The 255,122-nt window shown below is 37.3% G+C and overlaps 6 protein-coding genes and 1 long non-coding RNA gene across 10 annotated transcripts in view; 2 read left to right on the forward strand and 5 right to left on the reverse strand.

The window, feature by feature from the left end:
- Nucleotides 1-69,745: 69,745 nt before the first annotated feature.
- rgma (repulsive guidance molecule BMP co-receptor a) lies at nucleotides 69,746-80,374 on the forward strand. Its single transcript, XM_084408624.1, has 4 exons — nucleotides 69,746-70,243; nucleotides 72,973-73,088; nucleotides 76,336-76,853; nucleotides 78,567-80,374. The coding sequence occupies exons 1-4, from the start codon at nucleotides 70,230-70,232 to the stop codon at nucleotides 79,266-79,268; spliced, it is 1,350 nt and encodes a 449-aa protein (XP_084264750.1). The 5' UTR covers nucleotides 69,746-70,229; the 3' UTR covers nucleotides 79,269-80,374.
- A 3,195-nt stretch (nucleotides 80,375-83,569) lies between these two features.
- On the reverse strand, nucleotides 83,570-111,399 carry chd2 (chromodomain helicase DNA binding protein 2). 4 transcript variants are annotated; one of them, XM_084408699.1, is made up of 39 exons: nucleotides 110,690-111,274; nucleotides 110,260-110,366; nucleotides 108,305-108,390; nucleotides 106,177-106,411; nucleotides 105,969-106,055; nucleotides 105,595-105,656; nucleotides 104,532-104,648; nucleotides 103,934-104,104; nucleotides 103,084-103,217; nucleotides 102,753-102,978; nucleotides 102,537-102,637; nucleotides 101,805-101,846; nucleotides 101,542-101,711; nucleotides 101,314-101,438; nucleotides 100,019-100,235; nucleotides 99,844-99,933; nucleotides 99,547-99,737; nucleotides 98,193-98,381; nucleotides 97,836-97,998; nucleotides 97,602-97,754; nucleotides 95,952-96,023; nucleotides 94,858-95,007; nucleotides 94,592-94,740; nucleotides 94,299-94,488; nucleotides 92,913-93,083; nucleotides 91,026-91,195; nucleotides 90,900-90,941; nucleotides 90,679-90,818; nucleotides 90,450-90,588; nucleotides 89,511-89,661; nucleotides 89,298-89,420; nucleotides 88,964-89,080; nucleotides 88,698-88,835; nucleotides 88,234-88,350; nucleotides 87,941-88,119; nucleotides 87,751-87,850; nucleotides 87,479-87,665; nucleotides 86,806-87,052; nucleotides 83,570-85,455 (listed from the first exon to the last, which is right to left on the reverse strand). In XM_084408699.1, the coding sequence occupies exons 5-39, from the start codon at nucleotides 106,053-106,055 to the stop codon at nucleotides 85,155-85,157; spliced, it is 5,121 nt and encodes a 1,706-aa protein (XP_084264825.1). In that variant the 5' UTR covers nucleotides 106,177-106,411; nucleotides 108,305-108,390; nucleotides 110,260-110,366; nucleotides 110,690-111,274; the 3' UTR covers nucleotides 83,570-85,154. The 4 variants fall into 4 exon arrangements, with proteins under 4 accessions (XP_084264825.1, XP_084264826.1, XP_084264824.1 ...); XM_084408700.1 differs by having other exon boundaries at nucleotides 106,165-106,411; XM_084408698.1 differs by lacking the exon at nucleotides 108,305-108,390 and having other exon boundaries at nucleotides 110,690-111,399.
- Nucleotides 111,400-111,972: 573 nt separating this feature from the next.
- On the reverse strand, nucleotides 111,973-120,045 carry LOC311290293. The gene is made up of 5 exons (XR_014627354.1): nucleotides 119,769-120,045; nucleotides 118,246-118,305; nucleotides 118,050-118,100; nucleotides 114,748-114,803; nucleotides 111,973-112,238 (listed from the first exon to the last, which is right to left on the reverse strand). It is a non-coding gene; the product is annotated as an uncharacterized lncRNA (long non-coding RNA).
- A 12,362-nt stretch (nucleotides 120,046-132,407) lies between these two features.
- Nucleotides 132,408-145,793, reverse strand: st8sia2 (ST8 alpha-N-acetyl-neuraminide alpha-2,8-sialyltransferase 2). The gene is made up of 6 exons (XM_084408553.1): nucleotides 145,052-145,793; nucleotides 141,900-141,956; nucleotides 141,430-141,582; nucleotides 141,052-141,309; nucleotides 136,064-136,357; nucleotides 132,408-133,706 (listed from the first exon to the last, which is right to left on the reverse strand). The coding sequence occupies exons 1-6, from the start codon at nucleotides 145,147-145,149 to the stop codon at nucleotides 133,421-133,423; spliced, it is 1,146 nt and encodes a 381-aa protein (XP_084264679.1). The 5' UTR covers nucleotides 145,150-145,793; the 3' UTR covers nucleotides 132,408-133,420.
- An 8,156-nt stretch (nucleotides 145,794-153,949) lies between these two features.
- slco3a1a (solute carrier organic anion transporter family member 3A1a) lies at nucleotides 153,950-223,187 on the reverse strand. Its single transcript, XM_084408605.1, has 10 exons — nucleotides 222,650-223,187; nucleotides 204,629-205,067; nucleotides 171,425-171,523; nucleotides 170,499-170,774; nucleotides 166,228-166,392; nucleotides 163,459-163,657; nucleotides 160,738-160,909; nucleotides 159,926-160,098; nucleotides 156,908-156,972; nucleotides 153,950-156,076 (listed from the first exon to the last, which is right to left on the reverse strand). The coding sequence occupies exons 1-10, from the start codon at nucleotides 222,785-222,787 to the stop codon at nucleotides 155,700-155,702; spliced, it is 2,103 nt and encodes a 700-aa protein (XP_084264731.1). The 5' UTR covers nucleotides 222,788-223,187; the 3' UTR covers nucleotides 153,950-155,699.
- Nucleotides 223,188-249,380: 26,193 nt separating this feature from the next.
- Nucleotides 249,381-252,572, forward strand: LOC311290275 (ras-related and estrogen-regulated growth inhibitor-like protein). Its single transcript, XM_084408656.1, has 4 exons — nucleotides 249,381-249,499; nucleotides 249,632-249,685; nucleotides 249,762-249,838; nucleotides 250,789-252,572. The coding sequence occupies exons 1-4, from the start codon at nucleotides 249,427-249,429 to the stop codon at nucleotides 251,212-251,214; spliced, it is 630 nt and encodes a 209-aa protein (XP_084264782.1). The 5' UTR covers nucleotides 249,381-249,426; the 3' UTR covers nucleotides 251,215-252,572.
- A 451-nt stretch (nucleotides 252,573-253,023) lies between these two features.
- The window catches only part of plin1 (perilipin 1), a 17,108-nt gene continuing 15,009 nt past the window's right edge, over nucleotides 253,024-255,122 (reverse strand). The window contains exon 8 of the mRNA XM_084408655.1: nucleotides 253,024-253,518. Within this exon, the coding sequence (XP_084264781.1) occupies nucleotides 253,258-253,518 (261 nt within the window). The 3' untranslated portion in view covers nucleotides 253,024-253,257. The remainder of the gene's footprint in view (nucleotides 253,519-255,122) is intronic.

Below are 255,122 nucleotides of genomic sequence, written 5' to 3' on the forward strand. Positions count from 1 at the left end.
TTCACTTGGATGTACATCACAAAAAAATCTGACACTATATTACATTGTAAGTGCAACTTTAATAAATAAAAAAGTATTGATTATGTAACCAAAGAAAACAAATAGGTATAGGGATTAAATTCATGACACAAAGCCTTTCAAAATACAGCCTGCTCTAGTGTGGGTAATTTCTTAGACATTTGTGATGTAAATGTAATAGAGGGCTGTTGTGAGTGGAACTTTTGACAGTTTCTTATAATAGTAACCATTAGCACCAACAAGGAGTTCATTATGTGAGGTTAGACACCATGGAGTACAATAATGAAAGAGCTGCATGTAGTCTGCAGCCATGGCATAGAAAGACACCCCTGTATGGACACTATAGACATAATTAATTAATGTCTTCACTCAGACTTTCCATGTCAAACTGGCAGTTTAAAAACATGACACATATTCAGTGCTTGCTAGGGAAGTCCAAATACTGTATGAATCAGAATCTCCCATAGCTCATTAGCATAACTGAGCACCACAGCTGAGATAGTTGGCTCCAGAACTAATGTTTTCGACAGCAGAACTATCAGTTTATGCTGTATCTCACTTTCCATTTTTAGCTAAATTAACAGAGATGTCCCAACTTTATGCTAGTCAAGAAGGTTTGTATTATCTAGACTAGCTTAGCTGTTAACATTCACATTTTCACTCCTCTTCACTATTGACTAAGAGTCAGTATGAAACATAATTTGCAATAGTCTTTACTTCCCTAATGTGACACACATCCGAGTGAAACGGCTTCTCGAACAAGAAAAAAAATGTAGGGCGGGACTTGATTTTGTCCATTGGTAATTGACTGAATCGTTGGATGGTTGTGGTTTGCTATTGCTGTTATCAAATGTGAGTGATGGGTTGTCTCGCCCTTGTGCCGAAAAACACGTTATCAGAGAAGAGAATGTCAGGATATATCACACAGAAACGAGAGGAATAGGAGTACTGCAATAATTGTACGTTTATTGAACCAACGACATGCAGGTAAGTACTGAGATTGTGGGCAGGATCACCAGAGGCAGACGCGGAGACAAGGAGATGACTTGAAACAAATATCAAAGATAAAGCGTTGGAGATCTTTCAGGTAAGACTCACCAAGTAAGTATCCAGGTAAGTGAGTCCATAACTCAAGACAAGGGCCAGACAATGGGCCTGTCTAAATACCCACACTTGCGGTCTTGGCCACTTGAGAGCGTGTGCACACAACAGGAAGTAAGTATCTCAATCTGACCACCAACCATAATTTTTAGAAGCCATATTTATTTTTTTAGTCCAACTGTCATGGAATGGAACACACAGGATTGTGGGGATGTCAATAGTAGCGAAGGATACATCTATGCTGCCTTCAAAAATCAGATCAGATGAAGGGATCTCTAATGACACAATTTCCATTTTTGGGTAAACTATCCCTTTAACACCAACAGCCTTGTGACAGAAACATTAGCGATACACTAGAAAATTTGTTTTATTAAAATGCTCGACACCTCTAATGTCATATATCATAAACAAGGTATGTCCTAAAACCTTTTGTTGGATTTCTTTTTTTAATCTTTTTAAACTTGAGCAACAAGAGGCTTTGTGATTAATTTGATCACAACAAGGTCATTTGATCAGACAAATGTCTGACATATATTGCTTGTGCCCCATTAAAAATGGTATTTTAAAGGCTTTTAAAGCTGTTATTGGGAGGAAAACACACAGTAATCGACGACATCTGCTACAGTGCATGTCTTACTTTGGCTTTTATCCACAGTTATATGGGTCATTGTATCCCTTCATCCCTTGATTCTTGTCACCTAAAACTGAGTCACACAGTCAGACAGACAAATTAATTATAAGACTCTCTCTCTTTCACTCTCTTTTTCTTTTCCTCTCTAACTCATAAACAACAGGCATAGCTGCAGGCTGTGTCTCATGCTAGTTTCTCGACTGTTCCAGTGGTTTGCGGTACATTTATTCTCAGTTCTTCTTTCGTAAAGGTTCCATGGCATGGATTATTTTATTATTTTATAATGTTTCCTGGGGTGCCCTTATAATGTTAGTGTGTTTTTTTAGATAAATTGTCATAATTTAGAAATAATACCCTGATTTTAGCCTCTGATTTGAGCGCTCTGTTTAAAGGGGCGTGTCTGCTGTGAGACTTCAGTGTAAACGCCCACTGCTGTGATTGGCTGATATGCTTGCATATGAAATAGCTAGTATTACATGTGGAACTCTCTCGAAAACTTTTACTATTACAGCTATTATACGTTTTTACTATTACAGCTATCGTCTGTCATTTGGAGCCTCCATTCTTGGTATTTGAATCCAGGAAAGCCATGTGCTAATCTACCACACACACACGTGCTAATCTACCACACACACACACACACACACACACACACACACAAAAAGCTGTGGTGGAAATTCTATGGTATGTTGCTGCGGACATTAATCCCATTCTAAAATTTCATGTAATCCACAAATTAGGCTTAATGGTAACACATTACAATAAGGTTCAATTAACTCACACAAAACATCAATGCATACGGTAAGAACAGTTCTTTTATAGCATTTTCCATTTAATGTGTTTTACATTTCATTACATTTCACAATAGTTAATTTATTATGAACAAACCTGAATTAAAGGGATAGTGCACCCAAAAGTAAGTAAATGATGACAGAATTACAATATTTTTGTTTTGGTCTTTAACAATGAACAACAATCTATTAAAATGTATAATTAATTATTGGACATAAATAATAAATCTACATTACTGATAACTATAATAAAATATGAATGAAGTATATATTTATATATAAAAATGCTGGGTTGTATCAACCCATGTTTGGGTAAAATATGGACAAATTGGTTGGTTCAAATTGTTACATTAAGTTTTTAAACCCAACAGTTGGGTTTGTCCATATTTTACCCAAACAAGCCTATTTTTGTGAAAATATTCACTACCTTTCGAAATAAAGTAATGCTTTTTAAAAATATTTTTGAAAGATGTCTCTTCTGCTCATCAAGGCTACATTTATTTGATCAAAATACAGTCAAATTTTAATATTACAAATCAAAATAACTTTTGTCATTTTAATATTTTAAAAGGTTTTTATTCCTGTGATGACAGCAGAATTTTCAGCATCATTACTCCAGTCTTCAGTGTCACATGATCCTTCAGAAATTATTCTAATATGCTGATTTGCTGTTCAACAAACATTTCTTATCAATGTTGAAAACAGTGCAGCCTAATTTGTATCCCCCAATGTAAATGTTTGTAAAGGTCTTTGTAATAAAAAAATCGTACTGACCCCAAACTTTTCAACGATCTTACAATCTTACATTAACCAACATTAATTAATGCTGTAAAAAAAGTTTGTTGTTGTTAGTTCATGCTTCCTAATATTTAACCTAATGGCAAATTACTGTAGCCTTACTGTAAAGTGTTACCAGCTTAAAACACATTTGTGTCAAATATTATTGTTTTTATGGAGATACAAGACTAGATAAAGACATTTGGGTTTTCTCTTGCTCTCAAATCAATGAGATGGTCAATAGGGGTCATACAGATGACCTGTCCTGTTGTAGCTAAGTTGTTTGTCATATCATATGCAGATGCCTGGTGTCATGGATGACAGGCTGATGGAGTCATTCATCACCGGTACCATTATCCAGAGTTTGGATGGAGATGAATCAGCTAGTAATTAAATGCATTGCCAATTTTGACACCTGAACCAGTGTGTATGGGTGCTTGTCCTACAAACCGAAAACTAACCAATAGTGCCTGTCTGTTAAAAGGTCATTCCCAAGGGTTAGCACTGTAACTATGGAAACAGAAGGTGCAGGATAAGCAGCGATCAATATGATGCAGGTCAAAGGGTGGATGTTGTTTAAAGGTAAATCTAATATAGATTCCTAAACATATGAGGGACTCAGAACACTGAATTTTCTGGTATACAATAAGACTAAACCAGTGTAAATGTGAGTGACAAATAATGGTGCAGGTGAATGGTAATTACAGTGTTTCGTTGTGATTTTGACACATTTTAAATACCGTAAATTGCCGTTAAGTGGATGTGATTAAATGTTCGACATAGCAGCCATACAGCTCCTTATATGTGTGTGTCAAAAGCCTCCACCCATTGCATCAATAGCATGAAATAAACACCGCTTTAGGTATCTTCGGGGCAATCTCTCTTTTTCTCAAGCAATGCGATTACACATGTCCTTGTTCCCATTGACTTGTTGGTGTACAATGTGTTAGTGATCTATGTTAATGGGATTATAGTGCAAAGAACTTGTTGTGTTTTACCCCTTCGTATAGTCACTTTCCAGATCAACTGAAATTAGATGAGGAAAACTGCTTGTCAGCAATGCTAGGATGAATTGATCCTATTACATGCAGCATATTATGTTGTGTTAAAGTACAATATTATGGAGTGAAAAATATATCTTAATTTGGTTCTAGTAATGTTATATTTGATGTATTGGGCTACTATCTCTGCTGTTGATTTTTTTATTATTATTGATTGTTTACCAGCATTACTATTGTAGAATTAATCATGTAGCATTTTTTAAGCAGTGAGGTTTACAATTAGATTACGAAGTGTTTGTCTTACATACTGAAGACTGCAGCCCTCAAAGGCAAATCTGACCATATGTAATGGCCCCTAGAGATATGGGTGTTGGGCTCTTTTGAGTTGAGACAGTTAAGGCTGGCACACACTAAAAGATTTTTAAAATCTCATAATTTTTTCAAAAAGTGAGAGATCACAAACATGACAATAAAAAACAAATCATAGATTTAACAGTTTTGTTCCTATTGTGTGTGGAGTGCCACAATGTGACCAAGACAGCACACCAGATTCCATTCACAAACAACCAGAGTCCCGACTGTGAACGTGGGAAAATCTCGCAAAATCTCTCGCGGTCAAACGTGACTTTAGAGTAAACAAACATGGTGGACGACGGGCAAAAAGAAAAGGCATTTACTTTGGACTACTTTTTACAAAAAAGTTTAGTTGAAGTCGTATTATGTTTCTGTCTTTCGTCAACTCGCTTTCTGATTGGGTATCGTTTCATTCCACGTGACAATCTACAAAGTGTGTACGCGTTTGTCCTCGGGGTCCACACAGCAGGACTTCTGATCAACATGTTGAATATTTACGATTCGAGATCGGTGCGGGCAAATTTAATTAAATTTCCATACGAGTGTAATGTAATTCAAGACCCGGTACTGGTTTTACGCCCTAAAGAGATTAAAGAATACATGTAGAGGAAATGTACACTATCATTATAAAATCTGGGTCATTAAGATGTTTTTTAAAGGAATTAATACTTTTATTCATAAAAGACACATTACATTGATCAAAAGTGACAGTAAAGACATTTATAATATTATAAACATTTTAAAATATTAATCAGCCCAACAGTTTTCAACTGATTATGATTAGAATTTTTTTACATGACACTGAAAAATTTAGTAATGGCTGCCAAAAATGTTGGATTGGCATCACATAAATAAATTACATTTTAAAAAATACAAAATTTAAAGTGTAATAATATTTCACCATATTGCTGTTTTTATTGTACGTTTGATAAAATAAATGCAGCCTTGGTGAGTCTAACAGTCGTCTTTCAAAAACATTTAAAAATCTTACTTACTCCACACCTTTGAATGGTAGTGTACATGATTACACTATAAACCTGTTGAAATTACGCCACATTGTTTTAATAAAAGCAAATCATTTCATCATCTTTTATTAGGAACAGCTTTATTGTTGATCATCTGATTATGGCACTGAACCCAATGAGAGGGTCAGAGCCTTGTCAAGCTGGAGCCATAATTAAAGCTGCTTTTTCATCCTCAGAACATATGAAATGTTTTATTAAAACTCGGAGCATAAGTAATACAGTCAGTGAACCCAAAGATTATTGTAATCGAGCACAACCAGAGCCGCTGACGGGGAAGGTGATGAGAAGAGCAGGTTATCAGAGCTGATTTATAAGTGTTTTTAGCATTCAGACTGAGCCGCATGGATCCAGACTGCAGTGGAGAGGGCGACCCCTGGTCAAGTGCCTGTGTCTGATGACTTAATTAGGGTCAGAGTCTGGGACACTGGCCGACTGAGGGACAAAAGCAGTCTGGGATGGGCGCTATCAGCATTTCATACTCTGTCTTTGTTCGTGTGACAGCACCAGATATGCTTTTGTCAAGTAACAAAAATTATTGCTTTTTTCTACCAGTTTTGTTTATAATGCTTCTTACATTCGCCTATATAACGCCTTCATTCATTTTAGGAATTGAATTTATTCTTTTTTTAATTCTCTTATAAAAAAACTTTTCTTATAGTTCTGCATTGAAATTGGATTGAAACTTTTTAAAGTAGTTCAGTAACATAACATTTTTTTTTTCATTTACACCCTGTTTTCTCTCTCTTTCTCTTGTCCTGTCTTTCAAATCCTCCTACAACTACCCCTTCTTCCCAAAACCACTGGTCCGAGCTCAAATACCCTACACCAAGGGAAAGGTGATAGCTGACAGTGGGAACTAATCTGTTCTATTGATCAGTCTGTCAGCCGGTGACTTCAGTCAGTAGAAAGGCCAGGCACACATCCATTTAACCCATTATATTTACAAGAAATGATTTTTCCAGTGCAAACCTTTACTTTCATCCACTTGTATAGATTTCTTTCCTACCATAATGTTAAAGGTGTACTCAGTACTTCTTTTTGATAATTAAAAAAAAGTGTTATACATTTAAGTAATATTACACAAACAAGAGTGCTGTTGTTCTGAAAAAAAAATCTGACCTACTTGATTGTGAGTGTGAAATTGCTTTTATAAAACAGTTTTTAAACTGGTTAAACATTTAATCGTTTTTTGTTTAATCGCTGTTTAAACATTTTTAATGTTTTTTTCTCTGTCTACATCCTAACAAAGGCAGGAAATGCTCAATCATAATTGAGCATTTCCAAGCAGTGGTGTTCTGTTTCTGAATTAATCAGCGTTTTTAAAGGAATCGATTAAGGGACAGATTCAATGACTCACTCATAAAGACATTGATTGGTTTTAGAAATACAGAGGTCTGAGGTTTATCACATTTGGTTCGAACTGTGATAAAGGCCACAAATGTAAAAAATTCTGGATTTTGGCACAATTAGTTAAAGTCGGCATGAAACGGAAGTCTTTTCTTCTCTATTGTGTATATCTGAGTGAAACAGCTTCTCGAACAAAATGTAGGGCGAAACTTGATTTTGTCCATCAGGAATTGTTTGGATCATTGAGGTTTGCTATTGCGGTGATCTCATGTGATTGACAGGTTGTCCCACCCTCGCGCTGAAAAAATATATTATCAGAGAAATGTTGCTAAAATCATTTACTTATAAATTCTGCAGTTTTCCATAAAAAAATAAGAATTGTCCATTTTGATTTCATAGTGAAATAGAGTTGCAACCGAGTAGAAAAAAAAAACGTCTATTATGTTTCATATGGCTCTGTTAATGTTTCTTGTCTCATTTTACTGATAATTACGAATTACATTGCATGAATCACGTAGATTATGTATTTTCAATTCAAAATGGTGAAATTTTATGAAAATAAAGGGTAACGCTTTATTTTGATGGTCCCTTTTGACAAGTAACTTTGCAACTATATGTCGACTAACTCTGAGTATTAGTAGACTGTCTGCTTCATATCTGCTAACTCTTTATTGTAATGGTCCTCCAACAGACATTCTACTGACTATAAGTAATTTTGCAACTCCATGTCAACTTAATCTAGCCCTAACCCTACCAGTCTACTAATACTCAACTTACACTCTGAGAGTTAGTAGACATGTAGGTGCAACATTATGTATAGTCAACAGAATTTGTTAAAGGGACCATCAAAATAAAGTGAAACCAAATAAAGTAGTTTCCTGTCAGTCGTTTAACATTTCTATCCTAAAACTGTAGTCAAATATTAAATGTTTAGCTACTTCTATCTTTGCACAGGTGGATGAACAGAAAATCCCAGTGCTGTTGGACTGTCAAACCAGCATTTTTAAGGAACAAAACAAAAGGAAAATAAACAGATTTGGTGTGAAGTAGCAGCATTTAATCAACAGACTTCAAGCTTTAACACTAACAGCTGGAATGAAGAAAAAGCAGTGAATTTATTTATTTATTTATTTATTTTTTTTTTTGACCAGTCTATCAGTAAGTGTGTTTAGCATCTGCCAGTGAAGAGTAGGAATAGTGAGCTCTGGGGTTTGGTTACTGACATCTGGGGATTGGTCACTGGCGTCTCTGGATTTGGAGATCAGAGCAAGTATCCCAGGGGGCGTTGATAAAAGTCTTGACTTCAGCTTTCACACAGAATCACCACATTATGTCACTCCGCCAGCGCCCTCCTTCAAACGCGGAGAGAAATGGATCCAATTGTTGCCCACAAGTCTCTGCGTCATTGAATATTTATCACCTCCATGATATTGGAAAAAGGTTCTAGAGCGGCAGCCCGCCTCAGGGGCAGGGAATTCAACACCCTATTATAGAAGAAGAGCAATATGGCTGTCATCAGCTTCCCCTTGGTTGTGTTTAATTAATTATCTGTAGCCCCCCCTGATTGAGCCCCTCTTTAAACGCTTCCCTTAATCCCAAAGACATGTCTGAACACATCATCTTTTAGCTTTAAAGACTGCGCGGTAGTGCAACAGGCTTAGTTTTAGTCAAATTTATGTTTTATGTAAGAGCTTATAGCTGTATCAAGAGCGAAAGACAAAGTAAATATATTGTATTACAGTATCCTCTCTTAAAATGACAGCTCATTCGTCTATCTCTGTATCAATCCCTCAGGCACATATCATAATACCCTTTTCTGGACGTTTCACAGTCTCTTGATAAACAGGAGCTGAGCATTTGTTTTTACAGAAGGGAAATGCCCTTGTTACTGTGGTGAACCTTCCCCTTTAAAATATTCAATCTTTTTCTCATTACTTTTGGTTTTTATTGAGACTCATCGATGGTGCTCTAATCCTCCAGCAGTGTGCGTTTAAGTTCGAATTGCTGTGGTGTTAGAAGGATCGATTTTCTACAACAGGAACATTAGCGATTCTCGAGTTGAGGGTATTAAACTCCAATCATTGTGTTCTATTGTTTGGCATGTCATATTGATTATCTCCCAGGTTTCACTGGCACAAGTGAAATATTGGAACCTTCATCTGCCATGCACACGAAGAATACTCTCGCCTCTGTAAATGAATAGGTATGTGCTCTTGCTTAGGGACTTCAGGTGGGATTAAATATCAGTTTTTGGATGATTGCATGGAGGAATGGAAAACAAATACATAAAACCAATTTCAACCTATATTGCTGTTAAAAAAATGTTTATGACTTTGTGTTCATATGCGGCTTTATTTCTTGTAATTGCTACTTTTTACCACTCAATGACTTTACAATTGTGGCTTTGTCTCACAGTTATGACTTTATATCCCACAAAGTGACTTTATATCTCGCTATATGACTTCATATCTTGCAATTGCGGCTTTATTTCTTGACAGGGCGGCTTTATATCTCACAATTATGTCTTTTATATCTCACAATGTGACTTCATATCTTATATCTTCATTTTATCTCACAATTTTATCTTGTGTTATTTATTTTTCACTCCGAGGCAGAAACAGGCTTCTACAGTATGTTTGCGTTTAGTAGGGAAGGAGATACGGGTCTCTCCAAATGCATGGATAAACACCTCACAATCCAATAAATATAAAACGAGTCTGGCTCATGTATGTTTTTATGTGTGGAGCGAGGAAGGGCCTGAGGCAGTTTCTTGTCATTGCAGAGAGTGAATTGTCAGCCTAGTGTGGAGGTCAAAAAGTGAGAAATGCAGCAACCTCTCACACGAGTAGCCCACGGCTAGCCTGTCCATTCAGCAGACAGCCTCTGACACCGATAGCACACAACATGTTAATAAAAAGCCCTGTAAAGTTCCACTGAACCAGCAAGGGCTTTGACAGGAACAGATTTTCAATCATTAATGTTGCCCCTCTCACTACCCCTCATTACTTTATACCTTTGCAGGAGAGGTTGCCTCGAGGGAAGCCCGGTGGCAAACTCCTACAGTATGACCGGCTTCGATCTCGTCACTCGCCTGGGACACTCTGTGCATAATAAAGATAAACTTTCTTGCTCCAGCACCAATCGATATTGTAATCCACAGTTACATTCACTGTGCTATCTCTCGCTTTCATGTCAGTAAAAAATGCCCCTAGACATACATACCAAATATGTTATTCCAGAAATCTGGAGTCAAATATACAAGTATTGGTGAATCTACACAGGGATCATACTCTAAGGTGGTTTGTTATTACATATAATATAATATAATTTGTGTGTAATTTGTTTTGTTATTAAATTAACTTTTTATTGTGTGTGCGTGTGAGTGGGGTGAGGTGGGGGGAGGGGGGTGTTCATAATTAGATTTTCATGCCCAGTAATTATGTAAATACTATTTACATAACTGAGAGCATCCATGCATTTTGCATTCTACATTAAGATTCTTTATATGAATGATTGCATTTTAATTTGAGGATATAATAATCCAAGTATTCTGCATGAGACAGATTCCTGAAGGATTTAAATAAATTAAAGGGGTCATGACATGGCTCTTTTATTATTTTAATATGTTCCTTGAGGTTCACTTATGTTAATACAGTTTTTTGCACAAAAAAAAAAAAAAAAAAGTGGAAAACCGATTCTTATCAATTTCCTCCATCTAAAATGATCTTTTTTTCATGACGAGGGGGACCCATTACTATCAAATATTATTTGATATTATTTAATTATATAAATATTATTTATAAGTAGCATATCACTATGTAATGTAAACATATTTTTTTACAACATGCAAATATAAATGCGGATTCAACTTCAGCAGAATCTTGTGGAAATTTCTTTTGTCTAATACTCAGTGATTTATATTTATTTAATAACGGTTTTGGACTCGGACATCATGTATTGCGGCAGATAATGACATGCGTCTTGACATATGGCTATCTCTCCGGAGCAGAAAAAAATATGGAAATCCTTTCAGCTGTGTGTTATAGTTTTTCTGACAGCTAGATGGTTATAACTAGATTAGATTGTAGATTATAACAGGTTTTATTTGCTTTTGACACAAGAGTTTCAGCCGTTAAGCGACTTGCCATTTTCGGTGATGTACACTGTAAAAAATTTGTAACACTCCCCAATCAAAAATTTCAATTGACCGATAACATCTAAATTTTTCAATTGGCCCAAGTGAAAATCTGTACATTTAATTTTAGAATTTACAGAATTTCACATGGGCCAATTGAAAAATTTAGATTTTATCGGTCAATTGAAATTTTTGATTGGGGAGTGTTACAAATTTTTTACAGTGTATAACTATCGATTTCTTATGCAAACGTTTTTGCCCGTGTGACGTCACAAATCCCACAACATCTAAACAAACCATTTTTGTAGCTTGATTTAATAAAAGAAACTTGCAGGATGTTTTACCGGTACAAAGACCTCTTACATGGCCAAAGATCAAGGCAAATTTGATTTCCCATGCCTTTAACAGGGTCCCATAACATTATTTTGCACAAAAAACTTGATTTGATTAAATTGTATTTTTGTTGGCTATAATTGTTGATTTAAATCTAAACAGGTGTTTTCATCCATATTTAATTATTTGCACCTCTTCCATACACTGAGTTGCATCCTGGTAGGTGTTAGTGTCACCGAGTGTTGAATATTGATGAAACAGAAAGACCTGAAATGACAGTCTCTCCATGGCGGCCACCCCCTCCTCCTCCATCTCTCGGCAGGATTCAGAGAGAAGCTAATGGCCATGCAATGCCTGTCATAGTTTCAAAAGCACTGCCTTTGTTCCAGCACTGCTTGGCTCTACACCCCCCGATAGGCCCAGCCCTTACTAAAAATGTCAGCGAATATTGATTTGGTGGGGAGCAACAAAGACTTCACTAAATGATAGCTCCCTTTGTGCTGCGGCGATGAAAGGGCTAGACCTTTCTCCATAGTGCTTCGATGATGCTTAGTCCATCAATATTTCATATCCGCCTTACACTACAAAGTGAAGACAAATTGACAGAAAGGGTTTTAATACACATCAGAAAATGTTTATTGTGGGCTGACATTAAATATTCAATCAATTCAAGTTAAATAGACTCTCATAACAGGTGTGCTTGTTGCTACTATTTTGTTTGTTTTGTTGTTATTTAATACTTCTTGTTTCCTGAAATCGAAGTACATTCACACCTACACAATAAGCAGTATGAATGCTACCTGATGATATTAAAAGGATGTAAGAGGATATGTATACAGATTTTCCACTGGTTCTTTATGGTTTTCCAGTGTAGACTTCAAAAGGCACAGAATCAGGGTTATGGGGGTTGGGTTGCTTCATCTGTAAAAATGCAAATGAAATGTCCTCAATTCCCCATTTGGCTTTGTATAATATAGATTGTACTCTGTAGTGTGTAATATGTGACTGCTGACTGCTTGAAATTAAAACCTTTTTTTTTTTTTACAGTTTAATCACATCTTGCTAAATGGACTGCTTCCATTACAGCAGTTTGCTCTTTGGAAGTATAGACATGTTGCAACAGGAGAAAACAAGCTATTTGCATGTAATTAGATCAGGGAGAGAGTAATAGAAAACTACACATAAAAGGATTGTTTGTCCAGAGCCTTGTCATAAACTTAGAAATCATTTCAAAAATATAATATTTGATATTTATGTTATTTTTTAAATGCTACAATTACTATTCCTCCTATTTAAAATGTTATATTTTATTATTTAATTCTGAATTGATATGTGTGTGTGTGTGTGTGTGTGTGTGTGTGTGTGTGTGTGTGTGTGTGTGTGTGTGTGTGTGTGTGTGTGTGTGTGTGTGTGTGTGTGTGTGTGTGTTTATATATTCAATATATATATATATATATATATATATATATATATATATATATATATATATATATATATATATATATAATATTCATTCAGTATCTAGGAGCAATGAAGGTCACTAACTGAACTTCAATTAAAATAGCATAAAATGTTTCAATGATTGTCTTGGAGCTTGTAATGTGACAGAATGCTTCCTTTGCAGTGTCTTGCATGACCAGCTTTCAATTACACCTCTGTTTGAAAATGGCAGAAAACTCATTAGAGATCAGCTGAGTGGAAATAGATGTTATCATATTAATGGAACACAACATAGCACTTGCCCTACGAGTTTGAAATAAAAAATAAAACATTACATTTTAATCATACTAGTTTTGTTTGTCCTTGGCACGACACACTCGTTCCCTGAAGGTCAGCCGAGAGTATATTATGTGCACATCACAAATGACTCTTTAAGTGCAAATATCTCAATTGTATTAAATGTATATCTTTCTCTTAATCAGATATTTTATGCATATTTTTGAAAGACCGATGGTTTATCGCCATCCTTGAATGAAACCTCTTTGATAAGAGCAAAGTAGTCAGTGGCAACAGCCTTAGGGGCCAGTTTCACTACACAGTTTTCAACTAAAAACCGAAAACTTTTTTTGCATTTTGACCACTCATTTACATGACAACGGCGCTTTGGGGGCCTGAAAACACAAACTTTTTAACTGGTTTAACTGGTTAACTGGTTTAACTGGTTTTAAAGTGCAAGTTTTAAAGTGCAAGTTTTTGAAAATGATACCAATATCGCCTCTGTGTAAACTACAAAAACGTGATTTTATGAAAACGGTGACCATGCACATGCGTATTACATGTTCAGTCTATAGGTCGCGTAGTGTTTCTATACAAAGTTACATCGTCAACTACTGGCCTGGCAGCAGAATACAGCATTTTAGTAGTTTTCACAGATCGGGGATCATTTTAACGTTGTCGTCTGAATGAATTTTTTTCCGTCTTGTAAACCTACCATTAGAAAAGCTGCAAAGGTGGAAAGCCTCTGGGAGTCAGGATTCAGGTAATGAAAAGAGACATGTCCAACAGCAGCAATCTGTATCGGTTTAACAAGATGCATTGCAGTGGGCCAATAAACTGCATCAGGTAAAGAGCTCTACATGCAAACCGAAGCAATGAAGCACTAAAATTGTGGTTTGAAGAAACTATCAATAGTGCATTTGTGGGAGTTGGTGAATCTTCCGCATATATCCGGTTCTAAAATGGAGATGATGAATAGATATATCAAACAAATAACCACATCTTCACTGACCCATTCTTACTTCAGATCCAAAAACCTAATTCGTTTTGCTATATAGAAATTGCATCAAGTAACAGCTTCCTTCAACCCCAGTTTCAGTGGCCTTTATTATGTTTATATAATTTAAAATATAACACTTTCACATTTGTAGCTTTTTAAGCCCGACTTCTCATCCTCAAAGCAAGTTTCATTCATTTTGGTTGATTTGATTTGGTTTGTTATTTCAATACATTTAAAAGGATAGATTACTCAAAAAAAATGAAAATTCTGTCATCATTTACTCATCCTCATATCATTCCAAACACATATGCATTTCTTTCTCCTACAGAACACAAAGAAGATATTTTTAGGAAATCTATAGATTTTATGTCTATATTTCACTGTAATGTTTATCATCAACTCCATAGGACAAACACACTAAAGTTCCCTCGACTAATGAGTGTCATGTTCATGTCTTGTGTGAATGGAGTTTGTATATTAAGCAGTTCAGGTTAAATGTACTGTATGGTTTTTGGGGATTAGGACAAAATCGAAATGTTTGAGAAATATCAATACAGTGCAAAACTGCTGCAATAAATGTATCGTTACTTATTTATACTTATTTTTCTTCCTGGCTATTAATTTTAGAGAAACACATCTTTATTGAAATTCTAAAGGTAAGATCTTAGAAATGTGTTTCAAATGCAGGAAATGTCCATATCTCCATCTAATACATAATTCATTTAGTTTGTTCATGAAGTGGAATCAACTGTATGAATTTCCACTTTTTTCCCTTGAAATAAGCTAAGCTTATTGTTATTCACAATATCAGGTTTCCACCGAACATATCCAATAAAATTCAATTTGACGGTAGATGTTTTTTCCCCTCACAAGTTGATTGCTAATCTAATTTTCTTGCATTATGCAGCAAAGCGTCTCCAGGCTTGTTCACACAATGTCTTTCTCTCTATAATTCCCTTCCTGAACATAGACATTCAGTATCAAGCATTTGTGGATGAACTGAGCATTATGTCTATTGCAGTGTGCAGGTCGGAGAGCTGTCAGGGACAGACAGGTGTGAGGTGAACATGAGATTCAGATTTGGGCTCATCACCAGGGTGTCGTTCCACTGGAGAGATATGTCAGAATTGATTGCATCTCATTACAGGGTTCGCTTCAGAAGTCTTCCCATTATTAATCTATTATTCATTTAGGTTTTATTTCATATATAATAATCTGCTTTATGGTCTTTCATTGAAAGAAAATATGGAAGTTCATTTGATGATCTTGTTAGAAAATTATGATTCATATTTAATGATTGTAACTACTATTAAAAATCGCGTTTTGCTTTCTGCTTAACATTTGAACAAAGTGACGGCATTAAAACCAATTTAATTTAACTTGTTTACTCAGGGGCCGTTTACACGACGCCGTTTTCAACTAAAAACGAAGACTCCATTAATTTAGTGCACATGACAACAGCGTTTTGGTGGACTGAAAGCGCAAACTTTTGAAAACTTCAAAGTGCAGGTTTTTGAAAACGATACCATTACTGCCTCTGTGTAAACTACAAAAATAATAATTTGTGAAAACAGTGATGTCATGCGCATGTGTATTACATGTTCGGTCTATATAGGCGCGTAGTGTTTCATTACAAAGTGACATCGCCAACTACTGGCCTTGCAGCATAATTCAGGGTTTTCAGTCGTTTTCACGGATCCGTGTGAACAGGGATCGTTTTGACAACATTGTCATCTTTATTGAAAAAAAAATCATAGGAAAATGTCTTTAGGACATTGTTGTCGAGTAAACGTACCCCTTAAAGTCTCCATGAAACAAAAGTTGCGATAGTCTTTGCTTCCCTATTGAGACGTATATCAGAGTGAGGACAAGAGAAAATGTAGGACAGGATGTGATTTTGTCCATTGGGAATTCATTGGATCATTGTCATTTGCTGTTGCTGTGATCTCATGTGAGTGTCAGGTTGCCCTGCCCTCACGCCAGTAAACACGTCATCAGAAAAGAAATGTTGATGGTTGTTTTGATTAAAGACAAAGACTTTATGTGCAGAAAGACGGTGCACTCGTATTACTATGAATGGGGGAAAGTGCAACGCACAATATGGCAGAATAAGTCCCGCCTTCTAAAGAAAAGAGCCAATTGCCAGCTGCCGTTAGAAGCTTTGTGTTCGCGTGCATGGGACTGCGTATGCACATTAGTTTGGTCCAGCCTGAAAAATGCATTTTTTTTTGTCAAGATTTAAATGTCTAAAAAACTAAATTAAAAATGTCATCATAAGCTTGGCGAACAGTTTTGGAGAATTTATGTTTCCCCATTTAAAGAGATAGGAACTGCACTTGCATCCCCGAGAGGCGTTTTAAAGATGGCTGCCGAGTGAAATGACTTGTCTTAAAGGGACTTGTTAAGGGGCACATTAACAAAAAACAAAGATGCACGTCAATTACAGTATTACTAGTCTGTTTAATATCTGCTAAAACTTTATTTTGATGCTCCCCCAAATGACATTCTACTGACTAAAAGTAACTTTGCCGCTACATGCCAACTTATCCTACTAACCTGAACCCTAACACATTACTTTAATAGTCTACTATAACAGTCTACTAAGTCTACATAACAGTCTACTTAAAGTCTACTAGTACTCTAATGAGAGTTAGTTGACATGTAGTTGCAAAGTTACTTACAGTTAGTTGACCATCAAAATAAAGTGTAAGCATAAGGACTTTAACTGAAATATTTTTTAATCATATCACAGAAATGCACTTAGCTCTTTGTCTGTTTTGACACTTTTTCTATTCACCCAGGGCTGTGAAGACCAAGAGACTTGCAGTTAAAGGAGCTATTGGAGAGAAGCAGACTGCTGAAAGCCTATTCACACTGCAGCTCGCCAGCGTTAGGTTTCAGCTGTCGATGTGCCAGGGACTGCTCTAGGAGCCAGGTGGTACTGAGGTATCAGTCGAACACAAGTCTAATGAATCCTTCACTGAGCTGCTAAAATCAATGGTGCACTAAATAAATGGTGTTGTAGCACATTATGTTGGAATTAGTTTTAATTTAATGAGATGGAACAGTTCTTTACCGGTGGAATTGATCTTTTTAACTGCCCTTGAGAAATATGTTGAAATCTGAGCCTCAGTTGACACCACAAACTTTCTGTATAGATCTATGAGAACTTTAATTTGATTTAGGAAGACTTTCATGACACGACCGGGCTGGATTTCGATCGGGCAGCACTGATAGATATTCCATCTCTAGCACTTTAAATGAAGTCATAACCGTAATGTGTTTATATATTGATCAAATTATCTGTATCAAAATTAAATACCATAGCCCTTAGTAAAATTAAATTAAAAACATTGTTTTTGTTCAAATTTATTTCAAAAACATAAAATAAATGGCACTGACCAAACCTTTGATAGGACATAATTAAGCGTTCAAAATCCCAAGCAGACGCTGTCCACATACTGAATAAATAACCAGACCCAAGAGGTCTGTCAAATATCATATAAAAATAAGTAATTATATATATTTCTGATAGACCTCTGGGGTCTGGTTATTCATTCAGTTTGCAGACAGCATCTGCTGGGGATTGTGAACATAATCTTTTTAACATGTGTGAGGGACACAAATGACACCCATTTGTTTTGGAATGATCTTATTCCTCCGGCAATCTGTAAATCTTTCATCCCTACATTGATAGTTCCTACTGACTCATTATCTCAGCAAAAAGCAACAGTTTGTTTAGAGAATATCTCTGAAAACACTCTGTGCTGCACTTACAGGACTTACTAAATTAGCACCCTGTGATTGCAGTGTTGAGCACTAGATCACCTTCGGGGATTTGATGTGGTGAAATTACACGGCCTTTTGTCCAACCAATCATAATTATCCATGTCAATTACATGCAGCTGCATAATCTCTTTACAAAGACATGTGAAAACCTCATATTGCCAGATTACTGTCTGACAGTCTTTCCCCTGTGCTGTGGCGTGAATGTTGTCTGACAGCCCATCAGACTGCTTTTACTGTAGCCTAACCTTTGTAATTACTGGGTTTTCTCTCAGAGGAATAAAACAAGTGCAGTGACATTGAAGGCTGCGTATTTTTGTGAGGATATGTATAAAATTATGGATGTGATTTTCTCTCCTGAATGCGAGACATGTCAACAAATCCCCCTGGTCTCTGCCTGTCCTGCTCTCTCCCGGGGTGCGTCGTGTGTGTGATGGCGCGCAGCTGCCATGATTGGGGTTTCTCTCTGGCACCTGGAGATTCAGTGTGAAACGATGGCAGCAGCCTGGGATTTGCTCTGCCTCTCTCTTTTCAGCCACTTTGAAATTTAAAAGTCAGTTCATGGAGCAGAACAGTTGCTTTTAACAGGATTTGAGTCTGATTATTTACTAAATGTTGATATGTGAAGGTTTCACTGTCAAGACCAAAGCGGTGCATTATAATTCAGATTATTTAACCTAAATTCAAAAGTGTTTCTTGTCACTGTATTAGCGTGATCTAACTTTTGATGCATTATTTTCTTAAAACATTGAATATTCATTTGAACTCTTTCCCTGCCAGCATTTGTTTTTTTTTTAGTTGCTAGACAACACAACACAAAACTTTCATGGCCCACAGAATATTGTGATGTATGAATATCTGAACATGCAATATACATGCAATCTCTTTCCCCGCCAGTGTTTTTTTTTTTTTTTTTAGTTGCCAGCCACCACCAGCCTTTTTGATCATTTTCTAAAAAAAAATCATGGCCCCCAGAATATTTTGTTGTATGAATATCCGAACAAGCAATATATCAAAAGAAAAACAGAGAATTTGCTTTTAAACAACAATAACAACAAAAACATTTTATTCTAGCTTCATGTATTCTTTTTTATCAACACTTGAATGTGGGTAAGTTTCATAAAAAAGCAATATTTTAAGCAAAAAGCTGAGAAAAACACGTTTTTGTTGGATTCAGAACGATGATCAAAACATAGATGTAGTAGATCGAGTCCATCAACACCCCCAAAGCTTCACAGTCCTATAGCTCGTCCTGGGTGAACAATAATATTTCATTTAGTAACATTAGGCAGTTTTGATTTATATTCTGTTTAAAGACAGGGTAGGCAGGTTTTTTCTAAAAAACTTTTTCCCAAATTTGTTTAAACTGTCTTTATATACCAATACATCATTAAAATGTGAGTACTCTGAAAAGGAGAGTATAAAAATCGAGTGTCTGTAGTCCTCTCAGGGCTGCAATAAACAGCTACTTATTTCCATTCGGAACGAATGAAATGATTGGCTGGGCGACTGTCACTCTCCCTCGCTACCATGGCTACCACCCCTGCCGCTACAGGAGCTGCCCACATGCACGCACCCGTTTGACTCGAGGAGGGGAAGAGGCACGGAAGCTAGGAAGAATCACAATTATGGCAGAGAAAGAGCAGTCAGAATTCCCAGTACCTGCATATACAGTCAGCGAAGGCAAACAAGGCAAAAAAAGGAAGACCGTATTCGAAAAGGCTATGACCAAAAAGTCTTTGGATAAAGCAAGAAGTCAGACAAGAGTCAATATCGGCCAACAGTGCTTTCATCGTGGAAGCTCTTACATGCAAAACACCGTATATGTTATGAATCTTACACGAAGTTCACCTTCATCACAGTGTAACTGATGGTAATGGGAAAACGTGTATCAATGCAACCTGTTTTTAGCTTTGCCTTATGTTACTAGCTCGTTACCGAATCAAACTCAATATATTTTACACATTACCAGTATCGATATGCTAGCTTGATAGTGAGTACTAACAGCCATGTTAGTTGTTTATATTCATAATGATAAAGTTAGGTATTTTATTACATGTGATTCTGACATGATGTTACTACATGCACTGCGCTCCTCTCCGCTCGGCGCTGGCAAACGCGTCCTCCAGCTGAGCGGTCGGCATCGCGCGTTCATGTGTTTTGGGGGTGTGGCTTTGGAAGGAGCCCAGAAGGGAGGGGGTGGGAGTGAATGGAATAAGTAGCTGTGTTTATTGCAGCCCTGAGAGGTCTAGAGACACTTGATTTTTATACTCACTTTTTCAGAGTACTTACATTTTAATTATGTATTGGTATATAAAGACAGTTTAAACAAATTTGGGAAGAAGTCTTTAATGTTGATGATCGCGTTATTGTACATGCATCTGCTTAAATATGAGACCGATTGTTTCTGCTTCTTCTTCACATGTCTTTTGATCAGGAGATTCAGTATTCAGATTTTCAGAAGATGTGTTATAGCGCCCCCAACCGTATAACAGTGAAAACAAGGAAAGTCGGAAAATTCCGTCAATGGCGGGGAAAGAATTAATGCTTATTTCAAAAGTAAATTAGCATAGTAAAATCGGCTTTATTATTTTCACTCAAAATCCTGATTTTCCTTATGATTGTATTGTATTAAAACTATTGTGATTCTTTTATTTTGAATATATTAATTGTTCTATTTCATGGCATTGTCTTTTGATTTAATTATACTGATATGCATGGGTTTGGAGTTCATATTATACATTAGTAATGAAGTGTACTGTCACTTTAAGAGACCCTTAACTTTGGCCGCATTCTCACCTCTCTCAGTTCACGCTAAGCTGAGCTGGGATGAGGTTGTTAACCCTAATTTCTTACTAAAACAAACCTTACTGACCCCAAACTTTTGAACGCTAGTCTAAGTACATATATACAAGTACAAATATATAGTTATACAAGTCATGCCGGTGAAATGTTCTTCATATCAGTATTTTACAAACCTTGTGTTTTTGATGAAGTCAAATTAACCCTCAGGACTTCTATGGCTAAAAATGGGTATTCATATGTTGTGTATATGTTAACTGGTATGCTTTGTTTTGTGCCATGCTTCAGTGTGCTCGTGAGGGGGGTAATTATCACTGTCTGGGTCTTTTGGAGATCAGAACAAACATACTGAGAGGCTTGATAATTACTCTGATTTATTACCAGTCACTGTTGGACTGAGGAGTCAGTTGGTCAGCAGTCACAACTCTTTTTTTTTCAACTCTCATTGTCTCATTACATTCTTTCTTTCTTTCTTTCTTTCTTTCTTTCTTTCTTTCTTTCTTTCTTTCTTTCTTTCTTTCTTTCTTTCTTTCTTTCTTTCTTTCTTTCTTTCTTCATTTCTTTCGTCATCTTGTTGAGCTTTAAAATCCCCCATGTCTTACATTCTCTGGGCATAACATAGTATTTTGCTCCCTTTTTTAGCGGCTTTTGTTTGCCTATGAAAAGAGACTGCTTACGAAGAAGTAATTAGCTGTATTATGTCCACAGACCTGGGCATTTGCAATCATTCTCAAGTGGAGTTCCCACAATTATTGTCGAATCTTTGTTGAACACTCTACCTTAATTGTAAATCTCATTAGAGACTCAGCATTACACAACTATGTTTGCTGTAAATGGGTGAACATGATTGTTAATAGAAACCAACACAGTTTGTAAAGTATTAGGATCATGTAACACTACTGTGTTCAACCGTGTCTGGACAAGACATGATCTGCCAGCAGTAGCTGACTGGGTTATTAGGCTCAAAGCTTCACAAATGCTCCTGAAATTGTCTTGTCAGGGTAACAAATTACTCTGATGTTTTCTGGCCAAACTATTGAATAGCCTTTATAATATCTGAGGCCTTCCTGATTCTTTTAAGTCTTTTAAGTGTATTTAAACATCTTCCTTTTCCATTAAGGCACAGCATCATGAAAAGCACTGCAGTTTGATGAAGGATTAGAACGACTTTCTGTTTGTTCACAGACCTCACAAGCGGTGGGCTCTAGAGACTCCTGAGAAGCTGAGAAGAGTTCTGTGAAAAGAGTGTCACGATTTGATGATTACATCACATGAAATATGCATCAAAAAAACATGCATCATAATTAGGTAAGAATGCTTTAGAATTATTGTTTGATGCTGGTGAATCACCTTAATAACCTTAATACACTTATAATAAACTTATACCTATCTATCTATCTATCTATCTATCTATCTATCTATCTATCTATCTATCTATCTATCTATCTATCTATCTATCTATCTATCTATCTATCTATCTATCTATCTGTCTGTCTGTCTGTCTGTCTGTCTGTCTGTCTGTCTGTCTGTCTGTCTGTCTGTCTGTCTGTCTGTCTGTCTGTCTGTCTGTCTGTCTGTCTGTCTGTCTGTCTGTCTATTCATCCATTGCATTGTCTGTCGATCTATCTATCGATCGATTGTATTGGACAACCATCACTACATTCTTGATAAAATCATATTTACATTAACCATCAAAATTATATTTATATAGCTACAGTTCAAAAGTTTGGGAATTTAAGAAATTAATACTTTTATTAAGGATGTATTAAATTGAAAAAAGTATCATGTCTTCAAACAAAACATTAAGCAGCACAACATGTATGTTTTCAACATGCATTGAGAATAAGAATAAATGTTTTTTGAGCTGCAAATCAGCAAATTAAGGATCATGTGACACTGAAGACTTGAGTAATGATGCTGAAAATTTGGTTGCATTACAGGAATAATTAACATTTTACAATAGATTAAAATAGAAAACAAATTTTTTAAATAATATTGCATAAATGCAAATAAATGCAGCCTAAGCATAAGAGACTAAATACAAAATAAAATATACAGACCCTAAACATTTGAACGGTAGCCTATTTTGAGGAGATCAATAATTTTTTATTCAATATTTTCTCAATATTAAGTCACAACATTAAACTGTCAGCCAGACATCTTTTATCATGTGTGATTTAGACTGTGTAATGCAACAGTCTATGATAAACAGTCATCTTTAACAGCCCCAGTGGGGTACTTTCATAACATGTCTGTTATTGACCATTGTGTAGTCGTGGCTCCCTACCACTAGGGCCTCTTAACTTTGTAGATAAAGGACAGTGCGAGTGACCCTGTGGTTCTGTTTGTTCCCCAATTTGTTCTGCAGGATATCTGGCTCCTGCAAGGTGCCTTTGGCCAGAGCCAGCGTGGCGGCGGCAGCCTACGTCTGCTTAACTGGCTGAAAAATGAAGATTTATCTGCACATCTGCGAAGCGCTCCACAGACCCAACCATGGTGTGTATCTTAACTGCCCTCAAATAGACGGTGGGAAGCTACGAACAGGAGCAGACTGAGAATGTAGGTGGGGAGATGACCGGGTGACATAAATACAACTTTCTCTTTCTCTGTTTCTCTCCCTGCATAGTAAGAATATTTACAGGGCAACAACAGACAAAACCGTGAGAGTCTTTTGCTTGTTTATTCTGTTAGTTGCAGCCTTCATTAGCCCACAGGGCCAAACCACCTCCATTTCCTGCCATTTTTGCCCCCTCTCTCTCTGCTGTGACCTCTCACACAGTGATCCCTATGAATGGACAATACTGGCCTTCACAAGGGCCTTCGGGACAGCCATGACTGCAGCTGGGGCTGCTTGCCCTGCCCCGAGGGCACTCAGACAGATGAAGGGGATTCTGGGGGGCCACACAGATGTGGCAGCTCACTAAAAGCAGGCTCTTTTAGGCCCTCTCGTCTTTTATATTGAGGGCGTGAACAATACTGGAACTTTTAAATACGTTATGTCAGCAGGAATAATGATTTATATTAAGTTCAGTTTTTGATTAGTCATTGAAATATCAAAATGTTTTAGGTATTCATAGAGGGTGTACATAATAAAGATTGACCGATAATCGTTTCTTTAAGAGACCCAAGCTCGTGTGGCCCGCTTAGGCTCACTCTGGTGGGTGAGAGAGTTCAATTTTGACCGCGATGGAGCTCTGGGAGTACGAAACCTCCAGGAATTGACCGGCTGACTTATTGAAACGTCATCCCCGGGAGGATGCACTGTCTTGGGCATGACTTGAATAACGCCCCGCTGCCTGGAACACTGGTATTACCGATATTTAGCTTTAACTACAATAGAAATTCATTCTCAAGTCATGTTTTGTGTAAATAAAGAAAATAAATAATTAATTAAATTATGAATTCTATAATAAACAAATAATAGATTCATTTGTGACCATTTAGACTGCAAGAAAACAATTAAACATTATGCAAAACAATATATTATTATTATCATTGTTGTTATTAATAATACTGACAAATAATCAAAAAAAATATTTTGACAAATAATAAATAAATAATTAATAATCTGTTGTAATTAATAATAATTATATTTTAAAATTGTAATAGTGTTATAGTGTTTTTATTTTTGTAGTATAATGATTATTTATTTATTTTATTTTTAAACAATAATAAATTAAACCATTTTTTAAAATCTGTTAAATTAGTAGTACTATTAGCAGCATTTTAATACTTCATATTAGGTTTCTACTTTTGTACAGTGGTCATTAAATCATTATTGTGACAAAAACGCTCATCAGGTTGTGGTTATCAGATATTTACATTTAAAAAGTCATCTGAATAGGTATTGGTCATAAAAGCAATCTCTAGGTCATAGAGGAAATGATTTTCCATTCTCTCTCTGTCCTCTAAAGCAACTTGATGGATTGCACAAGCAAACATGATAATGGATTTCCTAATTGAGTGATACAGTGCTTTATGTTGGTATCCGATTGTAATAATTTGTCACTCTTTCTCTGTATGCACATAGTCTGACTCAGAGCGTAAAGAACTAATCTGTGGTTGAGAAATCCACTCTCCAGTTGCTCTCTTTGTTGCCCTTTGAGTCCATAAGGTCGAGTCCCCGGAAGGGAAATTGCTCCAGTCTTGTGGAATGAGCAAATATAAAAAAGGGGGTATGCATGTCAAATTGCCCAACACACTACCTCTTCAAGATATGTTTTGCTTTCTCTTCCCCTCCCTCATCCCTTTCTTTGAGACAGCACACAGTACAGGACTCGTGATGAAAGGCATGGGTATTATGGGATTACTGAGGGGGCATCGTGAAAGGCCAAGGAAGCAGGCAGAGTGGTAAGTGATTCTTTTCAGTCAGTGGATTAACCCCTACAGGGTTGAAAAACCTAAACAAAGTCCCCCGTTCCGGCGTCTTTGCGGATGAAAACAGGACTCCATATAGAGGAAGTGAATATCCAAATATCGAATGTGGTTCAAATACACAGAAATTATTTATGTTTTATTTATTTAAGGCCCTGTTTGTTCTTAATCATTGTAGTGTGCATGTGTGCACTATGCATACAGTATAAATGTTTGTGCGGCCATGGCATGTGAACACGTGTGTGTATAGTTTCATATGGAACTGGAATATCTCTGCCAAACAGTATTTATTTGCATTATCAAATGAAGGGGAAAGCTTTGCTATTCTTCATTCGTTATTGACTAACTAGAGTAAACACAATGGGTGTGAAGTGCATACAATGTGTGTTCTGAATTGCTGATAGCTAACTGATTGTATCCTTGTGTGGGGGCCTTTAGCTCATGACTTCCTCTGACTCTGACTGTTTACCTCCTTCAGGGCTTTAAAAAGTATCACATTTAATTCTTTAGTGAGTTACATGCTTACTTCAGTATATTGTTACCCCACTGTTTATATAATAATGTTTGTCCTGATATATGACGTATTGCTTAATGTGGAGAAATAAAACATAGGGTACTTCAAAATACTTTTGGTAAGTTGACTCATGATTAAACTTGATTAAAATTGAAACAACTTTTTACAATTATTTTATGATTATATTATGTGTGAAGATTTTATGACCTCATATTAACTGATATATATATATATACATACATACATACATACATACGTATAGTACATCGAATAAACAAAATGAACTGATTAACCACACATTTTTCTGTAATTGATCGTGATTAATCGCACCTAACATTAAAGTTTTTAATATATTTTTATATTGTAATAATTTCACATTTAATCTCCAAACGAAAGTAGAAACAACACACATACAGTAGCCTATATTTTAAATATTTGATTAATGCCATCTTTTTCCGCTTTGTATATTATCGTACTTGCAGTGAATACTATTTTTTTCATAATATCAGGCACCTGTGATTGACGAAACACTGTATAGGTGATTAAAATTGAGCAGTGTGCCTTTAAGGACATTAGTATGTAATTTCTAAGGTGAATAACTAACTTAATGAATGATGTTGAAATACATGAACACACATCATGTACAAGTATTTAGCACTAAATGCATTACTTACAACACACTTCTGTTTGAAAAGCCACTGGAACGTAGATTGGACAGTCCTCTACCTTTCCCTTTTGTGTGATTCGTAATGCCTTTAGGCGAAACTTGAATGGTGCTGATTTCTTTCTGTCTTTCTTTTTGTGTAAGTGTCAAAGTTGCAGATGATTGGCTTCGTTCGCATTGGAATATTGCAAGGCTAATTTAGCTTCCTTAATGACAAATATTCTGGCAGTTCATCCCGTAAGATCATGTCATGTGGTGATGCATGTTCGTAAAATAAGCAAGTATACTATGATGAAAAGGTTATTTAGATTAGATGGATGATTTATTGCCTTCATAACAACAAATTAATATTGTAAATGCAATCTGAACATTCGACTAAGTAGGACCATGTTTTCTACAGTACATCAGTGGACCTCAGGTGGGTCACACGTCTGTTCTGAAAGACAATGCTAGATGAAAATAATAAAAGCTGTCATTTTTTGAATTATTGAAAACATTTACAAAAATGTATGCATTTACAAATTTGAACAAAATTGACATTTGTCCTTTGCTGATGCTATGTCTGTTATTGATTTAGCATATTGTTGGTCAAAAATCTAAATTTTTGGTTTCTAGTACTGATATATAATGTATATAATGTGTGTATATAGTATAGTAGTGGCCATACAGTATATGAGCAATATCACACTTGTAGCCCTTAGCCAAATCAGTTGCTCTGGAACAAGTAATAGACCAAAAATTGCCCATTCTGATATATCAGATTCAAGAACTGTTGTGTGCATGTATATATATATATATATATATATGCTGCTAAATTTCTTTGTACTTATTATCTGTATTTGTAGAACTGGTTATATATTTACAGTAAACAACACCATTAATATGCACTTATCATCTTGGATATATCATCTTGAATGAGCCTCCAAACAGAACATGATGTTCGACTGAAGCACACTTACCCAAATCCTCTTAAAAGCTGCAGACCATGACACATCTAAATGAGTGATCATTAGCATAATGCGCTATGCTGCTGCTTAGTGATTTCTTTTAATCAACCCCAGAGTCTGTGGTAATTAGCTTTCCCACTTCTAATAGATTCTGACATTCTTGAAATGTGAGATGTAGGCCGTCATATTATCTGTCTGCCTGAATGCTGATTTGCATTCAACCTTTACTTCCAGGACTGGTCACTTTTTTGACCTGGGCTAATGGAATTTTTCATTCTCATTTGTCCATTGGCCTGTTCTACAGCCCTCTGTTACTTTCTTGTGCTGGTAAGAACCATCCCTGCTTGTTGTATTCTATTAAAGAGTGATTAGAATGACTTGTCAACAGGTCAGGTAAGCGGTTGGCATACGTTTGTTGCAAATTATGGTTCCATATGAATCACAGCCTTTTTAATATATGAAGACTTCAGATGTAAAAGCCTCTAAGTGCCATCTGAAATTTTCTTCTACAATGAGCATTTTTATCAAGCTCATATATTTAGGTTCAGTAATTTCACTTTAATAACAATTAATAGGTAATTTACATTGCCATTAACGTGAAATAACTGAACATAAACATACAAACTTGATAAAAATGATCATTCTAGAAGAAAATTTCAGATGGCACTTAGAGGCTTTTGCATCTGAAGTCTTCATATATAAAAAATATTTTTAATGCATTAATTATGTCTTGTAATGCACCGTATGTATTGTATGCTCTCATGAATAATTATAACCACAGTTGTAATACATTTTAATATTTATCTATTCACCTTAAATTAATATTTAATATTATAATACACCTATAATGCATTAAAACACATGGCAAACAACCAATGATGTAACAAGGAATCTGCAAATATTAAAATGCATTTTAACTTTGGTTATAATTATTTATGAAAAGATAAAATGCATTATAACGTGCTTTATGAATACATGTATAATGCATTACACATAAAAGCTTTTAAGTAAAGTGTCACTAACAAACCTTCTGAAGCAACACAGATCAAGTAAATAATACTACAGAAATTGAAACTGTTATGCATATGCATTGTGAATTTATTGATTGTGATTTATTTGATTGTAATTTATTGATTGTGAATTGATCAACTGATTCACTAAAACATTTGAATCAAATGTTGGGGGGGGGGGGGGGGGGTCTCTTCACACATAGCTATCATATGGTTCGCTAATTATATAGTTCAAAGGTTTTATGGACCACTTTTATGATTATTTTCTTTGTGATAAGGATATTTGGTTTTTGTATTTCATGGAAGAAAGAAAGTTATAAAGGTTTAGAACAGAATGAGGGTGAGTACATAGTGACAGATTTTTACATTTAGGGGTGAACTGTCCCTTTAAGAGTCTTTAGTATAATATTCTGTCTCCTGTCCCTCTGAGCTAGAGGCAGCCCTGAAGCTTAGCCGTCTTATGCTCATTTGTCAGAGAACTAATTTTGCTGAGCCGTCTTTGTGCTCTGAGCAATCCTGAGGATATTGTCATGCATTGTAGTTTTCAGCTCTTCTGCCTGTGCGTTGAAGCTTTGTTTCTCCACAGGACATACAGTAATTGGAGTTCAGGAAGATAATAACAAAAGATAAATCCAGCTGAGTCAAAACACGACATGAGAGACCACAGGCATGGGGGATGGAAATGGGAAAAAAAAGGTGAAAAATGTTGTTAAAATTCATTGGATGAGAGAATGATGAATGTATGTCTCAAGGACAGCCAGAGGTTAGGGCGTGTGTCTGGCTCAGTGCCTGAAGTTTACATTAAAATGAGGGAAGGAATATTAGTGAAACGAGCATTAAGGCAGTCACATTTACTTGCTGGTGTTACAGGATCATTAACTTCAAAAATCTTCTGTGATGTCGGGACAGTTGGCCATCTGCTTTAAATAACAACTAAGCGAGATTTACCCAATTTTCTCAATATTTACTTTACATCTAATTTCAAAACCATATGACTTCCACTCTTCTCTAGAACTCAAAAGAAGATATTTTTAATAATATTCATGCTGCTTTATCCACACAGTGTGCAGTGACTATTGACCTGTCAAGCTCCAAAAAACAACAACAACAACAACACTATTAAAAGGACAATCACCATATGACATTATATTTTGATATTGTAGCATTGTCTGATGAATGGAATGAAATTTAAAGTGGTCATGACATGGATTTTTTTTATTATTTTAATATGTTCTTTGAGGTTCACTTAAAATGTTAATAAAGTTTTTGCATATATGCGGAAAACCCTTAATTTACAAAGCATTATGAAATCATTTACTTATGGTTTGTGATGCAGCTGCTGTCAGATTCAAAACAATCTGCTGTCAAATGCTCCGAACAAACATATCCTCAGACGTGATCCATGATGCCATTAAAATAAACCATCCACTTGTTTCCGACGCTGAGATCCTTCTGAAATCTGTACGGAGACACAAACAAGCTATTTAAACTGGACGCGTCAAAGCGAACGTTCTTTCACACTTCCATTTGTCCTGTTGTCGACAGACTCAGAAGTGCGCTTCTGTATTCTGTATCCAGTGTAGACAGTGACAGTGATTATAATGCGTTCTATATGCTTTTGACGTGACGCTCACATCCAGCAAATGTCAGCAGCTAAAGGGGTGGTTGATTATGATTTCACTTTTCTAACTTTAGTTAGTGTGTAATGTTGCTGTTTGAGCACAAACAACATCTGCAAAGTTACAACGCTCAAAGTTCAAAGCAAAGGGAGATATTTGCTTTTAAAGAAATCGTTTTTTAAGGACTACAACAAACGTCTGGTAGGGACTACACGAGCTTCCTCCTGGGTTAGTGACATCACGAACCCTAAAATTTACATAAAGCCACCCCTGGGAACGCGATTTATAGATTATCATGACAGAATATGCTAATCAGTGACTAGAAGATAACTACACATAAATTCATCAACTAACCATTCAGAAATGTCCTGTTGCTTCTACATGTTGCACTTCTTCTTGAGTCTCTCCATCAATGTCTGAATCCGGTTTGAACATAAAAGGCTAAAAGTTGAAATTTTTTTCAGCGCATGTCTGTGTGAGGTAAAAGGATACAAGCTGTTGAAGCTCCGCCCTCTGTGCCGGGAGCAGCAGCTCATTTGCATTTAAAGGAACAGACACAAAACTGTGCGTTTTTGCTCGCCCTCAAAAAGTGACAAGTTTAACATGCTATATAAAAATATCTGTGGGGTATTTTGAGCTAAAACTTCACACACACACTCTACATCAAAGACTTATTTTACATCTTGTGAAAAGGGCATTATACCACCCCTTTAAGCATAGGGCGGAGCTTATGGTGAGATGATGTAGAACTATTTGTCGATGTCTTGCTCATGTATTTGGTCATGTGACGTCACAGATCAATATCAAAATGAGACATTTTTGGAGCTTTATTAAATAAATGCTTTGTTTATAATGAACATTCTTATGTACGAGTGAACAGTCACTTAAATTTCCATCAAAAGCGGTTTTGTAACTTCAAAAGATTTGCAGTGTGCAAATGGATTATTTTTATAATGTAAATATGATTATATGGAATGAATAATGGCATAATGTTTGCGTGAACTATTCCTTCACACCATTCGCTGCTATCTTTGCTCTCTCGGGCCAGTGTGTGTTTGCATGTGAGTGCAGCTCTGACCTTTGCTGTTGGCGCATTGTCTTATAGCAACTGGAAGGTTGTAAGTGTTTATCAATGAGAGCGCTTGTTTAATCGTAACCCTTCCCAAATTATGATGGATGAGGTCTGTAAGAAAAACAGCAACGCTTGGCATTTGCATCGGGCTTCCAATAAAACAGATGAACGGCCAGTTTGCAAATAACTCGCAGTTTAATTATGAACTGATTTGAACAATACTGAGAAAAGGTCAAATACTCACACCAGACAAATACAACTGCCTCCGTCTCACTGTTTTTAACCCAGCCTTCACAAACTGCAAAAAAAATAAAAATAAAAAATAACTCGTTTTTTTGTTAAACTAGTTTTTCAAATTTTATAAAGGAAACCTCACTACATTTTGTTGCATTTATTCTTGAAACAACTAATCACATTAATTAGGCAAATAATAATCTATTTAATTCAAGACATATTTCCTGAAAGCAAGTCTTATTATATTATTGTACAATTTTGCTTTTCAAGTATTTATTATAAGAATGTTTAGACATTTGGTCTGGAAAATATAAGGGCCCTACACACCGGGACGAATATCGGCTCGCGTTATTCGCCAGCGTTTTTCAGCGCATTTTTTGTGTTCACACCCAAGCGATTTTCGCTGACGATGTGCCGAGTGAACATGCAAATTCATTCCCTGACATTAGATGGCGCTTAATGTAAAACAGAAACCACTCCATAACAATTCTCATTTATCAAGATTTTTGTAGTCACTGTCGCGTTTGTCATATAGTTCTTTATGTTCCGACACCAACGAGACCAGCAGCTCTACATTAATCTTGCCTTGCATCTTCCTCGTCTCATTTCTTCCCGGCAGTGTAGACCATAGATATCATATAAAGGCTAGATGTCTCGTCCGCGCTGCTGGCCAATGGAGCTCGACATCCGCACACGGCGGCCATCTTAAGACAGGGTGCTCGCTCACTCATAACATGGTGCATGTACTTTTAAATAACCATAACTTGCTCAATTTTCTACCGATTTTCAAACGGTTTGGTTTGTTATAAACGTCAGAGATGTAGCTATTATACTGCATACATATGAATAATTATGTTCAAAATGTTTAAGCATTCAGAATTATAGCCACGTTAATAACGTTTGTAAGAAACCAAACCGTTTGTAAATCCGTCCAGATTTCAGCGAGATAAGAGGATTTGTGTGCGTGCTGCTCACTCACCTTAATTCACAGAGCCCTGTCCTAAGATGGCCGCCGGTGATGCCGGAAGTGACTCCGCCTTAAGACATCTAGCCTTTATATGATATCTATGGTGTAGACGCTTTGGTGTATATCTTCTTCGCCGTTACGTACGTGTGCACGGCAAGACCGTTTGTGTTTGAGCGCCCCCAAGTTGTGTTTAACTGTAACTTCAGAAGCTCCAGACACGTGAGCAAAAGCGGCAATCTCATTGGTCGGATAGTTTTTGACGCGGCGCGTCAAACCAAAAAAACGAACCCGAGGCGTTTTTTAAAAAATGACGCTTTTACGCGTGCCGTTTTTCGCGCCGGTGTGCACACTCACATTGGCGCCCTTTGTTTAGTCATGAGGCGTTAAACGTCGGCGAATATCGCGCGCGAAATTCGTCCCGGTGTGAACAGGCCTTAAGGCAATTAGTTTTTTTTTTTTTTTTTTTTTTGCAGTGCATGCACAGCCACCTGCCTTAGCCACCCACCCACCCACACACACCCACACCCCTACACACAGACCTACACACAGCTACATGCTTGCATAAACACACTTCCCCCAAGGATATATATGTGTCTTTGTGTCAGCAGTGCCCCTCCCTGCAGCTGTGCACCTGGAGAAGCTTCCATTCCTACACTCCAGTGAACCCAGACACCTGTTCACACCTCCACACACTCCTCACACCTCAACAGCCGTCTCATTCTGCAGCCCCGACAGAACATTAAGTTCCCTTATGCATATGAGAGCGCAAATACTCAATGACAGCAACAGTCAAACTAAAAAAACAGGTTATGAAAGCTCTGGCGCTGTCATGTGCAAAGGTTCACTTAAAGGAACAAAAAAGTCTTACATTTGCAATAAATCGATTTAATCTCAGATTACACACATTGTAAGTGACCACATGGTGAAGATATTACACGGCACAACAGTCCTATTCTTATTCATTGTCTTGTTTAGCAAATATTCAAACATCTTTAAAACGAGATACATTTATCTGAAGCAAAAATGCATTACACGATATACATTTATTTAATTTAGCTTGTCTTGAACAATAAAAAGGTCTAAATTTGTTCAAAACAACTGATAAACACAACTATAAAACACAAATAAATCACAAAAATATTATTTTTGTCTTTTATTTTATTTCACTTTCTTATTATTTAGATATTTGATATTTTACCTGAATCCTATATACCTGTATATATGCAGTCATCAAATGTCTAAATATTCATGGCTGTCATCTGTCTGGCTGGCACACAGAAAAATACAGATTTTCTCTTATTTGTGTGTGAGGTTTGAACACAACTGTTAATCCATTAGTTAGTCTCCTAAACTTCCCCACAGTTCCATAAGATTACAGATACGTGCTTTAGCAGACTAATGTCCCTTGAGCGGCGCATCTGTCTGACAGGCAGACATTGACGGCTTGTGCTCATTTGGCTCCATTGTTTTATTGCAGCAGTTGCCACACAGTAAAGCTCCTCACCTGCCCTAGTCTCTGACACGCAATGCCTTTTGTGTGACAAACGTTTTCCCACATACCACATGCTGGTAATTTTAGTCAGACAGGAGGTTGTTTTATTCCAAAAGAGGCAACAGCATTAAGGTTTAAAACCAACAGCATTGCTGACATTATTCAAGGCTTTCTAAAAATGTGCCACAATGAATTTGCATTCCCTTAGGTTAACATGGCATATGGTTTTGTAGAACAACAAGTGTAAGATTTTCTTTTCTTTCTTTCTTTGGGGGTCGTCTAAATCAAAAACAATAATATATTAAGGTCTGAACTTACTATTTAAAACATTCTTAGTAGTTCTCCAAGAACATGTACTGCGAATTCTCTTTCTGAGCACACTTTCATCCATCTTTAACTTGTGGCCACATGAAAGACAAAAAAACTTCAAAACATCATTCGCTGTTTGTTGTGACCTCAACAAATACCATGCTTTAACACCACACAGAAAAAAGAAAGAAAAAAACAGGAGGCCCATTCTGCTCATAAAGTTCTCCTGGCCAACACAGAGGTGCTAGAAACTGCTGACAGGAACCGGTTTCACTCCGCCATATGTTTCTTTAGACCTGATCTCAGGACTTAAATAGCACACTTCTATGAGGGGTTACCACAGATATTTGGATTCAACTGGGTAAAGCTCAACCCTTCTGCTAAATCAATTGTTTAATTTAAGTAGGGGAGTCCGGGGCTAGTTGTCACAGAGATACGTGTTGAACTGTTTACTCTCTCTCTCTCTCTCTCTCTCTCTCTCTCTCTGTCTGTCTCTGTGTGTGTGTGTGCTGCTTAATATTTTTGTGGAAACATGAACTGGATTCTTTGATAATACAGCATTTAATCTTTTGTAACATTATAAATGTCTTTATTTTAACTTGTGATTGATTAAATACATCCTTGTTTAATAAAGTTGTCAGTTTCTTTTAAAAATGAAAAGTCTATATTCAGTTGTTTACTGCTTGTTTCTTTATTCCTGTGCAAAAATGTTTCAAATATCTGTTCGTAATGAGAATCCGAAAAATGTTCAAGGCCATTGATACTGACTTAAAATATTCACTGGAGTAAAACGTCTGACAGCTAGCCTCGAGCTCTCCTTATTTAGAAGATACTTTAGATTCAATTTGTTTATAATGATAACTCATTTGATCTCGCGTTCGATCATTTAAATTTCCAAATGGAAATTCCGAATGAATGAATGAAAAACCGAATGCTTCATGGCCATCTGTTGATGCTCAAAGAAGGAATGTCAAGAGAGAGCACAAGAGCGCTCTCCATCTCTAAGACTCTTAGAGTAATATAGTTTCTCACACTTGGCTGGTCATGTGTACACAGTGCTGCATATAAGACTAGCCCACCAGTATTGGGAGCCCAATTAGAGGCCTATTGTCACAAGCCGGGACTCAAGGCCTGCTTCCGTCCTTGTGTTTTTTGGGCTTTGCTAGTTGCCTAGCGCTGTTGTATTCAACGTGCTCATTAGGAGCTCTCAGGCATCTCAGCTCCCTCTCCTCTCCTTACAATTTTAATTCCTTTTACCCATCTCTGAATTGATGGGAAGGTCAGCTAGGGAACAATAAGGCCTAGTCGATGATTGGCGCTGGATCGAGTCCACGTTCCCTCGGTTGCTCTCTAGACTCAGGTGCTGCGTACGGAGGGCTCTTAGGCACGGACGCCACATCAAAGCTAAATCAGCCAGTACCTAATTGGCAGGCTGATTTATTTTGGCTTGGACAGCCTCCCTTGTGCTCTCCCGTCAGTGAATCTAGCGTTGTGCCTCCCCACGGCCCCGTCGAGTATGTGACTGCGCATCCACCCTAACACATTACCAGACTAGACATGAAGCTCTCAGGGCACTGCTGCGTGCCTCGTTGTAAATAAGAAGCACATCTGCTCATTAAGGTTTTCCAAAGCCCAATTTTCTTCTTCTTCTTCTTCCAAGTGTTACGGTTGAATCCATCTAAGTGTCCCATAGTAACAGTTACTTTGTCTTTTATCAAATAGCAATTTCTCCCCTGATAGACACTATGTTTCACACCCTCAAATATTTGGAGTTAGAAACGCATCATAAGGTCCTCTTCCACTTTTTTCACTCTCTTTTTTTTTTGCTGTGATCTCTGGTGAGAATGCAGCATATGGATTCAGTAAATGGACATGGTGATCTTTGAAAAGAGAGGGCGGAAGAAAAGCTCTAACCTTTATTAGACAGCCGTCTAATGGTGGACCGTGGAGAAAAAAACAAGTGGTGAATGGAGCGTGGGGTTGGCCACATGAAAGGAGAGAGAATAAAGAGAATCTTTAATGTGAGCCTGTATGTACAGCTCTCATTGACCCCCATTGTAACCAAGGAAACCGAAATGTGTCCAATGGCTGTCAGTCGTTCTCTTGTGTCTTGTCTCACCCATTCTCCCATTCTCAGCCTAAAAACTCCATCCTGCTCGTTTCTTAATCAATTTAGCCAGATACATGTAGTATTATAGAGTTAAGCTTAAGTGTACCATTTGAATGTCACCAAATAGATTTGAAAAAAAATTATTATTGTTTCCAGAACACTCTCCCTGTCTGTCATTGGCTGGAAAAAAAGACATACCCACCCAAAATCTCACATCATCGATTGAGCCTATATGTTCAGCTGATTATCCTTTGGGTCACACTTTAGATTAGGGTCCAATTCTCACTATTAACTAACTATTAACTACGACTTTTGCCTCAATAAACTTCTAATTAATAGTTAGTAATGTAGTTTAGGTATTGGGTAGGATTGAGGGATGTAGATATGGCCATGTAGAATAAGGCATTAATATAAGAACTAATAAAAAGGCGATATCCTAATTCTAATAAGCAACTAGTTAATAGTGAGAATTGAACCTAAACTGAAGTGTTACCAATAAACAAAACAAAAAATGTGTTCTTTGTGGTTAAATTGTTCTGCTTCCACACAGTGTCTTGAGTCATCACGGGTCAAAGGGCTATCGCAGATATGCAGTAGTTTGTATGTTTTATTATGTTCATATATGGTCAAGAAGTAAGTTTGGGCTTAGAAAGATTTTGTAATGTTTTTGAAAGAAGTCTGCTAAACTCTCCAAGGCTGCATTATTTGTTCAAACATACAGTAAAAAAGTAATAATGTGAAATATTATTATTATATTTTAAAATGAAATTTATTCCAGTCTTCAGTGTCACATGATTCCTCAGAAATCATTCTAATATGCTGATTAGATTTTTTGATTGATTTTTGTAACATTATAAATGTCTTTACTGTCACCTTGCTGAGATGAAGTGTGGTTATACACTTTATTTCGATGGTCCACTTAAGACAATCTACTAACTATAAGTAACTTTGCAACTGCATGTCAACTAGCTCTCATTAGAGTATTAGTAGACTGTTTGGTTAAGGTTAGGTGTTAGGGTTCGGGTTAGTGGAATAAGTTGACATGTAGCTGCAAAGTTCCTGATAGTCAGTAGAATGTTTGTTGGGGAGCATAAAAAAAAAGTGTTAGCAGATATTAAGCAGACAGTCTACTAATATACTAATGACTGTTAGTTGACAAGTAGTTGCAAAGTTACTAATGAGAGTCAGACTTGTAACCCGAAGGTTGCGGGTTCGATTCTCAATAACAGCAGGAAAATGTAGGTGGGGTAATACTCTGACAAATTCTGAGTATGGATTTCCACATCACGTCACTTAGAATGTCCAAAGTGGACCATCGAAATAAAGTGTTACCAAAAGTGTTAATTAAAAAAAATTATCTATTTGGCCTACTGTTAGAAAAATCTGTAGAAATTACAGTATTACTGTCAGCTACTTGCCAGTAACTTACTGTAGATTTAAATTGATGTTATTTACTGGCAACAATTTGTTCAAAATTAAATGAACATTAAACATTAACAAGTCTTTATCTTTACAGAATAAAACTAAAATAACAGCCTCATGCAAAGCATTCTGGGAACCAAAATCTGAAGGAAAAAAAAAAAACAGAAAAAGGTTGATGAAGATTTCTGGTTCCCAGAATGCTTTGCATTAGATTGTTATTTTATAGTTTTATTCTGTAAAGACAAAGACTTGTTAATGTTTAATGTTCATTTAACTTTGAACATACTGTTGCCAGTAAATAGCATAAATTTAAATCTACAGTAAGTTACTGGCAAACAGCTGCATAACTACAGCAAATTTTTTACAGTGTAGAATGGTAGAGCACGTTCTTCATCAAATTCAGTACATGCTGTGAAAGTATAGGAATTAAGATGTTCTTACAGTTGTCACAACATGTTAAGCTGGGATAGGAAGAAGTATTTAACACCAAAAAACGACACATATCAGCTTTAAATTTTCATGATATGTCTCACAGTTGATTCATGTGCATTAAAAAAAAAATATATATATATATTGTTAAAAAATCTGGAAACTGAGTCAAATCAAACCAAAATGTGTTTTTTGTGAAATACAATGTGAGTAAAACCGTTGCGGGTGCCCCAGTAAACAGAGCTTCGGTGAGGTAAACACATGCAAACACAAGCACAGACACTCTCATACACCCACATTTGCAATTTGACGGCCATGTGTTCGTCCTTTCGAACTGTATTTTATTAAAAAAAATTTGCCGTCTTTCCACTGGGGATTATTTTCCACATTGCGAACATCTGCTTTACAGTCACGTCAGCTGGAAAAGTAAATTATTGTTAAGCCCTTCAGTGTCCGTGCATAATTTGAACTTTTAGCAAATTCAGATACAGGAAGACACTGGCCATATGTCAGGGAGAAGACTGGGAATAATGTGAGTGGCAGTGATAGAATGAGAGACTAAACATTATAACTCTGATCCACATTAATCTGGCCAAGAACCGCCCAAGACAGAAAGACACCATTTGGTTGATATGCAATGCAGCTAAATGCAATTTATTTAGATTTTATGTGCCATTTAGGGCTATCTGAAATGTATACCACAATGATAGACAACAGCAGCTATTTACAAAAAGTGCAAAAAACCTAGATGCTTCTTAATGTGAAGATACTCTTTGCATCAAATATAAATAGACACTGCCATAACAAACTAGTAAAAAATTATAATTATTATAATAATAATGGTGTGGGCGTCTCTTGAAATGGTTGTACAGGAGAAACAGCCAAAAATGTATAAATATACAAACTATTTCACAACAACATTTGATGAAAAAACATTTGTTTAATACAGATAATACAGTTTGTTTGCTTGTTAAGAAATTAATACTCTTACTCAGCAAGGACACACTGATAAAAGTAAACCGTTACAAAAAAAAAAAAAAAAAAAAACACCATAATAAGAAATGTTTCTTGAGCCCTAAATAGACATACTATAAAAATTGCTGTTGGATCACGTGACACTGAAACCTGGAGTACATTTGATTAGATAAGAAACATTAACAAAACAAAACTCTAAATATTAAAGATTTAAAGCCAGTAATCTGGCAAGCTTTGAGATATCAAAAAGTTGATACACCTTGTAAACATATATGTAAACAAGAAGATGCATAATATAGCCATTCATATTAAAGCCACTTTTGTGAGAAACATGCACTGTTAAATCTATTCATGTTTGGTACAACTTTTGGCTTAAGAGAGATATGTTTATTCACTTTTACTTAAATGTTTAAAAGGTTCCCCAAGCTAAATACGGATGAAGGAAGGAGGAAAAGCATTTGTTTATGCTGTAACCTGTTTCACAGCGGATGGTTTTGTGTTTACGATCCTTATCATGGATGACAGCTCTTTGTCACGCTCATCTTCATGCTTGGTAATGTCTACGGCTTGATCTACCACAGAACAAACGGAGAAAGGGAAGTGAGTTGGAGGAAAACGCAGGCCTGGAGTTCTGTGTGCCTTTTCAATGCTATTCCTGAATGAAAGAGATTACAATCTGGCGAATCCACATCTCACCGTTATCAAGCGGGACTTATACATGTATATATTCGCCTGACTGCAAAAGAAGAGCCGGGCTTGTGATAAACACTCCTCCTCCTTCCCTTTCTCTCACTCTCTGTTTCTTTCTATCTGCAGGTGAGAAAAAGCTACCTTTGAATGCTTTTGCAGAGAATTGCTGGTTTTCCCAGGCAGGGTTGAAAGGCCACCCCATTCCCAGCGGTAAGTTGCTTCTCAAAACTGAAAGTCGGCATGACACAGTTGTGATAGTCTTTTCTTCCCTATTGTGACATACGAGTGAAACAGCTTCTCGAGCATGAAAAATGGAGGATGGGACTTGAGTTTGTCCATTGGGAATTGATTGGATGGTTGTGGTTTGATATTGCTGTGATCTCATGTGAGTGACAGGTTGTCTCACCCTCATGCTGGGAAACACATCATCTGAGATGATATATCATATCATATCATCCTATAATTTGGTTAAACACTTGCAAAGTCATTGCAAGAGAGAGGGGATGTTATTTTGATTACAAGGGCACATGACTTTAAAAAAATTATAATGTGCAAGGATAAATCATTTATAATAAAATACAGCAATATTCCATAAAAAATGTGGAAATGTCTATTTTTGATTTCATGGTACCTTTAAATACATATAACTTCTAAGGGGCCGTTTACATGACATAGTTTTCAACAAAAAAATGGGAAAGAATTATGCTTTTTTGCCATTTATTTACATGACATTTTGACAATGGCATTTTGGCGGCCTGAAAATTCAAGCTTTTGAAATCGGGTTTCAACGTTCGAGTTTTTGAAAATTATACCGTGTAAACAACAAAAATGCTAATTTGTGAAAACGGTGACGTCATGCGCATGCGTATTACGTGTTCAGTCTATTGGCGCGTAGTGTTTCTTTACCACGTGACATCACCAACTACTGGCCCGGCAGCAGAATATCCGTGTGAACGGGGTCGTTTTGACAACGTTGTCGTCTGTACGTGAAAAAAGCTACCTTTTTAGTGCAGCGTTGTCGTGTAAACATACCCTGAAAGAGAACTTCGATCATTCTCTGTCTCTTTCTCTTCCACATTGCATTCCTTCCTGGGCCTCCGTACCCCCTCAGCTTGGGCTGAATGAGAAATCAGCATCTCTATAAAACGCCTTTTTACGCGTGACCCACTCCTCCCCCCACTCCCAATAACCCCTCCTTGGCCTCCTCTCTGAAGTTGGGAATCCATAGGAGGTTTATTTGAGATGCAGCACTAAGCGTGAGAACTGCTAGGTTGGGAAAATCCATCCAGCCTCTCTGAATGGACAGCATAGAGGCGTTCCGTCATTCCAAAATTCAGACATCTCCGGGGTCTTTTCTTACACGCTCCCAGCACAACCGGGTTTGTTCTCAGTCGGCTCTAACAAAACCAGCTGTCGCCCATACAAAACTGTCATTGCCGCAGTGCTGCTCTCCCTGATTGAGCCTTTTTGTGGTGTCACTGGAGGTCCTTTGTCAGCATTAGTTGTTTGTACTTGTTTCTTGATTTGAATATATTATATGAGATAGTTTTGAGCGTATGAGTTTGTGTGTTTGACTGACAGAAGCGAGGAGCCGGCCGTGGAATTGAGACGCAGGGCACACATCAGATGCTTTCTGTGAGGTTTGGAGGATGCTTAGTTACTGCAGTCTTGGAATGAAAACGGGAGATGCTCGCACAATGAGACCCAGCAGTTTTATTCACTTCTCCCTTCATTTGGATTTCCTAGCATGATCGCAGTGCCTGTGTGAGACCCTGTTAGAATACCATTAGAGAAAACAAGCAAAAATAGCAAGGAGGACAAAGTTGTTGTTATTTTCCAAAACTAAGCTTTGTGACCCACATTAAAGTCCAATTTAGCCATCACATATATGAATAATGCATCATGGGTTTTATTTATTGAGTCAGTTTGTAGCGCTGTTTTTTCTGGTTTAATTATTCATGTACATGCATTAGAATTGCAAATTTTATATGATCACAGCACCACTGGGAAGCAACAAAAATTGCGTTATTAGAGCATTAATGTGCTTTTTGACCTTTTCTCTCATCTGGGTATTTGATTAGACCTGCAAGTCAATTTGACTAGAGCAGAAGTACATGTATTAACCTATCCACCAGTACTGTAATTCATAAAGTATGTTTTGAACTAAATGCTTGGGCTTTTTTCCAAGCAGAGGCCACGTTTTTTACCACGTAACCTACAGTACCATGCAAAGTATTATTAATGTATTTTTTGCATTACTTATACTGCATCTTTTCAAGTTAGTCACACTGTAGGTGTAAACCAATTTATTTGTATAAGATTTGCAATTAAACCCACTTACCATGAATATAAAATTGCTCTATTATTGGGCTGCTTATAAAAGCAAGTGAATTTGTAACTTAAATATTCTTTAATATTTGGTCTTCTACTTTTTTTTTTTTTTTTTTTTTTTTCTGTTTTCCTGTTTTTTATCTTCATTCCCACTAATTATCAGTTGTATTGTATTGCTTTTTTCCCCTCACTTTTACTGGAGTAGTTGTATTGAAGTAATGATTATGGTTTTAAATTAAGCTAAGTTGAATCAAGTCTCATTGACTGTTTAAAAAAAAAAGAATGAATGAATGAACAAAAGAATTTTGTTTGCTGGATTAAAACACATAAGGCATCTCCTCCACTGCTCCTTTGAGATGACTCTAGACATTTACCGGAACATTGCCAGAGAGATTTATAGCATTCCTTCCCCTTACAGACACAACTCATCCTTGAGCAATGCCCCAGTCTTTCTTATATGCCCATCTATTTCAGCTCTGATGGCCACCTTTTCTCCCATAAGGACAGTTTTGTGAACGAAGCAGCCCAGTGTGGACAGCCTGCATTTAACATGTTTGAGAAATATATTAAAATTGATATGACATTAATCCTCTAAACAATGTACCGTCTTATACCCCCCTCCCTACCGTTTTTTCCCGCAGAATGTGCTCAGACATGCCAGTCAGATGGCAGACTTGAGGAAAATGTGGAAAAGCAACTCCCATACGCACTGTCCCACTTCTCCCTGCATAACTCTTGATCCTTCATTAAACATTTCATGGCTGACATATAGTAAAGCTCTAGTCTTTTCACTGCCACTATGTCAGAGCAAAACGACACTGAAGTGCTTTTTTATCTGTAGGCCTTTATAGTAATGATGCATTATGCAAGGATGGGAATTTTCTATTTACAGGATCTCTGTCTTGGGCTATATCTAAATTTGTACACTGAAAAAAATTATTGCATTGAAAACTATTGCATTTTAGCAATAAATAAGCAAAACCCTTATTACGGCGTAAGCAGAATGTATGATAACTTTTATACAAATTCTTACGAATGCCATGTGTTGTCATTTTGATACAGTATCCGTATATCCAATGAACCACTATATATACTACAGTTTTACTACAGCATTTATTTTCAAAAGGAAGGGACTGTAATTATTAATTGTCAGAGACGTTGGATTTTTTACATCTCTTTCGAGCCAGCAACTGGAAAAAATGCAGCTGTCATGCTTTTGTTATCTCTGGTATAATGAACATCACTATGCTGACTGAACCCTCCGTTCTTATGCATCTCAGTGTGATCAGCTGAAAACCCACAATGCACATCAGACATGAATATCATTTGCCATTTTAATCTGTCACAGCAGATTCTCATGAAAACGATGTTCTTCCGCCATGCCTAAAAACACACACATTGCCAAAATGAACACTCATGATGCATGCAAAAATCATCCGCAAAAGTCCACATGCAGCCAAGTTAGAAAGTATTTTCCTTAAAGTATGTAGATTTTGGAAAGGCTGCATATTGAATATGTATGAGAGGATCGTTTTGATTCAAACTGAGGGTGAGTTTGATGGCCACGGATTGCAATGAGAGTACAGCAGGAGGCCGATTGTAAAATGTGTTGTAAAGGGCAGAAGTGAGGTTTGTCTGAGGCGAGACAGATGTGTCCATGTCAGGTGACTGGAGTGACCTGAGAACAGCTGGCACAGTGTGGTAGTGGAAAAGAATCCAGGCTGCTAATGACCACCAACAGAATTTATTGTGCACAAAAACAAAACCATTCATTTTAAGGCATCTAATATCCCACTGGGCCAGTAAACATAAACAGGTCATTATCAGGCTGGTGCAGTGAGTTTCTGATGCTGAGATGAGATTGTGGTCACCCTGATTTTGCCAAGTAAGGCATGTTCCTGGATACAACATATTTTGTTGATGCTGGAACAAAATTCCGGTCCTAAATTGTGTCCTAACCATATCCCTACCCCTAAACCGAGCCCTACCCATAACTTATCCCTAAAATCAGAGGGAAATGCTAAGTGCATAACACTGACGTAGAAGCACCAAACCCTGGTTGTAAGCCTAAACTGGGCATGAACTTATCTCTCAAATCTGGTTAGCTGATTGAAACTTTGTTCCAGGATCAACAAAGATATTGATCCAGGAACATGTTGTACGTTCACCATGAGAATGTAGTGTAAAATATTCTACACATCATCTGCCCACATCATTGACTTCCATAGTATGGGGAAGAAATACTATGGAAGTCAATGGTGCCCATAAACTATTTGGTTTACCAACATTCTTCAAAATATCTTCTTTTGCGTTCAATAGAAGAAAGAAATTCAGACAGGTTTGGGAAAACCTTGAGGGTGAGTAAATGATGACAGAACTTGAATTTTTGGGTGAACTATCCCTTTAACTACACTTTTTAAGTAGGCCTAAATATATGTGCCATATAGAAAAAAGAAGTGTGCTTAATTGTATGTGCACTTTTAGTGTACTTTAAACCTTTAGGATATAACCTAAAGGTTTAAAGTACACTAAAAGTGCACATAAGCACACTTCTTTTTTTCAAGGGTATGTATACGTTAACCTTAAAACAAATCTGTTTAATCATTCTGTTAGAAGATAAGCTGAAATAGCGATAAGTTGAATGAGTCTGACTTGAACAATAGAATAATTGAAAAATGTACTTCTATTCTTTTTTCTGTCGCTTTAAGAAGCGCTTACAACAGACTAAATGGAAAAGTTTATATGTATATTTTTGAACTAAACTCCTAGCCTACTATATCAGCTCTTTTTAATACATTTTACCACATTTACATTAGTATAGCCAATTTTTTGACAAAAACACAATGCTAAAATGTACTGGGCCTGGTCATTTGTCAGTTTGAAAGAATCAATGTCTCACCAGCCAGTGCCTGTTTTTATATTCGGGACACAATTTCATAACTTCCTCAGACATACAGGCTCATATTTCACGAGACAGAGGCTGTCGAGAGGACGTCTTGCCTCTTGACACATCATAACTTCTAGAAACTTTATGGTGAGTGATCATTGTTCTTTTATGTGTCATTGCAGTATTCTCTTGACTCTTCCCCATCTATATTATTACAGTAATGTAGACAGATGACATGTGACTGCATTACAGCGAGTATTGCGGCCATTTTTGTGTGAACAGCTAGGTCAATGTTTGCATGTGAATATGTGTGTGCTAGAAAATGTGTAAGACCTTGTCTCTTCTCATTAACTGGATCCATAACCTGCTCTATAGTGGAACAAATGGGGTTGTAGTTTCAACTTGCCCAACTCTTGACAAATGACTTATTCTCCACATCCACTGCCTTCTGCCTGCCTAAGGTGCTGAAGTGACAATGATGCAGGTATTCTGTGTCTCGGCTAGAACAGCTTTGAGGTTTTCAGAAGGTTTGCAAGCATGGACACCCCCAGGTGCATTTATGTCTACACACACACACACACAAAATAAACACACAATGACTAAAGAGTGATATCGTCTTTTAACAGCTGCACTGCTGTAACACCTTGCTCAGGTTCACAGACCCGAAGAGCAACAAATAAACACACATGTGCGCATACACAAAGCACGCATACTTAACATATCCGATTGCAATCCAGGCCCATTTAGCCATCAGATATTCATTTAACAATAAAGGAAACCGTAGTGTGTGAAACGGCATTGTGTTTTGGAGAATTCCCTGAATCTCCGAGGAGTTTTGTGTTTGTTCTCTGACCTCTAGCCTTTAATCTCCCTCTCGTCAACGCAGATTTGCTGCTTTTGACACTTCGCTTTGCAGTGGCACAAATTCAGCAGACAACCTGACAAACCAGGTCAAGGTGTAAAGTGAGCTTGCACCTGTGGCTCTTTTGTTCTTTCAGCATGTCTCAGAATAAGGTCTGCGCAGAACTTAGCTCTGTCATACTTACAGCTCCTTGAATAATTTTAAATGTTTGATTATTTAAATATTACACGTTATCTCACTGTTAAAGATTACTCATGCAGATTCATGCTGCAATATACATTTTCTAAATCAGTATTTTAGCATTTTACAGTATTTAGTCTTATTTTTTCATTTATAAGCATCCTTAGAACCATGTGTTGTAAATAGTTATAACTATTTGTAAGACAAAATTTACTTTTTTTGCATTTACTTTTAAACCTATAGGTTTAAAAGTAATGCATTACAATATTTTGGTACTCCCGAAAAATGTAACTAATTGCATTACTTAGTTACTTTTTATGGAAAGTAATGTATTACGTTACCTTTGCGTTACTTTTTCTCACCTTGTTTGTTTAACAAAATAACAGAAAAATACTGAATTTGTTTTTGTTCAAGTGAGATGAGTAAATGTATGTTCACATTTAGTCTAGATCTACAATAACCATCATGTTCACACACACCGCCTCTGCACTTACTCCAGATTTCTCTCTACATGCATGGGTACAGGAGAGCTGTCAGGCAATAAATGGGAAAACAAATTCTCTTGCATTACTTATATGAAAAAGTAACTCAGATATTTTGTTGGAACTGTAAAAGTAATGCATTACTTTAGTTACTTGAAAAAAGTAATCTGATTACGTAACTCACGTCATGTTACTCACGTTACCCAACACTGCTCAGAACAAGAGAATATATTTATATTCTACTCTCATTGGCAAAAGCAAAAACATAAAAAATTTGTTGGATTTGTGCTGAAACTAGAAAAAATAGAGACAAAAATATACTGCAAAAGTGACTTTCTAATGAGTCTTTTTGACTAGTCTTTTGTAAAAAATATTTTAAAAATCACGAAACAAGATTAATCTTGATAATTACACAAGACATTAACCCTATAATATTTGATACACAAATTTCTATGGCCTCCTAATTATCAACATGATCAAGTCTTTGCTGAAAAACCTGTTGTACGCAATCTATTGCATGCCGTCTGTTTATAAAAATAGCAAGTAAAAGGTTTTTTAGTATGATTATAAAAACATCCCTCTTCAGGTCATGGTATGCGTCTTATTGCTGTGAAATCTTTACTGATTTAATGAAGTAAATGTCAAATTTCAAGAAGAACACTTGCAGGGCTGAAGCAGCTTAGGTTTACATGATTATCCATATATCATTTTTAGACAAATCATGTTAAAATGTAAGTATCAAGTATAATACATCAGGCTTTTGAGGAATGTTTATTTGTACATTTCTCAATCATCATTATATCGTATTTCATTATATGTTTTGCCCTCCCACAATAAAAACAGGCATTTGATCATAAAAAGGATGTAAATATCATCTTACTAAGATATTATTGAAAGATATAGTGTGACAAGTGATATTCATAAACATTTTAAGCAAGTAGTATGCTATACTTTAATGAATTTCATTAAAAAATTTTAACTGCACCAAATTGCATATTTTTGCACAGTTTGTAGCTCTAAATAAAATCAAGTTGTTTTTTTCTTCTCAAGTATGACAAGTCAAAATATGACAACATCAAATATGATACTCAACAAAAAACACATGCAAACTTTTTTTGTCAATAAACTGCTCTCAAAAATTCAATAAATTTTATGTCAGGGGTTACAGATTCGCTTTCATAAACCGTATTATCTTGAATACAAGTGTATTTTGTCTTCCTTCACTGGCAGATTTTTTTCCACTCCTTTTTAACTTGTTTATACTTTAAACAAGTGGAACAATGTGCCAAAATACACATATTCATTCTCTTTATGCAGTATTGCTTCTCAATGAAATGTATCTTGTTTTAAGGCTTTTTAAACATTTTAGCTGGAAAAATGCCTTGTTCTGTCATGAAACTCTAGATGACGCAGGCTGATGGGTCCTTAAGGCAGCTGATGATATTTACAGCGTTAACTACTTGGCACAAGCTGATTGGTTCATGTTGCATCTGCAGCCAATGAGCTTGCTGCTCAACATTTACATAGCTGGCTACCATTCACTATAGCAGTTTTCAGCGTTCGTCTAAAACGCTCCACCTGTTGATCTGCTATGGGTAATTGATACATGCTATTTGTGCAGCAGCAGTGTGTCTTACATACTCACAGCAGCGCACCGGCGTATGTATTGGCAGTAGAAAGTTCCTGTCCTTGCTCTGCAGCAGCGTAGCAGATCTATTCTGCCAAGACCAAATACATTAACATTGTCATCCATTACCACGCTAAAATCTTCCGAGAGTTGTCATGATAGAACTTTTTTTGTGTGTCATGCAGTATGGATGCACATAGCTGCGATGCTCCACATCAACCTTCCGGCCCAGCTTACCCCACCCAGTACCCTCAGTACCTCCATGCTGTCAGAAGATATCCCCACTGTAACCTAAGATTCCATACCAGCCACAGTGTTACCGCTGAACAAAGAAAAAAGAGAAAAAAGAAAATACACGCCAAGGCTTGTTCTGCAAGCCTGCTATTCTGACACACACAAAGACGGCACTCATCCAGGCTTTGTGTTAAGGATTACTAGAGCAGATATGATAAATCCAACCAAACTGAGATTAGGTCTTCTGTCTTTCCCAGACTCATCGGCCTGTTTACAGGTATTGCCCTGTCACTTTCTGTCTTAACCTTATAAAAAGAGACTAGAGCCATTTCTCACCGTGGACAATAATAGGGGGGCTGTGAAAAGGATATGGACATTAAATCATTCTGCTGAAGTGGCAGAGGGTTGAACGGATGACATGCACTGTTGGTGGGTGGGGCTGAGAAAATACAACTACTGACTTGTCATATTAGTTTCTTTTGAATGATTGTGTATTGTGCAAATAGAAATGGCCTCTCCCTAGATTCCCTTCAGAAATATGAGTTTATGTGTTTTTGTAAAAAAACAAAAACAAAGAAACATGCAGTTTAAACCTCAAAAGGATTTAGGTGAAATGATTCATTTCACACCGGTATGAATGTAATGCTCTATAAATGTAACATCAGTAATAACTTAATGCTCAGCGCTCACAGGAGGTATGCGCAAACACGATTCAGTCCTCTACTTCCTTCACTTTTAGTAGCAGTCAACATGTTTTGGGAAAAATGCATTTTGAGTGAGTTATGTAAAAAAAAAATTTTTTTTAAATCTTAAAGGGATAGTTGACCAAAAATGTATGTCATTATTTTCATCACCTTACTGACAGCAGAAAGAAAGAAATACCTGTTTGTAACAACATACTAGTAAGTACAGTAAATGATGACAGAATGTTCCCTTTAAGTAATATTATTTGCAATAAATCAAATCATCTTGAACTGTCAATGCTCCTTCAAAAGTTGCTTTTGGGCTTGATTTGCAAAGTTCACCAAAAAAAATTTGCTTCAGAAAGATATTATATAAGTGTGGCCGAAGGAATAGAACGCTACTGCTGTATTTTGCAGATTTTAGAGTTTTGAGAATATTAGAATTCATTAATGTTTAAAAGTAAAAAGATTATTCATATTTTTAATCAGCAAGGATGCACTAAATTGATCAAAAGTGACAGTAAAGTGACAATAATCTCAAACAAATGCTGCTCTTTTGAACTTTCTATTTATCAAAATATCCTGGGGAAATGAAACACAACTGTTTTCTACATTGATAATAAGAAGAAATGTTTCTTGAGCAGCAAATCATCATATTAGAATGATTTCTGAAGCATCATGTGACACTGAAGACTGGAGTAATGATGCTGAAAAATTCAGCTTTGCATCACAAGAATAAATTACATTGTAATTATATTTCACAATATAACCATATTTTACTTGTCATCAAATAAATGCAGCCATGGTGAGCATAAGAGACTTCTTTCAAAAATATTAAATCTTACATCCAAATTAGACAGACTCTGGCATAATAACCACAATACCGACTCTGGCATAATAACCAGCACCATTTTGAAGGAAAACGGGTATCAGTCAGTGGGGATGAGTGCTGAAGTCCTTATCTACCTACAATTGTCAGAACCGTCAAATCCAACATTAGACGTTTTCAACCAGAGGACTTTGTGTATCTCTGGGTTTACATTACCACACTAAGAGGCTATTGGATAAGAATGTGTTTTTGCCGTTATCAATGTAATATTTGCTCTCCTGCGCTTCTAGTTTAACAGACTTCATTATAAGCGCATGTTCCAAATTATTCGCTTAATTCAACTAAATACAATAGCCAGTTTGACTATAGTGAAATTCCAGGTGTCACCTCCTCTTTGTTCACACCACACGGACTATCATTTCAAATTAGACTTTCCGCACTATCCACAGTCTGGATAATAAAGGCGATTATCAAATAGAGGCCAACAGAGCTCACCATCTTATTGCTGTGCAGAGTTCATTTCTTTCAAGCCGCTTCTTTCAGACACATGGTGCTTTCATTTACAGAGGGAGGGCCGGTCCACATGAGTTATATCCCAGGTGTCTGGCAAAGCACATCTTGCCATCTTTCCACTGTTTGAGAGAGGTGGGGTATCACATGGGTTGGGGGTGAATGAAAGAAATATTGCAGTTACGATTACAAACTTGGTTCGCTCTTAAAAATAAAGCTTCCAATAAATCTGGGGGTTCAGTTCTTTTAATAATCTGTACACTATAAAGAACCTTTTGTGCAGAGAAAAGGTTTAATGGACGTTAAAGGTTCTGTATGGACTTTACTTTTACTTTTTCAGTAAATGTAGATGCTGATTCAGAACTTGATATGCAGGTTCAGCCCTGTGTTAATTCCCTTAACAATGAATGTTAAGAAGCATTATATGACCCACTTTTGATAAGTGCTTGGTAATTTTTATGACACATTGATAACAAAGAAGATTTTGCATATTTTATCCACCTAGAGTTCAACCCCCATCCCAAGTCAGGTAGGCCTGACTAAGTAAACAGTTCATGAGGCTGATATAATCTATTAGGTTTATTCATGGCATGAAACCACAGTTGAGAGCTTGTGAAGAGGAGCGTTAGCTTAACTGAACACATAACTGTCATTTTAATGAATGTAGTTGCGACTCAAATGAACTTTTAGAAGTCACGTTTTCTTTGTTTAGTGAAATATTGTGTTTGGTGAAGGCTGGTGAGTGGGATGAGTTGCTTTAGGCATAGCCTGCCTGAGTTCAACTCTCAAACACACTCGTACTCTCTCTCTCCCCTCCTTTTTGTCTCTTTTCTTTCTTTTTTTTAGCTGTTTCCTTCTATGGTTCCATTGGATGCCTTTAAAGAATCTTATTTTCTTCTCCTTTTTGTGTGGGAGCCTCATTGGCTGTCAGTTGCCTCAATGAGATTGAAGGCTTCACCTCTTTGTCAGTCAGCTGCATTGTGTCAAAGGATTTGCAGGTGCAAAAGAACGCCTTTATAAATGTGTGTGTGTGTACACATACGCACATGTGTCCAAATACACTTTGTACTTAAGGTCAGGGTCAATTTCCAAACAAATCGCAAGCAAATCACAGCAGATTTTTTGCAAACAAAAAGTCTATCTGAATAACTTTTGGTGTAGGTCAATGACAAATAAAAGGGGGGAAACCTAGTTTAATGCACATGATGTGCTTTTATGAATGTTATACGTTCAAATATAGTTTTGAAACACTTTTTTAGTGTTTCCAAGAAAAGTTTAAATTGAATGTCTTGGTTTAAATGTCATGTGGTGTAACGATCAAGTAAACACGTAATATATTTTACCTTAAATGCATACAAAAAAAAAGGTTTTTAAATATGTTTTAAGGACATTTTTGAAGAAAAATCATGAATTATTCATTCATAAATATAAAAATTTTGAGTAGTCACGCCACATGACAGCCTGAACTAACCTTCCTTGTCATTAAAATGTCACATTTTCTGATATTTAAGAGATGACTTGATCTTGACACACAATCATGAGGTCTTCTTCTCTATGATATCCTTTCCTGTTTTGCTGTTCGCATCACATAACTTTGATTTGCTGCCCAAACGTTTCTTGAATATGAATAAGCAGTGAAGCATTTCATTAATTAATTTTAATGAGCCCTTTTTTTCACTATGCAATCAGGACCGTCGTATCACCCTGAGGTTTTGAGTTTGTGCTCTTCAAAACATTTACAAATAAAAAAGCATGCTCCTAGAAGAGGTATTCAAGTCACTGTATGTATAGAACAGGTTAATAAATCAATACAGATGAAAATATGTAACAGACCGCATTACTTTTACATTGGGTGTATTTTAAGATATCATCATCTGGTGAAAATCACGAGACGTGCTGAATGATTAATGTGGAGGGCCTTCTTTCTATCACAGTACACCTAAAGGCAGAGAAGCTTCATTCTTCAGCCATTTACTTTTTATCTCTCATTCTTAATACTACAAAAACAGCCAACACCTTCCCTAAATATTGATATAGATGCAACAAAGAGACAAGTATGGACAGCATCTGTAGCCCGGGCAGTTTTTGGCTGACGCATCTGGCAGAAATCGAGGCTGTGTGACTTTCTTATCTAAAACTGCTGTGTGATTTCAAATTTCCTCTGTGTGGGCCGAGACAGCCGAAAGCCTGGGATTTATTTTCAGAGCTCCATACTGACAGATATTGGCAGGAATGCCAATGTGTCACAAGAGCAGCTGTTTACACACACACAGACACACACACACATGCGCTCACACACATGTGCGCAAATCAATGGGCTTCAATCAATAGCGTATTTAGCGCAAAAAATGGTTTGCAGTTGTTAGGATTAACCTGACACACATTTTCACCTCTGCTCCACCTCTTTTTTCAATGCTTTACTACCTAGCACTGCGGGGGTGTATTACAGCGTTCCTTCTTTTGCGGTTAGAGAGTGTGTGCATGCATACAAACCCTTGCCAATTGGAATAAAGGTGGTTCTTAGCTCAGAGTGGTGGAGTTTAGATCAAGGCGCTGCTCTGCTTGCAACAATATAACTTTGCCAAACAGACAGATATAGCAGGGCTGCTGGTGTGGATCACCTTTCCATAGGAAAAAAGGGAGAGAGTGACAGCAACAGGAAAGAACATGTGTTGGCCATCTGGATGAGCAGTTGATGCTGCGCATCCTGCCGTATGCTCGCACAAAGGAATCATTTTGCTGTTTGCGAGGTCTGATTTTGCATTCTGCTCCTTTCAAAACTGCTGCCGTCTGTTTTGGTTGACGCAAACAGACTGGAACGGGCTGCGGTTACATAACACCATCTATCCTGCTTTCGCTCAGCTCTTCAAGACCTAAGCGCTGAGAATATTACGGCTGCACAACTGTGTTTGAATTGGCATTCTGCTCTAGCTCCGCAGAGAAAGCTTGGCGCTACAATACCAAAACACTTGTTTTAAAATGTGTAGTGTGGCTGAATACAAATTCAGGAGGGTTTGAGTTGGCCAGAGGGGTCAAGGCGCCCACACTTTACTTGGTTTGGACAACAGATCCGTTGTCCAGGAATTTGCCAGGTATTGTTTCAGTGAGACTGACAGAGTTTTTTATTTATTTATTATTATTCATGTTGTGCACTGCAGGAACACTGCATTAGAGTTTGCAGATCCCTCTCCCACATAGCATGTATAAAACAGCTTCCATCCCACTCTTGGAGGGGAAAAGCCTGTAGACATCTGCTGAAGTCACTCCAGGCCTGTTTTACTGGGGATGTCCTGCTTAACCCTTAAAGTCCCCCTGCAGTTGTATCCCTTAAAACGCATCTATGATAATCAAAATGGCATATGGTGCTGTTCAGTCAATTTTGACAGTTTTGTTTTTAAGTTTAAGTTTTAGAGTAAAACGTGTTTTGGAAAATATATATTTCATATTCAAATTGAAATGGGTATTTTATGCAATTTCCATAACATTAAATGTAAAATAACATTTTATAAGTAAAATTTGTAAAACTTAAGTCTGTGCTCTAAACAAGCATTAAAGATTTATGACCATTTAAGTTGGAAATTTCATTTTCAGGTCCATGCTCAAAAAGTGAATAAATGGATAATATACCATAAAATACCCCTAAAATACAAAATATATAAATAAAAAACATTATCAAACTAAAATATTGTACAATCATTTCATTGAAATAAAAAGGTCATTTTTGTTTAACAGTATCAGAGGGTTAAACGTTTTTTCCTGTTAAAATAATTTCTTTCTAATGCCTTAAAATAGCTTGAATTTGTCAAGGACAAATCTCTAGGGCAAATTTTTCATTGCTTAGGTCAGTTTCTCTTCACACAGTGATCACGACATTTACATACATGTGGACTTTACATGCAAATTTGCATGTTTACGTTTCAAAACTGTTAAACATTTGAATAAGTAATGCCATTTTGTACAGTAATGCCATTTTGAAATATACTATAAAAACAAATAGATGTAGCTAATCACCTACACATGTGTTAGTCTTAATTTCATTACCATCTATACAAAAGGGGTAAAATATACTGCACTGAATTCTGTACAGTATAGACTGTCACTTGTTTGCCTTTTTTTCTGAGAGTGAAGGAGAACTGTGCAAAGAGTTTTGAAAAAGTGACTTAAATATTGAGAAATGTGTCATAACAACTGATAAAAACTGTAATAAAAACAGTAATTTTGGATATTTTTCAAACTTATTTGTCCTTAACCCTCCTAAAAATGAAAGGCGTATGTTTGTTTGGCAGGTGAAGTATATCACAACTTTCACTTCTTCTACATAGTAAGATATCGGAGATTGTGTAGCCCCTCTATATATATAGTGTGTTTAATTAAAAGTTCATGCTCAGACTGCATGTTGAAACAGGGCTTGAAGGCAACTATGAGTCACTGGTATTATTTTGGCAGTGGCAGTTGTGTCGGGCCTCTGCCTTTTTCTGTTTCAGCAACTTTTGTCCAGAGCCAGTTTCTGTTTCTCAGGGCTGTCTCTGCCCTGCCCTGATAAATATACATATAGGGCACAAAACAAAAGAACCGAGCGCAGCTAATAGAGCAGCTATGCTGAAAATGTATCATTTAAGGTATGGTGATAAGTTATTACCACAATCTACTAACATAGTTGTATTACCATATGCTGATATTTAAAGGCTCACTGTGACTTACAGTATCAGGTTTGCCTGGTTCAACGTCATACTGTCAACAGATACTGTAATAAATTCAATAATGTCATAAGGCCGAGGGTTTACACGACTTAGGTGGATACCTTATGCTGTCAATAGGATTTCCACACACAAAATAAACAATACTTTTTCATTTACACTCATGTACTTTTATAGCAGATGGAAATCAATTCAAACTTGAATATTCGTTTTATTTTGTTCTGTAAGCATTTCTCTGGTGAAGTGCAGTATTAATACATCCCAAATCTCTAAGCTTTTTCTGCCCTGAATGCTGCATTTAGAAGCATCTCAGCAGGAAGCTAACTGTCTCAGAAATTACTTTCACATGTCTGTCATTTAGCACCAGAATAGTTGTTTGTAGGATTTACTCCATCTTTAACGGTTTCAATGCGAGCTGGAGCAATTACAGTCTAATTTTACTGCAAGCAATCAATAATAGTGTAATTTAGCTCATCGGAACTTTGCATTTGACTCTCAGCAGCCGGTAGGAAATCTGTAAGTCATTTTCCTGTAATCAGCTGTCTGTGGTTTTTAATTAATCTGGACCTCCAGAGTGACATTTACCCAGCTCATTAATGAGTCAGTGTATTGAACAGAAACCTGTTTAACTTCTCTCACTGTACTCTCCCCAGCACATATAACCAGGACACGTCAACCATAGAGCATAACATTGTTCTGTTTTCACTGTGACAAAAGGTTAACTGCAAGATAAATGTCTGCTTCTAGGAACTGCTGCACGACTCCAAACTAATACTATGAATAATTCATTTCAAATATTGAGTGATGAATTAATGTACTTCTCTTTGTTGATCACTTTAACGCCTGCATAATATTAGCCAATAATCACTCCAATGTTTAGGGAGAGTAATTAAAATTTGAAAAAGCCTAGGGAATAATAAAGTTGACATTCTACCCAAGGTTCAACAATCATATCTTAAAGGGATGATTCAAATTCTTTAAAACCCGTCATCATTTACTCACCCTCATGCTTGTCCAAACCTGTATGTGTTTCTTTCTTTTTTTTAAACACAAAAGAAGATATTTTTAAAAATGTCTCTGTTTTTTGTCCATACAATGAAAGTTAGTGGCATTGTATGTTGTGCTGGGCTCCACTGTCTTTCATTATGCACAAATGGACTAAAAGTCACAAAAAACAGCATTAAATGATGCAAATGTAAATGCACCCTACCTATTTTCTAAAAGCATCGTATTGATCTTATTGTGAATGATTCATCCATGCATGAAATGACAAACTTCTCTCTTCTGTCATATGCCAGACTTCACCAACCATTAAGGCCCTGTTTACACCTGGTATTAAGATGCGTTTTGGTTGATCGGATCACAAGTAGACGAGGGAGACTCATATTCGTTTACTCCTGGTGTTTAAATCCGTCTCTTTTGTCCACGTTCAACCACTTCTGTCCTGATTTCTTCAAGGGTAGGGCCATGGGCCGGGTAAAGGTGTGTTTTTGTTTTTTTTCAGATCTTTTAATCCAATGGACAAACTATGCTTGCGCAATTTACATATGAATGCGCACGGAGATGATGGAAAAACATACGGAGAGCAGCAGCTTTCGTTTCTGCTCTGACACCTGCAAGACCTCGCCAAACACTGTGAGTGTGTGTTAGAAATCCGGAATGGTGAGAGAACATTGTGCTTGGTACGTTTTTCGTCTTCAAACCAAACTTGGGTCTCCAGTCAACAAAGTTTAAATCCCGTCTGGCTAGCGCACTTCCCATAATCTTTATCCATTAGGTCAGTAGGCGGAGAGTAGGCGTCTTTTGTGGCTGTTTGAACGCATTCGACCACATGAGCGTTTACAACGAAAGCAATCCAGTCGAATGCATTTTCAACTACCTCTGGAATTGGTTGAAAGTAGACAAGCACAAAACGCTTTAGCCCCCTTTTACACCTGTATTTAGTGTCATCCACTTGTGATCTGATCGACCAAAATGCTTCTTGATACCAGGTGTAAACGGTCTGTCTGCTTAAGTCTGCTTAAACCCTGACCCTTACTTACAATTGACTGCAAACTCGTGTTTTTCTTTTTTCGATAATCCATTTCACTCAAATGTAGTATGTCACAATGTGGAAGCTATACACTCACCTAAAGGATTATTAGGAACACCTGTTCAATTTCTCATTAATGCAATTATCTAATCAACCAATCACATGGCAGTTGCTTCAATGCATTTAGGGGTGTGGTCCTGGTCAAGACAATCTCCTGAACTCCAAACTGAATGTCAGAATGGGAAAGAAAGGTGATTTAAGCAATTTTGAGCGTGGCATGGTTGTTGGTGCCAGACGGGCCGGTCTGAGTATTTCACAATCTGCTCAGTTACTGGGATTTTCACGCACAACCATTTCTAGGGTTTACAAAGAATGGTGTGAAAAGGGAAAAACATCCAGTATGCGGCAGTCCTGTGGGCGAAAATGCCTTGTTGATGCTAGAGGTCAGAGAAGAATGGGCCAACCTATTCAAGCTGATAGAAGAGCAACTTTGACTGAAATAACCACTCGTTACAACCGAGGTATGCAGCAAAGCATTTGTGAAGCCACAACACGCACAACCTTGAGGCGGATGGGCTACAACAGCAGAAGACCCCACCGGGTACCACTCATCTCCACTACAAATAGGAAAAAGAGGCTACAATTTGCACAAGCTCACCAAAATTGGACAGTTGAAGACTGGAAAAATGTTGCCTGGTCTGATGAGTCTCGATTTCTGTTGAGACATTCAGATGGTAGAGTCAGAATTTGGCGTAAACAGAATGAGAACATGGATCCATCATGCCTTGTTACCACTGTGCAGGCTGGTGGTGGTGGTGTAATGGTGTGGGGGATGTTTTCTTGGCACACTTTAGGCCCCTTAGTGCCAATTGGGCATCGTTTAAATGCCACGGCCTACCTGAGCATTGTTTCTGACCATGTCCATCCCTTTATGACCACCATGTACCCATCCTCTGATGGCTACTTCCAGCAGGATAATGCACCATGTCACAAAGCTCGAATCATTTCAAATTGGTTTCTTGAACATGACAATGAGTTCACTGTACTAAAATGGCCCCCACAGTCACCAGATCTCAACCCAATAGAGCATCTTTGGGATGTGGTGGAACGGGAGCTTCGTGCCCTGGATGTGCATCCCACAAATCTCCATCAACTGCAAGATGCTATCCTATCAATATGGGCCAACATTTCTAAAGAATGCTTTCAGCACCTTGTTGAATCAATGCCACGTAGAATTAAGGCAGTTCTGAAGGTGAAAGGGGGTCAAACACAGTATTAGTATGGTGTTCCTAATAATCCTTTAGGTGAATGTATGTCACTACTTCCGTTACAATGTAAAGGTGTATTCTGGGTTATCTTCCAATGTCTTAAAAAGCATTTGTTGCATACTGTCAATTCCAATGCATTCACACTATTGAGTTTAAAATGGAAGTCTATCAGGCAAATTGGAAGGAATTTAAAAACAGACATGCAATGCTATTGTTAAAGCACTTACGTATATGAATTCTTCAGTAAGGAAATGTTTGTTTCTTGAGCTGACTGTAACATTGATGAAATTGTCATACTGAGGTGGGACTGTTTTTCTGGAGCAACTTTTAAGCGTTGCGGACATAATACTTGAGGGGAGCATTTGCAGAACTCAGCTTCACGTAAATAAAGATTTACAAATTATTACATCACTTCCCTTTCATGTACCTTCCTGGTATCCTCATACGGATGCCTAACAAAAGCAAACAATATTTGCTTTTTAGCTGGTGACATGATGACATGAGTTGAAAGATTGGAAATAGACTGCACAGGGTTGGTAAGTGATTGTTACATTTTTCTAAACAGTGTGATAGCATATTTTAACCATCTATTCACTGTGCTGCCCACTTGCTTGAAAGTGTATTCACTGTAAACTTATTTGCCTCTCATTTATACACAATTAGTCTTATTTTTAATTTATAAATACTCATTTAGTCAGTTTAGTGCCATATTTAATTTTTGACAGGAATTAAAACAAAGCTGTGAGGAATAGAATACAGTGCGTTCAATGGATTGTAGTGTTGTTGAACAGCAATCTGATTGCTTAGCTGACGAAAAAAATTCTTTCTAAAAAAAATAAAATAATACTCCATAAAACAGTTGTAGAAGTTGTGAAAATGATGTGATCTTAAACCTTTATACAGTGTGTGTAAAGACTGTACATCTATCCCTTACAGACTCATTTTCATCTGCGCTAAATTCAATATGCATCTAACCTCACTAAGGTCTTTTAGGAAGTCAAAATCATCTGCATGCACAAATGTGGTACATAGACATTATGTTGAAAATAACTTGAAATATCCCTTTAATCTGAAATATTTGAATCAGAGATCAAATAGAGATAGATCTGAAGGATTGCTAACACTAATTAGAATACTAATTGAGTTGCAGCTCTTAATCCATATCAAGCATTACAAACAGCAGATTATAAAGCATTCACTTTTCTCTTTCAGAACTATTGGAATCCTCCCAGCAAAGTAGGTATTTGGGTAACTTGTATTTTCTGTTTTTCTTTAATTAAAAGTAATTTTGTCTAAAGTGTTTCGAGGAGTCCTGCCAACTCATAAAAATGCTTTGAAATCACATCTGCAATTCTACATTCACAATCTTAAACACCTGAGCCTTTGTCTGAAGAGAGTCTATTAGCGTGGATCTGAGATACGATTCTTATTTAGTACCTGCATACTCCAGTCCAAAGGCAATGGGCCAAACACATCATCTTTTTTTGGCCATTGCAGCTCTCAGAGCAGCTGCCATCTTCCGTCTGCCAGACAGAGAAGCTGTGAAGAATTGTGAAGGGTCGATAATTGGCTTGCAGCTGTAGAAATTTTAGCTCTGGCCTTGGCGACTGGACATTACAAAGGAAAGAAAGGATGTACCCATACAGCTGTGCATACAAGACCACTGCAGGACCCTCCTCCAATCTAACAACACACCTATTAGACAGTAAGAGAGAATGACATGTCCCTGACATGAATCACCACCTAGCTTGTTGATTCTTATCTCTGCTACTCACATGTTTGTAAGATAGATATTATTTTTGTGGTAATCAGAGTAGTATAACTGTGTGTGATGTGCTTGTCGTCTATAAGTGATATATGTGTTATATGCTTTCCATTAGTTGGATGAATGTTAATTCAAATTCTAATCACACATATGCATAAAGACAAGACTGTGTGTTTAAATTATCCTGGTTTAAATAATCATGGCTTCATAGAATATACTCAAATTTGAAGTCTTCTATATAAAAACTTTGCGTTTGCGATTAGTGGTTACCGTGGCAACAAAGATGATAGTCGCCACAGAGTCATTTTGAAGACTCATTTTCAGTCTCTGAGAATCCACAAAGTTATCATTCCATCAATGAAAAATAAAAATAAAATACACAACCATTGGGATAAAGCCCCTAAGGGACAGAAATCTCTCAGATTTTATTTAAAATATCTTCATTTGTGTTTTGAAGATGAAAAAAAGTTTTATGGGCTTGGAACAACATGAGGGTAAGTAATTGATGACAAGTTTTGGGTGAACTATCCCTTTAAAGTAAATTTTTTTCCTCAAACTTAGCTATTATATGGCTCCAGTTTTGAATATAGCGCACAAGTCATATGGACCACTTCTATGATGCTTTTTGATAGGGATGAGTTTCCCCCCTAACGATGGAACAATATTGTTTATAATGATATACTTTGTTGTTGCGAACCTGAAAATAATAAAGCTGCTACCGTATACGTGCACGGTCCAAGTTGTCTTAAACATGATATTTTACGTTATATTAAGCACTTCAAACAAAATCAAATTCACGCACACTGACGCACACATGCGTTTCACATAGAGCGGATTAGAATGGGAATACAATAATTCTAAACTTCTAAAATATTAAAAAATATATATCTTTTCTAAAATATTTTGCTAACATATTTTGCATCCAAAATTGTAAACAATTCAAATCACCATAAACCAAAAAAATTCATTTTTTTTTTTTTAATTGAAAGACTAAATTTAGCTATAAAAGCTATAGTTTGTTTAGTAAACCACTGTTAAAAAAAAACATACCTGGTTACTGAAAACACATACCAAGCCGCGACTGAGGTATGTACCGTTACACCGTTACACCGAGTTTGACAGTCCTTGGTCCCCATCCACTTACATTGTATGGAAAATGGCAGATGCTTAATCTCTCCTTTGGTGTTCTTACTGATAAAATCAAGTAATATAGGTTTGAAACAGCATTTTCACCTTTGGGTGAACTGTCCCTTTAATTCCCACACAAATGAAATCTGTTTGACTCGTAACCAGTTTTGCAATTATCAACACACTTGTCATGCTCCTTACAACCAACTTGCCCTGATGGTAGTGATTTTTATTTTGATCAACTCCAGTTTGCCTCTGGAATAATAATTGCAGACCATACTCACCTCTTAGAGCAAAGTGTGAATTAAAACCATGTGCAGCTTTTGGAGCACTAAGTCTATTTAAGAAACATCTAACGATCTCAGCTTTTAAGCTAGAACGTGTTCACATAATGAGGCTTTGAGCATTCAGCTCCATGCTTCCACCTAAAAGGTGTTCGCTATACGGCGCTTCACTGGGAGACACATCAATGCTGTCTGAGTCTGATAAAGTGAACGTAATGATGCCTCCTAGCACTCTACATCAGTGGTTTGTACAGTGCCGTGAAGGTTAGACAAACCCCCAATCATACAGATAGATCAACATTTCAGGTCTTGCACTCTCCTGTGTTTGTGGGTAGCTCTCTCCAAGTGACACTTGTCTGTGTTTATATCTGTTCTCATCTATTTCTTTTTTATTTGCTCTCAGGGCAGCGCATTTAATTTTGTGTTTCATCAAGGAGGAAATTACACGCCTGTGAGAATAAGCTACGGTGATGTAAGTGCACTGAGACACCCTGCACCACTGATTCTTTGCCTCTTTAATTCAGCAAACGTTTCTAATGCATAATGCATGCCAGCAGTCATCAATGGGGTCTCGGCACACCAGCTCAATGCATTGTCTGTGCATGCACGTGTGTGTGTGTGCATAATATCCTGGGATTAGAAAAAAAACAATCTATAGTCATTTTGGTCATGAATCAAACAAGGAGTGTTCAATGCAAATAGTTTAACAGTCCGTTAGAATAGGCATTACATAAAGCACTGAATTTTCACAAATGGTTTCACTAAAGAGATGTTGGTGAAATTACATCAAGATTACCAGATTAGTCCTAGAATGCTTTAACAAATGGATGTGTGGCAATTACAAAGCCACTTTGGCAGAGAAATGTATTTTGCCTTGCCTTGTTACATAGCCCTGTTAGCCCCTGCTTGTAGAAGCTGAAACTACAAACTGAAAAGCATCTTTCTCAATTGCCCGTCATTCAAAAGTAGCTTTGTATTCTGATTAAGTTACTTTTTTTGCATATGCATATAGGCTATACATGTATATTGGCACTGCAATTTCTGAGCAATTGCCATTGAGATAAGTATGAATGCTAATGAATAGTTGTCCTTTTTGGTTGCATCAGCTCAGTTACACCCCACCACTAGTTTATTCACACATAAAGGGATAAACATAGGCTGACTGGAAAAAATGTGCCTCTACATATTTGCACAACTCCTACACATACTGTACATTTCACTGCAGTTTCCAACTGAAATTAGTGGTGTTGAAAGTAACCCACAACTTTTATTCCTTTTCACGCAAATTACACAGATTATTCATTAATAAAGACTTTTGCATGATTTATAAACTAAAACATTTTAGTTTAAACACCTGGTACAGCATTGCAATTGTTTTGCGAAGCGCTCCCATGAAACACGATTCATGATAAAAGAGCTTTAAAAACGCAAGTTTAAATGGCATTCATAGTTGCTTCAGCAAAGTGTTTTTATCTTGCATTATTTTAGCGTAGGTGGTATGTTATTTTCGAAAGCATTAACCTTAGAGCCTCACATCGGACATTTCATTTCAGAACTGTCACAGTACAGAAAAACAACCGATGTCATAAAACATTGTCGGATTTGTGTTCAACTGAGCATGCTTTTAGAGCAGCTCGCATGGCATTTATCTTTGAAAGTGTCGTGAATCATGCAAGAAACATCTTAATGTAATTTTGCAGAAATGCCACCACATGCACGCTTTCCCAGTGAGTCTGGTTTGGATACTTCACCCAAAAATGACATTTACATTTATTCATTTAGCAGACGTTTTTATCCAAAGCGATTTACAGTTGAGGAATACAACAAGCAATTCATCTTAAGGCGGCAATAAACACGAGAAGTGCCAGTAATACAAAGTTTCAGTCATCGTTCAAGATAAGAAAAGGGATTGAGGAATAATAAGAGCATAAATTAAGGAATAGTGAAAGCATAGAGGAAATGTATAATGTAATTTGTGCCTCTGTGATGGAACCACGAGATGCCGCTCACTTACCGACCACAGGCTTCCACATGTAATTCCTCCAGTTCCACTCGCAAGCGGGATTCGTACCAGCGTTTCTGCAGTCTCTAGTTCGCCTCTTGAGACCTGGGGAGTGAGGTTTACCCACACAGCACTTACTTTCTAGCCTCTGTTACACTCACCCCCCTAAACCTCACTCATCTGGGTCACGGCACCAATGTAACCCCTCCGGTTCAACTCGCACCGCTCTGAGCGGGATTCGAACCAGTGTTTCCAGCTTGGGAGGCTGGTGCAATAACAAGAAGCTAAAGACTGCAGTCTCTAGCCTCAGTGCTTCTTGAGGCCAGGGGAGTGAGGTTTACTTGCACATCTCTTACTAGCTGGCCTCCGTTACATAGACTCGTAAGAGAGAGCCGAGTTAGGAGGGTGCAAATTCCGTGGCCATTTCGTACACAAGCATCAATGTCTTGAACTTAATGTTAGCTGCAACTGAAAGCCAGTGCAGAGAGATAATCAGAGGTGTGAGTGACCTAGGCTCATTGAAGACAATACATGCTGCTGCGTTTTGAATCATTTGCAGAGGTTTGGCTGCACATGTTGGAAGTCCAGCCAGAAGAGCACTGCAATAGTTCAGCATGGAAATGACAAGGGCCTGGACGAGAAGCTGTGTTGCATGCTCTGTTAGGAAGGGCCTGTTTTTTTGTGGTCAATAAAAATCCCAGGATGTCCTTTGGAAAAAGGGTAGGGGTTTAACCCCGGCATTCTGGCCAAATTTGCCCATTGGCCTCTGTCCATCAACATGGCCTCCTAATCCTCCCCATATAATGATTGGCTTAATCACTCTGTCTCCTCTCCACCAATAAACTTGTTTATGGTGAGCATTCATGGCGCAATATGGCAGCAGTCACATCATCCAGGTGGATGTTGCACATTGGTGGTGGTTGAGGAGATTCCCCCCTTCCATGTAAATCGCTTTGACGTGCATAGAATAGCACTATTATATTCCTAATGCTGTGCAGTGCAAACCTGCATTTATAACCAGTCCTACTCTACTTGCTCTAATCTGGACTTGAAACAGCATCTCCGGCCAGTCGCTAGTGCGTCTCTTGAGGCCTGGGGAGTGAGGTTTACCAACCCGCACAGCACTTACTAGCTGGCCTCCGTCACACTCACCCCCTAAACCTCACTCCCATCCGGGTCACAACACCAATGTAACCAGTCCTACTCGACCCCCTCATGTGGGATTCGAACCGGCGTCTCCAGTATGGGAGGCGGGTGCGCTAACAAGGACGCTAAAGACTGCAGTCTCTAGTGTCAGTGCTTCTCCGTTACACATGATCATTCTGTTTTTGCAATGTGATCTTTAAAGGTCAGCTGATCATCTCGGATTACCCCAAGATGCCTGGCCAAACTCACTGGGATTATCGTTGATGTACCTAGCTGGATGATTGAAAACTGTCAACTATCCCTTTAAAACTCATTTCTAAAGACAACTAGATGTGTCAGTTCCGGACTGATTTCATGAAGGTTGTTTTGCTCTCTCAACAGATAATGCTATCACTCACATATAACTTTATCTATCCTTTATCTAGGCAATGACAAAGATCAATAGATACTGACTTAATTTGAATATCTAAAAAGTCTCATTTATAATGATCATGTGAGATAATGAGATAATTGGAGTTCTGTATTTTTAGATACGCTTTTACCTGAGTCAGTTTAATCACCTGCCACCCATTCTTGAGGATTAGGTTGATGCATTATGCATGAAGTTTAAAGAAGAGGGATTATCCTGATATGCACTGTGGGAGAAAGAGATAAATGAAGGTAGTTATTTCAGTTGGCACAGCAATCACAGATGGGGGTGTTCCTACCAGGCAGTTCTGACATATTTGTTTGGAGTTTGTCTACAACATGCCTTGGCTTCATGTCTCATTAGTTATTGCTGAATCACTAAATTACCTTATCAACAGGGAATGACTGATGACTGGGTCAATCAAGCCAATCTGTTTAAAGTTTGCGAGAGTAATTTCAAAGTATCCGACTCCGGATCTGTGACAGCAATACGTGATGAGAAAAGGAAAGATATTTATCCTTTATATACTGTATATAATGAATAATAATTATTATTTATATAGCACACACTCACATTTGTAATTATGGCTATAGAATGAATTTGTATGATTGTGACTCTTTCCAAATTGGTATTCATGTTTTACAGCCTTACAAAATGTGTTTTTAACTTCAGATGAATTCCTTAAAAATAAAAATAAAAATAATTCAGAACAGCCTATATTATTGATTTAAAGCAGCATGTCTTAATGATTGCAATCTGCTGTTGTGAGTCAGATTACGGAAGGGTTAATGAATGTGACAAATCTATTTGCTTTACAGTTTGGTACAACAAATAACTTATTGGAATGTCCCTGCAGGTAAAACAGTGCCGACTGAGAATCCTATTGGACAACTGTTTGAGTCTTTCATTTTGAATTATTTTAACCAAAATGACTTTTTGAAGCCCTTTCCCTCAGCATTTGTATTCATTAGATGCAGACTGAGGTCAGACATAATTAACCTTTAATAGCTTTGTTGTGTGCATATTTAAATATGGAAATGGCCCCACATATGCACATTGCAAATTCACATCTGCATATATCTGTATAAAATGCCCACAATGAGATTGAAAGCATCTTTTGGCTTATTCTCAAGCGCATTAAAGCAAGGTGCACTTGAAAGCCATTTTAAACTATATGCACATGCTTCATCATTGTGCTGTGTTGAGCTGTGAAGAAGATAACATGGCGACAGCTCTGTTTAAGCTGCTGTTTAGAAAGCTTAGTGCAGATATTCACTAACCCACATACACACTGATAAAGTCCCGTCTAACAAAGGGGAAAGTGGCAGTCTAGCCATTCTTTAAACTTATCTACCTAATTACACCCAACACAAAATAAATTAGATAAACCTTGCTTAATTTGATCATATTTCGGCATTCATCTAAAATGTGTGACCATGCTTCAGATCATAGTGTTGGCATGAAGGCAATCCTCTGCCTTTTCATTAAACAAATTGGAAAATTAATGGTTTTCACCCAGATCGGGATCCCACGGTCTCTTTCCATGATTACTGGCTGGAATGCCTCACTCTCTGGCAAGTCCTCACCTCATATTCTGATATAGTGGCCAAGGCTTTAAGATGTGCCTAAAACTGACCGTGTCTATAATGGATTACATGAAACATAATTAGATTGGCACTATCAGTATTCAGTCATGAAGCAAATGAAAGGAAATCAAGGGGAGCAAAAAAGGAGGAGTATTATTGATTTGTCTTAATTTCTTCCTGTATTAACTATTGTATCTGTTTTTGTGTCTGAATCAGTAACCACTGAAACATATTGAAATCAATGTCTTTGTGTCGGGCCAAAATATAATAAATGATATTCATTCAGTGCATGTGTGACATTCTGTAGCTGTGTGGATCTGATATGCATCTTTTATGTTGTGCAGTTTTCTTTTCTCTGTCTGCCCATTATTGTGTTCTTTATCTATTTCCATTTTCACTTATTGTGTTTTTCTCACCATTTTTCATTTTTATTATTACTTTCTCTCAGCCTGGGTCATCCACAAAATATCCAACAGTCCTTTTCATATTCTGTTATTCTTTCTTGCTAATGCTCAATTTGTAATTGAAGTGCTGAATGCAAAAGATGCATTCTTCACAACTGCAATGTTTATCGCTCAGATGTCAGCCAAACGTGTGTTAACTGAGTGCATAGCTTTAGCAAGCCTTGTTTGCCCTTGCACCCCCCCTCTTTCTTGTCCTCCGCCAGCTGTGTTTGAGGTGGATGTCCAGTATCCGGCTGTTGTAAAGCCATTCTCTTCACACCAGGGTGGAAGCCTCTCCTTTGAAAACTAGCAGATTAATGTCAAGGTGATATCCCTCAAGCATCTGTCATAGTCAAAGTGAAACATGTCAAACCAGTGAAAATAAAATACGTTACCATTTAATTATGTTAAGTGAATTTTAGGTTGTCAAACATTAGGTTGTTTATTTATGGTTGACAACAAACCAGCTAATTCTCATGTCTTTTACAGCAGAGGCATGCACAGTCCCTGGCAATAGCACCTAATATATTCTGCTTTTTTTGTACAGCGCTTGGTATTCTTTCTTCACCCCAGTCATTTTAATTGATATGGCAACTGGATTGATTTGATATGCAATAACTCTACTGTAATACCCCAAGCGAGCAATGCTTCAATGAAGACTTTTTACTATTGACCGTATTGAGCTTGTGCTTCTATGTTTTTCTATGCGAACTTGCTTGACAATAGTTGTGCTTGTGTTTTTTTTGTGTCTTGTACATGACAGCTGCATTTTTCGAGGAAGTTAAACTTTTAGAAAACAGATATCATCATAACTCATGCATGGTTTTTTTTGCTTAATTTTACTGCCGTGTCCCACGATTTTGGACGCAAAATTGCATTCCGTGAACAGCCGCTCATTTTTGCAAATGTGCTGTCATTCTGAATATCAGAATAGGTAATAGGCTGCAAGAATTTTGAGATTAAGAAAATATTGATTCGTTAATATTGAATTATATTTCACACGCAATATTGCCAGTTACTTTTGCTCTGCCAATGAAATAGTTCCAAAAAAGTCAACACAGGAACAGCCGTCGTGTCTCAGAGCAAGTGGTGTTTTGTTCTTGAAAAAATGAAAAGCTTGAAAAATCCAAACCAGTATGCGCAGACAGACTGACAGCTTGTCTGGAGCACGAAAACTAAATTTTCTTGCCATTATTTTGTCTTAATTTTTCATAATAACCAACTTTAACAGGGCTTGAAACATGTTACATGCATATGGGACTGGTATGTCAGGTCATCATAGCATGAATTTGATCACATTTTGTCTAAAATTGATAATGTGGGCTCAGCCCCTGATATTGGCACAAAAAAAAAAAAAAATCCAGGAGTTTTTTCCACTTACAGACCTGTAGGGGTTAGGGTTTGGCATCCAGGTCAGACTCAAACCTGCAGGGTCCCCTTGTGAGCCAACATGTGCTGAGCATGTGCACAGCTCACAGCTTCACAGCTCTGACTAGAACTAGTTTTTTATAAGTCCAAAGCTGCGTCCGAAATCGCATACTCTCTTGAGTAGGTTGGCCTACTCATTTTGAATAAGTAATTACTTCACAACTGTTAAAAAAGTATGTTCTATTTAATATGAATGTGTGAAGAATGTAATCTGGACTACATCTGTCATGTTGTCATTAGCATGTGACCTACCAGCGTCAGTACTGCTGACCTTCACAAATCCTCTCCCGTGGCCTATAGTAAAGTGTCCATCATATGCACACTTCAGAATCTCGCTGGAAGTAGTAGGTCATCCAGGTACTTTTTGCCTACTCTTTATGAGTACTGGCAATTCGGATAGGCCTATACTTCTTTTGTCACATACTGTTTTTTGCCTATACTATATAGTAGGGAAGTATGCGATTTTGGAGGCAGCCCAAGTGTCAGTGAAGTGTTATAGCTTTCGCTCCTAACTGGGTTTCTCAGTGTGGAAAATGGTAAGTGGAAAAACCTGAACTGGAGTGGAATGATTACTGATTGCTTTGAGAAGGGGAGGAAAAATCACTATCTCTCCACTCCACTTATATACGCTGTTCCAGAACAGCGTTCAGTCTGTGTGTTGCCTGGTAGCTACTCAAAGCTTGATACTCTGGCTATTTTTTGACCATTTTTGTTTACTGTAGAATAAGAACTGACCCATTTTTCTTTTTGTTTTGTCTAAAACATATTATTGGATATAAATTGTGTTTACAGAACTGTTAAAAACAATATCACACTTACAATGGGCCTAGTCACAGGTGATTATATTGAATGTAAATTTGCAGACCACATTAAATTCATGGACAAAATTTGAACTGCCCATGTTTCCTATTAATGTCACAATCCATCCAGTAGTTTGGATAGTTTGTAACAACAGCACTCTTTATACTTTCCATTAATTTACACAGTTTATAGTAGAATGCTAAACTACTCTGAGCTGTAGCACTTAGATATGGAAAATCCATCGATAATTTTGAGACACATAACGCAAACAACAACACTGAATTACAGATGAAAAACAAAATGTGTTCTTTCTAATGCAATTACATTGTAACTAACGTGTTCTTGCATTTAATTATTTAGTTCTATTATATTAAAAAAAAGAAAAAAAAGGGGGTTAATATATTCCAGGCTTGGTTTAACAGACATAACCCTGCATTGACTGTGACAGTGTGGGGAGTTAGACTGCAGCGCTGATCATTGTGCCTCACACTTTCAAACTCGTCATTTCACAACACTGAGGCGAGGAAACGAGCCAGCGCTATCAACACTGCTGCCCCGAGGGCTCTTCCTACTCAAGTCCTGAGAGCCACAGAGGAACCTGGGAATAGCACTGCAAAATGAAGAACACAATCGATTCGAAAACATTTACGAGCTTTTCCTTTTTATCGTTTGTGCCTCGATAAACTGGTTGACGGATCATACCTTTATTTCCAGATCACGGCACCGATGAAAATAACATCAGACACCGCAGCGTTGAGATAAAGACCTATCTTGCCTTCAAAATTATCGGAACAGGGGACATCATGCAAGGACGACAGCAGAGCTTCACCGCGAGTTTGACATCGGTGTATAGACTTAAATAAAACAATCGTAGGCTATTACTGATAAAAAGCACGACTGCACGCGCTTCAGTCGCAGACCCATCCCGGTTCCCGCAAAGAAACTCAACCCAAAAGTGTGGAAGAGCTCCATGCATTCAAAAAGGTGGGTTCCCGGTGATTTCTTGACAAATAACTTCTCAAATTATTTTTAAATATTCTGCGGTGGTTCGTTTATGTGAAGACCTCCTCTTATAAACGGCATAGTCAATATATCGCCAGCATCTTATCACCGATTTCTTTTTTTTTAAAGTCTACATCATATTGTAGCCTATGTGTAGCCATGTGTTTTGGCTTCAAGAATAGTCTAAAAAGTAAAGATTGTATATATATATATATATATATTTTTTTTCATTAATTAGAATAGAAGAAAATAAAAACGCGGTTTTAAGATGTCAAGCTATCACTAATGAATGTTCTTCTGCTCTACATCTAAATTTGAATATTTTAGCATCTGCCGCGCTAGAAATTATCCACACGCTTTCGATGGTCAATTAAACTCACAAATTGTTATACTACATCTGTACTGGGTTGGGTTCACAACATCATCTATATCTTCTCATTAAAGATAAGGTACCATAATGCCATATTTTGGCTTTTATGTAGCCTACCTACATTCAAGTTATTTTCTCATAATCTGAAATGAAAATAGGCATCACTTTTACAGTTAAACTGTAAATATGCATGAGGAGGACGCATCTCTCTCTGGAGATATCATTCATTCTCAACCACTGTGCAAGCGCCATCTGTTGGACTGCAACAGCTGACCACTAAAAACACAACCATATATCTACATCCCTCTTCTTCTAGGACCTTTCAGTTACCTTGACCTGCCAAGATCTCAACAAGACTATTATGATCAGATTGCTTTTATAATTAGCTTTTATACTTTATAGATGGGAAGCATCCTTCATGTTCACACAAATAAAAATATTAGTCCTAGTAAGATTACGTATTTTATAGGGTGAATTCAGGTTGATTGGGGCACTGTCAATAATTCACATTTCAGCAGTGCATTTTAAGATTGACAGTGGTTGAGGAAAGGTAATCTGTCTGGGAGTCTGAAATGTGAGGGAAATGCAGTGACATAAAGCTTGTTATTATTAACTGGTGTTATATCACATATTGGTTTAGACGCTTTGAAAGCCCTGGGTATTGATGACAGTGATGTATGATGATGCTTAGGTGGATGCATTTATGTTGACAGAGACAGACCACTATGTAAAAGGTGATCATACATTCATGTGCTGTTGCAGTTTAGTTGTGGGTGGTATAGGGCTTCTCTTCCATTTTGACAGAAGCTTCTGTCCCTTCTGCTTACTTCCTTAAAAAAAAAAAAAACTGATTCTCTCTTTTGTATTTAAATGAGCCTTTAACATATAGAGGTTTCTAATCCTGCTTTTGAGGGTCACTGTCCTGCAGAGTTTAGTTCCAACCTCAATTAAAAAGACCTGAACCAAGGTAATCAAGGTCTTCAGGATTACGAGAATCTTCCAGGGAGGAACGTTGAGACAAGTTGGAGCTATACTCATGTTGGCCCTTCACAACCAGGATTGAGCAACTCTGCTTTAAGCATTTGTGTTGGACAGTTTAAAGAAACAAACTAAAAAAAAATAATAAAAAAAAACACATAAAATTCAATTAAATAAATAAATGAAAGTTTTTTTAGTAGTAGTGATAATAAAGTTACTGTTAAAATAAAATTTACAGTTAGCCTATATAATATGTGTGGGAAAACAGAGCCCTATTTTGACAAAAAAAATAAAATAAAATTGGGCTGTTTTCCCATGACAACTTACATGTTAAAATATTGTGATTATATTTTATATGAGACAGAGACATTTTATTATTAGACATATTATTTTGGATATGTTAACAATAGATTATTTGATTATAATATACTAAACATGGTACTTAAACTGCATTGGTCATGTGACTATTTACACCGGCCACGTAAAAAATAAAATCAAACCACGACCATCTGTACTTTCATTTAGGGGACAACTCTGTTTGAAATACACAAACTGTCTTTAGACCTTAAAGAATTTTTCTGTGCACAAATGAGATTAAGTGGGTAATTGGGTTAATTTGTGTAAGACTTAAATAAATGCTATTTTATTATCATGCTCTGGTAAAATATTATGTTAATATTCTTAAAACTTCTTAAATTTACATATTGATTTAAATATATTTCACTAGCACTTTATTTTACAGTCCTGAACCCCATGTAGATACTATGTAGCCTACTTATTAGCCTATAGTTACAATAACTGGGTTATAACTAGGCACTAACCCTGAACCTAACCTATGTAGTTATTAACCAGGCTACTTGTAAGTACAATGTAAGTGCACGTACTGTAAAATAAAGTGCAACCTGTATTTCCAATCTTATTTTGATCCTGTCATAACTGAAAATGCATGCACCAGCACAGGGAAGTATTTACACATTAGCTATGTATTAAAGTAACAAGTATAATGTGTTCACTTTCTTGAGTACAGGCTACATGGCAAACGGGTAAAGTACTTTTCAAAGCACAGGCGTAATTTGAAACTATTAAGGGGTTGGTGGAGAAACAGTGACTTCTTATTGGTGCACTTCGCAGTGTAGGCTGCGCCCTCTTGACACTAGCAAACTCGAAGATCGATGGCACGTTTCTAGCGAGGGTTGGGAATGTGTGAACACGGAGAATACCTGACAAAAGCAGCGAAATTTGTACGACGGAAAGGGCGTGCGGCATGATTTCGGGGTGTTGCGTTTCTTCGGCAACTTCTGCTCAAACGGAAAGTTGCAGCATTGCTCTAATTCGCATTTCTTTACATTGCTGCTGTGAATAGGGAGAGGAGAGGAGCGCTGTCCCGTGCTGGATGGATGGTTATGGGGAAAGGAGCAGGACCATCGGCGCTACAAGTCTGCCAGTTCCTTGTTCTGTTTCTCTGTTTGTTTCCAGCAGGTAAGAAAAAAAGAAAAACATTTATCTTTTTTTTTTTTAAAGTTTTAAGACTGGAAATTATGATATGTGTGTTTCCTGGCATTTAACTGTCGAAGTAATTGTGCAACCTATTATAATCGCTACAAAAACACTTGAAGCAGTTAAACATGTTGAAATGACGCCGACAAACGTAACTTCTGCTTTGTTACTTAGCAGTTGGGTGTATTTTGTTTAGTCATGACCCAGTTACGTCTGGTGAAAGTTATTTATCTTCTCAGTGTACATTCCTTATAATGTCTACGCTTGAGTAATGTTGTTGTTTATATCTTTCAAGTTTGCACTACTTATGTGCATTTAAATTAACGGTGCTAAACCTTTTCGCATTGAAAAGATGCGAAGAAACAAATGTGGGTGCAAAGCTAGATTGATGGTTTTAGTTGTTTTAATAGCCATTGTTTAAACCGTTCGATTAAAGCGTAATGGTCCGAAGGTTCGGTTTGATTCCGCTGCACTACCAGTACCGCAGTGTTTCCCACAGCTCTGGCGGGGACGTGCTGTTGTGTTTGGGGGAGGGGAAGCGAACCCTCCACATCTAGCCTATAACATGCCTTCGCACGACTTGTTCGGGCAAAATGTAAAAAACAGTAAAGTCTTTTAAGACCGTTTTCAGCATAGTAAAGCAACGTTTTAAAGTGCAACAAAATTCTAAAAATGTCATAATTATCTCTATATATATTTTTATATAGGTGTATGGTTAAATTCACACAAAAATTAGTCTGCATTTACAGTGCTGTAAATACTGGGTAGTACTACATGGACTTCACAGTGAACACTAGTAGGAAAATACCGAAAATTGTAGTGTTGTGTTGTAGAATCACAGGCATTATCACTGTCTACACTACAGACCTGTGTTTACAGATTAGCTGCAATATTTTCATGTCCACAGTGCCATACTGACACTTAAGTTCCCAGCCTATACTGTACTGAATTATGCAGTTGCTGTCATTTTAAGTTACTTGTTTTGTAATGTTCAGTGCTTTATTTAAAAATATTTATTGTCATCATTATCGAGAGTTTTCTATAAAGAGTATTGATGTGCATATTTAGTTGACAACCTCTAAAATCACAAGTTTACCAGAGATCATAACCACTCAGATCACCACAATATTGCAAATGCCTTCCCCTTAATTGGTGTATAGAAGCATACAATCAATATGATAGTAATATCATATTAAAAGATAAATGACCTAGCCTGCATTGATTTTACAGTAAATTTCTGAATACAGCAATTTTTCAAGGAAATTACTGCTCATAAAATCCTGGCATGTTTACAATGTAGTATATATCATAAGAAGAAAAATCGAATGTGTGCAGAAGAATGTAGGCACTCTCACGTGATAATGGGTCAGCTGTGTTTTCCAAATGTGATTTCTGTATATCTCATTATAATGGAATTTACAAGTGTTGTTTTTATCTGTCATGGTTCTAGTCAGTTGTAAGTAGTGTTCAGTTTGATTTCACACCCTGTGTTCCATCTTCTTTCACATTATGTGACGCCAAACAAAAGACAATCATGCAAGCGCTAGTCACTAACATCTTAAATTAGCCCATTGTCTCTTATCAGATGGTCATAAATGCCCTTTATAGCTGGTAGGTGGAAGGCAGGTCTGTGACTGAGACAACAAAGATAGTTGCATGATCATTTGGAAACAAAGTTGTGTGTAGTTTTGGCATGTCTTTGTATTTTATTAAACGAAAGAGATAATCTTTAAATAATGAAAAAACAGATGATTCTAAAGCCTTCGGATTTCAATTCAACCATGTAATTCGAGGAAGGGGAATGTGCTTGAAATTGCTTTTGCCTTTGATTACGGCCTTTTGCTCTGGACAGGTGGCTATCTCATATCCAGTTTGACCTGTGGAATGGTGAGACCTTCTCTGTGTTCCACCCATTGGTCCTGGAGCCAGTTTCTCTCCAGAGATCCTGTTTCTTTAAGGCTGTCCTCAGCCCCCTTTCCCTCCTGCCCTGCATGGCTGATGAAACTCTACCTAATCCCTTTACACAGGGCTAATTTATGACTCTGCTGGTTTCTTCTCAATGGCAAATTGCATTGTCTTCATTCAGAGTCCTAGGACTACACCCTCCCACACACACACACACACACACACACACACACACACACACACTCACAGCTACCCCCTTCTGTTAAAGCCCTAAGTGATTTTTTTTCAGATGTGCATTTGCCCTCGGTCACTGACACCCATGGTGCTTTACTGAAAAGCACCCCCACAATCTGCTTAGCAATGCAAAGAGACAGCACAAGGTGTGAATGAGTGTGAATTTGATATGAGATGATTAACACTTCTAAATAATAGACTTTTGTTGGTGTGAATGTCAGTATGAAGGCTTCCTTCCAGTTTGTCTTAATGCTATTAATTTGTGTTGCACCTTAAACAGTGTGAAATTGCTAGATATCCAACTGGGAGCTTAATCAGCATTTTTTGATAAAGCATATCGCATTTACTAATATAAAGTGATGTCATTCATGGTGAGGTAATGAAGTTAGATAAGCCTGTCGAGAGTCCATTACATTGTAACGATGCCTATTTAGATGCTTATTGCTTTACGTTTTGTATTACAAAAGCTCTTAAGTGTTGAGCTTTTCTCCCCTGTGATATATACACATAATAAGAATATTCTATTAACATTTTGAATTTCGCATAAAATCAAAAATTGTTGATTGGCCTACTCTAATATTTATGTTTCACTTATTTTTGAAAAGGCAATGAGACAACAATAGCCTTGCTTTATACTACATTTAGAGCACTTAGACTTGATGGAAGTTGGCAAAACACAGAAACTTGGAACTTGGTTGGAATGTTGTTTTCTTTTTATTACTGATGGAATTAAAGCCTCACTTTGTCCAGATGTAGAGAGAATTCATGTGTTGTTATGAGGGCCTTGAGCAACTGGCATTCATGAACATAACATAATAAACTAAACTAAACTTCATTTAAAGGTTAGTACTGAAATCATTGGAATAAAAAGTATTACTATATGACGTGAATAAAAAGTGAAGACACTAAAAATAGGAAACAAAAACAGGCTATTCTTGATTAAAAAGATAATGGAGTTTGTTTAATATCAATATAAAAGCTTAATCAGTTTTGTCAGCTACTTTGATTGATGCTTATTTCATTTCAGCTTTGTATAAACTTGGTTTGACCATGCCAGTATGTTTATGCTATTTCCCTTTTTGCTTTACAGCAACTCTGCAGTGTAAGATCCTCAAGTGTAACTCCGAGTTCTGGGCCTCCACCTCCAGATCTGGCCCAGAAGAGGAGCCCTGCACCGCTCTGCGAGCATACAACAACTGCGTCCGTCGCACCGCCCGTACATGTCGAGGTGACCTGGCCTACCATTCAGCCCAACATGGTATAGAGGATCTTATGAGCCAACACAACTGCTCCAAAGAAGGGCCCACAACCCAGCCTCGTGCCCGCACACCCCTGCCCCCAGTACAGCCACCACCCCAACCGGACATCCACGTTCCCTCTGATGGGCCAGAGGTGTGCCATTATGAGCGGAGTCTACCACGTGATTCTGCGCCTCCCAATTACACTCACTGCGGCTTTTTTGGGGACCCACATCTCCGCACATTCAACGATGACTTTCAAACCTGTAAAGTTGAGGGAGCCTGGCCACTGATTCACAATAAGTACCTGTCTGTGCAGGTTACGAACACTCCTGTTGTGCCTGGATCTTCTGCTACGGCTACTAGCAAGGTAAGGATTTTTCATGCCTCATATAAATAGGCAAAAGTAATTTCCGAATCATTCTGCCGTCTCATTTCACCAGCTGCTTTTCAACTAGCTCAACCAACTACTAGGCCTACTACATTAACAGGAACTAGTTAATGGTGAAAGACAGTGTGGTTTTACCAGTGGGAAGAGAATGCAGACTTCTTAAGTGCAGAGTCTAGTTAGCATTTGGATCTGTTCCACAACGGATGAAGATGTGATAAGAGGAACAATTGATGAAAGTCTGATTAATATTTTTTAAAGGAATGTCAGCAACAAAAGAGAGGTAATAACTTGGAATGTTACCAGGCTCAAGAGCCTTATTTATTTATTTATTTTTGTGGACTAATGTTACTATATTTGTGGCAGTCCTTGCCATTATTTGTGTGTGATTTAAGAGTTTTGTTGTTTTAACTAAGTGCTCAGTCCATACAGGAAACTGCTGATATTTTCTCTGCATTAGTTGGCCCTCATACCTCATAAATTATCATTGTTTTGCTTTACGGCTCATTGGACAAACTGGGAAGCTGCCTTAGAATTGGCCAGCTGTGGAGCCTAAGGTGAAAGCACAGGACTACAAGTTTATGTCTGATGTCCTTTTGGCTGCAGTAATTTTGTGACCAGGGTTAAATGTTTTTCAGAGTTTTTCCTCTGCAGAAAAACACAAGTACTTTGTACTCGGTCACATTAAGAAACAGAGCAATTTTCTGCCATCAAAAACCTCTAATGATTCCCCATTAAGTAGACGGACCCACAGTTCATTCTTGTAGGAAGGGAAGGGATCATGATATTTTTGTTAAGTTGGCTGTTTTTTTATTAGCTAAATGATAGTGGCTCAGAGACAAAAGCGAATGTGCAAACTAGACATTCCTATAGCCTGTCCTGCGAAAATCAAGCATTGGTTGGGTGCCTGTCAACAGGGGGCAGATCACTGGACTATTAGTGATTATAGGGCGGTTTGGCTAAACTGAGTCTCCACTCGGACGTAGACACACACTCATATGCGTCATTTGCAAGATCAGAGCAGCCTGGACGTCCCGAGGTCACATATGTGTCAGCAGTCCATTGGCCCCCTAATGGCAGCTCGCTGGAGGAGTCAGAGGTAGGAGCAGCCTTCTCTAATTAGCCCATGTGCAGGCTGTACTCTCTAGCTGGCGCAAGTCCACTCCCTGGAGCTGAATCCGGGGTTCACAGGCAGGCTCTGAGTAGCATGAATGGATTGTCTTTGTGTCTGCATACTGAGGTCTGCTGTAACATAGACTGGACCTGTGTTTCTCCAGAGTGCGTTTACATTGGCCCCCTGTATCTTGAGCTGCTGCTGAAATGTGACATTACGAAAGCTTCTGGGCTTGGAGGGTCTGCACTACACAGTCCTCTGGTTTTATAAAGACAAGGCTCAGTTATGCAGAATGGAGCAGTGACCATCTTTTGCCACATGCAGTGGTGCATAAAACACTGTCTGGCTGCTGTTTGTTGGCTGGTTTTGATTGAACAAACATTGCATTTTAAATTTTGCACACTTTATTTGTTATCTATTTTTCTCCAGAATCTGATTATGGTGTTAACTAGCACATATGTTGCAATTCAGTTAATGTTTTCTTTCTGTTCCTGGCGTTTTAATGTATTTATGTCCAAAATCTAAATAAACTTATAAATGATTTGTTCTCACTTGTTCTCACTCTCACTTCTTTACCACAGTTAACAATCATCTTCAAGAACTTCCAAGAATGTGTAGACCAGAAGATGTACCATGCTGAAACTGACGAGCTTCCAGCTGCATTTGCTGATGGTTCAAAGAATGGAGGGGACCGCCATGGGGCCAACACCCTGCGTGTGGTAGAGAAGGTGCCCGGACAACACATAGAGATCCAGGCACGCTATATTGGCACCACTATTGTAGTTCGGCAAGTTGGCCGCTACCTCACCTTTGCGGTGCGGATGCCAGAGGAGGTCGTGAATTCGCTGGATGACCAGGACAACCAGGATCTTTACCTCTGCCTGCATGGTTGCCCTGCCAACCAGCGAATAGACTTCAGGACCTTCAGAGCGCGGGCGGCAGAGAGCCACGGCTTAGGCAGGGGACGGCCAGGCAGTCCTAACCCTGGCTTCACTTATCAGTCAGCCATGGCCAAGTGCAAAGAACGTCTACCAGTTGAGGATTTGTACTTCCAATCCTGTGTTTTTGACCTGCTATCTTCTGGGGACATTAACTTCACCCTGGCGGCCTACTATGCCTTTGAGGATGTTAAAATGCTCCACTCCAACAAAGACAGATACCACCTCTTTGAAAAGGATACAATATTCAACTCTGCCTACGAGAAATTAGGTTTTAGTTTCCTAGTCCTCATCAGCCTTGTTGTCGTACAGTTATGGACTGACTCGTGTTCCATTTGTCTGTAGTCCCCATTGGACATTCTTGTTAGATGGTTGTAAGAAGCTGTATGCATGTGAAATGCTACTCTCACTGTGTTGTCTTCCATCTACCAGAGGCTGGGCTTCTCAGCTAGAGCCCGAGCTTCTGCTGAGGGCTTTCACACTTGTGTGTCTTGTATCACGCCATGGACTCATCATCACGTACGTTCATTCATAAGGCCAGAGCCGAAGCGTTCCTGGTGATCCACCCATCTCTGCTGATCTCATAACTGCTCAATGACAGAGAAGGCAGTGCTGAGAGGGCCTAAGACACGGGTCAGATGAAACCATCCTTGCTCTCACCAGAGTGTCGTGCCACTGACAGGAGTGAGAGACGGATGATCCTTTGCAGAAAGAAGAGTTTGGAGATGGTCTTCAGTTCACTTGATGCCAAGTGAGAGGTGAAGTATGTCTCCCGGAGCCAGGTTGAAGGACATGACAGGAGCTTTTATTAACGTCTCCAAACAATGGAGGGCCAGCAGGAGTTCTTTCTTTGAAGAAGCTCCAGATTTGGAAAAAGTAGCTTTCTAGTGAAAGCCCCCTGGCCAAGGCCATGTCAGACTAGTAAGTCGTGTTGTCTACAGAGAAGATTAATAGGTCATAACATCAGGCCTTTTGTATAGTTTGTCTATGTGTGTGCAAGAGAAAGATGTGTTATTGTGTGGGTGATTATATGAATGCTTGTGAGTGTGTGTGTGTGTGTATGTGAAGTGTTTCATAATAGCTGTATATTGCACCCAGGGTCCTAATGTAGCTCTGGTGTGGTGGTTCATGGGTCAGTAAGAAGATTTACTGCCTGCCAAGAGCTCTTTCCTACATTTTAAATATAAAAAGGGGTGTCAAGCAGACTTTAAACTACACTCATACTGCTTAGGTGTTATAATTTTGAGAAATATTTATTGAATTCACTCCATTGTCAAATTGGGTGTTCGAATTCAGCCTGAACACATTTTCAGGCACATTGAGAATAACTTTACTTTATTCACAAAGTAAATGCCATTGAGTCAGAAAAAAAATAAAAAAAATATTCAAGCCATACAATGGTATGGCCCAAGACAAGAGTTGTCTTTGAAAATAGCACAATTGCTTCAGATAAAAAAAAATGTATGGAAAAAAATATTCATGTAAGTAACAATCAACATATATATCCAGGAGAGAGCCAAGTTTCTCCATACAATATTTGCAGTTTGAGACAGGACCCACAAGGCAGATCCATCAATCATCCTTTCTGTTTCTTAAAGAGCAACGCCTTGCTCTCCATTTCAAAAGGGTGTCGACGTGGCTGTGCTGTAGGCCCAGTTTAACTCACGACTCTGTAGATCTGTGAATTTATGGCGAAGGCGTTTTGCCAAAGAACAAGCCATGGTGCCAACAATTTCCCAAACAGCTGAATTTTCTCTTTCTCATGGGGCCTTTGTGGTTCACTTAAGTATTTAGGCTCAGACCAGATGTCCTGATTGTGTCTAATATTGGAAGGTGCTGCTAACTACAGTGTGGTGGATGGACCAGTGCAGGAGCTATTGTTTTCATCTGCCATGCATTTCTTGTGACATTTGAAATGAGGGCATTCGCTCTCCAGCTATTAGCAGGCTCAGGATTACTGGCAACTCAGTATTGTAAATAGCTGTAGTAGTATTGGCGAGCTAAAGTCACACGATGCATAGCACCACTATTTTGAAGAGTGAAACTGCACCCTTGATGGCGTAATTATTTAATAGGCCATGTTTAGGGACTGTTGGAAAGGTCTTTGTGGAAGATGAAGCTCACATAACATCATCATGTCATCTGTCACAGTTGTCTCTTACCAGTGTTTGATTTCTCTTAGTAAAAAGTTTGAACTTTGAAAGTATGGTTTAGATGTTAATTATACATAACTAATCCTTTGAGAGACTTCACAGTAATTTATTCTTACACTGTAAAGTTTTGCGAGCCTTACTACTGCTAAGAAAGCTTGTGTTGGTGCAGTTCATGGCTTTAAAGAGACATTTGAAAGCATACAAAATGATTGTAATGACTTTTGTGTTTAAGTGTGCTTGTGTTGTCAGTGATTTTTGGATTTATATGTGTAATGTGACATGTATATACGTTTGTGTGATTTGGCAAATAATATTTTGTGCTGTTTTTTTGGTACATCAGAGGGTGTAGTGAAATGTACCTTTAAGTTTAAAGGGATATTGTGTACACACAAACACCACAAAAACAAGATAAGGGACTTAGTACGATCTAATTTGGAAAAAGAGTAAAAAGGAGACATCACCTTCCTAAAGTAACTAAATACTAGGTAGGAAACGTGTGACTTGCGGTGTTCATGTGTTGTTTATTACAAAAGCACTTTATGTTTTTATTCTCTTTAACCTAGCTCTTACATGGTTTTAACTTGATGGTGAAAAATGTTATCGGACTTGTAACGCTAAAGAAAAGTGGATAACTTTTTCAAATGTATTAACATTGAATGGGAGATACCAGACAGCTTAGTCTGTTTTTGTATGTAGGACTAAAGCGGTGCCACACACCACCTGTAAATACTGTAAATTATTTATTGAATAAAAAATAATGTGTCCTCTTGATTTGTTTTTTTATGTGTGGGTTTTTGTATTCATGTTTCTTGTTTGAACTCATGTTTGACTATGGAAGTTACCACAGCACAGCGTTAGGTTTTTAGTCCAAGTATGTTGGGCTAAGACTGCCACCTGATGGTATAATGGGCAAATGCTGAAACATTTTAGACTACAACGATGATGATAAATCGTATCTACAGAGGACAATTCATTACTTTACCGTGTTTGAGCGCTATAAAACTGGATAATTAGCTTAAACAAATACTGAGCAGAAAGACTCTAAGGTTAAGTTACAGGTTTCATAACTAATTCGACAAATATGATTCTAAAACACGTGATTCGTGTAGATACGAGGGACCTTACCAGTACAATGACTTCATATTTATTCCTTTTTTTCGATTTAACTGTTGGAAAATGTCATTTTGATTTTAAAAAGTGCTGAAAAACGACAAAATATTGACTATGTAGTGAAGTATGTCTCTCACCTCAGCAATCCCCGCCATTCCTCTGAGTAGCTATCCATACACGAGTGAAGCGCGCGAACAGCTGAGACAATTCTCTTAAAGGGACAATGTGTAGGAATTTCTCCCATCTAGTGGTGAAATTGTATTTTGCATTCAAACTAATACTGCTCTCCAGCGCCTCGCTTTTTCAAATGCGTGTTGCATCTACGGTAGCCGTTACGTACCATAAAGAGATGTCTTTTAATAGCACTTCATTGAGTTATACTGTCTGTCTATATAATAAAGTACACAACCAAGCAATGAAAAAAAGCTTTAAGACCGTAACATTGACTTACCTGTCGAGAAGAAAGCAGGCAACTTCAGCGTCCCTTTTGAAAGCTTTCTCCTGCATTAGCTCTTTCCACCTGGAAAAAGCTATCCCGACATTAACCCTTGTTTTTTGTAATCTCCGGTCACGTTTCGTTTTTACGGTCTACTTTGGACTTTTCCGACGACGAGGACTCCTTATCCTGTGACTAACCGTACAGTGCAGCCTTTTAAACTTGCCGGGGCAGTGACAAGAGCCTCTCACTGCTCTGCTCCTCCGCTTCTGCTGGTTTCAGCTGGATCTGAACGAAAACGCATTGGCCTAGTACTTTTTGTCCCTCTCTGCTATTATAGTTTTTCAAGATGGCGGAACTACATGGAAGCCTCTGTGGACCTACCCGTCCCATGTATATAAAGATAATAAATTCTTCGTTTACGAGGATAAGTCAGATCATTGGCAGAGGTATTTGTACACCATTGAGGACATATTTAAGAATAAAAATATTGATTTTAGATAAAATACCTAAAAAACTACACATTGTCCCTTTAATATTCAACATTATCGATCTGCCTGCATTAACACCATTATATGAGAACTTAACTGAGCTGGACGATGACATCACTGTATTCTCCAGAGCGGGTATCATAAATTAAATTAATAAATTCATAAATGTATATATAAATGAACAAAATGAATAGCTTTAAAACAACAGAAATTAACCATCACTGAACACTGAACAAATTAACTACACTGTAAAGCGGCTTTGAATCAATCTGTATTGTTAAAAAGTGCAATATAAAGGTGACTTAGGCAAAAACGTCGTTTTTTTTATTATTTACTTTAACCATTTAGGAGATTGTCTTAAATCACATAAAAATAAAACAATATTGGTTAAAACTGCATTGCAGGTTTCATCAAACTAGTTATCTAATTTTATCTGAAGCAGAACAAAAGCAAAGATTGTCCATGATGTAGGAAAGTTTAATACATATAGGTCTATAAACATATGTACAGTACAATTAATCTGAACAGTGGCTTTTCACAAATATAAATTACTTTAAATTGGCTTGTTTCAAAGCTTAACATGTCTGTGGAGTGTGAGCAGGAGCTTGGGTGGGAAAGATTTAACACATCTCAAGTATTTCATAACAAACATGTCCACATTTCATCAGCTTGTTCTCCTAGTCCTGCTACCATTGGAATTGAGCACACCACATTGTTCCCCACTCACCAGACCTGGCTTGACATGCATCTAGTTAAAATTCCATCCTGGCAAATGTTTTGAAATTGTACATAGCATAATACTGCACAGTACTGCTAGTCTTCCTTATACCAATCCGGTGTTTGAATCTACACAAGAATAAGGCACAGATGGAGAAACACATCAAATAAACAATGAATGGTATTTACCAGCATGCCAGTCTGTCAGTTTTGGCACAAAATCTGGTTCACCAAAAATAGCTTTTGACACCTGCCCACTCCCTAAACACGCATCTGTCCATTCATACAGTACTCACATTTCCACTTAAAGGTCAACGGTATCAGTGTTTCAGCACACTCATACTGAGAAAACTCAACAAAACATGAAAATCAAATTCAGGTAATTGTCTACCATTACTACATAGTCAAAAACAAGCAAGTACTGTTCTTTTAGTGCAATAAAAAGTTGCAACAGTACAAGCACTGACCATAAAGTGGACTTGAGTGGCGCCAAGTGTTACAGTCATAAGAAAATAAAGACAAAGATAGCTTACATGTTATGATTATCTAGTGTTCTGACAAGGTCTACGTAGACCCTGAATACTGTTCAGCCTTATTTTCTTCTTTCCTTTTTTAAACAAGGCTACTATCCTCCAACAGAGCATCTAAGCATTACAATATTAACAAATGGCGGGTCTGCGATAGCGAAAACACATTTAGCTGATTCAATAATTTTGAGAAAAACAATTTGAATAATTGTTGCAGTTGTTGCTCATCACAAATACTTCTACATGATTATAACAAATATCAAAAGACAAAAACGCACATGTAATTCCCCTTCAAAATGACGTACAATCACAGGGGTCTGTATTGTAGAGAGCAAAACCAAACCGAATAGCTCAACAGAACAATGAATCAACATCTGAAGGTGCAATTAAAATGATTCCTTTTTTCTCCTCCCACAAAGGCTACTTTCATGAAATAATCCTTTTTTGCACAAACCAAAATAACAAAAACAAAAAGACATCAACATCAAAGTAAAGTTTGCTTTGGGGATAGTCCCTTTCTGCTAATGACTCTCAACAAAGACCAAATACACGAGGCACTTTCTAACTCAGGCATACTTCAACAGCGTAGTCCACAGGACTAACCATGCCTTGTTCTTTCTCCTCAGTCCAAAATGGCAGACTTAACCTTGTCACGAAACCTAGAAGAGAGCGGAGGACACAGTGGCGATAAAGAGGAGTTTGGTGGTGGCTGGTTACGTCTCCTCCATTTATTGCCTGGGTGGCCTTTCTGCCACTTCCTTTGGCAGTACAGACCATCTCTGCACTACATGTTCACTTCACGTCTTCCTGTTGTTCCAGTTAAAGTCTGTCACAGGTTTCTGCTCGGCAGTTCTTTCCAAAGCAGGCGAGATCGGCTCAAGGGGGGATTTCTGAGCCTGAGGGGAACGGGGGTCAATCAGGGGTGGGGGTTTGTCTGGGTGGAAGGGGCGGTAGTGATCAGGCCCCATGGGGCCATGGTTTCCAGGGGGGCTCCTGTGGTCAGGCATCCTTCTGAAGTCCTGTGGATGCCCTCCTCCCCCTTGGTGGTAGTTCGGGGAGCGGTACTCATCCGAACGCCGCCTCTTAGGGTCAGGATGTCTGAAAACAAAGATAAATTTTAATGCTACAGCTCTACACGCAACAAAACAGTTTTGTACATGAGAACAGACATTTTTCATGTTGCCGTTAACAAATATAACTTTTGGCCTTTGGTTGAAGCATAGCTACAGTTACAATGTTTTGGTCATTATGTGAGTTGTGGTAGACCACTGTGTGTTTAGAGATGATCGCCTTCGTGTGAATGTCACTAACAATCAAAATCCCCACAAAAGACAGTTACCTAAAAAATATAATCTTGTGAGGAAGTAAGTAGCTTGTTTTGACTTGCTGAAATCATAATGATAGCTGTTCATATCAGATAACAGTTGAAACTATAACTTGCCAAGACCAATAGACCACGCACAAACAAACAGTGTTGGGGGGTGTAATCAGATTACTTTTTCCAAGTAATGAGTAAAGTAACCCATTACTTTTAAATTTACAAGCTACTTTTTCAAATAAAAATAAGTTACTTTGTTTTGCCATTTATTGACTGACACCTCTCCTGTCCCCATGTTGAGAGGAATCTGGAGTAAGTTTAGAGGCGTTGTGTGTAAACATGATGGTTATTGCAGTTCCAGACTAAATGTAAACATGCATTTACTAATCTCAAACAGATTCAGTATTGCTTAAAATTAATTTAAAAAACAGCAAACTCAGAATATTATGCAAACCTGCAATAGTTAAATAGTGTATTTATTATTTAACATATGTATTTAACCTCACTTTATTAACAAATGTCTTTGCTGTTGACCTTTGATGATCCAATTCAACCATACTAATAAGCAAAAATGACTTTACATTTGTATTGCTGAAGTAAAAGTGTTTCTTCTCCTGCTCCTATTCTTCTGCAATCCAGAAAGGCAGCACAGCTGAAAGGTTTGTTTGCCCTCTACTGTACAGGCGTGATTTTGCATTTCCTTCAGCCTGAGGCTTATTCATTTCACTTTTGGTGTGAAAGGGCCTTTATATTTGCCAAAAATATAACTATTTTTTTTTATTCAACAAACAAGCAAGCCTAGGTAAGAAAAAGTAACAATGCATTTTTTCCGATAAAGTAACCAAGTAACACAATTAGTTACTTTTTAGGGAGTAACGCAATATTGTAACATTACTTTGAAAAGTAAACTTTCCCCAACACTGCAGATGAACGATAAAAGTATGAAGTTTCCTGGGAAATTGGTCCCGACAACTCTAAAATATAAATAATTATTATAGGCTTACCATAGTCATTTAGGTCAAGGCAAAAACACGTTTGGAAGATGGTTTTATGATATACTCGCTCATTTAAATTTTATTAAAAAAAAAAAAATACAGTGTAGCTTTACTAAAATAGCCCCCCTTGCTTACCTGTCGTAATAGTCTCGATGGCCCCGATGATCTCTATCGTTGCCATACTGGTCATAGGCTCGTTTGCGAGGGGAACTGCTGTTACGGTAACCTCCTGAGCTGCGGTAGTCACCATGAGGACGACGGTCGCCATAGTGGTGGTCCTTGTACCTGTGACTCTCATATGGGTGATGCCGATCCCCTTGCCAGGGCTGACTGCTGTTACCTGGGTAACTGTATTTACGGTCTCTTTGCCAATCTCCCCTATCTGTTAATAGATGCACAAGGTACCAAATGAGATCATAAAAATGACAAAAGGAATCATAAATGATGTCATTTATGGCTGTTCAAAAACCACTAGTAGCTAATCAAACAGTTAATGTTGTAACAAATACTGTTTGTGGGTCAAGGCCTTTACTCTGTTTCAAGAAAGAATACCATCTCAAAAGCCGTTTATGAGTACTATTCATTTACAGCACAAATTTAAGATTTTAAAAACATTCAGTGTACACTACAGTCTCCGGGCTCACAGCATCCCAGACACAAATGTTTTAACGAATCAAAAAAGATGAATAACTATGTGGACAACTGAGATTTTGGTATAGAGATAAAGGAACATTTTAGATCTGATAGAGCTTTGGACCCGAAGAACTGTAACATCGGATGTCAAACAAGCAGATGTTGCATCTCTCACCATCATTAGGAAAGTGCCTTTTATTGGGATGGTTGTATTGATCTCTGTGGTGGGCGTGAGGGGGAGGTCCAGACGGAGGATGGGGTTTGGTTGTGGGCTGGGCACCTGTAGAGTCTCGACTAGATCCAGACGGTTCAGGTCTGAAAGGTTTTTTCCTGGAAGGATCATCCTTCTTCTTTTGCTCTTTCTGTGTGAAATACGAGGAGCAGGTGAGCAAGTGGTACATGAGGAGAAGAAAGTCACTGAGAACTGTGGATTTAAGATGAGCTTACCTCTTCCTCCTGCGAGCGCTTCTTCTGAGCCATCTTATACAGCTTGTGCAGTTTCCGGGCGCCAAACTCAGTAAATTTGGACACAAAAATCCAGAGGTTTCTGAAAAATTAAACAAAAGTGAGGTTGAATATAATATTTAAATATAACTGGAACTCCTGGAATTGGATGTATAATGTGCATTTGAGATACCTGCGCCAGATCTTGACGTGCTCAGGGTCGTTGTACGTTTTAAGGCACTCTGTGATGCGGTCTCCGATCTTCAGCAGGCAGGTACGAGTGTGCTGTAACTGCTCCTGCACCGACAGCCCCTCGTCTGGCTTATCCAACTGCTTCAGAGCCTTCTTTACCGGCCTCATCCGCTCTTTGCACTGCACACACATTACACCACTAATCAATTTTCTACTCGGGACATTGCAAGTACTTCATACATTCCCGTCAGGGATCATGCCTGGTAAAGGAATGAATGACATTTTAACACTCACAATGCTAAATGTTTCCTGGTCCAGCTCATCATCTTCCTCTCCAATTGGTACAGGATCACTTCCTGCAGTAATGTGCACGGGGCCCTGAGCTTTCTTTCCTTTTCCTCCTGGTTTGGCCTAAAAAAGGGAGAAGTTGAGCTGATGAGAGACATACTAAAGTTATATCTTGTATGGATATATTATGTACAGATTTAGTCTGACCAAACCTGGATATATAAATAAAAAAAACGAACTGAAATCTCAAAAAAGAAAAACGTAACCTGAAAATATTATATTTAAAATACAGAGAATTTCATTCTAATACCAGTATCATTTAAATCTAAGTTTGAGTCAACTTGTTGTCTAAGAAACTAACAACCACTGTGCACAGGACGACAGTGAAACATCATACCTAAGACCAGGCTTCTAAAGGAAACGTTCTCATGGTGAAACGTAACACCGCAGACTGCCAACATATAAAGTACCTTCTCTTTTTTGGACTTGAAACGCTTTTTGTCTTTGTCCGCCTCCTTTTCTTTTTTAGTAGTTCCTGTTTTTTCTTTGTTCTCTTTGTTATCCTTTTTCTGTTTCTTCTTTGTGGGTGATTTTTCAGCTCCGTCGTCCTGGAAAATCAGAGAATTTAAAAAAGGCCGCCTAACTGGTTAGTGCTGTGGATTCCGCGTCTGTAAATCCCTATATTAACAAGTAGAGTTTGTTATATAGGTGATAAGATGCATTAAAAGTAACTTACCTTCACCTCTCCCTCTTCTGAAGGGTTGTCGGAGAGACGAGGAGAGGCGTTTTCATTGACCAGATCATTGTTAGGGACCTTGTTCTTCTTTCGAGGTTTCCTCTTTTTGGTTTTGATCTGGGAAGATACAAAAAATGAAAATGTCATAAAACACACTGACTGAAACTGAACTTTAGTACATGATAAGAAATTTCATTTGCACTGCCACATGGCCAAAAAGGTTAGTAATCTAACTCTTACTCCAACCCTGACTAAAAACCTGCATGTCCAACAAATGTGGTGTGCATTTGCAAATATAGTAGGTTAAAATGGCCTAGAGGCCCATGATCTCCACCTCATCTCCTGCTTTAACAGCATCTTGGCTTTCCTGCTCTTTCTTCAGCATCTTAAGCAAGTAGTCTCCTCGCATCTGCAACTGCTTTCCCTGAGGCTTCTTATCAGGGTCATCTAGGAGAATCTACAAATAAAGACAACAAGGCATTTGAGGTCAGGTTAGGTAACTGTCAGGCTTTTAACTGCGAGGAAGCATTAATTTGACTCAATGTACCTTCTCAGAAAGTTTGAGATCAGGGTCGGTTTTGATCAGGTCCCAGTTGCCGTAGCCGTGCTCATAGATACCCAATAACAGCTGTGTGTCATCATTAATATCCCAGTCTACGTCAAAGTGCGGAGTCTTCACCCGACAGGTGAGCTGAAATCTGGCCAACGAAGAAAGAAAACGTTACTCACTCTCTTCGGTTGCATCCTATTTATTCTTTAGGAATGGATCAGGGTTTAGAAAAAAAATCTGAATCAAAACCTTCATTAGCTGGAATTAGAATTGAATTGGCCATGCACCAAAAAAAAATTAATTTGCAAAATAAAATCTAGTCACACAGAGGAATACCATTAGTCGATACATTGCCATACGTTATCATTAGTTAATTTCAACTAATTATGGCTATTTTTCTCAACTGTTTTAGAAATATATTTTGACTTTAATACAGTCAAAATATACCACATTGTGTTCAGACAGCTTTATTTGTATACATTCTAAGCAGACATATAATATAACTTTTAAAGACAATGGATACAAAATCTATTGATTCAATAATATTTTTAGTAACTTTGATAATTCATGTAAAATAAAATGGTGATAATTCAAACTAAATAAATATCATCTAATGTTCCTGAAATTATCCCATACATTATATGCATTTTACACTTGAGTTAATGAGGCAGATAATTATAATACTGAAAATGAAATTATTCTAGATTCTCTTTCAATAGCCTCAATTGAACTTATGTAAAAGGCATTCTCAAATCAATTTTGAATGGCACACGACCCTGGAATGGATATTTCTTTGGACAATGAACTCATCAAATCAAATTAAGTGGCTTGATTAAATCTCCACCTACAGAGTGTTTGCAACGGTTAGACACACTGCACTCTGTAACGATGCACTATATTATGAAAAAAAAAAAAACATTTCTAATTTGGACTCACTTGCTCCTTTCAGCAGGATTTGGAGGCACAGATTTATGCAGCGGTTCAAACTCCTCTTCGTGCTGGATAATGGACTTCGCATTGACCTGAACTCCAGAGATCTTTATGTTAATGCCTCGTCTTTTTCCTGGCCCTTTAGCTGCAACAAAGAAATTAAACCAATTAAAAGAGCAAAAAACTAATTAAATCATCATTTTTACTCAGCATTGCTATGGTAACATTCACACACCTTCCACAGGGTTTTCTTTCAGGTGCTCCTCATGCTCCTGTACTGCAGTCACACAGCTGTTGTGTACCAGTTCCCCCAGTCGCTTCAGGTCCGCGATGGACTTATCCACCAGCTCAGAGTCACGGGCAATCGCCTCCAGCCTGTAGAAAACACCATAACCAGTTCAGCCGTACTGCTTCTAAATGGACTACATATTTTACTCATAGCGGTGCATTTCTTACCTCTCAAGCGGAGCTCCAAACTTCTTGTATGCCTTAATGAACCTAAAATAAATAGACCATTAAGTAATTGCAATGTTTACAGCGAAGACTCACTTAAATGTGTAATTGAATGTTCTGTTATATTACCTGCGGATCTCTGCGTCAGTAAATCCCTCCACATTGTTTTTGCGAGCTCTCGGCCTGCCTCTCCGCTTTGGTCGTTTGTCATCCTCGCTGTCATCCGTTTCACTATCTGAACCCGAGGACCTGTGCTTCAGTTTAGATCCCACGTCACTGTCGCTGTCATTAGCCTGCGCCTAAAAACATAATAATACAGCTTTTACACAATGTGCCATGACGTATCCATGCAGACTGTATTTATCTGTCCTCTCCACGCAGAGATTAACAAAACTGCATAGAAAAACAAAAAAGTGTTAGGAATATTGAAATAGTGGTTTCACATGAATATTTTGTGGACGCCTCTGTTCTGCTCTGGATTAAAGCAAGAGTAATGAGCATGTGGCTGCAAACACACACGGCCTTATCGCCGGGGAGTCCACTGCGCTGTAAAACTTAATGACTCATTTCCAAAAGCTACGACGCCGCATACTTCAACATGTGCTGCCATCACATGGGAATGCAGCGTGTGGCTATAAAATCTAATGAGTCATTACAGTATGCGCAAGACATTACAGATCCGGCTCACAGGAGAGGATAAAAGCACGGAAAAGCCACAGGGAGCACTTCACACAACTGTCTGCTATGTACATACATTTATAATGTTCATAAATGTGCACTCACACACACATATGTAAAGTATAAATGCATGCTGATAAGTGTATCATCTACGCTTATAGAACTGAGAATCCTTTGAACCATTTCTGCAAAAATAATGGGTGAGAATCTGTAGGCACCTCACGATCTGATCCGATTTCGATTCTGAGCGTACAATCTGATTCCAAATCGAATCTTGATCTTAATTTTTCTTAATTAATTAGTTTACTGACTTTAAATCTTACATTTATTTGTAAAAAAAAAAAAAAAAAATTACTCATGTAATTAGAAGTAGCAACGTTTTAACAATTACAAATTGAAAATTAAAACGTATGTAGGTTAAGAATTTTCAAATATAGTTTCAAAACATACAAGCAAATCCTAAATAATAAAGAGGAACAACGAGACATATTACCAGCAATAAACAAAGAGTGCTTTCAGTATCCGAGGGTACGCTTACAAGACAACGATGTACTAAAAACGGATACGTTTATCCTTCACGTTTTTTTCACGTAAAGATGACAACTTTAAAACAATCCCCATTCACGCAGACCTGCACGCCTATAGACTGAACATGTAATACGCATGAGCATGACGTCACCTTTTCACAAATTCGCGTTTTTGTAGTTTACACAGAGATGATAACGTTATCGTTTTCAAAAACTTGCATTTTACAAAGGCTTTTTTCGAGTTTTCGGTATGGGTGTGTGTAATTTATGTTGTAGAACAAAATGTCAAAGTATCGCCAAGTTATGTTTATCACAGGCTTTTTTTACTCAGAAATGTAAAAACCCCATAGGAAAATCTCAAAGGAGCCAGGGACGAATTAGTCTTTAGTTTCTGACATCATCCCTGCACCTCTATTGGTGTGTCAGTGTATGCGCACACAGTTGCTAGTAGCGTGATGTGGTTGTGTATGATGTACCTACCTATGCATGTATGTTGTATGATTTAGGAATAAGGGAGAGTCTATACACTGGACAAATTCAGGCCGAATCACAAATTTATTTAAACGTTTAAAAATTATCGGGAGCTCGGGAGGTGCTCGGCTCAGCTCGTAATTTCTCTCACATGATGTGAGCCATGACCAAACAAGCATCTACAATTGATATGTGATTTCTCCCAACAGAAGAGCTCCTACGGCAGCAGATTACACAGCGTGCAACCAACATTATCCAATTTGAGCTGGCACAACCCTAGACAGAGTGCATGAAAATACAGACAATAACCAGCTCAGGTAACCTAGAAGCACCTCCTCACCCTCTTGTTGGAGCTTCTGCTTCTGGGCAGCATGTAGATGTCTTCCATCTCCTTCTGCTTCTGTTCTTCCTCCACCTTTTTCCGCTGATCCTCTGGAATTATATCATCCCAGTCACGCACAGCCCTCTCCTCAAGATCTGGTGTGCTTTCATCCATGGTAAAGTTAGCCACCTGCCAGAACAGAAAAAAAAAAACCACAGTTCATGCTGAGCTGAAGATCAGGAGAAAATATGAAACTTGACTGTTTGAGTAACACACACAGGTGTCAAAAGGGGCAACTGACTGTCAAAAGAAATCACTCCCTCTATACTGTTAAATAAAAAAATAAGTGATATATTTGTTTTTAAATCGTTTCCTGTCATAAGCCATGCAATCATAATATGTAAAATTGTATTTTCATTTTAAATGGACAGTAATATCTTTAATCATATCTGGCAACTTGAAAAATGTGTTTCCCTAGGGTCTATAATACCTTTTGTGCTTGGACCCCTAAATAGCTTTAGATTGACAGACTCATTTTGATCAATTTTTTTCAAGTCTTCATTTTACATTTGAATCTCAAGTAAATGTATCTTGATTTAAAGGTGTAAATACTGAGGAAGATACAAGGCATGCAACATGTAATGCCATGACTTTATGAATTGAACACTTTCTACTCTGGTGAAGAACCCCTTTAAGAAGGTCTTAAATCACTGACAAAATGGGCTTTTAATAAAACTGGGCTGCCTATATTATAAAAAGGCTATTTTGTTTTTTATATCAGTGATACCTGGCTAGGGAAAACAGACAATAATAACAATAGTCAAATATTGCCTTGCTATAGTAGGAAATACTTCTTAGCAAACTTTTAGTCATAATGGAGTGCAAGAATTCAAAGAGTAAAAGTTTCCACTCCAGTGAAGGATCCAGCGCATACGAACACACAGTGTTTTAGGCAAAACAGAAGGGAAAAGCTGAAAGAAACTGCTGTTCTGTTGCCATTGAGTTCCAATTTTACTATAATGCTGTTTAAAGAGTAGATTTAGTACGATAAAATTTTCAGTGAGAAACCTACCCTTAACAATGACTGTACTGTTAATAACCCTCTGTCGATCCGACTGTCTGTGGGCAGGGGTATAAAAAATGCGGAAGTATAATCTGTAGTTTTCACAAAAGCCCCGGAGCTGTCAAAAGTCACCTGGACGATGAGTTTTGCATCATCCGGCGGACTTTTGACGACAAATAAATGTGAACTTGTCAGTCCATGTAACAGAGAATGAGTAAACATTGTTAATTTACATTTACAACCGACATTGGCAAAGTTGCACTTTAAGGCCTTGATTTGTGGGCGAATTAAGACTTTCTAAAAACCCTGTTAACATTAAAAGATTTAAGACTCCTGAGTACCTTAAACTGTGACAGAAGCTCATCGGTGGCACTAGATCCCTGATCACTCTCTCTGGTTTCAGCAAGCCGCAAGATCTCATCAATGTCCATTTCCTGGGGTTCTGATTCCTCTCCCTCAGGTTCCTTGAACAGATCCTCTGCTCCAAACTTCAAGATTGCTGTCAGTTCTTCTTTATTGAAGGGGTTTGAACTGGAAATGGTCAACAAACAGGTATTAATTATAAATGTTTAGTCATTTTCAATGAATGCTTAAAACATTTTGACCAGAGAAATTCAATTTTTGCGGCTCTCACTTTGAATTTGCCGAGTTGTTATCCAGTACGGTTCGCCCAGTTGTGTCCATTCTCTGAATGACGAGATGGTCTAGAACCATCTTCTTTTTCGCTCTTTCAATAATGTCTTCCTCCACGGTGCCTTTTGTGACCAGACGATAGATATTCACCTATGCAAAGAAGACAAATACATTTCAATGGAATCTAAGTACTGCTACTTGTGAGTCTAAGTTCATTCAGCAATAAGTGAAGTTACACATTAGGTCAAAGGTTTGAGCTCTACTTACTTGCTTTTTCTGGCCAATCCTGTGGGCTCTGGCCTGGGCTTGAAGATCATTCTGTGGGTTCCAGTCCGAGTCAAAGATAACCACTGTGTCGGCTGAGGCCAGGTTAATCCCAAGCCCTCCAGCTCGGGTGGACAGCAGGAAACAGAAGTCCTGAAGACGACACAGATGGGCAGTGAGAACAAGTGCCAAATGCTCGTCTTTTTTTAATTAATACTTAAATATATACCTCCTATTCTAGGTTAAAGGGGAAATTCACTGCTGACAAGATGGGCATCTAAATGTGGACAAACTTCTACACCCATAATGCACTATGCTTGATCCGACTGTCAGTAAGCAGGGAAACATAAATGCAAAAGTACTTTTAGTTTTCAAGTAGTTTCAAGCTGTCAAAAGTATTTTGTAGACTAATAAAAGGGATATACTGTCTCTAAGTGCAGGTAACATGAAGAAAGAGAACATTGTTCTTTAACATTCACATTGTAACAATACAAAGCTGGTTGAAAATAACTATATCTAGATATATTTAGTATATTATAAACATAGTAGTTTGATTTCCTCAAAAAGCTCGTCTAATATCTCATTTGTTTGACCGACCAATAGCAGACAGGGGAAGTGATCAGAGAAAATCATTACTGGTTAGAAAATCATTATTTTTTGCTTTGTTATTTTTGTTACACATTTGACCTTTAAATGACTTAATAATGATATTGATATCACTCACATCTTATATGAGATATAAATCAGTCTAATAGAACCTCAAACAACAGTTTATTATTTATATTATATGAAATGATTTTTTATCATATTTATTATATTTTATTATATCATTTATATTATATTGAATGATTGTAGTGTTGATTTTATGGTCCTTCCTGTTCAAATCCGACAATCGCTTTGACCCTTTATGATTATATTTTCAATCTCTTGATAATTACATAAGGCCTGTATTTCCCATGGATCAAGCATTCCCAGAACAAGAAAAGTGCTTTGTCAAGTGAGCTCTGACTGGAACATCACAACCATAGCAAATGTCTCCAGACAGTGAAGCTCTGCCCAAACATAACAAACACGCATGCCACATTTTAGGTTCTTACCTCAGAGCCTTCTGCATTAAAGTGGTCCAGTGCTTGTTTTCGGATCTCTCCCTTGATGGAGCCGTCCAAACGCTGAACATTAAAGAAAACACAGATACGGTTAATGAATGTCAAGCGTGGCACTTTGGCCAAACTTGGGCATCTCGGCTAGATAAGCTCCCATAAAATCCTAAAACCCCCTAAGTCACCACAAAATTATGACGACACATTTGCCAGACCAAAACAACACTGAGGTGCAAGCTGTGCTAATGCTCAAAGCTGCACCGATCAAAAAATAACTGGGGGATAAAAATAGGCTCGGGGAACTTGCTGTCGGAGCAAACATGGTGCAACCCTGACACATGATTCCCAAAGTCACCAGACCCATACACACTACACCTCTGAATGTCTCCAGTCTTCAGAGAGATTACAAAAACAGATGAAAAACTGCAAATTCTCATCTGAACAAGGACACTAGGGAAGGGTGTTCGTATAATTCAATGTAATTGAGTACTCCGTAACACACAAAAACAAGTCACACCTGACTAGAAGTGGCACTGGGTCAAAATTACACTGTTAAGAGAAAGAAAAAAAACACACAGATAAGTCGCATCTGTGTATTAGTCACATTCTAACTACATTCTCTTGAATAAATGATTCAATAATACATTTTTTAACAGTGACTTGTCGCCACCTAGTGGCGAAACAATGTAATCGATAAATGCGTTATTTTAAGCACCAAGTTTCTATCAAAAAGCTGATTTTGATCGCTATCGTAGACATCAGTGTTCATATTTGAACTTTAAACTTTTATCCAAGTACTTCTATGATAATTTTAACTATTTCATCACAGAAATAATGATACTATGAGGTTGAAAAGACTGTTTGTGAAGCTGTTTCATGACAACTCTCTCCGGATCAGCGGCAGCGCCAACACAGCTTTGAATGTTGCGATATGATTTTGGTCAAAGTTTAATAGACAGATGAATTGAAAGATCGCGTGGGTGTCTGATTCAAGATTACAGTCTTTTAAAGATGAATCGTGCAGCTCTACGGTCTTATATCTCTCTCAGCAAATGAGTAGCGCGAGGGCTTTTCAGTGCTTTCAGTCTCACGTCTCTTCTCACACGTCCACTTGGGATATTACATCACTCATAGATAACGACACATTTCATCCTCTGTTGGAACGTAAGTGGCTACCTTCTGTCAACCTCATCTATAAGCAAGGACAAAAATAAAGTAATTGAATTTGAATTAATAACGATTCTGAAATTAAATCGATTTTAGAATCGTAAAAAAAAAAAAAAAAAAATTATTGCGATAGCTAGGACTAGGTGAATTGATTTTTTTCTCCCAGCCCTAATAAATTATAGTGGCAATCCAAATGTGTATGCTTGTGTTGCTTGCTTGATGTTAAGCCAAGCATTATAAGCCTCTTCAGAATACAAGTCACAGTCCATTTTAGATGATAAAAAAAAAAAGTGTGACTTATATTCCGGAAAATATTGTTATCTATTTCTTGAAAAGTAAAATGAAAATTAAACACACAATACACATGTGAAATTCGAAACCACTGAAAATGGTTTGAAACCAAAACGGTCTCTTATCACCTCAATGTTACGTATTCGCAATCAGAGCAAGATTTAGGTGCAGGATTCGTTCGGTTCATACCTGGAACGGATATCGTTTCATAGCCAGGTAATCAGCAAGGATGTCCAACATGCGGACCATCTGAGAGAAGATGAGCACGCGGTTGCCTCTCTCCCTCAGTCGTGTGAGAAGCTTGTCCAGGAGGACCAGTTTCCCGCTGCCACGCACCAAGGACTGAACAAACATCAAAAACATCCTGAAAATGACATTCTCCTATGAACAAAACCATTGAATTCCAATCTAGGACAGTCATACCTGTAGGTGCTCTTGTACTTTATCATTCTCACCCTCCTCTGGTTGTTTGATGAGGAAACCATGATTGCAACACTTCTTCAGCTCCATGACGATGTTGAGAAAGCCAGAAGAGCTGCCTCTGTTGCCTTTGGACAAGGCTTTGAAGTTTCTTGTTAGTATCCATCTAAAAAAGTCAAACATTACATTAAGACTCCAAATGAACAATGATGAGATGAGCTCTAAACACTTGCATTCCAACTGCGTGCTGGAACCAAAATTTGGCTCAATCAAAGAGTTACTTGATTTAGAGAGCTATGTTACCGTCCCACAGCGCACAGCCTTGGAAAGAGGCATGAAATGGGATAAAACAGCGCTTACTTGTAGAACTGTTTTTGCTGGGCAGACATGTCGACTCTGAGGATTTGCTCCACTTTAGCCGGCAAGGATTTCTCCACGTCTTTCTTGACACGCCGCAGTAGGAAAGGTTCCAGAACTTTATGTAGGCTCTGATAACCATTATCCCTGCCTTTACCATGCTCATCCTCAAAATCCTCCCAGGACTCAAACCTAAAGGGAGGCAAAGTCAAAAACAGGGGTTTTAAAGTTGATGCCAAGGTCCCCTAAATATTACGACCCCCTTCCTTAAATATAAAAGACAGCTACATAAGCTCATATTTAATAACCAATTTATACTGTGTAGAAAATACTACGCATAATATTAAAAAGACCACGTGTTGCTTCTTAAATTGAATAATTGGCTTTTATATTGTTATTGTACATAAGCCAAAAGAATAGTTAAAAATATTATATATCTGAAAATACTACGATTCAAAGGTTTTGGTTCAGTACGATTTTTTCATGTTTTTTTAAAGAAGTCTCTTATGCTCACTAAGGCTACATTTCTTTGATCATAAATATAGTAAAAACAGTAATATTCTGAAATATGATTACAGAGTGATTTAAAAATCACCGGTTTCTATTTTAATATAATATAAAATGTAATTTATCCCTCAACATTTTCAGCATTATTCAGTCTTCAATGTCACATGACTTTTCAGAAATCATTCTAATATGCTGATTTGGTGTTCAAGAAACATTTCTAATTATTATCAATGTTGAAAACATTTGTGCTGCTTAATATTTTGAGGAAACTGCCATACATTTCCCCCCCTTTCTTTTATGAACAAAGTTCAAAAGAACCAGGTATTTGAAATGCCACATGAAATTACTTTAGTAATATTGTGTCTTTAATTGTCAACTTTTGTCAAATTGTCCAAACTTTTGAACGGTAGTGTTTATCTGAAAATATTTAAGTCTAAAAGTAAACAGAAACGTATTCAAATTAAAATTTATTTGTACAGCGCTTTCACAATAAATATCATTCTAAAGCAATGTGTTAAAAAAGACAAATATATTTCTAAAAAAATGTACATTTTAACATTTTGATGGCCATAAAAAAAAAAATTCAGTACAGTAGTGTATTTTTTAGTAAATATTTGTTATGTTATTTTTTCTACCCTAATATTTAAACAAAGTATACAAATTTATTTGTACAGTGCTTTCACAATAAGTATCATTCTAAAGCAAGGTTATCACTCTAAAGCAAGGTTAAAAGACAAATATGTTAACATTTTAACTTTTTGATGGCCATAAAAAAAATTATATATATCATTCTTTCTGGTGGACTCCAAATAAAAATATGAATTTTTAAACCCTGACTGCGAGTACCTACTTGTCAGGCATAAGAAAGTGCAGAAGGGACCACAGCTCTTTGAGTGAGTTCTGCAGTGGGGTCCCAGTAATGAGCAGCCTGTGATTGGATCGAAAGTCGATCAGAGTTTTATATAGCAGCGAGTCGTCATTCTTAAGCCGGTGAGCTTCATCAACTCCGAGGAAAGCCCAGTTTATATTCCCAAGCACTCCCTGCACACACAGACAAGCCTTGACTAAATAATGTGCAAATAATGAAGAACAACTCATTTCCATGAGACGGAGTCGGTTCAAAAGATTAAATCAAAGATTCCTATACCTTGTCCTTCAGTAGAATTTCATATGTGGTCAAAAGTGCATTGAACTTGATCCTTTTTGTCTGCTGGTGGATCCATTCGTAGTCCCGGATCTGGTCAAAAACACAACGTTATACCGCAAAATTATTATTATTATTTTTTTGCATTTGGATTGTCTCAGCATGTGTACTACCTTACCGTCTTTCTACTTGTGACGTCTCCTAGGTACACCACTACGTTCATATCCGGGGCCCAAGTCTCAAACTCCCTCTGCCAGGAGGTAAGGGTTGAGAGGGGCACCACCACGATGAAGGGACCATAAAGCTGGTGCTGATGAAAAAGGTAGGACAGGAAGGAGATCGTCTGAATGGTCTTTCCCAGACCCATTTCATCAGCCAAGATAACACTGTTACACCTACAGAACATAACAGAAACCAGAGGTGAAGAGAACAAAAATGTAGAAGGAATCAACTATTCTTAAATGATCACAAACTAATATGAAAGCATGATAATAACCACTCCTGTTATTTTGAACTAAAACTTGAACTATAAAAAAAAAAAAAAAAATTGTTATTGAAATAAAGCTGAAATAAAATATAATAGAAATATTAGATGGAAAAAGTTGAAAACAAATGGGAAATGTTGTAAGTACTATAATTACTCAAACTGAACTAAAAATAAATGAAGCTGAAGGGAAACATTTAGAAATAAATAAAAAATAAAATGACAAAAAATTTAAGTAAAACAGAAAATATAAAAAATAAAAGCTAACACAAAATAAGCACTATAATAGTATAAATATATAAATTATAGTATACTAATATTTAAATTATAAATATATCAATAGTACTAAAAATAACCGTGATAATAACCATTAGGGTTGTCACGATTATTCTCTTTTCAACAATTAAATATTAATATTAACCAATTACATTTTAATTAAATTAAAACAACAACATTAGGGTTAGCTTCAAGTATTTCTACATTGTGTTACTATTAATTGTTATTTCAATGAGTAGACAGTCATAAAAAAGTAACAAAAAAGCACTTCTTGTCAACACTGTTGTTTAATTAATAATTAATAAAACACCGCATTTATTAGGATTAATTTATAGCAGTGTTTCTCAACCGATAGGTTGCGACCCAAAAGTGGGTTTCTGAGTGAGTCACGGAGTGTGTAGTCAAAGAAACAACAACAAAAAACTGTCCCGTCTGAATAGGGCTTTATACTGGTATTCATCAGTGTTAGTGATATTCTTATAATTTATGTGTGTTAAGAGGGATGGTACTTGTGTCCGTCAAGCATTTTTCAGAAATAATTTAGCTTGGTTCAAATTCCTCAACATTTGGATAATTTGCGTAATGAGCATGGGAAAACATGGCCAAACCATTTAAGAACCATTGATTTACACAAATGTAATGTCACTACCTGTACTTTGACATCCCTAATGCAAAGTATTAAATGCGGAAAACTCCACTTGTACGTTACATACCTGCACCAGGAGTGGGCCAGCCAGTTCACTCCATCTAACTGGTAATCTCTGAGTTCAAGGTTCTCATCTCCAATGTAAGAAGGCTGCTTCTTCAAGGGCAGAAATCTTGGCCTCTGTTTCAACACCTTCCATTTGGGCAGAAAAACACGACAGGGTTCACACATAACATAACAATGATAAGAAAAAAAGAAAAAACAAAGCTCCATTAGTACACGCTCTCATTCTCACCTTGCAGTCTTTGGAAGGGATTGTCTTGCAAGCATTTCTGTGTAGGAAACTATCAACGCAGACCTCAAATTTCTTTCTGATTAACGCGCCATCCTCCCATGTGCACTCCGCATACGGCAGCCCCATCCACTTACACAGGTACTCTGGCTCAGTGGAAGAGGTTTTATGGGCTGTTGCAACATATCAGAAAATTATTTGAGTAGTAAACATCTCCTTTTGGCCAGGTAAATAAGAAATAGTGCACACAAAAGCAGTGAACTTACAGGGTAAATCTGAATGTGCTTGTGATTTCCCTGCTCTTGTTGCTGATTAATAAGAGAAAAGGAAAATTAGTATAAAAGTATAAAAGGCAAAAAGCAACCACTATCAGTCAAAAGTTTGGGGTCAGATTTGTTTTTAAAAGTAATACAAATCAGCATATATTACAATGATTTCTGAAGAATCATGTGTCACTGAAGACTGGAGTAATGATGCTGAAAATTCAGCTTTGATCAAAGGAATAAATGACATTTTAAAATGTATTAAAAAGAAAACCTTTATTTAAAATGTTAATAGCATTCCATAACTACTGTTTTTACTGCATTTTTGATTAAATAAATGCATCCATGGTGAGAATCAGAGACTTGTCTCATTAAAGTCGGCACTGACAGAATTTTTTTTTTTTCCCTATTGTGACATATCCGAGTGAAACAGCTTCTCGAAGAGGAAAAAATATAGGACAGGACTTGATTGTGTCCATTGGGAATTGATTGAATGGTGGTTTATTATTGCTGTGATTTCATGTGATTGACAGCCCTCACACCAGTAAACACGTCATCAGAGAAGAAATGTTGTTGCAAGAGGAAGGGGAAGTTGTTTTTATTAATGATTACGAGGGCACATGAATTTAAAAATAATAATCATCAGATGTGCATAGATAAATTATTAATCATAAACACTGCAATATTCCATAGAATTGTCCATTTTGATTTCATGTTGACTAAGTCAGAACTTACCGATCACTCTCTCTAATATCTGGAATTGCTTGCTCAGGTCATTGGTTAGTTCTTGCTGGCAATTGTAATATTCTAAATCTTCCAGTGATGCTTTGCTCAACCTAAAAAACGTAATTGTAATTTACACATTTGCTGTCAGATTCAGGTCTGTAAAAATGCCAGTTTCTTCTAGAGATGATATAAAAATGGAAACATGTCATTTGTGTGAGAACTAACCAAGCGTTAAGCTCATCGTTTTTCTTCTTGAAGTTTTCCAGCTTCTTGATCCCTTTGACTTTCTGCTGAGTGAGGGAGTCCACGCTCTCCCAGGTGTTGTGGATGTAGGACCAGCCTTTCCACTTGATGAGGAACTGAGTTTCCCCTTCCTCTTTCTCAGGGTCAAAGTCTGCTCCAGGGTCCCCATTTTCCTCAATAGCATAGAGGGTTGTGGAAGCTCCAGTAGCTGTTACCGAGGATGAGAAAAGAATAAAGGGCTTTAATAAATAAGCACAACTGCTGTGTGTATCGCTGAATATTAAGTACGAAGAGAAAGACCTAAGGTCTTTACCTCCTTTCTTGCCTATCCTGGTTTCAAGGACCTTCTCGATGGTCTCGCTGTCGTCATCCTGTTGCTCCTCGGCTCCTTCCATTTCGATAAGGTCGTCAGAGTCCGTCTCGAAATCATTCTGGTCCTCCTTGTAACTGCGACATATACGTCATCATTACTATTTGACTAAGTCATTATACTGTATGGGTCAATCACAAATAAGAATATCAATGATAAAGAAAAGGGGAAAAAAATCATGCTAGTTTCAATTTATTGACACTAAAAATGTAATGTGATGTAAAAGTTAGGTAGTTTGTGTTGCATATATTTAATTAATCAGGCTTTTATGGTCAATATAGTATACGATACAGGAGAATATGGAGCTCATACTCAAGTAAGAAAAAAAAAAAGAAAAATTTTATTAAAAATATTTCAGAAATAAAATGCATTTCACTCTATATCTCCAATAATGTCTAAAAACTAGTTTTCTGATCAAAGCTCTGTAGTTTTTGTGTGATGATTGAGAGATGTAAACATAAAGGTTCCTCAAAAGCCTCATGAATCATATTTGATACATTGTGACATGACTTTTCCAAAAAATAATGTATGCATGTATAATCAGGTAAATGTTGCTTCAGTCCAGTGACTGTTCATCTTGAAATGTTACTAACAATATATTCTTACATTTCCTTTATAAAAATCAGTAAAGATTTGACAGCAAAGACAGATTGCAAGACGGTCTTAGAAATATGATACAGAATTATTATTTTCAAAGATATTTATAAAAGGGCAAATATATAGAAAAGTATTTTTACTTTGCATCTCCCATACATGCAATCTACATACGCTCCTTGATGAGAAGGATCCATACCTGACTTTAGTTGCTGCTCGCCGCCTTGTTTGTCTTTTTGGGGTATCCTCCTCTTCATCGTCGTCATCATCATCGTCGTCGTCATCATCCTCCTCCTCTGAGGATTCCTGCTTCCTCTGTTTCCGTCCCTTTTGCGACTGCTGCTTGCCAGCAGATGATTTGGTCTGTGGTCTGGGAAGAGAAGAGAAGAGCACACACACACACACATTTATACACACTCATTCAGCATACAAGGCTTTTTGCCTTTCGTTCTGCATCCCTGGTGTGTTTGCTAGTGTAGCGATTCATTTTCACGCCTACCAGCCTGACTCATGAGCCAATAGCCTTGAGACAGCTGTCCGACAATATAAGCAGCAGTTCTCATTGCTCATATATTATACGCATTAATCAATTATTATATTAATCCTTATCCCAGACATAGGATACATGCTTTACCACAAATCAGCACAAGTATCCTAAATTGTTAGAGCAAAAATCATATCAGCGCAAACATAGCAGTTATAAATGAGCCCATGTATCATCATTTGTGTTTAATAAGACAGCTCAGTTGATAATTCACGATGCGCTGTCTGAAGGCCAGGCTTCGCTACACTCTTACCTTCTAGCAGGAAGTCGTCTGGATCTAACTTTTTTCTCTTCCTGCTCACTCTCTGAACTGCTGGCCTCTTCCTCAACATCCTCTTCGTCTTTTGAGTCATCATCTTTCCAGGTATTTCTTTCAACACAGAAATACCACAGGTTCATCTATCGGACCTCTAATGGCTTCAACTGCTACCCTACCGTAAAGCTGCAAGCCACTTAAAAGTTCCATCGCACAGGCAGGTTAACATGCTAGGAGTCCATATACACTAGCGTTTAAAAGATTTGTTTATGCTTTTGAAAGAAATCTCCAATGCTCACCAATGCTGCATTTATTTGATCACAAATACAGTAAAACAGTAATATTATGAAAAATATTAAATAACTTTTCTATTTGAATCTATTTTAAAATGTAATTTCGGTGATGACAAACCTGTATTACTTTATTAATTCAGTGTCACATGATACTTTAGCAATCATTTTAATGTGCTGCTTTGTTGCATTATTATTATCAATGTTGAAAACAGGTGTGCTGCTTTTTTTCTCTCTCAGGATTCTTTGATGCATAGAAAGAAAGAATTTATTTGAAATATAAATATTGTGTAACATTGAAATGTCTTTGCTGTCATTTTTGATCAATTTAATGCATCCTTGCTGAATAAAAGTATTAAAGTAAAAAAAATTATATTTTGAATGGTACCGTACTCAGAACTAATGTATTGCATTTTTTAACAAACAATTTTTTTTTTTTTATTAAAAGTTTATATTTACAGGTCTTTCGTGTTTTATATACTTGTTATTAGCCATACTTAAAATGTATGAATGTCATTGCACTATATAACAAAATATCTTAAAAATCTCAAATACTTTTGAATATGAAGAATGCAATATGAATATAAACAATGAGCTTAAAAGACATTTACATGCACAACTATGGGTGAATCTAAATGCTGCATACTGTATGTTTTATATGGAGACAATTATGAGAACAGAAAAAAAAAAACCAGCAAATTAGATATTTGTAAGTAAATTATGGAAAAAGGTGGATGGGAGACCTAATTTAATACTTTCAGTACACTTACTCTTTCTTTTTCTGCCGTGGGCTTTTTCTTTTGGGACTTTCTCCCTCTGAATCACTGCTGCCCTAGAAACCCATGAAAATCCACTTTGAATATTTGACACTAGATTAAAAAGCATGAAAATGTCATGTTTCAGATTCATCAAGGTAACAAACCTTTCAACACACAGGGCATGTTTACACTACTTGGGCTGCCAAGCCTGATCAGTTCTGAGTCCAAGGCCAAACATAAATATTTATGCTTTAGTAAGTATCTATGTCGATGATTACTTTGGTCCAAGAAGCAGAGCATGTTGCAAATGTCAACTGAGAAAGTGACAGAACGCATGTGACCACTAGGGGTCGGTGTTGAATTAGTTTTATGCACAGCCAGCCTACCTCAGCTCCGATGTTGAGGCGGGCAGGCTCTTGTCTGCTGCGACTGGATCTTCTAACACCATAAATATCTGGATGTTCCTCCCACATCTATGATAATTAGGGATACAATTCATTTGAAATGATAAAGAAATTAATCACCAGCTAAATTAAATCAAATGGAAATAATTCCGGATTCCTTCTTAATGTTCAGACTGGCCTTTTTTTGTACCTTCTTCACGTCTGCCAGGTTGTCTTTTTTCCTGACCGGTTTGTCTTTGACCTGTGTTGAGTTCTGACGGGATTTGGACCCAGTGGATTCACTCCCTGACTCAAAGTGGCTCTCGGAATCGGAGGTGCTGTTGGACTCGGAACGCCGGGAACGAGCTCTATCGCTTCCCTGCTCGCTCTCCGACTGACTCCCAGACTCTGATCCAGAGCGGTTAGATTCCTCTGATGCTGAATTGCTATAACATTAAAGATGTGCATGTTGAGAAACAATGAAAACATAATCAAGCGGTTCTGAAACAGTACAGCAGAAATCATGTTCATAAATTTAATCTGAAATCTCAAGACATAATTATTGCAACAACAAAAAAAATTCTCATTTTATGAATTGTGAATAAGCAAGTTTGTAATTAATTTGTATTTTAACTTCATTTCAGCTTATTCCCTATTTCTAAATCGCTTAATTATCTGACTTAAATTATCTCAGTCCAACAACTAAATGCCAAGTCCTCTAATAGGCCTAAGTGAAATGACTTAAACCATTGTCTTTGTCATTGTAAACAATAGCATTTTAAAATTTGGAAACTGGGAAAAAGGAAATCCAATATAATATAAATGAAGCAGCATGGGAAAGGTTTCTGCAATTAGCTGGAATTAACATCACTTGTTTTTAAAAGAAAATATGTAGCAACACTTTACAAAAAGGTTATCATTTGTTAACATTAGAGAACATGAATTAACAATGAGAAATATATTTTTCACTTTTTATCTGTTAATGTTTGTTAAAAACATGTTCATTGTTTGTTCATGTTAGTTTTCAGTGCATTAAGTAATGTTAACCGATCCAACTTTTGATTTTAAAATTGTATTAGTAAATGTTGAACTGAACATGCACTAAGATGAATACTGTAGAAATATTGTTCATGGTTAGTTTATGTAATGAAACCTTATTGTAAAGTTTTAGCATAGAAGCTTATTTAATGACAAACAGACAACACCTGTAGAATTGTAATGATTCATTTAATTTTTCAAGTGTGATGAGCATTTGCATACAATCGGGTTTGCTAAAATTTTTAAATAAATTAAAATCGGCATTTCAAAATAACCTTTATGAAATGTCAAAGTATCATCTTGCAGGTCATTTTGTCTGACCACTTCTGCTCTCCTTTGCCCTTTGAGTCTAAAATTAAAAGCAATGGCTTCGGTCTGAAATAAGCCCACCCCCTCGTACTATAATAGTAAATCTCAACGTGGAGCGTTTACATCTTCCTTACACGGTTAAATATCATCTCAAGTATGTGAAATCTACTTTATTCTGCCTTAACTAGGTGAAACCCTCATGTGAAAGTGTCTCAGTAATGCTGATTTAATTTGACACAATGGCTTTCATGGGAAACCATAATGCAGATCTGAGCGAGCACTAGCACACTGAGTGCTTTGATGGAATGCACTGCTAGAGACAACAACCCCCATCATGTGCCTGAGGAGCGAAACAGCTGCTGACGAAGCAGCCTTACCAGCCAGACTGTCCTTATATGGCTGATGACGTCATATCTGGGCGGACCTAACCTCTCAACTGAATTCTCATTGGCTGCTTATTGCTAGCCTAGTGAAGGACCAATGAACACTCAGCATGAAATCATCTGACCTCCACAGGACTTCCTGCTTCCGCTTCCTGTAGTTCCAAGAAGCTTTTATGTAATGCAGCAACTAATACAAGCTATGCAGCACAAAGCAAGAGCCATTTTGTGACTGAGGGCTTTCAGCCATTTAATGAAACCAGTCTCATACTGTGATGAAACAAAGCAGTGCTTTTTATGTGGCGCTAAGCCATAAGAACACCTCAAATAAAGTATACTGACTATAAAATAGGAAACAAATATCACAATTGGTATCCTTTTCAGCTCTTGCTTCTTTAGCAATATTTAGAAAATGGCTGCCAGAGCTCTAAACAACAGTGAAGACATGTTTCTGAGGATAACGTCCTTGATTTAGGCTCTCGCAAGCATCTTTAACACTGATGAAATTATTTGTAACCTGTTAAAGTCAGCATATATGTTTCATTTGTAAATTCATGATCACATATACAACATTACATGAAACTGCTGTGTAATTGTAAAAAGATAACATACATTTGAGAGGGGTTTTCGATTTAGACACTGGTGTCTGGAACATATGCAGGGGCTTCAAAGCTGTGTCATCAATTCAGAGGGAAATTCTTGACAAACAACCACGAAAATAATGACAGACCCGGTCATAAACACTAAACACAACATCAACACATCCTGTGCTATTGTTTTTTTTTAAGGCTGATATGATGACCACTTTTTAACAGGGTAAAAGCCCCACTGATGATGTCCTATGTTGATAAAAGTGAAAATATATAGGCTATTTTAAAACTACATTAAAGCTGTAAGTGCTGGTGTTCAACAGTAATGACAATTGCTATTGTAGCAATGTGAAAGTTAAATATTGATTGTAATGTATTCACACTGTGCGAGGCTTTTGAAACTGAATAGTGATCATTAAATCGGCCATGTTGTGTTCAAGTTTTTTCCTTGTTATTTCCCTGGATAAACAAAACATGAACCTTTGAAAAATGGCACTACTGTCTTTTCAATGTCCCCCAATCATTTTGTAATATTTTAAGGAATTGTTAGCCTAAATTAATAATGCATAGGTAAACAATAGGTACACTTCTGTAAAAAGACAAATTACTGTGTTAATATGAACCCCAATAACATTTACAACTCAGTTCCAGTTTTCATATGGAAATAAAAGTGAGTAAAATAACCATAATAATTTGCTTTGCATCTTCCAATCAGGATAAGACATCCTTGGTTTGGATATATGTTATAATGGAACCAGTGCGGTCAAATCGACTAATCGGACCTAACATTAAACTTTCTGTTTACATAATATACGTGTGTACATGTACGTGTGTGTGTGTGATATATATAAAACATAAATATAATAATATACACACATATATTATGTAAACAAACTTATTTTAGACATGATTAATCGATTTGACAGCACTAAATGGAACATATGGAAAACACAAATTTTGGTCAGAAAACCTAAAACAAATATACTCTTAAAAAAAAAAAGTGAATGCTAAAAAATTAAAATAAAATAAAATTGTAATGAGCTCCAATACAACAGTAAGTTATTTCAAGAGGTGTGAGTTTTGAAATACGTAATTGAGTGCTGAGCTAATACTGTATTAATATTTACATGAAGTAACAGACCCCATGTCATTAGGAAATCATAAATGTCTGTCAAACAATTAAGACCTTAAAGCATAGGACACAGATTTTAATTCACATGTGTGACCCCCCACATACTCCTTTAGGATCAGACACCACTGTATTCACCACTGTGTTTTCTTTAATAAAACATTTAAACACATTAAAGTGATTATAACTTTCTGTATTAAGCAACAGTTTGTCAGCACAAAAAAAAGACAATTGTACATTAAATAAAAAAAGCAATAGTTTTGTTGCTATTAATAATGAAACAAAGGAAATAATTCAAATTATGAACAACATACAAATGTAAAATAATACTTCACTTTGAACAAAATTAAATTGCATGCGTGTGAAATTAATTTCATTAAAATATTTCAGGAAATCCGACTGAACAGGTTCTGCATACAAGACCTTCAACACCAATTTGCATCTATCAAATGCTAAAGTGCCATGTAATGTTAAAGTAAAAGTGTTTAAAATGTCATTAACCTTACATTGTGGTGCAATGCAGCACATACTACAAATCAGACAAGGTCATTTAACAATATCACTTTAAAAGTGAATATATTATAACTGTAATCACTGCTCAAAACTGTACAAAACACTGCATCTTGAGTATAAATTTTGCTAAAGGCCCATAGGCCTTGAATTCACTTTTAGAAATACTAGCAAAATCAGGGTGTGGCTATAGATCTATCCCAAGGTCAATGATATGAAACTCATTTAAATTTACATACATTGTGGTTAAAACTACTTCACGTGTGATCAACCATGCTTGTAAAGGTAAACAATCAAGACATGTTAAAAAAAGAGAGGAAAAATATGAAAGATCATACCTGGAAGCATTGCTTTGAGTTGAGCCTTCATCCTGCTTTTTACTCTTATTCTTCATCATGATTTTGTCTTGGGATTTGTTAATGATGATCTTTTGTCCAGGTATTAACTGTCAAAAGTTTAAAGTTGGATGAACCATCAAAAGAAAAAAAAGTCCGTTGCGATGCATGGGGAAAGTTGGGACTCGGAAAATTGAAAATAAATAAATATTTACAGTATTTCTAAAGTTAAAAGGCATCGGAATTGAAATGACACCTGCTCGACTCTATTCGATGTCAAATATCCATGTGTCGATGGCATTTCAAGGCAATAACGTTACATTCACAGAGCCACATGCATAAATTCTTACTGCGTCATCAGACAAAGGACGATTAAAACATAACGATGAAAGCAAATAAATTCAACAATAGAAAAGAAACGATGTAAACATACCTATTGCATTGACAGGAGGAGGATTGAAGTAGTACATTCACATCTGACAAAATATCCGATTTGTTACTCCGGCCATAACAATAAAAAAAAAAAAAAAAATTCAAAAAGAGTCCAGGATTGAGATTAAAATAATCGGAATGATATTCGAAAAGAAAAATAATAGCAGTAATCCACCGATGGCAATTTGAATGGAGAGAGAGAGAGGGAGAGAGAGTATGAGAAGAGCCCAGCAGAGCGCACTAAAAATGGAGGACCGCCATGGCTGCCAGTGCAAGGCAGGGAAAACAACGACTGGCCACTCTACGCACACACCACGGCGTTTTTCGACGAAACAAAGTCACAAAACGTACGTCTTAACGTCTCTAATGTCCAAAACGTACTAAAACGAAGGAATTCGCGCGATTACGGTGCCCCTAGAGGCACTCAAAGTTCACCAAAGTTGAGATACAAGTGCTATCGAGAGCCCTACGAGGCTCAACGCTCTCCCCTTCCCAAGGTTCATCCGCCATCTAAAGCTCCTTCCCAGCTCTGAGAGCTTAGCTTTTGATTGACGTTCTCTCCATTTACACAGGGCTCAGGTGATGCACGAAAGACCCACCCCTTTTATTTTGAATAAAAACTAGCTGTTTTACACATTAATTAAAACCTCAAGTTAGTGCTAACCTACAAGTAAAGTAGTGGAACGACTGATCAGTGGTTACAAAAAGGGCAGGACTTATCTTTATGTTAATACATTTATTTCTGTAAGGCTTCACTTCCTGCATAGACAGGAAATGAGACAAGAGACAGCCATTTTGCAGTGAGTGCTGGACTACACTGGACACCATTTTAGACAATTTCATTTTAACCCTTTTACACCTGCTCTGTATTTGTAATGTTCTTTGCAAAAGTGATATTTGAAAGAGGGCGGTTGCGTGAATCAAGCTCGCAGGCTGGCAAGAGCGTGACTTTAATTCACCAGGAAATTTGAGGGTGTATCCTTGAATGGAATAGATAAAGTTTGAAAATAATTTGCGAAAGTTAATTATGGAATGCAACAAAACTAATGTAGCAAAAATTAAAACAAGCCATTGAGGGCAGGTAAAGACATAACGAACTCTTTAAAATTTGAGCTTGTTAGTAAACCAATCATAGTTCGGTAAGTAAATAACATTTCTTTTCTTTTCTTTTTTTAAGAAAACTTGAACCTGGAAAAGTTGTGTTGGACGCTTGGACGTAAACCGCAAAGCAAATATTTTGCGAAACGTCATTCTTATTTTCCATCCAATAAGAGCAACTCGATATTGTTCAATCACGAAACTTTTTTATTTTTATTTTAAAAGGCAAAAACCAAAAAAAAAAGCATACTTAAATTTTGAAATACAGGCATTTCATGAAAACAACAATGCAGTAAAATGACATAATACATACATTTGCACATTTGCGAATGAATTAAAACATAGCAAATCACAAACAAATAAAATGTCTCTTTCTTTCCAAATCCAAAAGCAAAATATGAGCCGCCATCTTCATTAAGCAGTAGTCTCCACTTGACTGTCCAGAATTGGTTCTTAATGAAATCAAAAAGGAGAAGGGAAAACATGTAAACCCCAAATGTTTCTTTAAAGATGCGATGACAGCTTTTCATAAAAACGGTAGCGTACAGCTATGATGTAGCTACGAACATGAAATCAGAATCCTGTTTTAAATGGTTCTCTAACTAGCGACAATGGTCAATCTCACAAGGTAGCTTCATATGGTCAATTAGGACAACTTCAACATGAACATGCACAACTTGTCCATATAATAATAGTAGCATAATAACAGCAAAATGCATTGTTATTCATATATTGATAAAATGCTAACAGAAGACTGCTATGTAGTTGCCGCATTTGCGTTTGCATGATTTCGTTATATTCACCTACAAATGTAAGTGCAAGAAACTATTTCACACTAAATTCAGCAAGCGTTAATCACAAGAAACAACACTACAAAAACCTTTTCTTTCAACTACCAGAAAATCTATAGTACCTGGATTTGGTTCACTTATCAGTTTACCAATTACATTGATACTCAGAAAGTAGCTTTAGGATAGACCAATAGTTTAAAGAAAATCACAACATATATTACACAACATATGTCTGTCATTAGCTATCATTTCTGTGGATGTGCTTCACAAAAGGTAAATTTCTTCCAATAATCATGTTTTTGTTCAATAATGACCATTAACGTTAATGATACAAGAACAAAGTTGTATCCAAGTGAAACCATTTAAATGAATAGGTGAAAAACATGCGAGAACTTATTGAAGTGTTTGTCTTTACTATGTGATTATTACAATGTGTAACTTGGGCCAAAATTAAGTGTATTAGAGGGAGTAATCGAATTGTAAAGTTGTTGCAATTCAGTCATTCAAGATGTTTAGGCTGTATATTTTTTTTCTATAATAAATAAATAAAAAAAATAAAAAAAATTAAACTACTATGAAAGGTGTGGCTTAACCACCAAAATGAGAAGCGACACTGCAAATTGTCGGTTCACAAACAGACAGTGAAATTTGCATAATGATGTGTATAAGTTGAAATAAGAGAATTTTAACAAAAAGGACACGAGTTGTCCCAAATGTTATAAAGAAAGAAAATTCTCAATTTAGAAAAAGAGAAGGTAATGAAGTACAGTCGGGCTTCAGAAAAATGATGAAAAAGATTTGAAGTCACAGCTTCCTTGTCAACGGACGTATGGCATTTGCTTACTGAAAACGTCAGTAGCCTTATCCACAAGTTGAGAACATTTCCCTTCAAAACTATTAAATTAAATGGTGATTTAATGTAAAGGACATGGGCCAATGCACACTTGTTTAATGTGCAATAATACATTTTTAGTCTGTCCTGTCTGGAAACCCATCCCAAAAATCAAAAGCAGAAAATGTTTTATCCATCCATCACTCTAAATGTCACAAGTGAAATGGAAATGTTGTAGTGTATTCCAGTATAAATGTGGCACAAGTGCAAGTGTGCCACAGCCAGTGAAAAAGGAGGCCAAATGTAGCGCAGAAGATGTGTAAAACAAGTTACACAAAAGCAGAATAGACTCCACAAGAAAAGAGTCACGCTGAATGGAAAAACAAAGATGTGCATAAATTAAAAAAATGTGCATAAAAACTTACGCTCATTTGAGGAGGATTTTTTTTTTTATCCGGTAAGACGACATGTGCATTAACTTAAATGGAAACATATTTAACAAATAAATCTCTCTATGCAAAAAAAAAAAAAACTCATGTTGACTGTCTCAGAGGATGTGATTGGATAACTGAACTAACCAGCGGATCAGTTTAATCGCAAAGCATTTTAAATGTCGGTTTGTCCATTCTGAAATGCCCGAGCCAAAGTCCGTCATCTGAATCATTTGGTATAATGACCTCCCAGAACGACCTCACATGACTGCGTTCCCAAACATCAGGAATCTGAACGCAAGATATCATTCTCTCGCGCTCTGAGACGCAAGTCATTTACGATGTAGGATAAAAGAGCCACAGTGGCTTCCCAGATTGCACCAATTTCCCAGGAAGTGACGAGTTTGTTCTCGAACAGATGGGATGGAGTCGCTGCTTTATTGGCAAATTTAAGCGATGTTCCATTTTTGCGGACAAAATGAATTAAACTTCGAATGGAAACATAGAATCTCAAGAAAGGTTTCCACTGAAAACAAGATCAAGTGAAGAGCACCCAAGCATGCTCAGGTACTGAAGACAAGTAAATGATTTGTACTGTCATCAAAACAAAGTGAGGGAAAAAAACCTTTACACCTTTCCTAACTGTGAGCTGTGAGCCTAACTGTGTGAGCCCTTAAAACATCCTTAGTACCATTCCTTTGAGCTTCGGATTTTTTCTTTACCTTTTATATAGATTGCTACAATTGTAAATACATTTTTTTGATGAAACATCCATTTTCTGCCGTTTATTATCTACTACATTTGCCTGGGCAAAAATACTTTCCTAAAGCTGTAAGCCTAGATGCAGCTAAATGACAGACATATGGAGTAATACCTTGATAATACAAATAACACTGTGAGGACTTACAGAGTAGTCTTCATTTCCTTGATTTTGCTGCAGTTTCCTCTTCAGGCAAACGTCGTCTGCAGGGAGAAGGACAATCGTGAGATCAGAGGTATAAAACCAAACACTGTCAGTTGAGAACTACATTAGCTACTCGAGTAAGTGTCACATTGCCCTATGATTAATTCAAGAAAAACATTGTCATCCGTTTAGTAGTTTCAAGCCTGAACCCTACATTACCTTCAAAAGATTTTCTATTTCTATTTATCTTCCAAATAGCATCTACATTTTCTGTTGAAAATGAGAGATTCTTCTCCATGCAAAAGTTGCTGCCATGCTTCTAGGGTGTTCTGAGTGGTTGTTAGCGTGTAGCTATGCAGTTGCTAGGTGGTTGTTTACTTTTTGTCCCTACAAATGTACATATCGATGCCACACGTCGGTGCGCCCGCCGCCATCTTGGAACGGTCAGCGTGTTGTCATTCACAGTAAGAATCAATGATGCCACATTTCGCAGCTACTGGTTATGAAACCGCCGAGATTTAAATTCCCAAAGCAATGGGATAACCTTTCACAGGTGAGAATGTGTTGGTTTGTCTTATTATATGTAGTAACTCAATATTACAGGTTTTTACTTTGGTAACTTTTTAATGTCGTGTAAGCTGACGCCTTCATCTTGTATTGTGTTAGTTTAGCAAAATCATCAGCAGATATAGATGTTTAGGCTCAGACATGCGTCTAACTACAGTTGCAGACACTCCGTCAACTTGCTCTCAAGTGTTCACAGAACGGTTTTGACCGTTACAATATGGCGTACGAAACAGACGCTTATGAGGCATCTATGTATATGTATCAATTTATGTTTTAAATTTGTCCAGGTCAAATTGAGTCTGATCATATAGAAGGTAATAACAGTTCTCCTTGCTTTCACATGAAGAACAAACATTACAGTGCGAGTTACTCACTGAAATGTAATACTCAATATGAGCCGCAATTATAGCGATGCTTGCTTTGGCAATCAAAAACAAAAAAAAGTTATCACTAATTAGGCTCTATAACTTTGGGGGCAATGAGATGGCTAACTTAGTACTGGAAACCACAGTGAGCAGGAATTGGGGCATGCTGGGGAAATTTTAAATAATTGCTTGGCAAGTGAAACAACACTAAAACCAAATCCAACTTGAGCGAAAAACTCTTTAAATGAAAGAATATTGTTTAGTGAACTTTTATTGTAGATATAAAAATGTGTTGCAGGGTGGACGTCCTTAATTGATTGTTTATTTATTTACTGCATAAAAAAAAAAGTTTGTATTATCACTGTTCACACTAGGGACACCGATCAGGGGTGAAAAAAGAGAAAATTGTTTTAAATTAATGGATAGTTAAAACATTTTAAATCCAATTAGAAAAATCTAAATGCTCCTTTATCAGTGGATAAACCATTTGCCTTTGTCAATGGTTCTCCAATAATAATAAAATATTAAAGGTTTAAAAAAAACTTAAGTAGTGTTGGGAAAATGCGGAATAGTTATATCGTCAGCATACCAGATCGCTGATATGCGGTATTATCGCTGGCGGGGGATGCAATAGTTTACTTATTTGATCAATAATTTACTTATTTAATTTACTTGAAATGAGAATCTTTTTCTATCATTTTGCATGCAAAGATGGAATTGGTGATGAAGAAAAATGTCACGTTGCAATGAAATATTTCACCCAAAAGGCGAGCCCGTGGATATCACACACGCAATACGCAAACTTCGCACAAGAGTTATGCTGGGTCTCAAATTAATCCATGAAAGTGAAAGCAAAAACTGACCAAGCATTCGGCGTCCGATGCTGCACGGCGATTATTTCTTTCAGAGAGCTGAATTTACCTCAATGCTGATAACGGTATATCAAATTTTTTGGCTTAATATTTTCCTCTTATGGAACATACAATAATGAAGGTGAAAAAACTGAGAAGAATCAATATTTCTTGTTTTGAGTCGGTGTTTGAAGCTGCTTTTGATTTTCATCGATAACCGATTCTTGTGCCGTGTTCGGATCTAAAGCCTGTTATTAAGCCTATATAACTTTAGTAATAATATTATTATTAATAATAATAATAATAATAATAATAATAATAATTTGTATTGTTATTGTTGTTACTAGTGTCATTAAATGTTTTATTTATGTGCTATGGAAATGCTGACGAAAAATTATGCTGTTTCGGCCTTGGCTCAAACAACTACTGTACACGTGTCGCAAGTGTGGTTATGTGGTGATGTCATTATGAAATTAGGGAAGGCAAGTGAATTGTAGGACCTAATATTAATTTGATAATACCAGCTCAATAATAGTAATGATAATTTCATACATTAATGGGAAAACGAGCCAATAATCGACTTGATCAAAGGCATCAGCCATTGCCAATATCTCTAAATACCATCGACACACAATCCTATCGTCACAACCCTACTTTTAGGTATAGTCTAATGAGACAAAATTGGAAAAATTCCAGTTTTTTTTTTATAAAATTGATGTTTGTAACATACTTAAGGCCTAAATAGTGTTTCTCCACACCATTCCCCCCAAAAATTTTTACTAATAATCCCTCTATTAATAATTGCAAATTTTGATTTGTATAGACCTTATGCACCAGAGAAACGAGGACGCAGCCATCTTTAGAATATTGTCTTTAAACTTCTGGTTTTGCGGTCGCTCTGTATATTTCTATGGCATTGCTGTCCAGGAGTAATTAGCTTTTGAAGTGGATTCACTTAATGTAAAGTTAACGAAAGTTATCATGAGGATTGTAATGTTTAAAGCAGATATCTTAACAAATGTCAGTAGACCGGGAAGATTTTAAAATGAGTCGGTCATTCATAAATGCGCAAGATCGCTGTGAAAATACAGACCGGAAGACAAAAGACAACGAGCGTAGCGCTGAAAAGGGGCGGGGCTACATAAGGTCTATAGTTTGCGTCCTTTTTTAAGTTCTGAATTTCATCTTATTGTGCTAAACATCGATGCATGTAAAGAGTTCATAGCTAGAACCAAGATTAATGTTATTTTTTAGTTCGTTATATTCTACAACTGTTTAAAAATCTTGGGCGTTCAACATTAATTTGTTGAAATTTTCTAAAATTTGAAGGACATTTTCTGCATTTATTAAAAAAACGATTATTTGTATTATGTATTTGCTCAAATTGTGTAGAAATTGCATTGTTAACTACACTTCAGGCCAAGTTACTGTTTTAAAAAACATTAGTTAATGAACCACATAACTATATAGTACCTAAAATACTGTACGTCATACAGGGTGTTCCTTAAATTGCAATACTTACGGCAAAAATCCGTTTCCTCATCTTTCTTTCGACATTTAGGAGATCAGGAACCTTTAACAACAAAAAGATTCTTCGTTAGATTGAAGATACATCCTACGATTTGATTTAGAGCACACCTAGTGGTGGTCGAGGATAAGGTAAATAACGGATTGCGCAAATGTATAGTTCAGTTAGTAAATACATTAATTGCACTTACATTTATAATGGCATGAGACTGAACAAAACTCCATCATCTTTTATCCAGTTGTTCTGATTCCTGTACACACAAAAAAAAAACATTTCGGACAATTAGTGTCGTATTGTATATCTTACATAGTAATGCTCACTTCGGAGTCAAAATGTTCAAAATAAACATTTATTTCAGTCATGCGGTTTCTCTATTGAAATACAAATTCTTTAGTTAACGTCGAGGTAATCTGCAAGTACTATTGTTGAAAAATTAGCAAGTACGTAATTGACAATACTTCATACGCTGAAGAATATACATAAATCAGCAACTTCTTTGATATAGAATCATCACTCAGGGCTCATGTTTTATTTTTAATTTATTCTCTTACATGCAACATTAGTAGTAACATTTGTTTTCTAGACAGCAGTGAACAGTTAATTATTTTACAGCACAGACCTCATAATATATTAAAGCTTACATTTTACACTTTAAATAAAGACAACTTTAACAGCATTACTTTCTATGTTATATGTTTCTATGATATTGTGGCAACTAGAACAATAAAAAGATTTTACAGATTTAATTGGACTTTTTTTATATTTATCAATAATTTTTGTATAAATTTAGGGCATTTAATACTTTAAAACCATCCTAATCTGGTGAAAATGTACTTTGCATAAATCTCTGTTCAAAATGGAAAAACAGAAATAAAGAAACATGTTTCTACATTTTTTAAAGAATATAATTTTTTCTTGTGGACCACAATGGGTTAAAAGCCAACACCCTATTATTTAACGTCGAAAATACAGCATAAATGTTTTCAAAGCACAAGAAATACAAGTGGATACGTTTATTTAAGTTCATTCTCAAGTGGAAAAGAACCATCAAATGAAATGTTTAACTGTTACATTTTATGCAGAAAACAATACAATCTTAAAATAAAGTAAAACATCAAAATGTACTAAATCCAAAGGCAAGTTGACACATTCACAACGTTCTTTGAACAAGTTCAAAACCATATACATCTGTGGGGGGGAGGAGATGATTTTTTTCAGTAATTAACACACAATAAATGCATTAGAATGTTCAATAAAATAGTTTATTCAAAGAAAACAGTTGAAATCAACAAAAGACACTCAAAATGTTGAGACAGGAATCGATACGTACCCTATTGCATTATTACAACAATATTTCAATATAAATAATTTTTTCCGCTCTCGAATGTTACAAGGACATTTTGTCCTCTCAAGGACAAAGCGAATTTAAAATGCGTAGACAGTTAAATCCTTGTTTCTCTTCGTTGCTGCCAGTTGAAATCTTCACAGTCTTCCTGCATCATATCCATGCATTGTTTTCCTAACAATTTCACGATGTTTCTACCTTAAAATCGTCGATTAAATCGACGGAATGCCCTTTTTCAGTACTTGGCAATGGCCCCATCATGGCCATTTTACAACACCTCGTCGAACCCTCTCCTTTTCCACCATATTGGTGCGTCTTTACCACTCGCTCAAACACGTTTAGAAGTTAAATTTGTAATGAAATCTTACCATGTTCCCACCGTTGCGATCTGCTCTTTTATCTGAACAGGTCGACGCCCTTCTCTTCGTTAGCATTCTTGGTTTTAACGAGTTCTTCTCTCTCAGACCGCGCCGCATCGCCATCTTCACCCGTCACCGCCGTGTCTTCTCTCCGTGTGCGCGCGCTCCTCGTCCTCTCGGTGCTGTTATACTGATCGAGTCACTGGACGGACAGCCCTGAGCTTCAGCGTAAGCACAGACAACTTCCTCTCACTGCAGCATTCTGGGTAGAAGAAACGCAGCATCCATGATGGTGTATGTGAACTAACTTTTGAGTTCAGTGACCGAAAAAAAAGCTCATTCTTTTACACTGGCATACTGACAACGCTGCAGTTTAACGACAAATAGCCATACGATAGCAAAACATTCCGGTTTCAATAAAAAAAAACTACTTAGCTTAGCCTACTATAGAAATATTGTGTTGTTAACTTACATAATGTAACTTACTTTCTTACAGTAAGTCAAAAGTTTGGAAACTTTACTATTTTCTAATGTTTTTGAAAGAAGGCTAGGGTCATCAAGCCTGCATTTATATGATCACAAGTACAGAAAAAAACAGTAATATTGTGAAATATTATTACAATTGAAAATAATGGTTTTCTATTTTAATATGCTTTAAGCATATTTTAATATATCTTCAGTGGCACATGATCCTTCAGAAATCATTCTAATTCATACTCAGTTATTATCAATGTTAGAAACAGTTGTGCTGCTTAATATTTTTTGGGAATATGTGATGCTTTTTATCATACACACTTGAATAAAGTATATTCAAATAGAAAACCATTATTTTAAATTGTAATAATATTTCACTATATTAATAGTCTTTCTGTATTTTGGATCAAATAAATGGAGGCTTGATGAGGAGAGACTTCTTAATAAAAAAATATAAAAAAACATTAAAAACCGTGATGTTTCCAAACCCTTTGACTGGTACTGTATAAAGCCATGACTTTATATAACAAAGCAACAAATCTATTCAGATTATAGTCCTAAAACCAAGGGAATTAGCATTAGAAATATCTTTGTTTTTGTTTTTCATGTAACTAGGCCTATATAAATCAACTTTTATTACAGATAAATTACACACATTCATACCTAAAAAGTTCATTTGAAAAAAAATGAAAGTTGCTAACACAAGAATATGATTTCATGAATAATTTACATTTAAAAATGCAGCAGCAGGTTTCAAAATTTCTCAAAAAGTCTCTTTTAATAATGATAGGCCATATTTTGAAACCTGCTCTAAGCTATAAGAATTTTCCAACCTGATCTCATGAAAAGGCATAACTATTTCATGAGGTGGTGAATTTCATATGAATTCAATGTGATTTCTATGGAAACATAATATATATATAAAGGAGGTGACTCTGGAAAAAAAAGAAGTAATCTGTGACATTGTTGAATATCAAAGTTATTTGTTTGTGGAGACATTAATGATTTATATTTGTGGATTAAGAATATAGTTTTTATTTTGAAGCAAGTGAAGGCTCCGAGTGGAATGTTACCAGTGTTAATATTTATTTATTGTAATTCATGGGGTTATTATTAAGTAATTTCAGACATCTTTGATATTTAAACCTATAGGCTAATTGAGTGAAATCATTAGAATTGAATTTACAGTGTTGGTATTATGACAAAAGGTTTCATGTACAGGTTGCAACAGCCCAAACCAAACATCCATAGTTTATATAAATCACTTTTGCAATATATTTTGCATATATAATGATCTAAAACTCATATGCAGTTGTTTAAATATTTATAACCTTCAATTAATGAGCTATGACTATGACAGTTCTTTTCAGCAAATGGTGTACCAGAACCTCCGCTCTTGTCAATGGCTCATTTCTCTCCAACAACAGCTAGTCTGCATACCACTGTTGGTTTCTTAGCAACTGTAATTGTATGAGCCTCGCTCCCTCCCCCTCTCCTCTATAGTCATGCCACGTAGGCACTGGAAAATGCAGCAGGTGGACGTTTCATGGAAGGTAGAGGCCGCAAGCTATACATTAAAACATTAAAAAACTAAAATTTAAATACAGATAGAAAGAGGTGTTAAGACCAGATGCCAAAACCAGACTAAATTATACTTTCCTTTATACAAAAAATACTGTATAATAAATGACACCATATTTTGACCCTTTATATCTGCACACAAATGGGAACAAAACATGGGACATGAACAATGGGAACATGAAATATTATTTTGGACTGAAAAATAAAACAATATAAGAGCCCTCTTGTGGCCTTGTATGACATTTTTGGTGTTGTTTGAACTGTGGATCAACCAGCGCCCAGTGCATTTGTGGTTTGAGGGCCATGGTGCAAATAGAAATGTTTGTGCACTGAAAAAAAAGTCTGACTTTGAAAATATGATTAAAATTTGCTTTTTAGAATAACAATCTGGGGCCGGTTGCATAAACCGCTACGACTAGTCTTACAAGCAAGTCATGCATTTTTTGCTTTAAGATTGTTCATAACTTTTTGCAATCAGGCCTAATTTGATACCGAAAAGAAAGACTGACTGCCCCTTGATTAAACTGGGTCATACTAGATATTAAGACTTAACATTAATGTCTTAACATAATGGAGACAAGCCGGGGCAATCAGTCTTACTTTTTGGCTTCAAATTAGACCAATCTATGTTTTTATGTAACTGACTTAAAGCAGTTATGAACAGTCTTAAGGAAAATAAATGTGATGATTTACTTGTAAGACTAGTCTTTCTGCAACCGGCCCCTGATTTCTGCTAATAGTTTTATTTTCCTGTATGCACTGACAGAAAGGTCAACTGACTGTATCTGTGTAGATTGCGCCACCATGTGGCTAATATAAACGATGTATTTAATTTACTGTAGTTTGTTTCTCTTCTTTAGAAGTGCTCCACTTTGAGAATAATTGAATAACTCCCCCAAAAATCATAACCATGGTCGCATAACTAGTTTACAATTTAGCAGTCTGATACACCGAATACTGTGTTATGGTTAACTTACATTTACAGTTATTAAAATCTATAGTTAAAATCTTTATCTTCGTTAGGTTATGCATGTATTATTATTATTATTAACAAAAAACTCATTACTCATACATGTTTGGTTTTAATGCGTATTATTGATGTTATAATATATGCATTTTTATCCAGGAGAATATGGACTGGGACTCCTCTGTTAAATATTGTTAAATAACAGGATGGAGCACAGGAAAGCCAAAGTCTAATCCAACAATAACCCATTTCCCTCTCTTATGACCTGAAGAGATCAAATCATGCATTTATTCCACTGAGATCCACTATGGTTAGTAAAGCTTTTTTTTTTTTTTTTTTGCTACATAAACAGTATAATTATGATTATTTTTTTCATTTTTTTTTTCCTACTCTTTCTAAATTAAGCAGGCAGTTTTGCTGCGGTACATTTAATCTTCAACAACAGCCTTTTTGCAAAGCACTATACCCACCAAGTAGTAGAAAGTTGCACACACCACATAAACATTACCTTATTTCCCACTTCACTGGTTCCTTCTTAAGGATCCTTATAGATAGATAGATAGATAGATAGATAGATAGATAGATAGATAGATAGATAGATAGATAGATAGATAGATAGATAGATAGATAGGCCTAGACAGACAGACAGACTGTTGGGGGCAAAACATTACAAGTGAAATGTGAGTTATGTAATCAGATTACTTTTTTCAAGTAACTATAAGTAATGCATACTTTTACATTTACAAGAAAATATCTGAGGTACTTTTTGTATTAGCTGTAGCCTATACAGGTCTGAATTTGCATATCCTTCAGCCTGATGCAATTCACCAAAACCTTTGGTGTGAAAGGGCCTTTACATTTGAAAAACAAACAGGAAAGCCCAGCCCAGATGGGGGGAAATAAAGTAACCAAGTAGCCTAATAATTCAATTAGTTACTTTTTTAGGGAGAAATGCAATTTTTATAAATGCAATATATTCAAATGGGAGATTGTCTGTTGTATAGGCTATATAGCCTACCCTCGTGAAGAAAAAAAAATCAATATTTCACCAACATAAAGTCAACAGGCGCTCTTCTTTTATAACAGCAAGTCGGTGCCAAACCCTGATGCACATTGGTTCCTCGTCAGTCTGGACCCTCCCGGAGCTCTTCCGGGTGTGGATAATCCACATTTCCTCCTGCCGACACGCATTCCCAGGAAAACATCCTGGACGGACCGAGCTGCGTGTGAGTGCAAACCAAAGAATTAGACAGAACACTTGAGGTGGAAGACAGATTATGAGCAGATACTCGCGAGATTGTGGACATGTTTGACGAGCGACTGTGTGAACTGTGGAATATTTGAGATGTCGGACTCAGAGCATCATTTCCCATCATCCGTCAGACAGCTGTTGTTCGCATTTCGAGTTATAGAGCGCAGAGCTTCTTTATACTGACTCTTTTCATTATACAAAACATTAAGTTAGCGGATTAAATCGGGAAACAATATGTGGTCAATGCCATATTATTTTGTTTTTGCTCTTATTGCCATTGCCCAGGAGGTGAACGGAGAACCACATACGCGTCCCTCAGCGATGCAGCTGAATTCAACATTACCCCCGCAAGAAGACTATTCTTCATCACATAATACAACAGATGCAGAAGTTGGATCTCGCATTTCTACCATTTTAAGGGATCTTCCTACCATCAAAAATATTTCGATTTTTATCTGCGTGTTAACGACCTTGCTTATCACGTGCCTTGTCATAAAAATATTCAGGTAATATATAAGTTGGCATATATTTAAATGCTTTACTGTTGTGTTGAGATTATTGTGTGAGTGATTGTGCCAATCATCTGTTGGTTTTAAGAAAATGCCACTTGACTTATAATTGAAAATGGAGTCCTTTGGTAAATATGTCTCTTTAGATTTCGTGTAACTGGCTTGCTTTAAGACAAAAATAAATAAATAAAAACACAACATTTATACAGAATTTGTCAAATTCAGAACATGCTGGATTGTCTGGTGACGCCGACTCGTTTCCCCTGACTTAATCCTCTTTGGAAGCAGATGGTTCGCCTGTTGGTTGGAAACCGAGAACCGATTCTTATTCAGAATCTTATTCGAAATCGGAGACTTTAAAAAAAAATATCGAAATCGAATGATTTTCACGACGTCCGAATCTGCAAATGCGAACTAAACTAAAATAGTCTGACAGTCTCCAGCTTTTTTATATAGCAAATAAAGCGCAGTCTGACTTTCGAACAAATGACTCTAATGAGCCGGTTCTTTGTAGCGAATCAAAACACTAACCAATAACGTTTGTGTTATGTTGCACTTAAAGCTCGTGAGACTTTAAAACAATGCAGTCACTGATTTCAATACCACAGCATGCAATTAAAGTTATAGATTATGAGTTTTGTTGTTATATTTTATAAAAATGAATGAATGACGTAGGCCTATGTTATGTTGTATTTTTATTTATAGCCAGGATCAGTGATTGGATCACATTTGTCACCTCTAAAAAGTCTGTCCCTTTAACATACCTTCCAAAACAATTGTATAATTTCTGATTTATTTTCTATCGGTTTGAAAATGAACTCATTTTGGACGATTTTGGAGGGAAATAAATGGGCATTTCTTTTTTCAAAACTACTAAAACAATCATTAATAGAACTGTTAAAGTCAGCATGAAACTTCCAGTCAAGAAAAAAAATGTAGGGCGGGACTCATGGCATTAGTCATTGGGAATTGGTTTGATTGGACGGTTGTGGTTTGCTATTTGCTGTGGTCTCATGTGAGTGACAGGTTGTCCCGTCCTTGTGCCAGTAAACACGTCAACACATATATTTTAAAAAGATGTGCACTGATAAATTATTTATAATAAATACTGCAATATTCCATAAAAAAACATTTTGATATAATGGTGACTTTAAGGAATTTCAGAATTTCTGATTGCTACTCGCCTAGCTGGAAAACTCAAATACGCTATTGAATGTACAGGTCATAACCTCACTCACCATGTTCTCTCTAACCCTGGTTTGAATAGATCGGCAAAGAAGATCAGAAAAACGCGAAAGTATGACATCATCACAACTCCCGCCGAGCGCGTCGAGATGGCACCTTTAAATGAAGAAAACGACGAAGACGACGACTCGACCCTGTTCGACGTCAAATACAGGTGAGTGCTTTACCACAACTTGCATTATGTGCAATAACATGAAAGTCTCTTGTAGCCTACGTTTGTCCTCTTTTAGTGATTTAATTTGTAGTGCTTTACTTTTGCTTGCTTGTCGATGAAATTGACATTTTAAAAACAAATTTGAGGGAAGGGGAATAATAGTTCAACTAGTGGAATGTGGGTCTGGCTGGCTCATATTTGATTTCTGTTCAAGTCTGCCAATCAAATACATTCAGCCTTACCAGGAAAACAAGATTATGTTTCTTTCCTGATGGCTGACAATACTGTCTGCAGTGCGGCAACATTTTATTTTTTTTATTTTTTTCAGTAAACACGAAATTTTAAATAACTTCGTAGCAACATAGTGAGAACGACAGGGAAATGGTGCTGAAAAATAGAATTTGATCTCATTAGAATAAAGTAGACTATTAATGGAAAAGGCCTTCCTAAGCAGTACTTTAACTAACATGGCGCACTGCTATATTCTCATTAAATAAGACCAGTGTTTTAAAACCCAGTAGCTAGTTGTTTATTGACTGTGAATAGTCTTGGTGAGTGACCTCACGGGTCACAATGGAAACAGTTGTGTTATTTGGAGGGTTAGTGAGCGTCAAGAGTGGGCTTCTCCCTTCCGTCCAATTGTTCTTTGACTGAGAACCTGCTTCCTTTTTGCTGGGCATGGCTCCCTGTTTATCAGCTTTTTATTGGCAATGTGGCAAAAGTGTGAGGCCAACGAGCTTAGACCAGTTTGACGACTTTTATTTTTCATGCTTGAAACTTAATATGCTTTTTAATTGACCTAATCCTCTTATTTAAATTCTTTGTTTACTCATAGGTGAATGAAATGGTGCACTCAGAGTCACCGTTGAAGAGCCCCGGATACCCCTGCGTGTGAACACGTCTCAACAGGGACCTTTGATTTGATTCATTTCCTCAGAGCCTTGAAACCTCAATGGAACATGGCGACAAATTATATCAAATGTTTCTTGGTGTATGCATCCGCAGTCCAAACCAACAAGAAATCTGAAGTTTTATGAAAGGAACTTTTCTGTTGGAAGAAAGATAATCAAAGATTAAAAAAAAAAAATGTTTTCTTTGCTCCTAATAAAGGAGGCACTAAAGTTAATCCCCCACAAATCAGTTATTGCTCTAATTATTGCACAATTATTTCATATTTTTCCTTTACCCCCCAAAAAACATTCCTGTTGTTTGGTAGAAAGTCTGTAATTCAATATGCATAATTGCTCTTGAAAGTATAAGGCAGCTTGAACATTACTGTCACAGTATATCACATTAAAGCTATTTTAAGTAATATTTTTGGAATGTAATCATATAAATAATAAACAATAATTGCAATTATTAATTTAAAAACCCTACACATGGAGCTCAAATGTTAGCTTAATTCAAGTTGTAATTTAGCTGAGCTTGAATCAGCCCAAAGTTTCAAATGGAATAAGATACACGATGTTATATGGTTGTTTATGCTCCAATACTGAAAATGTATTCCCTTTATTCTATACTTATCTGTATATATTGTATGCAAATTATTCATCTGAAATAGTTTATTTTTAGAAAGATATTTTGATTTAATAAGAGTAATATGTTTCAAACATCCCTATATTTGAGAATTATTAATGTACTAACCACTAATCGTGCATATTTACTGTATAAGGGTTGAATGTATGCCTGAGAGAGGATGTGTGTTGTTGAGTTGGGAGAATACTGTTTCCATGATGCTGCTTTCTGAGGTTGAGGATAGTTTTTTATCGTCACATGCACACATGTTTTTTACAGTGGAACACTGCAGTGCCACACATCATGAAGGGTTTAAACATATTTAGCTGTTATAGTACTATGCCAGATTTAAAAAGTCTTTAAAATATCTTAAAGCTACAGTGATATATTGATAAAATATTATGTGACTTTTCCTTAACTTCAGTGTGACTTTATCATATTTTGATGCTCCTACTAAGATGTTAATGTGAAGGACTCTTGTCCAGCATCTAAGGGCCAATTAGAATTGTATTGAATTATAAATTATGGTGTAGCTGTTTTTTTTCTGACTAGTCTAAAACTGAAGTCAAGTATATGATTCTCTCTCTCTGTCTCTCTCTATTCTGTCTTTGTTCTAATTGTTTCCGATTGCCCGGTGCATTTCATACAAATCTGAATTCATTTGAAGTGAAGGAAAGGAATAGGATACTTAAAGTATTAAATGCAAAGAATTGCTGAAGTGACTGCAAAACGGTTGAGATGAAGATGAAGGTGTTTTCCCCCCTTAGCGTTCATCATACATTGAACACGTCTTAAAATACATGCTTTAACATTCTCCTGGTTTTGTCTGACATGTTTGTAGTCTAAACACTGGACAAAAAAAAAAAAAAGTTGTGTTATATCAACAATCTTTCTTTTCAAAGCAAACTTTATGTCTGAGCTAATTGTAAATGTTTGTTTATGAAGAATATCAAATCATAAATGTACTTTTCTTCATTCTTGATTAAAATAAATCCAAAATGCAATAAAAATCTTAATTGAAAACAAGGTTTGTCAAATGTGTTGTTTAAAACGTGGTTTTATGGCAAGCCGTTTTAACATTTAACATAACATATGTATTATTTTTTAAATACTTCATTACTTATTCATTAGCTACTAGTGCTAGTAACTTTTTAAAAGATACTTATTAGATTTAATTTATTTTATACTGGTAGGCTACTCATTCATTCCATACAATGTTTTTTTTTAGATAGGCTACTATTCAAAGATACCAGTACATATTAGATAGTACTTGTTCATTAGATACTAGTATTTTGATAGTGAGTAGTAACTATTTAATTGTTATTAGTAGCACATTTCACATTTTTGCCATTGACTTTTATTGGGGTTTGAGTCTGAATGTGAGTGAGATAAGATCTGCCTCAAACTTGTTAACCAGTAACCTGATAGAGCTCAAGCATGAAGCGACAAGCAAAACAAATGTCCAATTTGTCTGGTTTCTCAATTTATCAAGCTTCAGCTAGGGCAAATTTATACTATTGTATCCAAAAGCCTGTTTACATCAAGGACGATGACTAACGATAACCCTATAGTTCTATAAATCGTTCTAAATATAAATAGCAGAGTTCACACCACAACTATAACGATGATGACACAGTGAAACAATATCGTTGGAATTGCTGTCAGAACGATTTTTCCAGCTGATGAACGATACAAATATTGCCAGCCAATCAGAATCCATTCTGCTTTAAAGAGCTCGCGCATTTAAATCGGCAGACGACAAAACTCAGATTTGAATAAACAGAACTGATGTGGACTGTATAAAACAAGGTGTGGTCACGTGAGGAAACCAAGGTTATACATCAGTAACCGGCTATAACGTTATAGTTGTTGACTGTTGAGTAAACAAGCCTAACGCTAAAAATGTTTGCATCTATTTTTATAATGGACCTTTATTGATACACCTGCATGTTGATAGCCTAGCCCTCTTAGTTTTTGTCACTTCATGCACATAATAAAGAAAGACTTCAAGATTTACGGATTTCAATTAATAGTAAAATTCCATCCAATTGAATTGAATAGCATATTCATATTACGAATTAAGATTTTTAAACGAGTAATCTTAATAAAACATTTCAAATAAATCATAACAGAACAAGGGAATGGACCATTTAGTTTATGTGATTTGTATTCATAAAGAAAAAGAAAAGAAAAAGAAAATACGTTTAAATTTAAGTTTAAGATTTTTTTTACTCATTTTAAAATTCTTAATTCATAATATGAATAATATGTAAGGATTATTCAATTCAATTTGATGGAATGTTTACTATTAATAGAAATAGGCAAACAAAAAATTGAGTGCAGGAGGCAAACACATTTTGTTCCACACAACACAATTCTGGCTTTAAAAATTAATTTGAAGGTTTATGTGGAACTTTAGTGTTAAATGAGCCCTTCATCCTTTGTGGCTGTTCCCTTCTAAATTAACAGAATATTGTAAATTCCCCTTTTGCCCGACATAAAAGGGCTTTTTTTTCCCCCCTGTGATAAAGTTTTGTAAAAACAAACGAATCAATCTATGGGTACAGCTACTCCTCACGCGTCGGTTACCCACAAGACCTTAAAACACACCACATTTCCAGAAATAAGCCTAACAAGACATCACTACACATATTTCTCATAAAATATAGTCTGAAATACTGTTATGTGGCTCACAGATCATAAATTGTTTCACTTTTCCCAGACCGGATTCATTTTGTGGCATCCTGTCCCTAAAGTTGTTTTCTCCTCAGTTCCTGTCTTTCTTTTTCTTTAAAGTCTATGACGCTTTATTAACTGAATCACTTTCTTGTAAGTTGCCTCGGCTCAGAGATCCAGCATCCAAATAAGCATTCGACTAGGCAACAAGGATTTACCACAACCTGTCTCAGTTTTACCACAGTGAAGACAAAGAAGCTCTCATCTCCAGAAGCATCAGAGCTATTTTGGGTGTAGAGTTAATAGGGTCCCTAACCACACAGGTCATCCAATAAAAACAGAAACAAAAGGATTCCCCTTTCTCCTCAAAACCAGACACTGTGGTAATCATTAACACATGAAAGCAGGAAACATGGACATCTCTTCCCCACGTGCTCCCAGCTGTGGCCCGCAGTCAGTTGCAGTGTAATTAAGTTTAGTCATATTGGTTACAGACCGTTTCTCTCTTCTTTTTTTTTAACACAGGGGTGCTTTTACGGATAAATGTGTCCATTATGCCGGATAGCCTGTCGAGACACAATTATCTATTTTTAACTTAAATGGAGACATAATAAGAGCAACATGTAGTGCAGTGGATGCTTCATGTCAAAAACACGACAGATCACATGGTTCAGAAAACATGAGAAGCCCCTCTCTGGGCTGGCACAGAAATATTTCAAATACTTCACTAATTTTGATTAACTCCCTCTAGAAAAAAAATGTCCAACTTCTATGAAAAAGTCCTCTCAGACTTATCAGGCCTCAAAGCACATGTAGCCTAATTTAATTTGTCAGCTTGTTTTTGGAAAAATACGTTTTTTTGGGTCAATAAACAAGTGTCCAAAATAAAATCTTACTCATGTTGGTTTAATATAATTGTGAAAAACTTTTGAACAATTTTGAAGAAGTTTTAAGCCAGGATTAGGCCTTAGTTCAATTAGGACATTTAAGTGCATTTCATATACATTCCTAAAAAACATTACATCTTGAGACGAAACAATGGCACTGACGTATTTTAAGATATGCCAGTGCAAGTTAAAACAGCTTAAACATGCATTTTAGTCTGGGAATAGGCTTAATCCTTGTCTGTGAAACCAGGGGAATATGTATTAAATTTAAAGTCTAAACTAATGCCAGTTGATACCATTAATTAAAAGAAAAAAAGTTAAAAAGTATTTCTTCTAATATTACAAAAAAAAAAAAAAAAAAAAAAAAATCCAATAAATCTCACTCCTGTTATTGAAACTTGCCAGCCCAGAAAGTTAGTAAAGACAATGTTTAAAATAGTCCAAGTGACTACAGTGGCTCAACCTTAAGTTTATCAAGCGACGAGAATGTTTTTTGCGCACAAAAAGTAAACAAAAATAACTTAATTCAACTATTCATTTTCTTCTGTGTGGACAGCGCAGCGCTTTTTTAGTGAGCCTTCGTTCTGATGTACAACCCAGAAGCTCTGTGCTGTTACACTACGTGAACTCACTAGCCAGCTCTCAGACTTCATCAAAAATATCTTAATTTGTGTTCCGAAGATGAACGAAAGTCTTACGGGGTTGGAACAACATGAGGGTGAGTGATTACTGACAGAATTTTCATTTCATTTTTTGTGATAGGATAGTATAGAGTGGTCAGGAAGAGAGGTGGGAGAGAGATGGGTGGACGGGATCGGGAAAGGTCCACAAATTGGGATTCGAACTCGGGTCGCCCGAAGCGCAACGGCGCTAAATGCCGGCGCGCTGACCACAAGGCTATCGGTATCGACAAAGATGCCCATTTTTAAGCCAATATACACTACATTCCCAATATTTCTTTAAAAAAAGAAAGAATTAAAGATTAGATTAAATAGTTTTACACTGTTACACAAGATCATTTGTTCTTGTGAACAAATCGTGAAAAATAAAATCATGCTTTCCACAAAAATATTTAAGCAGCACAACTATTTTCAACATTGATGAATGATGATAATTAAAATGAATGATTTCTGAAGGATCATGTGACACTGAAGACTGGAGTAATGATGCTGAAAATTCAGGGGTTTAAAATTAGTTTAAAATATATATATATATATATATATATATATATATATATATATATATATATATATATATATATATATATATATATAAATTATTTTTTGTATTGATTATAAATCTGTATTTTTGATCAAATTAATGCAGCCTTGGTAAGAATAAAAGTGGTAATGCTCTTACACACACAGTCATTATCACAGAGGCCAGATAAGTACAGCAGTATGTTTTTTACTTATAAGTTATCACAAATACATTCACTTAAACATGTAATATGTGTCACATACAAAAGAAATCCAAAACACCTTCCCAAAACCCTCCTTTATACAGAAACACTGTTTGCGATCCTAAAACAGACACTATGTGGCTTTAGCAAATTCAAAAGTTTACATACTCAATGTCCCTTCACGGCTGAACGTTCTTGAGCACACATGAGTGTGTGAACAGCTGGGTGTGTGCTGGATTTGGCTCCAGTATCTCAGTGTGTGGCTCCACAGGCTCTGATAGCTGCTTCACTGTGCAAACATGTTCCTCAAAGTATTACAGCTCATTAATGCAAACGTTTTGAACGCCCGCTAAAGGTCACAACACTACTCGCTATGTCTTTCTAAGGCAACTTTATCAGCATAACATTTTTTTCCTACTTCAGGCACTAAATTGTAAAGTATTGTCTAAAAGAACGCATGTAGCAACATAGTGGTAAAACCCCTTTATACGGTTTAAATGTTAATTCTAAACTCTAAACTACCATGTTAAATGCAAAAACTTTCTACATTCAGCCACGCCGTCTGTGGGCTTAACAGACTGTAAAGGCAACAAATAAATGACATTCCTAATTTAGACTTTCCTTTCCTTTTTTACACAAATTGTCCCAAAAGACTAAGGCTGAAGACCAATTTTATCACTATGCTCCCATCTTGTGGCCAAATATGGCATACAACTAAATCTGAACAAATGAGACACTTAATGAAGCATGTTAAAAAAAACATGGAATATGAAAAAATAAAACATCCTTAACACACACACACACAAAAAGAGCCTTATTTGGGGATTAAAAACCTTCTTAAGGTTAATCACTTAAGAAACCCTTGCCCCGTTCATATATTGCATTCTCACATTTGGTCAGAGATTTACCTGGAATATTCAGGTAATCCAGATTTTTTCACAGCATTTTCTTTCTTAAGGTCCAGTGTATAAAACCATTTCGAATGGGACTGTAAAAAACTCATGTTGGCAGTTCACATGGTCCCGTGTGCAGCCGCAGCGCCCCCTGTCTGTGAAGAGCACTTAAAGTTCGAAATTCCAAAGGCATTGTATGCGGACTGGCTCTAGATGTGTAGTGGTAAGTTAGCGTGTCGTAGTAGTGATACTTGACCGGTTTGCCGTCAGGTCCATGAGCGAAAGGCCAGAAGCCGTACAGGTGGATCTCATCACAAAAGCGTGTGGCCATGGTGTACATCAGGAGTCCGGTGGTGGGCCTTTTGATCTGGACATGATTGGTCAACCAGTACCTGCAAGAAAGTGGATGATTACAAACTTAAGAAGTTTATTCTTTTTTACAATTAGTATGATCTATACTGTGTTATACTTGTAGATCAATTACATTGTTAGCTCAGCTAAGGCTATTAAAAAAGGCGCCTCAGCTGCATTTAAGCTAAATCCCCCTTTTTAAATATTCTCATGCAAGCCCCACCCACATCCAAACCTGAGGGTTGTGCAGCTCTACCACATTTAAAAAGAGATCAGACAATTGAACAATGTCCATTAAGATGCACTGAACCCTCTCCAGTCCACTCACCCCTGAATAACCCTGAATAGGACTCTCTCTGTGTACCCGTGAGGTGCCATTCATTCAGGACGGCTGAAGAAAAGGGTAGTCTGGAGAAAAGGAGTTTCAGATAACAAAGGGGTTCGGGATCTCATTTTTTTAAAGCTACCTTTGGACTTTGTACATTAGGGCTGAGTACAATGCCTTTGTTCTGATTCATCAGGATTTAGGAGCAGTTTACACGACACCATTTTCAAACTTTATGGGATTTGGCCACTCATTTACACAACAGCAGCATTTTGAGGGCCTGAAAACGCAAACTTCTGAAAATGAGTTTCAAAGTGCAAGTTTTTGAAAACGATACCGTTATCATCTCCATGTAAACTACAAAAACATGAATTTGTGAAAATGGTGACGTCATGTGCATGATCGTTTTTCGCGGATCGTTTTAACACCGTCATCTGTACACGTAAAATGCGTTAGTACATTACTGTCATGTAAACGTACCCTAAATTTCAATTCAATAACTCCTGATAACAGTGGCAACAAACACTCTTTTAATGATAAAAAAAATGTAAAAAAAATAACACATTCCAGCACCTGATCGCCTCTTTATTTACCACAAACGAATGAAATAAATACTCTGCTATAGTCGACTGAAGATGTTTCCTTTGTATTAGCTACATCCGTGCCGCGAGATGTTTCAAAAAGTGGTGGGGACAATATCGACCCTATCAAAAAGTAACATTCTGAAAAAGCCTGAGAACTTTCACTGAAAACTTGGTCGTATAAACTAGATTCTAATTTAAAAATGACATGAGGGTGAGTAAATTATGGCATTTTTGTTTTTGGAAGAACTATTCCTTTATAAATATACTTCTTTTTTAAATAATTTGAACAACTACAACATATTGTTTACGGCATATTTTCCTCAATACACCATCCACTGAACAGCTGTCTCTCACTTGACCTTTAATCTGGCCCACAGATGGATCTAAGAAAAACCATCCTCGGCTAGGTGCGTTACCCCGATGGTGGGTTCAGACTCTGCTCTGAGGGAGGGCTGAATGACGGTCTTGAAATATGCAGAGGTCAATGGAGGAGGCAAAGGTTGAGCTATTTAAAAACCACCGACTACAATTGAGCCCAGAGGGGCTTGAATTTGTTGAGCGAACTAACAAAAGACCTTCTGTAATATATAGATGCCTGTTAGATATATAGATGCCTGAGTGCACTTAGTGTGCGCCCTCATCCATTTACACTTTTACAGGAACAGTCTGTGGTCGTGGGGCAAGATGTGAATGTATTGATGCCTGAACTATAAATAGCGAGAGGCTTGATACACCTGCTTTAGCCAGCATGGATTTGAGTAGTCTTAAAGGGATACTTCTCTCAAATGAAAATTCTGTCATTAATTACTCACCCTCATGTCGTTCCAAACCCATAAGACTTTCATTCATTTTTGGAACACAAATGAAGATCTTTTTGATGAAATCTGATATATTTCTGTCCCTCCATTGACAGCTACACAACTACCACTGTGACGCTTCAAAAAGTTCATAGAGAGATCGTAAAACTAATCTATATGAATTGAAGTCCAAATTTTCTGAAGAGACTTGTTCACTTTATATGATGAACAGATTTAATTTAGGCTTTTATTCACATAAATATTCATCGACTCACTCATCAGTTGTGGTAAACGGAAGTTCAAGCATATTTGCTTGACGTGCAAGAACCAATGAGGTTTGTTCTCACATGTCAAGCAAGTCTAGTTGAGCTTCTGTTTATGTTCGCTGATCAATGTTTATGTGTGAATAAAAGACTAAATTCAATCTGTTTATCATATAAAGCGATTGAGTCTCTTTATAAAATTTGGACTCAACCGATTATTCACATGGATTAGTTTTACGATCTCTTAATTAACTTTTTAAAGCATCAAACTGGTAGTTGTGCAGCTGTCAATGGAGGGACAGAAAGCTCTCAGATTTCATCAAAAAGATCTTCACTAAAGTCTTACGGGTTTGGAACGACATTAGAGTGAGAAATTAATGACAGAATTGTAATTTTTGGGTGACCTAACCCTTATGCTTGGGCACGTACCCTCTGACAGCATGGAGCAGGCGCAGGGAGGGGAAGGCGGTGCGGACGTTCATGGTGTGCAGAAGAATGAGGCGGATGACCCACTGCACTCGCTCCTCTCCTCCTTTAGCCATGAAGGCAGGGATCCACAGCACACTCCCACTGAGGCTCTGCAGCCTGTGGACGAAGCGCTGCACCCACTCCTCACTGTTCAGGTCCTGAAAGGCACGCTGGACCACAGAAGGGTTCATGGTCACCAGACTGGTGCGCAAGCCCACATCAGCTGAATACTCCTCCACTGGAGCCAGGTTGCACCTTGGAAATACACACACACATACAGTATACATATGGTTAAGTCACAATCTCAGGTTAGGCGGGTCACCATGCATGGACACACACATTACAACCCCCAAAAGGTCAACGTTTAAACAGTGTATAACACTGATATAGTAATTCCTTTTGGTCAGCCTTAGTTATCTTCATAGTTAACACTTCAGCAAGCCATAAACATAATTTTATATAAACACATTATATTTTATTTTCATATGTTATATAAACATACACATTAGACCCAAAACATTCTACACAAATATGTCAGTGCAGATGCTATAAGCAAGCGTTTTGCAATTTTGTGGTTGCAGAAAAAGACGCTTTAGCACAGTGGTTCTCAACCTTTTTTGGGCCAGCGCCCCCTATCCATTATCCAGGTCCCTTACGCTCTCCATGACATGACGACGAGGAAGTATCAGCAAAGGATTAATTGATTTCTAAGCATTAGCTTACATTAGCTTTACAACTAGATATATTTATGGAGATGAGAAATAAAAACCCGCCCTGTACAGCTATGATCAGCTGTTCGGACGAACTTTCAATGTCGTTACGGAAAGGCCGAAGCTGATCGGTTGGTTTTTGTCACAGGACCTGCTGTGCGCTTGCCATTCTAAAAAGTTGAGATGTTTTCAACCGACCGCGTTGCTTCTATTATGAGCCTACATTTGAAATAACGAATTTGCACGCGCATAAAACGCGTTATGTGAACGGCCCCTGATTGGTTCGAGTCAGCATCGCTGTGGAGTAGCACGAACCTGCACAGCATAGAAATATACACTAGATGTCACCTTGGGGTTCTAAGCATGCGTCAAAATCACCGCCATCTTGGAACAGGGGTCTGGTCATAGGAAGTAGCTAGGTAACGGTGATTTCAACAGGTGACCCTCCCCCTAGACTAAAAAAAAAAGTCTTGTTTGGTGCATATTTGTCCATGTAGCTCCATGCAGCTCTCTCAGTCTCGGCCCCCCATCGCTAACAGATGGGTCGGACCCAACAAAAATCCATTATAATATTAATTTTATTAAATTTTTTCGTATTCACATTTATGAGGGAAAAAACAACGTGTCAGTTCTCGGTTATGGATGTGACCGCTCTGAAAGCGGCACTAAAAGACTGCTTTAAAACTTTCACAGAGACCTCAAACAGAACAGCTGCCTTTCTTTAAAGTGAATTTCGTTTTGTATTAATTGTATCTTAATTTTAATCAATGTTTCATGAACCAATTGCCCGGATTTAATAAATAATAAGTAAATATAGCAGACAATAGATAATCACGACACGGAGGCGCCGGCGCGTGAACCTGGAGCTCGTCTCATAAATGAACTGAAACTCAGCGTATAGCCTAAGGTAGCCTACTTGTCTCACAGACCTGAGAAATATATAGAAAGCTTGAAATATGTAGCCTACTTTTAAACAGACCAATACAAAATGAAAGAAAACAGACTGCTCTGCTCTCTGCTTATGTAATCCGTATGAAATGTGCATTACTCGATTTTTTACCGATTGTACTCAAACCTTTTAATGGAAAAAAACAGTGTGGCGCTTGTAACCTGTAAGTACAGTCCTAATAGTAGGCTATGCTTGTCCTCTCCCTGTCAATCTTCAAACAGTACATCCATGATTATTATACATAGAATTCCACAAATCTTATGTATGTGTGAGTTTTGCACAAGGATACAGTGGGCTTAAGGGCTTGTTTCTTCCTTGCAAACTGGGGATGGAGGTGTGGAAGGACACTGGAATTTGTGAAAATGTCAACTGTTTAGCTATTTAAGATGTATTTACTACTTTAGTACATATTTAATGTGGCAAAAGTATTGCGGGACAGGAATAAAGAAAAGATGAAACGGTCTTTGGTACCTCAACTATCTATCTATATTCACATTATGTTCCTCTCAAATTTTTGATTTGCTTCATAATCATTTAATAAACCAATACAATTTAAATGTATAGTCACACCATTGTAGCCATTTTGCATGCAGTAGGCTAAGGTAAGAAGTGATAGTTCATTCTAAGTTTACTCAAGTGGAAGAATGTGACTAATAAACTTAGCCCTACTAGCACTATGCATTATATTTTGAAAAAGAAGTAGATTATCTTAATATCAAAACCTTACATTTTCTCTGGACTCAATGATAAATACATGCCTGACCGTTGGAACGAACCAAAAAAACTAGGAAATCGCATTCATGACGATTTATGGTGATTTTATTTCCGTTAGACCTTTGCCTACATTGACGCTGATGCATTAAAGAGGAAGGGCTCCCCTGTTCCAAGATGGCGGCTCTATTGACGCATTCGTTCCAATCTATATACTCTCTATGGTTCCAATGAACTGCCGTAGCCAAGGCGACATCTAGTGTATATATCTATGCCTGCACAGTACCAAGACGCCTGCAATTTTGTTTATTTACCGCTAGAGCACCAAAAGTTACGGACTGCAGCTTTCATTTATAATTTAAAAGCATGTCACTAAAAGCAAAATAACAGATTTGATTTGACTGAACAGTGGGAATATTATTATCAGTTTCCCAGAGAGCAAAAAAGTCATCTGAAGTAGAAATTAGCCTAGTGACCAGATGTCCCGAAATCTAAGCTGTTGTCCCGAATCCCGAATCCAGCCCTAATTGTCCCGAATCCGGCCCTAATTGTCCCAAAAATTATACTAAAGCAAAATCTTGAGTAGATATTGTCTGATAAAACATTAAAAACTGTCCGTGGAGGTTGAGTCGTCCTGCACCCAGCATTTTTTGTTTCTTTTTTTGAAGTTCTACAAAGATACCGTAGGCGTGAATTCAGATGCATTGATAAGTGAGCGCAAGTGTCTATTTAACAACTTTCATGTCCATTTTTCAAAAGAGTGCAATAGTTGAGTTCAAGAAGTAAAACTCCCATTCATTTTCTCCATAGGGTATTCTTTAAAATGATAACAATCCTAATGTCAGCTACAGGGTTGTTAATCCATGGTATATGCTCTTGTTGAACTTCAGCACTTCTTTTTTCTTTATTCATGTAGTGTCATTGGGCAGACCCACATGGATAGTCTCAGGATGCACGACACAGGTCTCATGGATGACCTTCACACCAGACTTGCTTCATTTTAAAACAAGTAATTTATCTTACTATAAAATACAGCATAATATTACACTATGCATTAGTCATACATGCAGAATCCTCCAAAAGACTAAGCAAGCACCTTTTACAGCTCATCCTATCATTTAACTAAAAAAAAAAACACAGAGGTGACTTTAAAGCAAATACCAAGCAGGGTGCTGGCATTATCATCTTGCCACAATACCTGGAAAAACCTTTCAACACTGGCACCATGCCGACTGCCGAGGCTTAGCTGTCACAGTCACACTCCCACACAGTTTTGTCCTTGCCCAGTGGAACAGACATGCCAACCACACAAGAGGGATTTAAGTTCCTACATTACTTAATCTTTGAGGCTCTATATGTCCCTGGACTGGGGTTGAATGACATTAATGTCCTAAGAGCACATCTGGGCTGATGAGACTCATTTAGGATTGAGAATTTCACAGTATTACACTATTGTAGGCATCACATGAAGCACACTCGCTGGTATTTTTAGCAAGAAGCTTTCGGCCATAGGCAGAACATTTTACAGGCAAGTGAACTTTAGTCACTTTCAGAAGACAGCCTAATTACGTTTCCAAGGCTATGGCTTAGTATGACTTGTACAAATGTCATATTTGCTCAGCTGGTCACAAATTGCAGTATGCATCACCCTTCAGAGTTCTGAAAGCCTTAAGACTTTGTGAGTCAAGCCTGGTAGTACTACTGACAGATATTTCAAAAGTGTATTTTGTCACATGCAAGCTGTTTGAAACAGTATTTATTTAAAGCAGTGGTTCCCAAACGTGGAGGGGAAGCGGCAAGGGATAGTGTTGTTATGCAAAAGACACCTCTTCAAGGTGATTGAAGACCACGTTGCCAAATTATCCCGCTTATTATGTTGTGTGGCTACCTGCCACATAAATAAATAATTTAACAAAATATTAATTTGACATTTTATTACCTCAAGATGACTTGAGACACCTGCTTGAACGGTCTGAAGCAGTTGTTGTTGTTGTGGAATAACAGACCGCTAAAGGGCACGAGTGAAGAATCAGAATTGATTATTGCAGGGAGCTGTGCAAAAAATATAATGATCCATGGTTCAGCACTAAGCATGGACAAGTTTGTGAAAGGACTGCCAGTGCCAAGTAAACGTAAAGCAGATGATGAATCTACTTTAAACATCACAACTACCAAAACTACGTGTTTTCACCAGACGCAAACGGCACGACACGACAAAAGCTAATAGAACCCATTATAAACTGTATTGCTGTCTACACTGGATGTGGCACCGTTCCATTTCTGACGAACTTCCAAGGCAAGAAAATATGATGAGGCATATCTCGCCCTCAGATTCACCAGTGCAATGGATAATGAAGAGAGACCACAGTGTGTTGTGTGCCTCAAAATGGAGTAATTACTTCTTTAGGAGCTTGTTTTATAAAAAAAAAGCTCTACATTGCTAGTTATGACATAATTATTCTTTACAGCTAGTTTAGGTTGGTTTGTTGTTTGATTCCAGATGAGAACATTTACTAACTATCTAAGTTACATCACAGGTTGTCAACAGATGTTGAATGTGACAGAAGACAGATGTTTACCTAATGACAAAGTCATGTGAATCAATCTCTCTGCCGCAGCTGCTATTCAGTAATATCCCAGAGTTCCCTACGATGGCACATTGTTTGTAATGCTGGTTCTTCATGGGGGACACCGTCGGCAACAGTTGGTACAGGTTCTCAGAGATGTTTGTGGTGCTCTGGCGGTCAAATATATAATGAATTACATCCCCCGGTTTAAAGGTGCTCTTAAGAATTGAGATATCCCTCTCAGCATCCAGGAACCTCAAAATGTTCTTCCTGGAGGGAAAGTGAAAAATCATGATGCTTTATGAATACTGAGGAAAAGACTATAGAAGTTTTAACAGGGAACCACATTATACATTCTTCAGAAATGCAATGAAAAACATCGAGCCATACCTGATGAGGTTAGACAGGGTTCTGTTGAAAGTCCATTCAGGTGAAGATGAATTGCAGGTTTTGCTCTTTATTCCTGGCAGTGGAATTGGAGAGGAGACTTTGCTCTTTCTATAGGTAACTAGAGTAGTAGGGACAGCATTCAGGACTGAATTTCTGAAGAAAAGAAAGATCATAACAGTGTGTTTATATGCACTTACCATACCTCAGTATTAGCAACTTAGACACGGCAACAAATATCATCTGATGTGTTTTGGTAAACCATGAAATCAATTTTCAAAACCCTGATGAAACAGTAATGCAGAACAAACAAACAGATCTTGAGAACGTTTTAAATTCTCACTGCACTGATATTATAGTTTTAGTCATTTAAAATCGAAATGTAATGTAAAGAAACAGAAAATAGAATACATTAAAGACATTTTCTCTGGAAACATAAATCATATTACGATATAACAAATCAGATTACAAACCTGTCGGACTGAAAGACAAAGCTTTTTAAGTGAAACCTCTGCGAATCCTCAATGTTCCTAAGAGCAGAAGGCAGAAAATATTCATCATCTTTATCCAGTAATATGACCATTAATAATGCTCTGAAATCACATCAGTGAGTGGATAATTTGAGAAAGAGGCAATTAGACCTCAGACTGGAACAAATACGTAAAATTTAATTGGGATGATGATCATTATTATTTAGCACTTTTATGCGAACCATTCCACTTATTTTAACTCTTTCGAATATTTTCATGGTGCAAATCCAAGGACATGGCTAGTGTGTTTGAACCCTTTATGAATCATTTCATCAACTCATCATTACAGCAATTATTTCAGCCATTACTAGCACAGAGGATGTTTAGAAGGAAGATTTACTTGAAACTGTTTGAGGTGGTCAGATACAAATATGTTGATCAATGTGAACTCAAATAGAAGCAGCAATTAAAAAAAACAAAAAAACATTACAATTTATATTCATACTTTGAGGAATCACTATAACGGCAAGGATTAGAGCCGTTCACATACCTACTGGGGGCCAATTGAGCAAATCAGTCCTATTTGTCTACCATTCACTGCAATGTTCTTCATCTTTCCCCCAAAGTCATGGCTACGTGCATTATTAAGCAGACAGAGCATTGATCTCTTAAAATTCTGGGGAGCAGCTTCAAATGCAGATTTAATGGTGGTGTTGCTTCAAAGCGCTTATAACTGTTCTGAGAGATACCCCTTAGATCCTTTGTTTGATACTGCAATTTAGAAAATAATTCCATAAATTATAAATCTTACCAATAACTTAAGCAAACAAATAGATCATAAGCGTCATCTAATGCCTTCTGACAGCTAGTAAACGAGGTGTGAAATTTCCAAATTGGGATTTGTCTCTGGGATATATTGGGTTAGCAAATATGAGGGAGGAAATACTCCCTTTGCATGCTTAATGGATAAACTGTAATTAGTGGCAGAAACATGAAATAAAATATCACGGTACAGAGCAAACAAGCCAAATACTTTGCATAAAACGCCAAATGGCAACTCAAAGTATCTATTTAAAAATGAATGACTACATGTCTTGGCGGCACACTCTTGTTTTCTCATGCAATTAATCCATCTATGCACAAACATTCTTCTCACTCAAGAGCTTTAAAGTGTATGTCCCGAGACAGCAAGATTTGCAATTATGTAAGCCTGAGGATTTCTGCTACAGGGTTCAATTATAGCTGAGGAAAGGCACACTGTTCATTTTTGTCTCCAATCTGTAGCTTTAAAGCCACAAATCAAACAGTAATCCTCTATATGCCACAAACCACAGATCAGACTGTCTTTTCTCTTGCACGAATGGGTGCAAACAGAACACACTCAAGAGTAGAACAAAACCACAGACCAACAGCCATCCGTCACAGAGCAGCAGGGTCAGCTGCATTTATTTGATGACTCCCATACAAGGTTTCACACTCAGCAAAAGTCTGAATGACACATTTTGGAGATCAGCCGAGAATAAATAAGAAACTATGTATATTCAGCAAAACCAGTTCCAAAATGTATACACTGATTGATCACTCTGCTGATAACTTAATCTGAATGGATAAGAGGAGATTAACCTAAAAGGGTCAGTTTACCCCAAAATTAAAAAAAAAAAAAAATCTTCTGTATTCTGTAACTATTTTAGGATCTTATTTACATACAAACATTGCAATACAAAGCATCCTTGAGATTCTGCTAACCTCATTTGAGTGCTCTATTCCCTGATCAATATTTATGCTTTCAATGGAGGGACAGAAATCTCTCAGTTTTCATTAAAAATATCTTCATTTGCATTCCAAATATGAGCGAACGTCTTGTGGCAGGGGTGTCCAAACTCAGTGCTGGAGGACCACTGTCCCAGAGTTTAGCTCCAACTTGCTTCAACTCACCTGCCTGAAAGTTTCTAGTAAACCTTGATTAGCTGCTTCAGTTGTGAAACTGAAAACTCTGCAGGACAGTGGTCTTCCGGGAGCAGGATTGGACACCCCTGTCTTAAGGGTTTGGAACAACATGAGGAGGGATGAGAAACTGATTTTGGGTGAACTAACCGTTTAAAGGCTTTAAAATATCAAACAACCCCTCCAGAATGTACAGAATCATCTACCAAATTGATGTGAAATCAAACATGTGAGGTGTTCCCTCAAATTAAAGTCCCACATCCACAGACTGTGGCTTTGCAAACAATAGTCCTCGGGACAACACATTGTCTCCCTCCTTTGACTAGACACAGTATTACACTGATTGATGAAAGACCAAGCCAATCCCGCTGAAAAATACAGTTTAAAATGTATAGTCTGTGTTTTGGAACGTTCTAGCTGGTCTAAGCTGGTTGATTGCTGGGCCAAAGTGGTTATTAACTGGGCCAAGCCAATCATTAGCAGGTCCAAGGTGGTCATTAAGTTGGCCCAATGTGCAAATTATCTCAGACTAGCAACAAATCAGCTCTGTAGGGTGGTCAGGCTGGTTTTTGGAATACCGTAGCTGGTCAGACTACTGAACAGCTTAGACCAGGGGTTTTCAAACTGGGGTCCAGGGACCCTCCGGGGAACGCAAGATAGTGCTAGGGGGTCCTTGGAAATGTAAAAAAAATAAAAAATGTAAAAATGTATTTATTAATTCTTTTGAATTAAAATAAATTTAAAACTTGATTTAAATCAATAAAAACTTATTAAAATGAATAAAAATGTTTAAATACACCAAAAATAATATACCAGTACAATAGCCTAGAGGAGGGGGAAAACCTGGTTTAGACCACCTAGAAACTAGTTCTTTTCCAAAAAAACTGATGTTTCCAGACAAATACGCAAAATAATTAGGTAGATAAAATACACAGTTATTTTCTATTTTCTCGTGTAGCCTATATTCAGATCAAGCCAATAGCCTACAGCCCATAGTCCTAAATGGACTGTCCATTGTTTGGGCTTCTTCTATACAAAGTCTCTCTTGAGAAAATCAAAGCACGGTGGACACAGGTCCTAAACAAAAACATCCCATAAACATAGAGAGAGTACAGCTGTGCATTAAAACAAATAGAAAGACAAAAAGAGAATGTTATATTTAGGCTAACTGTATTGTTTATTGTAGGTTAATCGAATTCAAGGCTACTTACGCGATTTCTTCCTCCACTTCCGATATATCAGATATAATAACAAATATAACCAGGGCTGTCCCGATTCCAAACATCAGTATTCGGAATTCAAAAGACATGACTTGACCGCCGTGCGATTCTACAAATGCGTTGAACTACAAAGCGCAATAGAAATCTGTTCTTCTTTCACACTGGGTTCTTACGCAGGGCAACACATGTAATGTTCCTCCGTCTCCTCGACAAAGCTGGACCCATTCTAATAGTCCGTGCAGGTTAACGAACAGTTGTCTGCATTAAATCGGCTATCACGTCCATCAGCTTCTTCCACCTTTACGAAAGTAGTGAAGGGAGGGATACGGCAAACGTGAACGTCCTTTCTTCTCTTCTACTCCTGCCGCTACTCCTCGGAGATCTGGTTGGTGGCAGTTCCCTTGAAACTTTGCCTGCAAGGTGCATAAACTCACATATGAATGTTATGCATTCAGATAAACTGCGTTCTTGGTAGGCTATATAGAGGAAGAGGCGTGCATTTAAAATTGATTATGAAATATGAATCCACCTCTCTGCCTTGCTCTCTTTGTTTCTATTTGACAAAGACACACGTTTGGTTTTCTACGGTGAGGACTTTCTATTGACTTCTATATTAAGCTAATGGTCTCAATAAAATGGCTAATGGTTATTATAACATCTAATCCTACAACCGTGTCCTAACCAGGTGCGACGCGACAGGGTTACAAGGCATTTGCCTGTCCACAATGAACCCGAAAACAGCTGCACGACGCGACATAATCAATCACAAAACACAGCCAATCAGAACCGTTCTCTCCGTTTGAACGCTCTCTCACGCTGCACAACATCCACGACTTTCATTTTATGGTTTTCTTTTTGGAACTTTAGGGATTTGCCCAGTATAAAAGCCTATACAATATTTCTCAACTTCCAGCCTTACCTTGTGTTTGAGTTTTAAAGTCACCATGAAATCAGCATTTTTTACATGGAATATTGCGGTAGGCTATTTATTATTAATTACTTATCTGTGAAGATCATATTAATATTTTTAATGTAAGTGCCCTCTTAATGTTCAATCAAAATAGCTTCCCCTCCTTGCAAAAAAAACATCTCTTTTCTTCACTGATGACGTGTTTATTGACGTGAGGGCGGAATAACCTGTCAATCACATGAGATTACAGCAATAGCAAACGACAATGATCTAACGATCCGATCAAAAATCAAGTCCTGTCTACTTTTTTTCACTCGCAGATAGGCCTATGTCAAAACAGGGAAGAAAAGACTATCACTTCTGTTTCATGCTGTCTGGAGCGGTAATTTGGTCTAATGAGAATTCCGTGTGGGCAGGGCTACGCAATATCAAGAAACTTTGTTCAGTGTATTTTCACAGGAGAAATCCAAAACATTTTAATAGAAATCCATGCAATCACAAATTTCAAGATGGGGGAAGATGCAGATTTCACAACGGGGTCAAGTTTGTCATGCGGATTCACCACGCTGACCAATAGCTGCTATATTTGATAGTGACTTTTGTGTGCCTCACACATTGCTACGCAATTGATAATAGACCATGAAGCTCTTTTGTCAGCGAAATTCTACCGATTTTGCTAACGTGACCACATTTTAACAGTTTTTGTACAGCTAACATAAAGGCGGGCATACACTGTGCGATTTTCGTCCGATTTTGAGCCGAATTCTGACTCGTGCAACTCTTTTTTGGGTCGGGCCGATTTTCAGCTTTGTCGTGCGTCATTTGTCGTGCAGTGTTCGTGCAGTGTACAGGGGGAAACGAGAGGCGATTAACCTCTCCCGACCGGCAATTTCTGAATTTCTGGCATGTTAGAAATTTTGGTCGCTCCTCGTGACTATATCGCGCAGTTGAAGCAGAGATACGAACCGATTGCCCTAAACTCAGTGTTTTTCCCACTGCGCCTGCGCGAAAACAGAAGTTTAACTGCAGCAAAAAAAAAAAAAACGAAAAGAGGGAGATATTTAAGTTCTGTAGCTTGCTGAAATCGCACAGACATCGCACAGTGTATGCCCGCCTTAACTGAAAGCCTCTGAGACTTTGGCGGCCGTATCCTTTTTGAAAAATATGGTGGATATTGCTGTGTATTTTTATGGAAACAATAGTAAGAGCAATGTGGTATTATATATCTGAGCATCGCCTGTCATAGCTGGTTAGAAAACTAATTTACTTGCTGGAGGTCAGAATGTCACTGTGCTAATGCGGTTTTGCTTTCATTGTGGGGACATTTGGTCATTTAACCCCGACTACAACACACACACACAGACTGACAAAAGCACCTGCTGCTTCAGCCAACAGTCCTTTCATCCCAGATTTTGATCGTCTCTGATTTAATTGGAAGGTAGTAAAATGTGTTTTTGTCAGCTGGATATTTCAGTGATCTACAACCCTAACACAATTAGGCAGTGTAATTGTTTAATAGCTAAGATTGACTGGTTATTATCATCACTTAGCACACCAGATTTTATGGGGGGTATATTACAATTTGCTGTGTGCACCCAGCAGACATATCTAGAAAAAAAAAAGACACAATTTTACTTATGTGAAGAACATGGATGACAGTTTTCACCGTCTTCCATCCTCGGGAATACACTGACACATCATTTCTAAACCTACAAATGAAGAAGCTTCTAGCACTGTGAAAGGTTTATGTTTATATCACTGTTTCCTGCCAGGTCTGACTCCCCCAATGCTTATGAAAATATGCTGCTTGTGTAGGCCAGTGTAAGTTTGTATTAGGTAATACTGATATAACAGTAAAGTGGGACACTGTGGGATGTTTATTCTATTTATTATAATGCATGTATGATTCAAAAATGCATTGATTTATGATTCAAATATGCATCATACATCACTGTCATCCAATGCATATTTAGGGTGAACCTAATACTGTTAATAACTGTTAGTAAACTGAAAGGGTCCCACTTTACCTGTATTCAGACAGACAGACAGACAGACAGACATGACATATATATAGTTGTATATGTCAGTTATCTCCAGTCCCATTTTTCATCATAGATAGATAGATAGATAGATGTTAGATAGATGGATAGAGAGATAGATAGATAGATAGATAGATAGATAGATAGATAGATAGACAGACAGACAGACAGACAGACAGACAGAAGGAATCTTATTGGAATCATCCTGATAAATGCATGTTCAGCGTGCTGCTAGAGATGACCTAGAAATGGTGATATCCGTGGAGAAAAGAGTAAGGAAAGGGAAAAGGGGGTCATCTTTCTGCCATATTTTTTAATTTGTCCTCACAATTGCTTCGTAGGGAGTCTGTATGCATGATGGGTTGTGAAAACCCTTTGACAAACATTTTGCTTATTGTGTGTAATAGGTGTAGTGTAATATCTACTATCTGTCAGTGAAAATGCTAGCGAAGTGAAAGAGATTTGTATAGGTTTTAAGTAAAATTTCATGTAACTGTCTTAAAAGGTAACTTTCAAAATTGTTTGTAGGTCTTTTTTTCTTTTCTTTTTTCATCTCACCAACTTGGACCAGGCTCTTGAAGCAGTCGGAGAGTCAGCAGAGCTGCCTGCAAATAAATGAGCAACATTTTATGTCATTGAGTCACAGCAGTTCTTGAATGCCTTGAGCCGATATAATTCATCTGCTGCAACATTAAGGTGGAAAATAGAGCCCATATTTCCATCAGCTCAGTGTGCCACTGCGCCGGACCGAGCTTAGCTCCACATATGCAACGTGTATATCAAGTTATCCAATGGAAAATGACCATGCTCCATATCCAATCTGCTTCTAAGGATTTCATGAAGGAAAGTAATGGGTTTTTGTAATGCTTTTAAATAATCTCCCCCGGCCTCCACACACAAACTGCTCAACGCTCAGCCACAGGGAAGGAAAATAGCCTACTTTTGTTTTGTTTTATTTATGTAAGATGGTATTTTGAAACAGAATGTTTGACACGGTTTCTTCACATGAAAAATCTTTCTGCAGCGATTTGTATAATTGCACAATATGGTGACATTAGTTAACCTGTTAGATTAGCTAACATGAACTAACAATAAAAACAATTCTGTGGCATTTATTATTATAAGGTCATGTTAATTTCAACATTTATTAATACATTACTACAAATTTAAAGTTGTATCAATAGGCTATGGATCTGAGCTAACATGAACTAATGTGGACAGTTGTAGTATTTTTATGGACCCTGGGATCTCAGAAGCTGAAGGCCTTATGCACCAGAGAAACAGCACGCCTGTTCAACTCTTTCGAGTTTTGTGTTTGAACTTCCATGTATTTTTCTATTGCATCGCTGTCGAGGAATAATTAGCTGGTGAAGTGGATTTACTTATTGTAGAGTTAAAGAAAATTATCATGAGCAATGTAATGTTTGAAACGGATGTCATATCAGATGTCAGGAGACCAGGAAGATTTCAAAACGAGCAGTTCATTCATAAATCAGTAAGAACTTACCTTTATATGCTGTGGAAATACAAACCGGAAGAACGCAGCGATCCAGCAAACATGCTCCCTTGCGGGCAGCCCACTGTGGGCCCAGATACCGGCGTGAAATGCGGTCCCAGGTGGGGCCCCATCGGGACAGCCCAAAGTGTGGGCTGGCCCACACTAAGTAGAGTGGGCCCCCATTGGGGCCAGTTGTGGGCCCACAGCAAGCCCATGCTGTGGGCAAAGTGTGGGTATACTGTGGGTACATTGGGTTAAGTGTGGGCATACTGTGGGTACACTGTGAAAAGTGTGGGCATACTGTGGGTGCACTGGGAAAAGTGTGGGCATACTGTGGGTACACTGGGAAAAATGTGGGCATACTGCGGACAATGCAAAGATGTGTTGTAATATACCTGTGGCCTTAAATGGGGGCCCAAATGGGTAAAACGAACCCACTGGGGGCCCGTGTGGGTTTTCTGTGGGCAAGCCCACAGTGGGTTGCCCACAATAAATCGTAATGGGGGCCCAAATGGGCAAAACTGCTATGGGCCCCGCATGGGCTAACCCTCTAGGGGCCCATGTGGGTTTTCTTTCTGGGGCCACAGAAAGCCCACATGGGGCCCCAAAGGATTTGCCCTTGCCCACATTGTCCCACAGAAAACCCACACTTACCCACAGAGGGCCCACACTGGCATGTTTGCTGGGGACGTGAAGAGGAGAAGACAGCAATACTTTTTGTATTTCCATTGGCAACAACTTTCTAAAAGAGGGAAAACATATCGAGGGATTGATTACGTCGGTCAGAAGAGAGAAAAGTGTCAAATTTGCCGTCGTTGTATTAGAAATGTTTTACACTGCAGCGTTAAATCGTTTTTTTGTCATTTACTGACAAGGTAACGCAATATATCATTATAAATGTGTATTAATTTGTTTGAAAATATTAAATACTTTAGGCCTACTAGTTTTGCGATGAATGTGGAAACAGATGACAACGTTGTCAAAATGACGTTCCGCACACTTTTCCACGTATCCGTGAAAACGACTAAAAACGCTGCCAGGCCAGTAGGTGGCGATGCCACTTTCAAAAGAAACACGGTTTTCACAAATTTGCGTTTTTGTAGTTTACATAGAGATGATAATGGTATTGTTTTCAAAAATGTGCACTTTGAAACCGTTTTCAAAAGCTTGCATTTTCAGGCCCACCAAACGGCGTTGTCGTGTAAATTTCCGTTTTTAGTTGAACAGTGTAAACGGCCCCAAACTTCCCCTTAACACAGATTAATAAATAACAAATGAATTGCTCATTAATGCATTATTCAAAAGAAGGAATAGGCTATACCACAATGGTTTAATTTCCAGATTTTAGTTCTTACTTTAGCTTGTTCTGTTGTGTGTGCGTTGGATCCTTCGGTCTTGATCAAGCATCAAGCTTCTTCTTTTTCTCCTAAACTCAGTCTGTATTTGTGCATTTGAGCTGCTCTCAACATCTGCTTTGAACCGAACATCAAAAATACACAACACAAAGAGCCGCCTGACTAACCACCCTTCTCCCTTCTCGCTCAGAGATTACGGATGCCATTTGAAGAGTGTCAGATGTACTTTTGATTTATATTTGTGACACAGCAGAGCAGCTATCTTCAGTTTAAGACGATAAGTAGTTTGAGCACTGGTTCTGGAGGATCATTTTCATAACCATACATTCAGCAAAGCACTGCAGCAGAACGTCGACTCTATTTTGAACGACTTATTTACATAAAATATTCTGTGCATTTTCACACAAACACACCAGTCTCCTGAGAAATTAGGCCCTGTAATGAATCCTCAGATTCATTACAGTTGTATGGAATATAGCCATAGCAGTGATGGATTATTATGTGAAACAAAGCGAAAGGAATGCAACATGCATATAAATGTATAAACACGACACATGCTAGACCAAATGCACTCTATGAAACATTGTTTATATTCCATTATCCTCAGCACACTTTATTTTAGTGTCTTAATTACATATGTTACATGTACTTAGTAATAACAGAGTAAATTATGCTTAATTACATGCAACTAACTCTTAACCAAACTCTAATCCTAGTAAGTGCATGTTGTTAATATTACTCAGTACTTAAATATATAATTACACTGTGGCAATGAAACCTTAAAATAAAGTGTAACCCTTTATTTTAAGGTGTCCGTGTTACAGTGTATCTATTAAGTAGCTAATGAACTACATGTATTTACTATAGGGTTAGGGATTGGTTTATGGTTAGTTGCATGTAATTATGCATCATTTATAGTTATTACTATAGTAACTATGTATCATGTGTAACAAGGACACTAAAATAAAGTGTTACAGACATTTGATATGGTAAGCAAATTAATTAGCTCTCTAAGTTGCGTTATTGTTATACATCAATTTAGCTCTCTATTTGCTGACAATAATAACCCTGATAAATAGTCTTGCACTGCAGAACAGGAATGCTTCATATCATCATCCCTCCTGAGTATGGATCCTCCGAGATGTATGGAAGTGGGAACCGAGCAACACCAAAGCCGTGTTTGAGATGTCAGTGTTGACAACACTGAGGCATATTTTTAACAAGAATAAGCTTTTTAGTCTTGGCAGATGTTTTGTGTCTTCTGCAGGTGCTGATGAACAGGGCATCATGCTATAAATAAATATTTATTACATTATTCAGTGAATATTGCCTTCATTTTGTTACTCATTAGTGCATTAAAAAAAAAAAAAAAAAAATGTAATAAATTTTTTTTTGCTTTGAAAACCTGGGTTATTATCGTTAACTAAAGCTAAACCCATTAAAAAACGTATTTTATTACTTGAAATAAAATAAACATTAATAATAAAAAAAAATCAGCTAGTTGCCAAGGCATCGTTTCACATTTTCGTTTAGATTAAGTACTAAAATAGTCTACCTAAAACTAAATACACTAAAACTAATATAGTATATATAATATACTATATTATATATAATATATATATATAAACCTATATAAATATATATATATATATTTAAAAACACAAAAAAATATATATAATATAATATAGAAAATATAAAATATATTTTAAATAACAAAAACAACTAAATTACAAAACTTGAACTAAAATGAACATGAAAACAGAAAATATAAGAATAACATTTAATAAAAAAAATATTAACAAAAACTATAATAGTATATAAATGATCCTAAAATAGCACTGCTGCATATCATTTTCAGCATTTGAGCCCCTCTATTAGTTAATGGGTCTCTTTCCCTTTAGTCTCGAATCGTACTCTCCTTCCAGTTCTACTGATTCTTCGTTTATCAAGCCTGCAAAAGGGAATCTAAGCCACATCAAATAAAGACTTTAATCTTCTTATACACCAGGGCAGATTAACACGCAGTATATGTGTCACCTCACTTAAAGAGACACTGTTAAAAACTGATGGAAGATAAATACTCATAAATCAGACAGAAGGATTTCATTTCAGTTCGAATGCTCCAGTAAAAAATCTCTACGGTGATTCCATACAGCCTGACATTTAGTGTCCATTCATTTAAATAAAATAAATAAATAAATAAAAAAACACTTTAAGCTTATCAGGTTTATATATGACCTTTTGTTGTAAAAGAGCATCTGTGTCTATGACAGGTATCAAAAGAAAGCCTTTTTACCAATAGCGGCATTGCCTCTGCTGTTGGAGATGGGCCACTGAGTTTAATTTCAAAAGACCATGGAGAATATTGCGCTTTACACTTTCATATCCACAATAAATCAAGCAGTTTCTTTCTTTTTTTTTCAGGACCAGCTTAAGGTTGTATGGAAAAAAATGTGTCCTGAATATAACTTAGGTGGAGATACTGGTTGTAGCTCATAAGGAGAAGGTAAAGCAAGGACTAGAAGCAGAAAAACAGAAATGCAAAAAAGCCATTCTGAATCTCATTTTTCCATAAAGTGGAAACCTCACACGAGCATTCAAATGGCTTATAGTCATCATCTCTTCATTTTGACCTAGATTTTATAAATAACCAAATTGGGTCCATTAACATCTAGTATATAGTACATCCTCTTATTATTATTATTGTGATGTTCAAAAATATATTCTATCAGAGCAGATTCCGCACATTTATTATGTTACTATAATAAAAAAAAAAAAAAAAAAAAAAAAAATTTATATTACACAGAAGAGCATCTATTATCATGTCGAAATACTTCAAAAAGAACCATAGAAATTTGATTTTTATTAGCCGATTATTAATGTATTTATTTTTCCTACAAGCATATTATGTTAATTTGTAAATGTGTACATAATCCTATAGTTTATACCCATTTGGTTCATTTATTTATTATTACTATTATTGTTATATTAATATTTGTATGTGGGGTTAATTATTTCAGTGGAAAGGGTTATTAAAATTTTTTTTATAAAAAAAAGGTATACAGAAAAACAAAACAAAGACAAATCTGAGATTCTCTGAAAAATAATTTATTTGCAGAATAAAATAAAAGTTATTTTGGCATAAAAAATGATACGAAAAGTACACTGCACTGTGTCTTTTGAATACAGCACTATTATTAAACTGCTGAAGAAACAGCATGCGCACAGTGCCATGTCTTATTGCAGTGAAGTGGAAAAAAAAATCGTTTAATCTCAACCCAAAGCTAAAACACACTTTACATGTAATATTATAAGTGTATAAAATGTCATTCTTCACCTAACTCATAAATACCAAGGCCCAGCCTGAATGTTATTTGCCTTACAGCGAGATCAGAGCAATACTTGACCTTTCCCCCCAAAACTTCTCCTCTGATGTCAGTCATGCTGTCAACAATATTCCTCTTCCTCTAATCACAAACATGCCATTATTGTCATCTGAATAAAGAGGCATTCTTATATTCATTAATAAAACTATGCATAAACAGTCTCATTCTCTATATTTGTCTTCATAATCCAAAACAAAATCTAATGACAAACATCTTACAAAGAAAAAAACATATTTCAAATACGCTCTCCCACTATTGCACATGTGTATAAAGATGCCAATAATATACAGTATCAATAACCTTTACAAATTAAGACATTTTAGGCCTTAAAGGGGCTATATGTAGAATTCAGAAACCCTTACTAGCGACATCGGTGGCCGTTAAGTGAACTGCAGCCAGCAGCTTATTGCTCTCGAACGCACAAGAGACTGAACGTGATTCAATTTAGAGACGTTTAGATTAATATGTAAATATGTGCTCGATAACACAATAAACACACAACTAAAATGGCAGCAGTTAAGAGAGTATCTGATCATAGCGATGTGGATATGTTTGAACCAGCTCCAGTTGACGAGATGTTATGATAGTTTGATTATAAAGAATATTTAAGACTATAGACTATATAGATCTGGATATGTGAGACTATTTAGTTTGAATTAATACCTTTTATCTGCATGACACATTGACATTACAGTACAGAGTAGCTCTTTCGTATTATTGTGTAGTCATTAAACGGAAAATCCGGTCCGAGTCCACATAAAAATCAGTCCACAGGCTTGCGTAGACAACCTAGATGTCTCGGTTTTTAAGTTTGATTACAAGCTGTTCACACATTGGCAATAAAAAGCGATTAATACATGAAAATTCGTACATGTAGCCCCTTTAATAATATAAATTAACAGCAGAAAGCAAATGCTGCAAAAAGCACTTAGAAAAAAAGCATCTCTCAAACACCCTTTTGAATGTTTTAAGAAATAATTGATATAGTTTTCATATAGAAAATCTCAGTGTATACAATAGAATTATACTGCATATTAGTATTGATAATTGTGATGCATTAAATTATCCAAATTGGATGGAGCCCAAGAACATGAACATAATCAACTAGCTTCATGATGGATAACAAGTTAAACTTGTTCATTTTAGTTAGCTTTTTACTTGAAAAATGTTGTGGCTGCATTTGAGTATGATGTCTGCTAATCGAAAAAACCAGCTACCAGTCAATGAAACGGTCAGGCAACGGAGTAGAAGCCTTCAACTAACTACTACAACATTTTACTGGCACTGGAGAAACAGTACTTCTAAAAACAAGGTGGACCCAGTAGAAGAGTTTGAATGAGTTTACAATAAAGTGCAACGACAGTCCTGCACATCCTGGAATGACAGCTCAACTCAAAGGACCGTCGTTCAGTAGAACGATGCTTGAATTAGCATGTGTGTGTCTGAACCCTCTATAAAACGGACTCCATGTTTTCACACCACTCATGATCCTCCAGGTTGTATATAAATTTAGTCCTGGTGACTTGGCTTTGACTGCTGTCCTTTCCGAGACTCTCCAGATTCACGCTGGACGAGAACATTTCTGTGGGCGTAACATATCCCTCGTGGTTTTTAATGTATTTCTTGTAGTTTCTGCGCAAGCATTGCCAGGTGGTTGTGTAGAGGAGGAACGCCACAATTTTGAGAACGATGGCCATGCCGACGTACAGGTGGCGGTAGGTCACGTTGTCGTACAGCAGACAGGCACCTCTCTCCCCGCACTCGGCGCTCCAGAAAAGGCATGTAGAGTCAATCCCCGCACCGAATATCAAAGGAGGGGGAATGAACCCTGCAAGACGGATTGAGCTGCTGTGATAATCTATCATATGCGTAATTGATTTTGAAGACAAAACTTCACTTAGGGTGTGTTCACGCTTGGCAGGTTTGGTTGGATTAAAACAAACCCTGGTGCGATTGCTCGTGGCTTAAGTGTGCATCAAACAAGCGGACCGAGACCCACCTTTTCAGAGCTTCTAAACATACTGTTGATGCGGTTTGGCTGAGATATGAAAGCAACATGGACAAAAGACATCTAAACGAACCAAAAAAAGGATGTGATGTCTCAAGATGTGACCCTTGAAAGGACAGAATGCTCAAGGATACCTGTTTCTTCTCATCATGTTGCCCAACGCAGTTTGGTACAGGCGTCAGATCTTTGCTTGTGTGTGCAATGGAGGAATTCCTGGTGCTTTTTTGACTTCTTTACAAGCCATAAAATGACCACGTTTAGCACACAGCATTGTTGATGTCAGTGTGAACCAGGACGTTTTCTTTTTTAGTCCAAAAGAACCAAGAGAACTGAACTACAAGCGTGAACACACCCTTCCACACATATTTTGTATTTTGCAATATCATGTATGTGTTAAAGGAATGAACAAAGTCTTCATTTTTCTAAATAATATAGCAATTTGAGAACTTTTACTGATAGAAAACTACTGTTTTTTGAACAGAAGTGGCAAATAAACTTGCTCCTTGTTTCACAGCGTTTAGATAGCAAGGAAATTGAGTTTTTAATATGCTTCTTTTAGCCTACTTTCAATTTCAGTGAGACAAACAGATTACCCTGCTGAGTATACTGTTTCAGTTGTAAATGTGATTGTGCTGTGCTGTGATATCTCACCTAATAGTCGCAGTAACAGAAAAAGAACTCCAAGGGCATATGACTTCAGCTCTGGGCTCACAGTTCTAAAAGAGACAGAGATAACAAATAAAATACTTTTCTTGAGCATCAAACCAGCATAGAATGATTTCTGAAGGATCATGTGACACTGAAGACTGGAGTAATGATGCTGAAAATTCAGCTTTGCATCACAGGGATAAATTACATTTTAAAATATAAACAGTTCTTTAAAAAAACTGTAAAAAACTGTGTTTTACTGTATTTTTGCTCAAATAAATGCAGCCTGGGTGAGCATAAGAGACTTCTTTCAAAAACATTACCGATAGATAGATAGATAGATAGATAGATAGATAGATAGATAGATAGATAGATAGATAGACAGATAGACAGACAGACAGGGATACAGATAGATAGATAGATAGATAGATAGATAGATAGATAGATAGATAGATAGATAGATAGATAGATAGATAGATAGACATATTGATAGATAGACACACATAGACAGACATATTGATAGACAGACACAGATGGACGGATACAAAGCTAGATAGATAGATAGATAGATAGATAGATAGATAGATAGATAGATAGATAGACACATAGACAGACATATTGATAGACAGACACAGATGGACGGATACAAAGATAGATAGATAGATAGATAGATAGATAGATAGATAGACAGATAGATAATAGATAGATAGATAGATAGATAGATAGATAGATAGATAGATAGATAGATAGATAGATAGATAGATAGATAGATAGATAGATAGACAGATACAAAGACAGATAGATAGATAGATAGATAGATATACAGACTAGAGCCCGACCGATATGGATTTTTGGGGGCCGATGCCGATGCCGATATTAACTCGAAAAGAGCTGATTTATAAGCCGATATTTAGATTTTGAAAATAAACTGGATATTAGACCCATTTCCTATAAACTGCACTTACACAACATTCAAAATATCTGCCTGTTCTATGTATGTGGGCTGTATAAATACAAACTTAAGATATGAAACGTAAAGTCCTTTGAACAAAAAAACAACAACAACAACCAAATCAAAGTTACCAGTTTTAAAAGACTTGGTTCATAAATATAACTTTGAATAGGACTGGAGACAAATTCTGTTAAGTTCTGATAAATAACAACAACAATCTCTCTCTCTCTCTCTCTCTCTCTGCGTCTCGCGCGTGCACCTCTCTCTCTCGCTCGTTCTGCGTCTCGCGCGCACCTCTCTCTCTCTCTCTCTGCGTCTCGCGCGCGCATCTCTCTCTCTCTCTCTCTCGCTCGCTCTGCGTCTCAAATTGTAAAAAAAAAAAAAAAAAAAAAATTCACTGTTGTAACAGTGCGTAAATCAGACCTTTCAGGCTATAGCGAACGCAAATAAGCCTTATGCCAACATTATTATTAGCCTACAACTAAATTGTCGTCATTAAATAAGAAAACTAAATAATTGTGTAGATGATTTGCTTTGTGTAACCCGACATCAGACATTAGGCCGAAGTATTTTTTGCACACAGTGCCGCGACCAATTCTGTTTCCTCACTCCTTTATGACTGCCTGCACATTCACTGTCCTCGCGGCGGCTGCAACTTGCGCTCTCTAAATTAGCTTATCAATGCATATCTAAATTCGCGCCTTTCTGTATCTTTGAAAAAAGAAACAAAAAAGATGCCGCAGCCAATGAGCAGCCGGCGGGGGCTGGCTGCAGGACGACTCAATCTCCACGGACAGTTTTTAATATTTTATCAGACAATATCTACTCAATATTTTGCTTAAGTGTAATTTTCGGGACAATTAAGGCCGGATTCGGGACAACAGCTCAGATTTTGGGACTGTCCCGAATTTTTCGGGACTTCTGGTCACCCTACCATGAACTCACTTAACCGTTGTTCTCTCTGCCTGACTTTGGCTGGATCAGGAGGCTGCAGGATATGTGGCGCGTTATACACGAGTGATGTCAACTAGGGCGTTGTAGAGCGCCCTCTGGTCGACAAACTATATTACGCATACACTCAAGACATTGTTAAAGGCCGTTTCGATCGTTTTTTTTTTTTTTTTTTTTTAAATCGGCCGTTATAAATGCCGATACCGATAGATTGGAAAATGCCTAATATCGGCCGATAATATCGGCCTGCCGATATATCGGTCGGGCTCTAATACAGACATATTGATAGACAGACACAGATGGACGGATACAAAGATAGATAGATAGATAGATAGATAGATAGATAGATAGATAGATAGATAGATAGATAGATAGATAGATAGATAGATAGATAGATATACAGATAGATAGATAGATAGACATATTGATAGACAGACACAGATGGACGGATACAAAGATAGATAGATAGATAGATAGATAGATAGATAAATAGATAGATAGATATACAGATAGATAGATAGACAGACAGACATATTGATAGATAGACACAGATAGACAGATACAAAGACAGATAGATAGATAGCTAGATAGATAGATAGATAGAGACAGATAGATAGATAGATATGTCCTATATATATACACACACACACACACACACATATAAAAAAATAAAATAAAGTGTTACTGTTAATACTTTGCAATGAAAAACCATATTAGAAAAATTAATTGTATTTAAAATGATATAAAAATAATAATAAAAGTAAGTAATAATGTTTTGCAATAAAAAAAGAAGCATTTTCACAGAATTTTGTGTATATTCGCCATGATTTTGCAAGTAAGACATGTTCCTGAACAACATGTTTTGTTGATAACAAAATTATTGTCCAAAAATGTTGTCCTAACCCCTTATCCCTATCCCTACCCCTAAACCTATCCCTACCCATAACTCATCTTATGGATAACACTGATGTAGAAGCACCGAACCCTGGCTGTAAGCCTAAACTTGACATCAACTGTAAGATGTCCCTCAAATCCGATTGGTTGACTGAAATGTAGACGTTGATCCAGGGACATGTTGTACTTGGTGAAATCACAGACAGATGGATAGACAGAGTCACCTGATGAGGATGATAACGGAGGGCGTCTGGGCCATCGCTCCGATCATACTGCAGGCACAGATCACACACAGGAATGTGAGGAAGGCTTCCTGGCAGCCGGGGCGCGGGCATTTCCCTGGCACAGCCGTGGCGAAGTCATTGTTTTCGGAGATGCACGAGCATCTCGTCAGGTTCTGCCAGCGTAAAAACACATGATCATGTTCACTACAAAGCCAGCAAATACTTGTGTGTTCATATTTGAATCGTAAAATAAAAAAGTAATAATGATTTGTGCAAATATGATAGTATAATAATAACAATCTATATTAAAACGTCCTACACTGTATATGACACCATTCAACATCGAAATAAAATGAATTTAAATATTAAATGGATTGGTATAAAATAAATGAGCCATTATTAGCCGTCTAAACGTACTAAAGTCACTTTTATCTACAGAGAACTGATGCACCCATGAACCCTGGCACGAACAGGCTCATTAAACCCAGCGGTCGGTATATATTAATGTCGTGAGCCAGTGTTCAATTACGATAATAGTTGTGACTGTTGTCTTGGAATCATCTATTCCAGTTTGAACCATTCTCTTTGTATGGTAATGAGTGCAGTGGCCATTAAGATGCCTGGCAGGCAGAACGCTGTGTCCTCTTCAACATACTGTATATCTGATGAGCGATGTGGGCTTCGGTTCTAATGACCCACGCTGGACATGTGCTGTCCAGGAAATGAGCGGAGAGCGAGAAAAGCAGCCATACAGAGAGCATGTGTCAGCGAATAGGGAAGAAAGAGAGAGTTGAAATGAGATGGGTAATGACCTGAAAGCGAGGAGGTGGTGGCAGTCCGGTACCGATGGCTGTGGTGCAGCCGGCGAAACAGGAGGACAAGTAGGTCACACCATTGGAGCCACAAACGGGGCTAACGGATGAAGTGTAGCAGTTGCAATGACTCATGCAGGGGGCTTCCGGCTTCTGGCCTACTTGCAGTGTCCTATATACACACACACACACACACACACACACACACACACATTCACCTGTTTGAATAGAGTTACTTTCTATATATTTACTGTCACTGAGTTCATCTAAGCACTGACTAAGCTTCAGGATTTACACCCCTGTTTGTTTAACATACAGCCCAGATGGAATTGTTTGACTTTTCTTTGTATTTTCTTCTCATTTTGAGGGTGCAATTAAAGTGCAATATTATACACAAAAACATACTAAATGAGTCTGTGTTTTAGGTCTGAACAAATTGGAGCAGCGCCGATATCTTGTTCGTGAACAAACTGAATGAATGAAACATCTGCTGACCGGCCGATCAAGAGGAGGCATGTAGTTCATTCAGTTCGTCAGTCTTGTGCAGAAAAGACTGTGTAAAAATGACTGATGACTATAGGGTGTGATTGAAGCTCTTCATTTAATTTAAGTCATGAAAATCTGGGATTCAAAAATAAAAACTTGTGAAAATGTTTTCACAAAAATGGTTCTGCTATTAACTTTAGATTTGAAAAACAAACATATGCACATATCCGGCTAATGATTAAAAAAACAACTACAATTAATCTAATACATTTGTAAATATAATAAAAAATAGGGGGTCAAATAAACAACTTTTCTGCTAAAATTTTAAAATCTGTATAAGACAGACAGACAGACAGATAGATACACAGATTGATAGATAGACAGATAGACAGACAGATAGATACACAGATTGATAGACAGACAGATAGATACACAGACTGATAGATAGACAGACAGATAGATAGACAGACAGATGGATAGACAGATAGACAGACAGATAGATACACAGATTGATAGATAGACAGATAGACAGACAGATAGATACACAGATTGATAGATAGACAGACAGATAGATACACAGATTGATAGACAGACAGACAGATAGATACACAGACTGATAGATAGACAGACAGATAGATAGACAGACAGATGGATAGACAGATAGACAGACAGACAGACAGACAGACAGACAGACAGACAGACAGACAGACAGACAGACAGACAGGTAGACAGACAGCCAGATGGATAGATAGATAGACAGACAGACAGACAGACAGACAGACAGACAGACAGACAGCCAGATGGATAGACAGATAGACAGACAGACAGACAGCCAGATGGATAGACAGACAGACAGACAGATAGATACACAGATTGATAGATAGATAGACAGACAGACAGACAGACAGACAGACAGACAGATAGACAGATAGATACACAGATTGATAGATAGATAGACAGACAGACAGACATACAGACAGACAGACAGATAGACAGATAGATACACAGATTGATAGATAGATAGACAGACAGACAGACAGACAGACAGACAGATGAATAGACAGATAGACACAGACAGATAGATACACAGATTGATAGATAGATAGATGGACAGACAGACAGACAGACAGACAGATAGATAGACAGACAGACAGACAGACAGACATATAGACACAGACAGACAGACAGACAGACAGACAGATAGATAGACAGACAGATAGACAGACAGACAGACAGACAGATAGATGGATAGACAGATAGACACAGACAGATAGATACACAGATTGATAGATAGATAGATGGACAGACAGACAGACAGACAGACAGACAGATAGATAGATAGACAGACAGACAGATAGACACAGGCAGACAGACAGATAGATAGATAGACAGACAGATAGACAGACAGACAGACAGACAGACAGACAGATAGATGGATAGACAGATAGACACAGACAGAGAGATACACAGATTGATAGATAGATAGATGGACAGACAGACAGACAGATAGATAGACAGACATATAGACACAGGCAGACAGACAGATAGATAGATAGATAGACAGACAGATAGACACAGGCAGACAGACAGACAGCCAGATAGACAGACAGCCAGATGGATAGACAGACAGACAGACAGATTGAATAGTAATTATAATAATAATAATAATACAAATAAAAGAATCCAAAATTGTATTAAAGTATATAATAATAATAATAATAATAATAATAATAATAGGGAAAACTTTTATTTGTATTAAAATTAAATTACAATAATAAAATTAGGGTTTTTTCTGCTAATAATAAAAAAAATATATAATAATAATAATAATAATAATATTATATATATATATATATATATATATGTTTTTTAGAGGATCATGATAACCAGATTAAAAACTTTACAGTCAGTGAGATTAATCAAAATCCACACCATTATTGTGAGTGACGGGTGTATGAACTCTAAGTAAATATGTGGAGTTCACTAAGCACAGATTCCATGTGGGCCTGGAAAATAAACCGGGATGTTTTACTTATCCGTTCTCTCCTATTCCCCTGAAATACTCAAAAGTAGTGAATTCTATAAAATGCAAACCCTGACCATACACACGTACTACACATAAATAGAGGTTTCAGCATGCAGACATGTCATCCTCTACCCTCTCTGCAAAGACTGAATAAATGGCAGAAAAATAACAAGGCTGTGAGGAGAAAAAAGCAGCTGAGCCGTCCGTACCCGTTGCCATAGGCGACGGTCACCCCAGCGACAGGTCCTGTGTCACAGCCCAGGAAGAGGAAGGACACGTAACATGCAGTGGAGATCAGATTGACCAGCATGGCCATTCGTATGGCTCCCAGAGCAGACAGGTTCAGCTTCTTCACCAGCAAACCTCCTAAGAATATGCCCAGACAGGCACACGGGATGGCTGTCATCCCTGTTTATGAAGAAACAAGAATGTGTTATATAAAAATAACGCTTTGCTGTCAATACCCTTTATCTTTGTGCTTTTATCTTGAATTGTGAAACTTCTGATGTTGATAAAGCACTTTTGTTGTATAAGTCCTCATTTGTAAGTCACTTTGGATGAAAGCTTTTGCTAAATAAATAAATAAATGCATTTGCTTTCATTTTAAACTATAATTTGCATAATTTCAGGTTTACTCTGTATGTGGCAAAGATAAATGTGTCAAGATAAAGGAAGTTCCAAAAGTATGACATTCAAAATCAAATTTGCTAAAAATTGTTGTCACAAAAATTGTTCTGCTAATAATTGGAAATAAAACGATTAAATTAGATGAATGAAATAATGAAATAAATTGTATTAAATAAATAAATAAATAGAAACAAAATTCTACTAAATATTTGGGAAAATTTATATTAAATAAGTTAATAATAGTGCTGGCAAATTGATTAATCGCATATAACATGAACGTTTGTAAATATATAATATATGTGTGCGTATATATATACAGTTGTGGTCAGAATTAATGGCACCCCTGGTAAATATGATCAAAAATGGCTGTAAAAAAATGTATCTGCATTGTTTATCCCTTTGATTTTTAATTCAAAATATGTGCAAAAATCTAACCTTTCACTGAAGTAAAAGAATTGAAAGTGGGGGGGAAATCACATTATGAAATAAAAGTTTTTCTCCAAAACACGTTGGCCACAATTATTGGCACCCTTTTATGAAATACTTTTTGCACTCTCCAAAAGCGGACAACATAACAGCGTTAACAAGCGTCAAGATATCAGCTCTGAGTTTTCTTCTATAATGCCTGATGAGTTTGGAGAACACCTGACAAGAGATCAGAGACCATTCCTCCATAATCTCTCCAGATCCTTCAGATTCCCAGATCCATGCTGGTGCTTCTTCTCTTCAGTTCACTCCACTCATTTGTATCACTCCATGATGCCATGTATCTGAACCAGATGTCCAGGACCTCCAGCAGAAAAATATGCCCACAACATTAAAGATCCAACGGTATATTAAATTGTACACATGGGGTACTTATTATCCCTGTGTTCACCAAACCCATCTAGCGTGTTTGCTGCCAAAAGCTCTTTTTTTAGTTTCATCTGATCAGAGAACCCAGTCCCATTTGAAGTTCCAGTCGTGTCTGACAACTGAATTTGCTGGAGTTTGTTTTTGGAGGAGTGAGGAGGATTTTTCTTGAAACCCTCAAGAACCCTTTGTTTTTTGTCAACCCTTTGTTTTTTTTTTGGTAGGCTTCTGACCCCAAGACTAAACTAATCTCTGCAATTGTCCATCTGTGATCCTTGGCGAGTCTTTGGCCACTCAAACTCTCCTCCTCACCATGCATTAGTACGATATAGACACACGTCCTCTTCCTGGCAGATTCGTAACATCATTAGTTGATTGGAACTTCTTAATTATGGCCCTGATGGTGGAAATGGGGATTTTCAATGCTTTGGCTATTTTCTTACAGCCACTTTCCATTTTGTGATGCTCAACAATCTTTTGCTGCACATCAGAACTATATTCTTTGGTTTTACTCATTATGATGGATGATTAAGGGAATTTGGCCTTTGTGTTTCCTCATATTTAAACTCCTGTGAAACAAGAAGTCAAAGCTAGACAATTTCATGTTCCTAGTCCCCCTGGTGTACTAAAAAATGTAAATATTAATGGGAATATACTTCAGAGATATTTTACGCGTAAAAAATTCTAGGGGTGCCAATAATTGTGTTTTGGAGAAAAACATTTATTTCATAATGTGATTTTCCCCCCACTTTAATTTTTTTTACTTCAATGAAAGGATAGATTTTTGCACATTTTTTGAATTAAAGATCAAAAGGATAAAAAATGCAGATTTATTTTTTACAGCCATTTTTTTTATCATATTTACCAGGGGTGCCATTAATTTTGACCACAACTGTATACACACACACATGCACACATATATATTTACAAACTTCCATGTTAGATGCGATTAATCGATTTGACAGCACTAGTAAATAATAATAATAATAATAGGGCAAAATAGATTTTTTTTTCTGTTAAAAATTAGCAAAATAGTACAAATAATTGTATTGTATTGAAAATTAAATTGGAAAAAAAAACTAATAAAACTAATTAGAACTGCTAATACTTTGCAATGAAAAACTGTATAAAAAAAAAAAAAGTAATAATTTTTTGCATTTTCACAGAATTTTGTAGCCCAATGTGTGTGTATGTGCAGGGCCACCATGATTTGGCCAAGTAAGACATGTTCCTGGATCAACATGTTTTGTTGATAACAAATTTCCTGTCCAAAAATGTTATCCTAACCCCTTATCCCTACATAACTTATCTTATGAATAACACTGATGTAGAAGCACCGAACCCTGGTTGTAAGCCTAAACTTGACATCAACTGTAAACTTGTCCCTCAAGTCTGATTGGTTGACTGAAATGTTGTTCCAGGATCAACAAAGATGTTGACCCAGGAACATGTTGTACTTGGTGAAATCACTGGGCATCCAGTGTGTGTTTTATACACACCTAACAGCTGGTTAGCAGAGGAGGTGGTGAGGTTGAACTGCTGCTCCAAATATTTGCCCAGGAAGGCAGCAAATCCAGCGACAACGGCAATCTCCATACAGGCAGCTAAGACAATACATGTGAACACTGGGTTTGACAGCAGGTGCTTGGTCACCTTGGGAATAACTGGAGTGAAAAAGGAAGAGACAGAGAGAGTTCTATAAGTGAGTCCAAAATACAGAGTAATGACAGACTACTCTAGTCTAAAACATCCACTAAATGTTAAGATTGACGTTAGCTGGACTTGAATGAAGAAACTGAAGATTTATGATGCAATCAACAGACATTCACCCTCTAATTTCCAGCTCCATGTCTTAAGTGCTGCAGAGTTGTGGCTACATTCTGAGGAGCCGTCATTTTGATGGATTTATTTGACAGATGTGTCTGAAACAGCATGACTGAGACTTGCATTCGTACCAGATGGCAAAACCTTGAAAAATGCATCATCCATGTTGGACAAAACAGCTGCCTAGATTATTGTCTTGAAAGTATGCCTTTAGCTTGTGCTGCCATGGCTACTGTGCTAGTAATGCATCATGTTAGCTAGTATTTAATCAGATCTTACATGACTGATGGCTGCTGTTGTACGAAATGAGAGCCTTACAAGTATAGAACAATACCAGCATACCAATTACTCTATTTACAGACAAACAGACGAGACACAAGAACGGCAGTATGGACCCAGAGAGTGACAGTTAGCATTCTTTCAGTCTTTCAGGCTGAAAGCTTTTGAACAAAAACTATAATAGTATATCAATTATACTAAAATATACTAGAATAACACTGATGCTGATTTTGGAGGGAAATCTGGAATTTAAATTTAATTTGCTTTCTTAATTCGTGTTCCTATTCTTATTGCACATGCTTAATCCATGCATGGTTACTCCAAAAAAAAATTTGAATTAATAATCTTTTACAATCAACTTTACAATAAACAGTAAAAATTTGGGTTCAAAATTAACAAAATTTCAATGAGTCAATGCATCATCAATCCTTCTTCCAAAACATGTTTCTGTCTTACCCTAATTCACTATGGTAAGCCTATTATAAGTGTTATAATATATATTTTATATATATATATATATATATATATATATATATTTTAGTCCTGACATGATGGTTTTCGAGGGACATTGCGTACATTTGGGATTTGACATTGGGCAAATCCACAGACAACTAACAGGCATTTGGACGAACGTAAAGAGGGCGCTTGAGACGCGCACAAGTCATCAATATTCCTGATGATTTATTGGCGTGAAGTTTCGTGCAGAATGACAAACAGGAGTGCAACATTCTCGAAAAACAATAAGCAGAGTTGACTGCCATAACATCAATGAAAAACATTACCTCAGTCTTCAACATGGCTGTGTTTACGATTAGAAATGTCAAACTAATTTCGCCTACGTAGGCGATTGTAGACCGTAGCCCGAATCTGTATCTGTATGCATGAGACTGTCTGAATACCAGCAGAATTTACATTTTTGCAGTAAAAAGAGACACATTATGCTGAAGTATAATTTGATGTTATGTGTGTTTGTCAGAGCCTGCAGTTGCTGTGTGACGCGCGTTCGCTGCGGGCGTATCGTGACGAGCTGAAGAAAGAAGGATAGATTCCCTATTTTCGTTTTCGAAACTTGTGTTCAGGGTTCGAAATGACTTAGGACTCTTAGGGGGTCCCCTAAAATTAAATTATTAAATTATAAAAAATTCTGAAGACTACCTTGCTACACTATATACTGTAGGCAAAATTATATGGAGCAATGTTGAAGTGTTGAAGGTGGGATAATGGTCTTGGGATGTTTTCATGGTTTGGGCTAGGCCCAGTATTGTAGTGGTGTCTGGAGAAGTGGCTATAATCTAACAGGTAACCCTCTAACTCTGAATAAAACATTTTAAAAGATAATTGCGACTTTTTATCTCACAATTGCGAGTTTACATCTCGCAATTCTGACTTTATAACATGCAATTGCGACTTTATTTCATGCAAATCTGACTTTATATCTCGCAATTCTGAGAAATAAATTCAGAGTTGCGTGAAATAAAGTCGCAATTGCGTCATATAAAGTCAGAATGCTGACTTTTTTTCTCGCAATTGCGACTTTATATCACGCAATTCTGACTTTATAACACATAATTGCGAGTTTATAGAATTGTGAGATATAAACTAACAATTGTGAGATATTTAAGTCCAATTCTAATTGGAAAAAAAGACAGACTTTTATTTTTTTACCTCAGAATTATCTCACAATAATTGCAATTGCGACTTTATATCATGCAATTCTGACTTTATATCTCCCAATTGCGTATTAAAGTCAGAATTGCGAGATATAAACATGCAATTCTGAGAAAAAAAGTCAGAATTTCAAGTATATTTCTCGCAATTGCGAGTTTATATCTCATAATTCTGACTTTATAACACGCAATTTTGACTTAATAACACACAATTGCGACTTTATATCACGCAATTCTGACTTTATAACCTGCAATTGCGACTTTATATCACGTAATTCTGAGATAAAAAGTCAGAATTACCTTTTTTATTTTTCACTCTGTGGCGGAAACAAGCTTCCATAGTCTGCTGTTAGCTGGCAGATCATTTGGCTTCATACACATACTTAGCTAACAAGAAACGTTGACAAACGTAGTCTTCTAATCATTACACTGGGTATCTAGTTAATGCAACTTTTGATATAGGAACTCGAACTCCTAATATTTTACTATAAGCAATTATAGAGATATAAATATAATCGAAGCACTTACAGGATTTCACTCTTTGTGAGGTTTCGTTTTGCCGAGTTCAGCTACAGTAACGTTACGTGTCTGCGGGAGCACCACAACAACAATCTGTGACGCTGTATAGGAACTCACTCAGCTAATAGCTGCCCTGATTGCTGCCTCGCGCTAGGAAATAAATGAATTACTGTTATAAAACGTCACTAAAGACCTATAATTTTCACAATTATTTTTAATGTTAAAATATATTTGTCGGGGACCCCCCAAAATCCAAAAATAAATTCTTATGGGGGGTCCCTAATGACTTATGGAGGGTCCGGGACCCCCCCAGACCCCCCTCATTTCGAACCCTGCTTGTGTTGGTTGGTCCGATCGATTGTGCAATCGATTTTCGAACGTAAAGTGACAGCCCTAGTTGCCACAATGAGCGAGAAAGGTTGACACGGAGCAGCTAAATCTCCAACCTCCGGGAATCACCCGTTTAAAACAAACGCCGAACAGAGGAGAGTCTGCTGGCAAAAAGAGAACGACGTGAGCTCGTACTAAAACAAGATTCAACATCGGATTGGCTTTTCAGAGATGGCGAGAACTGAGGGATTTGAAATGTTGTAAAAGTGCTCAACAGGCGAGTAAGGGACTTTATTGAACATATGTAGCTCTCTAACAGAGTGCATAGGGAAGCATTATCTATTGTGAAGGGTCATTTATTATGGTTGTAGTGCTGGAATTTAATTTCAAGGAAGTACCGTATCTTTTAATGGGTAAAGCTACAGTAAAGTCTTCAGCTAGTCAGCATGAGTTCCTTTCCATTTAAACTGGTTTTATCTATTAAGCCTAGTAGTGAATGTTTTATGAGCAGCAGGAAAATCTCTCTCTCTCTTTTTAGTTGTGATAAAAAAACAACAACATATTCATCCACAGTCACACAGACCTGAGCCAGTTTTGTTTTTTAACTGCTAGAGGGCCAAAAGTTACATAGTGTAGCTTTAATATCTCACAGTGTTACTTAACTTACTTCTTGTTTCAAGAAAATTCTGCAAAAATACTCTTCAGAACATACAGTGCTCCAACCACCTGGCTTCATTCTGGTATGTAACGGCCACTTTCCACAAATTCTGTGGAAATCTGTGGTTTTCTACCAACTCCTGCTGGCGTAGATTCCGTGTGGGCCTGCTAATACGTAAGATTTAACTCTAATTCTCTAATTGTCTAATTGCCTCCTCAGTGTACCATTAAGTATAATTAGACTTTTAAATAGAGGAACATGTCCGGTACAATTAAACGGATCTAAGCAGCAGACCAAGCCTTCAATTTAACATATGCATGCTATTCAAGACAAAGACCACCATCAGTGTTTGTCACTAGCATTTCTTCTTATTCTTTAAAGACAAAAGTAGCCTTACTCAGCTAAAGCAGACTAATCTCAAGATGAGTGCATAGAACATCACATGGTGAATTTGGATGTGTAACTGTGTATAGTGAGTGACTGGCACTGAGACCTCGGAGCTGTTGGCAGCAGGACAGGTTGTTGCTGTTGGGCTGGTGGTTCTGCAGGACTCCATTGCTGGGCTTGGATTTCTCATAATCCAGGGGTAAAGATGAGGGCAGCATGGCCTGTTCAATCTCAAGAACTCCCTCCGCCTCCATGCTGGGCAGAGACTGGGGGAAACCAAACATGAAGATGGACGAGAAGAAGAGTAAGGCACCGCAGAGGAGAAAGCCGCCCCACCATGCACCGATCCAGCGGGGGTCATCAGGGGTGATGTTCAGCGCAGCTGAGAAAAGCAAATACAGGATGGTAAATAAGTACATAAATAATATGTAGAGGAATGAAAATTCTCTCACAAATGCAGTCACATTTGTGAAAATCCACTTCTAAAACAGCAAAACAAACTACATGATGCAATTCACAGAAATCGGGACATCAAAACTGGGCCATTGAGCTATTCAGTGTGTCTTATTCTGCAACAAACTTTTGTCTAAAGAGATTTCATGGCAATTTTTGATGCAATGGGTCGGGTGTAGCTGAATCCCGGGTGTAACTGAAAGTACACTTCAAGTTCAGTTTATTACTTTGTATAAGTATACTAATGTCAATGTACTGTTATACTTGTAAGTGAACTATTTCAATATTTGCGACTAAATTGGTCCACTTTTTAGTGTATAAAAGTATACTTTAAGTGTAACAGTAAATATTTTACGTTCGTTCTGCAACTATACTAAAGTGAACTTATAGGTATACTTATAGTGTACTAGTTTAATACCTGTAGCACATTTTTTAGAAAGTACACATTGAAGTATACTTCTCAGTAAACTACTAGTTTTGTAGTTTTATACTGCAAGTATACTTTAATTGAACTTAATATCATACTTATAGTTATACTTTTTATATTTAAACATAGTTTACTTTATAACTGAAACTCACTTGTGTCGATGAGCAAAACATCCACGTAAAAGTTGGTACAGACAGATCCCAGGATGAAACCACACGCAGGTCCAAACACTAGTGTGGAAAAGAGTATACCTGAAATACAGCAATAAAAAACGATCAGGAATCTTATTTCGGAAACATAAAATAGTAAATTAAACATACATAAATTGATGCTCATTATACCACAATTGTTGTTAAAGTTGTTTAGAATTATTTACAATTATATAAAATAATATTATTAAAATATATAAAATAAATATTATATAAAATATAAATAAATGTTAATATTTAATGATCAATTTAAAAATTATTATTAGTAAATTATCTAATAAAATTCACACTATAAAATCCACTATTACAATAGCAGGAAAATGTTCATTTTTTCCCAGCCACAAGGTGGCGCTCTCAACCCAAGGAAAAGTCTCATCTCATTTGCCATCAGAAATACATGAAGGAAATGTTTTTATATGAGAAATGTTGCAGTGTTTATACAGTGTGAAGTTTTAATTCCCCCCCCCCCCCTATGTTTTTCTCAGAATAACATTCAAACATGCAGAGGGTCACACGTCTACTCCATGATGCCAATGAAACAGTTATATGCTGTTATTTGAGGATTTTAAAAGTTCCAAGATCACTTAACGATAATGTATTAAAAGGAAGTTTAATGAAGACGATGCATATTTAGCAATACTCAAAATACAATATAATAAGGAGGACAATTTAAACAAAACCTTTCCAAACTATCAGCTCAAGCTGCCTGAACAAATATTCCAAGTGAAGAATGAGAACTAAATTCCACATAGCCAGAGTAATTCACCAGTTCCTGACAGCTTTGCATACAAAGCAAGAATGGCAGAATGGAGTGACAGAGCTACGGACAGACGATGCTGTGCTGGCAGACATCTGGGGCACAAATCCCTATTAATATGCTGTCAAAAAGTGTGACAGCGGCCCAGCAATAGCCCTGTGGGTCACACGGCAGCTTCTGAGATTATGAAGCCTTTATCCAGGCACTCTCATCAGCTTTCCCCATCCTCAGCCATTCTCTCATTAAAACACACACAATATTGTTTCATTAAGCAACGTGTGCCTGTGCTATCCCAAAAACTGGTCTTCCCCTCTGAAAATGTTCCTACCAAAATGATTCAGCAAAGAAAAAGAGTAAAAGGTTCCAGTGAATGTGGCAAATGTGTTACGGACAAAGCAGAACTGTGATTCGACAGGGTAGCAGGACTGACACTCAAATTCAGTTGTAATATATGACACCTCGGAGTCAACGGGGAGTCGATGAAGAGAGCTGAAGAACACAAATGGTCAGCCTGGTACAGGTTGCTTGTGTCATCTAAGCACACATTTCTCAAAGTTTCTGGATTGACAACCGTATTTAAATGCGCGATTAAATCCGACTGACAGTGATAAATAGGCAATGGACAGTGAGCGACGGACGGAACAAAACAATCTGATCCCGTGTGTCAAATGATCTGTGCATTAAGTCTTGGAGTGTAAATGCAAAATAATAGACCTGCCACTTTTTCTATGTAATGTGTTGTTCATTTTAGTACTAACTTTTCAAATCAGTGACTTTTTGCATATTTTTTTAAATATAAAAGAGTTGTTGTTTTAACGATCTGTCTTGACAGTGATTCATTTATGAATAAATAGGATAATGTAATTGTCACACTTGCTGTGTATATAATCCAAAAGAGGAAATGAGAGTTTTAATGAACATGGGAACAGACAGTGACACACTAGCTTACAATATCAACATCAATGCAAGACAAAGGACTGGAGACACTGAGGGCTTAAATTGTGAATCAGATTTTTTGGGGTAAATTTTTTAAATTCATTACTTAATTTTTTTCACAGCCCTATTTAAAACAAACTTATGGAATCCTGTTTCTGCCACAGAATAGAAAATCTAAAAGGTAATTGTGACTTTTTAGCCCACAATTCTGCCTTTTTTTCTAAAGTCCAAATTGTTCAGTCGAATTGCGTGATATAAAGTCGCAATTGTGTGATATCAAGTCAGAATTGTGTGATATAAAGTCAGAATTGTGTGATATAAAGTCGCAATTGTGTGTTATAAAGTCAAAATTGCGTGATATAAAGACGCAATTGTGTGTTATTAAGTCAGAAATGCGAGATATAAAGACGGAATTGCGTGATATAAAGTCAGAATTGCATGATATAAAGTCAGAATTGGATGATATAAAGTCACAATTGTGTGTTATAAAGACAAAATTGCGTGATATAAAGACGCAATTGTGTGTTATAAAGGCAAGAATTGTGTGATATAAAGTAAGAATTGCGTGATATAGTCACAATTGTGTGTTATAAAGTCAGGATTGCGTGATATAAAGTCAGAATTGTGTTATAAAGTCAGAACTGTGTTATAAAGTCAGAATTGCATGATATAAAGTCGCAATTGTGTGTTATAAAGACAAAATTGCGTGATATAAAGACGGAATTGCGTGATATAAAGTCAGGATTGCATGATATAAAGTCAGGATTGCGTGATATAAAGTCACAATTGCGTGATATAAAGTCAGAATTGTGTTATAAAGTCAGAACTGTGTTATAAAGTCAGAATTGCATGATATAAAGTCGCAATTGTGTGTTATAAAGTCAGAATTGCATGATATAAAGACGGAATTGCGTGATATAAAGTCACAATTGCGTGATATAAAGTCAGAATTGTGTTATAAAGTCAGAACTGTGTTATAAAGTCAGAATTGCATGATATAAAGTCGCAATTGTGTGTTATAAAGTCAAAATTGCGTGATATAAAGACGGAATTGTGTGTTATAAAGGCAGAATTGCGTGATATAAAGTCAGAATTGCGTGATATAAAGTCACATTTGTGTGATATAAAGTCAGAATTGTATGATATAAAGTCAGAATTGCATGATATAAATTCAGAATTGTGTGATATAAAGTCACAATTGCATGATATAAAGTCACAATTGTGTGTTATAGTCAGAATTGCATGATATAAAGTCGCAATTGTGTGTGATAAAGACAAAATTGCGTGATTTAAAGACGCAATTGTGTGTTATAAAGGCAGAATTGCGTGATATAAAGTCAGAATTGCGTGATATAAAGTCAGAATTGCATGATATAAAGTCAGAATTGTGTTATAAACTTACAATTGCAAGAAATAAACTCGAGAAAAAAACTTTTCCTCAGAATTGCATGTTTAAATCTTACAATTCTGACTTTATAATGCAATTGCAACTTTATATCATGCAATTCTGACTTTATAACACAATTCACACAGTTTATTAATAAACACAGTCTATCTCGCAGAAATAAAGTCAGTATTGCGAGATGCAAACTCGCAATTGTGAGATAAAAGGTCGCAATTATCTTTTAAAATGTTTTATTCCGTGGCGGAAACAAGCTTCCATGCAAACTAGATAATAATTTGACTTAATGTTTTTAAAATATCATTCAAAAATAAATACAAATAAATGATTGATGAATATTAAAACAGATTTATAATGGATTTTATTTATAGATACCACATGAATTTATATTGAACAAACAACCAACCCTTTCACACCACTGAAAACACTCAACAACTTGCGACCTTTGATCAGTGAGCTGGAATTCGTCAAGTGCCGCTTAATGTGTCTGATACCGAGAAAATGCTCAGCCTCTTCACTGGAAAACATCGTAGATGTTAAATACACATCAAAAAATGTAATGGTTATACATCCTTAAAGAGACACACACCCTAAAACCACAATCAAACCACATACAAAGACACGTCATATCTGAGCACAGCCTCTGCATTTCAGCGTCAGATAGAGCTGAAGCCACATTCAGGTCAGTTGCCCTGGGAAGAGGCTTCACACCACACCGAGCCAGACCGACGCTTGAACCACTTACAACAGATGTGGCTCACTATCCTCCAGCAACCAATTAATGAGTCTTTCTGGGAAAAATGAGTCACTTTCACCAGTCCCTACATTACGACGCCTCCGATCAAAGCAAGAGTTTAAATGTGTGCATGAATGCTTGTTTGTGAGGACGGTTTCCTGAGCTTCTAGCCATCCAGCTGAGCGTACTCAAACATACACACGTACACACTGCAAACCGCGAATCCCACTCAAAACCGCAACCACAAGGTCTGTTCTAGATTTACAAAATATCTTCAAGGTTTCAAATAGGAACAGGTAGTTGTGAAATGTTTTCCATCAGCTTCGATCGAAATTACTGCTTCCTGACAGCTAACCCAACTGTGGACACATTTATATATAGTAAAACACACACACACACACATTATATATATATATATATGTGTGTGTGTGTGTTTTACTATATATAAATGTGTCCACAGTTGGGTTAGCTGTCAGGAAACAGTAATTTCGATCGAAGCTGATATATATATATATATATATTTTTGACTACAATACTTTTGTATACAGAGGAGTTCATAGTCGCCTCACGATACAAGATGCCCAGGTTCTTTGGCTGCAAATCAACAGCTCTCCACCCCAGTGCTTGACCGTTGGTATGAGGTGTTTGTGCCAATATGCTGTGTTTGGTTTTGGCCAAACGTATTCTGGCCACACTTCTCCAATTTGGTCTCGTCTGGCCAAAGATCATAGTTCCAGAACACTCTCTCTCTCTCTCTCTCTCTCTCTCTCACCCTCTATATATAATCAGTCTGTAGTGTTTCACAGCGATTTACGTAATTGAAAAGGCTGTGCATAAAAACACCAATAAAACCAGTACGGAGGATTCACAAGAAACCGCTGCACAGTTTCCATCCCAGCTGTTTGTGCTGCCCAGTAGAAAGCACTGCAGTGTTTTTACAGTGTGTTTCCTAAGAGACTGTGTTTGTATGTTTGCGTCTATGTATGCTGATTGCTCTTAGCAACGGATCAGCACTGTCTACCCTCACAGGAAACCTCAAAAAGGCAGCAGAAATCTTGCAATCACCTTTAAAGAATTGTGACAGTTAGCTTGGTCTGTGGACCCTACCACAGTGAGAAGAGAAAAACTTTCCATCAACTGCTTCAGAATGTAGTTCCCACAGATAGACGAAGATAAAAGCTATGTGATTGGTAAGCATCACTTCTCGGGAAACAAAACTAATACTGATCTCCGTAAGGTTAGATGGTTGTGATGAGAGAGAGAGAGAAAAAAAAAAGACCTAATAAAAATTTGGCACATGATCCATCTAAGTGGAGATAATCTGATGGTTTAAAGGCAAAAAAAAAAAAAAAAAAAGGGTGTTGGAAATACATATAGTGTCAATCCCTCTTCTTTATCTGTCCATCCCTTTCTGCTCAATCTCCCAAACTGTCTCTTATTCTGAGTGTCCTTTCATTTTTATTTCTCATGGGGACATATATAGGGTTAATAAAAACCTCCTGACTTCCGTGAACACAAATCTGGGCCTTTAGTCACTGGAGGAATGGGCTACTTCCTACATCCTGTCCTCTAATCGTCAATGTGCAGGTAATTAAGTACAATTTACTGCATAGTACAAATTCTTTGGTAAGTATTTTTACATTAATGACTTAAATCTTCATTAAAGCAAATAGCAGGTATTAAAATGGCATGCTGGGTAAGGTCCATGATTCACTTAAATACCTTTGAAACTGGGTTTTCTTCCAGGAAATCTTGTTTGGGTACCAGGGAAAACATTTATGCGTAGACTATTCCATCAGCACGTTTTAACATCCTGTAGAGCACACTTTCAGCAAAATCTCGACAAAATGGGATAATTCGGCCTTTTATTGCTTGAAATGTCTTTAGAGTACAGAAATTAATAATAATTACACATATATCAGTGTCTGTGTTCATGAAATATGACAACCCTTCAATACTCCATGTTAAGGGAGGAAATCTTTTATAAAAGCATTAAAATAGTAGGCAAATTGTGTCTGCATACTTTGTAATAAATTCAAAATATTCTGGGTAACACTTTATTATAAGGTTTCACTTGTTAATATTAGTAAATGTATTAACTAACATGAACTAACAATGAGCAGTACATATGTTACAGTATTTATTCATCTTTGTTCACGGTGCATTAACTTAAGTTAACAAATACAACTTCTGTTTTTAATAATGTGTTAGTAAATGTTGAAATTAACATTAACAAAGATCAATAAATGCAGTAGAAGTACAGTTCACTATTAGTTCATGTTAACTAATGTTAACTAATGACACCTTATTGTGAAGTGTTACCAAAATCTGGAAAAAAGTTGTTAAAAAAATGTCAATATTTCGAATCATTATTTTGTAAGCAGAAATTCCCATAATATGCGATAACACAATTTTGTTGTCAGTGCATTAAAAACATATGCCAGTGGGAGTTAGAAGATGTTAATGGGGTGTAAAATGTCTGCAAAAAGCACTATAGTGTGTTAAATTATCTTACGGGACAGTGCTATGTGACCGCATCGCACTTTAAGATATATAGCTAACACTGTATTGCATTAAGAGTGATTAATAACATACATAATATTCAATATTCTTAATCAATATCCAAAACAATTGCTCAATTTCATAAAGATTTGAACACAAGCTGTTTTTTTTCTACATCACACAACAGACCGCACACACACACAACACACACGTCCCAGCAGTTCTTCAGCGGTTATAAATGCAATATTATTTTCAGCGCGAGACAGAAAAGATAAATATGCGAAGTGCAAAGAAAACAAAGAAGAGAATTAAGGCCGTTCTCACAGAAAGAGTGAGAAAACTCTTTTTTTTTCTGTCTCACACTGATGATATTGCTAACCGTGTTACAAACAGCTGTAAAGTTGTTAACCCAAGATCTATACATTCTCTGGTTGCATGTTTCATACAGTTCCGGCTGGGTTAGTAATATGAAGAAAAATTTCTAACACAATATTGTGATGCTAGTTCTCCTGCCAGGTCTGTGCAACAAAAGTAGCCCAAATGGCCAGTCAAAAGTGTTTTTCTCCATCGGGCGGGCACATTTCCCACTGAATTTGTATGTCTGGGGGTGTTAGAATGCCGAAATCATACGTATGGGGGTGGAAACCAACCCGCGGAAAACAAAATTTAACTTGTATATGTGATATATTTTGAATTAAACCAATATTTGAACTGATTTTAGCATAAAAACTAAGTCTGCATGATATATATGGGTACCATGACATTATCAGTTGATATTAAGTTTTTATGTATCATATTTTATTTATCTTTGCCATGATCTACTGCTTTTTAAAAACACAATTTAATTACACTGTTAAATGTAACCTTTAGTAAATCTCAAAATGAAAGCCAAAAATATTTTTTTTCATAATGTTGTGATGCCTAAATTCTCTTGTAGCATTTAAAATAATTGATTTTAGTTCTTACATTTAATTTATTTAGACAAAAAAGTATTTTATTTTTAATATTATGTACCATTTAACGGTTATCGACCATAACCTGAACATAATCATCATCTTATTGATATTGGCCAGGATTTTAATTTCGGTGCAACCCTAACAAAAACAGAGTGGTTATTATATACTATGATTTGGATTGAACCAAAACTGATTTTTCAAGCATCTTCAACTTCAAGTACTTTTATGACCATAGGGTTGTTTTGACATTTAACCTTTCTTTGTTAACAGATTTCAGCTTTTTCTTTTTGTTAAAGTAAGATTACACTACAACTTCTTAACAGTACAAATAAATTAGTTGAGGTTCAGTCAAAAGTTTTCTTATAACCTGCTGCAACAGACTTTTTAGTACCTATACCGTATAATCCAGAATGAGCTTACAAAGCAACTCCACCTGTGTATAATTCCACTTGAGCTTACACAGCATGAACAGACACACACACACACACACACACACACACACACCCCCACAAAATTACACGGGTAAGCATGCACATACTGTGCAGTTGCTTCTGATATACTGATCTGATAGTGCTAAAAAGCATTCAGTTAACAGATAAACATGTACACACTGATCAATGTGTTCTACCTTCATTCAAAAACAATAGTCTGAATTGTGTGGAATCAAACTGTTGCCTAGAAATATAACCCTCCGGTGACAAAGCGTCTGACCTATACAAGAATGTTTTTCGAGTTAGTCAAAAATGGAAAGCAAACAAGAGCAAGTGTATGAGTGCTTTCCTGTTCAGTTTTCCAGTGTGTAACTTGTGCCCTTTAGAGTCTGCTGACAGACTGAGAAAAACATCCACGGTGACACTGAAGCGATTGGACTAGACATTTTTGCACCGAAGGAACGCAAGAATTACCAACATAAAATCAGTTCAGGGACTTCATGTAGTGAGACTCAAATATTCACTTTCTTTTCCCCATTTCATAATGTGAGTGCGCAAGACTTTAATTTTCTGTATAGGGGAAATCTAAATTGCTGCAACTTGTAACAGCATCAGTTCAACCAATGAACAACAGGGATGAAATCACTCTCAAACGTAAGTGACCACAATTATTATATATTTTTTAGAGCTACTGACTGATGCTAAATGCTGAAGGAGAGTCAGTCAGTCTCTTAATATTAGTTTTCTTCTGTTAAGAGACTGACTGACTCTCCTATATATAGGAGAGTCAGATATATCCTATATATATATACCGGTATATATACCGGTGTATATATATATATATATATATATATATATATATCAAGTTCAGGTCAAGCAGTTTCAAAGGCAAACAGCAGGATAGCAGCAGATGGCCAGTGTGTCTGATAAACTTTATATATATATATATATATATATATACACCGGTATATATATATATATATATATATATATATATATATATATACATATATAGAACAAAGATACACTATTTTCTTTACTATTTTTAGCATGGATGGGAGCACATACATTGTAAATCTACATAGAAATATAATTGATGTATAGACTAGCATATCAACCATGAACATAAAGGTGAAATTTTTAACAATGTCTAACTTATTTTTAAGTTAATAATAATAATAATAATAAACTTTATTTTATATAGCGCCTTTAAAGCAGCTTCTCAAAGCACTTTACACAAGAAAAATACAAAGAGAAAAATAACTAATAATAAAAAAGTAAAAATACACAGATAGAAATACAAAGCATACAAAAAACTAAAGAACACATAAAAAAAAAAAAAATTAAACCGATTTGGAAAAAGCTAACCTAAAAAAGTGAGTTTTTAGGTTGGACTTAAAAATGCTTAGATTTTGTGCAACTTTAATATGAGAAGGAAGTGCGTGTTCCAGAGTCTAGGAGCATAGGACGAGAAAGCCCTGTCCCCTACCATTCCCCTTATGGAATATATACAGCATAAGGATTTTAAAATCAACGCCGAACCTGACTGGGAGCTAGTGCAAGGACTTCAGTATTGGAGAAATGTGTTCATTTCTTCTGACTCCAATCATGATCCTAGCAGCAGGATTTTGCACACATTGCAATTTGTTGAGTGTGGTTTTAGGAACCCCAGCAAGAAGTGCATTGCAGTAGTCAATGCAGGAAAAAAAGAAAAGAAGAAAAAAAAGTATTGATAAGCCTTTCAGTCACAGGAAAGGATAGCATAGGGCAAAGTCTAGCAATATTTCGGAGATGAAAAAAGTAATTCTTAACAGTATATTGCACATGCGGGTCAAAAGACAAACTCGAATCAAATATAACCCCTACATTTTTTTATTTAGTTTGGAACTCCAAAACAGAGCCATCAACGGTTAACATTAGTGAACCAGCTTTACGAAGCTGATGAGGAGAGCCAGGATAGTCTTATCACTATTAAGACACAAAAAGTTTGGGTCATCCATATTTTTATCTCAGAAATACAATGTGAGAGAAAAGAAACATCCACGTTTTGACCAGGCTGAGTATCTGAGTATCATCTGCATAATTAAGCCCAAGTGATCTTAAGAGCAATCCAAGCAGAAATATATAAATGCGAAAAAGTAAGGGGCCTAAAATTGAACCCTGAGGGACACCAGTAGTGACAGAGCCAATCTGAGACCTGAAACCACTCATAAAAACAAACTGGCCATGATCAGAGAGATAAGATCTAAACTAGGTTAAAACAGTCTCAGAAACACCAAAGACAGTTTCAAGTCGGTTGAGTAAGAGGTTGTGATTGACAGTATCAAAAGCGGCACTAAGATCAAGAAATATAAGGATGGAGAGAGAACCAGAATCTGAAGCTATTAACAGATCATTGGTGACCTTGACCAAAGCTGACTCTGTAATATATGGAGGTTGCAAAAACCAGACTGAAGGGGCTCGAAAAGATTATTAACAGTAAGATGATTGTGTAGCTGCAAAGCCACAACTCATTCTAGTGTTTTTGCCGGAAAGGGGAGGATTTGATATGAGGCAATAATTATAAACTTAATGCTTTTTTGAAACCGGTGTTACAGCAGCAGTTTTCAATGCTGCTGGGACAACACCAGAGCGCAGAGAGTCATTAATAATGCTGAGAACAGCTGGACAACAAAGAGTTAAAACAAGATTTAAATAAGCTTGTTGGGAGGGGATCAAGCGTGCAAATGGTGGGTTTCATACGTGACTAGTAAGCAACTCTGAGTCAATTTGAGCCTGAGATGTGCCTGAGAAACTAGGCAAGCAGAGTGTTGAAGAGGAAACAGGTGTAGCATGAATTAGGGTATATAAATAAATAAATAAATAAATAAAGAACGAATGAATGAACAAATAATGAACAAATAAAAAGTATCATAAAAGCAAAAATACAGAACATTTACAATTGTTATATGATATCCTCCTGATCAAATGTATGTGTCCCTTCTCTTGATGTCTCCCCTGCTGTTCAAATACATCAAACTGTCTGTCACTCACAGACTAATGCTACACGCCACTGACCAGAGGGCTGTCAATCTGAATCTAAGCTCAGATGTTGACGCTGTGTTTTTGACAAACCTATCAAAGACTGTACTAGATAAAAAAATAAAATAAAAACTAAGTCTATATGTATACATAAATCTGTGTGTGTAATGGAGTCACAGTCATGTCAAAGCGAAACTGGTCAAACCCAACAACCCACTGCAAACAAATAATTTTAAGGTGAAACCAATGCAAATATGTGCTTTACCTATGGTGCATTACACACAAATGCACAAAAAAAAACACACACACATTTTTTTCGAGGGACGTTCAGAGGCCAGGAGGATTTTGGTTTCCGTCCAAGTGGTTAGAACTGTTTGGTTTTCCCAGGGCATGGGAGGAATTTTCTCAAATTCCTAGTCTAAGACCTTTTCTCCGTCTGGCATCTGGAACACGTAGTGAAAAAAAGGCGCAAAGGCATAAGCAATCCCTCAGATTATATAATTCACAACCTGCTTGACACACACACATTCTGGTTTTATCTGAAAATGGATTTCTATTTTAGACTATCCAGGCTGTTTGATGCTTAAAGATTTATGAGTCAGCCATCTATAAATAAAAAAACCTGAATGCCCACAGATGATAATAATGATTATGATTGTATGTATATGCAACTATAGCTTGTCATGTGACTCAAAACATGGATCTGAAATACAACAGATTATTTTTCTCTAGTCAGATAAGGTGAACCTGTCCACTGCTTGTCAGTGTTTGATCGACATGCCTCATATTATCAAAGCGACAGCGAGGAATGAATGTTGGCATTCAAAATAGAAATGTATTCTCTGCAGGGGAATCAGAGTTTATTGTCCGTCCGAGAGATTGCGAGGGGTCACTGAATGTGCTCCTCTTTAACCAGTCCTGGGAAGACATGCTTCAGGTCACTTCCCACATATTATTTTAACAACCAGTCACTCTGACAGCATCTGTGGGCTCCTTCGTCTTTGCGATTCTAACTTGTTTCCAAGAGATACACGAGAAAACACAGCCAAACATCTGAATCACTTTTACAGACTTACCACAAACGATATCTTACTAGAGCATTGCAATACAATCTGTACTTAAAGGTGCTCTAAGCGATGTCACACGTTTTTTAGGCCAATTTTTTTTTTGTCACATACAGCAAACATCTCCTCGCTATCACCTGAACACACTGTAAAAAAACGCGGTCTCTGTAGACACCTCAGGCTCCACAAACGGCAACAAAAACAAACTGGGCTCACCCGCACCACGAAACACAACAAACTGTTCCAGCCAATAACTGGCAAGAAGTATTTGAGGGTGGGGTTTGGGGGGTTAGTGCGCGTACACATGAAGGGGGTGTGGAGGAGAGAGAAGCATGAAGAGGGAAGTTTGAATTATGGCCGACACACGACCAAAGAGACGACGTTCCGATGAACAAATTGCAAAGAAGAGGGACAAGGATAAGGAAAGCGCGAAGTACCGAATTTACATTGGAAAAACCTTCGAAAGGTGGCGAGAACTCCGCCGGCAGAAGAGCTTCCAATCCGACATTCAGTTGCTCTGTTTTTGGGTAAATCCATTTTTCGTTCTAAATTGACGTTCATGTTCGCCAAACCAACACAAGGATGTAATTAGCGAGAACTATGTAGTCAGCGTTAACTTTGGCGAATACAACATATATGTTTCTAGCAGCTAGCGATCAATGTCTATTGTAAATGATCAAGCAAATTCACTGTAGGGCGACAATTTGTGTGAATGATTGTTTTCACCCCACTGTTCACAATTTGTTTACAACGCCGCCGTTGTTTATGCTCACTGGGAAATGCGAAGCTAACATTATCTTGCTATTATTGCGTCCTTGTATGGGAGCTATAGTTATAACCTCAGGTGGCGAAACGATTTTAAGATAATGTTTCTCTTTTTCTGCATTCTGTTCTGCAATATATAAAAGCATTTATCTAACTTGGTGACATTACACATTGAATGAAGTATCAGTAAAACTCAACTTTGTTTGTAGTGACTACTTTGACGACTTTCCTTTATGCCGGAAGGGAGGGGAGGAGGGAGGAGACGGGATGAGGAGGAGGGAGGGTCTAGCTAGCCTCCGTTTTGTTTGACAACAATTCGAACGTCAACAAGAAGTTACGTCTCCCGACATCGCTTAGAGCACCTTTAAGGTGCAGTAAGCAATTTCTGAGAAACGCAGTTGAAAGAGCAGCACAACACTCTTGTGGCCAATCAGCAGTAGAGGGCGTGTCCACTCATGATGGGAGAGGAGAGAGTGAGCAAGAGGGATTTGAAGAAACTGTAGAAAGAGAGATGGCTGAAAGACATTTACAAAAGAGAAAAGCTCAGAGGAAAATCACTGAAAAAAGAAGGGTTGCGATCAGGCAAGAGCTTTAGGACCTGCATTAATATTAGAAAAGTCTACATATATTAATATATATGAAACCGGATGCTGAGGTTGGGTTGTTATGCTGTTAGTGACTAACAAAAAACTCTTGCTTATATATATATATATATATATATATATATATATATGTGTGTGTGTGTGTGTGTGTGTGTGTATATATATAAGCAAGAGTTCGTTGTTAGTCACTAACAGCATAACAACCCAACCTCGGCATCCGGTTTCATATATATTAACTTTTCGAATATTAATGCGGGTGTGTGTTTATTTTTTGTTTTTCCTTTGTCGTTTATCCTCTTTGCTTTATTTTTTGTGAAGCATTATTTTGCTTCGCTTCAGCCATAATAAAGAGACATCCACTCTTGGATTGCGTGTTTGTGCATTTTGGGGGCGGAGCAATGAAGGGAGGGGTGTGATTGTTTGGGTTGATTTCAAATATCAACAGTGTCTCAGAAATCACTTACTGCACCTTTAAGACAACAAGATATTATGGCTTAAGTGTCTTTATGGATATAAATGTATCAGAAACAGCAAAAACAGTACACATATGGCTAAAAATGGGTGTTTCTTCAACTTCAGCTTCTTTTGTGACCCACGGTGGTGGTTGTTTTTTTATTAACATTTAACCTTTCTTTGTTAACAGCTTTTTATTTTTGTTAAATGAAGATCACACTACAACTGAAACACTTTTGTGCATAAAACATAAAGTGGCAGCTATTAAATTAACCTTAGCAAGAAAAGAGCATGTGCTATTTATTCCAATTTTTTTTTTAAATGTAATTATTCACCACCGTCATTTCAATCACATCAGAATTCCATTAAACACAATACATCAATACATATTTTGATCAAATCAATGCAGCCCTCATGGTTCAACAACATTAAAATCATGATATGGTAGTGTATGTACACTGTTGAACTTACTGGACAAAGTAAAGTAAATATAATAGAGAGACTGTTTTGGCCATAGCTGAAGAAACACCCATATATGGTTATATACAGAACACATGAGGAGGACAAAAAAAGCTTTGATAAGTCAAATAATCCTTTAATCTATTTGAGCCACAGAATTTAGGGTCCTCCCAACAGCCAAAATGGGAGTAGATGCTTATAGATTATGCTGTGTTTCATTATTGCTGATGATTATGCCATGGGTGAATTGTAATGAAACATCTGACATGAAACAACAACAATTTAGTATTTTAAAAGGAGGTTAAAAGAGGTCCAAAATGAAGATCTAAAGATCTAACAAAATAAGGTTCCGTAGTATTTGCAGCATGACTAGATTAGTTGGCAATAAACAACAAGATGGATATTCTACTGTGACTCAAAACCAATCTCAACTATGAGGCAGCATAAGACGCTTAGAGCGAGTGTCTTTTTTGGAACATTGTGGGCTATCAGGGATCATATGTTAATTAACTTCCTCTCATTAAATCGACAGTGTTTCTGTTCTCCACCATATTGACCTAAATAATCATCACAAAGCCAAAGAGAGTGAAAGCAGGAGCCGAATTCAGTTAAATGCTTTACTGCTATAAACTTAAAGACAATGCCAAGCAAACAAATAGTGCTTCCTGAACCAATTATGTGTGAACAAAGCCGAGAGCAAAATGCACGCGTTACAACATACTGTATAATGCTTAAAACTGATCACTTTTAATCCTAAAAGAAGCAACATATTGTGCAGTAAAAGCCAGGAAATATTACCAAGAAACTAATAACTCTGTATATTCCAGAGACTTAAGCATTAGGAAATCTTTTTACATTATATATACTAAGGTGTACTGTTGTTTGTGTAATATTCATGCAGTTTAACATTTCTGGACTAATGTCTTGGTGGGGGGATATAAACCTATTTTAAGGTCGAGACCTCACATTAGACTTTAGAATGAAAGCTGATGGCTCTTTAATGCATTGCCACTTCAGTGCTGAGCACTGTAGCCTGAAACCGCAACAAATAGCAGACAGTCTATATTGCTGCAGGCAAGCATATAATAGTAACAGCAATTATACTTGAGAAATGGGGTCTTTCCAGGACAGAAGATATGGTTAGGACCACAAGTGCTCTGCGCATACAAAGAAAACACTGTTTAAAATGAACAAAAACTATTCTTTTATTAAATTCCGGCCTGAGTGTTTCATTTGAGGATATTTTGAATGCAAATATAAGCAGGATATGTTTGAACAACATATAAACATATAATGTGATTATACAGTAAAGATGGATCACCTAAAAAAAGGAAACATTATTAAAAACACTATGCACCCTTTTAAGCGTTACTATATAGGCTAAACCTCTCTAAATGGTCCAGAGGAAGAAAAAAAAACCTATTATAAATACCCTGCTTCGAAACCCTCATTTGCTTTTTTACTACAGCTCATAATAGCTAATCAGTCGGACCGAAAAAATACAGCTGTGTGCTGATCCTGGCTTATCAGTATTACAAATCTCCAACATCTTCATCAGCTTGGCACACACACTTGGAAAAGACGCAGTGTGCCACCAACATCGCAGTCCAATGTTAACCTTAAGTCAGTGTTCGCAGGAATAAGATAAGCCTGCCTTTTGAAGAAAGATAGAAATCTGCAACTGTGCTCTTTCTTTGACTCACTTCAAAAGATCCCAAACTACCCTGGGGTGGCAAAAACCAACAAAATGCAGGTTTATATGTTCACACACAAACAGATGGCTAAATATGAATAAACGAAACATGCTCTTGTGGAGCTTTTTTTTGTTTTTGTGTGTGAATGATGACGTGGTCAAGAGTCATGTGATTCAATCTTTTCCGGGATAATAAGTGGAGAAAACGGTCAGTTGATCAATGTCTATAAAAATGCCTAATTTAATTTTCAAAACGAAGCAAAATATAAAACAAACAAAAACATGATGGTCCAGCACTACATTTCCTTTGTCTAAATGCAGTAAAAAAGGGAAATGACAATCAATTTCTCTGCATCATTGCACTTTCTTTGTAGCAGTTGGTTGTATAATAGTAGCTTGTGGCAGTTTCACATAACCACAAATAAGATAAAATTATAAAACCAGGGCTGGCATGTTTGCAAACAGACCTGTCTAACTGTTTATATTGCACAATAAGGGCAGAGAGAGAGAGAGAGAGAGAGAACAAAAAATGGAAAAGACATACAGTAGAGAAAGATGAAGTGACAGATACAGTAGAGATAAGGCCAACAGTTATGTCTTGGCCACTGGCACAACTAGCATACTTTGGCTGCTGTGTCAGATGTTTCCTTTGGGCTAAGTGCCAGAAACACAAAGAGCCCTGAGAGCAGATAAGCAGACCGAGGCCTTGAAGCAGCAGCAGGCCTGAAGTCTCCATGGGCCTATTGGAGAAGAGCTGCAGCTGCACTGGAGGAGTATTGACTACAGCTGGTCCACCTTTCTTCAGCATGTGCCTTGGCCTAATTACCAGTATGACGGTGCCAACAGCGGGTCTCCAGACTTCCAAGCTGCATTCAGAGAGGAACCAGGCCACTGGATAAAGAAGGCCCTTAGAGCAAAGCATGCCTGCTATCTGAATTAGGCGCTAATTGTACAGCGTCCGGAAGGGAAGCGGTAAACAGAACAGATCTGCGAAGTATAAACTTTAGTATTGATATAAAGTTGCAATGAGCTTTCAAATAAACATGATTGTGCTGAACTGAATTAAGGATGAATTGTAAATACTATGTGATGTCATGACTAATGGGGTCTGATATGGGATTTTTATTGCCAGATGCCATTGCAGAGATATCTAAATATGAGTGTGGCACATCACTGCTAAAATGGCTATATATATAACCATAGTACTTTAATGGAAACAAATAAGACATCTACAATTCAAAATATATTAAAATAGAAAATAGATGCAGCCTTGTGAGCATAAGAGACCCAATTTTTCAATGGAAGTGTATCCGAGAATTTCAGCTTTTTATAATGCCAAAATGGCCAATTTATTGGCCTGACCAATATTTCAATACATTCATATTTCAATTTAGCCATGGTCAGTATTGATTTTATTCAATCACTCTAAATACTTCTCTATTGACTTAAACTGTGGATAAATTGGACTGTGGTAGGAAACCTATCTCAGAGGTGCATAATGTGCAATCCCATTCTGGAACAAAGAGCCTGTGTTTCTTTCAGAGCATAGCAAAATGGGGGACATCTCCTACCAATCAATAAAATAAGAGAACACAATGTAATAATTACAGCCAACCCTTATTGATCCACACCCATTTAATTAGACAATCTTGTCCGGCACCTCAAATAAAAGTGCTGAACACACAGAAGCGGGTTTAGAGAGCTACTACTTACAAACCACTCAATCAATGAGTCCAGGTATTTACACTAATGCCAGGGGCAGCATGAATCTGTAAGAACAGGCTATTCTAATCAAATCATCCCTGATTTGAAGTGCCAATGTTCCAGTGAAAGACAATGAGAGATGTCGTGCCTTAGGAGGCACTGAGCATCTCCATCCAATAGTTTCAAGGCCAGATTGCAGATTGCAAGCCACTGATGTGTTGTATTTTATAATGCCACCCTCCCCCTATGTTTTTCCCCAGCACCAAAAAAAAAATCCGCTTTGTAAACAGCAGAGACCCAGTCTTGTGACCCAGATTTCAGCAGCGACGGGCTATCAAGGTCATGGGGATTGGTGAGGGAGTGGAAGATGATGCAGCTTGAGGACCACCAAGATTCAGCTCTCTGGACCTCATGAGATATTCAGAGCTGCCCCGCTTGAAACATGTCCAATTTTAGAACTTTCCAAAATGCTATGTCCTGTGATGTAGCTGCACATAGGCCAAGTGCTCTGTATATTGTAGGTTCACCTTACAAAAAAAATCTGTGATTTGTGTCTAGTCACATAATGAACTTGGGCACGTCATTCAGACTAAAAAAATATATATCAATGTCATTGCACAAGGTACAAAATATCAAACCAACAGGCATTTCAAAAAAACAATCAATCAATCAATCAATCAATCAATCAATCAATCAGTCAATTTAGGCTGAGCATCTCAAAATTAGCTTGTTAGGTTTTTAATGATTGTAGACTTGGAATTTTGGTTGTTGTTGAATCATGGTAGCGAACACTAGTTTTCCCCAAAAGATCTCTTATTCATTATTATAGGTGACCCTGGATTACAAAACCAGTCATAAGTCGCACAGGTATATTTGTGGCAATAGCCAACAATACATTGTATGGGCCAAAATTATAAATTTTTCTTTTATGCCAAAAATCATTAGGACATTAAGTAAAGATCATGTTCCATGAAGATATTTTGTAAATTTCCTACCGTTAATATATAAAACATTTATTTTTGGGAGTGAATGCAGCACAATCGCGAACATAAATGGACAACTTTAAAGGCGATTTTCTCAATGTTTTCGATATTTTTGCACCCTCAGATTCCAGATTTTCAAATAGTTGTACACTGTAAAAAATTTGTAACACTCCCAAATCAAAAATTTCAATTGACCGATAACATCTAAATTTTTCAATTGGCCCAAGTGAAAATCTGTACATTTAATTTTAGAATTTACAGAATTTCACTTGGGCCAATTGAAAAATTTAGATGTTATCGGTCAATTGAAATTTTTGATTTGGGAGTGTTACAAATTTTTTACAGTGTATCTCAGCCAAATATTGTCCTATCCTAACAAACCATATCAATGGAAAGCTTATTCATTCAGCTTTCAGATGGTGTATAGATCTCAATTTAAAAAAATTGACCCATATGACTGGTTTTGTGGTCCAGGGTCACATATGTCAAGTCATAGGAGACTAGGGGCCCTATCATACACAATGCAGCTCCAAGCGCGACTAACAGTGTTTTTGCTAGTTTCAGCCTGACGCAGTTAACATTTTCACATCCTGCGCCAGGTTGTTTAAATAGCAAATGCATTTGCGCCTATTTGTGCGCCCATTGGCAAGCTAGTCTGAAAACGAGGTGCGTTCAGGCCCGTTGACCCGTTGCTATTTTGATGCAACTGAAATAGACTGCGCCACTGACCAACAAAAACCTGGTCTAAAGTCAATGGTGCAGTGTTTTTTTGTTATTTAAAGAGCGCGTTAGTAATGTGCGCCTATAGGCGGGTCCACAACGTGCGTACACTCTGCTTATTAAACACACAGGGATGCGCAGCAGCACACACACATGCCAAATATTAAAATTAAAAAGGATTACAATGTAAAAGATTAATCCACCATGGCGCGCACCAACTGGCTTTTAAAGGGAAAGGGAAATTACACTGATTGTTTTTTTTGCACGTTACGCCCAAAACACACCCATTACTCATTAAGAGAATATAGATAACCCTTTTAGACCATGCGCTGGGCGCGCCGACCATTTTTCCTGTTGTTAAACTAGTAAAAGTGGATCCCTAAGTGCACTTGCGCATTGCGCTTTTTAGACCATGCGCTTAGATCATTAAAATAGGGCCCTAGGTCTCCATGCCCAGGTTTCTCTGAGTTCGTACACAAAGCCTGGCCGTTTATATGCTGACCAAAAGAACTTACATTATTATTACAAGGTAGAGAAACATGATGTTTATGTTTAAAATAGATGTTCAAAATAGATGTATTCATCATGCTACACAATCCTTCCTTATAGAGAATACTTTAGTCGACATATGCATCAGTGGAGAACATATGCTACATTGTATATACGTTCCTATGTGGTTCAAATAAATCATCCCATGTCCCTGACATGTAACCCTTACACACATTTATGCACATAATGCACGTTAAACTTCACAAAATACATAATACAACTGATTATAAATACTAAAACTGTTCATAATTAAGACAAAGGGCATTTGGACATTTTGTGGATTTCAAACGTTAGTAGAACATGTTCATAGTTAATGGTTAAAAGCCAATGCAAAAAATCCTCATGCAATATGACATTCATTCGATTGGTGTTGTTTAAAGCGTACAAGTAGGTTTCTGGACTACTGTAGGTCATCACATCTCATAAAACATCTCCAGAAAAACATTTTGGAAAGGACTTCAAGCATTGTAGAGCATTGTAAACAGACAATCAGCCACCAAGTCTGGCTTGTGTCTGCATGTAACAACACTTGACATCGTTTCCTAGTACGATGGCTAGTAGAGTAGGATGGAAGAAATGAATGGAAATCAATGTGGAAAAGTCTTGCAAGAATTTTTTTCTCATAATAATACTCTTTTTAAAATATGCTTTTCTTTTTAAAACAGTATTATAATTAACAACAAATTCAATGGTTAAAGTGGTTATTGAACACGACATGCGATTCAAATGCTCTTTCCTGTTCCTCCCTACATGGCCGAATGGCAGTTTGTGGTCGATTGTTTGGAAAGGAAAGTAGCTCTTTTCTATTACCCAGGATTTGTTTAGTCTGATTGGCGAGCAGGATTGACCGTTGATAGGATTAAGTGAGTGAGCGACGCCAGATGACTCCAGTGATATTACTCAGCCTCATTTTAATGCAGTCTTAAAGCTCATCTTGAAGTCTGCCCTTGTTCCATTTAAATTAATCACAGTTTCATCCAAGTTCAAAGGCAGTGCCTTCTCTCGGGCTTCACTAAAGGTTGGACACACTCTCCTCAACATAATCATCTTAGCGCCACTTTCTGCCCACGTGATTAGTTTCTCTCTAAGTAGGATACATCTCTTCTTTACCTGCTAGTATCATCATACCCATTCAAACTACCTACTGAGCCAAGTGGTATATAACACAACTCTCCCCAAAAAGTATTAGCATCTTTGATAATTAAGTAGCACAAATATTTCCTTGTAGGTCAAAATGTTTTGTCTAAAACACTGTAGTAAATATAGCACATTCATGTATAATTTGCTCTGTCCATTTGAGTCGCAGATCATTTGCTTTGTCCTCGTCTGACCTCCCACGTCACTTAAACCTTATGGAGCAGAGAAGCGTAATATATAAGTACAGACAGACAGACAAATACACAGATAGATAGATAGAATTTATATAAAAATTTGAATATTACATGAAATCACACAGTAATTACACAGTGATACCATGGTCATTGAACCAGGTTTTGGTTCTTTTGGCAGTGTGGGCAGGTGCAAATCCTGCTATGGAAGCATGAAGTCAGCATCTCCATAAAGCTTGTCTGCTGAAGGAAGCATGAAGTGCTCTGAACATGTCCTGGTAGACGGCTGCGTTGAGTGGACAGCACAGTGGACCAACACCAGCCGATGACCAACACAGACTGTGGAAACTTCACACTGGACTTCAAGCATCTTGGATTGTGTGCCTCTCCATTCTTCCTCCAGACTCTGGGACCTTGGTTTCCAAATGAGATGCAAAATTTGCTCTCATCAGAAAAGAGGACTTTGGTCCACTGTGCTTTATTAAATCCAGAGTAAACGCAGCCGTCTACCAGGACACTTTCAGAGCACTTCATGCTTCCTTCATTTTCCAGCAGGATTTGCAGCTGCCCACACTGCCAAAAGAACCAAAACCTGGTTCAATGACCATGGTATCACTGTGTAATTACTGTGTGATTTCATGTAATATTCAAAAATTTTGAAATCCTGTTTTCGTGGGTTTTATGAGCTGGAAGCCCAAATTATGTACAAATAAACAACTAAATACTTGAAATTGTTTAAGTTGTGGGCCCTGAATCTATAATCTATGGAAGTTTAACGTTTTGAATGGAATTATGGAAATAAATAAACTTTTCCATGATATTCAAATTTTTTGGAAAGGGTCTGTTTACATAATATATGTGTGTGTGTATATATTATATTTAGATATATTATACATATACATTATATATATGTGTGTGTGTGTGTGTGTGTGTGTGTGTGTGTGTGTGTGTGTGTGTGTGTGTGTGTGTGTGTGTGTGTATATACAGTATTTTTATACACACACAGACATATATATATATAATATATTATAATATATGCACACATATATTCCGTAAAAACTTTTATGTTACATGCGATTAATCAATTTGACAGCACTGTCAAGTATTCAGAAAAAGTAAGAGCTAAAGAACCTGAGACTAACTTAAAGAGAGGGTTGGTTAGATTTATCTTGCAGAATAATGCAGGAGCTGACAGGAGACTGAAAAGAATAGGTTTGTCTAGGAGCGAGGACTGATAAAGTCTGTTCTCTCACCCCCGTCGAGAGAGAGATGACAACGTTCATTGTTCTCAAATTAAACAAACAGGAGTTGGTAAGGCGCGGTCTTGGCACGGAGCTTATTGGCGAGATGGAAAAACCCATTTAGAATCTAATCCTTCAAGATGTCATTACATGCGCAGCGTTTAAGTGGCTTATGAGCATGCGTGGCTGACGGCAGGGGGTGAAGTCGAAACACTGCATGAAGCCATGCTGGAGTGTCTCTTAAGGATGCATCTGAGATCTCTCAGTGGCTTCAGATAAACATCATCACTCTGACAAACATCGACACTGCAGTATAAAGTTCAATGTTCAAAAGATTGTACAGTATTGCATTTATCAATGTTGTTAATTATTGTCATGGGTATCTTTGACTTCAGAGAGAAGCAACTGAACCTTTAAAGATTATTACCATGATGACAGTGATTTGAAATGAAAGTTAAAGTCGGCACGAAACGGTTGTTGATATAGTCTTTTCTTCCCTATTGTGCCGTATGTGAAAACGGCTTCTTGAACGAGAAAAAAAATGTAGGGCGGGAACTGATTGGATGGATGTGGTTTGTTATTGCTGTGATCTCATGTGAGTGACAGGTTGTCCCGCCCTCACGCAAATAAACACGCCATCAGAGAAGAGATGTTGCTGCAAGAGATATTTTAATTAAAGATTATGAGGGCACATGAATTAAAAAAATAAAAATGCACAGATAAATCATCTATAATAAATTCTGGAAAATTCCATAAAAAAAATAAGAATTGTTCATATTGTTTTTATTAGAATTTTTTTGTTTATGTTGCGCTGCCGGGAATGGCCATATTGGATTTTTAGCGTGGATCACACAAAAGTTTTCACTTTCTAATGCTGTTGTATAAACGCCCTATATCAAACTATATGACAAATGTAAATATTTAATAGCTTTCATTTTCATGTCTTAAGGGGTGAATACATAGCCTGGTAATACCAAACTCTGCTACTTCGCTTTGCTTCGTAGACAGAGTCTGGAAGGGCATAATTGAAAAGCGTTTTCTTTCTCGCGGGGGGCTCTCTTGTCTGAAGTTTAAAATCATTGGTTACCCGTAAGCCAATCACATAACGTTTGGTTATGACGTGTGTTATGCGCAGGCTCAGCCGCATCTAACTTCCACTGTAAACACATGTATGATCCGAAAACAAAACCATCGAGCGAAATACCGGAGTGAACATGGCTGTGAACGACTTTTGCAGATTATGTGAAGTAAATCTACGCATCCACGGAACAATCAGCGTCTACGTCACGGCTCTCAGCCCGCCCTCTGTTCGTTGATTGGCCGGCTGTTTTCAGGCCGGAGGAAAACGGGGAGATAGGTCAATATCTCAGACTGAGTACAGAAGCGAACTGAAATTGAGCGGAAGTACGAAGTCTGACGTAGTCAGGCTAGTGAATACACTGTACGGCCCAAAAAAGTTGCTGTTTAGATTTAATTAAGCAAATGGTTAAGAGTCTATGATTGGATCATTATTGCAGTGATTACTATGTTTCTAGCATGTTATATGTTTGGCTACAGTTCTTCTAAGCCTAATTGATGGGAGTGTGTAGCTTTTCATTTCTTAAACAACCATTTAGGAAGACACATCATGGTCATATTTAAGGATGAGAATGTCAAGATTCATCAGGCTCAAATTGTGAAAGAATGGTTGGGAAATAACATCACAACATTTATTTCCATTAAGACATGCATACGATCTCAAGATCTTGTATTGAAGATGCAAGAGTCCAGCACTCTTTAAAGTCTCCTCCAGCACATCCAAAAGACTTTCAATGAATTTAAGCTCTGGACTCAGAGGAGCCGATTCATGTTTAAAAAAAATGATTCTTCATGCTCCTCACAACCATTCTTTCACAATTTGACCCTGATGAATCGTGACATTGTCATGGAATATGACCATAATGTGTCATCCTACATGGTTGTTTAAGAAAAGCTACTTATAACATGCTAAAAACATAATAATCACCGCAATAATGATCCAAGCATTTGCCTATTTAAATCCAAACTGAAACTTTGTTTGGCCGGGCAGTGTATTTTGTAATTAGCAAAAATTACTGAGAGTACCTACACGTAAAATGATTACTATTTAAAAAGGACACACGTGTTAGATGTTTAACAAAAGGCACAGAATGTATCTTTTATGTAAATTAGACATGCCTCAACCAATTGTGTTATGTCAATAATAAATGTTCACAATGTGAATATGATGACTGTGTTTTGTATTTTAAAGACATTGGCAGTGTCCTGGATCTAAACCAGCAGAATAAAGCAGGAACTTTGTCTCTCCTGGCTCTATCAGCCACTTTTCTGTCATATTTACTTCAGCCCGGGAGGTGTGACGAAGCGCAGAGCAGGTCTGGGTTAAGTCTTCCTAACCAGAGACAAAAACAAACAGCATTCCCGATAGTTACAGTCTGCACTTGACTAGATAAAACGACATATTTCAGTTTTTTTATTGCTGACTTACCTTCTGTCTTCCTGAACCCTATAGTATAAGGATTTTTTCCTTTTTTACTGATTCTCATCAGCAAATTAGAGTTCAGATTTGTCTGGAAATTTCTGTGAATTTATGGATTTTCATCAGTACCTAGAAATGTAATATTCAAACATAAGCGGGCTAATGTGTTTGAATAAGCTCTGTCTGCAGCTGCTGTCCCCTCACTGTCTTTGGGCTACAGGAATCCAATCATCTGAGTCAACATACAGGAATCATGTTACTGACACTGTAAAAGCTTGTAAAGCATGGAGAGCCAGTTCGGTGGCGTTCAAGTCATGGCAATACCCTGATCCCCGTATGAACATGCTGTGAATTCCTGCAGTCAAGCCCCTGTGGGAAGACCCAAAATTAGAAATGGACTGCAAAAGGTTACAGGAGCTCTGGGAACAGCGTTCATTTTGAGTCCTGTCTGTAATTTGAATGCTTTAGTCAAATGCCCAAATGTTGAGGCACTAAAAACAAGATTATCATACAAATGCTTTGTTTACATGCAGATCTGCTTTAAAAAGTGCCATCTTAAGTCACAACTGCAGAATATTAAGTCTCATTGTGAAATATAAAGTCACATTATCACATATAAAGTCACAATTACATGAAATAAAGTTGCAACTGCGAGATATGAAATCACGGTAATATGAATATATTAATATAAAAAATAAGAATTGTGGGATAAATTACAAAATTGCAAGAAATAAGTTTCAATTGCAAGATATAAGCTCCATTTTGAGATAGTCACAAGACAAAAAAAAAAAAATCGCAATTGTCAGACATCTAAGATATAAAATCAGAATTATAAATTGTGAATTATAAATTGTCACATTGTGAAATAGTCACAATTACAAGAAATAAAGTTGCAATTGAGAGATATAGTAACATTTATGACAAATAAAGTTGCCATTGATATTTATTGTGAGATAGAAACTCATAGTTATGAGAAATAATTGTAATTGTGAGTTATAAAGTCAAAATTGCAAGAAATAAAAGCTGCATTTGCGAGATATAAAGTCATACTTATAATAAACGTGAAATTGCAAGATATAAAGCAATTTTGTGAGATATTTAGTCATAATTTGAGATATAAAATCACAATACAAAAAACAAGGCAAGGCAAGGCGATTCTCCTAATGAGAATTAAAATAGCAACTGATAGAGTAGATACAGTGTTGGGGAACATTACTTTTAAAAGTAATGCATAACTTTTTTGCTTTACTCCTAATCGAGTTACTTAGTTACTTTTTACGGAAAGTAATGTGTTATGTCATTTTTGCGTTACCTTGGATGGGCTTGCTTGTTTGTTTTTAAAAAGTTTTATTTTTGGCTAATAGAAAGGTTCTTTCACAGCAAAAGTAATGTTACTTTACTTGTTACTTGAAAAATGCTATCTGATTACATAATTTACGTTACTTGTAATGCGTTACCCCCAAAACTGAGTAGATATACAGACATCATGAGATGTCTTGATTATGAAAAATGATTGTAAATGTGAGACAGTCAAAATGGCAAGACAGAAAAGTTGGAATTGTAAGATTATATCATTTTGAGATATAAAAGTGATAATTACGATAAAAAGATGTGCAGTTGTGAGATAAGTCACATTGTGAGATGAAATAAGTTGCAATAGTGAGATATAGTAATAATTTTCAAATTGAGAGATATAAAGATACATTTTAAGATATAGTCATAATACAAAAAAACAAATATTAAAGGACCCAGTTATGAGAATCAAAGTTTCAATTCATAGATATACTAAAAAGTCATAATTAAGATAAATAGTTCTGTGAGAAATAAAACTTGCAATTGCAAGATATAAAGTCACAATGTCAGATAAAAAGTCAAAATTATGACAAATAGAGCTGCAGTTGTGAGATGTGAAGTATGTTTGATGCAGTTGTTGGTGTAACAGATGACCTCTAGCATTCTGGTCCTATTAAAGGTGGCTACTAACACACCGCTCCGCATACGCAGTCTCTTCATGTATTCAACAGCTAAAACGAGTAGCAGGGCTAATAGTGACCTAATAGCTTAAATCTGTGCGTTTGCTGATGAAAAGCCCTTTGCACGGCGGGCAGATTTGTGGGAGGCTTACTGTAAGGAAGCAGGAAAAGCCAAGCTCCCCCCGTGGGAGTTGTTTTTCATAGGGCTGTGCGGTATGCATGTGCTGCTGGGCCAGTTCAGACCAACCTCTTGGCTGGCTGGTTAGCATTCCTACCTCATTCTGTAATTACGTCTCCACTCCTACAGAGATCCTCCAGAATCCTCCATGTCAGTCATTTGAACAACAGACACGTGTAAAAACAAAGTGCTTGTGTATTCCATACTGACTTGCCATTCAGGATGGTTGATTGTACATAAATAATACTTTAAAAATGACTGCTACAGTGACAAATATGAGCCAAAATATTAAGACCACCTGCCTAATATGTAGTTGGTCCACCGTGTGCTGCCAAAACAGCGCCAACCCACCAAGGCATGGGTTTTACAAGACCCCTGAAGGTGTCCTGTGGTGTCTGGCGTTAGCAGAAGATCCTACAAGTCCGGTAGGTTGCAAGGTGGAGCCGCCGTGGATCGAACTATTTGCTCCAGCCCATCCCACGCATGCACAATTGGATTGAGATCTGGGGAATTTGGAGGCCAGGGCAACCCCTTGAACATCATCATGCTCCTCGAACCACTAATCTGTGAAAGAGGCCTCTTCCTCATGAAGGGGTATACCTGGTCTGCAACAATGTGTATGGCACGTGTCAAATTTACGTCCACATGAATGGCCGAACCCAGGGTTTCCCAGCAGAACATCACACACCAGAGCAACATACTTTTCTTATTTGGGTATGCAAAGACGTACACACGATATGGACACAAATTGCCCTAATTCGCTATTAGAAAACTCCTGCATGCATCTTGTTGCATATTCATACGAAGTTACTTATCCTTCGATAAACAACTTCATATGAATATGCAACAAGATGCATCATATCATTTATCTGCTTGCTATGGCCACCAACAGGTGCTAATTGTCTCATCCAACATTAACATATTTCTCAAACAGCTTTCCTGAGGATAAAAGCTCCATTTAGTGGCTAGCACTTATTTTAAGTATAGCACTTGATGTATAATAACAGAGACACCGAAAACGAAGGTGTGTAACAAAACATCTTTCATTAAGACTCTTTTCTTTCCTGTTTTTTTTTTTTTTTTGAGAGCGTTACGACACTGAATCTACTAATGAAAATGTTCAATAAGGTCTCACAGTGCGCTCCACTAATAAAGGCTTTTCACTGTGGAGAGTGCATAGGCGTACAGAAACACATGAGTGCAATGTGACGTTCAGGCCGCGGGAGTGCAGATAAGAATATTGAGTTTAGGCTGAACTGGAAGCCACATTCAGTGATGCTGACAGGCAATAAAAGACACAATGATGCGGTCTGTCTGAACTCATTAAAGGTAAAGGGTTATTGAAAGGTTATTATAAGGCCTATATGTGAATACAGAAAACAGCTGGGTGATATAGCTAAAGAAATATTCTCTTTATTTTTTCATATAAATAATAAACTTATTTAACTATGTTTTAACTAACTGAATAATATCTAATGTATAATATTCTAATCAATATAATATATATATAAACTACTATTTAAAGGTTTGGGGTCCGTAAAAGAGATTTATACTTTTATTCAGCAAGCATGCAATAGATTAATTCAAAAGTGACAGTAAAGGCATTTAAAATGTTACAAAATATTTATATTTCAAATGAATGCTGTTCAGTTGATGTTCATATGTTTAATGCAGAATCCCATGTTATTTTAAAATATCCACAAAAAACGTAAGAAAATAAGAAATGTCTCTTGATCACCAAATCAGCGCATATTAGCATATTCTTCACCATTACAAGAATTAATTATACAATATAACTGCTTTACATGTATTTTTGATCAAATAAATGCAAAGCAAATCTGAAATGTTTAGTTTTGAAACCACTTTTAAAAATCCTAGTGACCCCAAACTTTTGAACGATATATAAATAATAAAATACATATGTATTAACCTGATGCCATTTTTATTATCAAAGTTTATCAGAGCTATTAAAATGCCTTAACACTCTGAGTCTTGAAATTAGTCTTTTAGTCAATCTTTTGGAGACTTAATTACCAAAAGTGTGAATTAAAATCATTGCAGTATAGTGTTAAATTTTGAATTGCCAGGAAAAGGACGCAATATTTTCAATAAATCGTCTGGCTCTCCAGAGCTCTCTCAAACACTGAATGAAGGCTAACCTAACAGCAGCTAGTCTAAAATGATCTGTGCCAAATGGTAGACCAACAAACATGTGACATAAACCACAAACATTAATGAGATAGGTCAAAATGCATTGCTTCATGTGCTTTTTCTGCGCCACCACCTATCAATGTGTCTAGTTAGACTTCTGGAGATCGACCAGTTTATTTTAAACGTGTTCAGTGGAGAAACACGAAATATATTTGCTAATATTTACACAAGATCAAAAAACGAGATCTACGTGGAAATGGCATGACAGATTAAAGTAATCAAATCCCCAATCAAACCAAACACAGCTATTCCAACAAGGGTGGAATACAAGGATATTAAACCAACGTCAAAGAAGAGAACTAATGACACAGTAAAACATGTGTCATTAAAAAGGAAGCATTTAGTTTGTGCATTGCAAATGACACTGAACAACAAGAGGAAAAACAATTACACAAGCTATGTTGCACATGGAGAATATATTAGCAGTACGTGTAAAAAAAAAAAAAAAAAAAAAAACTTGGGTGATGTCTGAACAATCTGGCCCATTCATGCAGCACATGCCTGCAGCACAGGGATTTAGACGATCAGCTGAGTGCAGCCTCCACTACAATACAACATTGTTCTCAAACGAAACGCTGCTTGTTTGCTTTCAAACTCTGCGGTGCGGCTTATCGGGGGAGCACAGCTCCAAATCTCCCTCTGAGCTCGCAAACTGAAATCAGTGTGTGTCCATTTCCTATACTGCACTGCACACAGTCAAACAAGCACTACGCTTGCCAAAACGCCTTTTGAAATGCTGCTTTGAACTTTGAACAGGAGCTGAGGTAAGAAACAGAGATGAATGGGAAAAGGAAGACAACTTACACAACTTGAGAATAAACCTTACAGAAAACTCCAATCGATGCCTTAAAGGGTTAGTTCACCCAAAAATGAAAATTCTGTCAGTAATTACTCATGTTGTTCCAACCCCGTAAGACCTTCGTTCATCTTCGGAACACAAATTAAGATATTTTTGATGAAATCTGAGAGCTGGCTCACTCCTCCATAGGCTTCTAGGTGACCGAAACTTGCTGGCCCAGAAAATGTATTAAAGAGATCGTTAATATAGTCCAAGTGACTACAGTGGCTCAATCTTAAGTTTATAAAGCGACGAGAATACTTTTTGTGTGCAAAAACAAACAAAAATAACGACTTTATTCCACTATTCATTTCCTTCTATCTGGGCCTCGAGTTGGTTCACGTAGTGTTTTTGCGCAGCGCGTCTGTGTTGTACGTCACACGCATCACACACATGACCAGCATCGGCCAATAGTGAGCCTACGTAGTGACGTGTAACACAGACGCGCTGCGCAAAAACACTACGTGAACTAACTCGAGGCCCAGATAGAAGGAAATGAATAGTGGAATAAAGTATTCTCGTCGCTTGATATACTTAAGATTGAGCCACTGGAGTCACTTGGACTATATTAACGATCTCTTTAATAACTTTTCTGGGCCAGCAAGTTTCGGTCACCTAGAAGCCTATGGAGGAGTGAGACAGCTCTCAGATTTAATCAAAAATATCTTAATTTGTGTTCCGAAGATGAACGAAGGTCTTACGGGGTTGGAACAACATGAGGGTGAGTAATTACTGACAGAATTTTCATTTTTGGGTGAACTAACCCTTTAAACACTCTATAACTGTATTAGAAGTGGACCTTTATGTCAAACTTAAATGTATGTTTTATATAAATTACATGACAAACTATTAAAGCAAGAGGAATTTATTTTTTAAGCAGGACAGTACAAGTACACAGAACTTGAAGTTTAAATTATAAATGCTCAAGATGAAGACTTCATGATTGTCGAGTATTAGCAGAACATGAAAATGCTATGATCGTTTGTTTGCAAATGTCACTAGATGATGTGATATTTTGCATCTAATGCAATGACATATCATATATTTCAACTGTGCCATAAAATCTATCATTTTAAATTCCACATCCCTTTCGACGTGGAACCTGTGAAGCATCACAGCATCAAACAGGGACACTTTTTCCTTTTTTCAGCACTTATCTACTCTCCCTCATCGCTGAGATGCATGCATGCGAAACAAACCAAGGCCCGGCTTCTTTGAGACTTCTGTGAAATCTGCGTGATTTGATAAGATTCGCTTTACCTATGAGATATGTTACTTGTTATTTGTGAACATTAAATTTGTCTTGTTCTTGTTACCCTGACAAAGTGGGCTACAGTCACATGCTTTTCTTCTGAAGACAATGTTAAATCATGTTCTGTCTTGTTTTTAATTTACTAAGATTGTCTATCAGAATTCTCTGGAACTGCAAGTCCCAGAAATATTCATTATATAGATCAGTGGTGTACACACACTGCTGTTCAGAAGTTCAGTCATGGTCAGTAAGATTTTTTTTAATGTTTTTTTGAAGCGTTTTATGCCCACTTGGTCTGCATTTATTTGAACGAATTACATTTTAAATTTAAATGAAATTTTAATATTATTTAACTAAAATAAAAGTCATATTGTGAAATATTATTAAAATATATAAAACTGTTTTTTAGATTTTATTATGTTTTGCGATGACAGCCATTACTCAAGTATTCAGCATCAAAATGATCCTTTGAAAAATATTGTCATTGTCAAATATTGTTATTATTATCATTGTTGTTAACAGTTATGCTGCTTAAAGGGGTGGTATAATGCCCTTTTCACAAGATGTAAAATAAGTCTTTGATGTCCCTAGAGTATGTGAAGTTTTAGCTCAAAATACCCCACAGATATTTTTATATAGCATGTTAAAGTTGTCAATTTTTGAGGGTGAGCAAAAACGCACCGTTTTGTGTCTGTTCCTTTAAATGCAAATGAGCTGAAGCTCCCGGCACAGAGGGCGGAGCTTCAACAGCTTGCACTCACACAGACATGCACTGAAAATTTCTAAAACTTTTAGCCTTTTATGTTCAAACCGGATTCAGACAATGATGGAGAGACTCAAGAAGAAGTGACAACATGTAGGAATGCAACAGGACATTTCTAAATGGTGATGAATTTATGTAGCTTATGTGTAGTTATATTCTAGTCATTGATTAGCATATTCTGTCTTGATAATCTATAAATCGTGTTCCGGGGGTGGGGTTTATGTAAATTTTACGGTTGGTGATGTCACTAACCCGGGAGGAATCTCGTGTATTCCCTACCAGCCGTTTGTTGTAGTCCTTAAAAAGCAATTTCTTTAAAAGCAAATTGAACTTTGAGCGTTGTAACTTTGCAGATGTTGTTTATGCTCAAACAGCAACATTCACACACTAACTAAAGTTAGAAAAGTGAAATCATAATCAACCACCCCTTTAATATTTTTGTGGAAACTGTGAAACAGTTTTTTTCAGGATTCCATGATGAATAGAAATGTCAAAGGAGAAGCATTTATCTGAAAACTTTTTTTTTTTTTTTTATAATGTGAAAGTCATTACCGCCACAAAAGTAATAATTTCTTTTAAAAAACTCTTACTGACCACAAACAGCAGTGTAAATGAGACTATATACACACTGTGTATGTGTATACTGCTCCCATAGAAGTCATTGTATTGTCAAGCTCTTTTTCCATGACCTTCTTCCCCACACATACAAAATAAAAGTAATTATGTTTAAAACCCTCTCAGCGCTGCTCACCTGCTGATCATAATTGTGAAAGCTGTGGTCACAAAACAATATAAAACAAAACACGCTTGCACACACGCACATGCTTTTTTTCTTTTTTTTCTTATTGACTTTTGTGCACATGCTGCTTTCTGGCACACAACAGCTCAACCTTTTCTTATTTGCTGTTCCACTTTAATACATCAGTGGTTTTTGGCTTGCCATCGGAAGGCCTGAAACCACAAAAAAATCACTCTGATAATCATCTACTTTTTACTTACTATGCCCTAGAGGAGATACATGCTTTTCCTTAAATAATTCTGTTGCAATTTACTTGTGTAAAAACTGATGCCTGTGGCTATGTAAACTAAATGAATTAAAACCCCAGTTCGCAGGAAACATGATGCTTACTTACCTATATAGAGAGAGGAGTCTTTCTTTCGCACATGATCATCTATGTAGGACACACCCAGGGGCTGAACAGGTGTTGCACCGATACCCAGCAGCACCTGGGCTCCAATCAGAAGCAGGTACATCATGTTGGTGTTGGCTCTATTCCCACATGTTTCATCGGTTTTAGAGGTGTTGGTGCACACGTCTCGTCCCAATTCCTTGCTCCATGTGTCTGTGATCAAGTATTGACTGGTGAGGAATTCAGGTAATGCGGAGAGCAGCGCTCCCAAAGCCATGACAATGCCTCCGCAGCCAATTAACCGAGGACGGTGGGCTTTAGCACCAAAATAACTAACAAAGAGAATGAGGGCCAGGTTGCCGATCTCAAAGCTGCTGGCAATGACGCCCACATCAGCGCTCTGAAGATTGAAGCGCCGCTCCAGTGTGGTCAGCACGCTCACCTAAGAAATAAACAAAGCAGAAGAATTACTGTAATGTTAATCTGACAATATTGGAGTTTTAGGTCAAATATTACCATAAAATTCCATGCATGAAATTGTATAAATTATTGAATATATATATATATACACACACACACATTATACATGCCTGAAGCTGGTATTGTACTGAAGTCAAATTCCACCTTAAACAACATAACAAATCTAATTTAAACTGAGAGTCATCTTGGAGAGGTAACACGTGGCGGTAAAGATCAGTGAAGAAACTGTCTTTATATTTGCTAATATTTACACAAGATAACACAAAATGAGATACAGTTACGCTGCATGCTACATGGAAATGACAAGTCAGATTAAAGTAATAAAATCAAACCAAACACAGCTATTCCAACAAGGGTGGAATACAAGGATATTGAACCCAAGTCAAAGAAGAGAACTAATGACACAGTAAAACAATTGTATTGACAAATTCTTTTAATCATCGACATGCTACTTGTCACACATTAATTATCAAGGCCTATGACAGAAATAGCTGGTGGAAGGGAAATAATGCCACCAGGCAGCCTTGAAGAGGAACCACAGGACTTTAATGAAGCAGCTTTGAGCTGGGGCAACAAATATGCCATGGCTGTGAAAAGAGCATGTTAGTGAGGCCACGCTCTTTACTATAATCCTATTCCTCTAGAGCGAGCCAACTCCAGTACTCTCTCAGATGCTGCACATACTGGTCTTTAAAAATCTCCCCTTGCTGCACTACGGATTCCTTTGCCTGGAGAGATCATTTCAATTTGATGGATAAGACAATATTCACTCGATTATTTGCCAAGCTCTCCAGAATATTTCATTATGATTGGTCAGTTGAGGAATTAAACAAGGTTATTAAAGGTTGTATCAGCGATTTCAGGCCCAAACGTAAATGATCACATTCATCTAATCTTTCCTAACGATCCGCTAGCTACCCGCCCCATAAGAATGCCGTCAAACAAACGTGTCTCTGTAGGCAGCCTAGGCTCTGAGATCAGCACACAAAAACAATTGGTTTCATCAACCACTCAAAACCAAAATAAATAGTGTTCCAACCAATCACCGACAGGGGTGGGTGTTGTGAGGTTTTGCGCTCGTGCACGGCTGCCTATGACGGCTGCACGCGAAAACCTCACAACACCCACCCCTGTCGGGCCTGAAATCGCTGATACAACCTTTAAGTGGAAAAATACTTTTGTGTTATGGCTGTTAAATTATGCACTGTTTTCCATGGAAACATAACAATGCTTTCTCCTTTCTCCTACTGTATATCAACAGATGTTAGATAGCTAAATGTTGCCATTTTCTGCTGCTTCTAATAGATACATTGACGCGCTGCTGTGAGCATGTAAGATATGCTGCTGCTACATTAAAGGGGGGGGTGAAATGCTATTTCATGCATACTGAGTTTTTTTACACTGTTAAAGAGGTGGATTTCCATGCTAAACATGGACAAAGTTTCAAAAATTAAGTTGTACGTTTGATGTATTTCCGGTTTGTCACAAGTTTCGGAAAGTTTTTTTCAAGTATGGGCATGTGTGACGTCAGATGGGGCAGAATTTCCTTATATGGGTCCTAAGGGCACTTCTCCCGGAAGGGCGCGCGTGCACCCGTAGACCAGAGCGAGAGAGCGAAAGCAGTACGCCCATCAAAGCGCTGTGCTCGGCTGCGCTGCCCAGTTCGACGCCGGATTTGCAGATCTTCTAATGCTTAAGGATGGAGCAATACCAATGGTAAAGGTTCACGGTCGTGCGTTGGAACCGCAGGCGGCGAGTAAAACTGCTTCAAATGTCTGTGTGTTGTTAGCTATCGGATAAGCACAGCAAGTAAACAACATTCGTGATTCTTTCGCTCCGCCCACAAGGCACGCCTCCAGCCGCTCGTTTTTTTCCGGAAAGACTCGGTACAGTATAAATATAATAAAACTAAAGACTTTTTGGAGATATGAAGGATGCAATACTACTCTATAGGTACTCAATGAGATTGACTGAAACTGAGTGTTTCACCCCCCCCTTTAATAGATCAGACATACATAAATCCCGTCGCAAATCTAGGCAGGTGGAGATGGGGGAGGTGGAGGTTTTCAGAGGAAAAAACATAAAAATGTTTTTACTTACATTGCATTGCATATAAATAAATACAATTATTATATTTGTCTTGTTTTCATTGCAATTAATTACATTTCTAGATAATTTACTGCTAAAATATATATATTTTTACAATTCATTTATTCCTTTTTTTGGTAATCATAAATGTATTTATTTGGTAACTAGCAATGAAAAAAGATGAAGAATGTACATTCAATTAATACATTTGTCCAAATAAGATAGCGTCCACTCTAAATGTGCTTGATTGTTGTCTTTACCAGTCTATCCAGTGTTATTTATAGACCTCTTAGTGAATAATTGAACTTCTGATTAACACAGTTCAATGAATGGATTGACATAACTGTGTGAAGCACAATTTCTGTTACCAAATCATCTGTATAGCATAAAACTGTAACATTCTGTCCAGAGGAAGATATTCCTTAACAGTTAAAATGCCTGATGTGAATAACGAGTTTAATGTGAGCCTTGTACATAGAGCAGTGATGTTGCTGTCATAACTCTCTGCTAATTCGATTTGCTCTAACTGAGTTTCCTGTAGTTAGCCTGGTGCAATTTAATTGGAAACCTTGGACAGTCTAACAGACCACTCTGTTTTGTGTAGAACTGATGTTCGTGGCACATTTGCAGTCCACTACGAGCCTGACTTAAAAGTTGTCTTGTGTTTCAGTTAGTAATATGAAACATGCAAAATACATCACACTCACTGTTAAACAGCTGGTATACAGTATGACTTAGCCTAGATAAACTGCAAGAAACAAAATACTGTTCATGCATATACTGTTGATACATTTTGAATATCAAAGTTACTTGGCCATTGTCCATAATCATGCTTTGCATTTTGAATATCTTTCTAACGAAAAGGGTTAGAGAAGACCACTATACAAGCTCTGTCTTAATATACTGTGTATGTCATAATGAAATATGAACGAAACTGTAGCGCCCAGAAGCTACTTCTCAGACAGCACGTGAACAGCCTATTGAATCGAGTTCTCTTACATGTGGACAAATTCACACAAAATTATGTCAAAATGCCTGTATAGGCAAGTATCCTTGTGAAACATAGTAGGTTTTGTCATAAGTGAACGTAAACAGTTGAAAGGAAAACGCATGTGCAACAGCATGTTGGATATGTGCAGCTATTAAAGTGACAGCAGCCTAATAAACCTTCTGCTACCTTTGTCCTCAATGTTAATCTTAAAGGGATAGTTCACCCAAAAACGAAAATTCTGTCAGTAATCACTCACCCTCATGTTGTTCCAACCCTGTAAGACCTTCGTTCATCTTCGGAACACAAATTAAGATATTTTTGATTAAATCTGAGAGCTGGATCACTCCTCCATAGGCAAAAATGTATTAAAGACATTGTTAATATAGTCCAAGTGACTACAGTGGCTCAATCTTAAGTTTATAACTTAAGTATAATGCACAAAAAGTATTCTCGTCGCTTTATAAGCTTAAGATTGAGCCACTGTAGTCACTTGGACTATATTAACGATGTCTTTAATACATTTTCTGGGCCAGCAAGTTATAGTGTCTTAGAAGCCTATGGAGGAGTGATCCAGCTCTCAGATTTAATCAAAAATATCTTAATTTGTGTTCTGAAGATGAACGAAGGTCTTACGGGGTTGGAACAACATGAGAGTGAGTAATTACTGACAGAATTTTCATTTTTGGGTGAACTAACCCTTTAACAACAAAAAACAAAGAGAAAATCACTCACTGCTCTTGACTGGTTGAGCCCCGCTGGAGCAACTCTAAATATTCACCGTGCTGCTATTAAATTAAAGATAAAAAATGATAGAGCAATAATATGAACAATGAAAGTAACAGCAGCTCCTACAATGCATAATTAGGCATGAAAATAACTGAAGGAAATATCTATTTGCTAAGCCAAATCATTCTTTTGGTTTCTCAGACCACTATTTTTAAAAATGCAGTATAGATACTAAATGCTAATACTAAAAATGAAAGTGTCGGTAATTGGACTCATTCTGGGAAAAGTGGTATTGTGGCCCCCTCATTTTAACATTGGATTTTTAATATCCAAAAACATTAAATCGTTTAAATTGTTACTGCCTTCCTTTAGTTATTATTTTGGAATAAATGTAAAAATGCTTAAAGGCACACTATGCAGTTTCCGTTTTTCTCAAAAAGTGGAGTACTTGTATTTAACGTTACTGTCGTAAATACCACTCACGCAGAGCCGTCTCTGCACTCTTCCGATCGCGCTTTCTTTGTTTTCTTCGTCGACTCTGCCATGATTCACGTCTGAAATGCGCGCTAGTGTCTTCCACAGAGGCTGCTTCATATGTTGTTGATGTATGTGACGTCATGCCGTAAAGCAAGTCGTGATTCTCGCGAGACTTGTCGGGGCGCCACCTCTCAAACTTGCATTGCTGGTTTTGCCAGCGGCATCCCCCCCACTGCTTTGCTATCGGGATGATTCGCCCTACAAGGAGTTTGTTTACCATGGAAATGATTTCGAAGCTGTTATATTAAGGTGCAAATCTTGCATAGTGTGCCTTTAAAACACTAACTTGATGAGATTCATACTTGTCGCGCTAACCCGGTGGAGGTGTGGCTGTCTTCCGTGTACCTGTCATTTCTTTCTCCTGCGTGCTGCCTCCCCTGCGCGCGCTCTGCATGCCGGCGCTCACGTGACTGTGCGCGATCTGCTGCAGGCTCAACCAGGTGAACTTAATTGGGAAATTAGAAGCTCGCGCCTAGTTCAGTGTTTCAAATATGCGCATTAGTCATTTGACTGGAGTACGACGGAGGACAAAGAGGTCAGCAGAGGCACAAATTCATTCACTGTGAGGAACTGGGACTTTTTGATTATGACGGGCTATCGGTAAGCTCACATGGACTCTTGTTTCACAGACTCTCGTTTGGATCCTTTGTTTGTTTTGTCTGTTTGGTATTTAATGTGTTAAATGTGTTAATGTTACAGGTGTAGTTTGAACGAAATTAATACTGCATGGTTTAAAAAAGAGAAATTGACAACTGATAAGACCAAATGCTTTAATTGGTATAGTGTTGCTTGTAAAATGCAGAGTAAAAGTACCAAGCTGTGTTGCCTGTAAAAATGCATTTGACCTTTCCTGTGTAAGGAAAATACCTGATTATTTAAAATGTTTGTGTTTTCTTTTTCTTTTATTTATTTAAAGGTTTTTCACCTGTTACATCTGATCCTACTGCATTGCTACATCAACTGATCAAAATAAATATTATTCTGAGTGAAATCCCAAGTCTGGTCCTTTTCAAGTGTGGGCACCTCACAGTAAAATACACTTGACAGTGAAAAACCGCCCTGACCAGTGAAGACTCCACAGAAAGCCTGCCACAAAAGGGGAAGATTCCACCTGGGGGCCTGGAGGAAAGCCAACTATCTGCCGTCCACTCGTCCATCTACCTGTTCGTCCAACAGCCAGAAAAGCAACATGACTGAGTCCAAGTCACTCAAAAAGCTAAAAATGGAGCGAACAACAGTGAAAAGATTGTTTTCTCGACTTACCAACCATATACTGAGGACCCACATGGAGATGTCTGTGGAGGAGCTACAAGGTAATTTCAAAAGACTCACAGCAGAGGGCTCCAAAGTGATGGATGTAAATGAGGAGATTGAGGCTGCATACATTGCACAGTGCGAGGAGACTGATCCAGAGGGCGCACCTGAATTAAGCGACCAGCAGAGAGCCGACCTCGAGAAGACGGAGAAAGAGTGTGAGCAGAAGTTAAAAGAGGTAAAGCACCTAATCCAAGAGACACTATGGGCCTCATTTGGTGAGAGGGAACTGACTCTCGCTCTAGAAACTGCAGAGGAAGAGTGTGAGAATGTCTCTTCCATTCAGCCTGACACACCCCTGGAGGCATATGATTTTATGCTCCATCATTTAGAGAGGCTGGTGCTTAAAGCCAAAGAAGCGCACCAGACCTGGAACCGTTGGGCTCCACTAGCCGAGAAGCAAGACTTAAATCGTCGCCTGACGAAGCTAGAAACCCTCTTTCCCAAGCTGGTGTCAGGAAAGGCCACCCTGATTAAAGCAGCAAGAATTAAAGAGGACACCAACAGAGTACCTGTCACAGCCCACAGCGCAGCCCCTGTCGCTGCCATAAAGCTCAAAGCCACAGCTTTACCAAAGTTTACCGGCAGTCAGCGTGAGTATTATAGATGGAGGAAAGAATGGGAGGCTCTGCAGAAGCAAGGTGAACCAACTGGGTCCATGGAGGTGAAGAAATTCCAACTGCTTGATAGCCTTGATGAAAGAGTGGCCAAAGATCTACGCCTGTCTACTTACACCTCAGCAGATGAGATCTTCAGAGTCCTGGAGAACCGCTATGGGAACCAAGCCACTATCGCCATCGAGGTTGTCGAAGAGCTACATGCTATCCCACCTGTCCGTGGTAACCAGCCGAGAAGAATCGTGGAGCTCATCCAAGCTGTTGGAAAAGCCCTCTATGATTTAAATGAATTGAAAAATGCAGATGCCATAAAAAACCCACTAGTAATAAAATCTATCGAGAGCAAATTGCCAGAGTCCCTGAAGAAAGACTGGCTTACCCACGCTGCTGACTTGAACAACGCTGTAAACCACCAGAACCGCTTTGACAAGTTACTTGCATACCTCCAATCCCAAGAGTCCATCTATGAGCAGTTAGAGCAGTTGCGAGACATCGACCCTGTCAATGAGAAGACCAGGTTTCAAACAAAGTATGCCCGAACGAAGACAACCAACTCCAGCAGTGGATCAGCAGGCTGCATTATCTGTGGAGACCCAAAGCACAAGAGAAAACTCTACTTCTGCAGAAGGTTTAGAACTACCACAAAGCTTCAGGAGAAGAAGGACGCAGTGCGACAGCTCGGAGCTTGCAAGAGATGCCTTGAAGTCCACGACGAACCCTGCAGGAAAACTACTTACCTGTGCGGGAATCCAGAGTGCAGAGACCAACACCACTACCTTCTCTGTCCCTTGCCCAGACATCTGTCCCAAAGACCCAAGCTTGGTCCAGTGAGAGCTGAGGGGAGAAGATGCACCGAGGCCCAGGAAGAGTTCCTCTCTAAACTTCCACCTGAGCTCGCGCAGCAGGGTCGTGATGCCTTCTGCAACATTGCATCCCGAGCATACAACTCCACTGCAGCAAAGAGAGGCCTTCTGGAGGAGATTGGTCTGCACGAGTACCCCGTGATCCTGATGCTCCTTGACGTCACCGCCAATGACGGGCAAAGAATCGGGACACTTATTGACCTGGCATCTGACACGAATTATATAACTCATAAAGCTGCAAGCAAACTGAACCTCCGCAGTGAAGATGTCACACTGGTCGTCCATGGCGTCGGAGGGATGAAGGTGTCTGTTGCAACCAAGCGCTACCTCCTCAAGATCCGTATCAGCACTTTAAGAGGGACCCTCAAGTCTCACCAACTGATATGCTACGGACTTGACAGAATTGCAGAAGTGAACAGACATGTTCCACCTAATAAGTTGCAGGAGATCTTCCCTGATGTTCCCCTCAAAGACCTAATTAGACCTAGAGAGATCCAGCTTCTGATCAGCCACAAAGAAGGCCAGCTGGTGCCCCAAAAAGTCCGCTCTATTGGCGACCTGGTGCTCTGGGATGGTCCACTCGGGAAGACAGTCGGGGGCACGCATCCAGATCTCTTCGAGGAAGTCATCCTGATGGCCCACACATCTAAGACTCATTTCGCGAGATCTATGAGAACTGCATCAGTCAAGTACCAAGAGTTTGCAACAGACCCAGCTCCCTGCCATTATCCAGATCACTCCGAAGCTCAGTCTAGCACAGCCACCAGCAGCAGAGACTTTCTGAAGTGGTGGAGGTGGGAAAGTATTGGAGCCGCCTGCCAGCCAAGATGTGGAGGGTGTCGCTGCGGGAACTGCCAGCCAGGGGGTAAAGAAATGACGCTTGCAGAAGAAAGGGAGATGGAGCTTGTGAGAAATGGCTTGACATACACAACTGGAGATGATCACAGCAGTGAACCACACTGGCACGCTAAGTATCCGTGGGCAGTAGATCCAGTAACTCTACCAAACAACAAGAAAGCAGTAGAAGCAACATTCCTCAGAACTGAGAAGCAGCTGTCTAAAGAACCTGAGTGGAAGATGGCCTATACTGTGCAAATCCATGAGATGGTGAACAACAGAGCTGCAATAAAGCTGTCCAAAGACGTCCTGCAGAGTTGGACCGGGCCAGTGTGGTACATAAGCCATCTCATCGCGCCAAATCCACACTCAGTCTCCACCCCAGTCAGACTAGTGTGGAACAGCAGCCAAAAGTACAAAGGTCTCAGTCTAAACGACATCCTCATCAAAGGTCCTGACGTCCTGAACCCGATCAGAGCTGTCCTGCTGAGGTTCCGAACTGGTGTCTATGCTGCCCTTGGTGACATCCGAAAAATGTATAACTCCGTCTGGCTGGAAGATCAAGAGGTCCACCTGCACAGATTCCTGTGGCGTAACAGTGAAGATACTGAAATAGAGGATTATGCTATCACAAGAGTCAACATCGGAGACAAACCTGCCGGTTGCATAGCCCAAGTCGCCATGCGAGAGACTGCAAACTTGCCTTCATTCAGTCACTTCAAAGAAGAAAGATGCGTGCTGGAAGAAGATGCCTACGTTGACGACATTCTGACTTCGCACAACGACCTTGACCATCTGAAATGCCTCACAGCTAACATCGAGCACATCCTGAGAGCTGGAGGATTCTATATGAAGCCCTGGGTCTACTCTTTTCAAAGTGGGAGGAAAGATCCCAAGAGTGAAATGCCCAGAATAGAGCAAAAGACTATGATCCTGCCAAACCAGCTGATGGAAGATGACAACAAAGCCCTTGGCCTTGGTTACACCATCGGTGATGACAAGCTTCATGTCATGGTTGCAGTGAACTTTTCAAAGAAAAAGAGGAAGATGCGCCTTGGTCAAAACCTGCTGAGGGAAGAAGTTAGAAATCAAACTCCTGATCCACTCACTAGAAGAGAGCTTCTGAGCCAAGTTTCTGGCCTTTACGACCCACTCGGCCTTGTGACTCCTGTCAAGCAAAAAGGTGCCATTCTGGTTAGGAGAGCTTTCCAAGAAGCCAAAGTAAGGTACTGCTTAGAAGACACGTGGGACGCTGCCTTGTCTGAAGGTCTCAGAGAAGACGCCATAAAGCTATTGGAAGAATATGCTGACCTGAGCCAACTTCGCTTCGCCAGATCCCTGACTCCGCCTGATCTCTGCGCAAAGCCCAGTGCCATCACGTTCTCTGATGGCAGCGAACACGCATACGGTGCGGTGATGTATCTTCGCTGGAGCTGCAGTCATGGTGTTGTTGTGAGACTGGTCGAATCCAAAGCCAAGCTAACCCCTCTCGACCACAGAGGCGATCCTGTAAAAGCTGAGATGTGCGGAGCCGTATTCGCAGCCCGCCTCAAGACCTACTTTCAGAGACACTGCCGACTCCAGGTTGAGAAATGGTACCATCTTGTCGACAGTCAGACCGTCCTGGGCGCAATACAGCGTGAGAGTTATGGCTACCAGACCTTCTTCGCAAACCGTGTTGGCGAGATTCAGAGCAGCACCGACGTCCAGGACTGGTGGTGGATTCCAGGGCTAGCAAACATCGCAGACATCATCACCAGAGGTGCCAATCCAGATGCCCTAACTGAGGACTCCGAGTGGCAGTCGGGTCCAAAGTTCCTCCAACTTCCTGATGATGAGTGGCCGAAGAAATCCGCTAAAGACGTTGCGGCCCAAGCCCGAGACAAAGTTACAAAGATCCAGAAAAAGACATTTGTAGCAGCACTTACCAGAAGTCGCCTGAAGACTGAACACGATCCAGCATACGATCCAGCCCGGGTAGAGTCCAGAAGACCAGCAGGATTAGCAATTCGACAGCTCGTCGATAAAAGGCGCTTCAGCAACCTGAGAAGGTTGGTCGGGACTGTGGCGTGGATCTGGAGAGCAGCTAAAAAGTTCCTGAATGCCAAGATCAGAGACCAAGAAAAGTGGGAGGCAGTACCATCCTCAGGTGTCCTTACAGTCAGCGAAAGACGAGACGTGTTCCGAGATCTTTGCCTAGCAGCTCAAGAGGGTGTCAACTTCCCAAGTGCCACAATAGACAGACTAGTCGTTTACAGGGACCAAACAAGTGGACTTCTGGTTTGTGGTGGCAGAGTCCAGGCCTTCAGAGAAGACCGCAGAGCTGTTCCTCTTCTACCATTCCAAGCTTGGTTATCCACCCTGCTAGCCAGAGAAGCACACAGCGAGGGACATGATGGAGTGGCGGGAACTCTACTGCGGATGAGAAAGAAGGCGTGGGTCATAAGAGGAAGAATTATTGCCCGAAAAGTTGTTGACAAGTGTATCGTCTGCAGGAAGGCAAAAGCCAGAACCTGCAAGCAGATAATGGGAAGCTTACCTGAAGAGAGGTCAAGTCCTGCTGCACCATTTGAGTTCACGTCTGTTGACCTATTTGGACCTTACCATGTGAAGGATGATGTCAAGAAGAGAGTAACTATGAAAGTATGGGGTGTCGTATTTTGCTGTATGTCCAGCCGAGCTGTCCATGTTGAGTTAGCAAACACATTATCAACAGAGAGCTTTCTGCTTACCTACCAGAGGTTCACCGCTGTCCGAGGCCATCCACGGAAAATCTGGTCTGATCCTGGTACAAACTTTGTCGGAGCAAAACCTGTCCTAAAAGAAATATATACTTACCTGAATCACCAGAACAAAGAGTCACTTGAAGAGTATGCTGCCAGAAATGAGACCACCTGGACGTGGAAAATCCTCCCGGCCGATTCACCTCACCGAAACGGGGCCGCCGAAGCTGCTGTCAGAGTCATTAAAAGAGCCCTCCAAAGTCTTGCCAATGTGGAAGGCCTTACCTTCAGTGAGTTCCTGACTGTGCTCCAGCTAGCTGCCAATCTTGCTAATGAGAGACCTATCGACGCCAGAGTTCAGAGCCAAGAAGAGCGCATCCAGTACATCACGCCGAACAACTTGTTGCTTGGTCGAGCCACACAAAGTGGAGACTTCAAAACTGTCGACTACACCATTTATCCATTCAAAAGACTCAAAGAAGTACAAACTATAGTCAACAATTTCTGGAAGTCCTGGAGCCAACTCGCTGGCCCGAACCTGTTCATTCGCAGTAAGTGGCATACTGCTGAAAGGAATGTTGCCGTTGGAGACATAGTTTGGCTCTGTGACCAAAACGCACTGAGAGGGCAGTTCAGACTTGCACGAGTTGTCGGCGTTAATCCTGATTCCAGAGAAGTTGTTCGAGATGTTTATTTGAGGGTCTCTCTAAGCTCCAGCATTTCGGTGAGAAATCCAAAACCGGTTGCCAGAGATCCCGAAATGAGTACCATTCTGCATCGGGACGTCCGGCGCCTTGTGGTCCTCGTGCCGGTGGAAGATCAGGTCGGAGACAGCCCACTTGAGAGTGCGATCTTTCCAGGCATGGCCACGTAAAAGATCGAGTGGGAGGTGTCGCGCTAACCCGGTGGAGGTGTGGCTGTCTTCCGTGTACCTGTCATTTCTTTCTCCTGCGTGCTGCCTCCCCTGCGCGCGCTCTGCATGCCGGCGCTCACGTGACTGTGCGCGATCTGCTGCAGGCTCAACCAGGTGAACTTAATTGGGAAATTAGAAGCTCGCGCCTAGTTCAGTGTTTCAAATATGCGCATTAGTCATTTGACTGGAGTACGACGGAGGACAAAGAGGTCAGCAGAGGCACAAATTCATTCACTGTGAGGAACTGGGACTTTTTGATTATGACGGGCTATCGGTAAGCTCACATGGACTCTTGTTTCACAGACTCTCGTTTGGATCCTTTGTTTGTTTTGTCTGTTTGGTATTTAATGTGTTAAATGTGTTAATGTTACAGGTGTAGTTTGAACGAAATTAATACTGCATGGTTTAAAAAAGAGAAATTGACAACTGATAAGACCAAATGCTTTAATTGGTATAGTGTTGCTTGTAAAATGCAGAGTAAAAGTACCAAGCTGTGTTGCCTGTAAAAATGCATTTGACCTTTCCTGTGTAAGGAAAATACCTGATTATTTAAAATGTTTGTGTTTTCTTTTTCTTTTATTTATTTAAAGGTTTTTCACCTGTTACATCTGATCCTACTGCATTGCTACATCAACTGATCAAAATAAATATTATTCTGAGTGAAATCCCAAGTCTGGTCCTTTTCAAGTGTGGGCACCTCACAGTAAAATACACTTGACAATACTTGGGTTTCATAAATAGAACAATACAAACAAAAAAATTATATTTTGTTTCTTTTTTGATGCAATGTAAAGTAATGTTTATTTAACCAGGAAAATGTGACAACATTAAGTTAAACTGGGACAGTGTATACATATAGTGCATCGTCCATGCACTCAGTTAAATCTTTACCAATAAGGGCAACGAAATGGATTTCTTTTTATGTGAAACAGAATTTTTTTTTTTTATTCTCGTGTAATAAAATATGTGTGTGTGCTTTTGTACTATTCACACTGGCTCTGGTCAGTTGCCAGACCCAAAGATATGTGCCAGGCTGCCAGCCTACAGGTTCTGGAAGCATAGCAAAAGGACAGGACAGGCCACATCCCCCACCTGCCTCTACTTTCTGCTTGCCTCAGAGTCTGTGCAAAACCTGCTGAAACCTGTTGATTAAATAGCTGGGTCTCACTGCATACATACATCAGTGCCAGTTCCACTGCAATAGGGCACATACTGTAGGCTGCTAACTTTAATGCCAAGACACATTCAACAAGTCAGCAGCATCAGCTAATGCCAAATCTCTGACTCCATCCTGACATGCTCACACCCATTGCCCTCTAATCCTTCAGCATGAAACCCCATCATTATAGCAAGGCGATGAATTATTGAACAATGAGACAAAAGTGTCTATCATGTTATTGTTGAGTCAAGTCAAGCTTACATAATAAGCAATGACAAATTGTGCAGAACAACCAGTCTGCATCGTTCAAGCGTGAAATGTTTTCAAGAACATGTGCGGCTACCAGGCATCCTTCAGCAATCTGTGTTTGAATTTGAACATGAGAGAGACGCAGCATGGCCTTATCACTATGACAGGATACAGAACAACAGAAGTACGTTCCATGAATTGAGATTTCTGAGAAGAGATGGTGGACCAACAGAAAACAGTAACTTTTGATAAATTAATTATTCTGTACTGCATAAACCACAGTTGTTGTTTTAAATACAGTGGGAATGTTCTTTAGAACAAATTAAAGCAGAAGACTGTACCAGTAAGAAAATCAAAACAGTTATAATATTGGTATTATTACAAAGCATGTCTGATTATTGAATACAATAATTTTAAAAAGCTGGCTGGTATAACTGCTCAAAGCATCCATCCCAACAGTTTAAAAGAAAATGTGATGGGAATATAAACGAGGGATGTCATTTACAGGTTCAGCCCATTGTTTGCTGTCAGGCGGAGATTGATTTTGAGTCCTGCACTGTCAACATAAACACATTCTTTTTCATCATTAAAACATTTCACCCATACAGAAATGAGCTGCACTTTTGAAAAACATATTTAAGTGCACTCACATCATGAGATGAAATGTCTGCTCATATTAGGATCCTACAAAAGCTGATTAATTTAACTTGGAGTGAGTCGCCCCATGAAAGCCGCCATGTTGAGATCACATGACCTGCTGAATATCACCAAAGACTATAATAACACAAGACGCGCGTCGGCGTAACTCGTATCGTTTTGAATGGGGAAATGTGCAACGCTCAATATGGCGGAAGCTCCGGTTCCTATAGAAACAGTCAGACGAGCGCTTCCACTGCGCATCCGCATTAGCTTGATCCAGCTGAAAAATGTCGTTTTCTGTCATGGTTAGAGCGTTTAGAAACAATTGATGAGACAGTTGTTGTCAGATTTCATTGGTGATTACAGATTTCAAATATGAAATGTAATCGTAAGCTTGGAGAACAGTTTTGGAGAATTTGATGTTTCCCCATTCAAAGAGATAGGAGCCGAGAGGCGTTTTAAAGATGGCCGCCGAGTGAAATGACTTGTCTTGAAGGGACTTTGATATCACTCATCTCGGTAACCCCGAGAAAAGAAAAAGAAAAAGAAAAAAACACTTACACAGAAGTACATTTTTTATCTTTCAAATCTTCATGGGGAACTTTTTTACCCTCATGCGAAACTCTCGATCTTACAGATTTCTTGCAAAAATCTTCCGGACAATGGTAAATGTTGGGGCAGAGGAATGCGGGGCTTGCAGAGGTGGGTTTTAAAGCTACACTAAGGAACATTTTTTACCTTAAAATAATGTTTCCAAAATCGTATCAGTGGTTCATCAAGTCGTAACAGGGTGAAAGGCACTTCTGGATTCGCTTTGCAGCCCTATATCTGCTATAACCACACTATGAAGTCGTGTTTCTGTAGTTCGAATGAGACATAAGAAAACTACAAATCTGACTTGCTTTACGTCAAGCGTTACAATAGTCATTATTTAGTTTTTCTTCGTTTCTGATGTCGCAATACATCATACTTTCATGAAATCATGCAACATACTCTACCTTGTCTGTGGACATCGTTCATTCCAAAGCCGGTGCTAGACAAACAGCGAGCGTGCGTGCGACAGTAGGCTGCGGGCGGCGAAATTATTTACGACAGCGGTAATGGACAATTCCGCTTCCAACCTGTAGGGCGACCGAAGAGGGAAAGTTCCTTATTGTTGCTTTAACATACTAAATGGTTTGGGAAGTCCTAAATACCAGAGAGAAGTCTGACATTTTCACCGGAAAATCCAGTTATGATTAAACATTATGAGGTGAGAAATTTAAAAAAAAAGAAACATATGCACAGATGAATTGTTCGCAATAAAATATATAATATGCATTTAGAAAATAAATGGTGAATTTTCATTTCATGCTGACTTTAATGGTTCTCTCAATTCCTAACAGAAGAATATTAACTATGGACAGACTACATATAATTTACAATGCACCATTTAGTTTTACATCACTCTTAAACTGACCTTTTGCGGCTGCTGCATTTAAAGCTGTCTAAGAGCACGTACTTGCTGAAACAGCTAATCTTACAGGCGCAAGTATGGTGGCCATGTCATACAGACATCTACATGTTTCTGCTCAGAACTCTATCAAGTACAGGCAAACTAAGCAAGCACAAATTAAATGAGTTGAGGTTAGAAGAACAAGATATATTTGTTTGGATATGTCACGTGGCATGCCTGCCAATGGACATTTGCAAACTCTGTCCCAGCATTTTGCATCACAGTCAGAGTACTTAACTATATGCATATTGGAAGCTATGCAAAGATTAACACAAGTTGTGAGAGCTTTCAGGAGACTGGCTCTCTTAGCACATGGGTAAAGTCCAGACTGCCAAAGTCAAGCTCAGGGCTGGGGCTAAACTTAGGAAACTGACACAATGTCCAGGAATGAGTCAATGAGTCATTCTGTGAAGGAGGGTGGAGACTCCATCTCAAAATGGACAAGAATTACAGTTGCTTCTGAAATAATCTAAATGAATCGGTCCAATATTACATGGAAAATTTCAAATGGTACAACATGACCTGCATGCTGATGACCTATTATATTTTTAACCTTGAACAAATAAAAGTGGGTTTAAACAAAACATTTTCATTGATCTCTTGCATTCTGTATAAATAACCTAGACGTTAAACAATCACTCTAAATATACAAACAAACTTGTACTGTTTCACACAAATGTTTGCTTTAGTAAGACATATTTGGAAATTTGATGGCTGATTTGTCTATGGAAAAACCCCAGGGAGGATAAGTTTAGTTTAATGCCCTATTTATCTGTCAAAATAAATCTGGGCAATCTCTACATTTTCCAGTCCCACAAACTTTTTTCTTTTTCTTTTTTAAATGGCAGAGTGTTGATTTGGTTTCCAAACATCACAATTTCCATAAGCTGGGAACAAATCCAGTCCACAACAAGTGCACCCCTTTGAGACTGTTCCCATGATGTATTGTGGCTTTCTGGCACAGAGCAAATGATTGTTTCCTTTCCAAATATGGTCTGAGCTTGCACAGACATCAGAGACGTCCCATGGGTATGGAGGACATGGCTGGACAAATCTCGTCCTTATCAAAGAAGCTATATAGTGTGAGGTATCCAACTCACGACACCAAGCAACGTGAGAATTTTCTTTTAGACATCGGACACGAAGCAGAGACAACCACAAAGCAGCTTTGTTGTGTTTAACATTTATAAGCAGAGTCAAAAGCAATCATATCTTGAATAATTGCCAAAATATTGACATTATCTTGCTGCATAGTAACACTTGTTTAGTTAGGGGTATATTTGAGACGCCATTTAATAAAATAAATAATGACAAGATAAAGACTTTGACATTATCGGGTTCCAATAAGCTAAATATTAAAAAGGTCATAATCAAAAATATCTCTCAGATATCTAAACAGATAGGTCTTGTCCTGGATTCTGACCAGCATCCATCATTATTTTTGCTTCATAGTAACACTGGTTTTGTCAGTTTTGGTTTTGTTATTTGTTATAGTAAGCCACCTAATAAAATAACGTTTTAATAAAAGTTTCCTTTTTTATGCAGTAATGTTTTTATAAAAGCAATAATCTGCTGTACTGTATTATGAATAGTCTATACATTAAAAAAAAAATGTTTTTTTTTTTTTGACAATCGAAGCGCATTTCTTTTACTCCATCACAGGAGCGGGTGTCTCTAGTCTAGTGAGATAGCTGGTGCAATAAATGTAAAACCTGGAGTGGATCTGGAGCAACACTTTACAGTCGCTAGTGAAAGTGTCTGTCTCTCCGTTCCACAATATAGCCAAAGCTACAGTACAGTACAGTACAGAACTTCACACACAAAGCTTGATGCTCCTTTGGGAACTATTTTCGTTGGTAGGAAGGAAATATCTAAACTATCAGTTGTCTGAAACAAGTTATTCTAGATTAATTTTTCATAGAACTGTTGAAAGCAATCACACGCGGAATATCAGAAGGCACCTGCCGCAGAATTACAGCAGTTCACCTTCCAGCTGTACTTTTTGCTCGTGTGATATTAATTAATGGTGTTTTATATTGATGATGGAAATTAAAATGATCCACATAGGCCTAAGGTTTTCTGTCATACAAGCCCACAGCTTGCCAGGCATCTTATTTCTCACAGCCTGACAGCTAATCTTATGACTGCTAAGGCAGCTATGCTTTAGGCTACTATAACACTACTGTATGTGTTCACTTCATTACATGATTAGGCTATGATAAATCCGTCACGCTTCATGCACTAAACAGCACTCAAGAAGAAGATACGGATTAACGACGAGTCAAACTTTGAGTCAAACAAGTTTTGTAAGTTCAATAAGAACAAACAGTCATTTCCAGAGCCTAAAGTGTATAACTTAACCAAAGCCAAATGAAACGCATCGATTTACTCACCAAGTATGCCCCCACTGTGCCCTGTGCCAACATCAGAGCACATTCCGCCACTAAAAATATCTTAATATTTGAGAAACACGAGGGTTTCTTATCATCCCGCTGAGGGTCCTCGGAGCTCCTCTGCTTTTTCACCAGCATCCTGAACAGTCCAACAGCCAAGAAACGCAGCTATAAACTATTGTAAACGGAGAATAAACGCTAAGTCAAGCGTGTCTTGATATATCTGTAATGTACTATAACTGCTGTTGTTTACAATCAGACTCAGTGCCGTGTGACAGACTTTTCATTGAAACTCCGCCGATGAATGAAGACGAACTAAACTCTCCTCCTATGCGCTGTATCGCGGAAACGGAGGATAAAAGGTCGCTGTTTTTTACTCCAAACATGTTTCTTTCCCTCTGAGACTGTCCGAGCTCCCGTCGCGTAGTGTTTGCTCGTATTCCGTCACCATCGCTCGAGTCCGCATGCTTGATTCCCCGCCTCGGTCATTATGACTGATATCTGAGCGTTTCTCACATACCGGTCGGTCTTGTACAGTAAAGACACACGGTAGAGGCGCTGTGATGCAGATATCAGCTGAATGCTTTACTGACACGTATATTCAAAATAAAGGCACATTGAATGGCAAAAACATGTTTTAAATCATTCATGTCAGTAATTTTCTGGGTGAATTCGGATCGTTCCGCGCAACACGACATTGGTTTTTGGCGACCATAGCTTTTCTTAACTTATCTTAAATATGTAAACAAAATACATATTTATGGGATATATTTGTGATGTGTTAATACAACATAAAATAATCAATAAATGTCAATAACTAGGATTTTATCACGTAACACGCGATTTCTGTTTGCCACTGTGAACTGTAAGCATTAGTGCAACATTTTGAAAATCCTGTGGAAACCCATACACTTAGGCCTATGTTAAATACATACATGCATACAGTAGCCTACAGTACATACTACAGTTCATACATAAAGTACAAACATGCGTACATAGGCCTACATACATACAATACAAACATACATACAGTACAAACATATTTACAGTAGGCCTACTACACATACTTTTAATGGCCATTTTCTTCAAGGAAAAGTTTTTGGTTTAAAAATGTTTGGTGCTTTACAAAGACAACTACTAATTTTTATTTTTCATTTTTAAACCATGGGTTTCCAAACTGGTGTCTAAACAGAAAAGTGTAGATACAAAAATTGGTAAAATTATTTAATGCTTTTGACTTCAATAATAATAAAGTTTTTTAATAATAAAAAAATGTTCGTTTTACATCACTCTTAAACTGACCTTTTGCGGCTGCTGCATTTAAAGCTGTTTATCACGTACTTGCTGAAACAGCTAATCTTACAGGCACAAGTATGGTGCAAACATGTCATACAGACATCTACATGTTTCTGCTCAGAACTCTATCAAGTACAGGCATACTGAGCAAGCACAAATTAAATGAGTTGATGTTAGAAGAACAAGATATATTTGTTTGGATATGTCATGTGGCATGCCTGCCAAGGGACATTTGCTAACACTGCATGTTGCATGTTGATAAAAAAATTAAATTCAAACAAAAAACTAATACATTTAACAGAACTAGCAAGTAGAAACTAAGTATTTTCCAAATAATATTTTTTGTGTGTATTTTATAGTATAAACTGTCTAAATTTGACCTTTATACATGATGATAGCTGTCTTTAACTGGGATCCCTGGCATGAGGATGATCATATTTGGGGATACGTAGACTAAAAGATTGAAAATCCTTCTTTTGAACTAATTTCTCAGTGGAATCATAGTGATAGCCAACGTTGTAAGATTGTATTACCAGTTCACATACAGTATTGCCTAATGGGCTTGCAACCTTGTAACTTTTTATGCTGAATTATTATCAACAGGATGTGAAGATGATTCATCATAAATATATTAAGCTATTTAATTTCAAGTCGACTTAACATGTTTAACAGCTTACTTCATGACTCAGCTAAAGTTTTGAGGGACAAGCTTTTTGTTTTTTCTGCTGTGGGGACAGTGCGAACACACTGTTCTGGTCAGTTTTTTGAGGAAGAAGAGTGTGAAATTCTGACACATTCTAGGTACAGTGCTAGAGCAGAGGCTGATGCGTTTCACACTCACACTCTGCTGTGTTTGGTTGCTATGGCAAACGTACAGCAGCTGTTAAGTTATGAAGACCTGTTTTCTTTGCTCAACTTTCATGATTATTTAACATGCATGGATGTCTTGTTTAGGTAGAATCAATGGTAAAGAGTCGTATTAAAGGCATAATTTGCCCAAATTTTTTAATTCTGTCATCATTTACTCACCCTCATGTTGTTCCAAACCTGTATGAGTTTCTTTTTTCTGTTGTAAAGAAGATATTTTGAGGAATGTTGGTAAGTTAACTAGACAGTTGATGGTAGCCATTGACTTCCATAGTATTGTTTCTTTATGGAAGTCAATGGCTACCGTCAACTGTCGCTGTCATTCCTCATATGTGTAAACTTGGCACTAAAGCTCATTCTGATTCGGATTCGGATTAAACCACTGCGGGTTCAACCCTAATAGGACAAAAAAGCATCAAAATACAGCTTTAAAACTGAATATAATCCCCAAAAAACATGATTTTCCCCCAATTGCATAACATATGCATAGATTCACCATGCAATTCTTTCATGCACACATAGTGCATCATGGAAAAAACTCTAAATCATAGTTTAGGCAGAGACTTGACATGTTAGCATCCATTAGCAGATGCAAAACATGCATTAAAGTGACTTGCTAGGGGGAAAAAAGCATCTTTACAGTATAAGCAACCCCTCTGACAATGTTCCATATGGCCCATGTATTTTTCATGTGGATTTGAGAAAAATTTGATAAAAAAAAAAAACCCTGCATTCATTTTTTGTTGGGAATTATCGTAGAAATTATATTGCAAAAGCTACTATCAACAATTAGCCTATGTTTTTATATGGGCCACTCATAAAAATGAATTGGAGAAACTGTAATGCTAAGGTAGATGAAAATAGCTTACTCCCTTTTTCATAAAGTCATTGCCTGTTTGTATAGTCTTGAATGCTTATGCACATTACCTGGATCAGCCTGAAAGGTGAGATTTAGTGTTTTTTCAACTAAAAAGACAAAAGTGAAACCAAGGCTCATTGGAAAAACATGTCGCCAGTGGCGAAATTTCTGCAAAACGACGTGAAATGAGTGCTAAAGGCTTTTTCAGTTTCATTTTGAAACAGAATCTGAACGTGAATCTGGCAACGTTTTATTAAGTTGGTTGCTGTACGGCATGCGACCTGTATAGCCTACCACACTAAATCTTTTTGTGTTAACAAAAGCAAACGTGAGATAAAAATGCATTTGCTTAAGCAACCATGCCATTTCATTTTGCTTCTAATTTGAGTTCGTCAATCGGGACTCATGTTTTACGGGATTCGTACCCGAGTGCTCCTATTGAGGCAGTTTACTATGCTAAAAAAAACCTATACATTTAGAGCTGGTTATGTGATGTAAACGTCAACATTAGTTAACCTATACAAATTACCACTACATCTCACTAAATGCACAATATACTAATCAGACCAGCTCTGAGTTTGTGATTTGAAACTGATGTCTCCTAAGGAATTAAAGGCGTGTCTATGTAATTACATAAAAAATAGCTTCTGCACTGTATCAAAAGCCCCTATTATTCGGCAAGGCAAATATGCATCTATTACTGCATGCATAAAATGATGACCGCCAAGTGACCAAAATAACAGATACACACACTCCCTGCTCTCCTGAAGTTATTTCCACTCTGCATTCCATGGAAACTCCCTTTATACAAACAAAGAGATACAAAATACTTGACATGTTTCCGTTCTCATGGAACTGATTATATTATGTCTGCACATATTAATATACATATTTTTACAGATGCTGTTTCCTTTTCAGAGATAACCAATTCAATATTATTGAACAGCATTTTTTTTTTTTTACGATTAGTAACGGCAAAATTCCAATAGGTTTTCTTATATTTATAGAATCTTCATTTAAATTGAAACATTCTAGAGACTTTGTCATATCTTAATATTTTACAGGTTGGCAGTTGAGAGATAACAAAATCAGAAGAATGCAATGTGTTTCCAGATACATTAGTACATATCTAAGCACTTCATTGACAGCACACATTATGGGGAAGGCAGTCAGCGGGCTCTATCGGCTCTAATGACTTCTCCATGCACAACGGAGGCTTGCTCATTACACTAATGTGCTTTATGGTGCACAAACTGCATGATATTATGACAACACCAGTGGCCCTGTATTTTATTGGTAAGCACAAATGAAAAACAGGCTCCCACTGCTAAAATCAATTTACATTTAATTAAATGGCCTGTCTTTTGCTTCATAATGAAATGTGGCACTGTAGTTTTCAAATAAATGCAGCAACAACACTGTTTTGGTACAAATGGGAACAAATTATAACAGGAACAAATTGATGGTTTGGCATCATTGTGCCTCATTTGAGTCTTACTCATGGGCTTGTGGGCGCAGACTGTATATATGAGACAAAAAAAATGTTAGGAAACACTGCCTGGTCTAGATTTCTCAATATTTCAGTGCTGTACTTGAAGCTATCAGGCAGGTGCAGAGGAATCTGACCTGTGGCGCAACATAATTACTCTAACCAGCAGGCTGGAGTTTCACCTGGAGACAGAACATATGTGATGTCTCCAGATGCCAGCATTTAGTAGATACCTTGTTGCAAGATCCCTAGATTCCATTGATCATGAACACAAGCCACATTTTCACAAGTGAAACATTTAGAACCAAATGAAACCATGTGTAGGTAAAAAACATGCTATGATGGCTTTAAAACAAATATTGTGTCTTGAAACTGGAACTGGATGAATATTTGAATGCATTTTGACTTGTGATGCAGCCTGAATAAATCACACTAAGTTTGCCCATCGGCCAGAGAAGAACTGAGCCTGGTGTTTAGGTTCCTTGCCACTATCACCTCTAGCTTGCTTATTTGGGGACACTTAATAGTATTGATCTGACTGTACTGACGCTGTTGTATTAGAAACTGAACTGAGCTGGACAATGACATCATTTTTTGCAGAACTGCTTTATAGATGAAATGTACTTATTTAATAACTGATGATCTTTACAACGGAACTGAATCAACACTGAATGTATGCATACTTCCCTACATACGTGGTAGGCGAAAAACAGTATGTGAAAAGAGTACACGTTACATGTATTTACTATAGTAATAACTATAAATTAGGCATAATTACATGCAACTAACCCTAAACCAAACCCTAATCCTATAGTAAGTACATGTAGTTAAGTATTATTGCTCAGTACTTAAAATTACACTGTATCAGGGACACTATCCATTGATGGAAAAGAGTTGGGAATGGCAGTTAAGCTACACAATTGTTTCTATAGGTCACGTGACAATGTCAACATGATGAATGTAGTACATCCAGATTTAAATGGTCACAAAGTAAACTCATCAAATGCACCTGAATTGTGCGATTGTGGACACAAGGAGAGGGAGGGAGAGAGAGAGAGAGAGAGAGAGAGAGAGAGAGAGAGAGAGAGAGAGAGAGAGAGAGAGAGAGAGAGAGAGAGAGAGAGAGAGAGAGAGAGAGAGAGAGAAACGGAAAGTTAGATTGTATAGAAAGCCCTTATAATGACCAGGTGTGCATGTGTTTTATGCAAAATACTAACTGCTGGTAGGCAGTTTCATTAATAAAAATAAAATAAAATAAAATAAATGAAATAGCGAATTTGACGGAAACTGTGCACGAGAACTTTTTCTGTGCACATATATACTGTATATGCAAATAATTCACAATTATTAGAGAATGATATCAAGTAGATCACGTTGATTAGCTTCTGCCTTTTGTACTTCAATATGTATGCCACTACAGAACCTCCTCATGTGTCTGAGTGTTGAAAGAAAAATCAACAGTTACAACTACACACACACACACACGTTTCAAAAATACCATACAAAAAAAAAAAATACACAAGCAAATAACCTCAGGGTCCAGCCTTGTACTCCCAAACAGACATGATAATACCTCTGCAAAAAAGCAACAGCACCCTTGGGAAACAATGATTATAAAGATATCACACTGGCATTTAAAGGCTTAGCAGATGTTGACTGAGAAAATGTCAGGCAACGTTGTTTTTTTTCAGTTTTACTGTCCTAGCTATTAATAGAGCATCAGTATCTGTTCTGTATTCAACACTCACACACACACACACACACACCCACACTGAGACCTCTGCCATCTAATTTTACCCCAGTATCAATAGACAGACCATGTGGTTTAAAACTTCAGTGGCACTACAGCGAGAGGGTTTCAAATATAGAGCCTTCCACATGTAAAGTGATGGGTTATGCTGTCTCATGCTCTCAGAGAGAAAGAATGACATTAAACATTCACAATCCAAAATGGCGTCGGTAGTTCTGTGGGTGTTATGTAGTATGTATTCAGGGGTTCAATAAACTGGAACAAACTGCTTTCCTGGAAGCTCCTACCATGCATACCAAATTGTTGACTCAGAGCAGGATCTGCACCTTTACTTCTGGGAAAAACAATAAAGCCACACACTGGTGCAAGCAAGCAACACAAGCTTAAAAGGGATGGGAAGGCCTCTGCCTATTGATTCCCTCAGTAAGCCAGCAAAAGCAGAAAAGACTAAACTGAAAGGTGTTGAAGAAGTGACAAGGAATCTTCTACAGGTGCGGTTTTATGCTACAAAACGGGCCGGACAAGTTTAGCCATTGTCTAATAAAGCTATTTATTATGTGTGAACTCACCATCTGCAAGTGAGAGAGAGAAAGGCCGCAGCAACACAAATAGCACAAATATTAATATAATCTGACACGCAGCAACAGACTGACATGTCATAGTGCCACATATTCCCATAATCCTCCCAATCTCCTATTTCTATGAAATCTGCAACTGAAGTTATTGGACATGTGGCATTCGTTTCAAATCCCTCTTCTGGACTGTTCAAGTTATTAATTTTGTTACCAGTTGGGAGGAAGGAGCATTATTTCTGCAACAAACAAACACAACAAACCACCAGAAACGACAACTTCCACATATTTAAAGGAGTCATAATGTAGAAATTTCACTTTTCCATGAGAATCAATGTATGTTATGATTGCATAATGATTGTACACTGGCCGGGAAGCCGATATTTAAAAGTGAAGCGTTTGTTTACCTCAGGGTTTGTAAAATAGGCCACGTGCACGCGCACGAAAAAACGAGATTTTGATTTCTTCCCCCTCTTGACGTCAAGACGGGGGAGGATATACCAAATATGGACACCGCAAACCTATGCCGCGGGAAGCCCGCCCCTCTCCCCCTCTCCCCCTCAGATTCAGTTTAGTCGACTCGAGAAAGATGGAGAAACCGAGTGTAGCCTACACTTGAGATGCTCTGTGGGTGACTGCCACAAACAACATGCAAATGTGTTTTATCTACCAAAAACGGACGAAACTATCAGGGAACAGTGGAGGAAATTCATTTTTAATGACGCTGTCCCAACAACTCTTTCAAGTGGCGTATCGTTAGGTGTGTGTGCTAAACATTTTACACCGGAATCATTTACAAATTTGGGGCAATATCAGGCGAACTTGGCCTCGAAGCTCCGTTTGGGAAAAGGTGCCATCCCAACCATCAGGGACTTGCCAGAAATTGAAAAGGTAAGACTGTGTTTTTATTGCTCTACTGTGGTTAACAAATAGCAGCTAACTGCTAATGCGGCTATTGTATGTAACGTTACCTTCGAGGTAAACACGGGGAATGGACTCTACGAATGCTAGCCACATCTTTCCACTTTGTTTTACACTAGCAGCTACAGTAGTGATGGTACAGGAGTCCATGCTCAGTGGCTAAAACTGTTTAAATGCAAGTATAACATCACGTTGCATGTCTAAAGAAGAAACATATTGAATGTCTAAATAACCACAACGTGAAACAAGGCAAAAACACCACATGATAGTAGAAATCTCAAAACCACTGTAAGCTGATAAAAAAAAAAAACTACATCTCCGTTAATGTAATCTACATTAAATAAAAGGTAAATTTATGTGGGAGAAAATAGCAACACACGTTTTTGCTCGAACTGATGTTAATGTATGTCTCAGTCAAAATGATTGTCTTTACCATTCAGAGACATCTTGATGTAGACGTGCATCCAACAACTCTACATCTTCCCTTTCCAGCTCTGGTTCAGAGTCCGGCTCAAACATGTACGGTTGAATCCCATATGTCGCGGCCGGGTCGGGTTCTGACAACTTGCGCCATGTCAGTTTGTAATGATGCTGAAGTTACCTGCGGTGTCAACCCCCCTCCTTCCTGCAACCAATCAACGCGCCCCTCATTTGCATTATTATAATGACCGTCCACGACAGCCAAAACATCGCATCAGATCTCGCGAGACAATAATGCCTTTAGAAATAAGGGTCTGAGGGGCTCTGTGTTGATTTTTTTTCCACTTTTCTTTTTTAGAAGTGCCTGAAAGACTATAATAGAGCATTGGGTACCAAAGTTAAAACAACATTATGACTCCTTTAAAATAGGGCTGTGAATCAGTGAAGAAATATACAAGTATACTCTTTTTAAAATGCTGATTTTATGTAAAAACTATATATTTCAAGTAAAATATGCACATATATATATATATATATATACAAATATACATATATATATAAGTATTTTGAGAGCATAGGAAGATCAACTCGATTACATTCGAAGTGCTTCATGGGAGAAGGCGGAGCTAGCTTTTTTAGACTCTCTGATTGGTGGAATTTTACATCTTCATGGGTAATGTAGTTTTTCACCATGCTGTTCAGTCAACATGATTATTTTCAAAATAAGTTGGAATAATGTGGGCTAACGGGAAGCAGATATCATCGATTAACAACCTTGTAGCTCACAGCAGGGCTGTCTTTAAAAGTTTATAAGTTATTGTTCAAAATCAATTTCCTCACAGAGAAAATTATTGCGTTTTTACTTATGAAACCCGACTGATGCACTCTATTACATGGTCAATCTGTCATGTAAACATTATCGAGTAGCTTCATTTAACACATTTTAAACCCAACCCACAGAATATCCCTCTAAATCAGGACAGATCATGCAAAAAGTCTGCAGATTCTGCACATTGCTAATTTAGCACACAAATCACCATCCATATCCGGGAGCGATTTACTTGGTTTGATGCATCTTTTTGACAGACTTTTAAAACCCAACACCACTGTATAATGCCCTGTCCCTTACACTGCAAACTGACTTTATAATGCAGATTTTTATGTGATGCCTGTATCATGACCATAGAAGTGACACAGGATTAGCGATCATTAGCTGATGAGCGTGATTTGTGCTTTGATTTCCAAGCACTGACAGTCTAAAATTGCACTTTAAGATTTGGGTAATGAAACTTCATGAATGATGAAAAGCTGGTAGAAAAAGACTAGCGCTGAGCTGTCACCGTTGGTGCTTCTGCACTCTTGCATTGCCATACTGCGAGTGCTGGATCAATCCCCAGTTTTAAATTTCACTGGGTAAGTAATCCCTTTAATTAAACTTTCCCACCCAGGCGTTGTAAAAGCTGGCAACAAGAAATAAACAGACATGCTATCAAATATCTTCACACAAGGGCCTACTCACAGGAATCTTAAACTTTACACATGGAGTTATTTTGCCATTCGGAATGATTGAAATTCTCCCTCTGTTTATTTCTACCTGTAATTAAGAGTTCAAAATGGAGAAGTGCCAAAGCGCAAGCAATAGGCTGCTTAAAAATTCATAAGGGTATGTAGATCCAAATGACTTGTATAGTAAAATGTCGGTTTATTGCTGTGATTCATTCTTAGAAAGGTTCTATGAGTCTTAAAGCGTTCTGTCAGACGCTTCATATTTAGAACTTTTCGTTGGTTCCCATTATGGCCATCATTCCATCATTTTATGGATATTTCTGGCATAAAGTGTTCTTTTAATTGAGTCAAAAGCCCTGAGGTTCAATATAGAATGTGTTTTTCTTAGAGTAATAAAATAACTAAACTTAATCTATGTAAGTATGTGGGTCATTTCAGATGCACCTTTTGAAAACCTTCGTAAACCTTAAAAAATGCTTGGGCTTGTGTGATGTAATTCCTATCAAAACTGTATACTGACTTTTAGAAATATGCTGTAATGTGAATATGCACAATAATACATATAATCAAGACATTGTGATAAAAAGATATGATATTTTGAATAAAAATTGTATCTAGTCTATTTCAAATATTATGGAGCATGAAAATTGACTACATAACAACCATTTAAAACAGAGAGAAAACCAAACAGTTCAGACAAATCATACTGTTATTACTGACAAGATCTAAAGTTTATTCTGCGAGTTTGATACTACATATTTATGCTGTCCTCTCCCCGACTGATACAGCTTTATGGGCGTGATTGATTTTATAGCAAGGGACAGACAATGCCATAACCTCCTTTCAAGAGCACATAAAATGCACTAAAAGGCCTCTGTTCTTTCTGCTGGCACAGACCGGTGAGTTTACCATCATGGATAGCGATGGAGAAAATAAACCGCATGTTTAGCAATTCAGAGGGTCTCGCTCTGGAAAACCCCAATAAATTGAGCTAGAGTTGAAAAGCTGCTGACGGTGCTTTTCACAGGCCTGACTGTGACAGCAGTTTGGAGACAGGGTGCCGTGCCACCTCTCAATTCATTACAAACCCATTGGTAGAATGGGTAAACAAGAATGCATTGAAGGGCAAACATACATTTCTGTCAGGTCATGACAGGAGCCACATCTTTTACTCAAAGTGACACAGTTGTAAGCAGAGCAACTTAAAAAGTGCTATAAAGCTACCTGGAATCATCAAGGCCAGATTATTGAGGCAAGTATAGTGTATGTGTAATAAATTCTATGTTGAATGAAATAAAATATTTATTTCTAAAGCTACTTTTTGTAATGTATATTTGATGCTTTTCTCATTTTACACAATGATGACTTTAAATTATCTTTTGAGGGTAAATTTGATATATATATGTGTGTGTGTGTGTGTGTGTGTGTGTGTGTGTGCGTGTGTGTGTGATGATTCAACATAGAATTTATTACACGTAAACATTAGGCTAAAACGACTTTTTTAGAAGCTGTCTCTGAATTGTTATATTTACTGACAATTTGGTTAGCAACATTCTTCAAAATATCATCTTTTATGATCCGCAAAAGAAAGAAAGAAAGAAAGAAAGAAAGAAAGAAAGAAAGAAAGAAAGAAAGAAAGAAAGAAAGAAAGAAAGAAAGAAAGAAAGAAAGAAAGTCATACAGGTTTGAAACGACACGAGGGTGAGTAAATGTAAATAAACAGAATTTTAATTTTTTAGCAAACTATCCCCAAAATATGTTTTTTTATTTTAATTTATTTTTTTAATGATCTATATATATTAGAAAATGCAACAATATAGGACACACATGTGTGTCTATGTATTGTGTGAGAGTCTTATATTGTTGCATTTTCTAACGACACAGAAAAAGATAGTTTACAATACATTTTATTATTATTATAACATTTTATTATTATTAAAGTTTATTATATGTTTTCAGCATAGTTAGAAAATACTCCTGTAGTTTGTTTTTGAAATAGTTTTGCTAGCTTGTATTTGGCATTTTGCATACACCCATTGGCTCACATCCTGTGCAGCTCTAAAGAAGGAAAAGGCTCCTTGATTTCATTTGTCTTTTAAAACAATGCAAGCCGGCCATGTACTCGCTCTTCTGTCATGGCAACTGCCTCGGCTCTCATTCAACCAGTGACATTCTAGAGATATTTATAAATGTTAAATAGTTCTCTCTGTGGATACAGTCATGGACATTGCAATTCAAATAGGGTAAATGTGTCCTCTGAGAGAAATGTAGAAAATACAAAAGTTGTTCCACTCTACATTATAATGAACAGCACTGCTAAATGTATTGCTGCATTCATCTGAACTGAGAAAGATAAATCTGAAACCGCCCAGCCAATTCCTGTTTACACGGTCACAAGTTTTACTGGCAGGTTAAAAGGGAAAAAAGTCTCCGAGTGATCTGTTAAAGATCTCGCAATTCCAACAATGTGAACGAGATTTTCCCTCCTTTTTTAAAGCTTGTGTGTTGACCTCATCATGTTGCATGTCTGCATTCATTTACAGTGTTTAAAGGGATTGTTCACTCAAAAATAAAAATTCTAATTACTCCCCTTTGGGACACAAATGAAGGTATTTTTGATGAAATCTGAGCAATTTCTGTCCCTCCATTGACAGCTACGCAACTACCACTGTGACGCTTCAAAAAGTTCATAAAGAGAGTGTATAAAACTAATCCATATGGATTGAGAGGTTTAGTCAATTTTTTTTTGAAGAGACTCGATCGCTTTACTATATGATAAACCGATTGAATTTAGGCTTTTATTCAACATTGATCAGTGAACATAAACAGAAGCTTAACCGAACCTGCTTAACACACGAGAGTGAACCTCATTGGTTCTTGCTGAAGCTCAAACGTGCTGCGTAACAAAAGAATGAATCTCATTGGTTCTTGCTGAAGCTCAAACGTGCTGCGTAACAAAAGAATGAACCTCATTGGTTCTTGCTGAAGCTCAAACGTGCTGCGTAACAAAAGAATGAACCTCATTGGTTCTTGCTGAAGCTCAAACGTGCTGCGTAACAAAAGAATGAACCTCATTGGTTCTTGCTGAAGCTCAAACGTGCTGCGTAACAAAAGAATGAATCTCATTGGTTCTTGCTGAAGCTCAAACGTGCTGCGTAACAAAAGAATGAACCTCATTGGTTCTTGCTGAAGCTCAAACGTGCTGCGTAACAAAAGAATGAACCTCATTGGTTCTTGCTGAAGCTCAAACGTGCTGCGTAACAAAAGAATGAACCTCATTGGTTCTTGCTGAAGCTCAAACGTGCTGCGTAACAAAAGAATGAACCTCATTGGTTCTTGCTGAAGCTCAAACGTGCTGCGTAACAAAAGAATGAATCTCATTGGTTCTTGCTGAAGCTCAAACATGCTGCGTAACAAAAGAATAAATCTCATTGGTTCTTGCTGAAGCTCAAACGTGGTGCGTAACAAAAGAATGAATCTCATTGGTTCTCGCACGTCAAGCAAACATGCTCGAGCTTCAGTTTACGACAACTGATGTGAGTTGATGAATGTCTACTCTGTGTGAAAAAAAAACTAAATTCAATCTGTTCATCATATAAAGCAATCGAGACTCTTCAGAAAATTTGGACTAATCTGCTCAATTAATATGTTAATATTAGTTTTGAAGCGTCAAAGTGTCAGTTGCGTAAGCTGTCAATGGAGGGACAGAAAGCTCTCAGATTTAATAAAAACAATATTGAGAGAAAAAGATCTTCACTTGTGTTCCGAAGATGAATGAATGTCTTACGGATTAAAAAGTATATGAGGGTGAGTTATTAATGTTTTTGGGTAAACTATCCCTTTTAATAATAAAATAATGGCAGTATTGTAGTGAATCAATCAAGCATGAAACGTACATACGAGTGAGTATTAAGTAAGAGAGCCGGGGAGCTGCAGTAGCTTTGGTGAGCGTTTAGGGACCATTTGAAAGCACTTACCATATTTATCCCATGAATTATTCATTTGTTTCTTTTCCCTCAAGCATGCACATATGCCAAATATCTAGAGTCAAATTCAGCTCACATATAAAAGCAAAGCATGAAAATTAAAGTCTAACCGACAATCAATCGGCTGCATATTCATGCTATAATAGTTTAATGACAGACTAAAGTGGGGGCATCTACAGCACTTTATTACAATCTGACATCCTGACGTCATGTTTTTGAAAGAACCTCTGGTTCTTTAACTTGTTACAGCGTAATTTTACATTTAAGTACTGAGTAATATTAATTAACAACATGTACTTACTATATTGTTAGGGTTAGGATTATGGTTGGGTTTAGGGTTAGTTGCATGTACTCAATTTATGCATAATTTTCTGTTATTATTATGAAGTACATGTAACATTCAGTATGTAACAAGGACACTGTAAAATTAAGTGTAACCGGGTCTCTTATGCTCACCCACATAAAAAAAGAATAAAACAATAAAACGTATTAAAATATTATTTATACTATATAATATATACTATATATACTATATAATATAATATAATATACTTATTAAAAAATATTATTATAATTAAAATTATTATAAGTTTTAAGATTCATTTGTTAACAACTTTAGTTAACATGAACTAAGAATGAAATGGATGTGAGTTAATGTTAATTTCAGCATTTACTAATACACTATTAAAATCAAACATTGTATTTGTTAACATTAGTTAATACACTGTGACTAACATGAACAAACAATGAGCAGGATTTTTAATAACTAACATTAACAAAGATGAATAAATACTGTAAAGCATTGTTAGTGTTAATACATTAACTAATGAACCTTAATGTAAAGTGTTACCATATATTTTAAGTGTAATTTATTCCTGTGATGTCACAGCTGAATTTTCAGCATCATTACTCCAGTCTTCAGTGTCACGTGATCCTTCAGAAATTATTATAATATGCTGATTTGATGCTCAAGAAACATTGCAGCAGCATTTTGGTGGAAACTGTGATTTCCAGGATATTTTTTTTTCGCCCAAAAAGAAGATAATTTATTTGAAGCAGAAATTTTCTGTAACAATTTAGTCTTCTTTACTGTAATTTCTACTGTCAAATGGATCCATCTGTGCTGAATAAATTCTGAATAAATTTCTTTAGAAAATAAATCTTTTGAACTGCAATGTAGGCTATATTAATAAAAATAAAAAAAACATTTCAAGTTAACATTATGAACGAATATGAGTTTGCAACTGATTAATATTTAAATGAACACTATATTAATGCTGTAAAATCATTGTCCATAATTCGTTTTTTGATCCCTAATGTACAACTAACTATTAACGAATTTGAACCTTATTGTAAAGTGTTCATATTTCTTTTTTTACGATTCAGTCATGAGAGAAAAAAAGGTTCATCCCTTCCAAACAAGGGATGAAAAGTACAAATTACCCTTTCAGAAAATTCCCACTAACAGACATAAGCAACAAGCAACAGGACGTCTCATTTAAATTCAGCGGCAGTTTCTCGTTGATATACGCACAGCGATAAAGGGACGGGTAATGGAAAGTGAGACACATGCATTAACGCTGAACTGATAACATTTTCAAGCGCGTTGAGAAATGCAAGGAGCAGTTTCCACCCCCTTCCCACCAAAAATCATCTAGTGGCACTACAAGCAGCTGTTTGTGAAAGGCTGGGGAGTTTGATTCTGTCTTCCCGCTGCACAGCTTGTGGCTCTACAGCAAAGTAGCTCAAGCGTTTCCTTCCTGAGGGGAATATGAAAAAGTAATGGTCTCATCTTTCCCTTTTGTAACGGTTCCTCCGCAGATGTCTAATGAAAGCTGTGTCTCACAAAGGACAGTGGTTATACCATCTCAAGACAGATTGCTAAACGCACATCTATTCACTGTCATAATAGAGTGGTGCAGGGATGACGTATTTTTGTAGGCCGAAACCTGGAAACGAGTTAGCATTAATAGCACTTTGTTCCATCGTCCTGAAGTCATGGCGTTTCTATGGGTTTTTGGTTAAATGCTTGAAATAATGGTCTGTGGTGAACACAAGCTTAATATTTATTTTTACTTTTATTCTACGATCAAAAATACATCTCTTGTGAAGCTTTACTGCAGTGTAAAAAGTGAACAGTTGGATTAACTTAAAAAATTACTTCAATTGGTAACACCTAAAGAAATGAAGTTTTCTCAACTTAAATTATCACGTTTTATCGTGAAAAACGTGATAATTTAAGTTGAGAAAACTTAATTTCTTTAGGTGTTACCAATTGAAGTAATTTTTTTAAGTTGATCCAACTGTTCACTTTTTACAGTGTAATGCTTTTACTGGTCTCGTAAATGGCGGTTTCTAACAAGTGGCTAAATAGAACTAGAGAAGTTGCAGGGACATTAAACGCCATCAGACCGAACAGGTAAAAACGAAAACTAGTCCGCTTTCACAGCCTAGCGCTCTTGCAAATTATTATTATTAACTCAAACTTTTTTCTTTTTTTTAAAGACTGAAAGAGTTGACGGAAGCTTTTCAAAGTCATTTGATCGTGGTGTAGTTTGTTTATAGCCAGCGCTTCGCTTTTTACCTAATTGCTTTTTTTTCTCAATTGTATTTATGCTTAAAATTCAAGTTGTGGTCATTTGTGAAGATTGTGAAAGAATAAAAAAAAAATTGATGAAAAAAAACTGGGTTTTTGTTCGGGTGGCCTACAAAAATACGTCATACCTGCACCACTCTATAAATGCACAAAAATGTGTAAATTTAGGAACAGCTTTGTCTTTTATTAATGGTACGTACAAAGTTGTCCCTTAAAGTTACCGCCTGTAAAATAAAAATATTGTTTCAATTACTTATCACAACTTAAAATTTCACAATAGAATAACTCTCCCAGATTTAATTTGCTGAGATAACTCAAATATAAAAATTACTTAATATAACTTCACATTTCAAGTTTACTAAACTTAGAAATTTAGAATGTTTTTGCACTGCAGTGACAAGCTGTTGCACCCCTAAAGATTCCATATAGTGTTCAACAGTCATACAATTATGCACTGAAAAAATTGATTTACAGTATTTAAGTCAAAAATATTATTTAAAATCACTGAATCAAACTATGAAATATTGAATACTGAAGTAGTATTTTCTTGTAAAAACATACTCCAATAATCTTTGTTTTAGTTACAACTTCGAAAAACTTATTTTTTCATGCTCCTTAGAGTTAAAAGGATAGCCCCAACACCATTGGTTGAGCCAGTTTTGTTGGGTAGGGCTAGTTGAAAAGAATTAACATATTTTTTAACGACGATCTTTTGCATTTTTAGGTCAAACCGTTCTTGTCTGTCAGTCATATAATGCAGGTCTATGGTCACTGGCTCAAAACACAAGCACAGAGTCCAAATTAAAACAATTCCCCATCGTCCAAATGAAACAATTCCCCATCATAAGTACACATTGATGGCCTAAGACACGAAACGAGCGGTTTGTGTGAGAAAACGAACAGTATTTATATCGTTGTTATCTCTTGAAAACAGCACACGTCCAAATGATCTGACGGCGCGGGCGGGTATAGATATATACATAGATGTCGCCTTGGCTACTGCAGTTCATTGGAACGAAACCGTAGCCAAGCGACATCTAGTGTAGGGTAGAGTGGGGGAAAACGCCCCCCTGGGGTAAAACGCCCCCCACCTGTTTTTCCCAAAATGATCACTAAAAGTAGTCGAGATAAATTTTTACTGTTGCTATGCACTACGTTGATAACGGGGATATACAAATCTCTATGGAGAAGCTGACACCAGCGACATATTTTAAGAGAAGAGGATTACAGGGTAAATGCTATAATTTTCAGATATTAGTAAACAAGTGTTTAATACAATATTGTTCTGCAGGATATCGCAGTGATGTATGATAGATGAATAGTGAAGTCTGTAGTTTGAGATCATATGGTATTTATAAGGAATATAATTATATTTAAAAAATTTAACATTTTTTTTAAAAAGTCATAGCTTGTGGGGTAAAACGCCCCCTACGCTGAGGGGTAAAACGCCCCCCTGGGGGCATAGTTTCTCTATCATAATTACTATAATAAAATATTTATGTCTATCAAATCCTTTGTTTTACACTTAATGCAGTATAACTAGGTGGTAAAATCTAAATATTTGAACAAAACATGAAAAAATTACCTCAAGTGAGCATTAACTAGCTAGCTTGCTAGCAAAGTTAGCTCACTGATGGAAGGTAGTTAAATTTGGCTATTTTGGACATTGCTGAAATAAATATTAATATATATATACATGTTGATACATTACTTGCCTTTTACTTTTAGAGATTAAAAACTATTGTCTGTTAATTTTGCTGTTGATCTATGAAGCAAACTGGTTGGTAAGAAAGGGGGCATTTTACCCCACCTTGGGGGGCGTTTTACCCCACCGCTGGGGCAAAACGCCCCCTTTGTACAAAAATATTTTCAGTGAAAATACTAATTAATTATGAAGGCTGAGCAATTTTAATATTTGGTGAATAACTCCTGCCATAGTCACTCAAAAGCGGGATGGCAATTCTAGTCACATTTATGTTTTGTTTCACTGTAACGTCACACTTTCCTTAAGGGGGGCGTTTTCCCCCACTCTACCCTATATTTCTATACCCGCCCGCTGGCGGGTATAGATGTATACACTAGATGTCGCCTTCGCTACTGCAGTTCATTGGAACGAAACTGTAGCCAAGGCGACATCTATGTATATATCTATACCCGCCCGCGCCGTCAGATCATTTGGACGTGTGCTGTTTTCAAGAGATAACAACGATATAAATACTGTTCGTTTTCTCACACAAACCGCTCGTTTCGTGTCTTAGGCCATCAATGTGTACTTATGATGGGGAATTGTTTCATTTGGACGTGGGGAATTGTTTTAATTTGGACTCTGTGCTTGTGTTTTGAGCCAGTGACCATCGACCTGCATTATATGACTGACAGACAAGAACGGTTTGACCTAAAAATATCAAAATTGAAACTACTGCGGAAACAAAGACACCTACATCTTGGATGCCCTTGAGGTAAGCTAAAACATATCAAAAATTAATTTCAAAGTGAACTATCCCTTTAAGCTTGACATGATATCACACGGCAATAACATAGATGTATTAAGTCATATTTCCACATGGCATGTCTGCAAGACAACCATGAACCAACTGTAAAATACCAGAATGGTTTGAAGAAAAATAAGGAGATTCAGAGGCCTTTGTTCAGAAAGAGCCAAACACATTCCTTTGAAGATTATCCTATTGGCTACTGAAATGGCGTTAAATCACTCACAGTTCAAGGTGAGCAGTTCAGTGGGAGGTCCCTTAAGAAAATCCATCCAGCTGAATAATTGACGTGTCTGAAAACCAGCCATGAATATGCAAGAAGGGAATCAAAGTGTCTCAACCTCTCTCTTCCTCTGGCCTCCTCTGGGATTCAACAGCACATCTGGGTTGCAGAGGAAGAAACACTTATTGTAGAGCGCTGAAGACCTCTGCCTCACCATGAAGGGTATTACTGAAATGAAATAAAAATCGAATCAAGTCTAAGGCTGATAGCAAGATATCCGGGACTTCAGATGAAGCCAACTATGATTCAACATACACAACTGCTAAATGTTCTATATATCATTATGATCACAGCTTGTAATAACTGCTTTAATGAGATCATTGTTTCTGCCTAATTGAATACATGATGTTAGCTAACTCAATGACTTATTACGTGTTATCTGTACATGTCTGGACATATGGACGTTACTTGGACACAGTCAACTCCGATAACAAATTACTCTAAATTGTAAAGTATAAACATGCATTTTCTGTAAAGTTGCTTTGAAACGATATATATTGTGAAAAGCGCTATACAAAAAAATATAAATTGAATTGAATGTGAATAGACATGCAGCAGTTTTAACCATGTTGACCTATTTGATTAGTTTAATATGCAAAAATATTTAAAAGCATGTGTTTAAAAGCAATTATAATGATTTTTTTTTTGTATAAATTTGTTAGACACATTAAATAAATTCAAAATGTAAAATCATCAATTACTGATGGCAATTTTAGTATTTCTAGTGTTTCCCTCACATTTAGATATGTGTGTATCACAGTTGCAAAACTGATTCTCTCCGATTGTGTGACTTTAAATAAATTGAACATAATAATGTTTCATGTATACAAGAAGCTGTAAGTAATTAAAGTCGCTCTTTTGGACAGTTCATCTGTATGAGGAATTGCAAATCCAATGTAAATTTCAGACAGGCCTTCTACAAGAATGGTCTAATCCCACACCTTTACTCACACAGTATGCTATAAACTTGAATCAGGAAAGACTGGAATTATCAAACATGGAAGAGGGTTTAGATTATTAGTCCATGAAGAGGTTAATTTGCATAAATACACACAGAGACTCAGCTGCTTTACTTTACATGAATAAATGTCCACAATAAGTGGAGGTTTAGGAGTATTGGGTTTATAACTATGAAAATTCATGCAAAATCCACCAACTGTGAATCATTAGTCTGATGTCTGTTATAAAAATGAATGCCCAACATTTTCTCAAATGTTGTTTTATTACAACTGATGCTCTCAAGTAAAATTACATGAAATATAAAATGGACAAATAATTTTTTTTAGGTGTTTGAGTTTGCATGCATGAGACTTTGTAAAGAAAATCTTGTGTATAACACATAGACTGAGGAACCATCTTTGAAAAAAAAAAAGTATTTGAAGTTGATTTTTTAGTTTGGCTCGCGTCCCATTCGATTACATGGAGAGGGCGGGGTTTATGACCGATACTGCAGCCAGCCACCAGGGGGCGATAGAAATGCTTTGGCTGCACTTTTCAGGACATGTGCGGCACACAAGGTAGAACTCAAATTTAAATAACTATTGTCAGGTTTATGTTCTGTTCTAGGTACTCTTATCTGTTTTGCTTCCTTTAGTTCCTGTTTACCTGCTCTGTTTAGTTTCAGTTTCCTTGGTTACATATAAGTTTCACCTGTGTCTAGTTTGGTTTCCTTTGTTCTAACCCAGTATTTGTAGCCCTGTGTTTTAGTTGTTCTTTGTCGGTTCTCATTTAAGCATGTTTGCGTTATCCTCCCAGTGATATCCTGCGTGTGCCTTTTGGATTATTAATAAAGATTTGTAACTCCGAATTGTTTGTTACTCCAACGTCTATAGCATATATGAGGGCTGAACTACAATATTTATAGTTAAATAATATATATTGTTTAATAATTTCTTTATATAATTTTTTTAAATAAAATGCATAGATATATCACATTAATATTAACGATGAACAAAATAATAATAATGATCATAATAATAAACACACTATGTATATAACTGCATTATAAGTGTTAAGTTCAGCCTTCACCTAAAGTTGATTCATAGATGCACACTGAAAAAAATGGTGACAACTGATTTAAGCTACATTTAAACAAATGCATTAAGTTGAACTAAAATTGAATTAGTTCAACTTAACGCATTTGCTCAAATGTAGCTCAAATCAGTTGTGTGCAACCACTTACCATAATTTTTTTTAGTAAATTCAACGAATTATTTTTTTCAGTGCACACATACTGTATTTCATAAAGAGTAAAAGTAAATTACACTAGCTCACATGTGCAGGATATATGATGTTTCTAAGTCACTCCTGCAGTATTTCACATGTGTGTGGCAATTATAGCAAATATAACCCCTGACAGCTCAGAAATTGAGGAACTGACCCTAGGGTACATATAATATTATCTACATTCCCTTTGCTGCCACCAGCATACAATATCTCTATTTCATTTCATAAGACATTAAAACATTGTCCTGAGAGAATGGTAATGGCCTTCCGCGCTGTGCTCTTCTAACCCTGCAGCGAGAGGGCAGAACAGAGAACCACATTTTACTGTCTGTCAAGCATGTAATGAGCTGTCACATTGTCGACGTGCTCATATCTGGCCCATTTCTTGACATTGCTTTGACTTTTCCAGATTTGTTTTAAAATATAGAAGGCTAAAAATGGAAACATTCAACAATTCAGGTGAGACTAAGCTGTGGATCACTCAAATTAGGTTGATCATGTTTTTTTATGAGGTCAGTATGGAGTTAATAACATGAGTAAGTATATAATTTCTCTTTTAGATGAAAAAGTTACAATTGCATGTAAAAAAAACAAATCACAAATAAATAGCTTTAAAAATCCAACAATAATAATTTTGTATAAAAAACAAAATGAAGGGATGTTACATTAATAATAAATTGCTAATTAGCTATGATGAATAATTAACAAGCCATACCATGTTTTGACCGATTCCATATGTTAGCCTTAATTACTCATAACTATAATCCATTCATGACTTAAAAACATGAAACATGTGATGTGGCATGAACTTTTTAAAGCAACTCCAGATCAATAATTAGTAAAGAGATGCTTTTGTCCCCAAATTTAGAAGCATCACAAATTTTTTACATGGCCATTCTGTATTGTGAATATAGTCAAAGCTAAACGGCATGACATCCAACATAGGATTTTTTTCAATCAATAACTTATGAATAGTTTACCGCCATGGTGTGAATAATATGTAATCCATAAAAAAGCAACTGTAATCTGACTATGAGCATTTTAAAATGAAACATGATTACATGTAATCACTGCCTATTTACTCCTAAGAGTAATAGTTTATAGTACCTTACTACAGTATAAGGTACTAATATGCACCTTTTAGGGGAAGATATAAGGTACAAAGTTGTCCAAGGGGACTGGATGTACCCTTAATGGACAATTTGGCTACTCTTTATTTTAAGGTGTCATTACTGAGTAATATTAATAAACATAATTTCTGGTACATGTGAGAAACTGCACACCTCAGTCACGGACGACATGAATCACACACACCAGCTCAGGCAGGGTGGTACAGCAGGGTGTCTTCAGGATCAGGGGAAGTTTATGAGGACCCCCTAACGAAAAGTTTCTACACAGGCACTGTTAGTACATCCAATCAAGTCGGATTACTGGCATGGGAGCAGAAGAACTCGAGACGGCAGACGTGCAGATGATCAGCTGAGTGTATGACACGTTTGGAATACAGCAAAAAGAAACATTTCTTGAACCGAATCAGCATATTAGAATGATTTCTGAAGGATCATGTGACACTGAAGACTGGAGTAATGATGCTGAAAATTCAGCTTTGCATCACTGGAATAAATTACGTTTTACAGTCTTAATTTACAAATCTTACCGACTCCGAACTTCTCTAAAATAGCGTATATCAATCCTCTAGAAAGATATGCACATCAAAATAACTATGCTTTACTATAGACAATAAATGCAAAAACACCATTTAGAGACTCCATATGTATACCTATTTGTAAATCGCTGACTGTTGAGGTTTCATGTTGGTGAAGTTGTTGACGTACAGTACACCTCTGCCAGCACTATTACTATATTTCACATATAAATTCAGTCAGGGTGAGCATAAGGAACAGCTGCACGTCTCTGCTGTCCTGAGTTCTTCTGCTCCCATGCCAGGCTGTAACCTGATGGGACGCTTTAAATACTGCCTGTGTAGAAACTTTTCCAACATTGAAACATTATAATTGTCTGAGCACCAATAATAATTGTTAATAACTGAGCACCAAATCAGTATCATGCTGGAGTAATGATTGTGAAAATTCAGCTTTGCATCACAGAAATAAATTATACTTAAAGTATATATTCAAATAAAAAACAGTTATTTCAAATTGTAATAATATTTCACAATATTACTGTTTTTACTGTATTTTTGATCAAATAAATGCAGCCTTTGTAAGCATAAGATCATCGTTAAGGATCCCAGCCACTCAAACAATAGCCTGTTCTACTGCTGTACCACATCTTTAGGGTCAATAAATCAATCGTGGATCTGCTTCCCTTCAGGCCACTCATATCTTTAGTGAGGACACAGCACGGCTGCCACACACAAACTATAAACTCGATGAGCACCTTCATCAGTATGCCACTGCTTAGCATACAAATGCTTATTATTATTCATTCAAAATTTTGTTTGCATATATTTATCCCTGCGCAATTTAGACAGAACAGATTCAGTGTGCTATTTTAGAATTTATAATGTATCATTATTATCAATTTTGTATTTTAATTGATTTTTGGTAATATTATTTAGGGACATATATTGATGAAATCGATGGAGAGATTTTATTTCTATTGTCTTGTATACAGAAAATGACACAAAAACACTTATAGTCAACAACACATCATATGAGACGACCTCACGCACTTCCCTCCTTAGAGCTGCACTGTTTTAACTAATTTAATCTAAATTCTGTAGACTTTTTTCGTCCTATCCCAATTCTGTCATGGTGACTGTCAAATTGTTTTGATCACACTGAACTCTAGTGGCCAGATATGGACAATACATTTTATTTTGCATTTCATTTTTACCTTTCCATAATGATTTGATCAAACTAAAAAATGTCAGTGGTGATCCACAGATCATTTAAGTATCAAGAAACATACCAGGTCCACCAGGAATTCATTGAATCATTGTGGTTTGCTATTGCTGTGATCTCATGTGAGTGACAGGTTGTCTCACCCTGACAGTATACACGTCATCAGAGAAGAGGAGAGATTTTGTTGGAAGTGAGAGGAGAAGTTATTTTGATTAAAGATTACAAGGGACATTCATTCATTTTAAATGATGTGCATGGATAAATCATAATAAGCACAGCAATATAAAAAAAAAAGAAAAAAAGAATTGTCCATTTTGATTTCATGGTGACTTTAAGACCAGTTCACACCACGAATAAAGACAATAATGCTAACAACAATAACTATATTAGTGTTTATGCCAATGTGCAAAGACGTTCTGTTTATCATAAGTGCATACTCATGTTATGTCTCTGCCACTTGAAATGCTTGATCTCGTTAATGTTGGTGGATTCTGATTGGCCTTCAATGTTTTTGTCATTCATCAGCTGAAAAAAAAACTGTTCTGAAAATTAATCCAACGATTTTGGTCCTCTGTGTCGTTATTGTTATAATTATGGTGTGGACTTCACTATTCTCGTTTCATTGATTTTAAAAAAAGTTATGGTTATCGTTCTTGTTGTGAATGGGCCTTAAATTCACCATGAAATAAAAATGACAATTTTAATTTTTTTAATGGAATATTTTTATAATGTTTATTATAAATTATTAATCCATGCATATTTTTTTAAAATTAAATTCACATGCAATCGTAATCTTTAATCAAAATAACTCCCCCCTCCCTCTTGCAGCGAAATCTCTTCTCCGATAACCTATTTACTAGCGTGAGGGCGGGACAACCTGTCAATCACGAGATCCACCAATAGCAAACCATGACCATCCAATCAATTCCTGATGGACAGAATCAAGTCCCGCCCTATATTTTTTTCTTGTTCAAGACGTCATTTCACTCGGATATACGTCACAATAAAACAAAAAACAACAACACAACTTCTGTTTCCTGCCTTGGCTATAATAACATATTGAGCATTTCAATCATATTACCCAGGGGAAAAGTATTTTTATTGTATTCCCTTTTTATCCACAGTAATATCCTCCTGAGACCCATAAAAAAATATGTTTTGAATTTAGTTTTTTTCCATGTCATCTCATTGTTTAGAGCATAAGAAACAAATGGTAAAAAAAAAACATTTTTGAAAAATGATATTTTATTCATATGTTATGCTATGTCCTCTGTTGTGGACACCAGGACTCAGTTGTTTAAAAAATAAAATGACATGAAATTATATGTATAGGCAAAACCAATGGGATTTTTTTTTTTCAATCACCAATAAATGTTGGGGTTTCAGGATTTATTTTAACTAAAATTTGTATAAAGATGATTCTCAACTATGTTATGAAAGATATAACGGAATGAATTGATACACCATTTTACTTTATGCAACATGTGGGTAAAATGGCCATAAATTAATATTCCCATTTAATGCAATGTATCTACACACTGTATCTAATTTGCACATTAATGTGTTCTTGGAGCAACATTTAATGAAAAAGGAAGTGTAATAATTGGAGTAGTAATTAGCATCATTTTAATAATAATATCTAATATTTCATTGAAATATTGATATATAACTTATTTCCATATTCACTTGTTGTGTCTCCCAAAATGCCTGATTAACATGATTTAAGTCCTGATGTCCTCTACAGTGGACATGTATGAAATCAACGTCCTGTTCTGTAACAGAAAGTCATTTTTTGATTTGAAACCCCATAACGTATTCCTGAGATGTTGGTTTATGAAATACAATTTGAAAAGTAGTCCGATTTAAATTATTATTACAATATATTATCATATTTCCATAAGAGTGCTACATTTGATCACTAAATTAATGTCAGACATTTTTAAAGACCAAGGATAAGTTGTTTTCATGGTGAAACCTCCAAACATTTGGTATCTCTGAAAAGTCCTGAATGTGCTCTTTACAGGACACCCAGGTTTTGACATGTGACATGTATGGTGTCAGAGAAATTCACTAAAATATAATGTCCACTACAGTGGACTAAACTTAAGTCTATTCCTGGGTCCCAGGAGGATATTAAAGTATGCCTACTATAGCAAGCTATAACAAAAATATGATGCTATTTTAGATTTAATTTGTAGAATACACAAAAATGATTATAGGCCTGTGACTTTTGACTCAGAACTCTAATAAAGTTTATATACAAAAACCTACCAGGTGTTTTCACGTAAAAGTAAAAGCAATTGTTTTCAATGGCCTACTCGCACCACCTTGTGGCCTTAAACAGGTTCAATTTCTGAACAATGTAAACAAAATTACAGCAAAAATATTGACAGTTCCGTTTAAGCAAAGTATGTAAATTCTAGTTATCGTCACTCATCTCTTTTTATATCATTCAAGCCAACGGTCATGCAATAGGATATTCGATGTTGTGTTTGTTTTGAGACTTTACAGTTCATGAAACTCACCGGCGGGAACATCAGCGTCACGGGAGCGAGCACGTCTAAGCTCCGCCTTCTCCTCAACTTTGTTGTCTCTGCGGACGCGCGCCAGATCGGATCACTCGACTCGCAGCATCTTTCTGAAGGACATGACTAGACTAAACGGACAGAGAATGGATGCAAACGTCGTGGTACTCGGCACAGACAATGTTGGAAAATCTGGTAAGTTTTTTATTTATTATTATATACTATAATATACATCCATAAAATGCATTTCATTTTCTTTAGTCATCTTTTGTAACTTTTTTAACATCTTGCCATATAAGCCAATGCTCATACAAGTTTGTTTTGTAGCACTTGTCGTCCGATTCCTGACTCGTAGATTCATCGGGGAATATGGGGATATTGGTATGTTGCCCAATTCACTAATACATTACCTTTAATATGTTTTACATTTTTACTAACTTCTATGCTTTCTCTACAGAGTCCCTTTACACTCACAATGTCGTTGTGGATGGACGAGAGCAAACTCTGAATATATGGGATGCACCATATTCACAGGTGATTCAGTGTTTCAGAAACTGTTGTAAACATTCAAGTTAACTTTTTTGTCAACTATTTAATCTTTTCAGATATCCCCAGTGAAGAAAATAGCATAAACCTCTAAGATGATGTGTTGGTCTTAGCTGGCCTAGTTTGGTCCGGACCAAAAAAATGAAATAAATGTAGTCCTGGTCTGCTTAGCGCTCACATTGGCATTTTAACACCAAAACTAAAGATACAGAACCTAAAGGTATTGGGATATTCACAACCTGATTGGTCGGCTTTTATTACGTATATTTCATGACGGAACTTACCGAACATCCAAAACAATGTGTGCTGGGCTAAATGCGCTCGCTGTATGTGCGCAGCCTACATATGATGGTATTTAACCAGCTGAGAACTCGTCAAGGGTGTAGGCATCAGCAGCAGATCTTCATTTGTGTGTGTGTGATGGAGGGATTCCAGCCGCGGTTTTGACTCCTTTACACATTTTATAAGCTCTTCACAAGTTCTTAGCATGGTCAAAATACCATCATATGTAGGCTAGACACATACAACAAGCGCATTTAGCCCAGCACACAGCATTGTTTTGGATTTTCAGTAAGTTCCATCTCAAAATTGGCAATACGTCATAAAAGCTTACCTATCAGGTTGTGAACGCATCCCTTTGCCTTTAGGTTCGGTGATAAAAATGCCAATCTGAATGCTAAGCGGGCCAGGACTAAATTTATTTATTTCTTAGTCCGGAGCAAATTAACCAAGCGAACCAAACTACAAGTGTGAACACACTCTTAGAAGTAGTTAGGATCTTGTCAGGCTTGGTAAACCATTTTAAACCAGCTAAGACCATCAATTCAGATTAGGCTGGATTACTACTGTTATCTACTGTTCTACTGTTAGTGAATAAAAAATCATAAATAAACCATCTGAAATGTTGAATAAATATGCGGTGGTTGTCTTCTCATCAGGACCTGTCCTTCGAATCCTTGATGTGTGAGAAAAGAGTCCAGTGGGCAGATGGCTTTGTGCTGATCTACAGCATCTGTGACCGAGCCAGTTTCAACGCAGTCTCCAGACTCATCCAAACAATCAAAACCGCTAAGGACTTTCTGGGCTTTGAGAAGATGCCCATAGTTATTGTGGGAAACAAGAGAGACCTGCACCATCGCCGTACGGTCCTCAGCGAGGAGGGCAGGCTGCTGGCGCTCTCTGCCGACTGCCAGTTTTATGAGGTCTCGGCTGCTGAGAACTACCACAGCGTCCTCATGGTTTTCCACGGGCTGGTGGATCGCATCAGGGAGTCCAGGGTGTCTGTGAAAAAGTTAGCAGGCATCAAGGGCATTGTGAAGAGCATGTCTGCAGTGTTCGCCCGCAAGCGAACGGATTCGTTGTGAAGCTGGCGAGAGCTCTGGAAATAAATCTTACTATATGTGGTCTGATATGACCCATTTTAAACCATCGAGAGGGACGAACTATTGCTGTGGCTCCTATGAGAGTCCGGGATCTCTCACATGACTACAGCTGGACCTTCCACAATGAGATTGTCTTAGTTTGTCTGCTAAAGTGATGGCATCCATTGAGAATGTGTTGAAAGTGGAGAGTTCTCAATACAATGCTTAAGATGCTATGTGGTGGCAGATTATAGCAATCAAAAGTGGAGTTAATATTCCATAGCATGATCTCATTTGCTTACTTTAAGCAGGAAAGATTTCAGTGCTTCTGCAAATAATCATGACGAGTGTTGGCAACAGGTAAAAACACTCTGGTGATGACGGCCGTGGGAGTCATTCATGATTCAATGCTGTGTTCTAAAAATATAAGCAGCAGACGCAAGACGACAATGTCTTCTGCTACATTTATCAAATGCACAAGTCTCCCACAGTATTATCATTCCGAGGAGTTGTCTTCAGCTCAAGGCCGTTTGATGATTGCGTCTATGTGCATTCAGATAACAGCACAATGTGTTTTTTCCCAGCTCATTCTTTTCTGAGGCTGGTCAAGTGCTTTATGAAGAACAGACCACACTGTGTAATTGTGCTACAAAATATAATAAATCACATAAAGACTTCCCCTGAATGCCAGTGCACAGAGCAATCATCAGCATATGAATATGCTGGTTTTGTATTGAATACATTGTTACACCAAAATCATGTATTCGATTTCGAAGTATGTTAACTTCAGTCGATGGAAGATTGCCAATAGAAATCTGAAGTGTGCAGCTGACACTGACACTATTTATACATAGACATTACAAGTATGCATTTAAACATTTTGATCTGCTCTTTCATTCTGATATAATGACTAAAGAGGATTAGCTCAGCAAATGTTGTAATTATTCCTGTTATTCATATTAAAATATGGAAAAATTCAGGCTCAAAACAGTCACAGGCTATTTTCTTCAATTATTATGCTGTATGTGTTGCATAAATCATCTAAAATAACTGAATAACCTTTGCTGTTATGGTTTGCTGTAACTGTCATTACATAAAAACCTGAGGACTTTTTCATCGAGCACATTGTCCACTTAAAAACTAATAGAGGCAGTGACATGACAACAACAACAACAAATTATTATGACATAAATCATTTATACTGGTACTTAATGAGTCACAACTGAGCAGTTTTTGTTTAATGAACTTGTTGTGTAATGATAAAATCTCATTCCTCACATCTTGGTTTTGCAAGGGAATCTTTTGGAAAAAGTGTATGATCACCAATTGCTGTGACTTGTTGATACAATAAAATATCATTGAAAATTAGTCAGGATTTGCCCTGTGTCATTAATGATATTTGCACCATCTTTGCAATTACAGTTAGTATTATATAATCAGTCACAAATAACGCAGGACATTTGTATATTTCTTACAACACACATTTCATTCACATTATTCCTAAAGATATTTCTCTTAGCTACACTATAGCTAAAACTTTGAGGTCAGAAAGATTTGTTATTGAAAAATCAATATTTTAATTTAGCAAGGATGCATTAAAATGATCAAAAGTAACAGTAAAGGCATATATAATGTTTTAAAATATTGTCATTTTAAATCAAACGCTATTCTATTGAACGTCATTTAAAGACTGCTGAACAAAAGCACGGTTTCTACAGAAATCGTAAGCAGAACAACTGTTTTCAACATTCTGAGCAAATCAGCATATTAGATCATAAAATCTTACAGACCGCAAACTTTTAAACAATAGTACTGTGTATCAGTTCTCCAGAATGATTTATGTGCACATCAAAATAACTTTGCTTTATTACAGACAAGAAATGCAAAAACAGTTCAGAGCCTCCACATGTATAACTAGGTCACTGACTTGAGACTTTAAAAATCATCGCTCCATTCTCACTCGGCGTTCCTGCCGTTCGGCACTGTGTGAATATTAGAAGAGGAGGAGGAGATCTTGGTGTAATCTGTCAGACTCTTCCTAGAGGATCAGTGGTTGGAGGATTTCTTGTTGCTACCCCCAAGAACTACTTTCTGCTGCATAGGAATCTGCTTTATTAACTTCTTCTTCAGCTGACGGGTTTCCTCCGATATCTCTTTGGGCTCTTTAGTCTTTGGGACTGAGTTGTCACTGGGACTGTGCATGTGGTCTCCTAAACTGGACTCCAGCACCAGGGAGCCACTCAGACATTCTTCTCCATCTTTCCCAGCCAGTTGGGAACCTAATGGCCTGGAAGATCGCCTAGGAATCTGTTATGAAAGAAAACAAAAGCCATTCTTTAGTTTTCCACATGTGAAGGATCTCAAAGGTAGCAGAGATTATGGAATTTGGCAGTCAAGTACTGTTCATTCACATGAACGCATGAGTAGTAAAAACTGGCAAATGCCCTGTATAGCTGAAATGAAAACCATCAAGTATTCTTTGTCAGACATTAATGATAATGAAAGCCAAAGAGTGCTACTTCACAATGAGGACTTGTATGTGGAATATTGTGGAATAATAGCTTTGTTTTCAATGGCTAGGCCTAAATGCGGTTGGCCTGTCTCTTTTACTAGTTTCAAACACAAAATCATTTTTGACTAGAACACTGTAAACCTATTATTTGTGGAATAATGATTCTCTAAAATACAAAAAGTCCCTGAAAATACCATCAGGAAGGAACAAGTCACACAACATCTCCCCATATGTGGACTGACAGCCAGCTGCTATAGGGCAGAGTAACTTTGGTGCCAGACCTATTGGAGTCTCCTCCTTTTGTCTAGCTATTTTATGGGATCCCAAACAGTCCCAGGCCAGGGGTTAATTAGGGAGGGATGGGTCTGTCTGTGGCCAATTACAACTCTTTGTCACGTTCCCTGACCTCCATTGCCTCCAAAGTCTAAGTGACTGAGCCCTGAGCAACAGTGAAGGCTTAAGATCCACCTCATTAAAGGAATAGTTCACCCAAAAATGAAACTTCTGTCATTATTTATTCCTCTTAAAGTTGTTCCAAACCTGTAGGACTTTCTTCTTCTATCTGCTTGTGCAAAGAGATATTGGAAAACATTAAAGAAAACACAGCCAAATATAAACAAAAAGAAAATGCAAAAAGAAAAGGCAAAGTATTATGGCACAGGGGCCTCATTGGCAAGGTTCTGGTAAAGAAATTGGAACAGCAAACAAAGTAAAAAAACAACAACAAAACAAAAAAAACGACAAAATCGTACACTAGGCAAAGGTTTATGGCACAGTGCCTAAATGAGTGGTTCTGGCACAAAAATTGGAAAAGAAAGGCCAAAGAAAGTGTTTGTGAAATTTTCTGTAGCCAGGCAGAGAAGAGCACCTTATCTACCTCTAGAACGTGAAGTAACGTGTGGCCTCGGCGCTCTTCGCTCTTAACACTGTGGTGCTATCAGAAATCTTCCACTCCAGACTTTCCACTCAGTTAAACTCACCCAGATCCTTATAAAACACGCAGACGCAAGCATCAACGTATCTCTCGCTCTCACTTCTACAGATAGGCTCATGAACAAAAACAACAACAGACAAAACAACCCAGATCTCTATAGAATGATAAGATCATCTGTGAGACGTGACTCACTTCTCAGTCTACACACATTTTTAAAACAACATAATGTGTTACAAAGATACCAAGGCAATCAAGTGTTCCCAAAACTCTCTAAATGTGTTTTAATACAACGCTAAAGCAAAATCAATGCATTTTGAGAGTTAATTGCTGGGGAAAGGATTAATAAACCTGAATTTTTGTTTTGTTTTGTGAATTTTAGGTTTCAGGAAAGGGATAAGGGATATTAAATTACTTATTCTCATGTCGTTCCACACCTGTAACACCTTCGTTCATCTTTAGAACACA

Source organism: Rutilus rutilus (assembly GCF_951802725.1).
Source record: "Rutilus rutilus genome assembly, chromosome: 5".
Classification (NCBI taxonomy): Eukaryota; Metazoa; Chordata; class Actinopteri; order Cypriniformes; family Leuciscidae; genus Rutilus; species Rutilus rutilus.

Coding starts and splice junctions, on each gene's coding strand:
- chd2 (XM_084408697.1), bottom strand. CDS start 110,318: ATGATGAAGAATAAGAGTAAAAAGCAGGATGAAGGCTCAACTCAAAGC. Junction 97,755..97,835: donor AAGTACAAGAGCACCTACAG/GTATGACTGTCC, acceptor ATGTTTGTTCAG/TCCTTGGTGCGTGGCAGCGG. Junction 87,053..87,478: donor AAGGCACTTTCCTAATGATG/GTGAGAGATGCA, acceptor ATCTATTAACAG/ATAGGGGAGATTGGCAAAGA.
- rgma (XM_084408624.1), top strand. Junction 73,089..76,335: donor TCTCTGTTTGTTTCCAGCAG/GTAAGAAAAAAA, acceptor TTTGCTTTACAG/CAACTCTGCAGTGTAAGATC. Junction 76,854..78,566: donor CTGCTACGGCTACTAGCAAG/GTAAGGATTTTT, acceptor TCTTTACCACAG/TTAACAATCATCTTCAAGAA.
- slco3a1a (XM_084408605.1), bottom strand. CDS start 222,787: ATGCTGGTGAAAAAGCAGAGGAGCTCCGAGGACCCTCAGCGGGATGAT. Junction 170,775..171,424: donor TGTTTTGCTCATCGACACAA/GTGAGTTTCAGT, acceptor TGCTTTTCTCAG/CTGCGCTGAACATCACCCCT. Junction 156,077..156,907: donor TCTGTTACTGCGACTATTAG/GTGAGATATCAC, acceptor TCCGTCTTGCAG/GGTTCATTCCCCCTCCTTTG.
- st8sia2 (XM_084408553.1), bottom strand. CDS start 145,149: ATGTCTTTTGAATTCCGAATACTGATGTTTGGAATCGGGACAGCCCTG. Junction 136,358..141,051: donor TCACATGACTTTGTCATTAG/GTAAACATCTGT, acceptor TGTATTTCCAAG/GTGCAACCTGGCTCCAGTGG. Junction 133,707..136,063: donor CTGCTCCATGCTGTCAGAGG/GTACGTGCCCAA, acceptor ACTTTCTTGCAG/GTACTGGTTGACCAATCATG.
- LOC311290275 (XM_084408656.1), top strand. CDS start 249,427: ATGACTAGACTAAACGGACAGAGAATGGATGCAAACGTCGTGGTACTC. Junction 249,686..249,761: donor CGGGGAATATGGGGATATTG/GTATGTTGCCCA, acceptor CTTTCTCTACAG/AGTCCCTTTACACTCACAAT. Junction 249,839..250,788: donor GGGATGCACCATATTCACAG/GTGATTCAGTGT, acceptor TCTTCTCATCAG/GACCTGTCCTTCGAATCCTT.